This window comes from Myotis nattereri (genome assembly GCF_964212035.1).
Source record: "Myotis nattereri genome assembly, chromosome: 18".
NCBI classification, from domain to species: Eukaryota; Metazoa; Chordata; class Mammalia; order Chiroptera; family Vespertilionidae; genus Myotis; species Myotis nattereri.
Window position 1 is genome coordinate 7,968,841 of NC_138093.1, and position 285,178 is coordinate 8,254,018.

A 285,178-nucleotide genomic window follows, 5' to 3' on the forward strand; every position below is an offset into this window, starting at 1 on the left:
GGACGGTCTGTGGCTACAGACCCGGCGTCCTCCAAGCCCGACGTACGGGGTCAGCGGAGTGACCCTAAAATAAGCAAAGAATGAATGGGGGACGGAGGGGGCGGAGAAAGGCTGGGGCTCGCCGCCGCCGGGCCCCACGGCGGTGGCCCAGGCTCGGCGCCCGCTGGAGAGCCAGGTGCCCCGGCCCCGGGCCCGGAGGCAGCCGCCGGGGAGCTCGGGGCGTCCTCGCGGGCGGTGGTGACTCAGCGGCCGGAGCGGGGCGACAGCAGCTCCGCGGACCCCGTGCGGCCGGCGCGGCTTCCGCTTTCCGGGTTTCGCTGCGGAGGTGGCCCCGCCCCCGCCCGGGCGCCCCGCACGCCCTGCCGCTCCCCCCGCCTCCCCCGGCCGCCTCCCCAGCAGTGACTGTCCCGGGTTCGCTCCCGAGCAGATCGCTGTCGACAGTCGAATGGATCCCCGCTTGTTTCTCGGTGGTTCGTCCTTTATGGTCGGTCTTCCCCGTGGGCGGTGGCTGCACGCCCCGCACGGGCCTGGCGCACCTGTTCGCGATTTTGCTGATGAACCGCGTGGGTTTGCGCTGTGCTGGGCGCGGGGCTGGCAGGCTGCAGCTGTGACTCCCCGTGGGGTGCTCGGGAGTGAGGGGATGCGGAGGGCGAGGCTTGCGGAGGACCGGGCTCTTCCCCAAATTACGGCGGGGGGGCGGGGGCGGCCCGCAGGACCGTCTCCAGGGTAAGAATTCAAGGAGGCTGGCCGAGGCAGGACCCAAGCGCAGCTGCTGCTCCCTGACGTGAAGATTTAAGGATTAAGGCTTTCCGCCGCTCCCTCCTCCGTGGAGCTGTGGTTTGTTTTGTGCTTGGTTGTCATTAGGGAGACAGACCCCACCTCGGTGGCAGCGGTGTCCTGGCTTGCCCAGCCTGTGGCATCGGGCAGCTAACGCTCAGCACGTTGGTTAGACGAGCTGCCACTTCAGAAAGCCGAAGACGTGCCGTTCTGAATGCGTTACAGACATTTCCCATCACCCGTGGAAGGTGGAGCTATCCCCGTCTTATCCGTGAGGAACAGGGCGTGAGAGGGGAGCGGTGCCTCCGGAGAGAAGGGGAATGACTTCACCAGGCTTCTTTCTACATCGCCTGTTGGCGGGGTTTCCTTTCTGCTTCTGCTGCTTGGCAGCTTTTCCCTTCTAGGCTACAGTAAACATTACAATTCTGTTGGGTCTCAAAGACAAATGGCCAAGTTAAAAAAGAAACACTGGATAAGTGACAAATGAGAGTCATTTTTTGTGTGTATCTAAATATTTGAGACAAAAATTACGTTAGTAGCAAACATTTCTCCTTCATTGCTCAGCACTGGATAGAGGCTTTGGGGGAGTTTGTCGAAGAACTGAATCAGGCAGATCACATTGGGGAGGAGTCCCTGGCGGGTGGATCACATTGGGGAGGATCACATTGGAGGAGTCCCTGGCGGGTGGATCACATTGGGGAGGAGTCCCTGGTGGGTGGATCACATTGGAGGAGTCCCTGGCGGGTGGATCACATTGGGGAGGAGTCCCTGGTGGGTGGATCACATTGGGGCGGAGTCCCTGGCGGTGTATCACATGGGGAGGGTCAGTATGTAGCAGATCATCTTTCAGAAGTATCTACACTCCAGTTCTTCCTAAGGCTGCCACTGAGCCAACATGGCTTTGACCAGAACTGCCTTCAGAGCCCTGCTCCACCAATCAATCTTCCACAATTTGTCAACCTAGCAAGCCTGCTTCCTCACCTGTATTATGGAGATTGTTTTGTTACTTTCCTACGGAAAAGGCTGTGAGAATTAGAGTGAGATTCCCTCATATTGTCTGGCCCACCGCAGTTACTCAAAACACATGAGTTCCCTTTCTTTTCCTTTACTAATCAGAGCCAAAGTTTGTCAGTGCTTGGGCTGGGTCCAACTAAAAAGTTCACACAAATAAAAACAGAGGGAAAAAATCCACTGTGTTGTCACTTAATACATCAATGACATCTGTTTGCAAAACTCTACACCACCTTAACACTGCATGCATGCACTTTCAAAAATAATAGCAGCAGCATGAAGATTTAAGATTGTCCTCAAAAGTAGATATAAACTAGTTGAAGCAGCAGGAGACATAACTGTCTCAATGTCAAGCATGGTTTTTCTTCTTCCACAAAACTAGTTGTATCTCAATATGGATGGGCTTTTCCCCTGACACCTATGACCTTTCCTAAATTATTAGGAAGTGATAGAGGACATGGAAGAAGGGGATTAAATACTTTAAAAACAGGTTCCTGGTAGCTAAGAATTCACACATGCTATTCATTTCATCATGAAACATCAGTAAAGGACAAATCAGACTTTGTTTATTAAAAAAATACTTTACAGGAAAAAAAAACACCTCTATGCATTCCATTGTCCTATTTTACAAAGAAATAGCTTAACAAGTTAACACACTTAGACAGCTACAAAAAAGCACTGTGCTAAAAGATTATTCACACAAATTTAGGTTTAAGACTATTCATTAAAAACCTTTTTAAAACACTTGTTAATGTCAATAAACAAACTAAGGCCACACAACGCAAATAGTCCGCCAGGCAAATTATACATTTCATCTATATGCAAAGACCTTAGATAAATTAAAGCCACAGGAAAAAAAGTCTTAGCTGCCAATCAAAATGGAGTTTAGTCACAAAAAAACACCATTACATGAAAATTTACAACATGTGATAGAAGTAGTACATAAGTATTTCTTTAGCGAGAATTGAAAAGTGCTATATTAAGAGACAGTGGTCTCAACTACATGCACAAGTGGATCCTAAAAAATGTATGAAGAAAATGGAAGGCCATAATATTTATGGAGAGATACTTGCTTTTAAAGCAACAAACTTTAGCATGGGGATAGGTCCCTCCTATGCTAAAGCAAAACACCTCTTGTACATTTCCTCTACTTACTGCATGACCAATAAATACAGCTACAACCTGTTGTTTTAAATAAAACTTAGCAGAAATACTAGTGAAAGGTTCTTTTTTAAAAACCTGTAGCAATGACAAAACAGATTCATTAGAAAGACACCAAGTCAATTATCCTGAAGGCATAAACACCAATTTTTAATGGCAAATACAGATGAAAATATATTATGGGCTAATATTAATGATCAAGAATATATTCACTAAGGGTTTTCTTGAATTTTGGAGTCTTGTTCCTAAATTAGCTTTCATTCTAGACAATATTTATAGAGGGGAAGGCAATAAGCAAAAGTGTGAACTTTATGCCTCTTAAGACTGATGCAAGATGATGCAAGACATCTTTTCCTAACGTTTAAAGAATTTTATTAAATAAGCTCCTTTTTCCTACTACAAGAGCTTGTAATATTAATCATCTGATATTCCAACTGTCTCTAGGGGGAAGGGCACCTTTCAAAAGTCTTTAAAAATAATGAAGTACCAATGAAACAAATTGTTAAGTGCTGAATAAGCAAATTAATAAACGCACAAGTAAGCCTAGGAATTCCTTCTTAAAGAGTTAAAATTCTGAAGGGGGAAACTCATGTAGGTTTTATTGTTATTGCTTTATGAATTTGGAATACCTCTTTGAATCCTAACCCTACTCCTAGCATATCTTGGTGTAATTATAGAATGACTTCTGGGGCAGGGGGAAGACTTTTATCCTTATTCATGAATACCATAAAATCGTTCTAGTTACGACATTAGAAATACATATTGGGTCCTTTCCATAAGCACATTTAAAAATATGTGCTCCACAATAGCGGTCACCAACCGGTGGTCCGTGGACCACTGATGGTCTGTGAGGTCCGAAAGGTTGGCGACCGCTGCTCCTTAAAATACTAAAACTTATAGCCATATTCTGCAAGTCATCTCAAAGAGTTGGCACAACAGATAAGATACCAAAAAGGAAGATCAGCTTAAATTTCAGTTACAACTTCACTGCCATCAATACTTTACAAATCAGAAGACGCCAGTTTGCTCCATGCCTCACTCCACCAAACCAAATAATTTAATGAGTTAGAAAAGTTGCAATCATTTGTATCACTAAACTAGGATACAGCTTGGAAAGCAGTAAGAAACTCAAAACTTGGGCTTTTATATTGCTCAGTCTTTAAAGCATGCTATTAAAATCTAATACTCACTCACATAGGACATTCAGTTTCCAGATACATTACTAGCTAAATGTTTCTCTCTCCATCCTATTGCAATTCTAACATACAATGAATTTATTAGTACATGATTTTAAACATTTTTATACTCTTTTAATGTGTTAATATTGGAGGTGAGGGTAGAATGTGTCAAAGGAAAGTGGGGATTTGCTTTTGATTGTAGGTCTTTGCAGATCCGCTGGTTCCTGAGTGATTAAACACAGTGCTGGCTGTCTGGAGACAGACTCCTTGTGTATTAGCAATGACCAGCTCAGATGACAGGTGGCATCTGCTGGATGGCAAGTGGGAGATGGGGAAATCGGATCTTGGAAGACAAGGAAGGAAAATAAAAATGAAAGTTTTTGCTTTAGCAACCTTGTTCTTCATGATTATTTTAAAAAACAAATGTTGCCTGAGAAGAATTTTACTTTGCACAGCCTCATAAAGCTCTATGAAATTCTTCTGGACAGAAAAACAAAAACAAGAAAGAACCCAAACCCACATACTTTGTGATTAACCCCACCCCCCGATAACAAAAAACACCCTTAAAGGCAGGTCCCTTAAAAACTAGTCTTGATAAACTAGAATTTACCCTAGAATTTATACCCAAGATTTAAAAACACCCCTGCAATAATCACATTACTTTTCATACCATTCTAATTACCTTATTTACAGAGATAACGAAAACCAACATCACTTCCAATTCATAAATGGTTTACATTGAAATGTTTCTCTATTTGTCTTTATCCTTTTTAACAGAGAATACATACATATACATATATATAAGGAATAATACAGATTCTAACTAATCACTGCAGTATTTGCTGATGGTTACTTTTCTATCGGTTTACACAGTGACCTCTATACTTTGCTAATATGCATTTAACTACACAACAATATTGCACAAAGTAATATTTATATAAGATTTAACCTATTTCAGAATATTTTAGAGAAAATTCATATTTGATATTTCAAAAGATGCAGCTAAGTTTTCATGGTGACAGACATAAAGCAGCATCTTTTTTTGCCTATGTTAATGTAAATATTCCAAATCTCACCCTCCAGGAAAAAAAAATCTCCAAATTGCACTATAAACAGGTAGATATAAGAATCTGGTCTTAGGTGTGGGGAGTACTCTTCCTTTAATAAACAAAAGGCCTATAATATTATTAACTAAGAGAAAGTAAAATGTGTATCACACTAACGTTCTAAAATAATAGAAAGACTACACTAGCTATATGAACTGTGCCTGTGTAAAAAAAATTTAAATACTCAGGCACTAAGCACTGGACTAACTGAAACTCTAGGATGAAGTCGGTGCCATATTCTTTATTGGAAAGTGGCTACACAGAGTCATAGCAAATAAGCTCTGGTATTCACTGTTAAAACTGAATTGAAGGATCTCAACAGGTCTTTATCGTGAAGAGGTTGGTGCCAGGAGACAAAAAGATTTTCCTAAATGTCATGCACAGAATATGGCAGCCTCATCAGAAAGATTGCTATCATTCCCTCAGTTTGATACTCATGATCAGTTTAGGAAGCAAAAGTATCCACACAAAATGTGAGGATGCCAGGAAGCAGAACAGTAGAGTATCAAGTCAATGTTATCTCTTTTACCCAAAATATTTTCCATAGTTACCTTGTATATGAACCATGGATAATGAATGAGCAAGGACTATACATCTTTAGATATTTTTAATTGAAATATCCACTGGGCTTTAAATAACAGACACAAAGAAGACAGTTTGGATCAGAAAGTGCTGTGCTTTCTCTTCTGTTAAACCAGAGAGCCACTGAATTTTCCTTAGAACTACCTGTTCTTTACGGTTGGAACTAAATTACTTGCTTTTGAACAAGATACAAGGACTCTTTCCTGCAACCTATACCGTTTTACTGTAGAAATTGAATCTGTGCCATAAAGACAGAGCACTAAACCATAAGTCTGATCTTCTACCATAAAAACAGCAACTATGGCAAGAGACAAGACAAAATTAAGGGAAATGAATAATTTACCAAAAAAGAATGTTATTCCAGAGAGTTATTTTGCTTTGAAGAAGAGATTGAATTATTACCTCACACCTTGAAACGGAAAGTAGCAGCAGACCCACTATTACGTACTGTACTAACGGGATAAGATACAACTCTTAACTTTGCATAATCTGTGTAAAAAAGATATGCTTGACATTTGTGGAATGTCATTTCTCTTTTTATAGAATTATAGGCAAGATTTCTCCAATAAAACTTAACTTAAGCCAGTTATAAAACTATAACTTCACATCAAAATTTAAAAAAGTTAAAAAATGTGTTTGAATATGTACATATCACACAGGAGTGCTTGAATGTTCCTGTAGCTTGTGTTGCTGCTCGGAGTCCAGTCTACTTCCCACCTTTAAAACCGGGACAGGCTGTGCCATCTGGTCTTGCTGCAGATTCAGTTCTGAGGAAGGTGGGACGGAAGATGAAGCGGTTGTGAAAAGCTGCATCTCTGCGCATGTTTCTTCAGGTTCCGTTTTTATCCTCACACACTGGGAGTCAACTTCTAATTCTCGCTTTCCAGTTAAATCGCGGTCCATGTTAGAACTGCTTTCTGTGTTCTGAGTGGCTTCCACAACAGGGTGGTACTGTTTGAGCCTTATATGCCAGGCTAGGCTGCACACTGCGGACACCGTTTTGAACTGATGAATGACATTTCTGGGGATGAAGTAGATATCATTGTCGCACAGCTGAATTCTAGCATAACGAATGCCTTCCCGCCTCATTTGGTTTAGTTTGGCTTCATCCACCCACTGCACACACTAAAGAGAAGGGAATGCATAATTATTCAGTCAAATAAAATGCATAATTATTTAGTCAAATAAAATATTATTATTAGCACAGGAAAACAGAGGGGCCAAATGAAAGCTAAGCAATACTAAATGATAACAGCTTTTAATTTCCTGTAATGTCTGACAAACCTTCTTCCTCATGTCTTACTACCTCTCTAGCAACAAAGGACTGGCTAAAGTCAGCATGGGCCTAGGGAACCATTTAAATTAGTATTTCGAAGTGCAGTTAAAATCAATACTCTTTGCCACACAGGAGGGCAACATTTATCCGCTCCTTTAGTCTTTCCTCCTTTTGCAGGTGAGGCACCCAGTGCAATGGGGTTAGCAGCTGAGGCTGCAAAGGGCCAGAACTGGCACCTCAAGTTAAAGAGATTCTCAAACATTCTGTTTGGGAAGCCCTGTTTCAATGATTTTTGACACCCTCCACACACAGCCTTAAATAGTGATAAAATTCACTACCCCATGTATCTAACTGTAAGATAAAATGCTAAATAAAATGGGTAAAGATACTTCTCTCCAATTTCTCACTCAAAGGGTAATAAAAACGCAGGAGTTATTACCTGGGAAACTGGAGGTTCGTGAAGGTCTAACTGAAGTCTCTGTACAACATCAGTGAAATCCTCAGCATGAAAACAAATCACATCTTTGGTTATGCGAGGTTGGTCACTCCTAAGATGGACACAATGAAGTTTTAGGAAAATCATCTCATAATGGAAATAAGGACAAATTTCAGTGTTCCTGTTCCTGGAAATGCTGCTACTAGCACAGAAATAGGTATATAGCTTCCAAGGACAAAGTATACATTTGCTCCTTTAATCAACTTGAACAATAAACAAAACACTAAAAAAGCTGTTTAAAAATAAGAAAATTAGATTAGTTGTTATAAAACTAAAACAACAGTGACTAGAAGCAGAGTTTTAGTCTAACCTGGTTGCATTTGTAATCCTTTCACCACTTTACCCACCATCTCAATGCCACCCTGTGATATCATCATCAACCACACAAAGATCACACCTTCCAGTTTTCAAAGTATTTGAAAGGGGGGAAAAACTGAATAATCTTTCATTTGAAATACTCAGATCAAACTCTATAATAATATTGAAGGCCCTGACATAAATAGGAAAAACAAAGTAAAAAAAAGTTTTTAAATGAGCTGAATTCTATGTTCTGAGCTTTGTTAAAACTGTGCCCCCAAATAAATGCAAAAGGGTGCAACCATTATGAAACACAGGATGGTGGTTTCTACAAAAATTAAAAATAGAATTACCACATGATACAGCAATTCCACCTCTAGGTGTACACAAAAGACTGAAAGCGGAGACATAGGATATTTGTTCAGAGCAGCCAAACGGTGAAGCAACCCAAGTATATCCACTGATAGCTGAACGTCTGAACAAGCTGTGGCATATACATATAATGGAGTGTTATTCAGCCTTCAAAAGGAAGGAAATTGACTCCTGGTTCAATATGGATGACCCTGGAGGATATTATGCTAAATAAAAGAAACTCACAAAAGACAACTACTGTATGATCCCACTGATATGAGACATTTAAAGTAGTCAAATTCACAGAAACAGAAAGTCGAATGATGGTTAGCAGGAGCTTGAGGGTGAGGAGAAAAGGGAGCTATTGCTGGTGGGCATAGAGTTTCAGTTCTGCAAGGTGGAAAAGTTCTGGAGATCTCTTTCACAACAATGCCCATATCCCTAACACTACTGAACTGTACACTTAAAAATGGTTCAGATTTTACTTTTAATTTTGTTATGTGTGTTTTACAATTAAAAAAAGAAAAAAGGTCCCCAACCTTTTAAATTGAGTCTACATTTTCTTAGACAACATTAACCAACTTTGCAGTTGAGTTCCATTAACTTACCATTCACCAAACTGTACAGCTTTCAAAACCCCAACAGCAGCAGTACTCTGCCAGTCAAACCCCTGGCCCACATGATCAGCATGCGCTCTTGTCCTATCTTCAAAGAGGACTTCCCGGGGTTCACTGGTCCGAGGTAGGTACTGGAGATTTTTTATTTCATTCATTGATCTGGAGTTGATTTGGTTGTGAAGTAAAGGGAAGGACAAACGTATTAATAGTAATTAGGCAAAAAAGTTGACTAAGACACCAAATTTCAAATAAGAGGAGGGCTGAGAGGGTTCAATGACTTTTATCATTAGTATTTAACAAACACACTCTATTGCAATGTTTAATGTGATTACCTTTCCCTCTTGGTATGTCATGATAATATAGAAACTATGTCTTAGGCTCAAATGTAGTGTTTGAATATATAAAATTTAGTTGTCTAGTAACAGAAAATAAAATTCAAAGTTCAAGGCTACATGTGGCTTTACTCTGAGTCATTTTTGACTCTCAAAATACCTATAACTGTCACAACATTCTAGGTGAATATTTTATAACATTGAATGAGAGTAGGCCTTGAAAGCTTGCCACTATGAGAGAAACCCCAGAGGAAAAGATATAGACTTGACAATATATAAACAAAAATTTCCTAAGGGGGGACCTGGAACATAAAGAAATCTGAAACTAAAAGAAAAACAACATTAAAAAAAAGTTAATAGTCATAATGTATAGGGAAAATTTACAAGTGAATATACCCCAATAGAAATACGGGTAAAGGAAATTAAAAGGGAATCACAAAAGAAGTACAAACCACTCAAAGAAAAGCAAATTAAAATGACACATATCTATCCAATCAGATCAACAAAGTTAAGAATGATGGTAGAGGCTATGGGGAAAAATTTATATTCCCATCCATATAGTAAGGTGAGGATTCACGAAAGAAAAACAAACAAACAGAGGAGGCCTCGCTCTGATGACTGTGAGCTGAGTGGACCAGACGAAGGGACTGACCACTAGAGACTTACTTAAGATAGCTCTTCGAATCATCTAGACAAATGATGTTCAAACTGTGTTCAAGTCTCAATCATTTTTATAAGTTGTCAACTAAAACAAGTGCTTTTGCTTATTTGAGAAAAGTGATTGTTTACCGTCGTCTTTTGAAGGGTGACTTTGGCATATCTGCTGTAGGGATCATCTGCTCTCCTGGCCTTACCCACATGATGGGCCCATCATCACTCTGGGACCGACACTGGAGTCGGAGGCTGGAAAGTGTACCCCAGGGCAAAGTCATCTAGAAGTCAGATGAATTAGTCACATAAAAAAATTTTAGACTATTTACAAAATAGATAGTCTTTAGGTAGCCACCCCACCTAAAAGAAAACTCTGGGAAGCTTATTTTGTGTATGTATATGAAGAAATAAATGTATTAGATAGTAATATCTATAAACAAAAGAATACTGAAGTTAAATATTTTATAGCAACCGTTTTTTAAACATTTCTATTCAAAACATTGGGTAAAATTTCATTTTAACAGACAAGATGAGCTTAATACTTTTAAATGAAAAGTATCCACTTACGAATGATCCGAACTTTAATAATATGAATTAACACTCACTTTCAGAAATGGTGATTCTTCTAACATATCAAGGAACTCTGGGAAATAATCACCAACTTCTTCATCTACTGCTCCAACAAGACTTATCTGCCGCATAGGACCTGCTCGGTAGGTGCCACAGCAGTACGTCCTGTTGACCTGAGATAAAACCAAAGAGGGGAAGAAAGGCCTGAAGGTACTCTGTAATATATTTAAAGAATCAGAATAGGGCATTGTTTCCAATGTTGCTATTTCGTCTTCATACTAAGAACTCAAAGGTCAGTACCTTGGACAAAGCCAACCGTTTCAGAAAAGCACCCACACACACTGACAAATACATTGATATAAGTTCCACACCTGAAATTGCACGGTGCAAGTTAGTCTATGGTCCCAACATCTCAAGGAAATATTGAAGACATTACGATAGACTTAAACTTCTTTGAGAATAATAATTTTGCACTCTGTAAACACTTGAAAGTGATCTTATTTAGGAAAATTAGTAAAGAAACAATAAAATTGGCAGGGCAGACCATGGTCAGATTAATCCTCTGTATTCATTCTGTACTCTCTACCTTGAGAGCCTTCACATCAGGCCAAATAGCAGGCTGACTGTTAACCAACCCAATCTTCCATATAAGATCCTCCACCCTAGGCAGGCTCATCTTTTTCTCTATCAAACTTACGCCAATGATTTTTCTCTTGAATCTGTCCTACTTGGAATATCCTCTTTAAAGTCACCTGTTTTGCCTCAATAGAAAGCATAAATGACCATCTAGTATTTCTTATACAATTCTTTACTATTAGTTCTTTAGAAGCATTTTCAGAACCAACCATTTTTTTTATAGACAATTTAACATCACTGTCATACACACACACACACACACACACACACACACACACAGAAAAGAAGGTCTTAGATCTTGTTCTCAAACAGCAAACATTTATTTTTTAATTCCTTATAAATTTTCCCCCCAAGATCACCCTAGGACTAGGTGATCTTTAAGCAGCAACAGCCCAGCCCAGAATTACCTTGCGTATATTTGCACGAGTTACCTTCCATTCATTTGTATGATCATCATGCTATAAAAAGCCAGGGGAGGCAGACTGGGAAAGAGAATGGTCATGGGATGTAGGAATAAAGGGAGGAAGAGAAAGTAAAACAGCTTTTCTAAGCATTGGTCTAACCTTTCTCAGCCAAGCACCCCAAAATGATTAAAGCAGAGTTAATTTTCAACATCAGTTCTAGAAATATCAGTCTCTCCCATTCCCAATTACCAGACATTTCTCTACCTAAAAAGACTTTCAAACTATACATGATGGCATCTTATGAGAGAAAATTCTAAAGACTTATCACAATTTAAAGTTCATGTAACTCAATACCAATCCTGAAGTACACTGCCTATAGTAATTTTCAATTTACTTGGTCTGCTAGCTTTGAGATTATGCAACTCAACACATTTTTAATCTGAATTAATATTTTTAGATCATAGTACTCCAAGTTTTCCTAATTTAAATACCATTTAATTCAACAGCACTGAACTTGAAGACAACTTAAAATGCAAATACCTAAGATAATTAATAGGTGACATAAAAAATCCTTTCCTATTTAAAAAGAGAAAGTAAACCTGAAATGGGGGAATTGTTAAATTTATGTTTGCTGAGGCTAGAAATGAAGTAATCAGCTATTAAACTCTGGTTTAAAAAAAAAAGTAGTGGTAGTAGTAAAGCTGATTAGAGTGTCTATCACATGAGTAAAAATGTTTAAATGCTAATGTTTGTTCTGCATTTAAATAATTAACAGCAAAGCTTAGAAGATGGACGGCATTTATTACCAGAAAGTCAGCAGCTACCACCTATGTGGCACTGATGCCAAACAAGAATATTACGAATTATCCCCTAGTTAGTATCTGATCTACCGTTCTCACCTACCATTCTGGATTTTAGTAACAGAACTTCCCGGGCATACAGCTCAACTAGGCTCCTTGGCAGCTAAGCGTGGCCTGTGACGAGGTTCTGGCCAATGAAATGCTAGCATACGTTACATATGCAATATCCAGAACATGTCTTAATAAGTAAGCAGCCTGCTCTCCACTTCCTCTTTCTCTCTTTGGAGGGCCAGGTTCAATCATGCATATGACACCAAAGGGAATGGCAGAAGGAAAGCAGAATCCTGGATGACCTCATGGAACACCTTTGGACTTACTATTCAAGAAACTTTTATTTTGTTCTGGCCACTATCTGTGATTTATAGTGGTTTAGCCTGCAACTTGTATCTCGTATACTCTGTACTGAGGAAGGCAATAGTCTATTGCACAGATAACATCTGGATTATTATCTCCTGCTCTGGACTAAGAAAAAAAGTCTATAACTAGAGCACTCCCAAAACAGAACAATTAAGATAATCAGAATTTCCAAGACAAGAACCTGAGATTCTAATATGTATCTGAAATGAACAACCCCAGATTATTCTTAGGATCTGGCAAGTTTGAGAAGCTTTGGCCTGGAAATCGCACTCAAAAGCAAAGAACAAGTTGAGTTCTACCACCCAAGTGTGTATACTGCCGTGAAGGAAGAAACAAGCGTTAGGCTGATTGGAGGAAGGCAAGTAGAGACCAAAGAACAGAAAAACACTAGAGCTGCCATGGGAGCATGGAACATAATGCCAAGCAGGGAAAAGTTAGCCTTTAGTAAAATCTGAAGGCGAAGTGGGGAGGGGAAGATTGTGATATCAAGGAAGAAAATACCTCTAAGAAAATAGTAACTAGCTTTGCATGCATTCAAAAACTTTAATATAATAGCCATAAAATTTTAAACAAGTATGTGTGAATACTTGTTTATACATACTGCTGTCAATATATATGTAGTCCTTTAGATTAGACACTCAACTTTAAAAGTTATCCTGTACCAATTGCTGGGAGAGTTACACATGCTCAATGTGCTCTCAGTACATACATCCCTGTTTGCTTGCTTTTTAACCCTCACCTAAAGACATGTTTCTCTTTACTGATTTGAGAGAGAGAAAGAAAGAGAGAGAAACATCGATCAGTTGCCTCCTGCATGGTCCCTACTGGGGATGGAACCGCAACCCAGGTATCGAACCAGCGACCTCTCAGTGTGTGGGACGATGCTCAACCAACTGAGCCACACCAGCCAGGGCTGCATACACCTTTTAGTAAGTCATTTAAAAACTTAGAAGATATAAGCTTCATTCATAACTGCCAAAAACCTGGAAGCAACTAAGATGTCTTTAGTAAGTAAATGGATACACTGTGATACATCCATATATGGAATATGACTCAGTGCTAAAAAGCAATGAGCTATCACGCCATGGAAAGACATGGAGGAACCTTAAAATGCATTTATTAAGTGAAAGAAGCCAATTTGAAAAGGCTACATACATACTTCAGGGTGGAGCCAAAGTTTATAATTATTCATACGGAAAATAATATAATAACACAATAAACTCTGTTTCAAATACTCACAACTGTAAGCCTACTTTTGCCCCATCCTTATATGACATTCTGGAGAAGACAAAACTATGGCGGGAGTGAAAAGATCAGTGGTTGGCAGGGGTGGGGGTGGGCAGGGGTGGGGGTGGCGGTGAGGGAAAGGATGAATAGGCAGGGCACAGATGATTTTTAGGGCAGTGAGTCTACTCTGTATGTTACCTGATAGGTACATGTGAGTCAAAACCCATAGAATGTACACCAAGAGTGAATTCTAGTGTAAACTATGGACTTCAGGTGATTATGATGTGTCAGCACAGGCTTATCAATTGTAAGGAATGTACCACTCTGGTGGGGGGTGTAGATAATGGGGAGGCTATGCATAGGTGGGGGCTGCGAGTATTTGGGAAAGAGGTCTGTACCTTCCCCTCAGTTTTGCTATGAACCTAAAATTGCTCTAAAAAATAAATTATTAAAAACAAAACTTAACACTAACCTAGAAATACACTATGTTGAAAACCCTGTGTGTGGAGTTAGGGAGAATAATTATTCAACAGAACTCATGTTTCATGAAGAAACCTATTTAAGCCGATGGTTTAAAAAACAGAGAGGGAAAAACTAGCCAGCAATCTTCCTAACCTTGTGGCCTGTGAATAAAAAGGCATTCCCGGTTTAAAACGTATAGTAACACAGTAGTATGAGTCAGAAGAGTATAAGCTATACTTAGAATGACAGAAAAAAGAACCAAGCATACAATTTTTATGCTGTTTTATTTTATAAAACTTCTTAAAGTATGTTTTCCTTTTCTCTAACACAATGATGTGTAGCCCTTAAGAGTTTCTCCATTACCATCAAGCTCCAAAGCACTCTTCTATTCTTAATTAGTACCACCAATTCACCACAAAATGTTAACTATCCTAATCAATCATGGCCCCTATAAGACCATTGTGGGCCCTGCCACCACACACAATAAATGAAGAAATAACATTTGTTGATTTTCTCCGGAACAGTAAACATTACCACGTTATAGTAATAAAAGCAACATTTTATAAGAACTTCTAAATAAAGTTAAAGAGCTATGACCCTCAATAAAAGACTTCAATACTATATAAGTTTTGCAGAAATCTTTTTTTTTTAAAGCAGAATTTAAAATACACATTTGCCAGGTAAAGAGAAAAAAATCCCATTATGGTAGATACACTTTTTAAATTAATTCCCTCTCCCTCCAGCATATACATATACACACTTTCTTTGCCATACATATGCTTCAATTACTTAGTTGCTGTAAGGTGAAAATAGTCTCAGATGGTGATATTTCAAACAACTCCCCATTTAACTTCACTATATTTTTAGTGTTTTTGTTACTTGTTTGTAATTCATGTACAGAATTTAAGACCTACAGCCTTGTTGGTTTGTGGACCAGCAACATCAGCGTCATCTGGGAGTTTGTTAGAAATGCAGACTATAAAACAATTCCTCTTTGAAGAACTGCCACTCTTTACACTTGGAAAAGGTCACAAACCTTTTCATTGTGATCTTCCTCACCAATGAAACAAAGGCTAGGAAATGACCCCACCCATTCTGAAATCCTGTTAGTCCATAAGGTGACTAGAAGGATATCTGAACTGCTAATCAGTTTATCAGAGGCCACAGGGTTTTTATAAGGAGGGGAGCCAAGTATTGCATACTTATTGCAGAACACTTCAAGGTTTAAAACCATTAAAAATGTTTTTCTAGTGCTGATAGTTGCCCAATATAATTATCTAAGCCAGTGGTTCTCAACCTGTGGGTCGCAACCCTTTTGGGGGGGTCGAACGACCCTTTCACAGGGGTTGCCTAAGACCATCGGAAAACACATATATAATTACATATTGTTTTTGTGATTAATCACTATGCTTTAATTATGTTCAATTTGTAACAATGAAAATACATCCTGCACATCAGATATTTACATTACGATTTATAACAGTAGCAAGATTACAGTTATGAAGTAGCAACGAAAATAATTTTATGGTTGGGGGTCACCACAACATGAGGAACTGTGTTAAAGGGTCGCAGCATTAGGAAGGTTGAGAACCACTGATCTAAGCAAAAATAATAAATTATATTATTCCTGAAAATACATGTGCGTGCCTGCGTGTGTGGTGTGGTTGGTGTGTGTGTGTGTGTGTGTGTGTGTGTGTGTGTATTCTTTTGGGGGGGGGGGTGGTGAAATACATTTATAATTTTTCTCCATTAACTGACCAAAAGATTCCACAAACACTTGAATGCTTTGGTCAAAACAGTTATTTAGCTAATGACTATTTAAAACTAGACTTGAATAATTCTACAGAATTGTAGCCCTTTAAATCAAGAACTCAAACTTTACAAAGTTATCCTTGCATCAACTGCTGAGAGTTAAATAATCAAATTTGAGGATCAGCTTGGCGCTTTAATTGATATTTATCATGCACTTACCTCCTTTGGTGTTAGAATATTTAAGTTTTATAGAATATTCAAAGGGAAAAAAAAACCCCACCTATATGTGCATCCTAGCTTTACGACTATAATAGTTTAAAAATATAAAAATTGCCGAAACCGGTTTGGCTCAGTGGATAGAGCGTCGGCCTGCGGACTGAAGGGTCCCAGGTTCGATTCCGGTCAAGGGCATGTGCCTGGGTTGCGGGCATATCCCCAGTGGGAGATGTGCAGGAGGCAGCTGATCGATGTTTCTCTCTCATCGATGTTTCTAACTCTCTATCTCTCTCCCTTCCTCTCTGTAAAAAATCAATAAAATATATTAAAAAATAAATAAATGTATATAATATATATATATATATATATATATATATATATATATATATCAGAAGCTACAGGTTTTCTTGCCCCAAACAAATTATATTTTACTTCCTCTGGCTAATGGAGGTGAGTTCTACAGTAGTGCTTCTCAAACTAGTGTGCATGTGTACTACATGGGTATCTTGTTAAAATGTAGATTAAGATTCAGAAGACCTGGTTAGGGGTCTGAAAGTCTGCATTTCTTGCAAGCTCTCTGTTGATGCCAAATTCATATATTGAGCACACTTTCAATAGCAAGCTTATTTTAAAAAAGCGTAACTTACAATATTAAGATGGCTATGGTTTGCAAAGCACTGGTCTTGATAATTTTTCCAATTTAATTCCCAATTGAGCAACCTAACATTTTCCCCACCTTATCTTACTTCATTCCTCGTATGGATATGACACTTAATCACTCCAACATTCATAAAAGCTAGAAAATTTGTCATCTAACTTCCTTCTACCTCTTTGTCTTTATCTCTTCCCGTTCCACACGTGGGTGCAGCACAGGATTCCATTCTCCACTTTCTCTCTTCCATTCTAATGCTGTCCCTGATCACCTATAGGCTAATGGATTCAACTTCTGCATCTCCAGCCCAGACATGTCTCCCAATCATAGATCCATATACTTAACTACCTAGTAGACATGTCTAATCCTAGTCTTCACAGGTACCTCCAACACAAAACACCTCAAACAGAACTCATCAATACCTTCCACCCCCAAAACAGCTTTGTCAACCCTGTATTGACTTGACCAGCACCACCATCAGTCAGTCCATTGTCAAAATCACATCTTAAGACTCTACGTATACTTCTCCCTCACCAAGTGCAAATAATCCCATCTTCTAATTACTGCTCAAATTTCATTTCTTCCTCTCTGGCATCAATATCAGTTTGGACATGAATCATTTGTCTGGTTACCACAGTAACCTAACCAATCTTTTTGCTTCCAATCTCATTTTCCCACTACTGTGTAATCTTTGCAACCATAACTTAAAAGCACGCCCCTCTTAAAATTCACCAATGATCCCCCATTACCTCTAAGAAAAAAAACACTATTTTTTTAGCACATATAAAGCTCTTCACAATCTTGATTTCTGTCTATCTCTCTGGTCTCAACTCTCACCACCCCCTAAGTCAGCATGTATTCTTGCTATATTAAGCTATTCCCAGCTTCCTGAAAGTGCTGCATTCTTTAATATCTGTGTGTTTGCATAGGTAGTATTCTTTTAATGCCCTTCTTAAGCTAAGTACTAATCTTTCAAGACCCCACTCAAGCATTATTACGTGCTTTAAAATGTCTTTTCTAAGCCCTGACTGGTTTGGCTCAGTGGATAAAGCATCAGCCTGCGGACTGAAGGGTCCCAGGTTCGGTTCCAGTCAAGGGCATGTACCTTGGTTGCTGGCACACCCTATTGATGTTTCTCTCTCATCGATGCTTCTAACTCTCTATCCCTCTTCCTTCCTCTCTGTAAAAAAATAAAAATAAAAATAAAAAATGTCTTTTCTAATCACCTCGAGCCTGAGTTAGGTAACACCACAAACTGTGCTCCCTCTGTTATAACTGCTTTCCCTTTGCATACCTCTATGCTCTTGCTTGTCAAACTGCATTATAACCGCTGGTTTATTCATCTTCTCCACTAAACTGAGCTCATCAATTAGTCCTTTTAAGAACAGAACATGCAGTACATGATAGGTTCTCAATAAATATTTGCTGAGCAAAGTATCTTGAAATATACTCATGAATAATTATTATGGCTACATATTTAAATTATAACCTCTAATAATTGTGTCTTTAAGGTAATAAAAAATTTACTTCACTTATTTTTGGCTCAACAGAACTTGATAAGACTTCACAAAACACAGAAGTCCAAAACACTTAAGGTATTCACTTAATTCCCAACAATCTAAAGGTATTTGTTGAAAATATTAGAATAGCCTCTGAATATTGTGTTAAACTGAGATATTTTCATTTCACTGACTAGTGTGTTAGACAAATAAAAGCACTAGTCTCTCGTCCAATGGCTGAAGGAAGGAGTACGGTAAAATGATGCACATATTGTTCAAGTGGCCTAAGCTTGCAGTTTGCTCCCTGACTTATACTTACTGGCTACATAACCTTGGATAACAATAAACATCCCCAACCCTCAGTTTCTTTGGTGGAAAACAGAGAAAAAATTGTTTACCTACCACATGAGTTGTGTTTAAAATATTCAGATATGAATGTGAAAGCATTTCTATAAATCATGAAGTGCTAAATAAATCTGAACTACTGTGTTAGCTTCCATCCCAACATCTGCCAATGATTCCACCGCTGCAAATCTAAAGTTTCTTAGGCTATACCAACTTCCACACCCACCTCATCCTTCTCCTCAATGACTCAATATTCAGAAATAAAATGAAGTTCCCTCACCAAGGATCATCAGAGCTTGACAATTACTCAATAGTCCTCAATACTCTCATGTGGTTAAAGTATTTAATGACATCAAATTTTTAAATAATCTGATATGTTCTTAGAAAGTGGTTATTTTATAAATATGAAAGTAAATTTCAAGGTAAGTTGTTGGTACAGTCATTGAAATCTCAGCTCCATTGAAAAAAATCAATTGGAAGACAAAAATCAGCAGGGAATATTTAGAGATATCGGCTCTAAATACCTTGATCCACTAAAACTAACTAATATTAAAAAGTCATCATCTCAAAACCAAAACTCCCCACCGTCCCAAGTTTCCGGCTTACTTCTCAGATATGCTTGCTGGTCTATCAATCAGAAGAGAAAATGTGCTGCAGCTTCCTAAACTAAAAAAGTGAAAGAGCGTATTAATTCTGCTCTCAGCAAGATCTTTGTTAAATAAGGACTTATGGGGACTATGGACTACATTAGGAGAACTGTTTTCAGTCCCTTCTGCAATATTGATAAAAATAGGATTCCTTAAGTTTTAAGGGGCTATACTCGCTCCTTTGAAAAAAAAAAAAAGGGAAAAAGAAAAAACAAAATCTACTACAAAAGTCAGCACTTCGGTACCTGATTGTGGTAACAAGGCCAAAATCCAAGACGAAGCCCTTTATTGCACATCGTGTTCCAACATCTTGGGCAGCCCCATCTTGCGACCTCTCCAGATTGGCTGCTCCTGCTCTCTCTACTGCAGAGAGAACTTCAATTAGAGAAACTGTGAAGCTCATAAATCTAAACTGGATACTCCCCTCATTGGAGGCAAGGATGGTAAGAAGCACTAAAAAGATTCAAGTTAGAGGAGATTTCATATCTAAGTGGCTTGAAACCACTCTAATGCAGACAGCCGAGAGTCTTATGACACAAGAGTCTATCTACCTACCAAAAAAAAACACCTCTTAAGAATGGCAGCAAATTATCAGATAACCTGAAAAAAAACAGGTTATATCATTATAACTCTCTAAGAGTGTCACATTCTCCGTGAAACTTGTGTAGAATTTGTATCTACACCACAAACTTACAGCTGACCATACACGTTCCCAATCCTTATGAGAAAAGCAAGAAAAAAATCTAGAACATATTATCAACTGCAGTTTATGCCCTAAGATAACTTCAATGAAAAAAAAATGTTTCGTTTCAAACCACTGGATAGGAAAGAGAGTTTCCCTGCTGACTTAAGCCTGGCTGCCCAAGCAAGGCTCCAGAAGATGTCTTCACCCACAGCAGTGCGCAGGCAGAAGGAGCGGCAGCTATGGCGGTCTTCCCCGTGACACTTGCAAGCCACATGGAGAAGGGATGTTTCTGGGATAGACTGCCAACAAGTTACTGAAAGAAAAGCAAAAACCTGGCAAATAAATAGGTCAATGCCCTCGGATGTTTTATGATGACACAAAAGATGAAGTTTACTAGAGTTACCTTGAGGCTACCATTTCTAAATCACACCGCCCATGCTAACATTGCCTAATCTGCAAAAGAATGCATTAGTTTTCAAGCTGGTTTTCCATAAAGACGTGTAATCATGTGTAACAGTTTATGTATAAAGCATTTCTTAGACCAAGCAAGTCATATGCCACATCCCAAAGAACTTCAGCAATCAAGATTTTTCAATTAGAGAAATAAACAATTTGAACCACATTTACCACCAGGAGTTTTTATTGAAAGTGTGCTGGTATGTGCTGAGCAACAAAATGAGGATTAGCATGTACTGTAACTGTACTTACTAAATAATGTAACAATGAGTTCGCCTTACCTGAGTGTGGAAATTTGAAATGGTGGTTGTTTCGATATCTTTCTTGCCCAGAATTTCCATTTTCACTGGAGTGTTGGGGAAATTGAAAGCAAAATAGTCCAAGAAGTCCGGGAGATAAGCAGCCGCCCCGTGCACTATTGCTAAAGCATAGTAAGCGGCATTTTTCTCATTTTCACTGAATGTCAAAGCAAGAAACTCCTCAGAAAATCTCTCCATCTCCATTGGAGACAAAAATGAGAGTTCATCCATGTACGCATGAAGGATCAGAGCACCGCCATTGGACTGGTGTTCCTCATGGATAAAGTTGCTAAACTTAGTACCTGTTTTTAAGAAATTTCTACGAATAGAATGCTCCTGGTGGGTCATGAAAGGTGTTTGTACTCCCTGGGGCACCCGATATTCGTGCATGCCCAAGTTTAACCGGCACAGCTGTTCATCTCTCAGATACCTGCAGGACTCCTTGTTGACTCCCGACGTGCTATTTGCTTGTCCTTGGGTGAGGACTTCCTTACTGATGCGCGTCAGGCCAGCACAGACAGTTTGTACTTCCTTATTGTACATTTTAAGGCGTCTTCCTCGCATGTCTTCTCGGTGTTTCTTTTTCTTTTTCTTCTTTATTTTCTTCAAAACAAAATCATCAGCTCTCTGGGCTTTGCCATTTTCATCTGGTGTTTCTGGCCACAATAATTAAAAAGAAGTCAGTTGCTAGGTCTAGTGTCAACATACAAACTGCTTACGGTACTTTACATCAAATTAACTAACTATTCTTAGTTTCTATGAATTTGTCATTATTACAGCTTACATGTTTATAAAATGAGACAAAAATCTTAAAATACAATAATATTCTGGTTTGAGGATTATGCTAAAGAGTAGATAATGCAAAGGTCAGCATATAACTTAATATAACCTGCAATCAAAAAATAAAAGGAAATAGAGAAGTTATTGATTTCACATATGCTATGCAGTATGGTAACCACTGTAAAATCTACATTGGAGCTCGTCGTATTTTGCTATCAGTTACACATTACTATGATACATATAGGTGAATCAAACAAAGGCAAATTAAGCTGTAAGACACCATTTTGCCTACAAAATTGGCAAAAACTTTTTTTTTTTTTTTTTTGCATTCTCATGTACTGTTGCTGAAAGTATAAGCTAGTACAACTTTGATGAAGGGCAATTTGGTACTCTCCAAAATTAATATGTGCCAAAAGCCTTGAAAATATTTCTAATTTTCAGACCCAAAAATTCCACTCCCAAGTAAAAATTACCTAAGAAAATAACTGAAGACACATAAAGACATCTGTGAGCACACTAGAGGCCCGATGCACGGAATTCGTGCAAGAGTAGGCCTTCCTTCCCCCAGCGGCCAGCACAGGCTTCCCTCTGGCACCCGGGACCCGGGCTTCCCTTGCAGCCCCGGCTTCGTCCAGAAGGTCATCCGGAAGGATGTCCAGTCTAATTAGCATATTATGCTTTTATTATTATAGATTATTTAGGAAATCCCCCAATTGTCTATTAATAAGATACTGATTAAACTCTGGTACTTACATATGATAAAATACTACCCAGCCATTGTAAATTATATTACAGATGAAAAGAACTGACAAATTACAAGGTTACAAAATGCCTACATTGTCACTCTTCCAGAAAGCCTTCTCTTAGTAACTCCTACTGTATGTTTCCTATTACTGTACTTCTCATCACAGTACTTACCACATTCAGTGCTATTACTTATTTAATTTTCCACCTTTCCTCTAAATTATAAGCAATCTACTCTTTCCAGAGCAGCTAACATATGTATAAATCTTATCCCATTTTTATAATATTAAACATTCATCATTCAGGCATTTATTTACTTAGTACCTATTATGTACCGAGGACACTTCTGGGCACTAGGAATGTGGTATTAACTAAGAAACACATGATCCCTACTCTCTTGGATCATACAATCTAGTTGTACAAGAAAAAGGAAGTTATCAGTAGGTTACTCTAGATCAGTGATGGCGAACCTATGACACACGTGTCAGGTGACACGCGAACTCATTTTTTTGGTTGATTTTTCTTTGTTAAATGGCATTTAAATATATAAAATATCAAAAATATAAGTCTTTGTTTTACTATGATTGCAAATATCAAAAAATTTCTATATGTGACACGGCACCAGAGTTAAGTTAGGGTTTTTCAAAATGCTGACACGCCGAGCTCAAAAGGTTCACCATCACTGCTCTAGATGCTGGGGAAGCTCTCTTTGGGAGATGACATTTAGACTAAGTCCTAACGAGAAGAGAATACAAGCATGTTTTTGAGAGAAAAATATTCCAGGGAGAAGCGAAGTACCTAAAGAGAGGAAAAATTCTGACTTATCTATAGGTATTTTGTATATATACAACACAGAAAATATCTGGAGAAATATATACCAAAGTGTTAATGGTAGTTATCTAGGCTGGTAGGATCATAAATGTCTAGCTTTCTTCTTTTTTACTTACATGTATTTTCCAACTTTCTACAAAAACATATATTATTTTCATAATTAAAAAATGTATTTTTAATTTTAAGGGATCATCATGGATTGGCAAATCAAAAATAGAATGGCATCTTTTATTTACTAGTTGGAAAATATATCTAGCAAGAATTCTTTAGGATTAAATATCAGGTATTGTCCTGACCCACCTTCAAGCACGTTGTGGTATGTACTGTGTAGATTTTATCCAGCCAACTATAGTATTTCAGACACAATACAACTAATTCAGTGCTGAGATAGCTACGCCCACTAATCCTATCACTATACGTGGGAAGAACAGGCTCAATAAACTTTATAGTAAAAAATTTTCTTGGTATAAAATATGTAAATATATGATAGTTGCAGTAGTCTATACAAAATCATTCTAATAACCAGATACACAGGTTATAAAATCTTCTAAAAAATTTTTTTAAAGTGCAAATCAAAGACTTTAATGTGATACCAAATGATTTTCATTCTATTTAATACTTGCATTTAAGCAATGAAAAGAAAACCATCTGCAAACATCACTTGTAATTAAACTGAGATCATTTACCAAAATATACATGTATTACTTAAACTGGCAAGAGAAAAAGCACTCTTTTTTTGGAGGGGGTGGGGGATCATTTATCCTCACCTGAGGATATTTTTTCCACTGATTTTTTAAGAGAGAGTGGAAGAGAGGAAGGGAAGGAGGGAGGGAGAGAGAAGAGAAAAATATGTGAAAGAGGCACATTGATTGGTCGCCTTCCCGCATATGCCCTGTCTGGGGCCCCAGACTAGGGAATTGAACCTTCAGTACCCAGGCAGACACTCTAACCATTGAGTTACAATGTCCAGGGCAAAAAAGGTAATCTTTTAGCCCTGATCGGTTTGGCTCAGTGGATAGAGCGTCGGCCTGGGGACTGAAGGGTCCCGGGTTCCATTTCGGTCAAAGGCATGTCCCTTGGTTGCGGGCTCATCCCCAGTGGGGGGTGTGCAGGGGGCAGTTTCTCTCTCACCAATGTTTCTGACTCTCTGTCCCTCTCCCTCTCTGCAAAAAAATCAATAAAATATATATATTTTTTAAAAAGTAATCTTTTATTCTACATACAACTAAATATTTGAGTTAATTAAAACACCTAGTAACGGTCATTTATATTTCTTACCAAATAAATTAATCTAAATACTTTTCCTATATATCAAATCAGTAATTTAGGCAACTCTCCCAAGCAATTAAATGTTAATGCCATTAAATATAAAGGTTAAACCAATTTTTTAAAAATTATCTAATTACCCATTGCTAAATGTTTAGCAATTTCACAGAAAAAAAAAAAAAATCTCTGAATAGATCCTGTTATTTCAAGCTTCAGAGGATGTATTTGGTATGCAGAAGATGAATTGTGACCTAGATCCAACACTGAAATTAACACCAAAGAGTTGCCTTGATAGTAACACATTTTCTATATTACTATCAGATTACCAATGGTACTTCTAACATGGCCAAATCTCTGTGGGTTTTATTCCAAAACTCATTATACGAGAACCATTCAATTAATTCAGCATGGTCCATCTCAAAACAACCACCACATAAGGAAACGAAAAAGCCCTAAATTGGTTTTAATCTCATATTTCAACATGATAAAAGTTTAAAATGTGAAATTTTATTCACTAATCCTGTTTTTCAAATTTTGATTTTTATCTAAGGCTAAGGCTGAAATAGAGAAAGCTCACCTTTGATTATAGAGAAATCTGAGACAACTTGTCACACTAGCTGATGAATTTCCATGAGTAAACTAATATTAATTTTAAGTTATTATGGTGGTAACTAATTGAGAATGGCACACATATACAAAGTTGTTAAAGGTTATTATACTAAGTTAGCCATCGCTGCTTCATGAAAATGATATCAAGGTTGCCTTGCCTTGAATTAAAAACGTTATTTAAAAGTCAATGTCTCTGCAATATAAATTATATCAAATCAATATGTTGTACATCTTAAACTTACACAATGTTATATTGTCAATTATATCTGTTATTTAAAAAATCAATGTCTAAAGAATGAACAATCTTTTCTTTTTTGGTAGAGTGTGTTAGTGGTCCAACAGAGAATGTATTCAGGCCAACTATACTTAAATAAAGTAAAATAAAACAGCCTGAAACATTATATGTTATTTATATTAGGTTACAAAGTCAGTAGGTGACAACCAAGATTCAAACTCTTGCTTGTCTGACTCCAAAACTCCAACTCTTCCAATACACTCCGTTGTGTTCTCGTTCTGCTTCTCTCTCACCTCCTCTCTGCCACTCTCCCACCGGATGATCAACTACAATGACCTCATCACCATCAATGGACTTGAGGTGGCTTGGAGGAACCTCAGATAAAGGCACATTACTTCAACGAATATTTTACGGAGTGCCCGCTACATAATTCTGCATGATCATAATGATAGCCTTATGTTATACAAAAATACAAAAACTTTCATGGCCTTAAAGGCTTTTTTGCCTCTCTCTGAGTAAGGAAAAGTACAGTCCCTGAAGTGGTTGCTCTGATAAATGAGATTATCTGTTTACTTCAGTTCTCTGTATAATCCCGAAGTAATTCCTCACTCTTATCACCAAGACAATCAACTGTTTCTGGATTTAAAACTCCTGCCAGTAGCCATAACCAGTTTGGCTCAGTGGATAGAGCATCAGCCTGCGGACTCAAGGGTCCCGGGTTCGATTCTGGTCAAGGGCATGTACCTTGGTTGCAGGCACATCCCCAGTGGGGAGTGTGCAGGAGGCAGCTGATCGATGTTTCTCTCTCATCGATGTTTCTAACTCTCTGTCCCTCTCCCTTCCTCTCTCTGTAAAAAAAAAAAAAAAATCAATAAAACTCCTGCCAGTAGCTCTTTGACATCATAGAAACTTTCAATTAGGAGTTTGCCCTCGCGACACTCCCTGTGATAGCACAGCTGATCAAAGATGAAAAAAATGTGAGAAAGGAAGGCTGACTCACTGGAAATACATAAAAGCAACCCTGTCATTTAATGACATTGGAGAAGAGAGCTACAGGAATCAACTCACCCCTTTCCTTTTTTAAAAAATATTACTACAATAATAAATTTAACCAAGAATAATTAAAAAGAAGCATTCCTTCCTTTGATGGGTTTTGTGGAGGAAGTCTAAGTTTTGAATGCAGTTAAAATGGAGAGGAAAAAAATTAACATTTCAAAAGACTCAGCTAACTCAGTTTAAGACTCAAGCCTGTTCCTTATAAGAAATAAAAAAAAGATTTTATATCTCTTAACATTTAGTATCTTCTAGATTCAGTTCTACCACTTTCTAACTAGAAAATTTTAAGCATGTCACTTTACCTCTTCAAAAATCAATTTCTGTACCATTTTCTAGATAAAGCAAGTTTACCTTGGTATTTACAGATTAAACTTTCGTTTCAACTATTTATGAGCAACTCCACATGTCTAGCATCCGACACTTATGGGAAGCTACACGTGAGCTTGGACTGAGTACTGCTGGGCTGGTATGCAGGGGCTGGTGTGCAGGAACATGTCTCTCTGCTGAATGAGCTGCCTCAGGGTCCGCAAACTTTTTCTATAAAAAGCTTTGAGGCCATCTGATCTGTCTCCACAGCTCTCCTCTGCTGCGGTGGCGCAAAAACTGCCGCAGACCATGCATCTGAATGGGTGGAGCGGTGTTCCAATGAAACTCTATTTCTGGACACTGAATCTGAATTTCATTTGACTTTCACATGTCATGGGGTTTTTTTTGCCAAACATTTAAAATATAAAAAACATTTAAGAATATATTACCTGTAATATATAAAGAATTCTCAATTCAATTAGAAAACAATTCAATTAGAAAACGGGCAATAGACATTTTAATAATGAGGATATATGGACGGCAAACAATGACACACAAATGTTAAATATCACTAGCCATTGGGGAAATGCCATGATGAGGAATCTCTATATATCTATTAGAAGAGATAATATAAAAATACTAACAATACCAGATACTGGCAAGGATGTAGAGGAAGCACATCTCTCTTGAACTGCCAGTGGGACTGTAAAATGGAACAGTCTAGAAAATAGATTGGCAATGTCTTTAAAAAAAACAACTAAACACACACTTACCATATGACCTAGCAATTGCATTCCCAGAGAAATGAAAATTACATCCATACATAAATCTGAACATGAATGTTCATAGAAGTTCTACTCCTAATAGCTAAACTGAAAACCAAAATGTCTTTTAAGAAATAGTTAAACGGTGGTATATCCATACCGTAGAATACTACTCAGTAATGAAAAGGAGTGAGTTACTGATAAATGCAGTAACTTGAATGTATCTCAAAAACATCATGCTGAATGAAAAAAAACTCATAAAATGACATACTTTATTATTCCATTAGATAAGATTCTCAAAACCATGAAATCATAGCCCTAACTGGTTTGGCTCAGTGGATAGAGCATCACCCTGAAGACTGAAGGGGCTGGGTTCAATTCCAGTCAAGGGCACAGGCCTAGGTTGTGGGCTCAATCCCAGTGCGGGGTATGCAGGAGGCGGCCAATCAATGATTCTCGTCTTTGATGTTTCTATCTCTTCCTCTCCCTTCCTCTCTGAGATTAATAAAAATATATATATTTTTTTAAATCATGAAATTATAAAGTTAAATAAGTGGTTGCTGCAGAATAGATTAGTGGTTTCTAGGGTTTAGGGAAGGTGGGGGAGACATAGGAGGTTTCTAAGACTATACATGGGTAGCATTAGGGGGATGTTCATGGTGTTGGAATAGCTTGAATCTTGACTGCAGTGGTAGTTAAATTAATCTACAGGTGATAAAATGTCACAAAAGTACACACACCCCAATGTCAATTTCCTGGTGTTGATAGTATGCAATAGTTATGTAAGATGTAACCATTGAAGGAAAGAACAGGTCTGTACTATTTTTGCAATTTCCTGTAAATATTTAATTACCTCAAAATAAAAAATTAAAGTAGTACCTAAATATCTGAGGATAAGGGAAGTCATAGCTTTTTAAATAACAAGGGTCTAGCCACTCTCCTTATTAATCAAGGATGAAGCATGATAAAAAAACAAAGACAGTTTTAACAGTGCCTAATATCAGCCAGACACTGTTTTAAGTGCTTCCCACGTATTGCCCCATTTAAACCACGTAATAACCTTATAAAAGCAATACCACAGCCTTATTCTACCAACAGGAAAAGGGAAGCTGATGGAGGTTAAAGTAATCTGCCCATGGTCACACAGTAAGTGGTAGAGCCGAGATTTAAACTCGGATGGACTCAGAGGCATGCCTCCTGCGTGCCTCGGTAACAAGTATAAAGATGCTCAGCAAAAATATAAAAGGTATTCAAAGTGTGTGCAAAAGTCTGGATTATTTATTGATTTATTAGAGAGAGGAAGAGAGGGAGAAAAGAAGAGAGGGAGGGAGGAAGAGGGGGGAAAGAGAGAGGAGGGAGGGAGGGGAGAGAGAGAGACGATTTGTTGTCCCACTTATTTATGCATTCATTGGTTGCTCCTTGTATATGTCCTGACCAGGGACTGAACCTGCAACCTTAGCAAATCCAGAGGAAGCCCTAACCCACTGAGCTACCCAGCCAGGGCAGAACCTGGATTAAACAAGGTTAAACCAGATTATTTTATGTAGGGTTCTAAGAATGCCAATGTGTACCCTGGCCAGCGTAGCTCAGTTGATTGTCATCCTGTGCACCGAAAGGTTGCCAGTTCTATTCCTGGTCAGGGCACATGCCCAAGGTGTGGGTTCCATTCTAGGTCGGGCACATGTGGGAGGCAACCAATCAATGTCTCTCTCTCCCTTTCAAATCAATATGAAAATATACACATATAAAATGCCAGTGTATGTCATGTATCCAGAAAGTAATGGTATTTGGCCAGGAAGCTTTTTTCCCCCCATAACAACGTTCTCATTCAAACGTTAAAATATTTAAACTAGATGTATTCTGATCATTTCACAATACATACAAATATCAAATCCTTATGTTGTTCACCTGAAACTAATATAATGTTATATCTTTATTTTTTTAATCTTCACCCGAGGATTTTTTAAATTGATTTTAGAGAGGAAGGGAGGAGAGGAGTAGAGTGAGAGGGATAGGGGGTGAGGGGAAGAGAGAGAAGAGAGACAGACATCGATTTAAGAAACATCGATAGGTTGCCTCCCATACTCACTCCCAACTGCAACCTCCATATGTGCTCTGACAGGGAATGGAACCTGCAGCCTTTTTGTATACAGGATGGTACTCCAACCGAGCCATCCGATCAGGGCAATTATATCTCAATTTTTTAAAAATAGTTTAAATGACCTGATCTTAACCCACTTGTCTTCTTTACCTATTGGCAAACTACAACTGCTTCAAGCTACGCTGTCCGATGTGGTAGCCACTAGTCAAAAGGAACTATTTAACTATAAATTAATTAGAATTAAATAAAATTTAAATTCAGTTCCTCAGTCACACTAGCCACATGACAAGTCTTTTAGACTTCCTTCAGCCTGGCCAGTGTGGCTCAGTGGTTGAGCGTTGACCTATGAACCAGGAGGTCACGGTTCGATTCCCACAGGTGGGCTCCATCCCCAGTAGAAGGCAGCTGATCAATGACTCCCGTCATTGATGTTTTTCTTTCTCTCTCTCCCTTCCTCTCTGAAATCAATAAAAAGGTATTAAAAAAAAAGACTTGCTTCAAGGGCCCCATATGACTAATGGCTACCATATTAGACAGCACAGATACAGACTATTTCCGTCACTGGAGAAAGTTGGTTGGACAACACTGGGTTAAAGGTTTGCTTTTGTTTTTTAAAAAACATGAGGCCTGTACAATTTCCAGAAAAGCATGTTGTGAATTATTTACATGTAATTACCACTGTCCCCCATAAACGAGGTGCTGTCAGGAATGCTTGGTGGGACTGGCTACTGCCATCTCATACCCAAAGAAGTGGGAAAATGAATAGGAGAGAAAGCAACACTGCACAGCAGGGAGATGACGCTGATACTGGGATTCGGGAGGTCTGGGTTCTACCCCCTAGTAGGTCAATGATTTGTTTAAGAATTTTAAAATCTTTTACCTGGTACTACTTGGGGCCTTAGCTTTTTCCTCTTTTACTATATAAATTTGAATTGGGTGATCTCTAAAATTACCTCTAGCTCTGAATGGTTAAAACACACACACACACACTCACACACACACACACACACACACGAAATGAGGTGAGAAATAAAGGTAAAAATAAAAGAGAACAAGATCACTGCATATTGATGGTGGAACTGGCACAAGTTCTACTCCTGAGATTAAGATTTGGATACCACCACCGGAAGAAAGATTTACCTGGATTCAATAAATGCCACTGAGCAATTATTTACAATGAACTGTGCTATTTGGAAGTAGCACCCAAAATAAGTAATGATTGGTGGTAGTCTTAGTTTTAGCCTAAGACCAAGTTTGTGAAGGAATCCAAGACTCACAACACTTAAGATTGGAAGACGGGTTCATTAACATGTTAATAACCTAACTGGCCCAGTACTAAGAAACACAAAAGTATCTTAAAATCTTCTTGAGAAGATGCAACTCACAAATCACATAAAATCATATACAACGTACAAACTCGGGGCATAATCAAAATTCTACGAGAATATAAACAACAAATGCTACAGGTACTTGGAAATAGGAAGGCGCCAATTCTGCCCACCCTAATTGCTCTCTAGAATCTAGAACCCACACTTAACTAGGTAGCCCTACATTTTCTGTGTTAAAGATTCTTGACTTTAATCGGGGTTATTGGGATTAAGTAAATTATCCATTGGTTGTGCCAGACAAAATAAAATGCAACTGGAATTCTCGCCTCTGATACCTACTACTGCACACCCCACGTTTTAGGGGGCCCGGTGGGTTCTACTTCCTAGGATCGAAGGAGAGAGGAAACCTTCCCCATCCCTTTCCTGAGGATTAAGATCTAATATGAAAATTAAAAATGATTTTTTTTTACCTGCAGACTTAAAAAAAACACACACACACAAAAAAAAAACCACGAAGATAAACTGCGTTTGACATTTTACCTTGCAGAACCTCAGGCGATCAGTGCGAGTCGAGTGAACCTCCCTACGAATTCAAACTCGTTACAGCCCCAAAACATACCCGGCAAGATTTGGGAGCAGAGGAGCGCGAGCATGAAAGCCACCACCGAGGAAAACAGGAAGGAAAGGATTTTAGCGACAAGCCTTCCCTTTGGAAAGGCCGTTTTTCTGGATGCGCCACCTACAAATCCCACGCCGGGGACCGCATCGCGCGGAAACCCTGCCGAATTTGAAAACAAACGTCGGCCAAGGCTCCGGGAGGAGCGGGCGGGGGGGACGGGGCAGGGGGTTGGTGAGTAACTGACAGCTCGGCCTGGAAACCAAGAGCCTCAAGTAGGTCAGGCTGTGTCCACGGGGTGCGATCCAGGGGCCGCCCCGGGGGGCGCGGGGGCGCGGGGCAGCCAGAGGCGGGCAGGGGCTGGGCGTCTTTCCGAGCGAAAGGGGCGGGATATCTGCGCCGAGAGAGACCCAGAGCCCCAGCTCGCGGCCGCCCGCCGGCTCTCACCTCTCTTGGGGGCCTTGACCAGGGGCACCCCACCGGCCCTCTCGCCGTTTTCCTGCTTGTCCTTGTGTCGGAGATCGCCCGGGACGCAGGAGCTGGGGCCACCGTCCGAGCCGCGGTGATGGTGGTGCCGGTGCCGCTCCTTGTGGCCCTTATGCTGCTTGGGCCCGGCGGCCGCGCTCACCGTCAGGGGCGAGAAGGTGAAGAGGGCCGAGGTGCCTGGGGCTGGGAGCGGGGCGGCGACGGCGGGCCCGGCGGGGGCCAGCGAAGGCGGCGGCGGCGGCGGCAGGAGCAGAGGTTCCACCGGGCCCGGGAGGGTCGGGGCTGCATTCGTTGGCGGCAGCGGCCCGGGATGTTGGCGGCTGCGACGCCGCCGGTGAGAGGGAGCCAGAGGGGAGTCCTGGCTCGGCCGCCCCCGCTTCTCCTGAGACCCCCCACTGCTCGCTCGGCGCTGCCGCTTCACGCCCCGCGGCGAGACCCCAGCATGGGGCTTCTCCTTCCCCTCTTTGTCCGGCTCCTCCTGCGCCGCCACCGCCCGTACTACGCGCACCGCTCCGACCTGCGCAGCCATTTCACCCACAAACACACATTTAAATGGCCCGACCGCCCCCCCGTCCGCGTATCGCGCAAGCGCATCCCGCGCACGGCCCGCTGGGCATTGGAGTCCCTCCGCTGCCCTCCACTTGTCGGCGGAGCCCGGTCCGTAGCTGAACATGCCGGAAACGGCCCTTCCCCGCCGCTCTCCGCAGGCCTCTCCACCAGCGCTGGTCCAGCCCCCCGGGCCGCGCGGAGCCTCCTGGGAGCGGTAGTTCCCCCCGCCCCCCGCCTTCTGCCTGGCTGCGGGGGCGGAGGAGCGGAAAGAGAGCGTGCGCCGAGTCACGCTCCGGGCTGCGACGCAACCGCCGCTGGGCGGAGAGTTGCCGCCAACCGCCTTAACGGCCCAAACCGTGTTCGTGGCTCGCGGAGTCGGGCGGCGCGTTCCTATTATCTTCTTCTTCCCTCTTCCGTCATGGCACGCGGACTAGGTGGTCTCCATAGTTACTTTTAAATGGCATGTTCCTCTTTTGACCTTTGTGAGGTAAAGGAACCTCCGGCCTTTTCTCCTTGAACGAGCGATGAGATGAGGAGGGAAGGGGAACTTGGTGTATAACGCGAGGGCGGCTTTGCTTTTAGAGGCTAATGGCCCCGCCCGTGGGCATTGCCATGGTGACCGCTCCGGGCGTAGCGAGGCAGGTGCCCGCGCCTCCGGGGAGCCTGGGCGCGCCGCCCCGCCCCGCCGTCCGCCCCCCTCCCCCCAGCGCCTGGGAAGGCGGAGTCCATCGCTATTTTGAACACATTCCTACAGTTAGAGGGAAATTCTAGATGGAAAAGGGTTTTTAACGTTGAAGGTGTTTCACATCCTAAGTATCAGGTTGCATAAATCTGAGATGCGTGCCTATCGGAGAACACTCCCCAAGTCGCCTCTGTTCCCCAAGGCTTCCGCTCAGAAACTGATGGACAATTTCCTAGTCACTTGCGTTGTACCTAGGATTGGTTCTTTTAGCATATTTGGTCCTCGGTGAGGGTATTGGGGATAGTTGATTGCGATGAGGTACGCAGAGAAAAGCCAGTGGTTCGATGCCACACTCCATCGAGCTCACTGCAAAACAAGCTTGCTGAGCACCTGCTGTGTTCATTGCGCTGCAGCGACAGGTAACGTATCGCCTCACTGGGCTTCCCAGTGAAAATACTACGGATCCCATGCTTCTAGAAGCCACAGACTTTTAAAAAAATTAAAAGCAGTTAAATCATTTCGGGGAACTCTGGAGAATCCTTTGTAATAATTACTAACATTTGTTACATAAAATTAGATTGGAAAGATCAGATACCCTTAAAATATTTCAGATCCATACTCATTTAGAAAACAAAACAGCCGAAACCGGTTTGGCTCAGTGGATAGAGCGTCGGCCTGCGGACTGAGGGGTCCCAGGTTCGATTCCGGTCAAGGGCATGTACCTGGGTTGCGGGCACATCCCCAGTGGGGGGCGTGCAGGAGGCAGCTGATCGAGGTTTCTCTCTCATGGATGTTTCTAACTCTCTATCCCTCTCCCTTCCTCTCTATAAAAAATCAATAAAATATATTAAAAAAGAAAAGAAAACAAAACACTTTAAACTAGTAGTGCTTCTGATTGGCTGTAGGTTGCACATGTTTACACAGAACCTGTGAAATGAAGAAAATGCTACCAAAAGATAGCTATTTTGTTAATCATTCTAGATTTGGTAATTGAGTAACTTTGGTTAAAACTTATCAGGGATGTAACTGAACATCTGGTTAGTTGATATATGTAAATAAAAAGATTACAGTCATTTTTTACATATTTTATTTTCTTAAATATAACTTCTTTTCTTACTATTCTAGTTTCCCACAACATTGGGAAAGATGTTCAAGGTATACTCCATTTAGGCAAAAATAACTCCCAGGGGACAGTCTTTGTCATAAGCAGTAATTTTGTATTTCAACCACAAGATAAGATTTTTAAAAAAAAAATTTTAAAGTAAATTCTGGCAATGTAGACATTTAATTGAGATCCAATTCTTACCAGTCCTTCAAGTTTATATTTATGTGAAAAGTAAAGTCAAATATAAATAACTTCCAAAAATGAAAAAAATCCATTCCCAAACTCTTTCCCCTGTGGCTGAAGTGGCAAACTTTCTCTGCTGTTTCCAACCCAATGTAAATGAGATTCAGTGTAAAATTTTTGGCACTTAATTCTGCATTGCTTTTCTTAAGAGCTGTTACCACATTACCACATCTGCACTGTTGACATTACGAATCTAGAGCGCTTTACTGTAGCTAGCTGTATTCTGGTAATTTTTCTTTTCAGGTGCACTTGCAGCCTATAGTCCACAGTTCTGTTACATATTCCAATTTGATGGTGGGTTCCTTGGTCCTTTGGGTTTTGAAAAACGATTTGCAAAACCTGGGAACAAAAATAAAGCTGAGAGTGAAAAGGGGGAAAGGATTAATATGTACAAATTGCCAGTAAAAAACAGTCATGGGGATATAGAATATCGTCAATAATAATTTAATAACTATGTGTGGTGTCAGATGGGACTTACCCAGGTGATCATGTTCTAAGGATAAGGGAATAGTGTCAATAATAATTGAATTACTATGTATAGTGTCAGATGGGACTTACCCAGGTGATTACTTTTCTAATCACTATGTTGTACACCTGAAATTAATATAATATTGTATACCAACTATTATTGAAAAAGTACAAATTTTTAAAATAAAACTGAAAAAAGTTTTTTATATAAATATGAATACATGGATTTTAGAGTATGTTATGACATATTCAAACACATGGATTTTTTTTAAAGGTTAGGCAGCATCTTTGATCAATTTAGTAATAGATTGTAAAGGCATAGCAGTAATTAAGTTAATGCTGAAATGATAACAATAGAATGCTAATAACATTTTATATTTGTAGAACACTTACAAATTTAATAATGGTAATAATTAGATAAAGAAACCTGGTATAATGGTCTTTAGTAGTTCAGCATATTTTTTTTTCAGCTTTGTTGAGATATTATTGATATATAACATACAGGGTGGGCCAAAAGTAGGTTTACAGCTGTTTGGATGGAAAACAATACAATAATAAATAATAATACAAGAATAAGCTCTGTGTTTTGCTTACTCACAACTGTAAACCTACTTTTGCCCCGCTCTGTATCTAAGTTTAAAGTGTACAACATGGTGATTTGATACACATATAGTTAACTAACACCTCTATCCCCTCACATAATTACCATTTTTTGTGGTGATTAAGGTTTACACTCTTCAACTTTCAAGTGTATAATACAGAACTGTTAGTTATCATTACCATGCTGTTCATTAAGTCCCCAAAACTTACTCATCGTATACCTGGAAGTTTGTACCCTTTAACCAACACTTCCCCATTTTTCCCCATCCCCGCAGCCCAGGCGACCACCATTCTGCCCTGTATTTCTATGAATTCAGCCATTTTAGATTCCACTTATAAGAACACACAGTATGTATGACTTATTCACTTAGCATAATGCCCTCAAGGTCCATTCATATTGTTGCAAAAGGCAAGATTTCCTTCTTTTTTTATGGATAAATAATATTCACATCTATAACTTACCTTTATCCATTTTCTTTATCCATTCATCTGTCAATGGACACATGAGTTCTGTGTTTTGGCTACTGTAAATAATGCAGTGAACATGGGGTGCAGTATCTTTTAAGATAATGATTTCATTTCCTCTGGGTTTATATTTAAAAGTAGAATTTCTGGGTCACATGGTACTTATAGTTTTAATTTTTTGAGGAACTTTCATACTTTTTTCCATAGTGACTGGACTATTTACATTTCTATCCACAGCCTCACCCACACTTGTCTCTTGCCTTTGATAATGACCATTCTAACAGGTGTGAGGTGACATCTCATTGTGGTTTTGGTTTGCATTTCCCTGATGATTAATGATGTTGAGCATCTTTCCATGTACCTGTTGGCCATTTATCTGTGTTTCTTGGGGGGGAAAAAAGTCTACTCATGAACTTTGCCTATATTTTAATTTGACTTGCAAAATAAAATCCTTTATCTACATCTTTTCACCTACCACTAACTTATCAAAAAAATAACACTGGGGAATTTCAGAAAAATAAGCATTATCCTATATATTAAAACCCTAATATGCAAATTGGCTGAACCACAGAACAACTGGTCGCTATGATGCACACTAACCACTAGGGGTCAGACGCTCAACTCAGGAGTTGCCCCCTGGTGGTCAGTGCACTCCCACAGGGGGAGCACTGCTCAGCCAGAAGCTGGGCTCATGGCTGGCGAGCACAGTGGTGGTGGTGGTGGGAGCCTTTCCTGCCTCTGCAGCAGCGCTAAGGAGCAGCAGGCGGGCAGTAAGGAGCGAGGCGTCCCGGACTGCAAGAGCCTTGGACTGTGAGGGGGCGCAGGCTGGGCTGAGGGGCCCCTCCAGTGCATGAATTTTGTGTACCGGGCCTCTAGTTGAGGCCCGGTGCACAAATTTGTGAATGGCTGGGGTCCCTTGGCCTGGCCAGCAATCAGGGCCAATCGGGGCCACGGGAGGTAGGCCAGCCAACCTGATCAGGGCCATTGGGGCTGGCCGGGGCAATGGGCCGCGGGAGGTTGGCTATGGGAGTGCGCTGACCACCAGGAGGCAGCTCCTGCATTGAGTGTCTGCCCCCTGGTGGTCAGTGTATATCATAGCGACCAGTCGACCAGTCGTTTGGTTGTTCAGTCGCCCGGGCGTTCGGTCCTTCGGTGGCTTAGGCTTTTATACATATAGATTGTATTAAATTCACTTATACTTCTGCTTCAGTCCAGAAAGCCCTCCTTTTACTGAGAGCTTATGTTTGAAAAGCTTAGAAAAAATAAAGTAATAAACAATCCTGGAGAACTAAGTATGTAGCTAATCATTTATATCTCTCCCTCAAACACTCCCCCCTCACCTATCCCAAAGAAGGACAATGCAAAAATGTTGCCCAACCAATAATGGCTTTTTCTTCATCCTTTCAAAATATATGAAGAGTAATGACAGTTGGTTCTTTATCACTTCAGCAACACATGACTTCTCTTTTCTTTGATGGAGGATATTTTCAAGGTTCTCTTACACTTAGCCGCTTTAGGAGTGCAAAGTGAGCAATGAAAGATTTGAAATACAAAAGGAGAACAGAAAGTGGTAAGCTTGAAGATGTTCCTGAACCTTTCATTGCATCATCATCTTGCAAAATTGTGGGTAGGCCCTGCAGAACTGCTGAAAGCATCAGTGAGATATTTATTAAAGCATCCAGCACAATGCCTGACACATCCTAACCCATGTGTTGCTTACATCTGAACCATTTGGTTACCTAGCTTTATTTTCTGCATATGCTAGGCAAATCCATGTAATAGAATACATAGTGGTATGTAAGATGTTAAGCGGTAGCTGGGGTCAAAAATAAAAAGATAAATTGCATGAAAAAGAATATAAATATAAGGACCTATACATGCAACCTCAAATCCTATTTAAAGTTGTATCTCTTATACTATAAAAGAATAATTTAGGTACACATAAACTGTGCTGTAAAATAACACACATACCAAAATTTAGCAAGGAGCTGGAGTTACTTGACTGAACAGAGTCTGCAGGCTTGTTTGGTGAGGAAGAAGTACAGAGACCTAGAATGAAAAGAAAAAATGTGAGGGAAAGAATAAAGACAAACTGAGATAACTTTTTACCTTTTTATTGAATCTATTGCGATGACATTGGCTAATAAGGTTGTATAAGATTCAGGGGTAAATTCTATAATACATCATCTGTATATTCTATTGTGTGTTCACCACCCATCGCCATGCACACCCTTACTCAAATCATTTGTTCTCCACAGTAGATCATCCATGGCAAAGCCTGTGATTTTTCTTACACTGTCCTCTACTCCTGTAATATCTTTCTTCACTTTCCAGTCTGCCTTTTTCCCATTATAGATGATTCTAGTTAGGCCCAGAATCTCATCTCCCCAGAGCACTATGCTTCTTGGTTTTGCCATTTAGCTACTTCTTGGTAGGCTTAAAATATATAGTGTTTCTCTTCCCAGAACCTTAATATTGAGGTATCAGTTTCTGCCCAATTTTGAAAGCAATCCAGTGAAAACATGTCCCACATTTTGCGGGAGCACTGTCTAGCAGTGAAAAAAGATAATTTCAGGTTTGTATAAACTTTCTAAGAAGCAGCATATAACTGGGGAGAAATTATTAAATAGTCATTTTTTTGTTTTCAACATTTTCAGAATACAGTGTTAGGACTGTGCATGTTCATATACACATACCTAATACTAGGATTCTAGAAACATCTCCCCATTCATGGAAGTACTTGAGTATGAATCACTAAAGTACATACTGAATTTCAGTCAGATTCAATTAAAAATATATTTATTGAATACTTAACTATATGCCAAGCATTGGGCTAAGCACTGACGATGGAGACAGAAACATCAATGATGATAGAGAATCATCTATTAGCCACCTCCTGCAAGTCCCCCACTGGGATCAAGCCTGCAACCCAGGCATGTGCCTTGACTGGGAATTTGACCAAGACCTCCTGGTTCATAGGTTGATGCTCAACCACTGAGCCACACCGGCCGGGCTGATATGTTCTTTTAGAAAAAGAGACCTGTGTATTTCGTAAGCTAAATTGATCAAATCAATCTTTGGCTATTCAAGTCACTCATTGCTTTTTTTTTTTTTTAAGCTGTTTAATTCTCCTGTTTTATACTATAATTTCCTCCTCTTGAAATGCTTAAATTCTCTTTTGACTGGCTTTAGCCATCTTACTGTTCCATCATACTTAGTCATCATAGGTGAGAAATCAGTTCATTTCGGAGATCAAGTGTGGTGGCAATGAGAGCAGACTGGCACAAGTTTATGGAAAGATAGAGTGAAAACTCAGGAGAAAAGAGTAAGATTCAGCTATAAACCTTCTCACTTGGATAATACCTTACATCAAGTTTTCTCAGTATTTTGTCCCTCCCTAAAATACCAACCAGCTGTTTGGTCCTTGATGATTAACCAAATTGACCAAATTTGTAAAACTGTATCACCATCGCTCAGCCAGCGTTGCTCAGTGGTTGAGCATCGATTTATGAACCAGGAGGTCACAGTTCAATCGCCTGTGTTGCGGGCTTGATCCATAGTGTGAGGTGTGCAGGAGGCAGCCAATCAATGATTCTCTCTCATTATTGATGTTTCTATCTCTCTCTCCCTCTCCCTTCCTCTCTGAAATCAATAAATATATACACATATTTAAACAACCATGTTTTATATACTTTATAGTTATAAATAAGGATTTCTAAGATAATCAAATTCCCACCGTTTCAGGAGTCTTTGAGTTGGTTTTCATTACAATATAGCAAAAGTAGTAAGCAACAGACTATTGCTAATAATACTTGGTAAAAATAGAAATGACTCAGTACTTTGCTTACTTTATTAAATCAACACATTTGTTTCACAATATGCTTTGCTGTGACTGTTTTCAAAGAAAATACATCTGAGGTTAGACTGCTGGGAATTTTAACACACTTGGGTGCCAGCATCTTAGGATGAGTAGAAAGTGACAAACATCATTCTATTATTCCACACACCCCCGCCCAACCCTTCACTCGGTACTCAGTATTATATTATCACTGTGGAGCCCAGCACAGTGCAATGTTTGGGGGTGATCTGACCCATAGGACCCAAGCAAGCTTCTGTTTAGGAATAATATTAACTTTTCATAGAGTGGTTATATAAGGAAGAATTAAATAATCATGAAAGTAGTATACATATTCTAAAAAATAAGTATAAAGAAGCTTACTCTTTTTCATGTTCCGCAAAATTTTCAAACTCTGCAAAAAATGAAGAAGAGGAAAGTGTTGATTTTTGGTGTGAAATCCAAACTACTTTAATCAAGTAGAAATACAGATGTCAGTCAAAAGCATTAATTTCCTTTAATAAGAGCCATCAAAGTGCACAAAACCATTTTGCCATTTTAAACTCAGTGCGAAGTCTCCACTTGATTTTATTTCACTCTCCCCCCCCCCCCCCATATGAGAATGACACTATGTATTTATAAATAATGTATCAGAATATCAGGGGGGAAAAGTTTCTATGTTTCTTTTTTGGGACCATTCCAGAATCCGCGATGCCTTCTGAAGATAGCTGTGACACACAGCCACTCCCATTCTAGCCAGGAATGTTTATCAACCGTATTCTGTACTCCGTTTCCTAGGGTCCACTCCATACTGTTAGCCATGCCACTTCCTTCACCTTTCTTTCAGCAAACCCATGGACTCTGCCTCGTTCATAAAGAACCTACCCACATTTTTTCTTTTCTCCACATAAAATAACCTACCTACATGTTTTTCTCCACATATCCTTAGCACGTACATTTTTAATCTGTTCTGTAATATTCAATGCCTCTTGATAATTTTCAGATTGTTTCTTATGTAGGCATTCTGTTCAGTAGATTAACTGTCCTCTTCTCAAGGGCAGGTAGATGTCCTCTATGACATTTCTATTTTCCCAACACCTAACAGAAATGTATTCTTCTACATAATAGATATGTAATAAATTCTCTTTTTTTGAAAAATTTTATTTTGATTTTAAGAAATAAATCATTTATTTATTATTCAAGTTATCTTAGTAAAAATGCTACCATTCTTATTTTCCATCTACCCAGTTTCCTAACCCTCCCCCACATAAAGCCATCGTTATTAGCTTCTTATGTATCCTCCCAGTTACATATGAATACAGAATACAGATATAAATCATATTTTGTTCCTTTTAAGCAATAGTTAACGATTATAATAAATATAGTAAGAGAGTTCATTTTTTAACCTTCATAGTATTCCAATTTCTGCACATACCATGATTTATTTAATCAATTTCCTTAATGATTAATATTTATGTTGTTCCTAATCGCCTGCTCTTATAATTTTTCAGTAAATAACCTGGTATACCCTTCGTTTCATATATGTACACACATATTTGAAGGATAAATTCCTAGAAGTGGGTCAAAGAGTACATGCATTTGATATTGTTAGATTGTCCTCCATAGAAGTTACACCACTTGACTTTCCCACCAATGCAGGCATGTGCTTATTTTCACAGTCTCCCTAACAAAGAATGTAGTCAGACTTTGGAATTTGCCATTCTGATGAATGAAAAACAGCATGTCAGAGTGGTCTTAATTTGTATTTCTCTTATTATGAGTGAGGTTGAACATGTCAAATGTTTAAAGGGCAGACCGTGCATATTTATTTTGCTTAAACTATTGGATCATGGGGTTGTTGTTTTGTTTTTTGTTTTTTTGCCCACTTTTCTATTAAAGTTATCACCAATGAATTTCTAGGAGCCTTTATATATTAAAGAAAAGCCCTGGCTGGTTTTGCTCAATGGGTAGAGCATCAGCCTGTGGACTGAAGGGTCCCAGGTTCAATTCCAGTCAAGGGCACATGCCAGGGTTGCAGGCTCGATCCCCGGGGGGTGGGGGTGGGGGCGTGCAGGAGGTAGCCGATCAATGGTTCTCTTATCATTGATGTTTCCATCTCTCTCCTTCTCCCTTCCTCTCTGAAATCAATAAAAATATATTTTTTAAAAAAAGAAATAACTCCTTGGCTATGATGCCAGTTGCAGATATTTTTCTCCAATTTGTTCCTTGACTTTTGATTTTAAGTTTATTTTTATTTTTGCCATGCAGAAATTTTCTATTTTATTTAAGTGAATTTATAAATCTCTCTTCTTATGGCTCCTGGATTTTGAGTCTTTCCCACTCCCAGGTTGTAAAGTAAACTTTCCAAGTTTCTTTAGTACTTTTTTGGGGTTGGTTTTTGTTTCTCTCTCTTTTTTTTTTAACACTTAAATCTTTTATCCATCTAGAATATATCCTGGTATAGCTGTGAGATATGGATCCTATTTTTTTTCAGGTGCTTATCCAATTTATCCAACGACAATTAAAATATCCATCTTTAATCATATACTAAATTCCTATACTTATTTAAATCTATTTCTGGACTTCCCATCTGCTATGTTGGTATGTGTTTTTTCATACACCAATATCATACCATTTTAATAATTGAGGCTTTACAATGTTTTAATGTCTGGTAAGGCAACCAACCCTCCTTCCACTGCTGTGACTTCTATTTTTAATTTTTTGAGTTTACTGGCCATTAATTTTATTTTTTAAAAATATATTTTATTGATTTTTTACAGAGAGGAAGGGAGAGAGACAGTTAGAAACATTGATGAGAGAGAAACATCGATCAGCTGCCTCCTACACACCCTCTACTGGGGATGTGCCCACAACCAAGGTACATGCCCTTGACTGGAATCGAACCTGGGACCCTTCAGTCCGCAGGCTGACGTTCTATCCACTGAGCCAAACCAGTTAGGGCTCCTTCTATTAATTTAAATTGTCATGAGACCAACAATGTTAGTGACCATATTTAATCTAATTTTCCATCTTAATGCTGGCAGCTGGTGGGAGAGAAGGGAGTAGCGGGTTAGGTGACACTTCCAGTAATGAAAAGCTTCTGGTGTATTTCCATGAACTCCTATCTTTTTTACCTTACTCCTTGTGAAATATTTTCCAGGAGTCTTCAATGTTTGTTTTGAAGATGTTGAATTTTCCATGGTGTTAGGGCAGCTGGCAGAATAAGTCTCCATAGGTTGAGCCTGCATACCTGAAAAAAAAGTAATTTGTTGCATAGCTTCCTAAGCTTTCAGGTTTTATATAAGTATATATCTAGTAATTCTTGGCTTGGCTTTTTTAAGCACTACTTTTACAATACAGTATGGGCCTTTAAAATGTCTTATTTTTATCTTACTTAATCATTTCTTGTACCTTTTTCATTTAGGTCCCACTTTATTGCTAGCCTTTTAACAGTCTTATTTCTACAACTTTTTGGAGAGAAAGTGCTGCACTTACAGTCCTCGTCAGCGAGGAAGAAGGACTCTCGGGTCCTTTCTGGGAGTGGAGGGGGAGGAGAAGAGCGATCTTCATGCAGATCTGTGATGAGAACAGGGCACAATAAGCAAAAACATCCATCACTTAAAGTCTCCAGGCAAGACCCCTCTTTGATTTTGTATAACTTTTCCAACTTCTCAATATTAACCTACAGCAACCAAATAAAAAATTATCTGAACTGTGACTGGAGCCTCAGGAGCTTTGTCCTTCCAGCTCTTTAGCCAATGAGCCTCTCATTCATCACAAACTTGTAGCTCACTTACAACAGTGTTTTCCCAAAGAAACTGAACCTGAATTGAATTAAGTTTCTAGTTCTTACAGAGCATCCTGAAACAAAGCAAAACTCCTAGCCTGGGAAACCCAGAAATAGATCAATAAACAGTGGAAGCTATTATGGGAAGCATGCCATCTCCTGAGGTGAATTACTCTAAACTTAATGAGCCATTCTCAGTACAGATGCTTAGGGCTAACATCTCATCTAAAGCTATGAGAATTTATTTACCTGATATGGGATTCCGGAGTTTTACAATCTAAAAAAAAAGAGAGAGAGAGAGGAAAAGTGAAGGAAGAATATGTCCACAAATTTACAAACTCAAAGCAATGCATGGCATTTTTGAAGTTATATTGCATATACAGATAAAGATAGTTATGAAATGTTGACCCTATTTTTTTTAACGTGTAAGTGTGCTGAGTTATGAAAAGACATCAACTCTTAGTGATTTTTTTATGTCACGACAGTTGGTCCTAAATTTATTCTGTTTTGACCTATTTCCTTTCTACTCAGAACATTTCCTGAAAATTTAATTGAGGGTAAATTGTTGAAATGGAAATTACTTCATGACATTGGAAAAGGAGTGAATTTTCTTTTCTCTGGGAATTGTTAATTGAAACACCATTACTTGTAGAATATTATTAACAATAATAATAACAATTACTAGTAAATTAAAAGTATAATTAAAAAGGTACAGAGTATTTGCCTACTACATTGTGATTGTAGGCATGTTTAACTGTTTTAGTTAATTACTTCTATGATCTCTTAAATTGTAAGGGAGTTGGTTCATATAATATATACAAATGCATAACAGATTGTTGAAAGTGTAGAGTTTTCTTCTAGAGGCAGGGAACATTATTCCAAAAGGTTTAACTCAAATAATATGAACATGTGTCACTAAAAAATTTACTCTCTATAATACGTTATACAGCTAACACAATACAGTCAACCAAATGACTATTGCAAACAAGCTACCTACTTGTGAAACATTTACTTTTGCTTTAAGTATCCTTCAAGAATCAGCTCAAATGTTTCCACTTTCACTGTGTTTTCATTTACCACTTCCGACCTGAAGGGATCTCCCACACTTTCAAGTCTCTTCTCTTTCCCATGGCACTGGTCATATTTGCCTTGTTATAATAAACTAGAGGCCCAGTGCATGAAATTCATGCAAGGGGCTCAGCCCTCGCAGCCCTGGCTTCATCCGGAAGGTTGTCCGGAATGTCATTCAGCTATCTGGTCTAATTAGCATATTATGCTTTTATTATTATAAGTAGACAACAATACTTGTATATACACCCTATATCTCCACGGCTAGACTATGAGTTTCTTAAGGGCAATAATTGGATCTTATGCATCCTCTAGCACATTGTTTTATAAGTAGTATCTACTTAATATTTATTGGCTGATAGGTGTTAAAAATACAAGCAGTAGGACTATAGTCTGTCGAATCCAAATGAGTCAGAAAAAAAGAAGTTATGGACCTTGATTGGCCTAAGTCTCACCAAGTCATCAGGTTTGCTGGATTTAGGTGTTCCACTCCATTCTAGTGATGTTCCAATTTTTGTCATCCCAGCTGAAGGTAAAGATTGGGGAACATGCAGTGGGACTTCTCCTGGAAGGAAGTAAATATGGTCCAATTCTTAGGAGAGTTGTAATTCTTTTAGACAGCAAATGTTACTCAGCAATAGCACGTACAACATTGAAAGGACTTGAGAATACTAGTAACCTAGCTTTGTGTTACTTACTGAATGATACTCACCAGCTTCCTCTACCACAATGAAAGATTCAGGTGTCCGCTCAGGAAGTGGAGGGGGGGTTTCATCGTCTATTTTTGGAGAAGTTGCTATCCAAAATGTCAGAAGTAGAATTATAATTTTTAATTAGGAAAATACAAAGAAAATTCTTACATTTCAACTTGATGGAAATCCCATCAAGTGCCATTACAATGTTTAAGCTGGTATCTGTTCACTCAAGGAAAAAGCAAAATAAATTCTCTCATCTTAAGTTGCAAACCCAGGAGCTTTATGCTTCTTCAAAATGTATGATTTCTGTTAAAAGCCCAAAAGTATTTTGATTGAGTCACTGAGTATCAGTTAACATAACAAAATATTAAATTACATAACTCTTCCTTTTGTTTTACATAGAATATACAATACAGCATCATAAAAGCATTTTGACATGCCAGAGATTGTTACAGACTTGGTGAAATCATAAAGATTGTAGTATCTCTTATTCATTCTACAAGGATGAAGAATATGTATGTCTTTTGTCTTTTAAAAAACAATGTTGTATTCTATATTTCTGTAGAAATATTCAGAATTTTTATAGAAAAATGTAATGCTATTATAAGAAACTGCCACCAGATGGCACACATGTAAATGTTCTTACAACCCTTGAAGATAAGGATTTGTCTTTTAACATTGATGTTCAGAGAATTTAACGTATTATAGGTACCTAGAAAAGTAAAATTCCTTTAAATTATAAAACAAGATCAAAATATATAAAATAATCTACTCAAAGAAGGAACTAGATCCAGATAAAGTATTTTTTGTAACAAACCTATGTGTCGACACATTTATTAAGACACTACTATACAATAATGTTATAGAGTAAAAGCTCTTTCTACTTCCTATTCAGGTAAAACATTTTTAATAAATTTCTGATGATACACCTAAGAGAGTTAAATTTACTCTTTGCTTTTTTTCTCTCACAGCCAACTTATAATCATCTCTAACAGGATATTTAAATCTATTATCAAACCACCCAGTAAAACAATATGCATAATATGCAAAAATACTAGTATAGAATTATAAAATAAAGTATGAAAGTAAAGGTGTATTTATGATTAAAATCCCACCCAGAGCCCAGCTGGCGTGTCTCAGTGGTTCATCATCAACTTATGAATCAAAAGGTTCCTAGTCAGGGCACAGGCCTGGGTCCCTGGCTCGAGCCCCAGTGTGGGGCATGCAGGAAGCAACCAATCAATTATTCTCTCTCATCATTGATGTTTCTATCTCTCTCTCTCTCTCTCCCTTCCTCTCTGAAATCAATAAAAATATGTATTTTTTAAAAATCCTACACAGAATATGGAACACATATTCTCACCTACTAAGTTATTATAAGAGGGCAGGAGGAAATCAGGTTCTCTTTTTGCAACTGCCTCAGCAAGTATAGCCACATGGTTGGGCAGTAAAAACTCTGAGTGACCATGCAGTGCCCTAGATCATATCTTTTCTTAAACTCATTTGGTAGTTGCTTCTGTGTGTGAAGGGAAAATTGTGGACCTTTCATATACATTTCCAGGAATGAGAATTGCCTCCTTTAAAAGCACTCCTGTTGGCTTCATATCAGGGATGGGGAATGTCTGGCCCATATAAGGCTGGAGAAATAATTTGGTCTGGCCTTCCAAGGCACTAGGGGTGATTTAATTAAATGTTTCACCAAATATAGCAGGCTGATTTTTAAGTTGATGATTTTGTATGACCGGCAAATGATATTATAAATATCCAAATGGCCCTTGCAGAAAAAAGGTTCCCCACCCCTGGCATGGATGATGGATCATAGAGCATATGGATCATGGAATGTTACATGTTTGTTTTTGTTATTTTCAATTTATCACAGCATTAAAACCTCCTGGAATTTATTTCTTAGAAGGAGAAGGAAGCAGAGAAGGACAAGGGGGAGGATGAGAAGAAACCAAATCTTTTATAGAAACAAAGTGAAATCTAAAATGCCATATAAACAGACTGTGAATCTCAGAGGGAAGGTGAGGTTGGGTGGGTGGATGGGAAGAGATCAACCAAACAACTTGTACGCATATTTGTATAATCCATGGACCCAGACAGTTGAGTGGTGAAGGCCTAGGGCAGGGGCAGGGGCAGGGGTGGGCTTGAAGGGGTCCATGGGGAATAAAGGGGAACATATATAGTACTTCCAACAATAAAGATTTTTAAAAAAATAAAATGCCATGTAAGCTTTTAAAAATAACTTACCGACATCTGCTATCTCTTGGTTCAGTGTGGAGGGGAAATTGGTTGGAGGATTCAGTGCTAAAGAATCATCTGGATCATAATAAGAAAATAGGGTTGCAGAGGATGTTGGCAACGAAGAACAAGGTAACACAGTTCTAGCTTGTTCCTCGGGTAAATCAAGAGACATCTTAGAGCCAGCACTTCTTGGAGACGATGGAAAATAAGGACTATCCACTAAAGACATGTGAGAATGTGCATTAAAAGCCCTAGCGTCATGCTGCTTTGCACTGGAGGCATTGCACACTTGGTGCTTTGAGTCACGTGACAGCGAATAATTCAGTTCTGCTGAAGAAACATGCATCGCTTTTTGAGCCTGCTCAAAACAAGAACTATTCGGTTGAGATGCCAAACAAGAACACTTTTCCTTCATGCCCAGCTCATTGGTGTCTCTCTGTTGTATCAGTTCAAAGGGAGTTGACTTGGTCCGCGTTATTGGCCCCTTAGCGTTGAAATATCTTCCTGCTGCATTCACAGGTTTAGAATCAGGACCTGCTCCAAGCAGAACAGAGCTCAAGTCCAAACTTTGATATTTCTGAAGAGGCTCCCCAACTATTGGAAATGTCTTTGTCTCCCATTTCGTGGTTGTGCCAGCATTTTTGTTACAACCATAATTTAGTTCCAAAAACTCACAAGAACTATTCTGTTTAGCAGGGTGCAAAGCCAACCCTCCCTTTTCACTTATTTCTGAAGTCCTCAGCTCAGAGGAAGGAGCTTCTGCATTTTTCACCTGAATCCTTTGTTTGCTCTGTCGGTTCATCACTTTTGCTTCTTTCATGCTGCCAAAACCAAGAGGAAGTAATAATGATATCATAACCCCGGAAGGCTGCTTCCATAGCTTTTCCCAGCATCACAATGAGTGATAAGCATGAGATATGCCCCCGAGACACAATTAGACAGCATGTAGATGTGTAAAATTATACTCACCTTTTTGGTAAATCCGGAGAATAAGCGTTTGCTTCCAGACTGGGATATTGCTCAGGAACTGGATACTTTGCTTGAATCTTCAAGAAAAATAAGAGATTGCTTTTTAAGTGAAGCAATGAAAGTGTGATATTTTATACATAAGGCTGGAAAGTTATTTTTCAGAAAATATAAAGACAAAATAATTCATAAAAGAGTTAGATGAATTTCCAAAACATTGAACCCAACAAGAGCATGTTCACAAACTGAGACCAAAAGGATGAGAATAAAGGATTGACAGTGTTATAGAAATTAGAAAGGATTTACTTACAGTAATCACCTTTTAAAATGGGGGCGTCTTAAAATGTTTTTGGGAGTAGCTTTATTCCTAAGAACACTCTACCTTCAGAAGTCTCAGCATCTTAACTCTGAATGTTAGTAGGTGTTTATTAGGTCCCCATACCTACCTCATATTGTTCTACCTTTTCGTCCTTACAATGCTCCAGCTACAATTGGTTTTCGCCATGGCTTAAGCATAGTAAACGTGTTTCCAATTCAAGGCCTTTACACTTTCTGTTCCCTCTGGTTGAAATACACTTGCTCCAGATTTTGCATGGCTGGCTCTTTCTAAGTAATTATTTTCTACTTAAATGTCAGCTGCATAAGGAAACCTTCCCTGACCACGCAACCTACAATCACACTCCCACACACTTGCCCAGCCACTCTCAACCTATATTTTCTTCATAGCAATTATCATATTATGAATTTTGTTACTGAGGCTCATGGAACCCAAGGTACCATTGAGTGAAAACTGTATCTTGATTTCAGAGATGTTTAAATGTAAAAAAAAAAAAAAAAAAAAAAAAGTCATCAGCAATTGTAAGATTCCACCTGTTATGGGTTTGATTGTGACTTTCAAAAAGACATGTTAAAATTTAACATACCCCTGATATCATTAACTGACCTTATTTGGAAGTAGGGCCTTTGCAGATGTAATTAGTTAAGATGAGGTCATGCTGGGTTAGGGTGGGCCCTAACACCATGACTTGTGCCCTTATAAGAAGAGAAAACAGACTCTCAGAGACACTTGGGGAGAACGCCATGTAATGATGGAGACAGAAACTGGAGTAATGTATCTGCAAGCCAATGAACACCAAGAATTGCTGGCAAATGCCAGGAACTAGGAAGAGGCAAGGAAGATTTATTGCCCTAGAGCTCAGAGAGAGAGCGCACGGCTCTTGCTGACACCTTGATTTTGGACTTCCTGCCTCCAAAACTGAGAAAATAGACTTGTTGTTTGAGCCCTCCTCAGTCTGTGGTACATGTTACAGCAGGCCTAGTAAACTGAGTCAGAGACTTTACTACTCCACTTCCAATAATGGATAGAACAATGAAACAGAAGATCAATAAGGAAATGCAGGGCAGACATGAGCAACGCCATAAACCAATTAGGCCTAACAGACACACATACAATACTCCACCCAACAACATGCACATTCTTCTCAAACCTATATGGAACTTTCTCCAGGATAGACCATATGTTAGGCCACAAAACAAGTCTTACTAAATTTTAAAAGTATCTTTTTAAATCATAGTGAATTGAAGCTAGAAATCAACAATAGAAAAAAAACAAACATGTGCAAATATATTGTAAATTAAACACTCAACAATAATCACACAAAAAGATGCTTAACATCACTAATCATTAGGGAAATGCAAATCAAAACTATGAGATACCACTTCACACTTATTAGGATGGCTATTATCTAAAAAACAAAACAAAACAAAAAACCCAGAAAATACTAAGTATTGGCCAAATTGGAACCCTTGTGCATTTCTCATGGGGATGTAAAATTTTGCAGTCACAGTGAAAAACAATATGACAGGACCCTAAAAAATTAAACAAAATTACAATATAATCCAATAATTCCACTTAATGGTATACACCCAAAAAATTTAAAGTAGCGTCTTGAACACATATTTTTACATCAATTTTATAATAGCTAAAAGTTGGAGACAACCAAGTGCCCGTTGAAACAAAATCGGTATGCACACACAGTGGAATATTATACAGCCATAAAAAATAAACTTCTGATACATGTTGCAAAATGAATGAACCTTGAAAACATGCTGCATGAAATAAGCCAGATAAAAAAGAATAAGTATGTGACTCCACTTATACAATGTATCTAAAATAGGCAAATTCATAGAGACAAAAAGAAGTTACAAGGTATTGGGGCAGGGGGGTATTGATTTGGATGATGAACATTTTTTAGAAATAAACAGTGACTGTCATACACATTGTAGGAGTACTTAATGCCACTACATTATACACTTTAAAATGGTAAAATATGAATGAGGAAGTGTCTCCTTCTCTTCTGCTTTCTGGTACAGATTGTATAAAATTGGTGTTAATTATTCATCAAACATTTGGTAGAATTCTCAAGTGAAACTATGTGGACCAGAAGATTTCTTTTGGGGGAGTTTTCAAATGGTGAATTCAGCTTCCTTAGTCATTAGGGGGCTATTCAAATATCTATTTCATATTGAGTGAGTTGTGGTAGTCTGTGTTTTTCAAGGAAATAACCCATTTTGTCTAAGGGGTGAAATTAAATGTGTTGAGCTGCTTATACTACATTCCTTTACTAATTACCCTTCTGATATCTGCAGAGCCTGCAGCGATATCCCGTTTCATTCCTAATATTGGTAATTTTCATCTCTGCCCTTTTTTTCTTTCTCTTTTTTTAGGGGAGAGTGAGAACACAGTTCCCCACTACAACAAATTATGTTGTTGAGTTTCCCACATATGGGGAAATTGCAAGAGTCAGCACATCCGGAGTGCAATGGATAAGCCTCGCCCTGGGAAAACCACCTTGGTGATCATGGTATCTCCCCCACCACATGCGTATGCCCCTTTCCCCCCTTTATGAGTATTCCTCGAGGTTTGTAAACTTTATTGGTCTTTTCAAGGGACCAGCTCTTTGGTTCACTGATTTTTATCTATTGTCACTGATTTTTTTTTTTTTTTTTTGGCTCGTTTTGTTTTCTAGATCCTCAGAGTGGAAGCTCAGATTATTGATTTGAGACTTTTACTGTTTTCTAATGTATGCATTTGGAGTGCTATAAACTTCCCTGTCAGCACTGCTATAGCTCTGGCCCACAAATTTTGACGTGTATTTTCATTTTTATTCAGTTCAATTCATTTGAAAAAATGTTTCTTGATACTTCTTTGACTCAATGGATTATTGAGAAGAATGTGGCTAATTTCCAATTTTTTGGATCTTTTCCTGTTATCTTCCTGTTATTGGCTTCTAGTTTGATTTCATTGTGGTAAGAGAATACATTTTTTATAGTTTCAATTCTTTTAAATTTTTCAGATTGTTGAATGGCCCATGGTATGGTTCATCTTGCTATACGTTCCATCAGCACATGAAAAGAATGTGTATTCATATGTTACTGGGTGGAGTGTTCTAAAAATATCTATTTGATCTGGTTGGTTGATGGTATTGTTGAGTTCTTGCTGATTTTCTGTCAAGTTTTTCTATCAGTTGTTGAGAAAGGGATATTGGAGGTCTCCAACTATACCGGTGGATTTGTCTATTTCTCCTTTCACTTCTATCAGTTTTCGTTTCACATATTTTACATCTCTGTTTGGTCCATATGCACTTAGGATTGCTATGTCTTATTGATGAATTAACCCGTTTAGTGTTATAAAATGTCCCTCCCTATCTGTGATAATTTTCTTTGCTCTATTTTATCTGATATTAATACAGGGTGCGGCAAAAGTAGGTTTACAGCTGTGAGGATATGAAACACAGAGTTTATTCTCGTACCATTATTTATTAATTATTGTATTATTTTCCATGCAAACAACTGTAAACCTACTTTTGCCCACCCTCTAGAGCTATTCCTGCTTACCTTTTATTCGTGTTTACATGATATATCTTTTTTTCCAATCCTTTAAACCAACTTTATATTGGAAGTGTGTATCTTACAGACAGCAAATAGTTGAGTCATGTTTTCAATACACTTTGTCAGTCTATCTGTTAACTGGTGTATTTACACTACTTACATTTAGTGTAGTTATTACTTTTTTGTTTAAAATATTTTTATTGATTTCAGAGAGGAAGGGAGAGAGAGATAGAAATATCAATGATGAGAGAGAATCATTGATAAGCTGCCTCCTGCACACCCCACACTAGGATCGAGCACACAACCTGGGCATGTGCCCTGACCAGGAATCCAACTGTGACTTCCTGGTTCATAAATCGACATTCAACCACTGAGCAACATTCGCTGGGCTAAATTTAGTGTAATTTTGAACGTTCGGGCTTCAGTTTGCCATTTTATTTTATTTTTTCTGTTTGTTCTCTCCATTTCACATTTCTCTTTCCTGCCTTTTTCAGAATTTGATCTTATGTATAGTTTTTTAAAGAAATGTTTTGGTATAGCTTTTGTAGCTGTAGCTCTTGGTATTACATTACATAACTTATCACAGTCTACTTATCATTTTGCTAGTTAGTACAGAAACCTTACCTCCCTTGGCATTCTTTTTTTTCCCCCCCCCTTGGCATTCTTAACTCTTCCCTGCTTATAATGTTATTGTCTTACATATGTTCTCTGATACATTTAAAACCATATCAGATAGTGTTATAATTTTGCTTCAATCATCAAAAAATTTAGAAAACTTAAAAGAAGGAAAACCTATTTTGTTTACCCATGTTTTTGCTTACCATGTTCTTCCTTCTTTCATAATTTCCTTTCTGTTTAAGAAACTTCCTTTGCTATTTTTTTAGCTGAAGTCTACTGGTGACAAATTCTCTTAGTTTTTCTTCATCTGAGAATGTCTTGGTTACCCCTTCATTCCTGAAGGATATTTTCACTGGGTGTAGGATTCTGAGTTGAGAATTCTTTTCTTTCAGTACCTGAAAAATATTGTGCTACTTCCTTCTGGCCTCCATGGTTTCTGATGACAAATCCATTGTCATTCTAATTATTTTCCTCCTACAGTTAAGATCGTTTTTTTTCTCTGGCTACGTTCTATAATCTTTGTCTTTAGGTTCAGAGGTTTAATTATGATGAATCTTTCAGTACGTTTATAGCTTTGCCTTTTTTCTCTGCTTCTTAGATTTCAATGACACAAATGCTAAACTTTTTGTTATAGTTCCTTAGTTCCCTAAGGTTCTGTTTTTTGTTTGTTTTTTAGTCTATTTTATTTCTGTTGTCCAGGTTGGGCAATTTTTATTGTTCTATCTTCCAATTCACTAATTCTTTCTTCTATACCCTGCATTCTTTTATTGAGCCTATCTACTAAGCTATTTTGTTTCAGTTACTATATTTTTCAGTTCTAAAATTTCATTTCTTCTTTATATTTTCTGGTTGTTTTTTTTCTGAGTCTTTATATTTCTTTGCTAAGCCTTTCTATTTATTCATTTGCTTTTTTGTTTTTGTTTTTCGTCATTTGTTTTAAGCATGTTTGTAATTGCTCATTGAAGCATTTTTATCAAGGCTGCTTTAAAATCCTTGTCAAAATAAAATAATAAAGAGAATAAAAAGTAAAATCTTTGTCAGATAATTCTAACATCTCTGTCAGCTCAGTGTTGCCATCTATTGATCTTTATTCACTTGGTTTGAGATATGAGGCTCTGTATCTTAGTTTAACCTTCTCTTTTAGCTGTTCCTTTGTTTGTTTGTTTTTACTCCATTCTGACAGGAGAAGGGGGTACTGCTAACTTGTTACTACCAGGTAAAATCTACCTCCGCCAGTCTCCTCATTTAATCTGTGGATACTCAAGGGAAGACACCATGGGAGAGGCTCCCATCTCATCTCTGACATTGTGGTGGAACTGGCCTCATTATTGTTGGATGATGGTGACGGTCCTGACTGTCCATGAGGTCTCCTCTGACCTTACTTCAGTAGGGGGGCATGGCGGTGCCGCGTTTCTGCCAGGTGGAAGCTCAGGCTCCCCATGTGGTCGCCACTGGCACTGCAGGCAAAACACATTGCAAGCCACTGGGAATGAAAGTCCTAGCTCTCTACTTGACCTTTCTGATGCCACCCCAGAACTTTATTACAATCTAGGGGATGGGGTTCTAGGCGCTGCACTCAGCCTTTGCTGGCATGGATGGGGTTGGGGGCCATTTTTTAAATTTGGTGTTGACTAGAGTAGAGTGGTTATTATCTAAAAGTCTTACGCCTTGCCCTACCTAGCCAGTTTGGCTCACTGGATAGAGCGTCGGCCTGCGGACTGAAGGGTTGCAGGTTCGATTCTGGCCAAGGGCACATGCCTGAGTTGCGGGCTTGATCCCCAGTAGGGGGCATGCAGGAGGCAGCCTATCAGTGATTCTCTCTCATCATTGATGTCTCTATCCCTCTCCCTTCCTCTCTAAAATCAATAAAAATATATTTCAAAAAGATAAAAGTCTTATGCCTTGCTGGGCCACCCCTTTCCTGGTCCTTTGGCTAGAGAGAGTAGGCTCTTGTTAGTCTTCTTTTGTCTGTACTGTTGTCATTTCCAGGTTGTTGGCTTCTTCAATTCTAAGCGTGGAATATATGAGGCAAAGGAAAATCCAAGGAACTCCCCATCATGTCTTTTCTTGGGTCACAAGTCCCTAGCTGGTCTGCCTTCTTATATTTGTTTTAAATATAATGTCCAGGGTTTTTTGGTTGCACTTAGTGGGAGGAATAAGGAAAAGTTTATCTACTCACTCTTCCCAGAAACAGAAGTTCTCTTGGCGATCTTTAACCAGTTTCTTCAGTGGGAGCTTGAACCATGTACCCATGTTCCAATTTACTGACTAAAGACTCACTCCAAACAACCCAACTGACTGGAGTCACAGCATGGCCACTGGGCTAAATTTGAGTATTGACAATTCCTGAAACCTAAATAAACTATTAGCCCACATGCTCTAGCAACACATTATAAAATATTTTTTGTTCTGGAAGGGTTTTCCTAAGAGTAGAAGGATGGCTTGATTTTAATAGGTTAAAGGGGAAAATCATTGTGATCATTCCACAAATGCAAACATATGCAATTGACTGAATTTAACATTTTTTTCTGAAAAAGATTCTTAATAAAATAGAAATCAATGAATACTTTCTTTAAACAATTAAAATATAAATATCTCCAATCAAGTCAGCATCACACTTAGTAGATGCAGGTACGGAGGCAAAATAATAATAATAATAATTATTATTAACAATAATAATAATAATAATAATAATAATCCTGCCCATTAAATTCGGTCATCCATATCACTTCTATTATTTAACCTTGTTCGGGCAGTACTAGCCAATGATATAGTCACAAATAGGATATAAGTAACATTTTCTGGCAATTATACTTTTATTTCCATCATCTTCCACCATGTTGTGTTCCCTGGGAGTTAACATTAAGTATAGGATTGCTTAATTCATTCCCTATCCTCAACAGTTTTTTTGGCTATCTTTCCCTTTCCATGTTTCATAATGAACTGATAAAATTATGATCAGGGTCATCTCTTATATATTTTGTATTCTTAATACTGTGAAAACAGTAGGTCTTTGGTGAATATTTTCATGTTAACAATCCAAAATGTGATATAAAAATTAAATATATATATGATATACCCTGGGAAGGTAAGCCAGCAAGTTTGTCTTCTTAAGGTTTGTTCAGAACCTAATACTTTGTGATTACACAGTAAATATTTGACTTACCAACTTTTGAGATAAGATCAAAATAGGACATCCTAGAATACCCAATATTTTTGAATTGGAATTTGGTCAAATCATAATTGCTTTTATACCTAAGGCCTTCAGCTAAAAGTCCTTTGGATATCCTAAAACATTATCAAAACTTGATGAGACACACGCAATAAAAAGGAGGCTAGTGTAACCTGAAAAATTACATCAGTACTCAATTATGGTTTCGCTTTGTAGCTGTCACCCTCATTTCTAACTTACCACACAACTGTCTAAAACATGGGAACAGAATATATGCTTGCTCTTTCACACCTATTGTTTCTAAATTTAGCTAAAAGTTGTATGCAAGAGGTTAACCAAAGGACAAATTTTCTAAGTTAAAATACTTCTATTATTTGTGTTCTCCACAGGAGATTTGCAGTGCAGCCCATGCACATTGGATCGGACACTCCAATTTAGTTATGATGATAAGTAATAAGCTAAGTCCTGCAACTAACCTAAGAGCCTTCCACCAAATCTCATGTTTTTTTTAAAAAAAACTTACAAAACATCAAGTTTAAAGTTTACCTCTGTTCCAGAGTGTCTATCTCTGATGACATCCATATGCCTCTTAAATAGTTCTATGACGGCTTTGTAGACCAGTTCATACTGTTTCTGGGGAGCATCACAAACCGGAACAAAGGAAAACAAACAAAAAAACTTGGTAAACTACAGAACCTGATTTCATGAACACCAATCAAATCCTAGGCTAGCAAACCTGAAGAGACCATTCGCGTTAGTTCAACGGCAGTGCCTTGTGCTTGCATAGCCCGTTTCAGATTCAGAGCACGTTTAGGCGGCTAGGAACAGCTAAAGATTTGGTCTACCTCTAACTAATATACAAGGAAGGGACTTGCAGCATGTTTTCTATGTTCTTTTTTGTTTTGTTTTGTTTTTGTTTGTTTGTTTTTGTTTTCTATGTTCTATCCTCCTTTTCTTACTTACCTTTCCCTCCATCTTCATCCCTCTATTTCTGTTTTCCTTGCTCATGTGTTAAAATTTTTATTTAATATTGGATGCATTTTTGTGTGTGTGCAAGCCACCTTTACCTTTTCTGGAAAACGGTAGATAGATGGTTTTAATATGTATCATTTAACTTGACCCTTATAAGTAACCTATAAACAAGCTAGGCTGTCATTCCTGTTTATAGACTATTTGTCCAAGGTTATTCAGAAGTAATTTCCAGGACTTTGGTTAGAACCCGTATCTTCTGACTCAGTTTAGTGCACTGAGATCAAACTGCTGAAATTATGTCTTAGCAAAGACATCAAAGAAGACTGTTGAATAGAGTTTGAAAATGTATGGTTATAAAATTATTTCATTATAGAGAAATGAGTCCTCTACATTTACAATGTTTATGGGTTTTTACTACTCCATTTTTGCCTCCATACCTGCTCAAACACTTGATTTTGTATGTACCTTTCATCTGAATGGGCCTAGTCAGGGTTTTCCCCTGACTCTTTACATAATCTTATACAAATAAAGCACAACTTTTTCCAAAGATAATTTTAGCAGGAGAACAATGAACAGTCGATGTCAACCAACATGACCATTGGTACACCCTTTAAATTTCTTAATAGAGAAAAATCACACAGGAAACACTCGTTTGGTTACTGTGCTATTTCCTGGTTAGAGTAGTGTCAGAAAAAGCATGTACAATTGGTAAGATATTTGTTCCACTAGTCGTTGATAAAGCCAAAATATGAAGACTAACTTAAAATTATTTCAGCTGTCTTCCAACTCTTAAAAATAGGCTAGATTTGGACTTTTTCTGAGATGGGTATGGTTTTATTTATTGATTCAGTATTACAATTTAATATTATACAACTTGGTTGTATACATTGACATGGATCAGCTTTCTCTTAACTCTGACAGCCCTAAACTATGCTTTCATTTCATATAAACTTTCCCCCTCACAGATTGAATATAGAACACACCTACAGTCAACACATGAAAAAAAATTATTTTTTCCACTAGCTATTAGTGGAAAACCTGTGTGGGCCAAACAGAATGTTTATATTATAATAGCTCTTCATTTTTTCCCTTCAATTCACAGCTTCTAGATGAAAATATCTGAACTGCCACTGTCAATCATTTTACCTCTAAACCTATGTGTCAGTTAATTTGCCTTAAACACATTAGGGTTTTGCTATTTAAGCAGTAAAAAGTAGTTCTAACAAATTATGCAAGAGTGTCTGATCCCTAATATCAATAAATGTGTGATGAATGAATGAATGGGTGAATGATAAACTGTATCTTCAACATGGAGACCATTTAAATATGTGGGTAAAATTATTGGTGAGGAAATATAGGTGAAATTAAATATTGTAGAAAGTGAGAGATTCAGGCTGGTATTGTTTCACCTAGGAGGGAGAACTTGAACTTGGAAAGGAGGGGAGAAAAGGGAAAGAGCATTACTAATGGAGTGAATGAGTGTGAGAAATGTGGGCTGGGTTCAAATTTTGTGATACATATATAATCATATATATAGTGTGATTGTAATTATGTTTTTTTAAAAAGTATGCATAGAATAAGGACCAGGAGAGACTATAGAAAAATAGTACCAGTGGCTACGTAGGTGATAGGATAATGGTTGATTTTACCTTCATTTTTCATTATTTCCTAACATGAGCATAGACTGCATGCTATAGATTCTGTTACCACCTACTGAAATAGAAATATCTCTGATTTTCTATGGTTTCAGAAATAAATTACTACTACAAAGTTTCAAATTAATATGAACCAACTATTTCTTTCTAGGAAGTCAAAAACTTGTTGAGGTGGGTTTTTTTAAAACATATTTTGTAAGAAATATTATATTGGCTTCTCAATATTTTCTGGAAAGTAAAATATAAGGGATGAAAGGAATTTGACCCACGGCAAGGGTTACCAGAAAAAAATATTGGGATATTCAGAGTTAGAGAAAATGGGAACAGACTAATGTACTTAATAGTAAATTGGTGTTATGACTAAGGAATCAGCTGGTTTTGGATCCTTACTGATAAACAGAGAGGCGGAGCAAGACTCAGACACATGTCATGACCCAGTCACCACAGTCCGTACCTGAGTTTGAACTAATGAAGGCCTCTGCGTTCGCATTTCCCGGATCAAAGTGAAAACACTGAAGTTCTCGGGAATTATCTATCAAATAAAAGGAAAAAATATCTTACTCCTTTGTTAATAAATTATTGCCACTTTCTCATGTCTTGATACTTCCATGATATCTGCTCTTCAAACATGGGATAATATCAGAAAATAGAAGTATTTTTAAAACTAATGAAGATTCTCATCACTTGCATCACAATTTACAGCCTGCTGTTTGCCCGAGAAAAGACTGAAGAAGCCCAGTCAGATGTGGTTCAGCAGTTGAGCATTGATCCAGGAACCAAGAGGTCACTGGTTGATTCCCAGTCAGGTCATATGCCTGGGTTGTGGGCTCAATCCCCAGTAGGGGGCATGCAGGAGGCAGCCAATCAATGATTCCCTCTCATCATTGATGTTTCTAGCTCTCTCTCCCTTTCCCTTCCTCTCTGAAATCAAATATATATTATATGTATATTTGATCATTAGAGGCCCGATGCACGAAATTTGTGCAAGGGGCTTGGCCCCCGCTGCCCAGGCGGCCACCTCTTCTGCCTCGCCTCACAGCCCCGGCTTTGTTGGGAAAGTTGTCTAGAAGAACATCCAGTCTAATTAGCATATTATGCTTTTAATATATATATATATATATATATATATATATATATATATATATGACTGAAGAAAGTCTTCAAAATGATTTCACATGGGGTGATCAAATGTCTAAAGTTAGAGGTAAAATGAAGAAGGCTCAGTAGATGTGCATGTGCAAGTATGAGTTTTATGAAATAAAAGAAGTTGGCAGATAGTTCTAAGGCCCATATCTTAAATTTCCCATTTCTTATTAAACCTTTAAAAAACAATGTGTTGGAACACAGTTTGATTGTAAATTGAGTGCATCTACTAAAGCGATGTGCATACAGGAAGGGTGACTGTAACGCAGAGCAATGGTCCTCCAACTACACCATTGCATAGGAAGCACCTGGAGAGTCACTGGGCCCAACCCAGAGTTTTTGCTTCAATCCACCCCGGGTGGGGCCTAACATTTTGCATCCCTAACAAGTTCTCGGGTGATGCTGATATTAACGCTGCTCATCTGGGGACCACACTTTGAGAACCACCAACTTAGGGACTAGTTTAATCATCTGACAGAGCAGGTCTCCATGTCAACATTCTAGAGAAGATGAATTGTGGAGATAGGTGTTTTGAAGACCCAAACAATTCCTAAGTCTGAAAGTAGAAGGGTAAACCAATGGGAAGTGCCTGCTGAGAGAAACTCACCCCATCTTTTAGCAGCATCCACGTATAATCGATAGCACAGATAACACCAGTTCTTCCACAGCCGGCACTGAAATAAAAGATCACAGTCGTAGCATCTGTAATTGCAGACAGTGGGTCATTGACAGTAGCTGGACAATTTCCCCAGCAGATTTGAGGAAGTCGGAAACCTGGAGGCAATAAAACTTTCAAAACACTACCATTTCCCAAACCTGTTTGCAAATTGCCACATGTCACACTGAACTTCAGGACACATCCTGGGCAACTGCTCACAGCAAGAGTCTTTAGAGCTGTCCTGTTCACAAGCAACTTATCAGAAAACTATTCATTTAATTCCCATGTTGAATTTTTTATAGCTTGTTTCTGCTGTGACCTTTCTCTTTCTGCCACTCATTTCTTTTGCTTCATTCCTTTTCGATCAACTGGACAACATGAGGCGAGGATCAGGAGCCTACGTCCCGTGTGCTCATACCGCCTTCACTTCCAACAAAGTCAGTCTTCCTTCAGTTAAAGCAAGAGTCCTGGCCAGACTGGGACACATGGGTTGTTCTGGGGGGAAGGTTCACACAACAGCATCATACCTGCAGTGAATGCATATGGGAACCCTGTCATCCGCTTGGTAACAACGCACATCCCAGATGAGCTCAAGGATAGGGTCTATAGATGCAGGCACATCATGGTCAGGCCAGTTCTTGTAATGAAACTGGTAGATAGTTCGAGTTTCCTAAAAAAATAGCCAGAATAAAAGGAGAGTTCAAGGTTGGGGCTCTACCTCATTCCACCACAAGATTACTCTGAGTTACTAGGTAGCATCTCCTTTTTGCAGTTTATGCTGCTTTCTTCTCTATAGACCTCTGGTGACTATATACCTTTGAAGAACAATTAAGTGATTTCACGTCACTTACTATTGGCCTGTCCCTATCTGTCCCAATCAAAAGAAGAGATAATGCAACCAGAGCTTCCCAACTGGGAAAATTCAAATGAGTCACAGATATGCTGATAAATTAAATTCCCCTGTCTTAGCAAGACTGGGCAGCCTGAGTTCTCAAATTGGTTCGTAGTCCCTATTCACTGTACAGCCTCCACTCACCCTACAAAAACTATTTATATGTGGCCACGGTGTGGAATAGATTGGGGAGCCCAGATTACACCAAAGGTCTTTTTTTTTTAATATGAAGATTTTCCCCAAACATCAAAGGCTCCACCACTCCCCATTGTCTTATGCCCAGCCCAAGTCACATATATATTCACCTGCCTGATCTCTGTAGGCTTTTGAATTTCTATACTTACACTGTTGAATTTGACTTTTAGAGTCCTGATTGTGTAATCAGATTTTCTATTTTCAGCTTCCTAAAAAGTAAATTAAAATATTAGTGATTTCAAAGACTAAGATTCAAAAACTACCCTCTGTAAAGCAGAGCTTGGAGCACTGGCTCAGCCATATGGAAACAGGTGTCATACTTACACAGGAGATGGAGAAAGGGCCAAGTTGTAGCTGCATCTCTCCCGGCTCAGCCCAATAGCGCTCACACTTTTTCTGTAGCGCAAAGCAGAATATAGTGATTTTCCTCTGTGTATTCTAGTCTTTTCTGAGTAACAACACCCGCTCCCTCATTCAGAAGTAAATTCAGCTCTGTGTCTTTCACCTAAGGAACTTCTAATCCCCTTGGCCTTCAAACCCAACTATATGGTCTGGAATCTCCAAGGATGGGAAATCAAACATTAAAGGCTATATAAATTACAGACTTTCTAGAAGTCTGAAGAAGTAGAAATGGGAATCTGACATTTCCAGTATTTCAGAAAAGTTAACAAAAGTCATGTCTCCTAAGAGTTGCGCAAGCTAACGGAAACACCAAGTTCCCTTGGTTTTAGCTGGAATTGTATCAACTCAGAATGGCAACAATAGGTTAGAAGAATGCTGCTCAATAGAAATATAATGTGAGCTACATATGTAATTTTAAATTTTCTAAAATTTTGAATTGCCACATTCAAAAATGAAAAAAGTGAAATTAATTTTAATATCTTACTTAGCCAATATATCAAAAAAATTTTCAACATGGGATCAATATACAACAGTCATTAAATATTTGACATTTTAAACTGTCTTCAAAATCCAGTGCATTTTTAATATTCATAGCACATCTCAGTTAATATGCTAAATTGTCATTGGAAATATTTTATTCCCATTTAGATTTCAGAAAATTTATAGTTGAAAAAGATTCACATACCAAAGTTGTTTGAAACATACTTAAAATTTTCTAATCACTGAATTCAGTATCAGTTTTTAAAATGAAATTCATTAAAGTAAAAATAATTGCGTTCCTCGGTCACGCTAGCCATATTTCAAGAGCTCAGTAGCAATGTGTGGCCAGTGGATGCCATGTTGGACAGCATGGGGTTAGAAGCTCTGACTGGCAGTTAAAGATGTCTGATTAATAAAATAGGAAGATGAATGGTTACTTTAAAAAGCATACCTCAGTTTTATTAAAATACAGTCTACTGGGGAAATGGACAAAAGGAGTCCTTAGGAGTAAAAACAAAACAAAAACAAAAAAAAACAAAGCCTTGTGAGTCATTTCATTTGGCAGCTTAAGGAAAGTTTTGCTACCAATTCCCCCTTCTTTTTCTTCTTTCCTTTACCTTTAAGTATACTGAAAAGAACTCACCTTCCCCATTTCAAACTCCATGCATGCCATAACAATGATCTGGGGGGATGAAATAGATAGAAACTTAACTGTTGATATAGTTAGAAAGAGCAGTTAATACTTGGGTCCCAGGGCCAAGAAGTGTTAATTATTCTTTTCTGTTATTTTTTAAATGTTTTTATTGCTTTTTTAGAGAGAGAGGAGGGAGAAGGATTGAGAGGTAGGAACATTGATAAGAGAATCATCGAATCATCTATCGGCTGCCTTCTTCAAGCTCCCTACTGGGAATCAAGCCCGGAACCTGGGCATGTGCCCTGACCAGGAATCGAACTGGTGACCTCTTGGTTCATGGATTGGCACTCAACCACTGAGCAACACCAGCTGGGCTTCTGGGGGTTTTTTGTTTTGTTTTGTTTTGTTTTTTTAACCAAAAAAAAAAAAAAAATCTTGATCAATTACAAACTGTTGATCCTACCCATCCTTCTTTCTGTCCTCACTTCCCTTTTCTCTATTCAAATTAGTAAATTCTCATTAACAAATGAGCTGGTCAAGATGAGAACTTTCATTTCCTTGAAGAGTGACATTGTGATTTTGACTAAAAGGTACCGGGGAACACTGAAATTCTAGTGCCTGACCAAAAAAAGCACTATTTTAATACATAGGAAACCTCAATAACATATTCCAATGCCCTCACCCCCTCTGTCCCTAAAAATGAGAAAAGATAATAACAAAAATAACTCTGCTCTTACCAGGACACTGTATTCCCAAATCATCCTCCAGAAATCCAGGAGAGTTGTAGACAAAGGTCCCTGCGTAGCAATATAAGCCTGGGGTCCATAAACTCCCTAAAGGGGAACAGAAATTACATGCGGTGACTACAACTAGTAACCTTTCGCTCTTGTCTAGTGTATTTCCTACCCCCTCCCTTTTTTTAGGAACCTAGAGAATATGCAGTGTACCTTAATGAAATTGGCATTGATGTAACTGGAATCTTCATCAGAGGTTATTAAGGACAGCTCTACTCGGCTATGATCATCTATAATACAAAAGAAAACTATAGAATCATTAAGGGGACTTAATCAGAGGCCTTTGTGTAAGTCAGGGACTAACACTGTGAATGGTGGTCTGAAGAGTGAGTGAGTGAGTGAGTGAATGAATGCATATTCTTTTGTAGTCATAAATAGTACAAACTACATTAGCAAAGCCATGTTCCAGGACTAAGAACAGCAAGCAATGGGTCAAAAGAGATAGGGATCATTGAATTGGGGGGAAGGTACAAGTCCATAGGGAGAAATGAAACTTACAGGGCAAGATATCCTTATATCTGTTTTTCTTGATATTCTTGGGCCTCTCAGCCACAGTTGAGGGATAGGTTTTGTCTGCCTTATACTTGGTGGCGAGTCTTTTCAGCTTCTGTAATAAAATTCCAACAATGAAATCTTCCCAGAGAAAATAGGTGAGGAGCTGTCTCTAGAGAGCTTTTGAAGGAACCAAAGTTTCACCACCCTGATGCTGCCTTTTGGGATATTAATTTGAAGCTGTTTCTTAAGAAACAAGACTCAGAAAGAAACTTTGACCCTCCTCCCTTTCCCGCCCAAGAGATTCAGACAGAGAAACTTGCTTCAGGAAGGAAATCTTAGGATGTCCCCTTTAGCCCAATTTGAATTAAGTATGATATATAGAGGGCTTCAAGGGAGGTAGGTCTCGGTGTCCCGTGGTTTCTGAGTTGCCTAGTTCCTGCCGAATACCTGTAAATCGCCCATTCTCACTTCTGAAATCTAATACCCAGTTCCCCCTCCCACTTTCTCATTTGCCCAAAAATGCCTTATACCCAATGCTGCCTCACTGTTTTTGGAATTTTCCTGGAATTACCATGCCTGTGTGAATGCCTCATGCGCATGTATTAAACTTTGATTTTCTCCTGTTAGTCTGTCTTTGTTAATTTGGTTATTAGCCCAGCCTATAAGAACTTAGAAGGTGGAAGTATTAATATTTTTTCTAGTCCCCACACTTTCCTTCTCCACTACCCAAACATTCCATTTCGGCCCTTTTAGCATCCGCTAGGGCTGAATCCATTCGTGACAGAGCCCCAGGGCATACAGATGGAGAGTTCAGTAACATTTGGAGAAGTGAAATGATCACACTTACTTCAGTTGAGCCACAAATAGCTAAAACTTAGAGGTGAAACTGGTGAATATTTAACTAATGAACATCTTCTGAAAACAAACTTTGGGCACCCCCCAAAAGGTCAGTTGTTATAAATTTAATTTACTTTCTTTACAGCTACTACAGGGTTATTTTAAGTAGAAATGGAGCTTAAGCTGAATAAAATCTCTCTAGACCTAGCTAAATTTCAAAGATTCAATCCCAAAAGCAGTCTTTTTTTATATATAGGATCCAAACTTCAAGCCCACCCCATCAACCAAACGATGACCTTTAAATAGTACCATATTCTGTTAGTAGACTATGATCTGGGTCAGTCTGGGGTTAGCACGATATGATTGAACAACAGTCTGTAAGATAGTGAAGTAACTCCTTAAAATTATTCCCATTTGCCAATATTATACTATAGACCCAAATTTCAGGTCAGAGGAAATGATGGTTCTTCTTTAGAACCTTCTTATAAAACAACCTTGCACCAAATTTTGTTTAACACCCTGTCATTCAAAGAAGCAGGCAGGATAGAAAGAAGTTAGGGAAAACTCCAAACAAGTAGAATGAGGAAGTCCTCTCACCAGAGTCCACACCCCAACACATGATCAAAGGGAAATAGTTTATTGCAGGAAACTCCTGGCCGCAGAAGTCAAGAGCCACAAGGACTGGCTAAAACCTGATCAATCCAAGATGGAAGGAAAATAGACCAGAGAACAACCCAGAGGTCAGAGTACCATCTGATCATGAAAACGGACACAACTGAAAGGGGAGCTGAGGGGGACCAGTGTCATGACACTTCTGGAATGAACCATATTAGGAATAAGACACACACACACACACACACACACACACACACGCCCTCGCCCCCCCAATCAGAGACTGAGTCAGAGTTTGGCACCACAAAGTTTAGAAACAACCCACCCTTGGAAATACAGAAAATCCCAAGAACTGACTAATCCGGCACGCAACTTACGTAAGTCGCCCACGTCCACTTGGAAGTGTGCTTTAGCTGCCTTCACAGTGGCGTCCTGTGAGACTCGCAACCAGAAGGGCAGCAGGCAGCTCAACCTCTGATCCTGTCTCCAGGAGCCTAAGGCCTGGTCTCTTTTTCTTGCCCTGAATAAAACTTGCTTTTACTCTCGCGTGGACTCGTTCTGAATTATTTCCTATGTGAGTCAAGAGCCTGGAGGTCCCAGACTCTGCGGGGGCAGGGACAGCCTCCAACACAGAACTGGTCCAGTGACAAAACCGCCTTTAATCGGACTTTTGGGAACCCTTGCTCAACCTGAGAAAGATAAGGGGAAAACATCTGTGATAGCTAATAAATGTTGGTTGAATTACAGAAAATAGTTATTATTTGCCCACTAATAGTTGGTCACAGGAAGATCATGAATTGCTTCCTATGGTCAGATCCCTCAGGGTCTGCTCAGTTTTCATTCTCTTAACTTCCCTCTTGAAATTTCCTCCTCCTTCGGACCTTATTAGTCGACATTATTTTGGTTCTCCTCTTTCTTAAATGACTTCCCCTTCCCATTTCTCACTCTTACTGGCTCTCTGTCCATTTCCATCTTTTAATTGTGAACTATCCAAAATTCCCAAGGTAAGTCCTCCAGTTTCTGCTCTTCTCTCCACATATACATATACTCAGAAATATCATATACTCTTATAGAAGGCATACCAACGTTCTTAAAATTTGTATGTAACTGGTCAAAATTGAATTATACTCCCAAACCCCTATTGAATGTCTCAAATTTATATATTGAGATTAGATTGCTAAATTTCAATCCCACCCATGTCCTAGATAACTTGGGTAAGTTATCATTGTTGTTCCCACTGTTAATGCCAATGGCACTGCCTTTTTTTCTTTTTTAATTTTTTTACAGAGAGGAAGGGAGAGGGATAGAGAGCTAGAAACATCGACGAGAGAGAAACATCGATCAGTTGCCTCCTGCACACCTCCCACTGGGGATGTGCCCGCAACCAAGGTACATGCCCTTGATTGGAATCGAACCTGGGACCCTTCAGTCTGCAGGCCGACTCTCTATCCACTGAGCCAAACCGGTCAGGGTCAATGGCACTTTCTTTATCCCAAGTAGCCATACTCTAGAAGCTGAGAGTCACTTTGGTTCCCCCTTCCCAAAATTCTCACTTCTAATTCAGTCAGCAAGTTCAACTGATTCTTTCTATGCAATATATTGCATCAACCTTCCTTCCTATGCCCACTGTACATACCTAAATTCAGGCCCATTCCCTTCAAGGTTGAACTGTTAACAGTTGTTCCTTAACTCATCCTCCCACTTTTCTGTCTTTCCCCATGGAAATCCATTAGGCATGATGATGCCAAAATATTATTAGTAAAGCATCACTTTCTTTATCTCTCTCATGCTCAAAACAACTTCAGTAAATCTCCCTTGTTACTAGGGAAAAGCCTATACTCCTTAGCCAGGTACTTAAGATTCTCCCCACTTGGACCCTAAAGGGAGCCAAAGTTTTGTCACCCTGAAGCTGCCTTTTAGGGATAATGATTTTTTTAAAAACATATTTTATTGTTTTTTTACAGAGAGGAAGGGAGAGGGATAGAGAGTTAGAAACATCGATGAGAGAGAAACATCAATCAGCTGCCTCCTGCACACTCCCTACTGGGGATGTGCCCGCAACCAAGGTACATGCCCTTGACTGGAATCGAACCCAGGACCCTTCAGTCCGCAGGCCGACGCTCTATCCACTGAGCCAAACCGGTTAGGGCAGGGATAATGATTTTTAAGCTGTTTCTTAATAAACAAGACTCAGAAACAATCTTTGACCCTCTCCCCTCTCCTGCCCAAAAGGTTCAGAGCAACCTGCTTCAGGAAGGGCGATCTGAGGACGTCCCCCTTAGCTTAATTTGAATTGAGTCTGGTAGATGGAGGGCTTCAGACAGGGGCCTGTTGGCTAGATATGCTCTGTGTCCTATTGTTTCTAAGTTGCCTAGCAAGGATTTTCCTGCCATGTGTGTTATTCTCTGACTACCTGTAAATTGCACATTATCACTTCTGAAATCCAATACCTTGTCCCCCAACCTCTCCCTTTAACCTTTGTCCAAAAATGTCTTATATACCCAGTGTTGCCTCACTGTCTTTGGAATTTTCATGCCTATGTGAATTCCCCATGCACATGTATTGAACTGATTTTCTCCTGTTAATGTGTCTCTGTTAATTTAAAGGTTAGACCAGCCAGAAGAACTTAGAAGGTGGGAGGACAGTATTAATTTTTTTTCTTTAATGCTCTGATAGGGAATTGAGCTATGACCTTCTGGTTCATAGGTGGACGCTCAACCACTGAGCCATGCCAGCCCGGCCAAGTATTAATTTTTTTAGCCCTCACAGAATTCTTGTGGTTTTTCAGAATTGGATTAGGAGAAAAGATACTGAACTAATAACTACCCTGCATATTTTTACACCAAGATGCATGCAAGTTTAGGAATTTAACTAAGGACATGGCCACAGACACGAGTGACTCTAAAACATCTGCACTCGCGTTATACTCTCAGCTCTCTTTGCTCGAGTGCACCTTCAGAATGATCATTTTCAGGTTACCATTGCTTCCAGTGCTGCTGAAAAGATATCAAGTCTCAGAACTGTTCCTTCTAGAAACCTCCAGAACTGAGCCTAGTGCATCTCCTTGTTACATTGTCTTATCTGTTTGTTTTGCTTTGCTTGCGTGTGGAGTGCTTTCCAGGGAGAATGCCATAAGCAAAGCCCTTTTTAGAAGATATGCCTCAGTTAATTTGGTAAAACCTATAATAATAAAAGGGTAATATGCTAATAAGACCGGACGCCATTCCAGACGTCCTTCCTGATGAAGCCAGGGCCAGAGGGAGGACAGCCCTAGTCCCGGGTGCCTGTGGGTGGCCTGAGGGAAGCCATCCCGGGTCCCAGGTGCTGGAGGGAAGCCAGTGTCGGCAGCTGGGGGAAGGAAGGCCTACTCTTGCACGAATTTTCATGCATCGGGCCTCTAGCGTTACAGATAAAGGGTGTGTGTGTGTGTGCGTGTGTGTGACCAATGCTTGTTTCGCTGCCTTGACTGCCACCTTCAACAGTGGGACAGGATGGCTTTTTCTCTCTACTCCATTCATTCTCCTGGAGTCATCAGGCTGGATGACAAAGTGAGACACTCGGGGAACATCACAGAGGAAAGTCCTATAGAATTTGGAAAGTGGGAAAGGTTTTTACCCCTAGATATCTTACCTTGAGCTCAGTCCACTGTGAAATCCTCCTTTTTTTTTAAATTCTCTTTTTCTCCCCACCAGACCCCCAGGCTCTAACACCCCAAGAGTGAACACACCTGAGAAGAACTGGGACAGAAGAACTGATACACCTCACTAGAAAAGGAGAAACTCTGAGAGTGGGGAGCAAAAGGGTTTAAAAGAGAAAGCAGGGCCATGGAGGCAGGTTGGGTTCAGGGGAGAAGATAGGTCAGAGGTGGGAGGTAAATTTCTCTGCAAATGACAAAGTAGGGGATGTGAGCTTTCTAGAGGCAGCACCAATGAGCGAAATGAAGGGAAGAGATGCTGAGAGAATAAATAAAAGAGGCCCATACAGAATAGGGAATATAGTCAATAATACTGTAATAGTTTTGTATGGTGCCAGGCGGTACTAGTATTGGGGTGATCACTTCCTAAGTTATATAAATATCTAAGCACTACGCTGTATACCAGACACTAATATAATATTGAATGTTTACTGTAATTGAGGGAAAAAACCCAAACACTAAAATTGAAAAGAAAAAATAAAAGAGGCCAGCATCCCTCCTGGGCCTGATAAGCTAAGAGTACGCTCATTTGGTTTGTGGGCTCTACTCCCCCTTTTCCTTTCAAGACAGAAAAACAGAACTGAGGTCCTCGCTGTAAAATTCTAGAAATCAGGTCTGAATCCTTGGTGTGTTCTTCTCACTGATTAGTCAATTGATTGCTGATAAATGAATTAAGTTCACTCTCAAAAGAGAACAAGAAAGAAAAAAAGCACAAGGCCACAATCTCTTTGCTTCGAAGTCGGCACTGTTGTGCAGAAGCCATCACGTAAGCTGTATTTTGGAGTGGGCGAAATGAAACGCGGTCCTCCTGTGCTAGCTGGGAGAAGGGAACCAGAGCTGGGCTGTGTCCAGAGCTCCTCAAGGTAGGTCCTCCGTGCCTTTCAACTGCAGGCCAGCCTCATCTCTCCCTCGGCTCCCACAGGACTGAGAACGCGTGAGTGTGAGCCAAGGGAATTAGGAGCGTGGGCCTCTAACCCCAGCAAACAGGGCGGCTGCAGGAAAGGAGGGCGAGACTGGCCTGGCCCTGAGTGGCCCGGCTATATGCAAAGATGGATTTCATAAATATAATGTAGGAGAGAGAAGAAAGGCATAAAAAGAAACAACATGACTTCATTTACATAAAGTTCAAAACCCGGTAAGATGAATGTCTAATTGTTGCGTGATATAAAAATAGATCTTGAAGCCAAGCGACAACACAGAACAAAAACAATGTCGGCACAGTATTGACCTCCAGTCTGGTGGGAGTTGGGGGCAGTGAGGATCTGGAAAGACACCCCTGGGATTTCTGGGGTGTGGACAATATTCTACTTCTTGATCTTAGTGGCGTTTATGTGGGTGCCTGTTTTATTGCTAGCTGTTAAGTTGTGTATGTGTGTTTGAAGCACGTTTCTGTGTCTGTGTTAGATGCTGCAATGTTTAAGTTAAGACCAGTGGATAAACTTGAATCAATGGAGTGTGGATGAGGGTAGGGAGCTAAGACCACAGGCTCATACTTAGAAAACTTTCAAGTTTTAGACCAAGATTTCAAATCCTGGCTTTGCCGTTCTATGGGTAAAATGAAGCTGATATTTTCCTCTTGGACGGGTAGTGATTGAGATTATATATGGTAAACCACTTAGATTGCCTCATATATGGTAAGCAGTAAAAAATGTATATTATTTTTTATAGTTATTAAATTAAGACTAGCAAGGTGGTAGAGAAGATGATAAATTCAGATACTGCAAATTTAAAAATCTCGTTTGGAAATACATTTGGCAATACTTAACCAGTGAGATGCTAATATTCTTTGACCTAGTAACAACACTTCGGGGGCTCTCGCCTCAAATCCAAAAGAAAGGAAAACCCACATGGACAAACATAGCTACTGCAGTATTATCAATATGATATCATGAAAAATTAGAAACAGCCTAGATGTCTAACAGTAGAGGTGTAATTTACTTATTTGGGTGCCTGCTAGGTGTCAGGCATTTTGTATATTTATTCTAGTACCTTCTCAGCAGCTCTGCGAAGTGAATATTATTTATTCTCACTTTTTATTACTCTGTTCAAGGTCACACAGCTGACAACAGGCAGAACCTAAATTCAAACCAAATTTATCCGACTCCAAAGTTGTTACAAGTACAGATGGTAAAGCAAGACAACCTGAACTCAAAACTCACTTCAACCGCATGCTAGCTGCATGACCCTGAGTGAGTCAATTAACCTCGCTGTGTCTCCGTTTCCTCGTCTATAAAGTGGAAATAATAACAGTGCCTTCCTCAATGGATTAAATGAGTTGCTATGTAAGTACTTAGAAAGTTTCCATCACAGGTACAGAAGTATTAGCTATTATTAGGATTATTTTTTCATTATACCCTGCTGTGTGAGAGGTCACGAATGCAGATTTTAATCAACATGGTAATATTGGTGTAATGTTAAGCGAAAATAAGAATAATAAATTGCATTTATACTTATAATTACAATAATATAAAAGGATAAGAACTAGAATTTCTATGCAAACAAAAACCCCCAAACTGTATTTGTTGGGATGTTGATACTATGATGAATTTATTTTCTTTTAACTTACAATGATATTATAAGAATAGCGACAATGGGGCTTTATTTAAAAATAAATTTTCAATAGTGTGGCGGCACACTGAAGTTTCTGCTATATAGAAACTATGTTACACTGGTAGAGAAACTGTACTAACTGACCCTCAAGTCAGGTAGGCCCTTTGAGGGACTCAATGTTATCTATGGGTTGAAGCAAGATACTAATTTCACAGGCTCTGGAATGACAGCTCCAGGTTAAATTTCATGTCTACGGCTGAACGCTGAGTGAGCTTAGACCAATTACTTAACCTCTCCAGCCTCAGTCTCCATGCCTGTAACTCAGAGATTATAATCAAATCATAGGATTGTTGTTGTTTTTTTAATGTATAGCAAATAAGATAATGAATGTGATGCTTCCTTGACACCCCACCAGGACTAACAAATTATAATTAAGTATTTTATGGCGGAATCCGTTGTTTAACGTCTGCCTCGCTAAGACTTCCTCCAGTGTCTTAGGAAACATTGTCACCAAAGCAGGAGCACTGCATTGCCACGCCAGCTTCCAGCACGATGCTTTGCACACAGTGAGCACTCAGTCACTGTTTGAATGGCTGCCTGAGAACCTTACAAGGTGGTCAGTGGCAGTTTCAACTACAGAAAAGCTACTGGATTTAGTCTTGGCCCCAGACTGGGAACCAGACCTGAGCAGCATGGTATTGGCTTTTCCGGCCACAGCAGGGCTACGTGCTCTGCACAGAGAGAGCCAGCCAAGGGGTCGCGGGGACAAAGTCTAAGCCATGGACCCAGTGGGGTCTTATGTCACAGAATCAGTCCTTAACCTCAGAAACGCCAAAGCCTGGAAGAATACATTAAGAGATTAAGGTGGGATGTGGGACATGATCAGGTGGAATTCCCCCCCCCCCCCGCCCCAATTTAATGGCAGTATTTACCTTGTCCAAGCAAGCAATCTGGCCTCATCACCATTCCCTAACCCCCAAACCCTCAAAGCTCGTCTCTCTGGTATCTCAGCTGAACCTTTAGGTGGGGCTGAAAACAAGACTTTGTTTTTCCACTGGAGGACGTGAGTCAGTGAATAGTGAGGTTCCACTTAATCACCCAAAAACAAGGTCCTTAAATCAGGAGCTAGAAAAGCAAGGAAGTGATTAATGTAAAAGTCAGGGTAGTGGTTATTCCTAGGGCAGGGCAGGTCAGGGTGGGGGTGGGGGTGGGGGTGAGGAGGGATGAGGAACCCTATGGGGAAGGGATACATAGAAGTCTCCTGAGGCTGACAATGTTCTAGTCCTTGACCTGGGTGGTGGTTGCTTTATAATTATACTTACACACATTTTATGTACTTTTCTAAATGGGCATTATAGTTCACAGTTTTAAACAGCTGAAAAAAACACACACCCATCTATAAAAGGTTTCTAAGCAGGGAAAAAATGACCAGATTTATATTATTAAAAGATCATTTGGGTGTTGAATGAAAAATTGATTGAAGGTGGAGCAAGGCTGGAGGCAGAGAAAATAGGAGGTAAAGTGACTGCCTGATTTGGTGAGAGGTTACAATGACTGAGCTAAGAAAAGGTGAAATATTAGGGATATAGTCTATATTATTTTTTAAAAACACAACCAAAGTAAAACAGGCTAGCCCCCCTCGGCTCACTTTTTACCTCTGTGCATTGGGTGAATTAGGCTCAGGAATCACAGTCCAGGGCAGACACATAGGCCCCAACTCCCCCTAACCTCCCTCCCTACTCAGAGGGACTCAGACGGCCTGGCAGGTGGCAATTAGAGCACTTATTTCACGACAACGCAATATTATCCAAGTAGAGCTGACAGAGGGATTTCTATTATAATATGTTATAATTCAATCATAATATCTGATCACTAAAGACTTTACAGAGTACTTTTCCATCTACTATCTGGTACCAGAATGTTCGCTCCATGAGGTCAGAGATTTTTATTCTGTTCACTATTGTATCCTTAGTGCCTGGAACTGAACTTGGGACATACTAGGTGCTCAATAAATATTACTGAATGAATGGCCACATTTGATTATGATTGATATTTAATCATAACAACCCTGTGAGGATAGGTAGGACATGAATTCTTCTCCCCACTTGAGAAGTTGGAAAGCAGAGGCTTGAGGGAACATGTCAAATCATTGCTCATCTGGTTGGAGACAGAATTACAATTTCATTTCAGGTGTTGTACTTCAATTCCCTTGTTTTTCCCACTTCTCCACAGCCGAAGAGCTAAGGTTTGAAGTTGTGATAGCTCTGAAACACCAGCTGGGAGTACCCCAAAATGCATGCTGAGCACCATCAGACACCCCATGTCTCTGCTGCGCTGGGTTACGGATGAGTGAGGCCTGCCGGCTCCATGGCATCAATAACCACAGCTCCTCAGAGATGCGGGGCTCCTGGGGGAACGTAGTCCCGCTGGGCCTAGGCTACCTCAGGCTCATTCTTCTTCCACAGCCCTCACTTGTCTCTGCTCTCCATCCTGGCCATCCCACCCTCCGAGCAGAAGGTTAAGGAAACACTGTTATTGCAAACACACATGTTCTAATCTTTTTTTGTCTTAGAAGAAAAATTAGAAAACGTGGCAGCAGCAGTTTGGGTGGTCTAGAAGAGCCTGTCATCCAGGGAAATCCCACGGGGAGGCTAACAAAGTGTCCCATGAAAAGAGAGACCATGTTCATCTTGGTCTCTCGCCTCTTAATGAGAGTTCTCCACTAGAAACACACATTACAACAGGGACACCTGGGAATGCCAGATTGTCCATTAATATTAGTATTTATACACCTGGAATGATGTATGTCGGCTGTAGATTCCTAGTCAGACTCCAAGAACTAGCAAAGAAAATACTAAAAGCCGTATTTTGGAGGGAATAATTAAAATACACCCAAAACGCAGAGAAGTCAAACTCTTAGGTTAACTTCCTCTGCTCTCCTCCTGCGAGGTCCGATATTCACCTATCCCAAGAGCAAGTTGGTCTGGGAGAGTTGGACCACCCGAGTCAGTTATGTAGTCTATGTAACTCCCCTGAGGGTGTCACACGTCGGACTCACCAGAAATTCATTGGCAAACTCCTCGTTGTTAATTTTCTTGCTCTGGGCCTCATCCAGGAGCCTCTGCAGAATTTCCCTTTCGTCCATGCTGCAGGGCCAGAGAGATCATGTACAACTGGGTTAAGGGAGGGCATGTCCAACACGAGTCATGGCCGAGACACCGGCTGGAAGTCACTGGTACAGACCCAGCAGAGCATGCTGAAGGCTGTGGTTTACTGACTTCATCACAAGCCTGAAAGGAAATTAGTACGTAACCAGCCTCTGTGGTCACACAACAAAGCCATCACCTCACTCCAGGGCCCTAGCGCCTTCCTCCTCAAGGAAGGAACCTGGTTGCAACTCAAGTTTTTAACAAACAAGACACTAGGCGGAACCTAACGTGTGGTCTGCTCAGCCCAGCCCCGTGTTGCACCCCATCACCCTTAAGTGAAATTCACCTTCTTTTTGTTCCTACTGAAAAGGCAGAATTTACACTTTTCACCCAGAGATTTTGCCTCTCCCCTTCTCCCCAGTGAGCACAAAGGCCCTGTTGACACCTGTTTCTTCATGTCCTGAATGAACTCCGCAAAGTTCTGTTAGGCCCAGAAAGGGAGGCAGACACTGTTTGGAGTTGAGAAGTTTTTTTAAAAGTTTCCCATCAGTGTGGTCAATGGCAAACTCCTGTTTAACCGAGAAGGCATTTCCATTCAGAACTCTGAAGTCTGCCATACAGACCTCAACCTCTCACAAAGTCAGCTGCTTCTGACAAAGCCCGTGCCTCACCCAGGGCTGGGGAAGCTGGCCTCCGTTAAGGGAAGTGTTGTGGATTTCAGGACTTCCGTGAGCCTCCAGTACTTTTTGAGCCTCAGTTGAGCTCTGGATATAAAGACCAAGAGTCCTGGTCTATATAGGACCCAGGAGCACAGGAAGTTGGTCACAATATCCCCTGTATGTAATGAAGGGAACTTAGCTTGACTTCCAGGACAAAAAGCCTGAGAACTATTTCTAGTTAAAGACATTTATATTCTGGGGGGAAAAAAAGGTCATTGTTTTCGGAAGTCACACACTATGTGTGGCACTTGACCCCATCTGACAGGCAGGCTGCTCTAAGAGAAACTTCCCACATCTCAGATTGTGTCCTCAATGGGTACAGACCTACCCGAGAGCGTCTCACTGAGCGAGAGAACAACCCAAAAGCAGCATGTCATCTGTTTGAGGACAGAAGTTCCATAAATGTGGTAACAAAATTAGTCTGGCCTTAGCCGGTTTGGCTCAGTGGACAGAACGTCGGCCTGCAGACTGAAGGATCCTAGGTTCGATTCTGGTCAAGGGCATATGCCCAGGTTGCTGGCCTGATCCCCAGTAGGAGGTGTGGAGGCGGCAGTCGATCAATGATTCTCTCTCATCACTGATGTTTCTATCTCTCCCTCTCCCTTCCTCTCTGAAATCAATAAAATACATTTTTAAAAATTAGTCTGAAATAACCCTGAAGAAAATTCACAAATGTGCTGTCAGGACTTCCTCTAGTTATTAGCAATGCTTTCTGTTTTGCAGCATTATTCACAGTCTCCGTAGGAAATCATGATTCTGAACGCTATTAGGCTTGATCCACTTTGCTGAGCCTTGCAACAGGAAAGGAACAGTCGCTGAGGAATACTGCTTAGAGATCATGTGACGCCAATAAAAAATTTCAACCCCAATCCACACAATAAATTAAAATGAACCATAATTCTTCAACAGTATTTGTTGAGACTAGGATAGTATTTGTCAAATTATCCCCTTTAGCATTAAAAGAGAATTTCTTGCTGCTCTAAGTAATGCATTGTTTAATTTGGCTATTTTAAAACATATAAAATATGGGGCAATTTTCAATTATTATTATTTTTTTTTATTGATTTCAGAGAGGAAGGGAGAGGGAGAGACAGAAATATTGATGATGAGAGTGAATCATCAATCGGCTGCCTCTTGCACACCCCCTACTGAGAATTGAGCTCAAAATCTGGGCATGTGCCCTGACTGTGACCTCCTGGTTCATGGGTTGATGCTCAATCACTGAGACACACCAGTCTGGAAATAGGGGGCAATTTTTAAAAGGCCAAAATTTAAAGTTCACAATAACTGAAACTATGTAAAACTATGTACATGTTTAAATGAAGACTAAAAGATGTAAAAAAGAATCAATTGTGTAGGTGTCGGGATTAAAAATGCTTTTAGAAAGTCTTCTTAAATTACTACATAATTTTTTAAATTAGAAAAACACACACAAAAATCAATTAATTTGTTCAATAAGTTTATTGAGTACTACTAAATGCTGAGCACTACATGATGGGCTGGGTACACAAGAGTGAACAAGCCAGAATACAGTGAAAAAACATCCTTAGAGAGTTAAGAAAGCATCTCAGAAAGTAAAGATGTGAACTTACTGATAAAAATAAATACATTCCAAACTAACTTGCTTATTTGCAGAGCATCAAAGCATAATCCAAAAAGGAAAATGATTTTTCTGTATTTGGTCAAAAGGAGATACATACAGTTTCATAATCTGTCCACTAAGAATGCCTTCACTTCCATCAAAACCGGAACTTTGCTATTAATAAACAAGAAGATACCTAATAAAATGAAATTTAAACCTATTTTCCTCAAGTCCATATTTCAGAACAATCTCTAACTTTCTTCTCTTCTTAGGGAGGGATAAAATGGAGATAGGTATAAGCAAGAAAAACATGCTTAGATGCCCTCCATAGACTTTTACCCAAAATATAAGGATCTGAAAACAGTGTCTTAGCAGAACTGCAGATCTTTTTCAAGCAAGCAGCAATTCTTAGGAGTCCGTTCAACTCTAAAACCAAAAGGTATAGAAAATCGTGAAATAACCAAACCTCAAAAACCCACTTAGCTAAAAGGTCATTTCCTGAGCAGACCACTCAAGCAAGCAAACACCAAAGTGAAGGAGATAAGAAAGAAGATGTTTTATTTTGAACGAATCTAAGCTACTGCTTACTTTTTCACACCTCCTTTTGCAGGTACTGGAGGGCAACAGACACATAATGCTTTTGGATGATGAAGATTCTGATAACTCATTTGTATCTTGTGGGAAGATCAAGAACAGGGAGGGGAAACAATTCATGCAGCAAAGATTGGCAGGTACTTAAAATTTTTTTTCAGAATTTACAATGAAACATTTAAACCAGTGTGGCACAAGCCCTGAGTGAACACAACAATTCCATGCAGTAAAAGGCACATGAACACTTCATCAGAACCATCCAGGGTGAATGCCAGTGGAAAGTGAAGCCGTGAATGAGCAGCTGAAGGCTGAGAAAGGAACACGCGACTGCTCCCTCCTGTGGCTCTGAGGCTTGCTCAGCAGGAAGATGACAACAGAGAGGAGTGCCCATGACACTGCCACCTGTTCCCACAAGAGGAGAGTGTGCCGCTTGAAGGGGAAATAGCAGTGTCACCGAGGTCGGGAATTAGATGACAACAAAACTTTCACCAAAGAGAATGTCAGGGGAGATTACGAGCACAAGATACTAGTAAACTAGTCAATGGGTTTCTGAGAAACTCCTCCTCTCTCTATGAGGAGGCATGGTTTACCCGGGGAAGCCACTTCCCCTCCGTCCCAGGGTCATGGATTTGATATGGGCTGTGTGTATTCTCTGTGAAACACTCCGTCCTTTGCAAACATCCTCTTGGTCACTGGGGCCTAGGGGTCCTTTCTCCTCAATGTCTTTTAGATGCAAGCTGCCTCTTCCATTCCCAGGTTAACCACCACTCCCTTTTCACATCTGGACTCCCACAGCAATAAGCTCCCAGCTACCTCGGTGTCCTTACATTTCCCACTCTAGTATCTACTAGTAACCAAGGCTGGGTGAACGTTCTGAAAACTCCACTTTAAGGCTGAAGAACCAAAGTACTGACTGATAGTCTATGGGAATAAGTCCGGATTCCTCAGCTCGTCACAAGCCCCTCCCCATCAAGTGTCCCCACTCGCCTATCCAACCACATCACCCATAGACCTGGCTCTGCTGCTGCCTCTCACCTTTCCCCCTAATTTTCACCAAGATGAAAAAGAGAGCCATAAAACCTAGTTACTCTTAAAAAAGCCTGTCCCTAACTCCATCTCACTGTGACTTTCTCTTAGCCTGGATCCTTTTGGTATAAATCTTTATATTTATATTCAGAAATTTTCAGTTTCTTCACATGCTCTTTGTCTCCCACCAGTTTATTTAAGAGTTCATTCAAAAGAAAACACACAAAGCGTCCCCTGTAGCTTTGTTTATCAGAGGCAATGATAGTATCTTCTATGCATTTGCATAACCCATAGGGCTTAACGCGTGATCTTGAGCCTACCTAAAAGCAGTCTATTGGATGAAGTGTGCTGCATACAGGGATGTGCTTAGGCCTTGGTGAGAGGCCCCCGCTGACTTGGTCACTCGCTGCATCAGCTACTCCAAGCCTCTTGCCTGGCACAGTCTGTGCTGGTCCCTGGCTGGGCACTTTCGCTGTGCTGGGAGCAGAGGGAGGTCCAGGAACCTGGCAAAGAGGCCCTACCTGAATGTGGCTGCTCAGGCAGCAGGGCTATTATGACAAAAGGAATGGAGCTACTAATGAGACACACAGTCCACCTCCAAAGCGCTGCAATGGACGGAAAAAAAAAATTGACCTCCTTTATTTCCAGACTAGCCTTCCTTTCTTCTTTTGTAAAGAGAAACAGAAGAGGTTTCTAAAGCACCTCTGCTGAAGCCTTTTGCTCATGTTCTCACATCATCCACAGCAGGGAGGTGCCCTGCCCATCTTCCAACCTGCTTCTCATCACTACAGCATTCTGAGACTCTTCAAGCGTGTCAGTTCAGCTGCTGTCAACTTCATAGTTTCCCACACACACCACTCAGGGACTCATACTCTGCCTCTGGTTTCACAAATACAATCCTCAGGAGGCCAAGGTCAACCAGTAAGTTGCAACAGAAATAATTTACCTTTTTAAAAAAAAATAGAGGTTCGAGATACTTGGTGAGGCTTGGTTGGCATCTTATTAAAACTATAATCAAACTTGAAGTCTCATGTTTCGTTTGATGTTCATTCATTCATTGAGATCCACACACGTGCAAGAGAATGGGAAGAGGGGTGCTGCAGAAGTGTTCAACAAATTATTTTCATTCGAGGATCCTTTACTCTAGTAAGGAAGGTAAGTACACAAATAACTGTAATTTAAGAGCATTTGTGATAAGACCATAGACGTGGTACAAACAAAATTTTGAGAAGGCAAAGATCACTTCTTGTTCGGGTTATCTGGCTAACCTCACGGGGGAAGTGACCTTTGAGTTGGGTCTTCAAGTTGTCTACAGAGCCTGAGAGAAAGCAAGACAAAACACAGAGGACAGCGAGAGGCAGATAGCGTAGTGAGTGGCTGTTTCACTGGAGTATTGGTTATGTGCGGGAGTCTGGAGTGATAAGCCTAAAAGGGCAGCTGAGGCCAGACCCGAGAGGAAATTTGACCCAGGCTGAAAAGTTGTGATTTGAAGGGTAGTGGAAAACCGCTGGAGGATATTTCTTAACAACTTTAATGAGGTATTACTGACATACAATAACCCATACATTTCAAAGTATGCAATGTGGTAAGTGTTGGTGTGCGTATGCACCATGAAACCATCACCACAGTCAAGATAATGAACATATCTAATCTAATCAAAGTTCTGATGAAAGGTTTTAAGAGAATGGCAATCAAAGCAATGCTTTGGGGAAACATTTCTTGATTTTTGAAAAATCTTTATTGTTGAAAATATTACATATGTCCTGCTACCCCCTCTCCCCCCATTGACCCCATCTAGCCCGCCCCCGCCCCCCGCCTTCACCACACTATTGTCTGTGTCCAGGATTATGCACATATATGCATACAAGTTCTTTGGTTAATCTCTTTCCACCCACCCCGCCTTCCCTCTGAGATTCCTCAGTCTGTTCCATGTTTCTATGTCTCTGGATCTAATTTGTTCATCGGTTTCTACATATGAGTGAGATCATGTGATACTTGTCTTTCTTGGACTGGTTTATTTCGCTTAGCATAATATTCTCCAGGTCCCTCCAGGCTGTCTCAAAGGGTAAGAAATCCTTCTTTTTGATTGCTGCATAAAATTCCATGGTGTAGATGTACCACAGCTTTTTTATCCACTCGTCTACTGATGGGTACTTGGGCTGTTTCCAGATCTTAGCTATTGTAAATTGTGATACTATGAACACAGGTGTGCATATGTTCTTTCTGATTGGTGTTTCAGGCTTCTTAGGATATATTTCTAGAATTGGTATCACTGGGTCAAATGGCAGTTCCATTTTTAATTTCTTGAGGAGATTCCACACTGACTTCCATAGTATCAGGATGCATTCCCACCAGCAGTGTATTAGGGTTCCTTTTTCTCCACATCCTCACCAGCACTTGTTGTTTGTTAAAGTTTCTTGATTTTTTAAAAATAAATGCTCCCTTCTGGTAAAGTTTTATAAGTCTCATCTCCTTCAATGGTATATATAATTTCAAAATGAATTATAGCATATCTAAAATGGATAAAACCATGGACAAAGGGACCACAGCTTTGGTCGATCCAGTGGCAGGCTGTGTATAGGACAGACTGGAATGGGACAAGCCTGGGACAGGAGGATTGATGAAAGCTTAACTAGCAGGCTTTACCAATAGCCCAGGCGGGTGTTAATAAACTCATATAGGAAGAATCAGAACAAAATGGAAGGAATACATGAGAAAGGCCTGTTGGGTGAGTAGAGCTGGGGAGAGGGAGAAGGGAAAACTGACGGAAGTTTTGAGCCAGCTGGATGGCAATCAGGAAGAGTATGGGAATATGAAGGATGTACAGAAATAAAGAATGAGAGTTTGTGGATATGGATGTTGGAAAAATTGCAGTCAGACTTAAAAATCACCCACATCCAGGTGAAAGGTAAAACCATAGACTGTTGGCTTGCCTTTGTGAAAAACAGAGTTAATGAAGAGAAAAAAGTTGAGCTAGAACTTCAGGAACTTCAAGGCACAGGGGCTCCGGACTGTTTAGGCAGTGCTCTCAATAGCCCAGGCACTGGGTTAACCCCTTTACAGAGTGCCCTGCTTCATTTACCCCTCACAAGAATCCTATGAATCAGTTACCAAATCATCTCTATTTTAAATGTGGGAACTAAAGTACAAAGGGATTGGATTACTTACTTAATTTCACCATGATCAATCTATGGTGAAATTAAATTATGAAAATCAGACGACCTGAATGCATTCCTTTCTTTTCTTTTTTTAATATATTTTTATTGATTTCAGAGAGGCGGGGAGAGGGAGAGAGAGAGAGAAATATCATTGATGAAAGAGAATCATTGATCAGCTACCTCCTGCATGCTCTACACTATGGGGTTTGAGCTTGCAACCTGGCTATGTGCCCTGACCAGGAATCAAATCATGACCTCCTGGTTCATAGGTCAATGCTCAACCACTGAGTCATGCCAGCTGGGCTAATTTTTAAAAAACTATTTTTATTGATTCCAGAGAAAAGAAAATTGTGTAAATTTAAGGTATACAATGTAATGATTTGATATATTTGTATATATGGTGAAATGCTCACCACAATAAGGTTAGTTAACACATCCATCACCTCACATAGTTAAATTTTTTTGTTTGTTTGTAAGAACTTTAAAAATCTACTCTCTTAGCAACTTTCAAATATGTAATATAGTCACCATGCTGTCCATTAGATCCCTGGAACTATTTCATCTCATAACTGGAAGTTTGTACCTTTTGACCCCCTTCACCAATAGCTCCCAAACCCCCATCTGCTGCCCCTGGCAACCACCAATCTGTCCTGGTTCTATATCATTTAATTGAAGTTGCACTTGCTGAGAATTAGTTCAAATGCATAGACAGAAGAATCTTATTTCATGATCAGAAGAACATTAGTCTAAGTGAAAACAGTGACTTCGTTTAAGAGGTCAAAACCCACAAAACTTACCATGTTGAGTTTATAGTAATATAAGGGACAAAGGAATACATCAAGTATCTTCAATTGGAAGCAAAAAAAAGCGCTAATTTCTACTAAAGAGAAACATGAAATCTTATTTCTGGTTTACTAACCTATTGTGATTTATCTAAGAATAGAGGAAATAGCCTACTTTGAAAAAGTCAGGATATGTTTGTAGGGCTGTGTCTTTATTTCTATACAGATTGCTGGCTGGCTGAAGAGAGGGGATGTGGTTAGCTCTGTAAACTTTAGCCAAAGACATTAACACCTCTTCAAAAATAGATATAGCAATGTTTTCCTTCCTGACATGTAGGTAGCTAACCTGGTTTCACAGCTTTTGGATGAAGTCTATGTACTTGATGATTGCCTGCTAATCTATGAGATTATTAAGGACTATTCTGATATATAAAAACCATATGCTTTGCTTCCAATTACCTCCACTCTCTTGTGGTGGGTCATGGGAATGTATACCCTCTCTGGACAAGTCAGGAGTCACAAAATGCTCTAATTTGCAAAAAGTCCTGGAGAAAATGTAGACCATGTAAGAACTAACACACTCAAACTAAATTCTGGAAAAAGAGTTAGCCCACTTACACTTGTGTTTGCCAGGAATTATCCTGATGCAACAGGGTTTAAATTTCTCAATGATAAATGTTCATTTAGCTTTGTGGCAGGGGTCTGCAAACTTAAATGGCCAAGAGTATATATTTTAAGCTTTAAGGGGCGATAGGGTATCTGCCATAACTACTCAACTCTGCCATAGCCATGCTAAAACAGTCATAGATAGTATGTAAACGAGTGTAGCCGCATTCCTATAAAACTTTATTTACAAAAAAAAAGAAGAAGAAGAAGAAGAAGCAGGCTGGATGGGCCTGTGGGCTACAGTTTGCCAACCCTGGCTCTAAAGTGACAGTTCTTAAACTTGATCTGTACATCAAATCACCTGGAGAGCTGGTTAAAAGGTAGGAACGTAGGCTCCAACTGCTGCCCCGCCCCCCCGCCCCATGCCCCACCCCCGCCCTTTACAGGAGCAGAATCTCTAGGATGGGACCTGGGAATCAGCAATGTGTACGGTCCAAAAGCGGCACGTGCCTCACTTTGAAAGCCAATGTGGCACGCAGCTAGCTGCGTCTAAGGTGGATGGCCCTCCTGTCCTGGATGTGGGTCGGCACTTCCTGCATTCTGTGGCAGAAAAATTGCAGCAACTGTTTTATCTTTCTTTGGCCTTTGTAATAGAAGGGCAAACTTCTAGTTTCACTTCCAACCTTGAAAATGCATAAAATAACCCTGTTCAGATGAAATTAACATGAAACTGAGACTATGAATTTAAAAGAAAATCCTCAACTTAAACTAACAAGATTTCCCAACCAAAAGTCTCTCTTGGCTGCAAAATTAGGAGACAAGATTCTCACCAAAGATAGAGCTAAATCTGAAGGAATAGTGTGCTCCCTCCTCCTGCAATAACTCGAGCAAAAGCCTGTCCTGGAATTCCACTGCTAACAAGGCACCGCTTTGTGTCTAGAGGTCTTTGCTTTAACAGAACCTCATTAAAACTCACATCAAAACAGAAGTACAAAATCTCTGTGGACCTCTCGAAGCTCCTCCCAACTTTATTGATAGAAAATAAATTATCCAACTAAGTTCAGTTGTGTCCAAAAGAAAGTGATTTTTGATTTCGCTGTTTCTGTTGTAATTGCCAGAAATCAGTCACCTGATTAGTCAGAGAGGAAGCGATGTTCAGGCTGGGAAGGAGCTCTGCCTCTTCTTCAGCTCTCCAGATTTTCCTAGAAAGGACAAGGAACAGCCAACTGTCACAGGGATGCTCATCAGGGGCTTCCTGAGGAAAGCAGGAGTAATCTGAGGTTCCACCAGGGAATGCAGCTCTTGCTGGGACTTCTGCTGACCCTGGCCTTGAAGGGGGTGCTCTCTGAGAGCAGATGGTCTGATGATGACTAAGACTGGGCTGAGAACGCCTTGTATAGTTACCGGCCCAGCAGACACCCCTAATGTACCAGCTAACAGAGGGAAGCCAGGCCGAGACTAGAACTCAACCAATATACTTTACAGATGTGTAGGGAGTGGAGATCTGCATTCTATAGTTAGCAGTCAATGTTTTAGGCAGCGTGACTCTGGAGTCCAACATCCAGAGGCTGGGCTTCTGAATGCTCCCCTTTTCCATGGCAAAAGCAATCCTGGCATTTTCAGCAATGTAGGGAGCCATTTTCCTGCTTGGTTTCCAACTTACAGAAAGAATCATAAGTTGGAGTCCCAGGTATTAGGAGCAAATGGCTAGCTAAGCCAGGGGCCCCAACATACTTACCCAACCTCCCTGGCCCTGGATGAACTCCCGGATGGCGCCATTCCCATTGATCATATCTGTCATGGGGGTCGCCACCTGTCTTGCCATTTCTGGAGCTAGGCGGATCACACATTCAAGCAGTTTCACTGAAACTGCCAAAAAGGCTCTCTCATAAGCTAAGCTGGAATTCTGAGCACACCAGGCCTTGCTGAGAGATTTTACTGTGTTCTGAAGGACAGCTCCTACCTGGGGAGAAACATAGGATATATCAGTAGAGTTTCACTAAAAAGTGCAGGAGTCTGCAGGTACGGAATCTAGTAAAGCAAGTGTTCCCCAGACAGCAGCTAATGTCCACTGGTTGTATCTAAAGTAATGTTAGGGAGTAAAGGATAGTCTTTTCTCATTTTAATATTTTATTTATTGTAATGACTATTAGAAAAACCAGAAGTAGCTCATCAAACCCATGATTTCAGACATTATTGCATAGGATAAACCAAATAATTGAAAGAGAGACAAATGCTTTGAAAGAAAATTATTAAGTACATGATAGTACAGCTGGTCATATTGTTTGAACGACTGAAGTCTGGGAAGTTACAAAGTAAGAAAAAAAAAGAGTAGTCTTCCCCAAAAAATTTGGTCCAAAAGCCATTAGGTAGGCCTAGCTGGTTTGGCTCAGTGGATAGAGTGTCAGCCTGCGGACTGAAGGGGTCCCGGGTTTAATTCTGGTCAAGGGCACGTACCTTGGTTGCAGGTCCCCCGGCCCTAGTTGGGGTGCATGCAGGAGGCAACCAATCGATGTGTCTCTCTCACATCCATGTTTCTTCCTGTCTTTCCCTCTCCCTTCCACTCTCTAAAAATAAATGGAAAAATATTCTTGGGTGAGGATTAATAAAAAAACAAAACACAAAACCATTAGGTAGGGCCAAGCAAGATCTATTGCAATGTGGTGTAGAGGGAGGGGGCAAGGCCATCAGAGCAGGGTGTCAGAGCCCAAACAACCTGAGAAGGGCATCCACCTAAGGGTAGCTAGATCTTGATATCCAAATATTGTTTTCCATGAAAAGGAACCAGAGCTCCCTGGAGAGTGGCTGACTTCTGGATAAAGATGAGAAAATACAGATCTTCTGATAGAAATTAAGGAAGTACTCAGAAAATGACAAGGACATGCCAAAAAGAAATAGTCCAGATTGAAAGGACTCCCACTGGCCAGAGCTGGATAAGGTTAGCATTCAAATAAACAATGACAGTAACAGATTATAACCCACTGAATAAAGTAGGAATTCATAAATCTATGTTGATGTAAAAAATAAATTAATAGACTGAAATTTTGATGAGATATGGGATTTGTATATGGTTTCAAAGTTCTTCCCTATAAAGCAATTAATTACAAAGGTGAAAAGAGTAACTTTACAGTGGAGAAGCCTTGCAGACACCATTGGGAGTGATTCAATTTACCACCAGTAATGGGACCAACTGAAATCAGTGCCACTTAATAGAATGACAACAACACAGCAACACTTCTATGATTTTCCAAAGGTACATACCCTAAATCTATTCAAGAGAAAATGTCCACCACACCCAAGTTAAGGAACATTCTACAGAATAAATGAACCATAATCTTCAATGTCAAGGTCACAAAAATCAGTGAAAGACTAAGAAGCTATTACAGATTGAAGGAGACTAAAAGGTCATAACAACTTAAAGCAATATCTGTGAATCTGGCCTATGTCTTTCTGCTATTAATGACATCATTAGGACAACTGGCCAAATTTGAATGGAATCTTAGGACGAGATGAAAATGTATCCATGATAATTTCCTGGTGTTGATGGTTAGATTGTGATTATATAAGAGAATGACCTTGCTTCAAGGAAAATAAAAGGATTAGGGGGTGATGGAATATCATGTTGGCTATTTACTCTTAAATGATTTAAGAGGGAAATTCTTTGTATAATACAAACAACTTTTCTGTGAGTTTGAGGCTGTTTCAAAACAATCTTAAAATTAAAAAATTAAAAGTAGATTCAGCTCTCAGCTATCGAGGAAAGCATCAGTATGAGCAACTAAGAGTAATAAAGCTAGTCCTGCCTGAATGAATAGTAGGTATACTCCTCACACTATGTTCAGTAGGAAGAATATAGCATAATGGTGTTGGGATCTGTCTGGGTTCAAATCCTAACATCAATAATTATTGCTTAGGGATGTAAAGTACAGCATAGGGAATATAGTCAATAATATTGTAATAACTATCTATGATGCCAGGTGGGTGGTGGAAATACTGAGGGGAACATTTTGTAAAGTATATAATTGTCTAATCACCATGCTATACACCTGAATATATTACAAAATAATATTGAATGTAAACTGTAATGGAAAAATAAATTTTAAAAAAGAAAAGAAAAAAGAAGTTACTTACTGTGTAACCCAATTAATTTTTTCCCTAGTTCTCAGTTTCCTTTCTGCTTAAATGGGTATCAAGCCAGAAAATACTTTCTGAGGACGTATTATGTATCAGGCACTGTTCTAGATTGTGTAAATACTGCAGTGAACAAAATGGGTTAGGTGTTTGCTCTCATAGTGTTACATGCAGATGGGGAGAGGTTGTGCTTTGAACAACAGTTTCTATAATACCTCATAAAGTGGTGTAAGGCTTACATGCAATAATAAGTGTAAAGCATTTACAAAATCCCCTGACACATGGTAAGTGAAGAATTTATATTAACCATCACTACTGATGTCAATCAGCAACATTATAGAATATTGTCTATGGTCTATCTTTATATCCAATACAGAGCCCAAGTGCTTCTGTCAGTAATCAGTATTCTGTTGAAGAGCTAGATACACCCTAGTGGGCTCCTGTACCATTATCCTTCATTGCATCAAACTTGTCCACTGCCCATCCTTCCTAATGTAATGTCACTGCTGGGGAAAAAAAGGTGCCCACATCCAAAACAAGAAGCATTAAAGCAGGTGCATAAAAGAATAAAGTGCCTTATATATGCTCTATGCCACCAAGCACAGCTTTGACAAAAAAAAAACACACACACACACCAAAAAACAAAACAGTATTAACAATGTGAAGGCTGACCAGCCTATGCCCAAAGCTTTTCATCTCAATACCACTTAGCCTTTGCTTAACTCCTAAAGAATTGGCCATCGGAAATTCGTGTTGTATCCTCTTGGATAAATATAAGTTCCCAAATCTCTCACAGAACATTTCTGGTCACACTCCTGGAGCAGTAAGAAAAGGGTGTCTGAAATAGGGGAAAAAGCAGTAAATAGAAAGCAGTAGGAAGCTGACCTGTCCCCGAGCGGTTTCTGCAATGACACTTCTGGCAGAAGCTTCCAGTTCTCCGTTGAACTCGTCCCCCAACATCCGAAGGCGGCCAGCAATGATGGCCACGTCAAAAGAGCAAGCCTCTCCTAAAACAGAGCAGCACAGTCCACAATCACATTTGTCACAGTGTTTGAGGGGAGGGCAAGTCCTTGGAATCCGAGCATTGAAGAAAGTTCTCCAGAATTTTAAACAATTTGGGCATCATTTTCTCCCAAGAACATCTTCAATGTTCTGTCCACACCAATAGTCAGAAAGTCTCCCTTCACTGAGAATCCATTTCCCTTCCATGAAGATGCAGTTATTGCCCAGCAGGCTGGCTCAGTGGTTGAGCGGCAACCTATGAACCAGGAGGTCACGGTGCAATTCCCAGTCAGGGCACATGTCCAGTAGGGGGCGTGCAGGAGGCAGCTGGCCCATGATTCTCTCTCATCATTGATGTTTCGCTCTCTCTCCCTCTCCCTTCCTCTCTGAAATCAATAAAAATATATTAACAAAAATAAAGATGCAGGTATTGCTGAAAGCTTAGAGTTTGCCTATTGAAACTTAAATGGAAATAAGAAAACATACTTCCATTCTCCTATGGCCCTGCAATCACCACTGCAGGCCAGGAGCCTTACCTGAATCTGTTTCAAGTTCACCTTCACCACATAGGTCCCGGTTAGTCACCTTTGAAGGTACGCCTAATAAGTCTGTGAGTAGAAAGTCCATGATGCATTCTGTTTGCTCCTCAAAGGTTTTGGGGGTCTTCATTTTAGAGATTTGCTGCCAAGTTTTGTTTTTCCACCAAACAAGCAATTTTCAGTTCAGCGGGAAGTCAGAAACACTGGTAAATGAGCAGGTGTGTTTATCTCTTGTGAAGTTCCCTAATGGGACACAGAGTCCTTAGAGTCTTTCCCACCAACTTTCTTCAAAAACAGGTGCTCAGATATGTGGAACTGCTCTGAAGAGCTTACCATCCAGTACTGGGAGATCTGCTGAAGACTTTCAGTTCCTTTTCTCAGAACCACACCCTCAGCAGTATATCTAAAGTTAATGAATAACTGTATAGTTAGGTTGCCAATTTTGCACTGAGATGAGGAAGAGCCTCTTGTGTAATTTCATTAAGAAATACTTCCTTTGTGGTCCTTAAAGAAGAAAGGTTCTGAAGCTTAACAGACAGGCATTCAACTCCTAATGATTTGCCAAAATCACAGTGATTATTTACTGAGTAGCTATGTGTAAGGAACTATACTTGGCACTACAAATAACACAGAACAATGACAGAGACAAAGTACCCGTCCTCATTGAGCTAAAGTATACTTTAGCATGAGTCACAGATGTTAAATAAGTAACCACATAATTGCTGTGCTTATTGGGATACAGTGTGTTATCGTATATAATAAAAGGCTAATATGCAAATTGTCTCCTCCACCAGGAGTTCAACCAGGAGTTCAACCAGGGGCAGAGCTGGCTGGCCAACCGCCCTCGGCCCCTCCCCCCAGCCTGCCCAGCCCAATTGGCCCCGATCAGGCCAGGCTGGCCAGACCCCACCTGTGCACAAATTTGTGTAGTGGGCTTCCAGTTAGTGTATAAATGGTAAACAAACCTAAGGGATTAGGAAAGCTTCCTTGAAGTAGTAATATCTGAGATGAGCACTGAAGGACAAGTTGTATTCATTTTAAAAACACATACACATACACACACAACTTGGGCATTTGAGGCATTGTAAATGGAGATAATACAAAATATTTCACAGGGATTAAATAAGATAATGTTATGTGGAATGACCAGCAGTGTCTGACATGCAGTAAACATTAAATGTCTTCCTTTCAGCCCAAGGCCCAATGACCAGGATGAAAGGGATCTGGGATTTACTCTTTAACAGGATTAAGTAGGATTTTCCTAAAAGGGTTAGACTCCCCCACTGTTTTACAAGGTCTCAGGATTGGACATTTGCCCACAGTGGCTTCCTTCTTAATGCAGCTACACCTAGATATTGGGTTTGGGTCCCAGAAGCAGCACACAAACCTATCAGCTCTTCCGGGGTACTCTGACCTGGTGAACTAATAAGAGATTCAAGGATGAACAGTAAGGCTGTTGCTCAGAATGGAATTTCTGTCTTGCAAAATAATCAGAGCCAGTCTTCTGTTTTCTATTTCATTCTATAAAAACAAATGCTTCTATATTGCTTTGCACTAGGAACGGGAATTAGGTGGCTAAAGAGCCATTTTCATTTGTCATTATCTCTCCAGGGTTGAAATGTCAGTTACTATTAAGTAGGCTTCAGACCTCTAGGGTCAGAAGGTCCCTCACAGATAATTTGAGATCTTGCTCCCAGCATATGTCATCAGTTTGGCTCAAATAAACTCTTATTGGAAAAAAAAAAAAAGAAGAAAAATGTATCTCAGAGATAATTCTAGGCCAATCTTCTTTCATAAACAATCTAAGGATTCCAACACATACATTTACAACATACTTTTAAAACAATATACAAAACAAAAAATGTGTAAAATAGCTTGCCTAAGGTAAGTGGTAGAATAGAAACCAAGTCTCAAATAGTAAACCTTTTCCCACCTTCCTCATTTCACTACTGATATGCTTATGGGCAAATGCCATTTGTGGTCTCTAATCCTATATAATAAAAGGTTAATATGCAAATTGTCCCCTCGACCGGGAGTTCAACCAGGGGGTGGGGCTGGCCAGCCAACCTTTGGCCGGACCCCACCCATGCACGAATTTGTGTACTGGGCCTCTAGTCTTCTATAATGAATATTGTGAGGCTATAAAAGCAGAGTATACACTCTCCTGGGCAATGTGAAATCAACCTTCTTCTTTTTTTAATTTCTTTTTGGGCCTCTGAAATCATCCCCACACCCCACCCCCAGCCCACATACCTTTTACTCTTGCATTTCTAATACTGGACTCCCAATTAATACTGAAAAATGAAGCCAGGTTTTTTTCACTATCACTTGCTTTTTTTGCCACTCTGACCACAATTTACATTTTTCTCCCGAAAGCCTCTTCTCATTATATCATTTCATTGGCTCAAAGTCCAGGATCTTGTTATGTGCACATAACAGGTCCACGCGTAGATGAGAATCCTTGGATACAATTCCTCTCAAGGTGGAAACCTATAATGAAGAAAATAAGTTATTTGTCTTCCCCAAACACCCAATATATGAGCAAGGGATAGTGTAACAGAACTCCCATTCAAAAGGGAGGGTGGAGTGGAGGCATAACAATCACTGGTCCACAGCAATAAAATTATGGTCAGAAACTATGTAGATTGTCTCTGCCATGTTCCAAAGCAGCATTGTCATTACATGTGTTACATTCTATTTACCAACTAAGACAGACATTTGAAGACCATTTTTTCTAAAAAGTACAGCATCAACTACCCCCTCTAGTTTTTTAAAATAAACATCTAACATATCATCAAACCGTATGTCTGCAGAGACTTCTAGGGGGAAGAAATAGTAAATAACTACATGATATGCATGGTTTAGTGATTTTGCTTATAAATCAGTAAAACCAGGATACAGGTCAATCAGCTCTTCATTGAGATCACCTTAAAATTACACTTTTCAAAAGCAACAGTTTCATATTCTACTGTGCCCCTTACACGACAAAAAAGCAACCAATAGTTGGGAATCCTTCAGTAACATTTATTCAATTGCTGAGCCATACCTAATTTTCTTTTTAAAAAATCTTTATTGTTGAGAGTATTACAGATGTCCTTCCCACCCCCATAGCCCTCTCCACCCAGTTCCTGCCCCACCCCAGGGCTTCACCACCCTACTGTGTCCATAGATAAGATCTTTGGTAAATCTCTTCCCATCCTCTCCTCCCCACTTCCCTCTGAGATTCATCAGTCTGTTCCATGCTTCCATGCCTCTGATTGTTTTATTCACCAGTTTATTTGTTAATTAGATTTCTTGTTTGCTTATTTTGAATTTTAGATTCCTTTGTTGATAGATATGTATTTGTTGCCATTTTATTGTTCATATTTTTAATCTCTCCTCCTCCTCCTTCAATAATATCCTTCAACGTTTCATATAATACTAGTTTGGTGGTGATGAAGTCCTTTAACTTTTTCTTGTTTGTGAAGCTCTTTATCTGACCCTCCATTCTAAATTAGAGCTTGGCTGGATAGAGTAATTTTGGTTGAAGGTCCTTACTATTCATCACTTTGAATATTTCTTGCCACTCCCTTTTGGCCTGCGAAGTTTCTGTTGAAAAATCAGCTGATAGTTGTATGGGCACTCCCTTGTAGATAACTAACTGCTTTTTTCTTGCTGCTTTTAAGATTCTCACTTTGTAACCCTTGGCATTTTAATTATATGTCTTGGTGTGGGCCTCTTTGGGCCCCTTTTGTTTGGGACTCTTCTGTGCTTCCTGGACTTGTAAGTCTATTTCTTTCACCATGTAGGTAAAGTTTTCTGTCATTATTTCAAATAAGTTTTCAATATCTTGCTCTCTCTCTTCCGGTGACCCCATAATGCGAATGTTGGTAAGCCTGAAGTTGTCCCAGAGGCTCCTTACACCTTCTTCATATTTTTGGATTTTTTTTTGCTCTTCTGATTGGGTGTTTTTGCTTCCTCATATTAAAAAACATTGGTTTTTCAGAATCCTCTACTCTACTGCTGAATCCTTGTAAATTGCTATTTAAGTTGGTGTAAGCATAATTTCTGACTGAAACTTTTTTATGTCTTTGACATTCTCACTAAGATCCTTGAAAGTCTCATCAAGATCCTTGAGTAACCTTATAGCCATGGTTTTGAACTCTGTATCCAGTAGTTTGCTTGCCTCCTTTTCTTTCATTTGTGACATGTTTCTTTGTCTCTGCATTTTGGCTGCTTCCTTGTGTTAGTTTCTATGTACTATGTCTCCTGGAATTGGGAGAGTGGCCTTGTATAGTAGGTGTCCTGTAGGGCCCAGTGGCTCAGCCTCCCCAGTCACCTGAGCTGGGCAGTTTAGGCATGCCCCTGTGTGTACACAGTCTTATAGTTGAGCCTTGATTGCTGTTGGTGTCACTGGGAGGAATTGACCTCCAGGCCAATTGGCTGTGAGGACCAGCTGCAGCTACAGTGGGGGAATACTGCTGTGCAAGAGGCTGTGAAGCAAGGCAAACTGGTGTTAGAGCTGGGCCTTGGGCCTTTTATTGATGGGTTTGAAGCATGCTGTCACCAGCGGTAGTTTGTCTGAGAGATTTTAGCAAAGTCTGAGGCCTGAGCCAGAACAGGCCTTTCACATAGAAAAGCTGCTGCAAATGGCTTGGGTGGGGCTGTAGATTGGACAGGGTGGGGTCTCAGGGGATCCCCAGAGTGGAGCAAACAGTGTGGGCAGGCTGAGACTCAGCTATGGCTCCCAGTCAGCCCTGTGACAGGGGAGGTCCCAGCATTGGAACAATGACCCTTTCGAGCACCCGTCTGGTGGAAAGCCACTCCTGAGTTTCTGCCCCAATTCCAGACAGTCCAGTTCCTCCCCATATGTGTCTGGGTCCCCAAGAGCCACTCAAGTGCTGGAGCTCAGAGGCATCAAGTCCAAATACGTTTGTGCGCTGGCCCTTTAAAAGGAACAGCTGCATCTCCAGCAGCCTCTGTGTGTCTGTCACAATCCCTGCTGGTGTTTACAGCCTGTAGTTACGGTGACTTCTCTTTCTAGCTCTGGAACCCTGGGCTGGGGGTCCAGTGTGGGGCTGAGACCCCTTGTTCCTCAGGGGCAGCCTCTGCAGAGACAATCTTCCTCCCAATTAAAAAAGCAGCACACGCCCAGCTAGCATGGCTCAGTGGTTGAGCACTGACCTCTGAACTAGGAGGTCATAGTTCAATTCCCAGTCAGGGCACATGTCTGGGTTGTGGGCTTGATCCCCAATAGGGAGCGTGCAGGAGGCAGGCGATCAATGTTTCTCTCTCATCGTTGATATTTCGCTCTCTCTCCCCTCTCATTTCCTGAGATCAATAAAAATATATTTTTAAAAAATCAGTTTGTAACCTTTCCTCCCCAGTCGAGGGGAGTTGCTTCACTGGCCCAGGACAGTTCTAGAAGTTTGTACATGCTTTGAGCTCCTTGGCTGTGAGTTGAAGGGATGTGCTGAATCCCGGAGCCCGAAGGACACCACCATCCCCAAAAGCAGAGCACGGCCTCCAGCATCTACAGGACCTGGAGCCTGAGTTCCTTCAGCTGGTCTCCCTCTATGCGTGGCTGAGAAGGCAGGGCAAATTCAATGCCTGGACTGCTGAGAGGAACTCTGCCTTCGAGTGCGGGGCTCCTAGAAGGGAGTGACAGATATCATCATGCAGGGGGCCTGAAATGTTGGTCACATCCCGAGTGTGGCAGCCTACAAGGTGGCCCACAGTGATGGTGCGTGAACAGGACTGCGTACAGGAACCAGGGGCTGTAGACCGCAAGGTCTTCCCAGGTAACTAGGACAATAATTCCCACAAGAACATCTGAGATGACCTTCTTGGCTTGCTTTTTGTGCATCCTGCCCATAGCCTGGCACAACCGAATCACTCTGCATGTGGAGCTGCTGGGCTGTTAGTAGGCCCCGCTAGTGACCAGGGCAGCCATGGGACACCTGCCCCTTCCCTGGTCCTCCTGACCTTCTGCCTCCTCCACCAACCCCCTTCCTGATTACAGTGACAGGGGTGGGAGGGGCACGGGTTGGGTTCAGTTACCTCTACCTCTCTCCATCCTCCTCACACCTCACCTCCCACATGCCCATCTCCTACCTCTCCCTGGTGCCCAGCACTCATTCCATCCCATTTTCTTAGGTGTGTGGGAGTTGAATAGGTCTGGGATGGTCAGGGAAGAGTGAAGTCGGAGGTGTAGGTTACTGGCACTTTTCCAGATCCCCAATTCCAGCTTGTGTGTCCTCCAGAGGCCGCCCCCCACACCCCATGTTCCCAGGGCCCTGAGGCTCCAGGTTGGAGATAAGTCTCCTGACCCTCAGCCCTGAGGCATGATGCTGCCACTGCCGCCACCTAGACCTCTGAGACTCCCCCCTTATCTCCCTGGAGACCCCTCTTGGCACTTGTGAGACACCCTAGAAAGAGATAGAGGGAGTGGGATGGGTCTGTGGAGACTGGAGGATGTGGGTGGGCATGGGAAGCCCTGAGTGCTGGCTCTTCACTGGAGAATGCACAGGCAGCTTCCAAAATACATTTATAGCACTTAAAAAAAAAAAATAAGGCAGAATGACAAGACAGCAGTAACAATAGTACTGCAATAGCAATAATAATAACAAATGTACTCATTGCTTTGACAGTGTGAAGGAGACGCTTCCTGAAGGCAGTGAGGGTCATGGGGAAGTTTTCTGTGATGCTTACAAAACTTTCATCCAGTCTATCTTTCAGGGTCTGAACACTGATAGACTAGGTGTCACTTAAATAAAGATCTGAGGTGAGAAAGTGTTCTAGGCAAAAAATAAAAGCAGGTGTCAAAGCAGAGGTGAGAGAGCCTGGTGTGTTCAGGGAACTGCAAGTGGCTCGCGTTGCCAGCATACAGGGTGCTTGGGGAGTGGTGAGACATGACACAGAAGACTCTGAACTCTGGCCTAAGAAGCACGATTAGAAATATGAGAATAGTCGGAAATTTCCTGCAATAATCCAGAAGAGAAAATGATGCCCACCAATGATGACTCCAGTTTCCACACACATCAGGCCCCTTTAATTAGTAAAACACCCTTAAACTGGGTAGGAAAGAATCCACACCCTATCCTGACTCCCATTCCTATCCCCTCACCACCACTACCCTTTACAACAGCAACTGGAAAAATGGGGTCATTCAACAGCAAGTCTGAGAGGAATAATTTGATGGTCTTTGGACAAAAACATAAAAATCTTGATTCCTAGATTTCCCAATCCCCTTCGCATTTGATATCCTCTGGACTTACAAGCATCTGCAATAAGAAAAATCAAGGAACTCTGAGAGCTCTTCTTCTCACTCAGGACAGGTAGCAGAACTCTTACGGCTTTATGTCTCCAATTGTTCCAATCACAGTTTCTAACACAGAAATGAAACTGCTCAGTGTCTCCGTCCTCGCCTCACTCTGTTTCACGGAGATCTGCATCTCTAAGTTCTCAGGCTCCAACAGCAGCTCTGTTAAGAACAGACAACCGGTGTCGTCCTGAGCACTGAGGTAGGCTTTCCATGGCTGAGCCCCAGCCCTGCTCACTGCGATGGTCTGGATGTGCACCACTTGCAGGGCCATCTGGAGGGCGTCTGGGTGGACTGCTCCCTGCCAAGGGACCACCTGCTGATGAGCAACTTGGAGGCTAAGCCAAGTTTTCTCAAAATACTCAGCAGTAAGCTGGAGATTGGGGACTAGCATGAGGGCTCCAGAATCAGAGAGTTCTTGCACCCTCTCCTTGTCCTCTTCAGGAATCAGGGGTCCTAAAAGAATCATAGAACTTGTGTTAAGAGATGTTCTTAAATCTATAGAAACTACATTTTTTTTTTTACCCAGATTTCCAAAAGCATACAATGTGACTTTCATCTTTGGATAAATGCCTGACAGAGCCCATGATGAACTTCTTTCTTCCTCACAAGTTCAGGCAACAGTCTGAGATTTAGGGTATTCTACTAGTCATTGCTAAAGATAACAATGTTTTGTGACAAGATATAAAGCAAGGACTATTTTACCTGATGCGGCCAAGGATGCAGTGTTGGGAAGCTCTAGGCCATGACGCTCTGCCCCCTGGCATTTAGAGATGGTTGCCCAGCGGGCTTTGCCATATACTGGCACCAGCGTGTTGAAGTCCAAGGCCCAGCTATTCACAGGTCTTTCTGCCTGATCCTCCAAAAGTCCAAGAGAAGGGTCAGATTTAGGGCTACATAGGATCCGCTTAACTTCATCAATGCCAGCTAAGAGGAGGCGATAATAGAAGAGACCACGGTCCCGTACTGCCATATCCTTTTCTTCCTCTGAGGCAAAACAACAGATGAGTTCATTAAAAACAAAAACACTCTCATGCCATGTCCAGGTGAGGGTGGCCACTGAGTTTTTCAGGGCTGGTGTCACCTTGTCCATAGCCTCTGTCCACACTGCCTGGAATGGGTTGGTAGAGAGCTCCAGGTATGGGTCTCCCTCAGTTACCTTCTGCCCCTCTCTACCTCTTTCACTCTTGTGGGAACCTCTATTGCTTATGAAGATTAAGGGTATTATTTCTTAAGGAAGTAGAAAGTTTAATTAGAAATCCACAGCCTGGAAAGAAATGTTTCCTAGCAACATAAGCAAAACGCAGCACACGTTAAATTATTAAGTGGTTCCTTCTCTAGAGCTGCTTTCCCATGACTTTCCAAACATCAGGCTATTGAGGGGCTTCAGGTGTAACACTCTGGAAGTTGAGCAAAGCTTGGTGGACAGGAGGAGAGCCCAGGGAGTAGGAGCAGAAATGAATGGTCTGGTGCTTTAGATTTTCAGAGGAGGGCAGAGAACAGCTGGTCTCCAGGTCTGTGGTGGGTGCTGCCTGTGTGTGCATGTAGGTGAGAGTGTGTAGAAGATGGGTGAGTGCAGCGCACAGGAGCTCATGCAAGAGCAGATTTCAAAGTCTTGGCAAAGAAACAAGCTCACATTAGAGATCTATCTTTATACTTTTAAGAAAAGGGGTGTGGGGGACAGCTGAGGTCCATCACCTTTTTTTTTTCCCTCCTCCTCACTCCCATAGATTGTCAGCTGTAAGTGAAACTTTTAGTGGAAAAGAGGGGAGCCCTGGGCTAGGAGTCCCCATGAACATGTACTATAATTCTTTGTATATAGAAAAAAATTACTGTAAAGTTTAACTTTACTCTTAAAACAAAACAACACAAAAAACACACTCTCCTCTATCTCTGTGCCAACCAAAACAGGGGAAAAAATAAAGGACAGAAACTCTAGAAAACATTAACATTTTCTTCTTGGTCCCAGACATGATTCACAAACCAGGAAAGCTGTGGGAATTTACAATGGATCATGGCAAGTCCTCATTCCATCGGGAGAACCTACCTATGCAGTAATGCAGCAAGCGGCCCAGCGTGTCCTGGCACTCAGCGGGCCGTGAGAGGAAAAGGCGCAGCAGCGCCGTGAGGAGCTCCATCTTAACAGCTGGAAATGTCTCCGACTTCACGTTCTCTACGAAGTCTTCCAACACGTAAGGAGCATTGGGAATTCTTTCCCCATGGACACCGAGTAGCCAAATGAGCGCCTGCTTCCCCTGGGGAACGAAGGAGTAAGAACAGGTGCTCAACCTCTGGTTGTCTAAAACACTGCAGACAGCACACAGTTATAGGTTTTGTTTTCCCACTAGTGTCAGCAGAAAAGGTGCCATCTTTCATTTTTATTTATTTATTGGGTTTAGAGAGGAAGAGAGAGAGAAACACCAATTTATATATTCACTGGTTGCTTCTTGTATGAGCCCTGAATCACGATCAAACCCACACTCTTGGGGTATCAGGACAACAATCTAACCAACTGAGCTACTCAGCCTGGGTGGTGAAAAATCTTTTTTTTTCTTTTCTTTTCTTTTCTTTCCTTCCTCCCTCCCTCCATTCCTTTCTTTTTTTTTAAAATATGGAACGCTTCATGAATTTGCATGTCATCCTTGCGTAGGGGCTATGCTAATCTTCTCTATATCGTTCCAATTTTAGTGTATGTGCTGCCGAAGTGAGCACCTTTTATTTATTTCAACTTGCACTGTATCAATCCTCCTCCTACACTTTCTACAACTAATAGGAATTAAATTCTACTGCACAAAAGGAAACTCAAGACTCTTATGGCCGATAGTGATGAAGCAACAAGGCTTCCTCAGCTTTGGGGCCTCTGTCCCAATTAGGGGTTTAATGTTTCAGCGAAAGTTACTTAAAATTTTCTCTAAGTTACTTCGTGGTTCTAAGGTAATCATGTGGATTAACCTGTAGCACACATCAGAGTCATATGTGAGGCTTCTTAAAAAGATATGTGGCTGGGTCCTCACTCCTGGCACATTTAAGTCAGTAGAAGTGGGTGAAGCGCGAATATTTGTAAAAATTCCACAAATGATTCTGACATTCATTCCAGCTGAAAACTCCATGGTCTAAATTTGACTCAAAACTGTTCAAGAGAACAGTTATATAAAGTATCTGTAATAAAAACCATCTACACCTAAAAAAGAATCTGAGGTGGCCATCAATTCTAAGAATATCAGACACCGGGCAGAAGGAATAGATTCCATTTCAGAGGTCAGGGTCCCACCCATCACCCTCTGCTGAGAAGTAAAGGAGAATTACAGTCTACCTCGCTGTCCTGAATGTTCTCCTCACAGCCGGGTAGGGCCTGGCACACAGCTTCCGTACACTGAGGACACAGCCACACCAGGTCTCGGAAAGTCTGCACCACCACTACAACACAGCTCAGGGCACAAAAGCACAGGATTAGAGCCTCCATGCAGGAAGGGACCTTAAGAAAAGTCCTAGGTTCAGACTAGATTCTAAGTGAATTTCTTTAATGGATGTTGAAGGGTTGGTCAATGATTATCTGAGAGATGTCTGATGTGGGCAATAATTTTTTTAAATATTTTATTTATTTGAGAGAGAGGAAGGGTGAGGGAGAGACAGAAAGAAACATCTATGAGAGAGAACCATCAATTGCCTGCCTCCTACATGCTCCTCACTGGGGATCAAGTCCAAAACCCAGGTATGTGCCCTGACTGGAATCAACCAGCGACCTCTTGGTGCATGGAATGACGCTCAGCCAAACTGGGCGTGGGCAGTTCTTAAGTGAATGCTGCTCTTATGAGAGTGCTTTGGGGATAAATGAGCTAATGGATGTGAAAGCACTTGGTAAAACGCAAATGTGGGGCAGTGTTGTTGAGTGATACTCTGCAGACAGTATAAATGGAGCCCCCAGGGCTGGGACTATGGTGAGCCAAGCAAGGTGTATAATTTAGGAAGACAAGCAGGGTTAGCCCACGCATGAACCTAAGAATGAGTGACTCTTAAAATTTTTGCATCCTAGGCACTTTGCTTGCCTCAGCCGAGTTCCAGGCCTGGAAGCCACCGCTTACATTATGCTGCCATTGCAAAAAGAGAAATAAAGGTGGGGACTTAACAAGTGAGGTCCTCCTAAACACCCTTCATTGTCCACAGTACAGCTTGCAGACACATGGCCACCTGAAGACTACCGTGTTACATCCACAGGTACTACGTCTGTCTGATGGCAAAAGTGATGATGCAAAATAAAAGGTTAAACATCTGTCATTCAACAATATTTCTGGAGCAACTACTCTGAGCCAGGCAAGTGACAAAAAGTCCTAGAAAGGTAGCCATTACCCGTGGTAATGTGCTCTTGTCGAAGCTCCAGCAGCTCTGTTAGAATCTGCACACACTGATCTGTGTAGGTCCTCGCAATACCACCTGCAAAGGAGGGAAACGCAGAGGAAATTGTTAAGTCAAATACTAGCGTCTCGTTCTAACGTAATTTCCCACCAGCCAAAGACAACCAGAGATACCTAGAAACGATGAAATACAAATCTAAGTTTGTTGTAAAGGGAAAGTTGGTAAAAATGAATCCGTTGTTTGTTTGTTTTTCACAGACCAGTAGAAAACAAAGTTCACAGAAAAATACTTGTCCACTGACCAAGGTTGAAAACTTTGGAAACAAAGGTATTTATTTGGCAACCAGATAGGAGGCAGCAGCGCTTGCTGAAATATACGCGCACAGGAATGTTCCTGCTGGGAACACGTGGCAGCAGTGTCCTGACTGCAGGATTTCCACTCTCCTAGTTCCCTGTCTCTGCCCCTAAAAACAGCCACACTTCATTCTATGCAGGAAGGTTCCTTCCCCTCCTCCACTTGAAGCCCTCCAATACTTAGTTCCCCAATCGCTTCCATCTTGTGAGTTCCTTTTGGGAAGTTAACCTGTTGGTGCCCGAGTTTCTTCCGCTTTAAAATGAAGCTAATAACACTGCCTCACAAGACAGTGGTAAGATGAAGAACAGGAAAGCATTTTGGATAGCAGACAACAAAAAGCAACATCAATTTTAAGTATTATAGTTTGAGTTACCTGTATACTCTATCCTGGAAGATAGAGCCAATAAAACCCTTCCTCCCTCATTTGTCATCAATGACCCGATTCTCTGGTGCACGGTACTCTGCCTCTGAGGTAAGATTCCTTCCCTTTTGCTCTCCATGGTTCCACCACTTTCTAGCTGGGTAACGTAGGCAGACACCTACCTATGGCAAAGATGGCAGCCTGTGAGAAGTCAGCAGACACGTCGGTGCAGTACCCTCGCAGCTCCTCGAGCACCTGCTGCACGTTCTCGTCGTTCACCAGCTCACACAGCACCTCCACCTTCTGCAGCTTGATATAGTGGGGCTCCGAGTAGGAGCAAAAGAACTTTTTGTAGTGGCTGCTAAAGTGACCTGGCAAACTATGCAAGATCTGGCGCACGTGACACAGGGCGGCAAAACAGAGCTCGCGGCTCTCCGAAGAGCAGGCAGCCAGTAAAGGTCCCTTCACCTGCATGAGCACATCCGTTTGCACGTGGGGGAACTTTTTTGCTAAGATCAGAAAGAGTTTGGCGGCTCCCATCACCACGCTTGGGCTACTGCTCTTGAGAAAGCTGTCCAACAGATTGAGAATGTCAAACAGCTCCTCCTCACTGCGGGGCTGGTAGCGGAGCAGGAAGTTCAATACTTCAGCCTGGCCCCATTGGTCCAGTTTGGACATTCTATCCAAAAAAGAAAACAAAAGTGCTATTTTAGCAACACAATTAGGACTATTTGCATACTACTGCATGTCACCAGTCATCTGTTCATCATAACAAAGGGAGAATTCTTAAAAATAGGCTGTGCTGTGATCAAATTATTCTTTTTATGTACTACTTAAAGTTTACACAAAATAGTCTTTAAATTCTAATACGAGTTTACGGTACAAATGCACATTCATCTAAGGCCAAAGACATGATCATGATCACTTTACCCTCGATCCAGATCCTCTACCTTTTAAGACAGCATAAATGGCTTAGTCTGAGGGACATGACTAAAAGGAGGACAGAACCCACAGGCTGTTTCTGCCATCTCTCTATATCACTAAAAGGAACTAAGGCAAATGAAAGAAATCCTCTCAATGAAATATGGGGAAGTTAATAGCTATGATAAGCTTTCTTTTTTAAAAAATTAACTTTCTTTACTATTCCTTAACTCAACACATCGATAAGATCCCACTAGGAGCAGATCTCGTCATAATTAAAAGAGCACCCAGATGAGGCATCCACACCGATTTAAGAGATGGTGGGCGATGGGCTTATTGATGACAACACCTCCTTCCTGTTTCAGAATTTCCTCTAGAGCCCTCAAGCAGTTCACCACCACAATTGGATCCTGGTCACGCAGCAAACTGTATAATTCATTTACCAGGGCACCATCTAGAAAAGAGAACAGAGACCTCAGATAAAGAAGAAAAGCTTCAGAGTCACGGGGATAAGGGAATAGAGGCCGAGTAATAGCTGTAAACAAAGCTGAACTTCTCTGCTACAAAAATCACAAAGGCAATACCAAGTCAGGGCCCAAAACTGCCATCTGCTGCATACCTAAGACGAAGGATCGCACCTGAGCCTCAAAGAAAGGATTCCTCTAATCTCAGAAAATATCAAGCCCTGTATCCTGCTTAATGGGACATGCATAGAGTCAGGGCCACATTATTACTTCCTACAAAAGCTACATAATCTGCCGAAACCAGTTTGGCTCAGTGGATAGAGCGTCAGCCTGCGGACTGAGGGGGTCCCAGGTTCAATTCTGGTCAAGGGCATGTACCTGGGTTGTGGGCACATCCTCGGTGGGAGATGTGCAGGAGGCAGCTGATCGATGTTTCTCTCTCATCAATGTTTCTAACTCTCTCTCTCCCTTCCTCTCTGCAAAAAATCAATAAAATATATTTTTTTAAAAAAAGCTACATAATCTTTCCCAAAGTCACATATATAATGCAGGCACAAATAAATATTGATCAGGATGGATCACACTGAAACTTACCCACTTCAGAGTCTCCATGAAGATTATGCATCTTGGCACAGCCAAGGACTGCCACCCTCCTGACATATGAAGCCTTATCCCGCAGACCGTTGAGAATAGGCTGTTGGATATACTCCTGTACACCAGGCATCCTAAGCAACACATCCTGGAATCAGCCAGATCCTGAAATCCTAGTTTTGACACAATTCAGCCCCTAGCAACTTAACGGACAGTTTAGTGGGTGTTTGAATGTCCATCTATCAGATCATGAATTGGAGAAAACTGTTGTCAAACTAAAAAAAGCCTATTTGACTTTATATTTGGAATAATGCTACACACAATTCTTTAGAAACCTTTAATCCAACCCAAGAACTATTTTATCTAGAGTGAGAACGAAAAACTCGCTCTAATGAGCCAATCCTATCCTATGGCGGTGGCAGGAGCCTCTCTCACCTCTGCGGAAGTGCTAAGGATGTCCAACTGATGGCTTAGGCCCGCTTCCCAAGGGTGCAGGCTGGGCTGAGGGACACCTCCCACTCTCCCCCCCGCTCTAGTGCACAATTTTCATGTACCGGGCCTCTAGTGTGATATAGTTTTCCAAGCTAAAGTGATGGCTGAACACTGTGACAACAGTGTTCTCAGGATAAAAAAGCTCAAATAAATTGTCATCATTGAAAACCTACCCCTTGCCCTAGCTGGTCTGGCTCAGTGGATAGACTGTCAGCCTGCAGACTGAAGGATCCTGGGTTTGATTCCAGTCAAGGGCACATGCCCACATTGCAGGCTTGATCCCCAAAAGGGGGCATGTAGGAGGCAGCCAATCAATGGTTCTCTCATAATTGATGTTTCTATCTCTCTCTTCCTTCCCCTTCCTCTCTGAAATCAATAAAAAGAAAGAAACAAACAAAAAAGCCCTACCCCTTCATGGACATGAACAACAGCATGGTGATTGCAGGGGGCAGGGGAGCAGATAAGGGATATAGAAGAAGGCATAGCTAGAGGGGATAAATGGTGATGGAAAAGTTAAATTAAATTTAAAAATGAAATAAAAACCTACCGCTTGACCCCCTAAATTCATCAGCCACTGAGAAACGAGCAAGCAAAAGGGTGCTCACCTGAGGCTGCACATGCTCCGCAGTGCCAGCCCTCGCACCATCGGGTTGGGGTCCGAACAGTCTTTGCACAGTGTGTTGATGGCCAGGAGAGCCAGATCTGGCTTCAGGGGAGCGTATGTGCACATGTAGAGATAAACCAACTTCTTCTGAACAATATCTACGGTGGCACTGGCCTTCACCATTTCCATGAAAACACCAGACATGTCCACGCCCTGAGTCATGTGCCTGAAACCAACACACATAGTAGGAAGAAGCAAAAACACGTTAATTCCCAACCTATAATGAAGGGTTTTTTGGTTTTGGTTTTTTTCTTATACATGTCCTGGTTATCTAACTAGATTAGGATCTCTGCGAGGGAAGCAACCAGGTCCACCTTGTCTATTATGTCAACCAGGGGCCTGCAATAAACATTCTTCTATTTGTTCAACACTTACTGAATTCCGAAAACATTCCAGTGAAATTCAGCCTTTACATCCCAGGGATATGATCTGGGGAAATAATCTTGAAAAAGGAATGGTCTCAGATGTCTAGGAACTCAAAGTCTACTAAGGAACCAGACAAGAGCACCACTAATTACAGTACAACAGATAAGTACGATAACAGAAGACAAGGCACAGTGGGAATCCAGAGCTGAATGCGCAGGACTCACCAGGCAGGTGTGGTGGATAGGTAACGAGACGTGCCATGTGGCAGGTAGGCCTGAGCAACAATGGCACATTCTTTTGAGAGTCTGCAGGTAGTTGAGTTAGCCTGGCATTCCTTGGGTGCTATGATAAAACATTTGGACGTGCCCGGACCGGTTTGACTCAGTGGATAGAGCGTCAGCCTTCAGACTGAAGGGTCCCAGGTTCGATGCTGGTCAAGGGCACATGCCCAGGCTATGGGCTCGATCCCCAATAGGGGGCATGCAGGGGGCAGCCAATCAATGATTCTCATTATTGATGTTCCTGTTTCTCTCTCCCTCTCCCTTCCTTTCTGAAATCAATATATATATAATTTCAAGGTGATTCTGTAGATCGCCGTTTCTCAAACTATGGTCTCCTGCAGGAATCAGATGGGATGTTTGTTAAAAATGCAGATTTCTGGGTTCCATCCCATCCTAGAGATCAGAATGACTGGATTGGATGAAAATTTTATATTAAAATTTAAAAAGCACCCCAAGGGGCTTCTGCGTATACTAAAGTTTGTAAGCCACGGTTTAGGCAAGACTTTTACATGTTCAAATTCGTACGCTGGAAAGATCTCTCTGCCTGCAACGAGGGGGCAAGGTGACCGGCTGGTACCTAGGCTACTGCAATTGCTTTGGCAATGAAGCCGGGACTTTTTTCTTTTTTTAAAGGATGGATATTCAGAACTATGAACCCGTCCGGCTTGAGACGTGAAGTGTCATCAAGACTGATTCCCACGCTTGGCCGGCGGGGCAGCAATGTTCACCAGCAGGTTGGGGGCGGGGGAGGATGAGGAACTATTTTGCATGACTTTGAAGAAACATCCCGGCGGAAACGCCAAGCAAGCAGTTCGGCTCCGCGGGTCTGAAGATAAAAAGAGGTCCGAACTGGATGTGTGGCAGGTAGGGAGTCAGCAGTTAGAGAGGGCTGACACCGCCCAGCTGAGTAAACGAGGTCGAAACTGAGCCTCGCGGGGGAGACGCCACGGCCTTAGACTCCGGGGCGGCGGGGAGCCCCCGGCCCAGCCCAGCCCACGCGGGAAAGCGCCTTCGCTCTGGCGGAGGCGGCCGCCCCGACGGGCGGCGCGGGGGCGCGAGCCGGTACCTAATCACTCGCTGGATGACATTCCGGTAGCGCAGCCGGTCCGCCTGGACGTGAGGGTTACACAGAGCCTTCTTCAGCTCCTTCACCGCGTCCTCGGAGCCGAGGTACGGCATCTCCCCTTACACTCCCGGGCGGCGCCCACGGCCCGACGGGGAACCTGCGCAAAGGAAGTGCCAGTGAGGGGACCAGAGGCCGGACCCGCCGCAGCCAGGCCGCCGCCCCGCCGCCCCCGGCGAGCCGCCCACCCCCGCCGGCCCGGGGGTTCCTTCCCCCGCACTTTCCCGCCGGCTCGCACCGCTCGCAGCTCCAGCCCGGCAGGCCACAGGCCGCAGACCCAGCCTCTCAGGGCCAGCCTTTCTGGCGCCTCCTCGCGGCCGCCGTCGCCCAGAGGCCCTAGCTCACGCTCGGCGGAAGTCCCGCCTCCTCCTCCAGAGGCCACGCCCAGCAGCTGCCACTCACCCTCTCCCCGGGAGCGCCGAGCGCCGCCTGGACCAGACCTTAAAGCGCCCTTCCCCCAACCTCTCCCGGAGAGTGCGGCCGCGCTCGGTCCGGCCGGGCGGCGGCGGGCGCTCGGCAGTCGGCTACCTCGGCCTGTCCCGCCGGCAGCGCGCGCTTTGAGTGGGTTCCGCGCCGGCCGGGCCGGCTCCCGCGCGCGGGTGGGCATGGCGCTCCGCCGAGCGCGGTCGCTGCCTTCTCTTTCCTGCCCACTCCGGTGACTTGCTCCTCCCCGGGGCTGGCTTTTCCCTCGGGGTCCCCGGCCCCGCGCTCGCCCCGGCGGGGCTGTTCTCGGGGCGGCTGTCGGAGGCTCACGCCGCGGGGCTATTCCCATGCGGATCCCACGGCGACGGCCACGCCGCCACCATGAACGGGGTCCTGATCCCGCACACGCCCATCGCGGTGGACTTCTGGAGCCTGCGCCGGGCTGGCTCCGCGCGGCTCTTCTTCCTGTCGCACATGCACTCGGACCACACCGTGGGGCTGTCCAGCACGTGGGCGCGGCCCCTCTACTGCTCCCCAATCACGGCCTTCCTCCTGCACCGTCACCTACAGGTACGGCGAGCTGGAGTCGGCGTCCAGGACTCCCATCCAGCTCAGCCTTGGGGGCCTAAAGACTGGTTGTTACTAATGGGGAAGTTGTGCGAACCCAGCAATGCATCTTTAGCCGGAGCGAGAGTGTGGATGCCAACGGGCGGGCTTGGGATGTTTCAGCTATAAGTTGGGGAGATCTTTTAGCCCAACCAAGGAAACTCCTGCTCCTGCCTCGTCACATAAACTAGGCTTTCCCCAACTTGCCTCATCTAAAAACCCACCCAATGTGCTGGGTAGATAGATTTCCACCACCTCCCCTCCCCATCTGGTTCAGTAGATATAGCTGGCGCAGGTCCTCGATATTTGGTGGGAAATTTTTTTAAAAACAGGTGCCCCCAAGGGATTATTATGATCTGGAAAGTTTGAGCATCGCTGACTAGACTGTTTTCTGGAATCTTCATTGAAAATTGTACAGAGGGTGGGGTGGTGAGTGGGAGAAGGCAGGAATCTGCATCACAGCTTCTGCTCAGCATTTGGCCGGCTTTCCCGCAGTCGGGAAAGGAATAGCTCCTGCCCAGGGAGGTATCAGGGAGGGGAGGCTGGTTCACTGCCATGACCTACTGTTTCCTCAGGTGTCTAAGCGGTGGATCCGCGCCCTGGAGGTTGGGGAGAGCCATGTCCTGCCTCTAGATGAAATTGGGAGAGAGACCATGACTGTCACCCTGATGGACGCCAATCACTGCCCTGGCTCAGTCATGTTTCTCTTTGAAGGATACTTTGGAACCATCCTCTACACAGGTGGGCCTCCCAGGAACCCCTCCCACTTCCTCAGCCTCCACCCGACTTTCTGACCAGCCTTAACTCGTCATAGAATGCTCGTTTCAGCAGCACGTACGCTAAAATGGGGACAATACAAAGATCAGCGTGGCCCCTGCAGAAGGATAACACGCAAATTCCTGAAGTTCCATCTTTTTCTTGAAATCTATGGAATGCTTTATTAACCAGGGACACCCAATAAATTTGTTATAAAAAGAAGTCTGAAGGCCTCCTAGCTTAATCCCATAGGAGCACTGACCCTTTCTGGAGACTTCCCACTCCTTCAGGGCCCAAACCGTGAACAGGAACGGGATAGAAACATTTCCACAAGGAAGCTGTCCTAAGCGGAGTAGTTCCGTGCCGGACTCCAGGTTTCCCGAGAGCCAGAAAGCTAATGCCATTTGTTGTGGGAGGTGGGAGGCTTGTCTTCTATACTTTTGTCTCTGTCGCCGCCCCTAGGCGATTTTCGGTTTACCCCGGCCATGCTGAAGGAGCCAGCCCTGAGCGTGGGGAAGCAGATCCACACCTTGTACCTAGACAACACCAACTGCAACCCCGCGCTGGATCTCCCTTCCCAGCACGAAGCGGCCCAGCGGATTGTGGCGCTCATTCGAAAGCACCCACAGCACGATGTGAAGATCGGTGAGTGCTTTCCGTTCCTTTTCTCTCGCCCTGAGAATCATCGATTGGCTGCCGCCTGCATGTCCCCTAGTGGGGATTGAGCCCCCAACCCGGGCATGTGCCCTGACTGGGAATCGGACCGAACCGTGACCTCCTGGTTCATAGGTCGATGCTCAACCACTGAGCCACGCCAGGAGGGCTGTGCTGTCCATCTTAATTTAAAATGGCCATCTGCTCACCGGCCCTGCCTCCACATTCCCAACTCCTGATTGCATCTCAGTTATCTGCATCTATGAGTTTGTTGCTTTGTTTTATATCCCACATGAGTGAAATCATATGCTTCTTGTCCTTTAACATCAGACTAATTTCACTTAGCATATTACTCTCAAGATGATCCATCCACGTTGTCGCAAATGGTAGTATTTCCTATTATGGCTGAGTAGTATTCCGTTGTATGTATGTACCACATCTCTAATTACTCATTGAGGGTCTGATGTTACTGGTATTTCTTACCAGTTCCTTCTTTGTACTTTAGTAGCAGCAAACTGACCCCTCTTAACGCGTTCTGCCATTTCCTTCCCCTGCCAGCTTAACCTGGACCCATCCCTGAAGACAGCGCAGTTGTCGTTTTTCAGGAAACCTTCCCTAACTTCATCAACTGGAAGATACTTTTCTGTGCCCCAATATTACTGTGTGCGTGCCTCTAACAGGGCCTTAACCACATGGTTTCTGGGTTCCTGTGTAGATCACACAGCAAGAGGACTGAAGACCTTTTGTTCCCATAGTGCCTAACACTGGTAGATGCTTTTCTGTGTGGAACTGAATGAATGAGTGAATTCTGTGCTAACTTTTCTCTACCCTATTTTCCATATATCTCAGTTCAAATGCCATCCCATCCCTGATGCACTCCGATTGTCCCGTTATATTGTGTGTTTTTGTTGAACATTTGGTTGATTTATTAGGATTCCCCAATAGCTTCATTCTCTTTCTTCTCTTACTTTCCCCAATACTGTTACCGTTATTCAGGACTCTATAGCCTGGGGAAAGAGTCCCTGCTGGAGCAGCTGGCCCTGGAGTTTCAGACCTGGGTGGTGTTGAGTCCTCGGCGCCTGGAGTTGGTGCAGCTGTTGGGCCTGGCAGATGTGTTCACAGTGGAGGAGAAGGCTGGCCGCATCCACGCCGTGAACCACACGGAGATCTGCCATTCTGCCATGCTGCGCTGGAACCAGGCCCGCCCTACCATTGCTATCCTTCCCACAAGCCGGAAAATCCACAGCTCCCACCCCAATATCCACATCATCCCGTACTCCGACCACTCCTCCTACCCGGAGCTGCGTGCCTTTGTGGCAGCGCTGAAGCCTTGCCAGGTGCTGCCCATCGTCAGTCGCCAGCCCTGTAGGGACTACTTTCAGGACAGTCTGGGCCCCAGGCTCCCTGTGCCCTTGATTCCAGACTCTGTCCAGCAATACATGAGTGTCTCCTCCAGCAAACCAAGCGTCCTCTGCCTGTTAGAAAGGAAGCTCAGGAGGCCGAGGACCCAGGGTGTGGTGTTTGAATCTCCTGAGGAAAAGGCTGATCGATTTCAAGCTGACGGGGACTCCAAGAAAGCCAAGAACGAGGATCTTTCTGGGAACCTTGAGAAGCAGCCTTCCCGCCATCCTTTGCGGACCAAGAAGCAGTTGTTCCCAGACCGCTGCAGCAAGCAGGCAGTCCCTTTTTCCGAGTCCCAGAAGATGGTGACCGTGCTGACTGCCCCCTTGGGTCTTTCAGTTCATTTAAGGTCTCCAGAGGAGGAATTTCTCCCTCCGGAAACGGGGGAGGAAATTGGTGGAGGGCCTCACTTGGTCCCCAGGGGAGACAATGGTGGCACAGCAGTCTCCAGGAACTCGTGTGCGTGGGGAGGCCAGGATTCACCCCAGTCTCCCAGCAGCAAGGCTGTCCCGCTTCTGGCTCCTGAGTTCAGCGGCCTGGCCCTGAAATACCTCCTGACTCCACTGAACTTCTTCCAAGCAAGGTTCTCTTCCAGGGGCTTCGACCAGCAAATGGAAAAATACCATAAATCCTTGCTGAAGTGCAGACGGGAGCACAGCCTTGTTTGAGCCAGTGCCACAGTTTTAAAGACAACGGCTGATGGCTGGTGGGGAGTTTGTTTAGGGCCTTTTCTGTCTTCCCAGGATTCTTTTGGGCTCACCTTGGAGCAACACTCCTCAAAGTGTGATCATTGGAAGCCTAATGCTTATGGAATCCTCAGTATATAGTTGACTGTTTGAAAAATCATCTTCATTAAAACCCCTTTACATTGTGAGCCCCTGTAAGGTGGCCTGCAATAATAATCTGTTTACATTTTTTTATATATTTTTTATTGATTTCAGAGAGGAAGAGGGAGAGATAGAAACATCAATGATGAGAATCATTGATCAGCTGCCTCTTGCACGCCCCCTACTGGGGATTGAGCCCACACCTGGGCATTTGATGTTGACTGGAATTGAACCCAGGACCCTTTGGTCCACAGGCCGGCACGCTATCCACTGAGCCAAACCAGCTAGGGCCTGCTTAAATTTGTTAACACAGTGTTTCTGCAACATTTTTGAATGTGCAATCCTCTTAAGTGGCTGCAGAAATAGAGTCTGAAGCCAAAGGGCCCAGGGTATTCCCATTTTGTGTGTCATGTGCCATTCTCCATGTCCCCTCCTCCCTTTTCCTAGACAGAAGTCCCGAGGTGGTTCTGTTTTCTCACTTAGGAACTGGAGCGCTGGAGGATAAAGTGGGGATCCAGGCAGCACGTTCCAATCCTGGAGGTCACTGACTTGCCATGACCCCATTCCAGCTACTTCCTGTCTCTGTCTTGGGGAGGGAACAGGAAGTGAAGAGCCTTGGAACATGCAGAAAAATTCCATCTTTGCCTCCACGAGAGTTTGTAGTTGTCACTGGAGACCTACCTGGAATGGTGCCAGCTGGAGCATTGGGCACCCTCCCCAGGGTGGTACCTGGAACCAGGCTGAGGGTATGATGGGCCTCCCAGCTGCCTGGAGGCCCTGATTGTGACTGAAATAAAATTACAAAAGATCACATGTGCTGTCAGATATTCCTGATTGTTCACATAGCTGGGATGTTTACTGCCCTCCCCCCTTCAGGCCCCCACCCTTGGGTTGAGTAGGGAGCCAGAGCACACAGCCTGTTTGTTTTAGTATCCAGGGCAGAGACCAAGGAGCCAGCTGGTGGAAGGGGTGGGGGTGTGCAGTTCTGCCCTGTTCTGCTCACAGCCTGACGGATGCCAAGCCAATAAGCAGGACAGAGCCACAGGGCACCGGCATGCAGAGCCATTGCTTCAGAATGGACCCGCCAGCCCTCGCAGTAATGCAGCCTCTGTTTCTTGTCCAGGAAAAACAGTTTCATACTTTGCGAGGAAGATATGAAGAGTTTAGATATCAAAACAGGGCCTCGCTCTTGGGCAAGCTGTCCACAGCTGTGTTTTGTCAGTGGCCTCCACTCTGAGCCTCCCGAGGGCCCACGGGGAGCCGAAGCTGGGGAGCCTGTGGGGCAGCAGGAAGGGGGCATTGTCCTGGGCTTGAATCCGTGCTTGAACAGCAGAGCCTCTGTGAACCAGGGGCTGGGCTACCTGCCTCTCCTGGTTGTCGTGGAGGTTAGAGAATGGGAAATTCCTATCTCAGTGCCTACTACTAGTACCTGATGGGTATTTCAAATATTGGTTCTCTTAGCTCCTGGTTCTTTATGAAGTTTATAGCCCCAGCCAGTTTGGCTCAGTGCACAGAGCGACAGCCTGTGGACCGAAGGATCCTGGGTTTGGTTCAGATCAAGGGCACATACCTCGGTTGCAGGCTCCTCCCCGGCCTGAGCCCTGGTCAGGGCACATACAGGAGGCAACTAATCCATGTGTTTCTCTCACATTGATATTTCTCTCTGTCTTTCCCTCCCTCTCCCACTCTCTCTAAAAATCAATGGAAAAATATCCTCAGGTGAGGAGTAAAAAGGAAAAAAGTTTACATATAAAATAAGAAACCTTGGGAATCATATGGAAATATAAAGAAAAACTTTATAATTGCTCCATGTAGAGCAATTGTTTTAACTTTTTTCTGTGCACGTGAATGTATTAAATATATGATTTTTCAAAATTTGGGTGATGCTGCATATAGTTTCATATCCTGTGGGTTACTGAATAGCTTAAGCATTTTTTGTAGCATTAAATATTCAAAATGCCATTTTTAATAGCATATTATTTTAATCGTATAATGCTCTATCATATGGGTATATCTTAAGTCATTTCCATATTATTCATTTTGTGTGCCCTTTTTCACAATTATGCACATCACAGTGCGCATCCCTGTGCATATATCATGGTACTTTTGTTAGATTACTGGAAATGGGATGCAGTTTTAAGTTCTTAATGCAAATTGTGCCCAATTGCCCTCTAGAAAGATTTTCTTACCCTCCTTTTTGCAGAAGAGGATAGCATTAAAATGCCTGGAAGGCTTTTAAGTTCAATGATGTTACTAGAACAGTACATGTAAACACTTAGAGAGTCATCTCACGTGTTAAGATTCAGTAAGCTGTGTGGGCAAGGCTGAGCCTGGCTTCCTCCAGGAGCCTCAAGCTGGCTCACTTCTGTGCTGCCCACAGGTGTTTGGGAGAGATAAGGTACCCAAGCTGGCCTTATCTCCTCGTAACAGAAGGAACCTGTCCACTCTTGGCGGATGCTGTGTCACCCATATTCCTTGAAGAGGGATCTGTATGAATTCGAGTGGGGGAGTAGAAGCAAAGGGCTTGGAGTTTAGTTGTTGGTACAAGTTTGTGTTTTAGTAATGGGAAAATTCCTTACTATTCTAAAGTAAATTTGTCTGGTCTCTAGTAGAGATTGGCAACTGCCTTATTTGTTTTTATTTCTTTTTTTTTTTTAAATATATTTTATTGATTTTTTACAGAGAGGAAGGGAGAGAGATAGAGAGTTAGAAACATCGATGAGAAAGAAACATCGATCAGCTGCCTCCCGCACATCTCCTACTGGGGATGTGCCCACAACCCAGGTACATGCCCTTGACCAGAATCGAACCTGGGACCTTTCAGTCCGCAGGCCGACGCTCCATCCACTGAGCCAAACCGGTTTCGGCATGTTTTTATTTCTTAATACGCATATAAAAATGCTGCATGGCATAGATCTGAGTAGGCAATTATTTTTAGAATCTAATGTTGACCCCCACAGAGTTATGAAGATCTTCCATTAGGCTTGAAGGTACCGGGAGAAAGGAAGTTCCCTGGAGGTCAATTAGTTTTTTGTCTCAGGATCTGTGAGAAAACTTGTACTTTTCCACAAGGAGACCGGCAGTGACTTACATCCCTTTAGAGGAGAAAATCGGCCTCGCCGGCTTTTAAGGACCATCTCTCACTCCTGACTCAGACTCCCCTTTGTGGCAGGAAATAGGAGGTAAGTGGGTCTGCTTGTTCAAGAAAGGGGGTTTGGACCTGGGTTCTCTGTCTCAAGTCCACTCCCAGAAACAGAGGTCACCCTACATTCTCTAAGTGGTCCTTCAGCAGGAGAAATGCCGGGGGTGCATATTTTGATGCTACCGCTAGTGAGTAGCTGTCAGGCTGTCACCTGCCTCACACTCTTAACCCTCCTGAACCAGCACAAGCTATTTTGTCTTAGGTTCATGGCACTTCCCTGGGACATCCCACCGACACTGGTACAGAATGATTCTGCTTGCCCTTATAATCATAAAATAGCGAACGAGACAGAAACTGCCCTACCCACATGGAACTCACATTCTAAAGGAGAGAGACAGTAAGTAAATACCAGGTAGTGAACGTGCTAAGAAAAAAACAACTGGCTAACAGAGTTGGGGAGAAGTCAGATACAGGTCATGGAAGGTGTCTATGGGTTGACACACATAAGCTGAGACCTGAGTGATGGAAAGGAGCCAGTCAGATAAAGACCATGTGATGGGCGTTAACTTGGTACTCGTGGCACATCAAGGAGAGCATATGGCCAAAGGGAAGAAGAGGAGATGAGCTCAGGGAGGGAGGCAGACCTTGGATCAGAAGTGACTTAGAGGTTAAAGTAAGAAGTTTGGGTTTTTATCTCAGTGTAATTAATGGGAGGCTATTGGAGTGCTTCCCTGGAAGGGAGTGATACGATCTGATACAAACTTTTATTTTAATGTTTTTCTTATTGTTTAAAGTGTTACATATGCCCCCTGATGATACATACTTTTAAAAGCAACAGATGGAGCCCTTGGCGGTTTGGCTCAATGGGTAGAGCACCGGCCTGTGGACCAAAGGGTCCCGGGTTTGATTCCCGTCAAGGACACGTACCTTGGTTGTAGGCTCCTCCCTGGCCCTGACCCTGGTTAACAAAACAAACAAACAAATAAAATCAAAGATGGAGAAAGGGGCAGGGATGAAAGCAGGAATACCAGTTAGGAAGCTCTTGCCAGCAGTGAGAGGTATTGGTGAGCGGGACTGGGGTTTTCGGAAGATGGGCTTTGGATGGTGTTCAGATCTATTAGACTCCATTAGCATTACCTCTTTAGCACAAGCACGTATAGTAGGGACTAAGATAAACCTTTCTCCCACCAAAGCTTTCCCAAAGGAGAAATGTATATGTAACCATATATACACCCACAGATAGCATGTAGATGCACATATTTGGAGGGAAGGAAGAAAGGAAGAAAATAATGCGTACGTTTATTTACAACGTAAGTGAATATCTGGAATACTTTATGAATTAAGACTATTTCCTATAATAGACATGTTTTGTAACTGTGTACTTAGGAAAAAAGATATGGTTTACTTGCTTTGGAGTCAACACAAGCCTTGGGGTTAGAGGTTACATTTCCTGAGAGAATAAGAGTCTTCAGTAAAAAAACTGCACTCATCAGAGAATACTTGCCTTTTAAATTATTAAAATTATTATGATGTTTTAACCATATATGTTTATGAGAAAAACATTGGTCCTGATCTGTGAGTATCTGCGTCTGTGAGAAGAGATCTATGAGATGTAATGGAGAACGGGGCACAGTTGGAATCAGTGTGAATTGAGCCTTTTTAATTCACCAAGTTGTAATAGTCTGTCTCCTTACAGGGAGCACAGAACGAACAAGGTAATTTTTAGTTGATGAGAGTGCATCCTCCCGCTGCAAGGCTCCGAGTCAGTATAGACATAATTTACACCTGCCGCCCCTTTTAATCAAGGCAGGGGAAGTCCGTACCTGTTATTATTCCATCTTTCACTGCTCATAGACTTTCTGGTTTCACAGACAGGATCAGCAGATAGGAATAGCAATGGATTCAGAGTTATCTTGGAAGTAACATTAGGGAAATGCTCTGATGGATGGAATGAGGGAGGTAAGAAAAAGCATTATCACCTCCATTTCAGGGATGAGGAAATCGAGCAAGTCCACTCACACCCTAGTAACTAGAAGAGTCGGGCTTCCTACTGACAGGCACCGAAGCCCACGCTCTTCTGTACTGGACATCGGGGAGCACTGAGCTTGGTCAGGCAGAGCCTACTTCACACTAGAGAATTTTGCCTCTAGTTATTATATATGTGTGTGTGTGTGTGTGTGTGTGTGTGTGTGTGTGTGTGTGTGTGTGTATATATATATATATATATATATATAATTGATTTTTGAGAGGAAGGGAGAGAGAGAGAGACAAAAACATCCATGATGACAGAATCATTGATCAGCTGCCTCTCGCATGCCCCACACTGGGGATCAAGCCCGAAACCCAGGCATATGCCCTGACTGGGAATTGAACCTCAACCTCCTGATTCATAGGTCAATGCGTGACCACTGAGCCATGCTGGCCTGTCCGTCTCTAGTTTTGATAAGACACCTCCTACCCCACCTCGGTGGAAAGAACCACTTGCTAACCACTTGATGATAGCTTACCAATTTTATAAAAATGCTTCCAAAAGTAATAAAAAAAATAAGTTAAATTCACAGCCAAAGATGAAGATCGTTATTTTGAGATTTCTTAAACTCTATTCTATAGTTAACCAAATTTCGCTGCTTTGAACACTGTGAATAAACACTCAGTTATTGACTCAGTAAAATAGTTATTAGTGCCAACCACATACCAGGAATTTTGTTAGGCAAGGGATACTGCGTTGGGGCCTTTTTCATTTCTGAGTTTGTAGGAAGTGCAAAATGACCTAGCACAAGTAATACCTAATTATGAAATTTCGAGTTCCTGCCCTGATTCATTGCCCTTCCCAGAGCATTTATTTTGGCTTTGGCTTTGGCTTAGAATTAATGAGAGGGAAAGATATGGAATGCAGGTGCCAAAGGCTTAACAGTTGGTCAAAGATGGTCAAAGAAAAGGGAGAAGATACAGAATGGCAGAGGCATGATGAGAAAGGATGATGACCCAGGGAAAGGGAGAGAAAAGCACTATCCCTTAGTTTTGTTGAATAAAGAGTTGGTACATGAAGAGCGTGAGGGAGGGTTAGATGGTTATGTGTAGACGAGGGAGGAAATAGACATGATTGGGGGGGCGGGGAGGAATAAACATGGGTTGTATGAGTATTCAAGGTACTTGCTCTTTCCCCAGAATAGTCTCTGGGTTGACCCTTGAAAATTAGTTAAATTAGGGATAAAGTCTCTTGCCCGTTATCTCTAATTCCTATGAACCTCCCATGTTTGTTTTATTGGGGTGAAATTCACATAATACACAATTAACCATTTTTAAAGTGTACAATTCGGTGACATTGGGTGTCTTCACAATGTTGGCAACTACCACCTCTCCCTAGTTTCACCTTCCCTTTGTTTTAATTACGGTATTTGACTCTTATTCTTTCACCCAAACTCTAATTCCACCAAAGCCATCATTTCTGCTGGGAACCAGTCCCCAGAATGCCCTAGTCTGATGCAAAAAGCAGACAGACTAGCAAGGCTTAGACTTGAGAGCAGGCAGGTCACACTCCTTAGCCCAGCAACCAACCCCGCTTTAGGGAGTTGAAGCTGGAGGAAGCGTGGAGGTGGTGAGGAGACAAAACCTTCTCCCAACACGGGGGAGGGACCTTTTTGACAAAACCCACTCACTCACCTATTACTCTGGGCGGGTTCCTAATGCCCGTGCGTACTTCTCAGCTTTGTATGTACCATACTCTAGAGCAGCAGACCGATAACCCTTTCTTCCCAAGAGAGTACCTGTCTCACCTAAGACCTCATGGCCCCTGTACATGATGGTATAATGGCATATTTATTCTTCTGTTCACAAGCTGCTTTAAAATGTACTTAAGATAGTTACTAAAGCCCTAGCCGGTTTTTCTCAGTGGTTAGAGCATTGGTTAGAGAGTGGTTAGAGCGACAGCCTGTGGACCGAAGGATCCTGGGTTCGAATCAGGTCGAGGGCACATACCTCATATCTCGGTTGCTGGCTATTCCCCAGCCGAGGTTCTGGTCGGGACTCCTGCAGGAGGCAACCAATCAATGTGTTTCTCTCACATCCATGTTTCTCTCTGTCTTTCCCTCTCTCTTCCACACTCTCTAAAATTCAATGGAAAAATATCCTCAAGTGAGGATTAAAAAAAAAGTTACTAAAAGCAAATAACATCTCACTGATGGCCCAGCAGACGTAGTGCCATCTTCTTTAAGTCCCTGCTCAGTCAACAGCAATACTTCTAGAAGCTTCTACAGTGACCTCCAGACGCAGTTAACTCGTATATTCCTCAGTATTTTTAATACCACTTTGAAGACCAATATCATAGACTTGTGATAATTATTCCTAGTTGGCCACCTTGTGAGATCCTTGGGGGCAAGGAATATGCTTTACTCATCCTTTCATTGTAACTCAGGGCCTGGTACTTGTACAGACAATGAAATCCTAGGGGGAGCGAGAAGGTTCTCCTCTAACCTCCATCACACATGCTGGATTTGCCCTCCCTGGAACCAGTTAGGAGGCCAGAGCAACTTTGTTTTTTTGTCAATCCTCACCCGAGAATATTTTTCCATTGATTTTCAGAGAGTGGCAGGGAGGGGGAAAGACAGAGCCCAACGGAGGACTTGATGTTCTCTAAGTTTCTGTGAAAATAAGCAAACAGCCATCCTGTTTTGCTAACCCTGGTTCTCTAGGGAAATAACTTCCCTGTTCCCAATAAAACAGAACTGCTCCCAGTGGTGTTAAAACAGGGAGGGGGGGGGGAACCCACAAAAACTCGAAGGTAGTAGCATTAACCACTTTAGCACATCGTCACAAAAATGATCTTTTTTGGTGCGGGCAGATGGGGATCCCAGGAGGCCAGGGATGCATGAGTGAGACCGAGGAAGAGAGGCTGCCGGAAGAATCTCGTCTGGGCGACTCCTGCCCGCTTGTCGGGGAGTCTGCGCAGGTGCCCAGGGTGCTGGGCAGCCCCTTTCCAGGGCTCAGACCATGCAGCCTCCAGCACTGTGGGCTGGGAAAAAACAGAGCTCGATTATACCACTGTCTCCCTAAAAACGCCCCCACCCTAGAAACCAGAGCACTTTCCGCAGCGGGAGGTACAGGTGCGGCCAGTCCCGCGGAAGCTCAGGCCCCGGGAGATGGCGTCGGTCCTGGCACCGGGGCAGCCAGTTCTCACGCAGCCCGTTCCCTCCGCGCGGTGGGTGCCCCACGCCTTCGGTCTCCCCGATACCCAGCCTTGCGCTCTGGGTGGAGGCAAGAAAATGAGGGCACAGCTTCCGCTCGCCGCCGGTCTGCGGGGTTGGTCCGAGCACAGCTGTGCCTCCTCACCTCCCAGTGCACGCACAGGCCCCCGGTGGCCACGGGGAGCCCCCTGCGGGCGCTCAGTGCACCGAGCCCGGCGCCGATTGAACGCTCGTAGGCGGCCACGAAACCGGGAAGCCCCAACGGAGGGACCTCCTCCCCAGCAGGGGGGCTGCCCGGGGCGCCCCGCCTCCCCGCGCGCGGCCCACTCTCGGGGGGTGTCACACCAGCCCGCGGTGATGTCACACTTGCAGGGCTGAGGTTTTCCAGCCGGACCCCCTCCCGCCACCGGGCACCTTCAGATCCTCGCGGGGTCGGTGCGGAGCGGCGGGGAGCCCGGCCCCCGCCCGCGATCCACGCTGGCTCCCCACGGAGGCCCCCGCGGGGACCCACGGCGAGCCCCCGCGCCGGCGCCCTAAGGCGGTCCGGGTCCGCCGGCTCCCGGCACTTCCGCCTCCCGGCACTTCCGCCTCAGTAGGTGTCATGGCGCCGGCGGGTGCGGAGTTCCCGCGGGGCGGGGCCGGCCGGATGGGGCGGCCGCTCGGCGCTCGGCTCGTCGGGTCTGGCGACAGCAGCAGCGGCGGCGGCGGCGGCGGAGCGAGGGGCCCGGCGGCGGCCCCGGACGGCTGCGGGAGGCCGAGGCGGGATCGCGCGGGGCCGAGGCGGCAGCGACGGCGGCCAGGGCCCGGGCGGCGGGGCGAGCGGGGGGCTGTGGGGGCTCCCCCCGCGGGACGGGTGCGGGGACGGCTCCGGGGGGCGGGGGCCGGGGCCCGGGCTGGCGCGCGCGGGGGGTATGATGACCCGGCGGCGGGGCCCCGGATCCTGTCTCCTCCGCCGCCTCCTCACGGCAGCCCCAGCTCGCGGCTGAGAACCAGACACACCGGCGGTGAGTCGGCGCGGGCGGGCGGGCGGGCTCCTGGGCCGGGAGCGCCCTCGGATCGGCTCCCGGCGGGGCACTGGGCGGGCCGCGGGCTGTCCGGGGCGCCCGGCCTGCGGGGGACGCCTCTCTCGGGGAGGCCCCCCCCACCCCCCCGGGATCGGGGTTGGAGTCGGGGTCCTGCGGCCCGGCCGCTCTCGGCCGCGGGCGGGATCGCGCCCCCGGGAAAGCGGGGAGGCTGCGGGCTGGTTTTCGGGGCAACTCCCCCTGCGTCCTGCCACTTCTTCCTGGGCGTGTTGTCCTCGAATGACAGGGGCCGCCGGCGTCTCCCCGCCGGCTTCTCCGCGGCTGCCGTGGCGGGTGCCCGGCCGGGCGGCGGGTGCGTGTGTGCTTCCCGGCGGCGGCGGGTCGTGCGTGCCGTCTGGGGCCCGGCACCGGCGTCGGGAGGGATCGGTGGCGGCGGTGGGTGTGGGCGCTCCCCGCTCCCCGCTCCCCGCTCCCCCCCGCCGGTGCGGTTGAGCCCCGCTGGTGTGTAATCGTTCCGCTGGTCGTTTTGTAACGATGGGGAGGCGGCGGGAGACCAGCCCACCGAGTGGACGCATCTGTGTGTGCGGGGCCGAGCCCGAGGTCTGGCTCCGGGGGAAACTTTTGCTGTTTGCTGTCTGCTGTCACTTTCCCAAAGCTTTCGTTTAAGAAAAAAAAAAAATAATAATAAAAGGGTGAGGAAACAACCCAAACTCCACGCTCTTCGCCCGGCTCCGTGGGAAGGAGGAGGCCCTTTTTGTTGCTAGCAACCCGGACCGGGAGGTCGGTCGCCGGGAGCGCGGGTCCGCCCGCGGGTTTGCCGGGACCATCCCGAGCCCGGGCCTGCGTTTCTGCTGGGCGCGCTTTTCCTGTTTATGGGGGAGGGGAGGGGAGCGGGGGGCCGGGGAAGGGGAACCACCCCGGGCTCCGCTAGGTCTCCCCGGCTTACACCGCCGACTCCGTGGTAGGTGCACCCGTTCTGAGGCAGCCCCAGATGCTTGCTTTTGGGAATTTTCAGGAATTGCATCCAAATATGCATTTCCACTGGAGCCTGTTCTGCCCAGTATGTCCTTTATCTTGTTTGTTTCCTAGTAACTCTGATGAAAACAGCTGTGTGGCTTCCTGCCCCCGGTGAAGTGGGGTTAAATTAAGTGGCTGATGCCCTGAGCAAAACCTGCAATTTTGCTCTTGTTTGTGTAAAGCTATTTTTGATTCTTGGTCTGCAGTTTTGTGTGTGTGTGTGTGTGTGGTGGGTTTTTTTTTTTGGCTTTTTTTTTTTTTTGGCTTTTTTTAAAGATTACAGAGGGTGCAAATCATTACCAGTTTTTTTTTCCGCATCGAGGTCTAAAGCTTTCTGTAAAACGTTTTTAAAAATCTACTAGCAAGTCACTTTACCCAGCAGTTGTTATTCAGCAAGGGAGTTTGGATATTTACATGTAATGATCTCGGGGTTCTGTGCTGTAATACTGGTATGATGAAGGATATCATGGACTGAAAGATACTATTCCTGGTTGGAAGGAACAGAAAGGGCCACCCTTCAGCTTGTGGTTGGAACTGGAGGCAGCCAAGCCAGTAAAGCATCTGATGAGTAAAATGGTGAATAAGATCTTGTAAATATACTGGCTCTGATTGGTAAAAGGACTTTTGCTAGTGACATGTTCATGACTAGTTTATCCTCACTTTGGACATTGTTGTTTTATGGATTGCAGAGCAAGTCGATGGGTAACTTGAGATTCAAAACCAAACCAGAACTCCCTTCTAAAAGTAAAAAAGGATAGTCTCAAAATTCACGGTTCTCAGGAAAATGGAATTCTTTCCTCCTGTGGTTTTTGTTTTCATAAGCACAGCTCAGTGGTTGTGTTGGTAGAAACCAGCCAGCCAACCCTGCCTAGTAAACTTACAACGCTTGGAACTTGTGCAACTTGTTGTTAGTTATATATTGTAACCGGTCCTTTTGTAATTTGAAGTAAATTGTAGGCATGAACTTCCTGATCTGCCCTCTTATTTTCATTTTCACAACTGTATAAAGTATCCATTACCTTTTTTTTTTTTAGTTTTTAAAAAGTTAGTTATTAATTCCTTCCGAGTTTCTTTTTTTATTATTTTTATTGATTTCAGAGAGGAAGGGAGTGGGGGGAGAGAGATAGAAACATCAATGATGAGAGAAAATCATTGATTGGCTGCCTCTTGCATGCCCCATACTGGGGATTGAGCTGGCAACCCGGGCATCTGCCCTGACTGGGAATTGAACCATGACCTCCTGGTTCATATATAGGTCAACGCTCAACCAGTGAGCCACGCAGGCTGGGCCCTCCACAGTTTCTCCCCTTACATTTCATGTTATTCTGAACACAAGTCATCAAAATCATTTTCCTTCCAGTAGCACTTCAACAGTCACTGATTTGCTTTTGATTCCTTTTCTGTTCCGAATCTTGCAGCTCTCTAAATGCCTAACGTATTTTGGTAGAGCATAATTTGGCACTTACAGAAATTTACATCCTGTTTTTATATTTTTCTCTTTCTTTTTGGTGTGTCATATCACCAAAGCACATTTCTAAGCTCTTGGGAGGTGGGGAAAGTTATGTGTATTTCTTTTGGACTCTTTAAGGACACCTGGTACAGTGCTTTCCCAGAGAGCTTAAGGAAAAAGAACCAGAAGGCCTGAGTTCTTTGCCAGCCTCGCTACTCATTAACTCTGCGAAACTAGGGCTTTCTTGGGTCTCCTTTTTCTCGTCTTGGAATTAGGGAGTTTTAGAAAGCATATAAGGTCTGTTTTAGTTATAAGAATCCCTGTCTCCCCCCCCCCCACACTTTTTTTTTTTTTTGCCAGTGTCTTCTCCAATGCAATACGTTTTTTATTCAGATTTTCTCCTTAGTCTAAACAGTTCTTCATTTTTCCATGGCCCCTGGCACACTGGCAATAGTCATCTCATTCATCTGAAAGAGCGCTTTCCACCTTCCGCCTGCCAAACGGTTGTTACCTTGCCTGGGTCCTGTTTTCCTTAGGCCTTTGCCTGTTGATCTAAATGGGGTCCCCTTTTAGCGTCTGTTTCAGATTGAGCTATGCTTTAGTTTGACATTCTCCTTATACAGTTTTCTTTAAACTGTACAGGCCTGTAGACTGTCCTGTGCACGTACTGAGATAGCACCTTTTTACCAAACACAAAAGCACCTGCTTTCTTTTCTTTTCTTTTTTTCTGTTACTATAGATTCATCATTCCAAATCCTAAGAGAGCTACTGGAATTTAGGAAACAATATCCTACCTACAAGGAAAGCCCCCTCAGCCAGTTTACTGAAAAATTACAAAATTGGTTTAAATGGCTGGAAATTGTATAGACTTGGAGAGTTACTTTGTCAGCTCACAGCACCTATTTCACACCCTGTTTTTGTGTGCTAGTTGGGGAACTGGCTTGTTTCACATGGTTCCATATGAAGGAAGTGCTGCAGGAAAGGGGGTGGGGAGCTTTGATTCAAATGATGTCCTAAGGGTTTCAAGCTTATTTTTTCCTTCAGTATCATTATATTTAGAAAACTGATTACATTATATATATATTTTTTTTTCTTGTAGACGTGAGACTCTAGTTTCTATTTTTCATCATGTATTTCTCTAAAAAATGACTTCTGAACTCTTATGTTTATATATATATGAAGTAATGTGATCTCTCTATAGTCATTCATTCTAGCAAACATTTTACACATACAAGGTGCCAACCATTGTGGTAGATGCTGATGATTAAAAAAAGGGGGGCACTTACTCTTCTGTTGAGATTTGCCCATGACACCTGCAGTTTAGAAGTCAACTTTTAAATAAATAATTACAAATAGTCATATTTAGAATAAAATCCAGAGCGGCCCACAAGTCACTAGCCCTGTCTCCTCTTTGGGTCCTATTTCTACTGTTTTCTCTCTGTTCCTTTCCGTCGATACTGGTCTCTTCTTCAAGGAGGCCAAGAGTATGTCTTGGCACTAACTCTTCTTTTTCACTTTCAGTGGCACCTTCTTGTCTGTTCGGTCTCAGTGTAAGTGCCACCACCTTATAAGGGCTTCCTTGGCCACCAAACCCAGGGTATCTCTCCTTGCACCTTCACTATCATGTCATTGTGTTTTGTTTTCATAACATTTATCACTAGCTGCTATTTTGTGTGTGTCTGTGTGTGTGTGTGTATGTGTGTGTATGTATGTATGTGTTTGTCTCCTCAATAGGAAGTAGACTCCAGGAGATAAGGGATCTTATCCATCTGGAACACCTCATCTCCTGTGGCTAGACCAGTGCCAGGCAGATAGACATGTTTGTTAATAAATGAAATGAGTAATTACAAGTGAAGTATGTAGTAGTGAAGGATGCTATGGGAGCCTTTACCAGCAAACCTACCCTCTTATGAAGTGGTCTGGGGAAGGCTTTCCTGAGTATGTTTGTCAGCATAAGGTAGACTAAACATTCTAGCTGAAGGGAAATAGTTTTTCTCTCATGTAGCAGCCTGAATGTTCCAGGTTGCCGTGATCATTCCTGGTGGGGAGGTGGCTTCGCGCTCCATGGCCATTCGGGGACCCATGTTCTTTCCATCTCGTTGCTCTGCCATTCTTGGGTGTGGTTTCATGGTGGAAGCTGAGCCTCCATGAGTTCCTGCTGGTGGAGAGGGAAAGGAACACGAAAGCCTCCCCCCACACATCACTTCCTATTAGAGAGGGGGGCTGGGAACCATAGTCGAGCCTAGGATGAAGGAGAAAGGAAGTTTCGAGCCCAAGCAACACCCTGTACCACACTGAAAAAGGGAGCTGTGAGGGAAGATGAAAGGATAAGTAGAAGTCAGAAAAACGGAGGCTGAAGGGGAAATGAAGTCCAGAGAGGCGACATGATGTGTGAAGGAACTAGGGCAGGAGAAGGCAAGGCCTACTCTAGGAACACAGAAGCGTACTTCTGAAAGAGAGAACCTGGGATGGATAAAACGAGGCTACAGAACTAATCAGGGTCCAGATCTCACAAGGCCTGGCGATCCCAGCTGGAACCCTTTATTGGACGGTTTTAAGTGGGGCACTGATACGCGTTTTTGTAAGGTGAAGAGTGAATTGGGAGAAGGAGGCATAAAAAGGGGGCCTTCGGGGGAAAGGAGACATATGTAATACTCTTTGTAATACTTTAAGCAATAAAAAAGAGAAAGGAAAAAAAAGAAAATTCCAAAAAAATAAATAAATAAAAGTGGGCCTTGAGAGTTCGGATTGGGGGAGACAGGTTAGACTATTGAATTGTGCAGTAGGGGTAGAAAAAAAAGGGTGGAGTAGCGAGATGGTGTTCTGGTGAAAGAGTTTTCTTGCCAAACTTGTCTTGCTTTGTTTTTACAGAACATGTATTCTTGTTTACCTACTTTAATGATGTGAATGCTCTTTATATATCGTGTGCTGGAGAATATGTACATCTGTGTACATGTCAGCTGAGGACAAGTGCTAGAGGAAGAAACAATATACTGTTTTTGGTTATTTAGATCACCAAGTGTTAAATTATATCAAAGAGGCAAAGATGACACTAAGTGAAAACAGTAGGAATATGTAATTGGTATGTCAGGGAAAAGATGGGAGTTACTGAAAACTAAAGGCAAAGTAATTACCTTGGTTGTCATACTCAGTTGTTCTATTCCTACTTATAATATTTGAATTTTTTTTTTTTTTTTTACTATTTATTTATTTATATTGGTTTCAGAGAGGAAGGGAGGAGAGAGAGAAATATTAGTGATGAGAGAGAAGCATTGATCTGCTCCGCTGCCTCCTGCACACCTCCCACTGGGGATCCAGCCTGCAACCCAGGCATGTGCCCTTGACTGGAATTGAACCTGGGACCCTTCAGTCCGCAGGCCGACACTCTATCCGCTGAGCCAAACCGGCTAGGGCTAATATTTGAATTTTTAAAAAAATATATTTATATTGATTTCAGAGAAGAAGGGAAAGGGAGAGAGAGAGATAGAAACATCAATGATGAGAGAGAATAATAGATTGGCTGCCTCCTGCACACCCCCTACTGGGGACTGACCCTGCAACTCTGCATGTGCCCTTGACCAGAATCGAACCTGGGGCCCTTCAGTCTGCAGGCTGGTCTGTCCACTGAGCCAAACGGGCGAGGGCTTAATTCTTTATAGTAAGATTCTCCATATGAAGTGACTTAGTGTGAGGCACCCAACAAATGTTGAGTAGATGTGACCATGGCAGGGAGTGGGGTAACTTTCCTGGTTTTGAAAGCCTTGGATTCTAGCAAGACTCGTTTCTCGTTTCAGTAGCAAGTACAAGTACCAGTAGCTTTTGCCTTTTCGTTCTAGTTGGGGATTAACACAGTGGGCAAATTTGTCATCACGTTTAGATGGTTAAATCCTTGGAAAGTCAGGTTCGAAATGAAAAGGCTAGCTTATTGCTGGATCGAAGCGCCACATTTTCAGGAAGTCAGAGAAATAACGTCTAGTTTATTGGGAGCTGTTCTCCTGTGAATTGAAAATATTTGTGCTGTAGTTAAGTTTTGGAGGGTTTTCAACTGTGCAGGGGTCAGTGCCCTTAGCCCCCCCTGCATTGTTCAAGGGGCAGCTGTAATTTCCTTCAGAGAGTCGGCTGATACATGATAGGTTTCCCACAGTGTGAAGTCTGTTCCATGTTTTTGTTCGGGAGGCCTCAGCGTAGGTAGAACATTGCCTGCCCATGTGCAAAGGCAAATTTCGTGGAACATGGTACCTTTATCCCGTGCCTACAAATGGCGGTTTTCAGCTGAATTTCAGAGTGTTACATCCGTAAGGGTGTTGATTTTTGTAGGCATCTTTGGTTCTGTCTTTTCTTCTCTCCTTGTGCTCCTTGAGGTCAGCATGAGTCTCAGCCACCCTGTGAGTCCTGGTGCCACCATACTGACGTAAGCGTACCCTCCACCCTGGCTGTGGGGAAGGCCCGTGAAATTCTGGTGGTTCTTTTCCTGCGGGGGAACTTAAATTTGTCTCACTGAGTGAGAATTATATTCATTTATATACTTGAACCTTCTGAAACATTTTCTAGAACTGGTGCCTTTTGCAGTACTGAGTTTGCAGATTGAAGCCATCAGCATCTGCTATTTTGTTTATTGGGTGAAGAGTTGTCAGTAACATTACTCTGGTGAATGCAATATTTTTAAAAAGTGTCTAGTTATGAACATGCTTTTAAGAATTTGCTATTACATTTTATGAATTGTTTTCAGTATTATTTTAAGGCCTCCTGTTCCCAGACATAGCTACAAATTGCAGTTTGTGTATTCTAATTCTTTTACTAAATTCTTTTAGTAGCTCAACAGATATACAGTGAAAAGCAAATTTCGCAAATTTTCTCCATTTCTTGCTCAATTTTATGATGACAAATATTTTTGCATATATTTTAATAGGTACATTTTGTATAGGCCCTGGTACAGATTTTTCTGTTACTATAATTTGGTATTATGTCAGCGATATAGGTAGAACAAGTTGATTTGTAAATTTATAGCCTTGGAGTTAAATTGCACTGACTCTAGCCTTTAATTTACACTTTTTTCTCTTCAAGATTCATATAAATTATGGAAACTCTTGTTTGAAGTACATCCAGACCACATTTTTAGAAACTGAAGGCTGAGGTTTTGTTCGCTCCAGCTGTCTAGTCCAGTGCAGATGGTTTTCAGTTGCATTCAGGCACGAAGAAATGTACACACTGCTTTTTTATGTTCTGTAACATCCTTTGTCACGCTTCCTTCCTTTCTAGTTGTGTGTGTTTATTCTCTTATGACTAGTAAAATTATACTGTGTGTCCTGGAGTGGAGACTTCCCCCTTTTTTCTAGGACTACACAACTAAAATGGAGGGACATTAAAAAACGAAACCAGCGCCGACAATCCTGCAATTTAATATGAATGGTAGGGAGTAGCTATGCCTTCGGTAGGCAGGGGTTGCATCACCCAACAAATACTGAGTGTCTGTCAATTGCCAGAGTCCGTGGTAGGTTCTGGCAATATAAGCGAAGCACAAGACAGTCATGGTACCTGCCCTCATGGAACTGATCCTGTAGCTGGGAATGTAGTAAATAATTTCAAGTTGTAAGGGAGGAACAGGGTGCTATGGGAGTTTATGGAATGCGGCGGGGCAGTGGTGATGGTGATTGTCGCGGGTGTGTGTGTGTGTGTGTGTGTGTGTGTGTGTGTGAACAGTTTTCCCAGCAGAGAATCTATGTTGAATCAGAGAGCCTTCTGAAAACTGAAAGAAGGGTGGTATGGCTGGAGTGGAGGATTCAAGTGGGGAAGACTTTGGAAGTCACAGCACTGGAGTTTGGGAGCTTTAGGGCAGGTTGAGGATTTTGGACTTTATCCCCAAAGCAGGGGAAACCTGGGAGGCAGGAGGAGAGAGAGGACTTTGCATCATCATCCTGATGCCTTTCTTTCTCAAAAAAGAAAGAGCAGTCTTTCAATTTGCATAGGACTCCCTCCCAACCTCAAACCTCCCATTCAAGATTCAAGATTAGTTTGGAGGCTACTGGAAGTTCCAGTGAACTAGAATAGTTCCAATGGGTAGAGAAAAACGGCCGATTGGAGATACACTTGGGAGGCAGAATGGAAGATTTGGTTATAGATTAGATGTGGGGGGATAAGGGAGAGGAATGAGTCAGGGTAATAACAGTGAGTGAGTCCCAGGCACTATTACATGTATCAAATCTTTAGATTCTCACAGTAACCCCACCAGGTAGATATTACTGCCAGTGTTTTATAGATGAAGAAGCAGACTCATGGTCTCCCTGGTTTTTGCCCTGAGGTGCTGGGTGTATGGTGGTGTCTCATAACTGAGTTAGAAAACTGGGGTGGGATGGAGGCTCCTTAGTTTAATTTTGGACATGTTGAATTTGAGGTGTCTGTAAGTTAATCCAAGTTGCAGTGTAGAGTGGTTAGGTTATTTAGAAATAAGAATTTGGGGGCCTTGGATGGGTAGCTCAGTTGGTTTGTCCTTTTATAACAAAAAAGGTTTATCCTTCTATAACAGGGAACATATTTTGGAAAATGTAGCAAATCAAACCCAGCCAGATATGTTTCCTGGTGGCTTTTCTAAACGAGAAGTTGTGACCTGGGGGTCTGACTCTTCCTCTCTCCGTGCAGGTATGGCATCACAGCTGCAGTTTTCCCCCCCATCAGTGTCGTCGAGTGCCTTCTGCAGTGCGAAGAAACTGAAAATAGAGCCCTCCGGCTGGGATGTTTCTGGACAGAGCAACAACGACAAATACTATCCCCACAGCAAAACCCTCCCCGCCACACAAGGGCAAGCCAGCTCCTCTCACCAGGTAGCAAACTTCAACATCCCTGCCTATGACCAGGGCCTTCTCCTCCCAGCCCCTGCCGTGGAGCACATTGTTGTGACAGCGGCTGACAGCTCAGCCAGCGCTGCGACATCCACCTTCCAAAGCAGCCAGACCCTGACGCACAGGAGCAACGTTTCTTTGCTTGAGCCGTATCAAAAATGTGGACTGAAAAGAAAAAGTGAGGAGGTCGACAGCAACGGTAGCGTGCAGATCATAGAAGAACATCCCCCTCTCATGCTGCAAAACAGGACTGTGGTGGGTGCTGCTGCCACGACCACCACTGTGACCACAAAGAGTAGCAGTTCCAGCGGAGAAGGGGATTACCAGCTGGTCCAGCATGAGATCCTTTGCTCGATGACCAACAGCTACGAAGTCCTGGAGTTCCTCGGCCGGGGAACGTTTGGACAGGTGGCGAAGTGCTGGAAGCGGAGCACCAAGGAAATTGTGGCTATTAAGATCTTGAAGAACCACCCCTCCTATGCCAGACAAGGACAGATCGAAGTGAGCATCCTTTCCCGCCTCAGCAGTGAAAATGCTGATGAGTATAATTTTGTCCGTTCTTACGAGTGCTTTCAGCATAAGAATCACACCTGCCTTGTGTTTGAGATGCTGGAGCAGAACTTATATGATTTCCTAAAGCAGAACAAGTTCAGTCCACTGCCACTCAAGTACATCAGGCCCATCCTGCAGCAGGTGGCCACCGCCCTGATGAAGCTCAAGAGCCTGGGTCTCATTCACGCCGACCTGAAGCCAGAAAACATAATGCTGGTCGATCCAGTGCGCCAGCCCTACCGAGTGAAGGTCATTGACTTTGGTTCTGCTAGTCACGTGTCCAAGGCCGTGTGCTCAACCTACTTACAGTCACGCTACTACAGGCAAGTGGCCAACGCTAAAAAGCTTGTGTCAGACTCGAGATCTGTCTTTATAGTTAATATATAGTACATAAGGCTGCATAGAACAAGGAATGTATTTACAGATTCCAAGGTAGAAACAGGACCATGTTTTAGTTTGTGTGGTATTCCTATAAGCAACATTATTTTATATCTGAAATCTTTTTTAACACTAGAAAAATTAATTGTCTGATTCCGAAGCTTGTTCCTAGTTGAATTATGTAGTTGGCCCTTGAACAACATGGCGGTTCGGGGGAACCTGCATATACCTTTTGACTCCCCCAAAACTTAAGTTGTTCTCCAGTATCTGTAGGGGATTACTTCTGGGACCTTGCAGATATCAAAATTCACAGATGCCCCAGAATAATATCCCACTGTATGTACCTACCATATTTTGTTTATCCACTCATTTGGTGGTGGACACTTGTTTATTTTTACATTTTTGGCTATTATGAATAATGCTGTGATGAACATTGGTATTCAGTTGCTTAAGTGTCTGTTTTCAGTTCTTTTGGGTATAGAGCTAGAAGTAGAATGCCTGGGTCATATGGTAGTTCTAGGTTGAACTCTTTGAGAAGCCACCAAACTGTGTTCCACAGCTGCTGCACTATTTTGCATTCCCACCAGAAGTGCATGAAGATTCTAATTTCTCCACACCCTCACCAACAGTTGTTATTTTCTGTGGTTTTTGTTTGTTTGTTTTTGATAACAGTCATCCTTGTATGCATGAAATGATACCTCATTGTGGTTTTGATTTGCATTTCCCAAATGATTAGTGATGTTGAACATCTTTTCATGTACTTGTTGGCCATCTGTATGTCTTCTTTGGAGAAATGTCTGTTCAAGTCCTTTGTTCATTTTTTAATTTGGGTTGCTTTTTGTTGAGTTGTAAGAGTTCTTTAGATATTCTGGGTATTAATCCCTTATCAGATAATATGATTTGCAGGGTTTTTTTATTTTATCTCCCATCCAGGGGGTTGATTTTTCACTTTTTTTTTTGCACAAAATTTTAAAACTGTGATGAAGTCCAATTTATCTGTTTTTTCTTTTGTTGCTTGTACTTTTGGTATCACATCCAAGAAATCATTGCCAAACCAATGTTGTGAAGCGTCTCTCCTGTGTTTTATTATAAGAGTTTTATAGTTGTAGCTCTTATATTTAGATCTTTGATCCACTTTGAGTTAATTTTTGTATGTGGTGTAAAGTAAGGGTCTGGTTTCATTCTTTTGCATGTGGATATTCAATTTTCCCAGCACCATTTACCGAAGAAACTATCCTTTCTCCATTGAATGGTCTTGACACTCTTGTCAGAATCCTTCAACTGTATATATGAGGGTTTATTTCTGGGCTCTCTGTTCTTTTCCATTGGCCTATATGTCTGTCTTTATGCCAGTACCACACTGTTTTGATTACTTGTAGCTTTGTAATAGGTTTTGAAATCAGAAAGTAGGAGACCTCCAGCTTTATTCTCTTTCAAGATTGTTCAGTTATCTCAAGGAATCTCTCAAGATCTTTATGAATTTTAGGATGCTTTTTCTCTTTCTGCAAAAATACCTCATTGACTTTTGATAGGTATTGCACTGAATCTGTAAGTCACTTTGGTTAGTATTGACACTTTAACAATATTGTCTTCCAGTCACTCTCATCTATTTTTTTTTTATAGTTCTATAAAACTATGGTATTTCTTACTTGAGTGAGATAAAGAAATTCCTAGAGTCTTTGATTTCTATTTTCATGTTGTCTAGGCAACTTGACTAATTTTGAGACTCTCACCTCCATTTATTTATTCATGACTTGGGAGAGTTAGGTTCCAATTATTTTTGCTTCTGATATTCTCCTTTGAGCAATCCTACGACCACCCACACGTACACATGTGTACAGCACATTCACAGGTGCACTGAAGAGTTCAGTTCTGTGTCTTATTTTGAGCACTGGGGAAGTAAGAAGGAGAGCACAGCTGAGGGGTGAGGGCTTTCTTGATCTTTCATCTTGGCAGTGCCTGCAGGTGTTTAACTGTTTATCTGCCCTGTCAAAGACAAGGACGAGGTCTGAAGCCCTTTTAAGATTGAAAAAGAGCAGTTGAGATAAAAATTATTCATGAAATAATTGTGTGGTTTTCTTTTTTGCTTTTAAATATATTATTATTGATTTCAGAAAGGAAGGGAGAAGGAGAGAGAGATAGAAACATCAATGATGAGAGTCATTGATCGGCTGCCTCCTGCACACCCCCAACTGGGGATCGAGCCTAACCTGGGCATGTGCCCTTGACCAGAATTGAACTCGGGACTCTTCAGTCCGCACGCCGATGCTGTATCCACTGAGCCAAACCAGCTAGGCCAGTGATGGCGAACCTATGACACGCATGTCAGAGGTGACACGCGAACTCATTTTTTTGGTTGATTTTTCTTTGTTAAATGGCATTTAAATATATAAAATAAATATCAAAAATATACATCTTTGTTTTACTATGGTTGCAGATATCAAAAAATTTCTATATGTGACGTGGCACCAGAGTTAAGTTAGGGTTTTTCAAAATGCTGGCACGCCGAGCTCAAAAGGTTTCCCATCACTGAGCCAGGGCAATGAAATAATTTTTTATGGAATTTTCTCATAAAAGGTAAAGGAGATGTGAGGGATTAAACATTTCTGGCTACTTAGCTTTCTCTAGTATGACATTTAAATAATTTTTAGTATTATGTTGCTGGTCTTTGCCCCTTTTCTCCTTTTAATTTAAGCTGTCATTTGAGTAATTTGGTGGTTTTGTTTTTATAGAAACTATGATTTGCAGAATTTTAAATCCACTGGTAATTACTCTTCAACAAAGTCCTGTAAATCCGTGGCATTTAGTTATTGACAATATGAGTAATTTTAAATGGAGCTAAGTTTATCTCTTAAAAACAGGAGTTCACTCTGTATATGACTGAGTAATGCTTGTGCATTCTGAGGTTCAATATCCAGGTCTCGACTGTGTTTAGGATTTAACGTGAACGTTCTGTTGTGTCACAGAAATACTTGATACTGAGCCTGAGCACAGGGAATAGCCACTCAGGCATTCCTTCGCCGTCATGTGTTTTACCCACAGTGACTTCATGTTGCTTTGTTGCCTTATTAGAGTCCATTAGGTCCTCACCCTCTTTTCAGAAAACCTCCGTGAACTTTGGCCAGTGAAGCATTCTGCCTCCCAGGCTGCCTTCCTCAAGCCTTCCTTTTTAGTTCACATTGCTTCATCTTGCTGATAGCATGCCGAACTATTATCAGTTGACATACATTTTTGCCACCATGTTGTCTGTTGGCCATGGGATGGCTAAATAACTCCGGCAGAGGAAATAATATACCTTATTTCCTGCCCACTGTGAATGTAGGCTAATCGCAAGAACAATTGGTGTCTTTGGCGGTTGAGTTTTATGCACAAAGGTTTCCATGCTTATAAGCTCAATGCTTTCACATTCTGAACCAACCAGCCAGCCTTCATTGAAAACCGAGATCACTTTATTTGTTCTGTATGGAAGGACAGGTCTACAGAAAGAAAGCGTATTTTCACTTTGTCCTAGCCCAGGGCTGGGCACACTTTCTGACTCGAGGGCCACAATGGGTTCTTAAACTGGACCGGAGGGCCGGCACAAAAGCATGGATGGAGTGTTTGTATGAACTAATATAAATTCAAAGTAAACATCATTACATAAAAGGGTACGGTCTTTTTTTTTTTTTTTTTAGTTTTATTCATTTCAAACGGGCCCACGGCTGTCCTAGACAAACAATCTGGTTTTATCTGACAGTGAAATTGCAGCTTAATCTAAGCCACAGATGCAGGAAGTTTGCCTTTATGTAACATCTCTGATCTAGGAAGGTTGATGCCTCTGCAATGGACAGGAAGAAACAAGTGTGTTCATGAAAATGAGCAGAGAATGATTGCTGTTGATTCTCACCTCAGCTTGCTCTCAGTTCAGGTGAAATAAAGCTTTACGACCTTAGAGGATTCTTCAGTTTAAAGAAGTTTGAAATTGGGAAATCAAAAGGCAGGCATTGCTATTTCTGCCACCTGGTTTTAGTCACTAGCGCCCACTTAGTATTTGTTCTTTAAGGATGGGATGGATCTTCAAAGAGGAGACCACCATGTCCCAAGTGCAATTAGCGCCATTTTTGTACTAAAGTGAACACTGCCGTTTTGTTTTTCCCCCTCTTGCCTGTGCTTTAATAGGTAATCTTTTTTACTGTCCAGCTGTTAGAACATCAGAGCTGGAAAGCGATCTAGGAGAGTAATTATCTAACTCAGCCTCCTTATTTCACAGATGAAGTAGAACCGGAATTTCAGAGTCTAGATAAACGTTTATATTAAGGGATTGAGAAATACTGGAGGCCAAGGGGCAAGATGATACAGTAATGAAAATATTAGCAAGAATTATCATCGGAATTCAGAGTTGAAAACATTCAGTCTTTAGAGAGGAACATGCTCTAAATGATTTCCTTTCTGTTCATTGTCTAGGTAAGTCTAACATTTCGAGGAGTAATGGTAGTGAAAAGTGCTTCAGTAGACTGAACAGCCTTCTTTTTATTTTATTTTGACTGCTTTCATTTTTTTTCTTTTGATACCTTTTTGTATGGTAGTTGGTAGAGCTTACTGTTTTGAGTGAGCTTGAAATCCTTAGCTGCTTTTATTACTCTAGAGGCAGGGTGAGTCCAAATGAAAAACTGATTCCAGCCAATTCCAAAGGTTTTGAGTTTTTGTTGTTGTTTGTTTAATAGGGTTTAAGGGCTGGAATTAGTGTTTCTCTGAAAGCTAAAGTTTTATCACATATTACTGCTCCCTTTTTAAAGAAGTTAGTTATTGGGTGCTGGCCTCTCCCTGTGACCTACCCTTTGGGGTTTAAAATGTCCTCCTGGTATAGTGGGAATGGCAGAATCAATCCGCGCTCTCCAGCTGATGCTTAGGAATGCTCTAAGCCCAGTTTTTACTTGGGCACAAAGCCATTTGCATGCTCCCTGCCAGCTATTTTTGGCACTGTCACGAACTTGGAAATTAATGATTCTACTCACTGAAAGTAAAATTTTGTTCCTTTTCAATTTTAGAAAAGCTTTTATGTTTCTGGGTCCTTATACCCTCAAACTTGTGCTGCCTTAAAACATGCCATAGTGGTTGGGATTTAATTGCACTCACTCTGAAATTCCATCAGTCATGTGGCTCTAGCCACCTGCAACAGGAATGGCACTTCAGATGGTTGTTTCTTTGGCTAACAAAACCACAGTTCATTCACATAAAATAGCACAGAAACGGTCTATTAATGGTTCCACCCATAGCTGTCACATAGTGTAAGTCTTGACAGGCCTGGGTCTTTCGCTCTTTCTCTGCAAGATCAGGGAAGCTTCTAGAGCAGGGGTGGGCAAACGTTTTGACTCGAGGGCCACAATGGGTTCTTAAACTGGACCGGAGGGCCGGAACAAAAGCATGGATGGAGTGTTTGTGTGAACTAATATAAATTCAAAGTAAACATCATTACATAAAAGGGTACGGTCTTTTTTTTTTTTTTTTAGTTTTATTCATTTCAAACGGGCTGGCGGGCCGTAGTTTGCCCACGGCTGTTCTAGACTCTATAGAGCCCTCTAATTTACCCTGTTTTCTCAGGAAATAACTTGGGGAGGATATTCTTATTTAGGGAAATACCTTGATACCCTCTCCTACTCAACCTCCTCCCTTTGCTCCCTCCACACACACCGAGGAAGCTCACATGACCTGAAAGTACAGCTGGGGAAATGTGGGCGCTCCACAAGAAGACACGGTCTGTTCGATGCTTCCCAATGGAAAGATCTGCTTTTCCATTTTTCTCCTCTAAAAGGAGGGGTCTGGATCTGGGGTCCTTACAGATTCAAATGCCATCACTTGTAAGAAGGAAAGGGAGTTGTTTGGAGAAGGTGCTAAAGTGTTTAAGAGCTCAGACCTTGGCTCAAGCCTGCCATCACCCTGTCCCTGTGTGGTCTTGGGCACCTACCCTCTCAGTGCCCAGTTCCTCCCATCTGTAAAGTGCAAATGATACTTTATTACATAGGAGCCAAGATACCTTGGTTATAAGGTGAAACATTATTTAGGTGCCAACGAGGAAGTAAAAGCACTGCCATTAAACTAAAATACACCATGGTTTGCAAGAATTTTCTTAGTTTCAGAGATGTTAAAATGTAAAAGAAATTGCATCTTAGAATCGATGGCTTAAAAGTAGTAATACGTTCATAGGATTGTTGTAAGGATTATAATGACCACATTTATAAAGAACTTGGAATAGTGCATGGCACATAGTAAGCACTATGTAAGTGTCACCTATTAGTATTATTGATAATAGTGTTACCTATTATTATCATTCCTGTTCTGAACCCATTTATTGATCTCTTAAGTTTCGACACACTTTGCAAAATGCCATGGTATACCACCATGCCAAAAAGATTTTTATAGATAGGTATGTACTTAACTTTTACTTAGTTAGACACAGTATAATATACTCAACTCCATAGCTAGACTGTCAGAATTCAAATTCTAGCTCTGTCACTCATGTGATTTTGGGCAAATCACTTAATAATTTGCCTCGGTTTCCTCCTCTATAGTTGAGGATACACAATTTTCCTTGGATGTGTTCATATATACAAGCTCTAGGTATATGGGATTGCCTTAGTCTTCTCTTTAAGGCTCCTCATTTCTCACTTGGAGCATTAGTGGAAATGAAAAGAATTCAAAGTTTAAAAATAATGATCATATATATTAATAGTTATTATATCTAACACTTATACAGTACTTTATATGTGCTGAGTACAAGAGCTTACTGTCCAAGACCTTTGATACTTACTATTATTAATTGCTTATTTAAACCTTATAACACCCTATGCAGTGGGTACCTCTTCTTTTCATTTTGTGAATGAAGAACCTGAGGCACAGAGAGATTAAGTAATTGTCTGCAGCTATAAAATAAAGGAATGGAGGCTCTGAACCCGGGTAGGCTGGCTCTAGTCTGTGCTGTCAGCCATTGTATCTCTATAGGACGCGTTTCTGTCCCACAGAGGGATTTATTGACCAAGCCATTTAATTGGTTTTTCCATAATTAAAAAGGTACTAAGTAAAAAGAATAATTCCCCGATTCCTTATTTACGATTTCAAAATTCAGAAAGCTCTAAAAACTAAAAATCTTTTCCTGAGTTTGGTATAAACTCATTGATTGGAAAGATCTGACTTGAACCAGTGTAAGGCAGTTGGAAGTCTTTGTTTAGCTGACTTAGTATGACTGCTCATATGTTTTGTTGCAGAAACATTAATGTTTGATTCTGAGCACTTTCCTAAACTCCTTTGGGATTATTATGCAATATATAGTATAGTCATCGTAGTACCTTTCTGAAATTAAAGAAATTCTGAATTCCAAAACACATGTGGCCTCAAGAATTTCAAATGACGGATTTTATACCAAAGATCGTTTTCAGTTTCATTAAATCAATGTATCTTTAGTTGATACTAAAACAGAGCTTAGTCAACACCGTTCATTTTCCCAAATAACGTGTATCTTTTTATCAACTATTTTTGTTTTTGCTAGAGCCCCTGAAATTATTCTTGGATTGCCATTTTGTGAAGCTATTGATATGTGGTCCTTGGGCTGCGTGATAGCTGAGCTGTTCCTGGGATGGCCTCTTTATCCTGGTGCTTCGGAATACGATCAGGTAAGAGTGTGCATTACATTTTTTAACGAATAGAATTTTCTCCACCTGCTTCTTAGTCTGAAGTTATGTTTGCAATTCTTCAATGAAAAGGGAATTTTATTTTATGTTATGTTAGACTGGTACTTTCCCAGATCTGTAATGATTTATTGGAGTATTCACTTTGGTTAACAAAGGCATCTTGTGAAATAAGACATGAAAGCAAAGTAAGGATGAGGAATTGAGATTTTAAGAATGAATTTTGGCTCATTCACACCTGTTACTTCCTCTCATACATGACACACACTGAAATGCGTGCTCTCGGCATGCTGAAACACTTGGGGCCCCAGAGGCTGGGATGTAGAGGGGCTCTCGGTAAGATTGGCTTTAGGAGGGCAATCAGAGGACTTGAAAAGTGTAATAAATGACCTGTCTCAAACAGACAAGCTTTAGAAGATATGCTACATTTCCTAAAGAGCTGGTGCTGAGGGCAACAGTTTTGCCATGGAAATAAATTGCAAATTCTAATTTTTTGTTCTTTAAAAAAAGTGGTCTAACCATTTATGCTTTAATTTCCTTAAGGGCATTGACTGTTTCATTCCACCAGTGTATCATCAGCTGCTACATGTGTCTTAAGCATAGTAGGTACACAAGGTATAGAAAAGGGGGGTTGTTTTTGTTTTAGTTTTCTATTTTATTTTATTTTTTGAGAAATAAATGGTTATCTGGAATTGAAAGGCAGAAAGAGCAAAACAGTCCTTTTCCTATTCAGCCTAGAATTTTGACTCCTTGATATATTGAGTATATGTAACATTTACCAACTTCCAAAAGTTTGATTTTTTGGACATGCCTTTGAGTGAAACAGAACAAATGAGTTACTCATGTCATAAATAACCCGTTACATTGTGCTTTGGAATTTTTTTTTTTATCTTCTACCTTGAGAGGAGCAAGTCAGCGTCCTTATTTTTTTTAAATTAATTTAAATCCTTTACTGTTAAAAGCAGCTTCCTTATTTTACAACAACAAAGAAGTGTTTGGGAGATTAAATGATACAAAACCATAGCTGGTTTAACTAAGCTTTTGATTCTCCTTTTTGGGTTTTAGACCTTTTTGAGACTCTGATGAAGCTATGGATCTTCTCAGAAAAGTATGCTCACCATGTCTTGTGTACAAATTTAGCAGACTCATGGACCTCTGCTTCAGAAACTTTGCTCTGAGCAATTACAGCCGCCAAAGTGCCATTCCTAGCCCAACTGTTTACTGGCATCCCTTCAGCCTTAGTAAACAGATTGCCATTGTGAAATTTCCTAGGAAGTGGAACCAAATACAATTAAATTTAGAAGCTAAGGTACAGCTGGGGCTTTCCTTGAAAAAAAAAAATGATCTGGTAGTTTGGAGAATTTTTGTTGGGTGCATAAATGTGAAACTGTGGGTGGAGGGAGGAAAACCACAGTTGGTTGAACCAAGCTGAATAAGTAGGATGCTGCTGTTATAGAGCAGGAAAGGCGGGGGGGGGGGGGGGTGAGGAACAGTTTATCTTGCATCTCTGGTTGTACGAAAGATTCCTCTGACAACATCCTTATTCTTATAGCTGACTTTTTAAAAAAAATAAGTTTATTGAGATATAACCCACATATCACATAATTCAGCCATTTAAAGGGCACAGTTCAATGGTTTCATTATGTTCACAGGGTTGTGAACCATCACAACAGTTTTAGAACATTTTAATCACTATCAGCAGCCAATCCTCATTCTCCCCCAATCCCTGCCCTAGGCCCTTGTTGGTGAAGAACTCCAAAAACTTAGGCTCATCCGTTTTAGATTTGGCAGTTGATCTGAAGAAATGACATGTAGCCTTGTCCAGATTCCTAAAACTGTATTAGCAGGAAAAACTTACGGACACAGGCAAAGCAGCTGCTCCCAGTGGTGACGGGCCAGGAAGAAACCATACCACCTCCAGGACAGGGCCCTTTTCAAAGGAGGTTAACTAATAACAAAACAATATGGTGGGTAGTCACATAGACCACCGAGAGAACAATACATCCCTAAGTTAAAAGATCACATCAGGCAGTTATTACACTCTATACATTCGTTAACCTCTCTCCTGGGCCTGGCATTTACCTCGGGGTGGCATTCTGGCTTTCTGGATAGTCAGCCAAGCCTGAGGTTGTAGAGAGTTCAACATTTCCCAGATGCCTTTGCTGTGAGAGCCATATTACATCTCTGAAGTGAGTTCCCCTGTATTAACCACTAATCTACTTCTGTCTCTAGTTATGCTTATTCTAGTGTATCATATTCATCACAAAATATGGTGTTTTGTGACAGGCTTCTTTTGCTTAGCATAATGATTTTTATCCATGCTGTAGCATATATCCGAACTTCATTTCTTTTTATGGCTGAATAATATTCCATTCTGTGTGTGTGTGTGTGTGTGTGTGTGTGTGTGTGTGTATTTTGGCCTTTGTGAATAATGGTGCTGTGAGCATTGGTGTACAAGTGTTTTAGTCAAATGTGTAGTCTCTAGATATTAGTGGCTTTGAATTTGTTGGAAACATTAGAATTGTTTAAAATGACAAATACTTTCTGTTTACATAGATATGGAGCTTTTGTTGTTGCTTTATCTTAAGCTATGTGAAAAGTAGTATCTAAATAATATTAAAATTTTTAAATGTTTTAATTCCATAAGTGCATCACTGTAGAAAAATATAAATGATACAGTAAGCCAAGAGACAAAAATTTGAACCTCCAATAGTTCTACCCCTCAGAGGTAACCTTTTTAAGTTTTGGTTATATTTTGCCTTTTTTAAAATATATGTATAAAATTTGTTAATCTTCATCATGTGTTTATTGAGTACCAACTTTGTGTCAGGTCCTCCGAGCACTGGGGATGCCATGCTGAATAAAACATAGTCCTTGCCTGGAGGCTATAGTTTGGTATGGGAAACAGACATGAAGTAAATAAGCATACCAATAATTTTATATTACAATTAAGATAAATTCTGTAAAGAGAAAAAATGTAGTTTGCTATGTGTGTGTGCACGCACGAGTGTATCTTCTGACCATTTATGCCCTCATGCCTCTTGAATATCCTTCTTTTTCTCCACTGCTACTCTCTAGTCCAGGCTGTCTTACTCATGTGCCTGGGCTACCAGGCCATCTCCTGTTATTTATTCCGGCCTCCCTTCAGTTTACTTTCCAGAGAGATTTCTTTCAAAACAGAAATTTGTTCATTCCACTCCCCGCCTCTTCAGTGGCCTCCCATCACTTTTAGAATAGAGGGCTAAGTCCTTAATATGACCTCTGAGCCCCTGCCTGGGTTGTCCTGGCCCTTCCGGTCTTTCTCTCTCAATTGATCTTATGCTGTTTCTTCTTGATTTTCATACTTTAGTCCTCTTGGCATCATTTCAGCACTGCTTCCTTCCACACAGGCCCTTGCACACACTGTTCTCAGTCTGGAGCTTCCCCACCAGCCATCCATTTCATCCGGTCAAAGTCTAGTCATTTATCAGCTCAAGTGTCACTTCCTCAGGGAGCTTTCCTCAGCAGTCCCCAGTCTAGATCAGGTTCCTTTTTTAAGTATTTTTATGGAAGCCTACTTATTCTGATTTGAATTATGCATTCACCGTCTGTCTTCCTCACTAGACTGCAAGGTCTATGAGAGCAGGAACCATATCTATTTTTAAAATCACCACTGCCAGGCGCAATAAATACTTATTGAAAGTATGAATGAATATATGCTATATATAGTTATGTTCCAAGTAAAAATTTATGGACATAGAGGAAGATATATATAGTATTTCATCAAATCTACAACGCCACTGATTAAAAGATGCACCATTTTTCTGTACCTCTGAGAAAAAATGCTGCCAATTAAACCATGACAGTATCAGCGCTAAGACATATCCTGATTTCAAAGATGTGCATGTGAAAAAATATGTCTCTTAGAACCAGTGAAATGTAGTAATTTAAAAGAAAAAGATTATATTTAATTTGTAATCTGCTTTTTCTATTTAGTATATTGCAAACTATACATGTTAACAAATATAGGTCTACCCTATCATTTTAAATGTCTGCATAGTATTTCATTGTACAGATTTTACTCTGTTTTTAAAAAATTACTTTATCTCTTACATGCAAAAGAAGTTTCTACTTAAACTTTTTTATTCACATTTAAAAAGTTTTCTATTTTGCTAATGCTGTGTTTTGGTTTTCACAGTTTGGGGTAATTTCCTGCTAAGATTGTCTCAGGATAGATAAGCATACCAGATTTTGCCTGTAGGTCATAGTTGGCTTACCTGTGCTTTATACGCTTAAAAATTGGTGAGGACCCTAAAGAGCTCTATTTATATAACGCATACTGAATTCGTATTTAAAACTGAAGATGGGGGGGCGGGGGAGGAGGGATAGATAGGAAGTAAGATTTATTTCCTTGCTTACAAGTTTTTCTCTAATTTTATCTTAAGTATAGCCATTCATATATGAAGATGGGGTGGTGAAAAGAATTGCCTCTCGCCCTAGCCAGTTTGGCTCAGTGGATAGAGCGTCAGCCTGCAGACTGAGGGGTCCCAGGCTCGATTCTGGCCAAGGGCACATGCCCTGGTTGCGGGCTCGATCCCCAGTAGGGGGCATGCAGGAGGCAGCCGATCAATGATTCTCTCTCATCATTAATGTTTCTATTTCTCTCTCCCTCTCCCTTCCTTTCTGAAATCAATAAAGAAATATATTTTTACACATTTGTAATACCGTAACTAATAATAATAATAAAAAAAGAAAAAAAGAAATATATTTTTTAAAAAAGAGTTCCTGAATACAAAATTTCTAAAAAAAAGAAAAAAAAAGAATTGCCTCTTGTATTGCTCTTAGTAGTAGGGAGAGAAGCAAATTGCCTCTTCTATCGCTTTCCTGGATTGGGAGAAACAACCAGAAGTGTGAACAGTTAAGTTGGGAAATTCATAAAACAAACATATACAAGTACACATTTCATTAGCCATCAGAGCAATGACATCATTACCCATTGCCTCTGGAAATTTCTACTGTACACCCATGAGAAGAGAATGAAAAGGCAAATAACTTCTTAGTATTATTATGAAAATAATTTTTTACTTCACACCTCCCCTCCCCCAAAAGGGTCTTGGGGTCAGACCCTATGGGAGTCCCCAGATCACATTTGAGAATTGCTGGTCTAGTCCGCAGTAGGTGTTCAAAAATGTTGAATGTATGAACACAGTACTTACAGAGAAGCTAAATTAAGTGCTTGAGTTTATGGTACAAGAAATAAGCTCTGTGACAATTTAGAGTCGGGGGCAGTTGACCAGGAGCTAGAGTAGCCAAGGAAGAAAGAGGTTTATAGAAATTTTTCCTAATCATTTTAATTTGATAGTGTATCAAAAAACAAAAAATCCTTGGTAATCCATGCAGTATAATTTCTTGAAAACCATTCTGTTCTGTCCTAAAAAATATTTCCTAAAGTTTTCTGAACTTTGTATCAGAACTTTATAAAAAAGCAAGAGATTACACACAAAATTTTTGAAACAGGTTTCCTTGTAAATCACAGATATAGTAACAAGGAAGTTTCTGAATACATGTTTGGGAATTACTTCTGAGTGTGTTAGCTTATATATTTGTCTTTATAAATAGATTTCATTTTTCTTTATCAACGAGTTAATTTCTTTGTGATAGCTTTCTTTTTTGCCTAGGGCTAATAATGTTTTAGTGTAAAAGTTCTTTAAAATCTTCCTTTTCATCCCAAATCAATGTTTCAATGGTTTTGATGTTTCAGATTCGTTACATTTCACAAACACAAGGTCTGCCAGCTGAATATCTTCTCAGTGCCGGGACCAAAACGACCAGGTTTTTCAACAGAGATCCTAATTTGGGGTACCCACTGTGGAGGCTTAAGGTCAGTCTCCCTGGCTATACTACCCATACCTGTACTTCTCACTCTTAACTTCAGATTCAAAGTTTATTTTTACTTTAATTTTTAAGTTTACATCACTTTTTCTGGTTGGTCATCAAAGTTTATTCTTGAGGTGGAGGAGGAAAAAGGGGTGAATATACGTTGCAGGCGGGAATACTTTGAAAAATTATTTTATTGTCCCCTTCCCTTAATTAAAAAACAAAACTTTAAATGCGGGTTCAGTTGGCGAGGTTATTTTGACTATTTGAACCTGCAGCTGAGAAAGGGAGAGTATGTACTCACCATTAAGTCTTATAAAACTAGAGTAATTAGTAATGACTTTTTTTAGAGGATTCTCAATAAATATGTCAAAACAACATAATTTCCGAACTGCCCGCAGTAAGTCCTTCTATGTTTTCTTTAAACAAATACCTGCTTTTTACATCAGAGCCTGTTCCTTTAACTTGAGAGATTCCTGAATAATTTGATTAACCCTGTGACTCTCTGCCTGGGTCTTTGAATAGTTAGCATTTGAAATACCATCTCATGTGAAGGCAGCTGTAAGAGAAAAGTGGTAATGCCCCATCTTGTCTGACATTCTTCAGGAACTGGGCTACATCGTTGCTTGCACATTTACTCTGTGGAAAAGGTGGCTTCATATCAAGGCCACATCTCTGCACTGGGAGATTTTCTAGTTGCAGATTACTTTCATGGTTGTCATCTCTGGTTGGCAAGGTGACGACACTTGTTTCTTTGTATTCTGGCTTTTAATAGAATAAAATGTGGAAATAATATAAGGATGGAATTTTTAAAAAAATCTATATTTTATAGACACCTGAAGAACATGAACTGGAAACTGGAATCAAATCAAAAGAAGCTCGAAAGTACATTTTTAATTGTTTGGATGACATGGCTCAGGTGAGTATAGTATCTTTCAGAAAGCCAGACATTTATGTATCTGTTTAGAGATATACTTCTGTTGGTTATATTAAAGGCTGAATCAATCTGTTATCTTCCAGTATATGTCTTTATTTTTCGCAGAAAAATAATGCATTGATATTTTGCCATGTAATAAAATAACATTTGAATCCTAACAAAGGATACTTTTATATATTTCTTCCTTGGTTTTGTTAAACTGGTTTTACTACATGTCAGCATTTTTTAAAAGATTCTTTAATTGATTTTGAGAGAGAGAGGAAGAGAAACATCGATGTGAGAGCGAAACATCGATCAGCTGCCTCCTGCACACCCCTCTCGCCCCCCTACCAGGGATCGAGCCCAAAACCCAGGCATGCGCCCTGACTGGGAATCAAACCGGCAACCTTTCGGTGAATGGACAATGCCCAAACGACTGAGTGACACCAGCCAGGGCATTGTCAGTATTTTGATATATTGTTTGTGAAAGTTTTTTTCTTGTCCATATTCTCTACTAAATAAATAAAGGATGTCCCCAAGAAATGTATACACACTTTGAATAATTAATAATTCCAATGGGTTAAATCTGAAAAGAAAAAAACATCAACTGAGCTATCAGCTGTTAAAGTCTGTATACATTTTTGGGGGGACACCCTATACTTATTAAGAGCTAACATTTATTGAGTACTTATTATGTCCCAAACTCTAGTTAAACATTTTATACTTATGTCATTTAATCTTTTTAACAATAGAAACTTATATTTAAGTAATACTAGTCATTTTTGCTTAACTTGTTTGATTCAGATTTTGAATGAACAGAAAATTAGTTAGCTTTATTCTACCAACATACTCTACCAAATTGAAGATTTTATGTAGAATAAGAAGAGCTTCCACCTGTGAAAGTGATTAGTCTAATAAAAATAATTTCCTCAAATTTTTTTGAGTACTGTATATAGTTTGGAAGAAAGCAGATAATTGGTGGCAGCATTAGAGATTAAGTAACGAAGCATAACATTTCTTAATTTTCCTGGGAAGGTGAACATGTCCACAGACTTAGAAGGAACAGACATGTTGGCAGAGAAGGCGGATCGCAGAGAATACATTGATCTGTTAAAAAAAATGCTAACAATCGATGCAGATAAGAGAATTACTCCTCTGAAAACTCTTAACCATCAATTTGTAACAATGACTCACCTTCTGGATTTTCCACATAGCAACCAGTGAGTATGGTATGGTTTGGGTCATTTTACCATGATGTGCTCATCTGTTGTGTTACCATTTAATAGGTAAATGGAAATATCACGTGAGCAGCAGCTTTAGAGCTTATGTATTTGGCTCACTGAAACTTTTCTTTCTCATTGAAAAGTTATGCAATTAAAAATCAGATATGTATGTTTCCCTATGGTTATAAAAGCTCTTATTCATTTGATCTGAAAATACTTGGAGGGAGCGGGGACGTTGATCCATATTCATCTTGAGTTATTTTCATCTGTTTAAATCTCAGCATTCATTTCAGTGAACCTTTCATCTCTTTTTTTAGTGTTAAGTCTTGTTTTCAGAACATGGAGATCTGCAAGCGGAGGGTTCACATGTATGATACAGTGAGTCAGATCAAGAGTCCCTTCACGACGCACGTTGCCCCAAATACAAGCACAAACCTAACCATGAGCTTCAGCAACCAGCTTAATACAGTGCACAATCAGGTAAATGATTTTGGAAACTCAAACTTAAGTGGGATAGAAACTGGTAAGAATACAGGTCGAAGTAAAGAAATCAGTCTTGGCTTTGGTGGTCTTATTGCTTCTTAAGAATTTTCTATTTGACAAAAGTGATGCTAGACAGAGTAGACTGATAATACCTACCAGTCATGTGCTGACAGAAGTTAAATATAAAGACCTTACCTGTGCCCTCAGACTTAGCATCGTCAAATAAATGCAGCCTGGCTATTGTACTCCTTACTGCTGTTAGTTGTACTGACTTCAGCCAAATGACTCTGTTAGAAGGATTTTCTATGTCTCGTTACATGTAGTGAAGGGCTTTTCCAATAATTTTTTATATGCTGAACTGGAGTCCCAGAACTTACTCATCTATTCAGTGGAAGATTGTACCCTTTGACCATCTTTACCCACTCTCCCCTTCCTGTCCCTGTTCTACCCTAGCAACCACCAATCTACTGTCTGCTTCTATGAGTTCAGTTGGGTCCCTCCAATAATTAACTTTAAGAGTGGTTTTGCATGTAAGCTTCCTGCTTTCTTAGCTAGGTCTATTTTTAAATGAGATTTGGTGGAATCCAGCAACATTTTGCATAGAAAGAAGAGAGAGGGGTTTATATAACCTCAACCAGTACAAGACCATTTTTTATGCTTTTTTTTTTTTTTTTTTTAATCATCACGGGAGTATATGTTTATTGATTTTCGAGAGAGAAGAAGGGGGAGGGAGAGAAAGAGAGAGAGAAAGAGACATTGATCAGTTGCCTCCTATACACACCCCTACCAGGGATCAAACCCAGAACCTAGGTATGTGCCCTGACGGCGAGTCAACCCGAAACCTTTTGGTGCATAGGATGGTGCTCCAGTCAACTGAACCACCAGGCCAGAGCCCATTTTTTATTCTTTGTGTTCTTATTCAGCCTTATAACATGTCTGAAATATAGAGACTGGGAATATTTCTTAAGCAGAGATTTCTTTCGAAGACAGTATTGCATTTTAATACTTGAAGTTTTTCTGGATCGATTCCCTGGGTATAAAAATATTGTTCTCTCTGTACCAATGTGCAACTCTAATCCTTTTGTTTCTAGGCCAGTGTTTTAGCTTCCAGCTCGACCGCAGCAGCTGCTACTCTGTCTCTGGCTAACTCGGATGTCTCACTGCTGAACTACCAGTCGGCTCTGTACCCCTCGTCTGCAGCACCAGTGCCGGGAGTGGCCCAGCAGGGCGTTTCCTTGCAGCCTGGAACCACCCAGATTTGCACGCAGACAGATCCATTCCAACAAACCTTTATAGTATGTCCACCTGCTTTTCAAAGTAAGTGGGGAACGCCTGTTCATACGGTCTTATGTCCGACTTACCTGCTTGGGCAGATCCCTTTTAGTTTTGGTCTTTGACAAGTTTTAACTATCTCCGGTTATGAAGATAACGGAAGTTAACAAAGTGGATTTACCCTTTTTCATTTTTATCTAATTGGGTACTATCTGGCACATGACAGGAGTCCACTTAATGTTTCCTTATTTGAATTGCCTGATTTCAGTTTTCTTGCCCATTGAGGCCTAATATCTATGTCATATATCTTGTTACAAGCCTGTATCAAGATCATATATGCAGAATATATAATCTTGAAAAAATTTGTTGTAAACACAGTTGCTATATATTGAATCTTATTTCCTCTATCATTCCATAAAAAATAGGAGGTAATTTCATTATAAAGTGTAAAAATCATGTTTAAGAATATGGAAACCTCTTAAGTTACATTTAGAAATGAAGATGTTTATTTATTGCATTGGAAAATTCTCCAAGCTGAGGTGCTTGTATGGGGAAGGCATTAAGATTATCTGCTTCAGCTCATGAATCCTATTGTTCCTACAAACTCCTTCAACAGAGGAACAGAATAGCTGAAGATGGTGCTCTAATCTCCCACGTGTTGCAATAAGATTGTAATTTTCACATTCCCATCCTTTGTCATTTTCTCCTTGTTGTTCAGTCTGTTCAGTTTCTTTTTTCTGAAATATGGGAAATGTGTGCTTATTTGATCTAGCGAGCTATTTAAAAGGTAAAATTAAAAAAATATATTTTTTAGCCTCATCTGAGGATATTTTTTCCATTGATTTTTTTTTTTTTTTTTTTAGAGAGAGTGGAGGGGAGGGAGGAGGGGGAGAGAGAGAGAAACATCAATGTGAGAGAGACACATAGATTGGTTGCCTCCCACACCTGCCCTGACTGGGGCTGGGGATGAGCCTGCAACTGAGGCACGTGCCCTTGACCAGAAATCAAACCTAGGACCCTTCATTCCACAGGCTGACACTCTAACCACTTAGCCAAACCGGCCAGGGCCAAAAGGTTAGGGTTTTTTAAGGATGTTTCCTGACGACACACAGTGACTTTCCCATTAGAAAGTCAGTGTCAGTACCTGTGGGAATAAGCCAGGACTCAGGCTTCTCATAGCACTTTCCATAGGAGCAGGTAGCACTTTTATCTTTTTACTTCACTTACTGACCGTGACTTTTTTGTTTGTTTGGTTTCTGACAGAGTCGGAGCAAGCAGAAGGAAAAGAGGGGCTAGGGGAGACTGAGAGATTCCCGGGAGGAGAGGAGAGCGATAGTGATGTAAACTGGGGAGAAACCCCAGGGAAAGCGGAGGAGCAGATTCAAAACCCGTAAATGCAAATTTAGCCTCACTTACCCAATTGTTCCCTGCGCGTGCTTCGCAATAGTACATTCTGTCCTTTGGGTTGTTATATGCTGAGTGGTTCCGCTACTGAATTTAGCAAATAGCCACTCCCCGCCCCCTCACCTTTTCCAGGTTGAGTTTCATTGGAACAACTTTCCAGTGTGGGACTCCCAGCTTTTTTGCTTCTTCTCAGATAATAGTTAAGAGTTGAGGTACGCGACCTTTTTAGTTCCTTTAACAAAACAAAATGTCAACTGAAGAGGTACAGGGCTAAAGCAGTATCACCACTCTTGATATAATTAAGAAAGTATAAACTCTGGAGAAATTTTCCCCATCTGGGAAGTCTAAATCACCCGAGGAGTAGGTAGAGCACATTTTAAAATTTCCAAATGAAAGGGAGTTTTTAAATTAAGGTAATGGTGGTGATGAAAGCTGAAATGTGTTACCACATGCCAGTTAGTATTCTGAGTGCTTTTTCATGTGCTAATTCATTCTCACCAACAACCCTAGGAGGTGGGTAACACGCCCAATTTATAGATAAGAAAGTTGATCACGATTCCCTCAGCTGCCCAATTTTTTCTAACTAGTCAGTGGTAGAACCACAGTTTGAACCCAGGCGGAGGGTTCATAGCTTATGAGTTTTGCGGTATCACTCTATACAACCTCTCGGTATTTAAACTCAAATAGCGGTAGAGAGACGTCCGTTGATTTGCCAGCCACAGCCATGTGCTGGTTTCTGCCGGGCAGTTCTGTTTATTCCAGGCTGTCTACTTTTCCTTCACCATCTGCTCTTTTGCAAGATGCCTATACTCAGAGGAGAAATGGACCCTCAGGATTAGATAGTTCTACTCTTCTTTCCAGACTTCCGTGGTTTTTTATTTAAAGGGCTGTGCTCCACAAAAATAAAACACAAAATAAAGTTTCAATCCTTCTTAGTTCAGGGAAGAACCTTCCAAAAGTATTGCCTTTTATTAACTTCTTTGTTTCCACTTGGGTTTCCTGAAACTAGCTTGACTTCTGTGGCTTAGCCTAAGTTACTATTGCAATACCTAGAGTCACAGTTGTAGGTCAGTACTATAAATACTACTTTCTGTACTCCTCTGGTGGACCAAAATAGATGCACATTTTGCTCAGTGGAAACTTTTATTCTGCAGTTTTTGTCCCCTTTTACTTCGTCATCCTGGGACACATAGATGTCTTCTGTAGTGACCATTTCTTCCTGAGTTTTGCCTCCTTACTGTCTACTAATTTGTAGGAGGCTATTACACAATAACATTGTTTTGTCATTAGGCGTGTGTCCTTTTAAAAAAGTTATTAGAGTGTTTTAATTACGATTTTTGCTAGTCCCTCTTACGTTGCATGTTGTGTTTATGTTTCTCTCTATGACAGTTTGTTACTAAATTAGTTGGAAATTACTGAAATGAAATCCAACGACAACTTGCTGTAAGCAGCAGTATTAGAGTTATGTTCATTGGCTACCTCCATAGTAATATTGAGAAAAATTAATTGGTGATAGCTTAAAAAATACCACTGACGGAGGATCTAATTAAAGTGTTTGCATTCTTACTTAACAAATCTGAAGGCATGAATGAGCTAGAGGCCTGACAGAAACGTAAGTTCCCTCCACTGATGGTTTTGAGAGGGTAGGTTTAAAAGAAAGCTGTGACCGCTCTCTCTCAACTCGGCAAAGGGAGACCGCCTTGAGCCCCTCTTTCCCCCAGAATGAGATACTCCTGTTCGTACGAAACATTTATTCAGCATTTGTGCCAGAGCATAATGAATAGCAAGATAAGTGAGACATGGGTTTAAAGGCAGCTCAAAGTTCTTGATTTTCCTAGCTGTCCAAGCTACAAAAGGGCCTTGTTAGAAATCTGTCAGATTTCTAAAAGAGTAGAAAAAAGGGTTTCTGTAAACCCACAGGTCTACCTTTGAAGTATTTTTATTTTGGGCATAATTTAATTCACACATTGGTTAAAGAGAAAATAGTGGACTAATTTGTGAAGTAGGTGGTTGTTTTGAGGAGTGGGGTAAAATGTCCCCCTAAAATACCCTGAACAAAAGGTTAATTTACTTGATAAATTATTGAGCTTTTCATAATATTTTTCTTATCTAATTTAACCTAAAGTTATCATTATATTTTATTTAAGTCCATGCTTTTTAATTGATTACATTTTAAGAACATGTTTTTTATCCCCCCTAGTGGATGTGATTTACTAAGTGAAAGGTTTTTTGTTTCTACCTATACTGTTTGTTAATGAGAATGGGATGGGTGTTGTGCTTTAAGTTTTGTAGGATAAAAGATATTTCAGAATTCCCTTAAATCAGCCTTCTGTGTATCAGACATCTTTTCATTAATCCCACCTGAAGGGACCATATCTCCCTTTCCTTAACACCCCAGACTTCCCTGAATCTACTTTGTCTTAAGTGTCCAGATTTAGAACTAAAACTTAAGTGGCAGATTATTCGAACAGAAAAGCTGAAAACAAACACCCTACACCCCCAGTAAGTAAACAGTAGCCCCAGACCTAGCAAAGCAGTTGAACTGTGATGCTGTTTTCCGCAGCTGGACTACAGGCCACGACAAAGCATTCTGGGTTCCCTGTGAGGATGGATAACGCGGTGCCGATTGTCCCCCAGGCGCCAGCAGCTCAGCCACTGCAGATCCCGTCGGGAGTGCTCACGCAGGTAAGAGCCAGAGCCGCGTGCATCTGTGTCCTGAAGCACTGTTGAGAATCAGGAATTTTGTCCTACAAAATGGTGTTTGCTTTGAGTGTAAGATCTTTCTTGGCCATGATTCAGTGGACTTGAAGCGAAACATCTACAATGGAACAGTGTACTCCTCCCACCTCTGCCAACATCTGCCTTAGACTTGCAGGGACAGATGGCCAGACTTGGAGAAATTGTCTTTTGAGTAAATATACCCTCATTCTGTGAGATGAAGTTAATTTTTTACGTGGGCGCTTTTAGAGGGCAGTACACGTGTAACAACATTGTGATTCTAAAAATGAAAGGCTCCCCTTTTGCTCCCTGGCCTCCCCTTTGGTCTCTCTTGCAGGATTTCACCACAGTTGAGAGGCTGGGTATATGAGACGCTTCTTCAAGCATCACATGCCTTTATTCCCTGTCCCTTGCTGGCCTGTAGAGAGCTTTGAGTCTTTATACCTGCCCGGAACTCACAACTAAGAGGTCAAGAAAACCATAGAGTATTTGTACAAGCGACAATAGTATATATACTTTCCATTCTGTGTGTAAATGTTTATGGCCCACGACACATGGGCAATTCTGAAATCCCAGCCCCCTAATTTGTGACCAGGACTTGAACTGAGTTTGGTAGAACTGACCCTCTGAATCTGGCCCAAGAAGGGTGCCTATACTTTTTTGCTTTAGGCCATTGACCTTTGACCCAGTGGGCCCCTGCTGAGCAGAGTTGAAGGGGAAAGTTGTGTTTGGTATGTGCGTTCCAGGTGATAGGAAATGAATTATTACTTATTGTTGGTAATAACTTGGGGGGAATGAGAGCCCTGCTGAATCCAGATAACCTGCCTCCGTGTTTGTTTCACTCACCTGCCTAATCTACGTTTCAGGGAAGCTGTACACCACTAATGGTAGCAACTCTCCACCCTCAAGTAGCCACCATCACACCGCAGTATGCGGTGCCCTTTACTCTGAGCTGCGCAGCCGGCCGGCCGGCGCTGGTTGAACAGACCGCTGCTGTACTGGTAATTCCCTCACTTGATTGTTACTAACGGAGTTTTTGTTTTCTTTGGTTTCTTTCTTTTTTATTTTTTTCGTTTTGGTTCTGTTTTCTCATTTTTTCAAAAACATTTTCAACTTGGTCTTTGCAGAGGGGGCATGGAAGCATGTGCCATCTTGTGGCTGTGTTCTCGCTGCGTCTTTAATGTCTCATTGTTTTCCTCCCCATTTGCTGAGGTGCCGTTTGACTTTGGGGTGCCGTGTGGCTCTGTCAGGAGCCAGGCCCTGACTCTTTGCCAGCCTAGTGTGGGAAAGGCTCTTGGTGTAGCTCAGAAGAGCCCAGCACCCTCTGTCTTCTGCCCAATCTCTTACCTCTGCTCCTTGAGAGGAAAGAAATGGCTGTTAGTGTGGCTCTGCTGCAGGCACCCAGGTGGCCAAAATCTGAACGGCTTGCAAGTTAGCATCCTTCTTTATTTGCTGTTTTAAGCTTCTAAAACTTTTGTGCTGTAGACATGTTTAAGATGCTCTCAATTTATTGCTTCATCCGTTGCTATTAACTTTCCTCTTTTTGCCACTCACGATCAGTGGCAGTTTATATCTTCCATTGAAAGATATTGCCTTAGAATCACTGTAGATCGTATTTGTTGATTGAAATAAAGGTGAACTCATTTTTAGGGGTTTATGGATAAATTCTTTTACAAAGAAGTCTTTATACAAAGGTGAAAATATGGATCAAAAATTTTATGCAGATACAAGATTTGTTACTAAGAATTCTGAGGAAAACTTATTAAATACAGCTGTGAATGTAGTAGTAGGGGGCTTAGAGAGAGGAAGAACATACAAATAGCACTTTGAGGAGTATTTCAGGATTTGTAACTTTAAGAGTGTTTATGTGTTGTTTGGGAGAGTTAGAATTATTTATTGGACGTCCATCATTTCATTACTTTGACATTTAAAAGCAGGCAAGCACTTAAAACTTAACTGATACCAGGAGTCCCGATACTTCTGCAGCCCTTCAGAGAGGCTTCAAGTTCTCTTGTTTCTCAAGGGCTCGTCTGAGTGAAAGCACTTCCAAAAACATACTTTGGTTGTTGGAATGTGTTTGGTTTTCAGTTTAAAAAGCCCTTTATCGCCTCCAGATTAATTATATCATAAGCATAACACCTAAGTGCAAGGAAGTCAGATAGATTTCCAACTGGACTGATCCAAGCCACCGGTCTGGATTGCTCACCTGTAGGGTCTGCGTTGGGAAGGTAGTTGACATTTCTCCTCTCCGCTTTTCTTAAGTTTGCACTGGCCGTTTGCTAAGCTTCGCTTATTTTTGTTCTTCTTCTGTCAAAACAGTTTCGTCGCTTGGAACGCCAGATTTCTGCCTCGCGTTGGAATGTTATTTCTTGCTCTGTATTAAACTACATGCTTTGTCTCGTGCAGGTGTTGGCTTATGGAAAGACGCATGGTGTGACTTAACATACTTTCTTATTTTTTTGTTTTGTTTTAAATTCTGCTTATGGTAGCAGACATGTTTGCAGTTTCTCTGCTTTGAAGGCTTCTTGTTTGGAACCAGTATTTGTAACAAGTGGATCTGTTACTTGCAGAAGTATTTTTCAAACAGTGTCTGATGGCCTTGCAGTTTGAAATGCAAGAAATAGAACCATATGTACCTAAGCACTGTAGGTGATTGTAGTACTGTAGACTTCAGGTTTTAAAAAGAAACTTTCAAATCTGTTGGTATTTTTTTAGAAAATGCCAGAATTTCTGTAAGAAATACAGACAACATATCTGTTGCTGTCTATTTCAAGTGACATGGCTTGTGAAAAACTAGAAATGATATATTTTCTTGTAGTGATTAGTTTTATGTTGAAATATGTTTCCACAAATGATACATAAAACAATATGTTTTAGGTAACTATAAAACAAAATATGGTGCTCTCTGCATCTGTTTCATAAATATTTTACTTACTGCCTTATTTTAAAATTCTACTAAATAGCTATAAATGATGGAGCCAGCTTTCTCTTGCTGGCACCAGCTCGATTGCCAAAGGATTTTGGCCTTCAGTCATCCACATCTGGCTCCATTCTCCAAGTACTACCTTTTCAAAAAAGGAACAATTCTCCCCTTTGTTTTATGGGTTTGAAGGATCTGAAGTCTTATCTGATTGGTGCTAAAAATTTGCATTCCTATTTTGAATCTCAAGGGAGCCATCTTAACACTTTCTGGGATGTTCTTTAAATCTCTGCACAAACAGTACTCCAGCACTGAACCAGAGTTGACCTCTGAACTTCCAGACCCCTTTGCTCTAGAGCAGTGGTTATCAACCTGTGGGTCGTGACCCCTGAAAATACATTCTGCATGTCAGATATTTACATGACGATTCATAACAGTAGCAAAATTACAGTTATGAAGTAGCAACGAAAATAATTTTATGGTTGGGGGTCACCACAACATGAGGAACCGTATTAAAGGGTCGCGGCACTCGGAAGGTTGAGAACCACTGCTCTAGAGTACATACAATAGAGTCTCTAACCAGGGTCAGGTTGTGGAGGTGGCCGAGAGAAAGCAGCATGTTCTCTTTCCTAAACGTAAGACATATAACCTTGAGCCCCTCTGATCTTTCTTTTTTAATCTCTGCAAGTTAATAATCTACAAGTGACTTCTTTTAAGATGTGAATTTTTCTTTCATCTAAAAAAACACAAAGAGAAAGCCGAGAATGAGTCCAGTCTGGATCTTTCTGTGTGTTTCCTTGCAGCAGGCTTGGCCCGGAGGAACCCAACAGATCCTGCTGCCTTCAACTTGGCAACAGTTGCCTGGGGTAGCTCTGCACAACTCCGTCCAGCCCACGGCAGTGATCCCAGAGGCCATGGGCGGAGGCCAGCAGCTCGCAGACTGGAGGCAAGTGCCCTGCGTTCCTCTCTGGGAGATGTGCAAGGGCAGGTCCCCCAGGGCAGGGGCACCTGGTGATTTGTGGCGACTGGGGAGAAAATGAAGGAACGGAGAGATTTATCTCTGTTTGAAATCCTTCAAGAGGAGAACCCATATTAGACTAGGAGATGGAGTTTAAGCAGACTTTGAATACAGGAAAATAATGGGTGCTAAGTCAGGAATCGTGGACTTCAGATTTAAAGGAAGTCTGATGCAATTAGGAACCCTCCAGGGAAAGCCTACAGCCTTGTGGTCCACGTGTCACATGACCAATCCGATGCAGCTCCTTTGGGCTCTTTGGCCCTGGTCTGCAGTGTTTGGGGGCATTCACTCTTCTCCATCTCTTCCTGTGGATGCAGGAGTGCCCACTCTCATGGCAGCCAGTACAGCACCGTCATGCAGCCGCCGTCCTTGCTCACCAGCCACGTGACACTGGCCACTGCGCAGCCCCTGAATGTTGGGGTTGCCCACGTCGTCAGACAACAACAATCCAGTTCCCTGCCTTCAAAGAAGAACAAGCAGTCGGCTCCGGGCTCCTCTAAGTAAGTCTCGCTGGAGCTGGGAGTTCAGCGGGGCCAGTTTGGGAGCGATGTGCCCCGCACGTAGCATGTTGTGTGTGGACACTTTGGAACGAGGCAGCGAGTGCTGCCAGGCCGAGGAGGAGCTACCCTCTCCTCTGGGCGTGCGCACCAGGTGGTCCTGGCTGTGCTGATCCCTTCTCTCTGCTGCCACCTGGGACCCTGGCCTTGAGGCTGCAGTCTGGTTTTCTTCTGCCCACTTTACAGAGGGAAAGTTAACCTGGGGTAAAGCGCATGTAAAAATAAGATTTATGTTGTATTTTGGTGTGCTTGTGCCTGGAAACCCTGGCTAGAGTGGCCAGTTTATTTTTTATTGGCACTTTTATAGTTAAGTGTATTGGCTTAATGATTAGGTACAAAGGAACCAAAGAGCAAATTGGAGAGTTTTGGAAAAAAGATTGTACACAGTTTTGGGGGCCAAGAACTGAATGGTCTTTCTTCCGATCTTTTCCTACAGGTCTTCTCTGGATGTTCTGCCTTCTCAAGTCTATTCCCTGGTTGGGAGCAGTCCCCTCCGTACCACATCTTCCTATAATTCCCTAGTCCCTGTCCAAGATCAGCATCAGCCAATCATCATTCCAGATACTCCCAGCCCTCCTGTGAGTGTCATCACTATCCGCAGTGACACCGACGAGGAAGAGGACAACAAATACAAGCCCAATAGGTAAGAGGGGTGAACGGTTCACTGTCTTGGTGGCTGCTACCCTTGGCCGTAAACTGTTGGCTTCAGGCAAGTGGGGATGGGAATGGCTGAGGCAACATGAATCGTTGTTAAAGGCGTGTACTCTGGAGTCATTCTGTCCTGGTCTGAATCCTGTCTGATCACTGTGTGCCCTTGGTCAAGTTTCTTCTTTTTCCTATGCCTCAGTTTCCTCATCTTCAAAATAAGGATAATAGTAGCTACTTCATAGAAGTGTTCCGAGTATTCAGTGGGATGTATGTAGAGGGTAAGAACAGTCCTTCAGAAGTTTGCTGCTGCTATTATTATTACCATCGTCACTGTCATTGTCGTCGTCATCGTCGTCATCGTTACCATGGGAGGACCAGAGACCATCAAAGAAACATGGCTAGAAGGAGGCTGAATGTTCGTGTATTTTCTCCTCCTCAGCTCTGGCCTGAAGGCAAGGTCCAATGTCATCAGCTACGTCACTGTCAATGACTCTCCCGACTCGGACTCTTCCCTGAGCAGCCCGTACTCCACCGAGAACTTGAGCGCTCTCCGGGGCAATAGCGGGCCCCTTGTGGAGGGGCCGGGCAGAGGCGTGGGCGAGGGCGCTGGCACCCGCACCATCATTGTGCCTCCGCTGAAGACGCAGCTTGGTGACTGCACTGTAGCAACCCAGGCCTCGGGTGAGTGTCTCCAGCTGGAGTTGAGTTCTCCTTTGATGCGTGTATCCTTCACATTTTGCTATCGTTTACTTGTGCCAATGGTGGAGACCGTGCATAGATTTCCTTACAGATTACTTCATTCAGAAACTAGTTCCTTGTGTGGTGAAATTAATTTTGGCCGTCAGTTTCTCTTCCTGTGTTTATTTTGCTTGGATTAAGATAAAAACGAATGTGTAGTCTCACAAATACACTCACTGTTGATGGGAGAAAGTTGACAAGACATATGTTACGTGGCAGGGAGAATTAGCAATGTTTTGTTGTTGTTTTGCCATAGGTGATTTGATTTTGACAAACTAGAAGTGGACAGGAACTGATAATATTAAAAATGACTGCAAAAGTGTTTTTGGAAAACAACATGAACTTTAGTCCTTTTCTCTGCCAATGTCATAGCAGCAGTCCTTTGTGGGCTTTATTATCAGCCTGATCCCTCCGTCTTTTTTGCTGTCAGATGCTGGGCGTAGGCTTGGTTCAGATTTGGGTACTGCTCACTGCAGTACCAAGCCCCAGGGTTCCCCTGCTCAACACACTGAGGCTTCCTTCTCACATGACTTCCCAGACAAGTGTTTCTGGTTGGCAGGCCTGCGGTGAGTTAAGGACCAGAGCTTGGCCTCCTCAGCATCCAGTCAGAAAGAGGGAGAGACACACACATTTGTTAACCTCTTTAGCCCTAGAAATAGTGAAAACTACTCAGGCCACCCAGAGCAAGGGGGCCCGGGATACGTAGTCCTTGACTAGGCAGCTGTTTTCCAGCGGAAACTTACACCTGAAGAAGGGGAGCGTGCATTTCTGGTGTCAGCATAGCTCTGTGCCGTCCTGTGTGCATTCGTGTACTGCCTCTAATCTGAGGGTATCGCGTTAGGTGTAGACCACTGTTCATTGTCGACAAGGCAGACCTTCCCGACGCCAGGCCCCAAGCAAGAAGATGAGGAGCTCTGGTCACGGTTGGGTCCCAAGCATGCAGGCTGCTCCGCAGTCACTGAATCACTGCTCCAGCCTCCCAGTGGGGGGGTGGGGGGGTGGGACAGGAGGACGCAGAGTGCTGGAAGGTGAACTTGCTTACTCAGCTGCCCTGCAGTTTCTTAGAACTTGAAGACAGTGAGTGCCCACAGATATAACGTTGCCTTCCTTTCAACCCTGTGAATATTCAGCTGTCCTGCTATCACCAGCATTGTCTCAGCTTCACGTCCTTTCTACACTTGTTTACTCCCTTCCTACATAAAGCCAGGTTCCTCGGGATAGGGACTGGGCTTTGCTTGTATTTCAGTTCCTACTTGGCACCTGCAGAAGGTCAGAGAGTATCTGCTGCAGTGAGCGTGGTGAGGACCCTTTCTGAGCTTTGGAGCAGGCAGGAGGGAAAGGGAATAGAGTGTGTGTGCCGGTGTCCATGGAACCAGGAAATAAGATACACCTGACACCTTCACTCCCGCAAGCCTCAGGCAGACGTGGACTGATGACGCTGTGCGATGCCCTCTGAGGCTCAGCCCATGTCTGAGCCATGCCTCTTCGTACCTAACGCAGGCCTGCCCTCTCTCAGGTCTCCTGAGCACTAAGACGAAGCCCGTGGCCTCGGTGAGTGGGCAGTCCTCGGGATGCTGTATCACCCCCACCGGGTACCGAGCGCAGCGCGGGGGGACCAGCGCAGCACAGCCACTCAACCTCAGCCAGGTAAGCGCCAGGGGCTGCTGGCTTCTGTTTGGGGCCCCCCCTGTTGTTACTCTCTGGAGAACCCCACTTCTGGCTGGACTGCTGAATAAAGCCCAATGAAGCTCCTTTTGTGTCAAACGGTGTGGTGTTCTGTGGCCCGTGTCAGATCCGCACATGCTGTCTCTTCATCCGTGTGTAAGTGTGTGCAGGATGCACATCCCAGGGTTCCCATCAGACTGTCCTGTCTGTCCTGGGACATGAGAGAAATGTCTGGAATGCAGAAGGAGCCTAAGGCGCTTTAGTCCGTGTCTGGTTCTGCACCACCACACGCTTTGAGACCAGATTCTCCGGCTTCATCTCCCAGATCATAAATAACATGAGCCTCACACTGCTTGAAGCAAGAGACAGGGAAAAGCTTTCTGGCCACCTTATCACCAGTTCTACTCCTACATGTTGTGTGAGTGCAGGGTTTGGGGCCTTTTCCTCCCATCCGAGCCTCTGATAGGGTACAGGGAGGGGTCACTATTCTATCTGCATTCACGCTTCCTCAGCTCAAATTCTGGTGCCTGTGTGATGTCCCCTAGTAGTGAGAAAGTGTACATATGAGGATGTAACTGCATGTGTGTGTGTGTATGTGTGCACGCATGTGTGAGAGAGAGCACACACATGTAAGTGCAAATGTAAATTCGAGTTAGTGCATGTGTTTTAGGCTCCACAATTCACGAGGGAGATGAAGAACTTAGAGGAGAACAAAAGAAAACATTGCCAAGAAAGAAAGGTTAGGAAAAATGCAGACTCACTGACGCCAGACTAGGGTGAGTTGAGCCACCAGTTACTAACTTGCAGGAGTGGGTAGCCCTCCTGACTCCTGATCCGCCTTCCTGTCATGCTTAAGAGCAAGGCGCTGCCATCTGGGCTGGGCTAAGATGTGCTGCCAGGAGGCAGAGGGCTGGACGGCTGCCTCCTGACAGCACGGCCCTCTGGGAGGTCAGCGCTCTGGCAGCCCAGCGGCAGCGGAAGTTAACACCTCAACTCTCAGCTTGGCCTTCGGTGCCCTGAACCAGTGACTGAGATGCCTGACTCCCTTCTTCCTCCTTCCAGAATCAGCAGTCATCGTCAGCTCCAACCTCGCAGGAGAGAAGCAGCAACCCTGCCCCCCGCAGACAGCAGGCGTTCGTGGCCCCGCTCTCCCAAGCCCCCTACGCCTTCCAGCATGGCAGCCCGATACACTCGACGGGGCACCCACACCTGGCCCCAGCCCCTGCTCACTTGCCAAGTCAGCCTCACCTGTATACGTACGCTGCCCCCACCTCTGCTGCTGCACTGGGCTCCACCAGCTCCATTGCTCATCTCTTCTCCCCCCAGGGCTCCTCAAGGCACGCTGCAGCCTATACCACCCACCCCAGCACTCTGGTGCACCAGGTCCCTGTCAGTGTGGGGCCCAGCCTCCTCACCTCTGCCAGTGTGGCCCCTGCTCAGTACCAACACCAGTTTGCCACCCAGTCCTACATTGGCTCGTCCCGAGGCTCAACAATTTACACTGGATACCCACTGAGCCCTACCAAGATCAGCCAGTATTCCTACTTGTAGTTGGTGAGCATGAGGGAGGAGGGGCCGTGGCTTCCCTCTCTGGCCCTGAGTTCTGCAGAATGGGCTGTGCTCAGCTCCTCCCCTACTCTCTCCTGAAACTCCTTAGCCAGCCCCTCGCTCTGCAGGGCCCACTGACAGAAGGTTTTTCTCTGGGGACCCTGTCTCAGTGTTGACTGCATTGTTGTAGTCTCCCAACTCCGCCTGTTTTTAATTCCTTATTTTTGCGACAGCATTCTGGTATTTGGAAGAGTTCAGATGCCCATCTTCTGCAGTGACCACGGGAGAGAGGTCATTCTGAAGTCACCCTTCGAAAAATATTTTCTCTCTGACTTTGTTTCTATAAATGCTTTTAAAAACAAGTGAAGCCCCTCTTTATTTAACTTTTGTTTTATTGTAGTTACTGGTCAGAGGAAAAATGCTGATAGAAGGACTTGGAGTCTGTTAGTGAGAAAAAAAAATCATTGCTTTTTGCTTGTTTAAAAACCAAGACTTAATTGCCTATTTTAAGAGTAGCTTTCACAAGTCCTTATTTTCCTATCAGGCACTTCTCCTCAGAATTTTACTTTTGTCTGTGAGATATTTAAATTTACAGTGTTTTAGTTTTGTTTTCATGTCATATGCTTAACGGGCAATTGTTATTTCTGCATAACTGGTTGTGTTCTGCTCTGAGTTACTATTGGGATTCCCTCATTGCTCTGTGTTCATTACAAAGTAGCGTTAAAAAGGCAGCTCGCCGTTGGCTGGTAACTCAGCGCGAGCATCCATGCCTGCCATGAAAACACAACGCACCAGGTGTTGTTCTTAAACGAAGCACCGTGCATTATTTTGAAATTATTTTTTAAAATGTTCTCTGATTCAGCTCAAATTTTATTATGGAAAAGCCATTGAGGTGGTTGCTATTGTATGGTGGTGGTGGTTTTATTATATGCAAAATCTCTTTGTATTATGCGCTACTGGCATCGAGGAGCTTCGCCTAAAGATTAGTAAGTATTTTCAATAATCCACCTCTCTCTCTCCTCGCCTCACCTCTCCCTTCTGTTCTCTGTGATTGATTTGGGGAGAAGGCGAAAGAATCTGAGACCAGATGAAAACATTGTGTATAGCTTTTATACTTTAGACTAGCTTCCTTTGTATGCCAGCAGCAGACTGAATGCCCTCTTATTAAGACTTATACAATAAGTGCATGTAGGAATTGCAAAAAATATTTTAAAAATTTATTACTGAATTTAAAAATATTTTAGAAGTTTTGTAATGGTGGTGTTTTAATATTTTGCATAATTAAATATGTACATATTGATTAGAAAAATATAATAAGCAATTTTTCCTGCTCTCCCAAGATGTTATTTGTAATCAAATGTGTAGTGATTACACTTGAATTGTGTATTTCGTGTGTACCTGATCCTCCAGTGTTACCCGGGAGATGGAATTGGTGTCTCCATTGTATTTAAACCAAAATGAACTGATACTTGTTGGAATGTATGTGAACTAATTGCGATTCTTTAGAGCGTATTACTGTAGTGCTGAAAGCGCAGGGCGAAGCCTGCCAGGAGGGGAGACCGTTGGAATTGTTTTTGCACAGGTGTGTCTGGTGAGGAGCTGGTCAGTGTGTGTCCCTCCCTCCCCTCTCTCCTCCTCCCCCATTGTAGTGCCTTATATGATAATGTAGTGGTTCTAGAGTTTACAGTGAGCTTGCCTTAGCATGGACCAGCAAGCCCCCGGGAGCCCAAAGCTGGTCACTGGGTTGATAGAAGAGGATTAGTAGCTGTGCTGTGTAAATGCATTGTTCTCCGTTTCCCTGCCGACCCGGAAACATTCAAATAGCAGCTGTCCTCCTCTCCCGCCGCCTCTGCCCCCTCTCCATTCCGGCGGCTCAGCCTCGCTCTCACAGAAGCATTTCCCCACGTGGCTCTCTCACTGCGTGGCTACCTGCTCCTGTGAGCGTTCAGGAAGCAGGTGAGAGGAGTCAAGCCAGTATTCCATATGCATTGTTTCTTCTTTCCAAAAAGGATGTGCAATCACTTTGAGAATGAGATTCCGCCCCCCTTTTCCCGTGTGGTAGTCCTTCCTGCAGATAGCTGACATTCCTAGTAAAATATTTGCTTGTTGAAAAAATATATGACAGATGTGTTTATACCAAAGAGCCTGTTGTATTGCTCACCGTGTCCCCATACTACGAACAGTCTTGTGATGCCCCTGGTGGCAGCGAAGAATATTAAGAAAGTGCCAAAGCCACTGGGCTTTGAGGTTCCTTTTTACCAACTCGTATATTCTCAGGGCCCTTCCGACTGTGAAACTGCCCTTGTCCTCTCAGCTCCTGCCTGGATCTGGGTCAAGTAGAGGGGACTGCGGACGGGATGTTCCTGCCCATGAAGATTTTGGGGAAGAGAGTTAACCCTAAGGCACAGAAGTGTTCCATCTGAATAGAAAATGCCGGTTGAGGGATACGTCTGGGACGGGTTCTTTGTGGAGATGGTGTAGGGAGGTGCAGGATGGAGATGGGGGATTTCATGGAGCCCGGGCAGCCAGCCCTGCTCGGGGTCAAACACCGAGGAGCTGTCAAGGTATTTGGAGTTTCTTTGTGAGGAGTCTGGGCTTCCGGGAGGGGCAGTCAGCACAGCCTGCCGGGAAGGTGTCGGTCGGCGCTTTCTGTGTATTTTAAATTATATTGCGTCGTGTTTTCAGCACTCTACTGGCCAAGATACCCAAGCAGTTAGTATCGTTTCTGTCACAGTGCGTTCGTGTTCTGGTCGGCGTGTGTGGTCTCCGTGTCTCCTTTGTGCCAAGTCCATTCAGAGTTTCTTGCTTCAAAGGCAGAGCTAGTTTGTCGTGGAAACTTTTTTGTGTTCCTTTTCTTTACAAGAGGTAGGAATTGTTTTTGTAAGAAACAAGATGCAGGAAAACAACCACAAAACACTCCACTCCTGCCCCCAGTCCAGTAGGTAGATACCGTTTAAAGATGCGGGAAAAGACGATGCCAAGATTTGTATTGTTACCTTAATCACCTAACTAGCATTGTGTGGCTTTAGGGATTTTAGAGCTTTTCAGTCAGTCTGTCAGTTGGCATTTCAGATCCACCCAGGTAAAAACCCACCTGTGTCTGCTGAATGTCTGTGTGCTCCGTGGGGCTTTCGATCCTGTCCCTGGGGTTTGAGCAGCTGGCCTGCGTCGAGGTGGCCTGGCCTCCGACCACGTTAAGGCTGTAGGCCCTCTCAGGAGTGCACTTCCTGTTTCTCCCCTTCCGGGTGAGAGAGAAGGTGGGGAAGGGTTAGTTAAATGCAGCCTGATCACTCCAGAGTTCTTAATAGCTCCCAGGAGGTGATCCTGCAGTCAGTGCTCAGCTCCCAGCTCCAGGAGTAAGTACTCCATGCCAGGCGGTCTGCCACCCACCATCCTCCAGGAGAGGGGGGAAGCCTGAGGGCCCTCAGCCAGGCAAGTCCAGTCACGGGCGTTTTTTTCAGCAGCATTATGCAAAAACCCACTGGTTAGGGTGGTCTGTTTTAAGTTAGGAAATGAAGTTGCCTCCCAGTGACAGGAATGGCCCAAGCCTGCTTCCTATTTTGATTGTGTTTTTAACTGATGGATGGTGCAGCATGTCTTCATGGTTGTTTGTGGCTAAACTTTATATAATGTGTGGTTTTGATTCAGCTTGAAAAATAATCTCACTACATGTAGCAGTACATCTATGTACATTCTATGTAATGTTAGTATCTCTGCTTTGAACCCTTGGTATTGCAATGGAATTCCAACTTTATTCAGTGTATTTGATATGCTAGTTATTGTGTGCGACTTAAACTTTCGTTGCTTCCTCCCTTTTCTGGTCGCGCTCTTCCTTTGACAATGAGCCTCTAGAAGCAGTTTCTGAGAATTACTGAGCTATGTTTGTAATGCAGATGTACTTAGGGAGTATGTAAAATAATCATTTTAACAAAATAAATAGATATTTAAAATTTAATACTAACTACGGGGAAAAGGGTCCATTGTGTAAAACATAGTTTATCTTTGGATTCAATGTTTGTCTTTGGTTTTACAAAGTAGCTTGTATTTTCAGTATTTTCTACATAATATGGTAAAATGTAGAGCAATTGCCATGCATCAATAAAATGGGTAAATTTTCTGATTCATGTGGCTTTTTTACTTTTGTTATATTGAGTTGTGTTTTCAGCACTCTACTGGTCAAGATCCCCAAAGGGAGTCACCAAATGGCATCTTTGGATACCTGAATACACCTGAAAATCAGTAGACACATTATGTATTAGAGACCAATTCATCTTTCATACAGACCTCCAGAGTGGAAATGAGTGGGCATGGGAGGGGACATTTCCCAAGAATGGAGTTGCATGGCCCTCACTGGAGATCTGGCCCTTTCAGAGGCAGAAACCTCTGACACCGGCTAATTAAATAAATGTCATTTCCTAGCGAGTTCCACCTGACACTTCACATAGCAGAGTGAACATCAGAGTCACAACCAGACTGCTCCTCTCCCCTCCGCGCCAGCTGGTTGGAAGCTAGGTCCTTGTAGAGGAGGAGCACTTGTCATCAGAGCTCTCTTCATCCCAAAGGGAGGAAAATTCCTCCGGATCAAGAATTAGAGGTTTGTCTGGGTTAATCACTGCAGGTCTCTGAGTAAATGCTACATTCACTTGACTCCTTTGGACACGGGTTTCAGGGCCAGTTAACCCTCCAGGGGCCATTCACTCATCTGGGGCTCCTGAAGTCATAGGGGGGATCTAGAAATGAGACGCATTCAGAAACACCCTTGTGGACCGTCACCAAGAGCAATGATCAGTAGTCCTCTCCCATAAGTAGGGAAGTCATAATACATTTATACTGATTGACACTGCACATACATATTTTTCAGATTTTCCCCTGAATAAAATGAATGTAAAGTTAGTGTGAACTTGCTGAACACTCCCCAGTTAAGAGAATGTACCTCAAAGCATTCAGGCCAAGGAAAGCCGTCTACAAAGGCTCTGCTGTCAACCATGCTTCCAGTTAATCAAGAATTTACCGACTTCTCAATGACCTGTTGTGTTTTCAATTTGTTTTTTATCTGTTATATTCTTGTCTTTAGGCTAAATAGGAGAGAGGCTGGCATAGCCCCATAAGTATTTGGGTAGTTTGTAGGGAAATCTGCAATTTAATGATGAAAACACCTATAAATTCAGTCTGCTTGGCTTGCTGTGTGGAAAATTCCACAAGAAGTTGCAGTGGAAGCCTTGGTTCCCCTGTTAATCCTGAGATGACACCTGGTGTTCAGCACTAGGTGGCGCCAACGAGCTACGGAAGACCATGGTACAGAAGACCCACTGTAGCCCTTTTCCCCACCTCTTCCCCGCAAACCTCCTCTCCGGCTTCCAGCTTCCACTGACCAAGGCAGAAAACAGCCATGCCGTTCTTGCTGGGAAAGATTAATGAAGGCTATTTCTTATGTCAGCGCTGGAGGCCTTCTGAAACATGGGAACAGAGTTTGCTGGGTTTTCTCTGGGGCCTCCCCAGCGCCCCCTTCTCCTGGGTGACTGCCCAAAGGCTGTGCCCTGGGTTTCCATCGCCGCCTCTCCTGGGGAGCCTACAGCCTAGGCAGGAGGTGGTTAAGGCTTCTGGCTGCTCTGCAGTGGGGCCATCTGTGTTTGATCAGTCCTGGCAGAAAGGAGGGGGCGGGGGCCGTGAAGGCCTGAAAGCATTCCAGAGGAGTGAGAGAGACCCAGAGATCCAGAAGGAGAAGGCCCGCCCCCACCCCGCCTCCCAGGCTCACCCACGGGCTCCAGGGGCAGAGGCGCCTGCACACGGCTGCCCGTGCACTCCTGCCCTGGCCCCACTCTCCCGCTGCCATGGGACCCTGCGCTCCTCTCCTCCTCCTGCTCCTTCTGTCGTGGTCCGGACCCCTTGGAGGACAGCAGCAGCACCTGGTGGAGTACATGGAACGCCGGCTTGTCGCCCTAGAGGTGAGTGACCCCTCTCCTAGCCCAGCCTGGCAGGGCGGCACATTTTTTTGTTGGTGCACTCGGTGTCTCAGGCATCGAGGGATGACAAGACAGGGCTCTGTCAGAACCTACAGAAAACTCCATCTTTTAATAAGATTCTCAAAACTTAAGCCCTCTTCCCCACATACACAGAGCAATTCAGACCTTTGCGTCTTACCCCTGGGATTCGATAGAGTGGAGGGAAGAGTGCAAACTGGAGCTGGCACTGTGAGGACGCAGCTCAGGACGAGCTGGTGCTTCTGCTCAAGTTGGAAGCTCCCAGAGAACTAACTCTCCGCCTGTTTCCCACGTTGAAGTCTGGAGCATCTTAATCCCAGGAGAACTGTGCCGTGGAGCAGAGAGCCCTCCCCACCATGCACTTAGACGGCCTAGAGCAGCCGTGGGCAAACTACGGCCCGCGGGCCCGATCCGGCCCGTTTGAAATGAATAAAACTAGAAAAAAAAGACCGTACCCTTTTATGTAATGATGTTTACTTTGAATTTATATTAGTTCACACAAACACTCCATCCATGCTTTTGTTCCGGCCCTCCGGTCCAGTTTAAGAACCCATTGTGGCCCTCGAGTCAAAAAGTTTGCCCACCCCTGGCCTAGAGGCTGGTGGCTCAGGGGCCCTGCTGGCAGAGAAGGCAGGCCGGAGGACGTGCTGCGGTGGCAGGGGCCTAGGTGAGCCCGAGCCAGGCTTTCTGCACATTTAGCGTCTCTGAACATCTGGTTTCCTTTCTGTGGAGGCTGCAGGGGATGTTGCTGCCCGGCTGGGTGTGTGCTCTTACCCATTCCCGACTCCCTGGTTGGGCCTCTCCCTGCCTGGGAGTCGTAACCCTGCATCCTTTCCTCCTTCCCCCATTCCCTCCTCCCCTACTCCCCCCATCCCTTCAGGAACGGCTGGCCCAGTGCCAGGACCAGAGCAGCCGGCATGCTGCTGAGCTGCGGGACTTCAAGAACAAGATGCTGCCGCTGCTGGAGGTGGCGGAGAAGGAGCGGGAGGCCCTCCGGACGGAGGCGGACACCATCGCGGGGCGAGTGGACCGTCTGGAGCGGGAGGTGGACTATCTGGAGACCCAGAACCCAGCTCTGCCCTGTGAAGATGTGAACGAGAAGGTGCCCGGAGGCTCTGGGACCAAAGGCAAGGGCAGGAGAAATGAGAAGTACGACATGGTGACAGGTGAGCGATCTGGAGGCAGACGCCTGGCTCCGAGAACCTGTGTCCTGGTCCTCGGCCCGTCCGGAGGAATCCAAGCCTGCACGGGGAATCCTGAGCTGTCCGCCTCGGTCCCCTCTTCCCTCCTTGCCCCCATCCGCTTTGGCTGAATACAGTGGGGCCTTGACTTACGAGTTTAATTTGTTCCATGACGGAGCTCGTAACTCAAATTACTCGTATGTCAAATCAAAAGTGAATGAGTGAGACACATGATGCTGGGCTGATGTTGTGACATTCACTGTGACGTTCGCTGTGCCAACCAGCGGTGGGGTATCTGAAGCTGGCTCATAACCCGAATTTTAGCTCGCAACTCAAAGCAAAAAATCGGCCGAGAGACGGCTCGTATCTCGAAAAACTCGTTAGTTTTGACTCGTAAGTCAAGGCCCCACTATATTCTGGAATCTGTTTTAGGGCAACTCGGTAATGACGGGCCCATCAAGGAGGGTTTCTGGGGGCCCTTTTCCCCATTGCAGTGGAGGCATCCACTAGGCAATTGCCCACTGTTCTCCAGTGGCCCACCCTGGGAGCAGGCGCTTCCTGCGTTGGGCATCTAACTCTTGCCTGTATTTCCTGTGCTTTCCTCCTTCCCCACAGACTGCGGCTACACCATCTCGCAGGTGAGATCCATGAAGATCCTGAAGCGTTTCGGGGGCTCAGCTGGGCTCTGGACCAAGGACCCGCTGGGACCCACAGAGAAGATCTATGTGTTGGACGGGACACAGAACGACACAGCCTTTGTCTTCCCGAGGCTGCGTGACTTCACCCTGGCCATGGCTGCCCGGAAAGCTTCACGCGTCCGCGTCCCCTTCCCCTGGGTGGGCACGGGCCAGCTGGTATACGGTGGCTTTCTTTATTATGCCCGGAGGCCTCCTGGAGGACCTGGAGGGGGTGGGGAGTTGGAGGACACTTTGCAGCTCATCAAATTCCACCTGGCAAACCGCACGGTGGTGGACAGTTCAGTGTTCCCAGCGGAGGGTCTGATCCCCCCCTACGGGCTGACGTCAGACACGTACATCGACCTAGCGGCCGACGAGGAGGGCCTGTGGGCTGTCTATGCCACCCGCGAGGACGACAGGCACTTGTGTTTGGCCAAGTTAGACCCACAGACACTGGACACGGAGCAGCAGTGGGACACACCGTGTCCCAGAGAGAACGCCGAGGCTGCCTTTGTCATCTGTGGGACCCTGTACGTCGTCTATAACACCCGCCCTGCCAGTCGGGCCCGCATCCAGTGCTCCTTCGATGCCAGCGGCACCCTGACCCCTGATAGGGCAGCGCTCCCTTACTTCCCCCGCCGATACGGTGCCCACGCCAGCCTCCGCTATAATCCCCGCGAGCGTCAGCTCTATGCCTGGGATGATGGCTACCAGCTGGTCTATAAGCTGGAGATGAGGAAGAAGGAGGAGGAAGTTTGAGGAGCTGGCCTCGTGTGAGGAATCGCTCCCATCTCCATACATTTATAGCCCCACTACGTTTCCTGCTCATGCTCTGAACGTGGGCAAGTTAGAGTTCAAGTCTCATCTTTCAGCCCATGGAAGCCATGTTCCGATGGCCCCTTCATTTCCTAGGGGACTCTGGATCTTGTGTACCCCTTTTAGAGCTGAAAGAGAGAAAACCCGAAGGGTTCACTCCTTTCTCCTGGCCCATGTCCACAAATTTCAGGCCTAAGATGACCCAGAGCTCTGGCCCTCGGATGGGGGCCACCCCAATGAGAGGCAACAGAGTATTTGTTGCCTCCGTGTGAGTTGGAGGAGAGAGGACTTTCAACGCTGCCCTCTCCTATCAATGCCCTCAAGAACGGGACTCTCTCCACCTCATTTTGTATTGACGCGTTTTGCATTAAAGGGAAAATCCACGGCTCCTCGCGTGTGTCTGTCTGGGGCAGCCCTCAGATCATATTTCACCCCATGACCCTCTCTTTTCCCCTCCACCCCATCCCGGCTCCGTAAGCCACACTGGGGACTTGGCTGGGTTCCCTGGCTGAGGGAGAGGCACTTCTCTGGTTACAGATTTCACTGTGAGGCGCCGGGGAGCAGCAGAGCCCGCCACTTCAGGAGGCTGGCAAAAGCCCTCCACACCCACCTCGTCCTCCTCAGCCCTCCCAGATCCACCAGTGGCTCCCGCCTCTGGCCGGAGACTGCCCAGGGGCCGAGCTTCCGATTCCAGCTCTCAGAGGTGTTGAACCAGAAAGTGGATTGATTGTAGCTGCATGGCAGGCTTGTGTGTGTGGAAGCCAGCGCCCTGAACGCATGTGTTTTCAGTAAGAACTTGAAGTCCTACCTCCGGAGTGGACTCGGCCGCACTCCCGGCTCCAGCGGCGGGCTGGCCCCCAGGGTTGCACAATCGGACTTGGTCTGAGCCTCCCTGATTTTCCTGCTGCCACAGCGTCTGCGGTTTGGGTGGAGGGGCAGTGACCATGTCTCAGATGTGAGGCCTCCAGTTTCCCAACACACTCCCTCTCTCCACCCTCATCCCCCCACCTACCCACCCTGGGCCGGGACCCTGGCAGAAGTCTGCCCAGGAGTCCTGGAAACTTAACCCCTTCTGGATGGCCCCCTGGCCTCTGGTTTGCAATGGCCGGAGACCATCTGGGAGGAGGAAAACCCCGGGTTTGGGACCCCAGTCCCTGGGAATCTGCTGAGCTCTGGACCAGGCCCGCCCCAGCTTCCTCCCGGTGCCCTGGACAGCACTGAGCAAGGCTGTTGGACGGCCGACCCCCTGCTGTTATGGGGGCGTGGGAGTCCTCGTGGTGACTTACCCCAAAGGGAGAGGGAAAAGGAAGATGGTCTCCCCACAGTGACCAGTCCCCCCCCCACCCCCCACGGTGGGTCAGCCAGGGCCCCACCAGCCTCCTTTGCCTTCTCCCCGCAGGCTGAGCCTCCCCCCACGTGGGTGGATGAGGAAGGGGGAAGAAAGGCAGCAGGGGCCGGAGGCGGTGGGGGCGCACCGTCCACTTCTCTCCTAATGGGGGGCTGGCAATGGCCGTCACCCCTATCAGCCCTCGGAGGGGTCTGCCCGCAGAGCGTCGGGCCCCAGCGCAGGTGCAGGCGCAGGCGGGAGGGGAGGGAGGCAGGAGAGGGAGGGAGGGTTCTCGGAGCAGCCTGGGGGGGGGGGGTCCGGGTCCGGCCATAGGTGTGTGTGTGGCCACGCCCACTGCAGCTGAGTGCGTGCGTGCGTGCGTGCGTGCACGTGTGCGCATGCGTGTGCGCACCTGGCGGGAGTCGCCTCCCGCCTCCCGCCTGCTGTGCGGGGCTGGAAGCTGCTAGAAGGTGGGTTGTCCTCATGCAGCACCGAACATCGGGAATGGCTTTTCGGTGACGGGACCGAGGAGAGGACGGTCCGACTCGGCGCCCGTGACGCCATGTGAGTATAAAACCGGGCTGTCCTCCCCCGCCCCCTTCATGGCGTCGTTCTTTGCCTGATTCCTCCAGGACAAGAGTTGTTGTTATTTTCTGGCCTTAACATTTCTTCGGGGAAGTTCCCTCCGACTTTTCTGAAAGGGCAGGCATCTCTGGGGCCTTGTCATTTACTTCTTTCCGCCTCCCCCCCATTCCCCGCCCCCTCCTTTTTGGCTCCCGTACAAAAGCTGGTGCTGTGCGGGGCTTTGGGGAGGCGGGTGGGGCGGTGCGGGCGGATCCGGGACTGTCCAGGTCCGTTCAATTAGACCGCCCGCCGCTCGGATCGGGGGCGGGGGGGGGGGGGGCTGTCCGGGTCCATTCAATCAGACGGCCCGCCGCTCGGGTCCGGGGGACTGTCCGGGTCCATTCAATTAGACCGCCCGCCGCTCGGGGCGGCCTGGGTGCTGCATCCGTCACCCGCCTCCTCGGACCCTGTACCGCCCGGCTGGGCAGAAGCGAGTCCTGCACCAGGTGGAGGAGTGAGGTTGCAGGAGGCCTGGCCTCTGGTTTGGGTTGAACAAAAGGCAGCGCGACCCTGATGGGGAGGGGAGCAGGGCCAAAGCCCAAAGAGAAGGCGGCCCCACACCGGCCCCCGAGGCCTGGGCCCAGGACGGTCAGGGCAGGGAGGGCTGTGTGAGCGGAGGCAGGAGGGACAGCCTCCCCGGATCCGGTCCAGATGCTGCCTCTCCGTCACCAGGCAGGGCTCAGGGGGCTCCCTACCCCGACTCTGGCCCCACAGTGTCCTGTCCCCACGTCCCTGCTCGCCTCATTCTTCTCAGGGTCCCTTCCCCTGGTGCAGGCCTTGGTGTCTCCCTGCCAGAGCAGCCACAGTGCCCATCTTGTTGTCATCACGGACCCCAAGCCAGTGTGTGTGACCCCTGCATGGTGGGGAGGGAGGGGCAGAGATGCAGGGGATGGAGTGTTGACTCAGCTGTCAGGGCTTCCTCTGGGACGGGGGCTGAGCCAAATGGAGCCCGAGCCCTTTCCCTCTCCCTCTCTCCTCCTCCTCCTCCTCCTCCTCCTCCTCCTCTTCCTCCTCCTGCCCTCCGAGTTTCTGGATGCTTTCTCAATCCCTCTCCTTACACAGCTGCGCCTTCCCGGGGCTCCTGGGAGCACCCCTCCTCGGCTGCCCTTTTCTCCACCCGATGCAGGTCAGAGCACGCTCAGTGTGAGAGCTGGTAGACCCTCCTGGTGTCTCCCAGCCTTCAGGACGGTTCCCTGTAAAAAAATTATTTTTATTGATTTTAGTGAGAGGAAGGGAGAGGGATGGAGAGATAGAAACATCTATGAGAAACATCGATTGGCTGCCTCCTGCACGTGTCACACTGGGGATTGAGCCCACAATTGAGGCCTGTGCCCTAACCAGGAATCAAACCGTGACCTCCTGGTTCACTGGGCAGTGGTCAACCACTGAGCCACACTGGCCGGGCAGGATCGTTCTCTTTAGGGCCTGTGCGCAGGCTCTCCGTGGCTGTGTCTGGCCCCTCTGCCCTCAGCCCCCAGCAGCAGCCGCAGCCTCTCCTGCCCCTCTGCCACCCGGCACCAGGGCTGAAGCTCGGCTCTGCCTGCTCCTTTTCAACTCCCGCTCTCACCACGCGGAGCTTAAAAGATTAAATCTTTATTTATGGATTTAATAACTCCGCAGAAGGATTAGACATGTGAAAGCCAGTGTATGAAAGGGCAGAGTGAGAGAGTAGAAACGACGCCCTCTCAGCCCGGCCGCTCCAGAGCCCGGGCTCTGACAGCCCTCGCTGGCCCTGCGATCCTGGGCAGATCAATTCCCTGAGCTTCGGAGAGCATTACCTTCCCCAGAGACCTGTGAGTGGACGAGCCAGTGTTTATAAACTAACTGGAGCTCTAGACATGCCCATCCCCAGGCCATGGCTCTCAACGCCTTCCATCGGACACTCTGCCGGTGGCCATGTCTGGTGTTAGAGACCCTCTGCCCGGATCCAGTGGCTCTTCGGCCACCTTTTCTCTCCATTTGCACATTGTCCGTGGGAAAACACGGCGCCTGTTCCCCACGTAGGTCTCTCCATTAGCAGTGACAGCCATCAGATGTGGACGCATCTGCCCCTTCTTAGTGCCTGAACCAACTCCACCAGCAGAGAGAGAAAGAGAGAGAGAGAGAGCGAGAGCGAGAGCTGGGGTTTTGGCTTTTTTTCTTTTTTAACATAGTGCTCCCAAGCTGCCTTTTTCCTCAAGCATATTTCCTCTGAAGATATTTTAGTTGTTCAGCCTGTACCCTTGTAGCCCTCACTGTTGACTTTTTGGACTTATTCGCTGTTGATTCTGACAGATCCTTCAAGGCCGTTTTGGTTGCATTTGGTCTTAGAGATATTTATTACCGTCCGATTGCACAAGGTTTTCGTTCTGTGGCTGGTTGACGTCGTGTTCCAGACCCGTAAATCCGCCCAGTTGTCAAGCGCCTTAGCTGTTCTCCATCCATTCTGATTGCCCGTTGGAGGGAGGAAGACAGTGCGGAAAGGGCCCAGGGGTGGAAGTAAGAGGACCTCTCTGTTTTGGTTGAGAGTCCTGGCCCTGCTTCCCATGAGCTGTGTGACCTTGAGCCAGATGCCAACCCCTCTGAGCCTCAGTTGGCTCCTTTGCAAAACAGAGTTATGTTACCTGGGTTACCACTCACAGGACGGTCGAGGTTCAAGCCCTAATGCCTAAAGCTCTTGGTGTCCTCCGGCAAGGAATCTCGGGAGTCATTTCTTTCACTGAAGAAACAGAAGTCCAGAGAGCCTTTGAGGGAAGGACCGTGCCTTCTGTCTTCCCATCCCCAGACCCAGACAGGGTCTCGAGCACACTGGGTGTCCGATAGATACCTTGCCAATGAGTCGAGTGACCAGCTCATAGTGACACACCTATGACTTAACCTCTCTTGATGCCTGAGAATTATCCACATCAATTATGACGCTTGCTGCTCTGCGACGACGCCTGCAGGGCCCGCGATACTGTGTGGAGTGTGGCCATTATGCTTGTCTACTCACTGTTCCTTCTCTCTCCTCTCTCACTGTCCCCTGTCCGTTCTCCCTGGAGCCAGGGACTCCACTCCGAGACACCTTCCTCGCTGTTTCTAATCAACTGTCCACTTTGGGCTGGGACAGCACAAGAGTGACAGGGCTTGGAAAGATTTCGAGTTGACACACATGCCCGGTGCCTTTATTGAGTGTGGCAGAGTATTCCACAGGCCAGAGACATGGCCTGTTCTAAGCAGGGAGAGGCCTTAACATCATCTGGCCTGGCCCCTCACATCATGCAGGCGGTTTCTATCTCACGGTGCCCTGTCCAGCCACTTGTGAAGCAGGTGTTTTTGATGCTGGTAGTCACCGAGGACACCATCGTTCCTACCCCCTGGACTCTCTCTACCCATGACCTGGATTCTTTAGCATTTCCTCTCCCAGCCCAGGGGACGTCAACACAGATAGATGTGATTTTCTCCTCTCATTCCTGATAGTGACCTAGCAAAGTCCCTCCTCTTCCTCTCTCAGCCCTTTCCAGTCCTCCTTCGTCCTGATGGAGGTGAAATACAGGGTGGGGCCAACATAGGTTTACAGTTGTAATACAAATAAATGATACAATAATTAATAAGCAATAATACAAGAATAAACTCTATGTTTCGTGTACTCACAGCAGTAAACCTACGTTGGCTCCACCCTGTAAGAGTGTTGAGCTGCCTCACTGGCCCACAGAACATAAATCACAATTTATGGCTGGTCATTTGTCTGCAACGTATAGGCTTTCAAATGAATGCTGAAGTTTGGTTTAAATGAGATTACTCCTATCTCAATTTAAAATCCAGAGATGCAACTAGCATTTCCCTTGTCTCCCCTTACCTACTTAATTAGTGAGCTAGTGCTTCTAGTTACAGCTTTAAAGCTTCCCTGCGCTACTTACACAATATATGACAGTCAAAATACGGAGGTGGGCAAAAGTAGGCCTGCATTTGTTCATATGGAAAGTAATACAATAATTAATAAATAAGAATACAGGAATAAACTCTGTTTTGCATACTCACCACTGTAGGCCTACTTTTGCCCACCCCTGTAAAAAGCCAAAAAGCAGTGTTGGGCTGCAAAGTCACAACACCATGACAGTTAGAGCCAGGCCCACTGCCTTCCTAGTTCATGGGGCAGGAAGAAAATGAGGGAGTGAGCCAGGGGTCTGAGCCAGGGAAGGCCACTGAAAGACAGCAAAGTCTGAATGAAGCCCATGGGAGAGGCAGCGTCTGTGGGAACACTTTAATGCCCAAGCCAACTGGGACAGGCCAGTTAATTAATTAAAAATCTATTGCATATTGATGCAATATTGACTATGGCTGTTCAGCTACGGCTGAGAGTGGGGAAGCTCACTTTGGGGGCAGGGATGGAGTTTGGGACAAACACCGTGCAGTGTCACGTGGCCGTACATGTTTTCTTCAAAGTGAAAATCCAGCAGGAGATGAGAGGGGTGTTGGGCCGAGGGTAGAACTGGGCCCCTGCCCTACCCCGCTCCTGCCCTGGCCTGAGAGGGTGTCTCCTGCAGACATTTAGAGGAGGGAGTTGAGTGTGGGTTTCTCCCTAAGAAGCTCTGCCTCCATTTCTCACAAGCTCGGGCTCAGGCAGGTGTCTGGCTGTGGCTTGACTCTGGTTTGTTTGCATTTCTGTGGCAGGCAGCTGCTGTGACTGGTTGCAGAGGAAGAGATTTGCACATAATTTAATCCCACGGTTAGTTAATGAGTTTGCTTCCCCTCTGTCAAGGGGAGCAACAGGCTCCCTCAGCCTCGCCTTCGCTTGGTCATTAGCAGCGATGTTGCTCTGCGTGCCTTGTTAGATCCACGTGATCACAACTCTGGTATATTACTGCGGCTCCTCATATTAAAAACGTCCGAGTGAGACATGTGGAATGAATAACGCTCTGTGGTGAATTTGTTAGTGAATTTCCTCTCTGCCCCCCAAAAGATGTGACTGGCAAAAAAAAAGGGGGGGGGATCTTGGACCAGAGAAAGACCATGGTACTCCATAAGTCAGAGTTCTTGATGATTCTGGAGAGAAAAATAATCAGAAATTGCTTTAAAAATAACTCATGTTCTGTTCCCCGTAGGACTGTCATTAATTTCAGGGTAGAAGATGGCTTGGCATTTTTCTGATATGCTGAAAATAGAATAAGTAAGCATTCATCTTTTTTTTTTTTTTTTTAAGTAAAAGGAGGTGATGACCCAGGTTTAAATAATCTTGGCTGGCTTCTGATTTGCATATATATGATAAAGGATGCTGCTGCTCCAGAGGGTGACTGCTGGGAAGCTGGATTCGCAAAGAATGAGAATTTGTTTAGCAACAGGTGAGGAGGCAGTGGGCCCTCCCCTCAACTCCCCTGGGTGTGGTGCCGATCTGCAAACCACCTGGTAGGCCAGCGTCCTGCTCCAGGCCAGTGACCAGGACACCTTCCTGGGCATTCCCTCGGGGGCCCCACACTGAGAAGGCCCTACACCTGGTTTAATGCTCTGTTCTTGTTGTCTTAATTCTTAATTTTTGCAAACGCCCCTCCCCCTGTTTTTATTTGGTTCTAGGTCCTGCCGATTATGTAGCCTGCCTGCCAATGGCTCTTTCGTTGGCCAGTGAACTGTGTTCATTTGCCCCTTATAACTCTGGCTTTTCTCAGGGGGCAAAGTGTAAGAAGTTTGCTCTACGAGTATGTGTATTGGGTAGAATGATGTGTCTGTCTTTTAGAAAGATGGACCACGTATTGCTTTGTATGCCCTGTTTAAAAAGTAATACATGTTAACTGTGGAAAATTTGAAAAGTACAAAGAAGAAGAAAATCATCCATATACTCACCACACAGCAACCTATCTTTCCAGTCCTTTTTTGCGTGCATATTTTGTTTTGCTGTCTTTACATCATTGGAAATATGCTGAAATCATGTTTTGAAAAATGCTTTTTAAAATTCCCAATACAGCATGAGGTTTTTCCCCGCATGTTTTTTTCAAGAGTTTACACTATTCCACTGGACAAGAATACCGTCATTTACTCAATCTCTTGTTGCTGGGTCATTTATGTTTATTACAAATAACACTCCAAAGAGAACACTTACAGATATAAAACAAAACAAACATTACCTTCTGGGGTTAGCTTTCTGAAAGTCAGACACGGTAAGACCTTTGCATACATCGCCACCTCACTCTCAGAAAACTGGCCCAGTTTACAGCGGGAAGGGAGGAAGGAGGCGGTTGAAGGAGGTAGAAGAAAGTGACAGGAGAGGGGGGAGCCCTGCCTGGGTCCTTGGCCTCTGTGGGTCCTCAGGGGATTGTTTTTTAAGTTCCGATTGAGGCGCAGTGATTTAGAGCCTTTCCTGGGGGTGGCTGGTCCCGGGTTTCTGCCTCCACCGGCGCTGTCACAGGTGATCTGAGAGCTGGGGAAGGGGCTCCCCGAGGAGCTGTTTCACCCCCAGTTACGGTAGGTCAAGGGCACCTTATGTCCCTGCAAAGTTGCCACTGGGGCCATTTTAGGGTGCTAGGCTTGGCTTAATGCCTGGACTCTTTTCAGGGTCTGGGGAGGGGCGGAGGGGGCAGAAAAAGAACCTGCCAGGCTTGGTGGTCTCTAGTAAGGGTCTCTAGTGAGAAAACAGCTTCAGAGAGGCAGCTGCCCTGGGCAGATTCATTCCCATGTCGGTGATGTTGGCATCACAGAATGAGTTTGCCAGCTGCTGTCGGGATCACTTAGACTCACATTTAGGTTTCTGGGAGGGAGAATGGTGAGTGGCTGGTTTGTTTACTACTGAGGCCGCAGGATGTGGGAGGAGCTGCCTGTACTGATGGGGAGGGAGCCTTGGAGATCTCTTTGAAATGCAAGTTGGGAAATCTAGAGGGTTCCCCTCTGGGTCGCCCCAGAAACAGGCTAATGCAAGGGGGGAGGTGGGAGGGGGAGGAGTGTGTTCTGGACATTGTGGGGTTGAGAAGTGGCATTTAGGGACCAGCTTTGCAGCAGACCCCAAAGGCCCCTCACTCAGCCCCTGCAGGGTCTGGGGCCTGGAAGCAGGGGGAACAGGGAAGGAAGGAGAGAGGGAAGGAGTGGGGGAGGAAAGGAGGGAGAGCCAGGGAAGGAAGGGGACTGGGGGCCCTCTTACTTTAGTTGTTGAGGTTCTGCTCCGCTTGCCTTGGCGATTTTCCCAGCTGCTGGAGACACAAAATTCCTCACTTTGTTTTCTCTGTACTCCCTTCTGCCCCTGCCCACAGTCCCTCTCCCCTCTGTCCCTGTCCAGGGCTCTGGTGGGAGGTTGCTCACACCCACAGGCTGGACCGGCTCCAGGCTAGCGTGGCCAGGGACACGCTGGTCTCCTGGCTTCTCCTCCCTAATCCCACCCCCATGGGAAGAACAAAAGGCCCGTCTCTGCAGACCACCAGGAAGAACGTCCCCTGGAAGGAAACCTCGCCGCCAGCCAAGGCCGTGGCCTCCCGCCTTCCTCTGCCTTTGTTTCTGCCCAGAGCCAACTGAGTAAACAGAGGTCCCCAGATGGGGGTCTGTGGACACAGCCTCTGCAGGTTCTCCAAGAATTGCTTGAATTTTGACTTTTCTATTTGATGAGAAGCTTTACAAAAGTGTTCGCACCATTTACAAAGCAAAACGCCATTCAAGTCCGTATCTTTGCATGTGTGTCCTCGGCGATCCTCTGAACATTTTTCTCTTTTCAAAGGGTCGGACGGAACTTTGCAGAGAAATTCTCTGCAGTGCCTCTAATGATAACAGCCCCCCTCCCCCCCCTTCCACCCCCCCCACCCCTGCCCATTGAGCCCTTCATCAGTGGCAAATCCTGCCCATAGCCCATTCAACTCCTTCCATAGGGCTAGGAAATAGGCATCACCATTGCCACCCCCATTTTTCAGAAAGAGAGAGAGAGAGAGAGAAGCTTAAAGGTAAATGGCTGGCCAAGGCCACACAGGTCAGGAAGTCGAGATGAAACTGCCAGTCCCATCCCAAAGCCAATCCTCTTAATTTTCCTAGACTCTCCCTGCGAGAGGCTCCGGGTGGAGTGGGGATGAGGGTGGAGGGTGGTTATCAAAATTCATTCCGCGATTCCTGGCCAGTGAGTTTATAACCAGGAAGCAATATAACCCATGTCCACACATAGCCAATAAAGGAGGCACTGTGATAACTGCTAAAAATCAATCGCAAGGCAGAGGTTAAGAGTGGAGGGAAGGTTAATTCTAGCTTAATGGGCTGGGTTCAAAGAGGGTAGGAAAGCGGGGAGGTGGGTAGAGGTGGAAGAGGGTATAAGAGGGATAAGTGGTGATGAAAAAAATTGTTTTTAAAGAAACAAACAAACAAACAAAAAGAATGGGAGTGTTGCATCCTAGAAAGCTGATGGCAGCATTGCCAGGTGGGGCAGGCAGGGTGCAGACTGGAGTCCGGGAGGCCGGACGGGAGGCGATAGCAGTCATGCGGGCCACTGAGGCTTCCCCCATGCACTCAGTGTAAAACCATTACAACAACCTGCCAGGCCCCCCAGGCTGATCAGTTGTCTAACTTCCTCTCCCACCCGTGTTCCCTGGCACAGCCACATGGACCTGCTAGCCGATCCTGGAACATGTGTGTCATACTGACCTCAGGACCTTTGCAGTTTCTCTTTCCTCTGAATGGTCTTCCTTCAGCTGTTTGCACAGTTCACTCCCTCATCTCCCCCAAGCCTTTGCTTAATGTCTCCTTTTCAAGGAAGGCTTCTTCCTCATTTTAATTAAAATAGTTTCCCCTCACCCCTGACTTGGTCCCACTTCCATGTTTTTTTCTTTCCCATCCCCATAGTACATCTTTTACTTACCCATTTTCTGTCTTCTTCCAGTGGAATGGAAGTTCCTTGAGGGCAAGGCTATGTCTGTGTTGCTCACTGCTGTGTTTGTAGTATCTACCTCAGTGCCAGGCACACAGTAGGTATCAATACATATTGGCTAAATGAGTGAATTATTGGATGAAAGAAAAAAAAATTCATGAAGTCAAGGGTAGTAGCAGTGAGGTTGAGAGGAGGAGAGAGATGGGAGAAATTTAGGAGGGACTGCTGGCGGGACCTGAGATTGCTGGATGTGGTGGTGTAAGGGAGGGAGAGGGATCAAGAATATCTCTCAGGGTCTGGCTCCTATACCAGGTTAGTGGAGGCTGGGATAGTGGTTTAAACCATGCCTGGAGGACCCCTGCTGGAGGACCCCTGGGCGTGGACCCCTGGGGTTTCCTGGAGCCACTGCAGAGGTCATCAGAGGGAGGTAGGGGACGCTGAGAGACCACGCCATAGCCAGAGAAAAATCTGCATTTCTCTATTTTGTTTTTGGTTTCCTTGTGTTTTACTTTCATCCGTGAATTCAATAATTCACCCATTTAGTCAATATTTATTGACACCTACTATGTTTGGTTTAATTTATAAATCACTGAGACCAGAAATTATGCTAAATTACAGTTGATTAAGTTCCTACTGTGTTCAGGATATTAGACTAAGTAAGCATGCTAGCTCAGGATGGGGAGGAAGGGGCAGGAGGGCAGGCCCGCCTGGTTTCCACCCACCCGTCCACCCATCAGGAGTGGGAGGCGGAGTCAGGCCAGCTCCTCTGCTGGGGTAGGTCTCTCCCCAGGAAAGGAACTCGCAGCATTGGGAAGAATAGCTGTCCACCCAAGGAGAGTTTGCATGAGGATGTGCTCCGTGTGAGAGAGTGGAGAGTTACCTAAAGTAGCGAGCAATGGCCTGAAACCAGAAAAAGCCAACTGCTGGGAGAGACGCATGACCTGTTTTTGAAGATGTAAAACAGAGGACATCAACTGGGGTCAAGAAGGCAAAACCATCAAAAAAGATTGTCTGGTGGGGACTGTGGGCAGCCCATGTCCCCTCTGAAGGGCAGTTGCTGGCCCCATCTGGCCAATTCTTGCTACCAGGGAATGTGCGCGTGAAGTTGCCTCAATTTCCTTTTTTTCTTTTTCTTTTTTAAAGCTAGAAATCGATATTTTTGTGTAAAATCCTTTGACTTTTAAATGTTGCCAAAACACTGTGTGGTCCAAACCAATAAGCTCAGAGGTCACATCTGGCCCGCGGCCCTGCCTCGTGTTCTCTGACAAGGAGTCTTCACCTCTTTGGGTCTTGAGAACACGATGAAAAGCATGGACTTTTCCTCAGGGAAAGAAAATGCTTGAACAAATACAAAAATTGTGGGTATCTTTTGTGGGCCTCTCTGTACCCCTGCGATCATTCTGTTTGTAGGGACATGTGACAAGGGCTTCTTGTGAACAGGCCTGAGGTCTGGGAAGGGACAGCTGACCTGTTGGTACCTGGGTGGGGCGTGTGCTGTATCTGAAAGGGATGGTCACGTTTGTTGGGGTCAATCCGTCCACTTTTTTGCACCCTGCTAACCACACTGTGCACCCACCCTTCCTCCTCAGTCATGGTCAGTTCCCTGTGGATCGGGAAGGTTGGCCAGGGGAGCAGGGCAGGGTCTGGGAGGCCTGGACACTGGACTGGAGGAGGTGGAAAAGCAGGTGTGGAGGAGAGAGGGAGGCTTGATGGACAGGAAGCTTTTGAGCTGAACTCTGAGGGTCCATAGAACTTGAAAAGAGGGAATGAATTATTTTTCTGCTCCTGGGCGAGGAGGAGGAGTGTGGATTTAAAGTGGGAGTGTCGTAAATGCCAAGGCCGCCTGCATCTAGGGCAGGTATTACACACAGCAGGCTCTCCTTCCCGCCAAGCATGTGTCCTGGCGAGGCCTCAGAACTTTTCAGGTGACAGCCCATCCTGAGCTCAGCCTAATAAAGAATGTGGATCTGCCCTTAATTGGTAGCAGGGAGGAGCTGAACTCCATGTACTTGTCAGGAAGCATGACTTGAGCGCCTACATCTCATCATTTACCAAATGCTCAGTTGCAAAAGAAAATAGCATTAATGGAGGCAAAAGACAAACATTCCCGCCATTCCTCTAGAATAGATTGCCTAAGTCTCATCCATAGATAAGTCAGACCTTCGGCAATCTTCAGAGAAGATCTCCTGAAGACAGGACTGTGGCCTCTGGTTGGCTAGCGTTACTGAACAGGGCTTTCCTGCTACCCGCTGGCCTGACGATGTACCTGTAAGAATGGTAAGGATGAGGGTCACATTATGAGGCAAGTTTCTTTTTTTTGGATATTTGTATGGCAGCCTCCAAGATGGCCTCACAGATCCTTGTCTCCTGGTAACTCGTCCTTGCGTAGTCACCTTCCACACTGTACAGGGCTGACCTGAGTGACCAATTGGATATACCAGAAAGGATGGAGTGTGATTGCCCACTCTGGGGAAAGTCGGTCGCCATGTTGTGAGCACACTCAAGCAGCTACCTTGATTTCCTACAAGAAACCTGGAACATCATCCCTGACCATCTCTCACTCCTTCTGTAGCCCACCAATCAATACTTACAACTGATATTTGTGATTATTTGAAGCACACTGCTTATAAGGTATCTACCTTTTTGAATAACACACCTTCAACACATGTTGTTACCACTATCCTCTTTTTAGAGATGAGAGCATTGAGGCTCAGAGAGGGTAAATAACCTTCCCAAGACCACACAGCAAACAAGTAGCACAGTTGGAAATCAGACCCAGATCTTCTGATCACAGGTGCTGTGCCTTACCCACTACACCTGATCAAGGACAGAAGTCCAGTTTTTCTCTAGAATTTCAGGTTGGTGCCCGGGACTCTGCATGAAGGTGATCCTATAAAAGGAAATTGCTCAGGTCTGTCCAATGAGTCTCCTAACTGGAGCAACAGTGTCATCCATCATTTAGCAACTGTGCCCAGAGCCCCTGCTGGGTGTGCAGCCAGCTCTGTGTAAGTGAGAAACTTGCAGGCCTCCTGTCCTCAGGGTGACATAACCATCTCCCTGTGAGTCACACATGACTAATTAAATGCATGCTCTCCTGGGCTCCCTGGTTCATTCTTCCCCAACCAGGCATGGATGCGGTTGAGAGTGGAGTTGTTGAAGGATGGAAAGAAAGCAGGAAAAGCAAAAGAGGGATTTAAGGAATGGAAGGGGAGAAAGGGAGGGAGGGAGGGAAGGAAGGAAAGCTTATCTATTTTTTTCCTCAAGGAAAACTAGTAAACTTTCTAAGTCTCCAGCAAATTTACATTTGCTAGCATTTTCCAAAGTGCTCTCAGATGTCCTCATCAATACTTTGTGTTTTAAGTAAAATATCATTATCCAACTTTACAAATGAGGAAGCTGAGATTCTTGAAGATTAGGGATCATTTAACCTTGGAGACAGAAGAACTGGAAAGACCTTGAGTTTTGATGTCCTGAGACCTGGATTCAAATCAGACCACCTCCGAACTAGCAACGTGGTCTTTGTCAACTTCCTCAGCATCTCTGAACTTTGGTTGCCTCTTCAGGAGAACTGAGGATGACAACAGCACCAATCCTGTAGGGTTATTCTGAGGATTAAAGATAATATTGCTTGGCCCAGAGAAAGATCTCAGTAGGTGCTGGCTTTCTTGTTTCTGTATTATGGTCATTACTATCACTGCTATTACTAAAGTATCAGGCAGTACCATTACTTATAATCCTATATAATAAAAGGCCAAGGACCATAACATAAGCATAACGACTGGAACAACCACTCCACCAGTCGCCATGAGGTGCATTGACCACCTCTCGGTCCCTCCCCTCCACCCCACGAGCGGCAGCAGGCAGGGTGGCGGTGGGGTGGCGATCCAGGAGCAGTGGCAAGCGGCGGCGAGCTACTCGTGCACGATTTCGTGAACTGGGCCTCTAGTAGTATACACTCAGCCCTGGCCTGTGTGGCTCAGTTGGTTGAGTGTTGTCCTGTGTACTGGCACCAGTTTGATTGCCAGTCAGGGCTCATGGCATGTTGCGTGTTCAGTCCCTGGTTGGGGTGCATACAGGAGGCAACCAAGCAATGTTTCTCTCTCTCCCCCCCCCCTCTCTTCTTCCCTCTCTAAAAATCAATTACAAAGTATTAAAAAATTATAGTATACATCCAGCAAGTGTTAGTTTCCCCTCCTTGACCCCATATTCCCACTTCACTCAGGTATCATAACTAGTAATTGTTGGAGGCAAGTTGGCCATGGCTTGCTTTTTTAAATCCTTACCCGAGGATATTTTTCCATTGATTTTTAGAGAGAGTGGAAGAGAGAAGGAAAGATAGAGAGAAATATCGATGTAAGAGAAACACATTGATTGGTTGCCTCCTGCTCGTGCCCCGACCAGGGGCCCAGGCCGGGGAGAACCCTGCAACGGAGTCATATGCCCTTGACCAGAATTGAACCCGGGACCCTTCAGTCCACAGGCCAACACTCTATTCATTGAGCCAAACCGGTTAGGGCTTGGCTGTGGCTTTTGACGTTAGTACCAGTGCTCATCCATAGTACCTTGCTGCCCACCTCTCTAGTACCTTAAAAATGCAACTAGACCATACAATCCACCTCCACAACCCTAATATTCTTTCCATTTCACAAAGGATATCCAGATACCTTAAGATCAATTCTTCAGAACATCCAATTATCCTCTGCTGTTTGTCGAAGGACCCGCATGCCATCTGTATGCAGCCCAGTATCCCAGGATGTGGTGTTTCCTGTAATTATCTTTAAGTTTGAGAAGACGATGCATTCTGTACAAGCAATAAACTAAGAAGCTGAAAATAATGGGCAGAGTTTAATGCTGAAATTAATCTTAAAGCAAAGTTAATCAACACAATCATCTTTGTGCTACATGGTGATTAGGTATAAATGAAAGCGATTTGTGTAAATGAGAATTGTCAGTAATATTTTGTGCAATCAAACCAAGCACTCACAGGGGCAGCAAAGGGAGAGCAGCAGTCCTGGGTGTAGGTGGGTAATACAGTTACAGCTCCCAGTGTCTCTAACTTGCTCAAGGAGAGGACCGGCCACGGAGTCCCTGAGACGCTTACCACAATGCGTGGCAGTCCTAAGAGTTCAATATACCCGCTCCTCCTCTTCCCTGTCTATTTCTTCTTCGTTATCGTCCCTCTTCGTCATCTGACTGTTGTTATTATTTCTTAGCCTTAATTAAAATGGTCTCAGGTCCACTCCCTTAGTTCCCAGTGTTTGGGGGTGAATCATTATGAGCTAAGGGTTTGGAGACTCCTATTAAGACATTCAGAAAGAAGTTAAAAAAAACCCACAAAACTACTCCAGGAAAAATAATTCTAGGAGTTTTAATAACAAATGATACTTTCTCAGAGAAGAAAAGCAATAAATAAAGAGCCAGATGACAGTCATTGTTTAACACTCTACAACTGCTGGAGTTAAGGGAACAGAACAGCAATTGTGGCAGGTGAAAGAGTGGCTGGTTCCCTGTCCGTGAGGGTAATGGTGCGGTAGAGGCATCTCAGGGATAGCTGTGCAGCCCTCAGTTACTCTGTGAGAACCCTCCCTGCCTCGTGCTGTTCAGGCATTGGGATGGTCCCAATATGTTAGTAAGTGTTCACTTGGCTGGGATAGGAATGAATCAGTCCTGGGAACCTGGAACCCGTTACTCAGGGCCAGTGAGGTCCTGTGTATGGCTTGAACTGAGGGTTCAATGAAGGTTGCTGGGTAGGGGGGCGGGGGGGGGGGAGGCGGGGGGAGATAGAAGTACAGAGAGAAGCAGAGATGAGAGTCCATGTGATCCTGTGGGTTTTCCAGCTCCTGGTCTAGGCCTGTCCTGAGCCCCATATCCTCTCCCAGCTCGTGGGTTCTATGAGATACTCTTACGTCCGTGGAATCCACTCTCCTATTGTGTGTAAGCTAGCTCAGGTGGGGTTTTGTTATTTGCAGCCGTGACAGCCTTAACCCAAACACGTTGCTTAGTCAGGTGGCTTTCCCACCACCTTTTACCAAAGGAAGAGGAATGTGGATCGTTCTGTTGAGAGATGATGTTGCTCAGAATAGACACTGATGCTTCCTTCTTGGGGGCTAATGCGAAGCGTCAATCTCTTTAAGTCACTTTCCTCCTCTCAGGTAAATGTGGGGACAGTGGGCAGGGACAGGACACACACAGCTGTGCCGGAGACTCCGCGTCTTTGTCTCTCATAAAGAACTTGATTGTATGTGGTTGGCATTTACCAGAAAGAGGGTTGAGATGATCTGTTTATACTTAGAATCATGGGATTTCTAGAGTTCGAGGTGATAACTTACTCCAACTCCTTCCTTGTGTGATTGGGAACACCACAGCCCAGAAAATGTGCTGTGATTCGGCAGAGGGCACACATTTGGACAGCAGCCAAGCCAAGCCCAGGAAGCTCGTCTTCTCACTTCTTAGGTAATGTTTCCCCCACTCGGTGTATTTCGCCCTGCAGTGCCCTGCCTCGCCTGTACCGTCCCGCAGAAACTGCAACGAGGACTTTTGTCCACATTCCCCCCCCCCTCTCTCTCCTGACTGACCCTGCTGCTTCCCCATGTGGCCCCCATGCTGTGCTCCCTCCTCTTGGGAACTGTGAGTGACAAACTGTCTTTTCAATGGCAATCATCTCCTGATCTGTTGGCCTCACCATACCTGAAAAATAATAAAACCTACACTTACAAAAGTGTAATATCCTCACATGAGGAGTCCAGAACCATGAATGGGCTGGGGAAGGAACACCTTCCTTGAGCACAAGGGAGGAGAAAATCAGAACTAAATCTGAGTTCTGATGACAAAGGTCATGAAGGGACCTTGGCTGTTGGGTAGGTAATCTACCTTGTTGGTCACAAGCCCTGAGAGAATACAAGAAAGAGGCAGGGTTAAAGTTGGGTTGATCAAATTAAGGAAGGCCTTCTGGAGTGCATGAGCATCCCTGAGATCTAGAGTCCTAGCTGGACTGGATGTGTGTGGTACGTGGGGGTGAGAAGGCAGCTGAGGCAAAGGAAGACAGAAAACAGACGAGTTGTGCTTTGCTGAGAATGGGGACGGTTGATGTGGGGAGAGGTGGCCTTGGGCAGGGACGTGTGTTTGAAGATCCTGGTCCTTCTTGACTTGAAGTCTCTTATCTTTGGAATGGAAGAGGATAGACATCTCACCAAACTGACCAACCTGGCTACAAGGAGCACCCGAATTCCTCCCCACTCAGGAGTCCTGGTGAAAGCTGCTACAAGACGTCTGTGACAAGGAACAGGGTCATAGATCTATTTCTGCCTCCTGCCTATGACTCATGGGATGACTCAAGGTGACTCTACCCATCTCCGAGTCCCCAGCCCACATCCTTGAAGAGCAGAAGCCACTTGGATGCTTCCCTCCCGGCAAGGTTGGCTGTCCCAGCAAGGGCCCAGCAAAGACTCCCTGACTGCCCTCTCCGCCGCCCACTGTCTCTTCAGCCGTTCCAGCTCTTTCTGCCCCTCCCTCTTCCCCACTTTCCTTTCCTTTTTCTCATTTTCCTAATAGCACGGCCCCAAAGCAACCCAGGCACACATCCTGGTGATGGCTCTGCGGGCTGCCCGGAACTGTGGGAGCAGGCCCGAGATTGCTTCCTATTAGCCACTCCATTTGCAGGATAAATAACATGAGCCTGCGTGCTGCCTCTTGTGGGCTGGGGCAGATCTCCGTTTGCAGCGGGGGCAGCTTCCATCCCTCTCGGGGCGTGTTGAATGTTAACAGACATTTCTCCCCAGGTGCCCTTCTCCGTTCTTTACAGAGCACCAGTCCTGTGGGACCTTCCACTGGAAGCCTACAGAGACACTATTACTCTTCTCGTTGTTTTCCTTACAAATTAGTTTCTGGATGTAATGGCTCTGGTTGCCGAGCAGACATAAAATTGGGGTGAAGAGGGGAGTGAAGCGGAGTACCCATTATGGGCCCTTGTTTATCAGGGGCCTCTGGGAGCGTGGGGCTTGGGATTTAGGTGGAATTAACTCTCATTGGTTTCTTGGAGACTTGGGGGGTAGGGGTGAGCCTTCTCTTCCCCTGGAAGGAGTCATGTTTGTTGCTATTGCATGTTTAGGAAGAGCCTAGAGATTGTAGCACTGGGCTACAGTAGAGAATGAGGCCCTCCACGGGGTGTGGGGGAGTATTGCTCAGCTGTGGGAAGATTTGGAGTCAGAGTCAGAACTGGGGCCGGAGCAATACTTTACCACTGGCTTGCTCCTGCCACAGAGCATGAGCGGAAAAAGCCCAGCGATGCCCCGGTGCTAGGAGTGTGGGTACAAGAGCACACTGGGTGGGTGGACAGGGACCGTGTTGAGAACCACAGTCCAAGGAGGACAGGGATGGGATGCGGTGGGCGAGGAGGTCACGGGGTCTGGGAGGAAATTGGCTGGAGCTGGTAACCCTAGTGACTCATCCTTGTGTGTAGGATATGTTAGTCATCTCTGCAGTGCGCTGGGACCAAGAGGTGCCCTTCAGGCTAGAAACCATGGCTGAGTGGGAGTCCCCACAGGGGCTGGAGCTTCGAAATGGGAAGAGGGAAGTGGGCAGAAGGATAAGCAGCAAGAAAAACAACTATTTTATTAAAAGAAATGTGGGGATCAGAGAAATGATACCGAATGGTGCCATTAAGTCTTCTGATTCAGGCGGAAGGAAGCCTTCTCAGTTAACGGGAGATGCTTTGTAATAAAAACCAGGTCAGGAAATGGGCGAATGGGCCTGGAGCATAATAAGGCCGGGATAATTACTTCACAAAGAGCAGGGTCAAAGCTGTGTTAATGGAAAGAATACGTGCTCCTTACATATCCTCGACTGCGGTCTTAGGAAGAAAATGAATTGTTGCCGTAGCAAGGGGTGCTCGCTTGTAGGTCGTTCAGGGAGACACAGACTCGTGCATTTGCTGGTGGAGAGACGTTGAAATGGAATCGAGACACCCATTATCTGCTCATCGTCCCATCCCCATTCATCTGGGCTGAGCCTGTCTTCACCCTGTTGGTGGGGAAGACTATCCCAACAGAGGGACAGCTTAAAGGGAGAACAGTGTGGGGAAGACATGGGACAAGGAAGGAAGGGAGAGAATGAGGAGACTTCCACAGGGCCCTGCCTCGCCTCATGTGCAAATAATAGTAGCTGTCATTTACTTAGGACCTGGTCTGTGCTAAGCTCTCTTACATCCATGGTCTTGTCTCACTTACCCCTCACAGCAATCCTAAGAGAAGGCACTGTTCTTAACTAGCTCTGTGGTATAGATGAGAAATCAAAGGATTAGAAAGCTTGAGTGACCTGCCCCAGGTCTTTCCTAGAATGGTGGAACCAGGATCCATCTTGGACAGCACGAGTCTAGAACTCAGCTCTGAAACCCTGCACTGTACTGGTAAAAGGAGACGGGAGCAAAATGGCCACAATCCCAGGGTCTGGGGTCTTTCCAGCTTCGGATGCATTTGGTAAAGAACTGCTTCAGCTGCCATCAGAGAGGTGCTGTAGGGTCGGACATAGAGCATCCAGGCTGTGCTAGGAAAGGGGGAGTCCACACTCTGTGATCACCTGACTCTCCAGTCGACAGCTTTGGTCACCCAGGCAGAGAGGATGACCAGGTGGCAGGTGGTTCCCGTGGCACTTGGAGACTTGTAGGGACCTGTCACATGAATTGAGTTGGCAGTGGCGGTGCCAGTGCACCACATCACAAGGCAACTAAGGAGACTCAGCTCCGATAGTGACTCAGGTCAGCAATGTCACAGAAGAGCTGGCCCCACCTTAGCACTCATCTGTCCACGAAGTCAGCACTCTTTGCAGCTGCATGTGACTGAGGCCAAGGCCAAGGCCAAGGCGGGTCTTCCAGAGAACAGAGCCACAGACACCTGGCGGAGGGCAGTGAAGGGCCTCTATTCATTCCTTCATTCAATCAGCAAGTGCTCATTGGAGTAAGTACGGCGAGGTGAGCCAGGTCCTGTGTTGGGTGGTAAAGGTACAAACCTGGCTGATGCCTCCCGTCTTCCAGGTGGATGGTTCTGGAAGGGACTCGGTGTGCATCGCAGGTTCTTTGCAGAACGGAGCCCTGTTGCCTGTTGTACCCACACTTGGCTTGTTCTCCTTGTATTTCTCTTCCTGCTTCCTCATGCCTGCTTTCTGGATAACTTCATGATCCATCTGTACCCAAGGCTTAATTATAGGTCCTGTTCTCAGGGAACCCAACCCAGATTTATTCTGAAGGCAAAAGGGAGCCCTTGAAGCATTGTTTCCTTTCTGATAATAACCCTGTAATGAACTCGAGGTGTTCTGCTAGGCAGAGAGGATACAAGTGTAATACAGTGCAGTCCTTGAATTTAAGGAGCGTGTAACTCCTCCTCCTCCTGTAAACTTTTCAGTGTTTCTACTTTTATGATCTCATTTGACCCTCAGTAACCTTTCCAGGACAGTGGGAACATGACTATTTGTAATTTATAGGAAAATCGGAAGGAGACGTAGAAAGGGCAGAGCCGTTTACAAGGTCACATAGCTAGCGAGTGGCCTTTTAAGCAATTAAAATCTTGGGCTGGGTATATAAATTATCGTTTCTCCGAGAAAAGCAACACATTTACTATAATTTAATTATTCACTTGCCTTCATTATATTTTCTTTGCACTCTCTGCTTTTCAACTTTTCAAATATTGTACTGGCTTTTAATCAGCTGCTATGTAATTTATTCTGTGAAACTAGGTCAATGTACAACGTGTTAACATAACTTGCCTTTTACAGTTTAAACAACATTTTAGTAAAATTGAAACTTAAAAGAAGAAAGAAAACCCATTGATTGCCACTGCATAATTTCAAGCTAAATGACAAGATTGGATTTGCATTTTTGAATGTTAAGTCCAAATCCAAGGGCAGCTCAGAGGAGAGACGCTGGAAGGGCAAGGTTCTGCCTCCCTCCCTAGGTGCTTTTATCTCATCCCATGGCTTTAAATAACACCTGTATGCCGATGATTCACACATTTCTATCTCCAGCCCGACTTCTCTTAGCTCCAGATCAGCACATCCAGTCCCCAACTGACATCTCTCCGTGGATGTCTCACAGGAACTCAAGCTTAACTTGTCCAGAATAAACACCGAATTCCACTCTTCCCTCAAACTACCCCTCTGCCAATGCTTCCCATCTTGGTTAGCGGCATCACTCTCCGTTGTTCAACCCAGAAAACCTGGAAGTCATTCCAGATCCCTTCTCTCTCACCCTCTGTATCCAGTCAGTTAGCAACTCTGGCAACTTACATATTTTCCAAATAGGTCTCACATTCGTTTACTTCTCCCCAACCTGGCCACCATCATCTCTTGCCTGGACTATGGTCTTGGTCTCCTACCAGTTCTCTCTCCTTTCACGTTTCTTCCTAATGATACAGAGGTGGGCTCATTGGATTCATGTTTCCATGTGGAGGCACCTGCATTAGATGAACAGTCCTGGCCTCGCAAATGCTCTGAGTGGCGAGCTCAGCAGCATGCAAGGCTTAGCTTTCTTTCACAATGATCTGCCAGCCTCGGAGAAGCTGTATTCATTTTCTAATACTGTGTAACAAGTTACCCCAAACTTAGCACCTAAAATGACATACATGTATGATCTCAGAGTTTCTGTGGGTTAAGATTCGGGGCATGGTTTAGCTGGGTCCTCTGTGTAGGTTCTCGCAAAGCTGCAACCAAGGTGTCAGCCAGGGCATTTTCGTCTGGAGGTTTAATTAGGGAAGAATGTGCTTCCTAGTTCATTTGGGTGGTTGGCAGAATTCATTTCCTTGACGTTGTATGACTGAGAGCCTGGCTTTTTGCTGCTATCAGCTGGAGGCCACCCTCTGATCATAGAGGCTACCTGTAGTTTCTTGCTATGTGGGCCTCCTCAGCATGGCTGCTCACCTCATCACACCAACAGCAAGACTGTCTTCATCCAGCTGCTATGATAGAGTCTTATATAAGGTAATGGAACCATGGAGTGGCATGCTGTCACCTTTGCCATGTAATCTAACCCAATCAAAAGTGATACCCATCACCTTTGCCATAAGGTTAGAAGCAAGCCACAGGTTCCACCTGCTCTCAAAGGGAAAGAATTACATAAAAGCAGGGACACCAGAAGGCAGGAAATCCCTGGGGTTACCTTACGGTTTGACTGTTAGAGAGGCAGATGCTTTGCTCTGCTTCTCCACCCAGAGGTTTATGGGAATGGCCCTCCAAAGGGGACTCACTGTCATAGACAGAGCTGCCTGTTCCTGGGGAGTAAAGGGTTGGAAACGGAATAATTCTGGAAAAAAGTGTTAGAAAGCTCATGTTGTCACACCCGAGCCACATTCTCCAATCCAGCTTTTGTCAGTAACACAGATGCTGTGTTGATTTCCTGCTGTATGGTTGACTCCAGAATCTCTCATGTATTCAGAACCCATTTGGAAAATAGATGAATGTTATGTTTCTACCTCCTCATACCCCAACATCCCCCACCATTCTGTTATCCACAGAGAAGACAACAATCTCTTAAAAACATACATTAGCAATATTAGGAAGGCAAGGGAATATTATGAACAACATTATGTCAATAAATCCAACAACTTAGATGAAATGAAAAATTCCTTGGCAGACACAAACTATTAAAGCTCCTTCAGGGTGAAACAGATAGTCTTAAATCTGTTAAAGAAATTGAATTTGTAGTTAAAAACCTTTTTACAAAGAACTCGAGGCCCAAACATCTAAGAAAGAAATAATCCCAATTTTAAACAAGTTCTTCCATAAAATTGAAGAGGAGGGAATACTTCCCAATTCATTCTTTGAAACCATTATTATCCTTGTACCAAAACCAGACAAAGACATTATAAGAAAAAAAACAACTACAGACCAATATTCCTCATGAACATATACGCAGAATTTCTTAAAATTTTGGCAATTCAAATCCAATGATATATAAAATGATAGTAAATTATGACCAAATGTATTTTAGCCTAGGAATGAGGGTTGTTTTACCATTTAAAAAAAAATCAGTCAATGTAATTCACTGTATTAACAAATTGAAAAGATGCAGGAAAACTATTAAAAGCCAGGAATAGAGTAAAAGTTTCTCAACTTAATAATTGGCATCTATGAAAAACCTGGAACTAACATCATATCTAATAATAAAAGCTAAATGCTTGCTCATCAAGATCAGGATCTAGTAGACTAAACAACACTACTAACTGATCTAATTACATTTATAGAATACTAGAGGCCCGATGCACAAAAGTCATGCAAGGGGCTCAGCCACCTTGGCTGCCTTGGCCCTTGCAGCCCCGGCTTCGTTAGGAAGGATGTCCGGTCTAATTAGCATATTATACTTTTATTATATAGGATTATACCCCCATCCTCTCTCACCACTTCTCTTCAACATTGTACTAGAAGTTCTGGCCTGTGTAATCTGATAAGAAAAGAAATTAAAGGTGTAAAGATGGGAAAGGAAGAAGTACGAATGTCTTCATTTTCAGATGACACAATTGCCTATGTGGAAAATCTGGTGGAGTTACTAGAAGAACTACTAGAATTAGTAAGTGAGTTTAGCAAAGTTGTAGGATGCAGATATACAAAAATCAATTGTAGTATTTATATATACCAGCGATGAGCAATTGGAAAATGAAATTCGTAAAAACAGCACCATTCACAATAGCATCACTGGTCACAGTGATGGACTCAGAGTTGGGCATGTGACCTTAGTTTGACAAAACAATGAATTTCATGATTTCTGAATGGAATACAAGGACAAAGACGCTCTCATTCTCTGCTGTGTCTGATGGATCTGGTGGTAGCACGACTGACACCCCTCTTGTGATGAGGGTACATCCAACACACAGAGAAGAAGGAGGGAGAGACAACTGACTCCTAGTAAGATCATTGGAGCTCATGGATCAAGTTGTGCGTGAACCTAAAACTACCTATGGCTGTTCCAACTAATTTTCTTTGCATTAAAACATTTTGGATTTTTTTTCACTTGTAACTAAGAGGTCTCACCGATGTCAAGATGTTTGGGAACCATCTTGGTGGAAATGTTAGGTGGCAAGTTTATATGGTTCAGAAACTCAGACAGTCTGAGCTGGAGACAAACAGTGTGTGGGTAGGAGCTGAAGCCAGTGAAGTGGCTGTACACCAAGGAAGAAATACAGACTAACAGGGACAAAAAGTGACAGAGTGAGTCTGAGGAGCACCAGCATTTTTGAGCTGAGTGAGTAAGAAGAAACCAGAGGAGAAGAGGAAGGGCCAATCATATCAGGTAGGAGGCAAACCGGGGGTGGGAGGATTAGGAAACTCAAGTGAGGAGAAAGTGTCAGGAAGGAGGACATGAGCAACAGTCTCAGATGCTGTAGGAATTTCCCGGGGGAATGAACATGTAAGTGTTCATATACCTTAGCACCTAGGAGGTTGCAAGTGACTTTGGCAAAGACAGCTTCAGTGGAATGTGGGGGCGGAGAGTGACGGGAAGGAAGGCAGCAGAGGCAGTAAGTGTGGACTTATTTGGCAGAACATTTGGTGGCGAAGGGAAAGAGAGGGCTAGTCAGAGCGAGGTAGGGCTGTTTCTAGCCACACACCTTTGAGTCTGTCCTTCTGCTACTCCTAGAGATACTGTGAGTTACCTAATTACACCCAATAGTACCTTTTTTCGAATTAATTACTAGAGTGAGTTCTGTTGCCTAAGATGGAGAATTCCCTGATAAAATGGCGAGCTTGAGGAAAGTGATGGTCTGAAGTAGTAATTGTGGAGCAAGGGAGAGGGCTTTGAAAAAATATTTAAACAATGGAACATACGTGAATATGGCTTGTCATCGAAAGGAAAGAGCCAACAGAGAAGGCAGAAGATAAAGGGTTGAGAAGGACTGATTGATGGATGGATGTCCTTGAGGAGAAGAGGCAGGAGAAGTGGACGTGGCCTGGCTGGCCATGGACAGGTGGAGGGATGACACTTTTATTGACATAGGACAGAGTACAGATGGAAGAGAGGGACGTACCTGCATGAGTGTTGTGCAGGAGATGGAGGAAGGCCATCCTGATGGCCTCTATCATTCTCTGTTGAGGATGAGATAAGGTTGCTTTGCTGAGTCTGAGAGAAAAAGTGATGACAATCAAAGGTGGAACACACACCCATGATGTTATGGTTTCCCAGTTCCTTTTTTAAAAAATTTATTTTTTATTTTGAAACAATCTCACACTTATAGGAAAGTTGCAAGTACAGTTCAAAGACCCTTTTTTCTGAATCATCAGAGTAAGTTGCCAACATGGTGCCCCATCACCCTCAAGTACTTGATTGTGTATTTTCTACGAAAAAGAATATTCTCCCACATAAACACAGCAGAACTACCAAAATAGAGAAACTCGGGTAGATACTGGACTCGATTTGAGTCCCACTGCTTGTTCCAATAGTGTTCCTGGCAATTGTTGTCAGTTTGGCTCAAACTCTTAAAAATTCTCTACAGTATTGGATGTTTTTCACATTGATACACCCATTTTAAGAAAACTCTATGTACACTAATGAAGCTTGGTCAGGTTCAAGCCTGAGTACCACTGGTCACTTTTGTGTGGTCTTTGCACACAGTAAAACTTCCAGAAAATCCTCATAACCCATATTTCTCACCTCTCGTTATGGCCATTGTTCTTCACAAAGCTGTCCTCACTCTCCTTCCAGAATCTTCCAACCCATCTGGCTTCTTCACTCCTCTCTATTCCATCCCCTTCCTCTAGCCTTCTGAGAAGGCAAAGGGAGAAAGATTGTGCATAGTAGTACAATAATATTTTTGCCCCAAACCAAAGCATTGTGACAATATTAGTTCAGGTTATTTTGATACAAGTAACCGAAACCAACTCAAGCTATTTAAGTCAAAATGAGCATTAGTCATGTACACCCATGGAATGAAAAAAGAAATTGATGGATGGGGTACCTGAACAGTGAGAATAAGGGCAGCTCTGTGGACTTAAAATCAGATATTTGTGAATCCTTCCTCCAGAGTAGTGGTCTCTGATTTTTCACTGTGATTCACTAAAGAGGAGCAAAAACTCTGAAACCTTTCAACTAATCCTAATTTCCATGGGATAAAAGCCAGAAGTACATGAATTATCACTGTACTAATGAAATTACAACAGGGGCATGATGATGCTCAATGAATTATAATGCATAGTTTTAAAGCCTCATTATTGAAAAAGGATTCGTCCAAAAGATCACTACACACAACAACCACAATAAACTAAACCTGATAATTATAAAGCTAAATCATCCAAAAGCCAAATTTACAGTAATTTACAATGAATGCAATTTATAATTAGTGATCAGTGGAATTAAGCTATCCAAAACCCACAGTCAATTCAAAACAACACCGATGAAGCACTGACAATAAAGTGTCATTATCCCAAATTGCAGGGATTCCAGCTCTGTGTGCGCCTGCACCGTGAAGCGTCATGTCACGTCATTGCCAGCTTGGCCCTGCAGACAGCTCCCCAGCAGAACGTGGGGTGAAAGTGCTCAGAACACGGGGACAATCACTTTAGTTTGTGAATCCTAAATTTTAGTAACTCAAAATAACCCATTCAGTAGATTACTCAAAAAACAGTTCCTCACTGTGTATAAAAATTTATGGACTTATATAGAACGGAAGCACAGACTTGTGTTTTGGGTCCGTTTGAGGCTCACCAGGGAGCCCCTGTAGTACTTGGAGTCACGCTCTGGAAATTGGCCATGACTTCCAGCAACTAACAGCTCATCTTCCCCAGATCCAAATCTCAAATCCCAAGGCAGACATTTTAATTGGCCCAGCTTGAGTCACGTGTCCACCCTGGACCAATCATCCCTGGGATTGGAGTTGGAGGAGGAGCAGGGGCAGGACCTATTCATGGGGAGATGTTTTGTTTGTTGGGCCTGCCTTGTGGGTGTGGAGGGCAACTCCCCAAAAAGATGGGCTCCACAGTTGAGAACATCCACTAAAATAAATACTGAATCAAGGTCATAAGACTTATACCATATCTTGGATGTCCAGAAATAATTGGAATCTTTGTTTTGTCTCTAGCCTCTAAGTGGCTGGAAGAAAAAAATCTAGGTTCAGTTCAATCCAGGGCAACAATGTAAACAATACCTTTAGGAAATATTCAGTCTCTCCCCACAATCCCTCAGGACTCAAAGGAGAAGCTGTCATCATTTTATGTCATGGCTTCTTTGGCTCTCTAAGAGCTGGTTCTTAATACACTAAAGAGGAAGGTAAAGGAATTTTGAAAATGACAGCTTACGTTTATTGCTCACTTTATTATGTTCCAGACGCTCTCTAACTACTTCTAAGAGTTACAGCGCTTGGGATCTAGAAGGAATCCAATTTGTTCAAGGCAAGCTTTATGGCTACCAGCTTGTTGAATTCTCGTAACCGTTCTCTGAGGCAGGTACTAGTATTACTCCCATGTTACAGATAAGGACACGAAGTCACAGAGAAATCCAGTAACTTCCTCAAGGTCACACAGCGGGTAATGACATAACCTGTATGTGAGCCCAGGTATTGTGCCTCAGAGCCTGTCATTGTCGCTAACTGGCAATCCTGACTCTCTCAAGACAACAGCCTGGATCTAAAGATTAGTGTCTTGCTGAGAAATCTCATTTTGAGTGTCAATAGAAGAATATTCACTCTTTATTTCTTTTGCATTCTTCTCTAACAATTTAATCTCTCCCTAGGCAAAGGGAGGCCTGGGGCTAACCAAGGGGAAGGTCATACCCCCTGAAAAGCAAAAGAGAAAAGCACATGAGTAATTGTTCAAAACATCGCCTTCTTTATAATAATGATGATGTAGAAGCATAAAAATAGGGATTGTAACAGGGGCATTTGTGGATGGTGCCCATCTAGGCACTGCTTTGGGAAAGGAGTTCTTGGCTAAGCTACTTGGTCAAGGCTAAGTAGCTTGGGAAAGGCTACTTGTCAAGAAGATGCCTCGAGAGACCCTCAAGCGCTCAGCTGAGAGCTATAGTCCAAGAGGATGAGACCCAGAACTGCTGGGGGATTTACTGTTACTTGTTCGTGTGGCCTCTCAAGTTTCTCACTCACAAGGAGGAGATCCACTGGTGCGCTCAAGTCTCTGGTTGGTCAGTTATATCTTGGATGGTAGCTACCTAAATAGTGGGGTATCTTATCCCGAGGCGCGTGGGCAACATAAGCTGCCCCTGGGAGAGATCCTCTCTATTTGATTCTGAAAGATGAAAATTCCTGAACCAACAAGGCTGAGGGTCAGACATGGAGAACAAAGAATTAACCAAAACCAATGCCCTCTCACAGGACCCACCAGGGCAGCCAGGTGGTGTTCTGAGGGGTCAACTTCTCCGTTTCTGTCTGAATCTGGAAGCGGCCAATACGAAGAACCTGAGACAAACGCTTAAATGTGAGGTTTTATCGGAGAGGGGGAACCAGAAGGCATGTGTAAGAGTCAGAGGGAGTGAGCCAGGGAAGAAGAGAGCAGACTCCAAGATGCATTGTCAATTGGGATTCTTCCCGGTTTCCCGATTGCGTGGACTGTCTGAGAAGCCATTTGACCGACATCTCAGAACCACCTACCTGAAGGAAAGAAAGAGAAAGCATGTATCCATCACTTCCCATCCCTCTCTGGTCAGAGATTTGTCCCTCCACCCACTGGCCAAAGGTTACCTCCTCAGCACTTCTAGGTTTCCCTGCATATGGCACAGAAGTCCTGGCTCACAGTGGTCCATGGGAATACTCAAGCTCTCTCATCCCAACGGGCCCTGAAGTTCAGGCTGAATCCGGTCCTGCAACCTCTGTCCTGTTTCCTAGGTGAGAGTCAGGCACAAGTTCAATATCCACCCCACCCTTCTTCCCCTCTAGGCAACCTGTGAGAACACAGTAAGCTCTCTAAGCGGTCCTCTAAACCCTCTCTCTCCCCATCTTATCCCTTCCTCTCCTGTGGACGCAGTTGGCTTTCTCCGGACAGCAACAGCACCTTCCAGAGAAATCCTCTATAAATCCTTCCTCCTTTGGCTTCTTATCTTGTTTATATACTGGATCTGGCTGAGGGGCTCAACAATCGTGGAAAGGTTGTTGACCATTTCCTTTGTGGGTTTCATAGAGGGATAACTAGCTTTGAAATTTCACATCCATTGTATCTTGGTGTTTGGGTGGAAACTTCTATTTAACGTTCTGTCGTTCTGTCGCACTAAAGAAACCAATGAAGGCGAAGGTGCTTTCAGATAGTAATAAGCTGCATGAAGGCATGGAAATGGGGTGATGTGATAAAGAGTGGCCTGGGGGAAGAAGGGCTCATTTAGAACGTCTGATCCAGTAAGGCATCTCTCTCTGAGGAGGTGGCATTTTGAGCTACGACCTGAAGGTCAGGAGCCAGTTTTGCCGAGATCTGGGTGTGTGTGTGTGTGGTGAGGGAGGATGGCGCATTTCAGGCAGTGGGAACAGCAAGTGCAGAATCCCAGGTGGGAGCAAGTTTGGTGGGTTGAGTTGAGTAGGTGATGAGAGATCAATGGAGAGGGGGTAGGGCCTGCATCACACAGGGCCTTGGGCGTGGTACAGGTTTAGCATTTTATTCTAACTGCATGGGGAAGCCATTGGAGGGTTTTGGGCAGGAAATGACCTGATCTGATTTATATTAAGAGCTTGGAAGGACATAACAAAACACAACGTCTAGAACTAGTGTGGATCCTTATTCCAACAAACTGAAAAGAGATATTTGAGGCAACCTAGGAAATTTAAATGCAGACTAGGTATCAGGAGATATTAAATAACAATTGTGTGATAATAGCATGATTCTTAGGTTAAAAGTCTGTATTAGTTTGAGATGCATAATGCACAGGTGTTTGTGGATAATACGCCATAATATCTAAGGTTTTCGTTGACATATACAGACACACACACACACACACACACACACACACACACACATGCACCAGGGCTGCTTTATACTGTGCTCTCTACTGAGATATGTTTTAAAAATGCATATTAAAAGTTACAAAGAAAAGAATTTGGCAGTTGTGTGGAGAATGGATTGCTGGGGGTAAGGATGGATGGAGTAGGAGCCGGTTAGGAGGCTTTGCTGAAATCCAAAGAGATGAGAAGGTGGCTTAGCATTGAGTGGCAGGGGCAGGGTGGAGCTGGAAATAAAGATAGATTTCAGAGACAGAGCTTGCAGATCAGATGAGAGGGTATGGTAGTCGCCTGGGCCAGAGTAATATTAAAGTGACTCTGAGAACACAAGAGTTTCCATTCTCAAATTAATCCCCACTAGACTGGGAATGGGAAATGGGAAAGCAAGGCTCTTCAAATTATTTATGTCTCAGGTCAAATTCATGTTATTGGACTTGGGGCTGAGTCCAAGTTAGCAACGCAGCTGTGGGGAGCTAGCAAAGAGGCAGGGAGGTGGGGGCAGTGGCTGGAGGACTGGTGAAATGTTTGACTAGCTGGAAATTCTGTAATTCTACAAAATTCCACAAGGTGGGCAAGAAGAGATCTCTTCCCATTGGGAGTTGTAGCTCTCCACCTTCAGGTGAAACCCTTGGTGTATGCACTCCTGGAATACATTGCTTCTTCCACACGAGGCCATGCTGTATAGTGCATTTCATCAGCGGGGCCCAGGAATACAGACCGCAGATTTGCTCTTGGTTAGATCAATTATGCAAATACCCATTGAACTGCCGGAACCTTTACTTCACATCTAGGGAGCTTTAACTCAGCCACAAGTACCCATCCCAGCGGGGGACTCCTGGAGGCAAAGCTGTTTGTGGGTAGCTATTTGTTTTTGGTGTCGCTCTTTTCTTTTGCTGCCTGTACATCTGGTAAGACAAATGGACATGTGCACCTGTCATTGCGGATCTATCGATGGCTTGGGTTTTCCGGACATAATCTTATTTAATAGAGCCAGGCCTTTTTTCTTTTTCTGCCTGAGTTTTTTCCCTATGAGTAAAGCATTGTTTTTGTTGTTGCTAAAGTGCTCTGATGTCCTGTAGCTAAAAAAAGGGGGGGGGCTCTTTTTGAGACTTAAGAGTGGAGGCTCTGAGGCTCTGAATGATGCTTGAAACACAATTGGGGACAGAGATGGGCGGGCCTCTCCCTCACAGGCAGCAGCTGTTTGTTTTTCTGCTGTCCGCCCTGATCCTTGGTCTGCTTCCTTGGCTTGGCCCACCTTGTCATGTTGTTCCCTAGAAAATCAGGTCACCCTGTACCTCCGGTTTCCCTGGCCAATGGTTTTTAGCTGCTTTTTGAGCTGGCTGTGTTGTGTCTAATCCTTGCTCAGCCCTGCCATGAGCGCTGACATTAGAGAACACCATTCATCATCATTTACGGACCATAATATGTAATTCTAATGGTGAGGACACAGAGCTGCCCTCCTCCTTGCGTCCAAGTGGCAGTTGCAAACTGCTGGAATGGCTCTCCTGTTGTCTTCTTAACAACCTAGCGTCTCCTGAGTTAGGGCCTCAAATCTCACAACTCATAGTATGTTTGTGTCTTTAGAACACGCTCATTCATGTGCTTTCTCTGCTGCCAGAGATTGGCACCTGCTCCCTACGTGTCTGGTGGGTTTCTCCAGTAGGAACCAACCCTGGCCACTTGCCGTCAGGCAAGTCACTGAATATATTTGAATCCTGTTTCCTTCTTAGGGAAGTAGCATTTCTTCCTTGTTCCTTGTCACGGGGCCAGGGCGGGAGGGTTTGCTGGGATGAGCCCATGTGACACGACTTATAACTATCCTTCACAAAATATAAGATCCTGCACAGAAGCAAGCAATCATGATAGGAAAACAGAACTGAATATAGGAGGTGGGTGGTATATACAGAGCAACAGGTAAGCGTGTCTGTTTGAGTCAACAAACCTTATCAGGTACGTGCCCAGCACAATGATCAGTAAGCCACGGCCCCTGCCGTTAAAGAACTTAGAGTCTTGTGGTGTACACTGATTAAAAAAACATGTGCTTACAATAGAGAGTTATAAGAACTATGCAATGCTAAGTGCCTTATGAGAGTGCACAGAAAACACATCTAATGTAGGTTGAGAGGCCAGGAAGACCGCCGGGGAGAGGTGGGCATGTGCAAAGCTGAGCCCGAAGAGAGTCGGAAATAGTGGCCTCTGGGACCGTGGGTGGTTCAGTGTGGCTCTGAGAGTGAAGCCAGGCGGTAAGACGGAGGGTTTGGAACACTGGGCACTATTGAAGAGTGGCAGGGTCCAATTTATCTGAAAGCCAATGGGGACTATTTTGGAAGGAGGAGAGGCTGAATGAGGAAGGCCAGTTAAAAGGCTCCTGGGATAAGCTAGTTAAGAGATTATAATAGCATGGTCTAAGAGTCAATGCTGGAGAGTTGAAGAGAAGTGGCTAGATTAAAGAGATATTTGAGAGGTAAAAAAATCAATAAAATTTGATGTTTGATTAGATATGGGGATTGAGATAGAAGAGACAGGGAGGGTAACCCCCTCATTTCTAGCTTGGAGAACTGTATGCATGGTGGTGATATTCATTCAGTTCAGGGTTACAGAAGGAGGAGAAAGACTGACGTCTATAGAAATGATCATTTCAGTTTGGGCTGTAACTCGTTCTCAGAGCCTAGAGAGTCCACGTGGAGACATACAGATGTTTGTTTCACGATGCTGGGCTGCTCATAACGCCAGGAAAGGACAGAATTACAGACTTCTGGTTCTCCCAGGACTGTGACGCTGACTAGACAAGGAATAGACGCCAGGCGCCAAGGCAGCATCCACACGGCTGACAGGTAGCTTTGCCCATGTGCTCGGGGTCAAGCCATTGAGCTATACCCATCGGATGTTATCTCGCCAGAGTTCCAGCCACACCACTGAGTGCTGCCAGTCATTCATGGCCATCAGGGTCTTGCGAGAGTTCCAACCACACCACTGAGTATGCCAGTCATTCATGGACATCTGGGCTAGAAGGTTGTATAGTGACAGGGGATGTGACAGCAGCCCTTGGGCCAGATGTAAGCTGCTAAGAGGGCAGCAAATTGATCCCCCATTGTCTTCCTGAAAGGCCTGAAAAGCGAGGAGGCTGGAGCACACACAGATTGATGGAGAACTGGGTGACCACCCCTGAGAGAGGAAGAAAGAGAAGATGCCTGTTTTGTTTGTTTTTTTCCAATATTCATCCCAGTTTCCCTGAGCCTGGCTGCCTTGTTCCTTCTCTTTCACTAGATATAGACAGACAGACAGACAGATAGGTATTTAAATATTAAACTTACATTTAAATATTTTTTACTTTAGTTGTTTTAAGTGTGAAACCAGAAAAGTTGCCATTAGAACAACTTTGGTACCAGGAGTGAGGTTTTAAGCGATAGAGCCTTCAAACCTGAGACTAGCTGTGGTATCACTGAGATGAGATAGAATTTAAAAATTTTCGTTACAGGATAGGAAGTTTTCAGCCTGTGATTTTTGGTTAAAAAACAAACAAGTAATTAAGTTGTCACCTGCTCTCCCTTGAGACCCAGACCATATGCCCACTGAAGGTGGAGCTTTGGGAGGCCTGCTGCCTGAATGGATAATGAAGCAGATTGTGTGTTGCTTATAACCTTAGATAAAGGCCAGTAGCAGACACAGGTTTCTGTCCAGAATGCCTAAGAGCAAACAAGCCGAGCAGGGCGGTCATGTGACTCGGGTGCAGGCAGCCCACGCGGCCTGTAGCGGGAGCTCTCTGATGACTTAGAGCCACGTCCAGGAACCAGTGGGCTTTGCCAAACTGTGGTCTGGTCCTAATTTTCTGTCTCATTAAGTGGCTAGTGACCAAGTTAAAGCCCTGATTGACAGATGTGCAGGCCGTTGGAAAAGAAGTATTTGGGAAGAAAAGGAGCTGCTGGGGAACAGGTATCTCTCACTCTGCCTTCCCCACCGAATAAGAACCTCCCCACCGAGAGGCCGGTCTTCAGGGATGCGGTGGGAACGTGGATGAGGACAGGCAGCCCCAGGGCTTTTCAGCCCCATCTCCTCTGGACCAGGCATCAGCCAGTAGGCGGACAGGCAGGCTGTGGGCCTGGTCTTCACAATTCATTTGGGCTGTTGCGGTCGGCAGCCTTCCAAGGACCTTGGCCTTCTGTGCCAGCCAGGGGCCCCCTCCTGCTTTGGGATTTTTTTGAGATGTGCTTGGACCAGGAGTCAACACGGTTCTGCCGCCCTAGAGATCAAGTTCTTCCCTCTCGTTTTCTCTTTCTTTCCTCTATTTTTTATGTAAATGTCCCCCCCCTCCTGGTTTTGCTGCATTATTCGATATTGGGGATTGGCAGAGATTAAACGTATCATCTAGTTCATAGGTGGTAAGAAAGTGAGCAGTCACATTTGGACAGGATCTCACAGACAGACTGGAGAAGGCTGTGTCTGTGCCCCAAGTTTACTCGTTGGGCTGGGTAGTGGGGACAGATGGTAAATGGTATTGTGTAAAAACAGGGCGGCATTGCCAGATTTGGGAAATGCTGAGTTAAATAAACACAAAGAGATTTCTTCCCGCAGTTCTCAGCCTGTTCAGTGTGCTCATGTGCATCTTCCCGAGGGGCCTGTTATGGGAAGAATTTCCCAAACTTACTTGACACAGAACGACTTCTGAATACGGTTGGGTTTAAAGCAGAAATGGGGAAGGGGAGAAAGATATTACGGAGGGGAAGCCAGGGGCTTACAACACATCTTATGATGCATCTCAGGGGTTCGCAGCCACCTCCTCTATATCGGAGCAACTGGCCTTGGCTTGAAATCTTGGGCGTGCGTGTGTGTGTGCGTGTGTGTGTGCGTGTGTGTGTGTGTGTGTGTGCGTGCACCCTCTCACGTAGGCACAATTCCTGGCTGTGGGCTCAAAGGCAGAAACCAGGTTGATTCTTAGCCCTTAGCCCGGAGGCCTCTCATCCCCTGACATTGGCCTGGGTCTCAGTGGGGCTCCCTGTTAAATAAGGCATAGCCTGCCTCCCAGGCTCTGCTGGGCTGGGGCTGCCTGGAGCGGGGTAGGGGGGGCTCATGATCATTCTGGAAAGTGTAGGAAGGAGACAAGGCAAGTTAGGACGCTTGTGCGCCTCCTACAGGCCGTGACCCCTGGGGGCACTCTCTCTCTGGCCGGCCCAGCTCCTGAGAGCATGTTGGAGGAGCCTTTCCAGGGACTTTCTCTCCAGCTGACACCCTCTGTTTATTTTTGCAGCCCTAATTACCCTTTCAACTTGCCTGGTTTATTTTTAGAGGTTTCCCATCCACCTCATTAACATCTCGTAAGAGCTCCTGTCTCATATTTTTACCATTTATACCCTTAATTAAACACGGTGGCCTTTGTTATCTCCAAGTACAGGGCCTTGTTAGAATTTACACGGGGTGACAGCGCAGCTATCGCCTAACTGATTTTTCAGTATTCCTTCCCCTTCCTCCAGCCCTTCTGGGCCACAGGCTGCCTCTCTCCCCAGGACTCTGTTCCCCTTTGGCTATTCTTTCCATAATCAAGGGCTGAGGGTGCAGAAGGAGAAGGCTTGGGCTGCTGGCTGCTCTGATGTGTTGATTTTTTTTTCTTTGGCTCCCCTTGGCTTCCTTGCTCTACCCCCACCCGGAGTCCTGAGGGGAGATGGTGGGGATTGCGTCAAGCTTTGCCATCCGATGTGTGAACAGAACAGCGATACTTAATTAAATGCACCCCGGGACTCAGCTCCCTGATCCTGCACCCGCTGACCTGCCCATCCCATCAGGAGAGCTCGGCCTAATTACCCTGTCCTGCTGGCCCAGTTTATTTTCAAACCTTCTTAGTGGGACTGGCCACTATATTGAGAGCATCCGTCATCACAGGCACCGATCCTAGGTACCACCTTGCAGAGGGAGGGAAGCTGGCATGGGCCAGAAGCAGCACTTTCAGTCTGGAAACAGTGGCATGGGCTCAGGGTTTTAGGGCACAAAGGAAGGTGTTTTCTGGGCGGTGTTTGGGGGCCTGGGGAGGAACCTGAGCTTTGGGCAGGAGAGAGCAGTGGTCTGTCTTCCGTGGGCTGAGTCGAATCTGCTGTGTGGAGCTCACAGTGTCCCTGTAAGAGATAAACCTACTGTCTGATGGGTCACGAAGAGCCAGTGGGGTGCAGGCTGAGGTGCACCGAGCCCTCCAGAGGCCGGATGGAGCAGTGAGGGTCAGACTCACCCACGTTTGAATCTCGGTTCATCCCCTTGGCGTTGGGCAAGTGACTTTTACTTCTCTTATTTCCTCATCTATATCATGAGGCAATACTAAAGAATGGTGCCTGCCTCATAGCTTGATGTCAGAACGAATCAGGTAACACATGTAACGAAGCTGCCATGGTGACTGGCACATTATAATCGTTTAACAGGTGGGAGCTGCTATTGTCAATATCAGCATTATTGGAAGATAGTGGCCAGTGTGGTCATAAGTGGCCACTCTAGACCATAGCAGCAGTGGGAGCCCATAGAAAACCTCTGAAATATGTATTCCCTTCAGCCTGTCTCTCCCAGAAATGACCCTGTGGTCTGTGGCTGGTGTAGGATAATTCTGGGTCATTGTGATGATGTGGATGTTGGCCTGTAGGAGAAGTCGTCTACTCATTCATTCACATCCTGATGTATCCAACACACATTTATGAAGCACCTACTATGTGCCAGGCGCTGTGTAAAGTGTAGTGGAAATATCAGCTCTTAAGTACCCTCAGTTCTGATGAGGAAGATCCTAACTGTAATGTACATCAGAATCAAATGGGTTCTAGAAAGAGATACAAGCATTGAGTTGGAGAGCGGTAGGCGGAGGGGCTCCGGGAGAGGTGCCCAGGTCCGGGCAGCACTTTGCGCTGCCTCCTGCCCCTGCTGGTGCCCAGACTGTGGTCAGTCTGGTTAGAGCAGGTGCTCTCAGTTGTGGGGGAAGAAGAATTTTTCCTCTAGCCTTCTAGGTTATTCCAGTTGGTTTAATAATTAAATCAACACGAGGCGGATTAGCAAGAGAAAATAGCCAAATAATTACATACATACGTATGGAACCCCACATATGTGAGATGGTCAGAGACCCCACATACATGAAAGGTTCTGAAACAGAAAGTGAAAATGAAGTATATATGACATTCTGAGCCAAGGAGTGAGGGAAGGCACCCTGGGGCTTCAAAGCAGATGTTCAGTAATTAGTTGTTGCCTGGCCACGTGGCTCAGTGGTTGAGTGTTGGCCTATGAACCATGAGGTCATGGTTTGATTCCCCATCAGGGCACATGCCTGGGTTGTGGGCTCAATCCCCAGTGTGGGGTGTGCAGGAGGCAGCTAATGAATGATATTCTCATTATAGATGTTTCTGTCTCTTTCTCCCTCTCCATTGCTCCCTGAAATCAATAAAAATATATTTTTTAAAATGTTTTTAAAAATAATTAGATGTTTGCCCTGCTCCATAGATAGGCCATAAAAGATTATCTGGTAATAACTCTTGTTGTGGGCAAAGCTCCCCAATTTAGATTCTTTTAGGGAGAGGTCAAATTTCTTACGAGCCTGCAGGGTCTCCATTGCCTTCAGCTTGAAATAATCCATATGCCAATGTGGCATATCTGGGGGAGCCTGTTCTGAACCCCTGCGCAGCCATGATCAACCTCCTGTCTCTGCTTTAGCTCTGTGGTTACAGAAGAAAGGATGCAGGGATGGGAAGCAGATGGCGCGTCCTGCTCCAGTAGGGACTGAACTGCAGTGTCATTGGCTGGGTGACCTTCAGGGCCCTGGGCAGGGCTTCTGGAGCAGGCGCCTTACACCCCATTTGCTGCTTATAACCCCTTCCTGTTCAGGTCCACAGTGTGCTGCCCCTGGGGCTGTCAAACAGCAATGCCCAGGGGGCAGTAATCCCACCCAAGACTGTCCATGAGCACAGCCCTCTGCGACCGCCTGCCTGTGGAGCTCAGAACACAGTCACCCTGGGAGCTGGCTCTGGGTCAGGGTCTTCTTGATGAGAAACAACTGTCTCACTCCAGGTGAAGCCAAATCTCTGATTCAGGGACCAGATGTTCCTCGGTGCGTGGGCCTGAACTTGACTGGCATCACAGTCCTCTGCCAGCTTGGCGCAACACAGGCTCCACGGCTCCACTAGTGGGTCGGAATCTCCGTGGCAGCAATTTACCTTTTTAACCAGCTTTCCGGGTGGCTCGGAGGCACAGGAGCGTCTGAGAGCCGTGGCTGGAGGCCGTCCTCAGTTCCCATTATGCCGGGTTTTCTAGACGCTGTTTCCTGAGCCAGAGGCTTGGTAATCTGAATCTGGGTACTTGACTGGTTGTGGCTCATGTGCCCTCCCCCTTCTGGCAGTCTCTGCTTCTCTCTGGCAGGCTCACCAGGATGGGCACCTGGATAAGCAGGACAGTGGGAGGGAGCCAGACAAGGAAAAGGCTCCGATGCTAGTTGCTGGTGGAGGACAGGAGTGTGTGCATGGAAAAGAGTAATAAGACAGGAAACACACACTGACATCCAACAAGGGCGTGTGGGCCAGCAACTGCTTTGGGAGGATGGGAAGGAGTCACTCTCCCTGCAGGGCTCTGGGAGGGCTTTTCCAGGAGAGGCTTGGGTTAGGCCTTAAAGAATGGATGGGCGCCGGTCGGTGTGGATCACTTGGTTGGAGAGTCATCCCGTGCAGTGAAGGTCGCAGATTCCATTCCCGTCAGGGCACATACCTAAATTGTGGGTTTGATCCCCGGTCGGGATGTGTGCAGGAGGCATTGATGCTTCTCTCTCTCTCAAATCAATTTTTTTAAAAAGGAGAGAACAGATGGGTTTCCCAGGGGAGGGTGGGCATAAATGCAGCATGGTGAGAGGAGGGGTTGCATTTGCCTGTGGAAAAGGTGGAGACCCATGAAGTGTCCCGACTTTTAATCCATTGCCAGCTTCCTATAGGATAAAATTCTTGGTGATTTTTAAACTTTATGCAGACGTTAATCATTCCTTTTCCCCTGTGGGCAAAAGGGGAGTCAGGAAAGGTTTTGTGTACTGTAATATGGAAGGCATACTAACCATATTAGAGTGGTCAGACTACCAGGGAAGTGGAGGTGCAAAGTCCCTGTCCAGGGAACAACTCTGATTAGTTTGCCTAGAGGGTTTTAAATTTTTAAAACTTTGAATGTCTTTAGATAGAGCTTACACTGTCTGGTGCCCACAACCTGCCACTCATCCTTTGTCTTACAGCCTCACACATTCATGCCACCCTTTTAGCCCAGAGGTCTCCGAGTTTTCAGTCCCTGGAGGGTAATCTGGGAGGGAAATAATAAGTGTCTAGAGAAAGAGTGGGCAGTGAGACTGCACAGAAGAAGAAATAAATATGACTTAAGGGCTGATGGAGGGAGAGAAGGGAGTCAAAGATTAAACCAACGCGACAGTGCTTCTGAGGTTCAAGGACAGCTGAAGGAGCAGCTCTGGGAGACACTCGCCGTGGGAAAGGTGGGCTTTAGGCTGCCTCAGGACTTCCGAGGGCTGGTCTGTGGCAGGTGGCCGTCTGGGCCGGGCGCTCCGAGAGTCGTGGCAGCTGGGTGTGGATCAGCTTCAGCACAGAGGCAGTCGCTGATGTGGAGGCAATGGTGGGTGAAACTGTCCAGGAAGAATGAGAGTTGGGGAGAGGCCAGGGCCTGGGTCTGTGGGCCTTCTCATTTCTAGGGATGCGTGTGTAAGAGTTGGGGTGGATCCTATGGAGGAGACCAGAGTCGGGCAGGGAGAGAACCTCAAGGAAGGACGCTGATCATGCGGGAGGCACTGTGGGAGTCACGAAGAGATGGCCTGGGAATGAGTAATAAGCCACTGGCTCTGTGTATGAGCGAGAAGGCAGCGGGGTGAGTGTTCACGTGGTTGGCTCTCCTCTAGATGACGGTACACTTAGGTGGGGGAGCCCCTGTGTATTTGGCTTTGCCTGAGGGGCTGGCATGGATTCCTGGCTAAGAGCTGGACCATCGAGGGTGGCCTGTCCTCTGACATGTCACTGTGTACTCCCTGCGCACCTGGGCTTGGCCAAGGCCGAGCTGTTACCATTTGTCCCGAGCTGGCTCGCCCTGCCCTGCTCCCGGCAGCCTGGAACACCGTGGCCCTCCTCGGCTCCTCCTGGCAGCGCTGCACTTGCTCAGTGAGCCGCACTGGCCGGAGCTCTGTCGTCAGCCTCGGCCACGTCCGCTTCCAGGCTGCTTGCTCACCAGCCAGTTTTCCACTCGGGTCTTAGTTGCTCCTCCTTTTCCCACTCGGTGCCTGGGAAGGTCACAGAATGGCCGCTCAGCTGTGGCTGACGGGGGGGGGGGGGAGCTCACTTTGGGGGCAGGGATGGAGTTTGGGACAAAAACCATGCAGCGTCGTGTGGCTGCACATTTTTATCCAGAGTGAAAATCCAGCTGGTCACTCCCCCGTCTGTCTCCGAAGCGTTATCTGGTATTTATAGGGGACGGAACCAACGGCCAGTGGCTCAGAATGGAAATTTCTGAGCCTGGAACAACTGGCTCTTGGCTTTCTCTCTCCCTGGAGTTCAGCTAAGGTTTTTCTCCTGAGAACTTTCAAGCGCTGAGAAGTTTGAAGAGGCACCTTGGGGGGGAACGGGGGGGGGCACCTTCCTCTCAGTGGACACCTCGTGTGTTCTCCAGAGTTGATGGCATGAAGGAGGGTGAAGGGCAAGGAGAATGGACCAGTGGGGGGACCCGAGGAGCAGCTGCCGTGCCCGGCTCTCTAGGGTGACGGTCATTGTCTCAGCCTCTAGGACTTCCTGCTTCTGAAACCACGTGCCCATGCTAACCTAGGGGGCAGAAACCAGAGTCGGTGCTTGTCATTGGCACAAACCTTCCAGCTGCAAGGAAAAGGAGCTGTGAGATATTTGACATTTAAAAAGACAGCTGGAATGAGCGAGATATCGACTGACACATTCATTAAATGTCACCACTTTTGTTTCTCTTCAACGGCTCAGTGCTTACATTATTCCAAATTAATTACACAGCCACTCGATTTCTTCCCTACACCCCCGCCCTGCTCCTTCCCACCCTCGCCAGGTTAAGAGCAGCACACTGGCCGGTCCCCTTTGTTGTCGGTTACCGGTTATGCACGGTGACAGGGCCTGCAAGGGAAGAGGATGGTGTGCAGGCAGATACGCTGTGACATGCTCTCAGGGTGCAGATCGGAAGCCGAGCCTCAGAGGGGTTATCTCATCTGCCCAGGGTAGACTGGGGACGTGGGGAACCAGGGCTGAACCCCGGTCTCTGGCTCTAGGCTCTCGAGTTTTCCAGGTGTATTGATGTCGAAGCGATGACTCCATCCTCGTGGCCAGCCTGGCAGGAGATAGCGCGCCCTGTCAGGTGGCCCCTGGGACTAAAACACGGGAGAATGCGGTTCAACCCCCAGCGTCAGGGCCAGGGAGAGAGCGAGCTGGGGCACGGAGAATGGGGCAGCTGCAGGTTCCGAACCAGGAGGCAGAGGAAGAACCCATGCATGGCAGTCGCGCATGTTCGAACCATTTGAGAAAGAAAGCTGCTGGTCATTTAAGGAAGGCGGTGTCTGAAGTTCGTCTGGGTCTTTGATTTCACAAGCCACAGGGTGTCGTTGCCAGTCATTTCTCCGGGGAGATGAAAGGCCATGGTTCAGAGGGCCACAGCCCTTTCAACCACAATGAGCTAGTCTGCGTCTCAGGGACTCGCATTCCCCCAAACACTTGGGATTTCTAGCCACGGGGGTTCATTCCTGACTGCCCAGCCCCAAGGGTTCCGCAGGCCTGGCTCCGGCACAGGCTGCAGGTGAAGCTGCAGAGAAGACAAGAAATGCTCCCCGACTCAGGAAGCCGGAGGCACCTGCCACGTGGGCGCTCCAGGTCCCTCTGGATAATCCCTGATGTCTCAACAAACTCCCCCAATCTGTGTGGGAAAAAGAATCACCTCAGGGAAAGGAGTCACATGGCTGCCCACTCCAGCCCCAGGCTAAGTCCCTGCCAGTCAGTCGTCCCTGCTGAGACCTCCTTGGGAGGGGAGACGCCAGGAGGCAGGAGCGCTGAGCCAGCCTGGGTGAGTCTGGTTTGCAGACACTGAAGTCTTCTGCCTGCCCTCTCCCATGGCAGCTCATCCATGGGTTTCCCTGTTCAAGCCGAACGGCACGGGCTTTGTTGGGAGCTGAGTATTGGAGAATAATGAGCCCTCCTGCCCCGACTGAGCTCAGCACCGCTCTCCAGTTAAAGCCAGCCTTCACTCTTCCTTGCGTTTTCTTTTAAAAAATATATTTTTATTGATTTCAGAGAGGAAGGGAGAGGGGGAGAGAGGGAGAAAGAACCATTGATTGGCTGCCTCCTGCACGACCCCTACTGGGGATCGAGCCCGAAACCCAGGCATGTGCCCTGACCAAGAGTGGAACCTCCTGGCTCAACCACTGAGCCACACGGGCCAGGGTGCATTTTCCTACATACAGCACGTTTATGGGTGACTGGCCAGGGTTGGTGTGATGGGCGGACTCCACACTCGTTAGCTGTTCCTGGAGGAATACCTGGTGGAGGGGATCGAATTAGTACGCGTGACCGATGGCTCACAAAGAGGTCGTTGCAGGTCCCTGACCTCTAAATGTTGATGGTGCCCAAAGAATCTCTCTTGGTCAACTTGTGCCCTCGTGGCAGAGTGCCCCTCCTGGCTTCACACCTCGTTTTGGTGCGCAGGCTTCCTGTGAATTCACGTCTCACGCTGACCTCTCTGCCGAGCTGCACCTTGAGCTGCAGCTGTCGGCTGGACATCCCTCCAGCATCTCAAACTTGGTTTGGCCCAAACTGGGCTCATCCCCCCCCCCCCCCCCCCCCCGGTGTTCTGCTGAGTTTCTGGTTTCTGGAAGGCACTGTCGTTTTTCTCCTGCCTCGGATGTAAAAACAGAATGCTTTTGCATCCCCCTCCCCTCTCCTGTCTTCCAGATCTGCTCAGCTGCCCGCCCGTCTGTGATCCTAAACAGGCGCCCTTGTTTCCCGGGGCCCTGCCCATCCTCGCTCAGCCCTTTGGGAGCAGAAGCCAAGCCAGCGCGGGAGGGGGAGGGGCAGCAGGTCCATGCCCAGTGGAGGCAGGGGCCGTGTCTATGGCCTGGCAGGAGGGGTGAGGGCAGGGAAAGGAGGGCTCTGGGGCAGAGGTCCAGCGTCTGCCTGGGCTGAGCAGGGCAAGCCAGGTGGCAGTTGTGCTCATTGTCCCCCCGGGCCCAGGGTGCTGGGCAGCCCTGGGAATTCCTCAGCTCTGGGCCGGCACCTGGCGGGCCCTCTGGAAGGTGCGCCCTCCTCACCAAGGTCTCCATCAGAAGCCCCTTCTCTCTCAAAGATGTCGCTCACCTGCCCGTGGAGTGCCCCCCCCCCCTCCCGGGACTTCTGGAGCCTTTGTTTCACTGCCCTCCCTGCACTTACCACTTCCTACCTTGGGCTGCGTTACTTGTGTTGGCAACTTACTAGACTAAAAGCTTTTTTGTGGGCAAGATTCAAGCCTGAGGCTGGCACAGTGGTGTGGCCCAGTGGGCAGTCCTTCATCTCATCACCATAAATAAGCTAGTTTCCCTTGACTAGTTTCTCTGAACCAGCCCTCCCAGGAGTCGAAGTTCACTGTGGTCCTCCCAGTGCCCAGAACCGAACAGTTCCAGTTCTTCTCCCCTGGCGCTTGGGTCCCTCACATTTTGAGAGGTCACATGAGTAGTTCCGGGCGATAAACTGTCAAAGGAAGGTGACGTGTTCCTTTCGGGCCAGAGCATGGAGGCCACTATGAGACCCGTCTGAGCTCTTTTCTGGCAGCAACTAGCAGCGTTTGAGATGTTGGCTGCTGTGCCATTCTGAGTCCCTCTGAATAAATCCGTGAGCAGATACTCCCGCCCACCCCCAACCCCTTGCTGACCTTCAATAGACACCTGACATGAATAAATAAGCCGTTGTTGTTTTCAGTCACTGAAATCCGAAGGCTGGCATTGCTGCATGACCTAGGCCACCAGCCGGGCACATTCACCCCGGGGTGGATCAGCTCTCGATACCGCTAGCACATCACCGCATGGGAGCGTGCTGCCTCGTGGGTGACCTGATGAGGAGGCGGAAGCGGAGGGAGCAGCAGAGTGCTTCTGTCAGCAGCTTAGCTCCCTGGGTGGCATCTCACTTAGACGCAGAGATGCACAAACGGGTGGAGCCTTCCCTCTCCTCTCTATGGGCTGCCTTCTAAATTAGGAGCTGTGGTGAGCAGAGATGATATTCTATGAAGTTAGAATGCTCTTTTTTAATGTATGATTTTGATTTTAGAGAGAGGAAGGGAGAGGGAGAGAGAGACAGAAACATGAATGATGAGGATCATTGATCAGCTGTCTGCTGCACACCCCCCACTGGGGATTGAGCCCGCAACCCAGGCATGCGCCCTAACTGGGAATCGAACCTTGATGCTCAACTGTTGAGCCACACCAGCCGGGCAGAATGCTCTTTTTAAATCTTCCAGTCTGCTATTGGATCTTATCACTCAGCCACGGTGTGTTTTATGAGAATTAGCAGGATCCCTCCCCTGGTGGGTGGAGCACCATGCTTTCCAGATTGAGGGTGTGACCCACTTCCCTAGAGAAGTTTCGGCATCTGGAGGGGCCACGGATGGCACCGAACAGCTGAGGAAACAGCCCCGCCCATGCCCCAGGTGCTCTGAGAGCCCCCAGCCTGGCAAACACAGGTGGCTCCAGCTGTCTGGGCTGTGCAGGTGTCCTTGGGCAGAATCAAAGCCACCAGCCCTCTTGCTGTACCCTGGAGGGACGTGGTCACCTATGTGGAACGCAGATGAAAAATAAAAGCTTTGCAGCGTCCTGTGTGCGCGCTGACTGACAGACCCCAGGAACGCACAGTGACGAGAGAAATGGGCAAGAGACAGAGATTTAATTGAATAAAGACTCCAGGCTGTGACAGGGGTAGGGAGATGCGAGGCAGTAATTAACAACATAATTTTTTAAATGACGATGCAATTAATTAACATCCCGAGTATGGGGGGGGGGGGGAGGGGAGGAGGCATGTTTCAGTCCAGGAACACTGCTGCGTCAAGGAGCAGGGAGCTGTGCAGTTTTAAAGAAAACATCTTTGTGCCGAGGCCGCGATTATCCCAATGTCAGCAAAGCTCACAAGAGCAGCCCAAGAGGTTTCTCATGGCGGAGGAAACTAACAAACGAATCAGCCCTGTGTTTTATTTTATTCAGAAACTTGTAATTCATTTTATTCTCGTCTGTGGGAGAGAGATATTGGGCCAGATAATGAAGTTGGCAGACATTCAGGTTTCATTCAGGCTTCCGGTCAGAAACAGTTTCCCCTGAGGACCTGGGGGAGGAGGGGCGGAGAGTTGGAGGGGGCCTCCCAGCCTGTGGAAATCTACCAACTCACCAAGACTGCAGTTGGTTAGGCTGTGTGGGGGCTGACCATAGTCTGCTCAGGAAAGGATTTTCCAAAACCATGTGTGAGAGCTGCTTGGACAGAAGAGGGATGGCTGAGAGCAGGAATTAGTCCAAGTTTCACACCGATCACACTCCCTTCTCCAAAAGGTTAGAGTGGTTATCTGCAAGTGCCTGCAGGTTTTAATTGTTTTCGTTTTTATTGATTTCAGAGAGTAAGGGAGAGAGAAAGAGAAACATCAATGATGAGAGAATCATTGATCGGCTGCCTCCTGCATGCCCCCTACTGGAGATCGAGCCCACAACCCAGGCTTGTGCCCTGACTGGGAATTGAACTGTGACCTCCTGGTTCTTGGGTCGACAGTCAACCACTGAGCCACACAGCAGGCATGCCTACGGGTTGTGGATGACAGCTGGATGTGCATGTGCTTGAGCTCACTTCTGGGCTCCTTTTGGCCCAGGAAACTCAAGTGTCCCCTTATGGTTGCAGGACCCACAGCGTCTGCTCAGTGACTGACATAGCCCTCTTGATGGGGTCAGTCAAGAAAAATGAAGTTTATGGCTGGATGTGAATCTTGCCATGACCTTGGGTTTTTTCTCGTGCTCTCGAGAACATCCACTGCAGGACTGCCTGACTAGGAAGGCCTGTCTATCCATCACAAGACATTTGGGAAGAAAATGTATCTTTATACCAATGACTCAGTTTCCCCTAAATTGAAGGCTCAGTACAGTGGGGAGTTGGGGTTTATCTACAGTTACTTTTCTAAGCTTAAAATGTCTTCTGCCACCATATCCTGTTACCTCATGCCCAATCTGGTCATTTTTAGGACTAGAACACACTACCCAAAGGTATTATCAGCAGAGAAACCTGGTACCTTGGCTTAAAATGAGGGTGACTTTATTGAGTTGCAGCTCCTAAAGTACGTGACATATAAAGAATAAGACACGGTGTGTGAGGAGCTTGTATATTCTTGACCTCCCGTGGTTGAAAGGAGGGGTCTTTCAGCAGACCTGCCTTTGGGACGTCACACAGGGCTCTTGAGCACAAGTTCAAGGGGAAACTCCCCTCCACCACTGACTGAGCTGAGCACATCAACCTAGTTACAGGGGTGGGTGGGGAGGCCAACTCAACAGAAATGTGCTCTGACAATACAGAATAGTTCAAATATATTTTTCCTAAACTGAATTTGGCCTAAGCTAGATATCTAAAGAAAAACAAAACCCTTCATCACCACTGAAACAACAAACACGGAAGGAAGTACTCAGTAGTTTATAGAACTAAAGTTCGAGATGAAGGTTGCCCCAGAGTCAAAGGGGCTGAACTAGGTCTAAGCTGCCTTGATCTCAATCAAGAAGAGACTCTTCCTAGAAAGATGGGCTCCCACTATTCCATGAATTTCACGCCTCCCCATTCAGAAAAGGCATTTTACCTAGGGTTTTCTCTGGCCTGTGTAGGCATTTGAAACAGCCGCTTGGTGCCTCGTGGAATTATAAAGCCACGTATAATACAGAAATCATTCCAGGACACGTGCCTCCTTGACAAGGCAGATTATTTTCGAAACCAAAGATCCCGTTTCCAAACAAAGATGGTCATTAACGGTGGGGCGCGCGAAAACACGGGGCACGTTGAGTTTCAGCAGAATCATTCCTCAAGAAAGTGACTAAGTTCCCAGGAGGGGTCAAGACCTTTTCAAATCACGAATGAAGTCCATGGGGAAGGGGGCGAGGAGCCCTGTCCAACCCCCTGAAGGTTCGCAGACACCGCAGGGCGCTCGTGGTTTCCACAGGGGACCGGGAGTCCGCCTCTCGGCTTGTGTCACAGAGCGAAGAGCTTCCAAGAGTCTCATAAAGGCTCTTGCGTGGATTGGCACCTGCAGGCCACCGAGAAAGAGGCCACAGCCCCACCCCACGTCCTCCTTCTCCAGGGTAGTGGCCCTTGACGGGGACACACATTGCAGAAACTCACATCACCTTTCCCCCAGAGACGACTATTTTACACTGACTTTTACTGACCCGACTTCCGGGCTCTCCACTCTGTTTTTGCCCACTTTCTTTTTTCTTCCTTTCTTGACAGCAGATCCAGAAAATGTGAAAACCACACGCACACAAAAAAACATCACCTTGGGAGACAGAAAAGACTAAGACAGATCTGAGCGCAGGACAAGTGTCTCGGCCTTGACCTACACAGGAGCAGGTAGGACCCCGCGCGCCGCGCTGCCCCTGGTGCGCCGACGGCACGGCACTGTGTTTAGACGGTTGAACAGGTGCAGAAAGAACGGTGCTGGGTCCCGTTGGTGTGGCTCGGCCGTGCGGCTCATGGGGTCGGAGGTGGCTTCGGAGAGGGGCACGAGCTCTCGCTGTCGAAGCTGGCGGCGCGGCCCTGCCACTGCTGGGAGGAGAGAAGCCGGTTATTGATTGCGGAGGAAACTGACAGCTCAGTTTCCAGAACTGGTCTGGCTCATGCACTGAATTCACTCTTGGAAGCTTTCTTGGGTGTTGCTGTCAGCCATGCACAAAACGTAAGGGAACAGCTCTAGGGCTACTGGCTGGGAATACCTGATTTTAGAAATAGACCTACTGCAGAGATCGTGAAGGTGTGCTTGTGTGTGTGTGTGTGTGTGTGTGTGTGTGTGTTGAGGAGGTGCGGTGACTGGGCCGTTTCTGAGCTTCTGCCATTTCTCACACGGAAAATCGGATTATGTTAGCGAGAGAGGCAGGCTGCAGAGTATGCCCTCCCTGTCAAGAGCCCGATCATGAATTATTAGCGATTTGTCTGCGAGCTGTTAGGACAGTTAAAAGCCCGATGTTGCTCTAGCTCTGGGCGTTCTTCAGTCTTAATGCTTCCTCAGGGCATCCACGCTGACTGGTGAAGAGGTAGGAGGTGGAGGGCCGGCAGCCCCTCCCCCTCCTGGGCGCCTGCCTTTGCTCCCCTTGGCTCTCTCGTCTCGGGGTTGCCTCCTCTCAGCCCAGCCCTAGCCCCTCTGTGAAAGCGGGTGATGTCATGAGGCATGATGGGGTGAAGGAGAGGGTAAGGCTGATGGACCCGCACTTGAGCATCTAGCCCAGTGATGGCGAACCTATGACACGCGTGTCAGAGGTGACACGCGAACTCATTTTTTGGTTGATTTTTCTTTGTTAAATGGCATTTAAATATATAAAAGAAATATCAAAAATATAAGTCTTTGTTTTACTATAGTTGCAAATATCAAAAAATTTCTATATGTGACACGGCACCAGAGTTAAGTTAGGGTTTTTCAAAATGCTGGCACGCCGAGCTCAGAGGGTTCACCATCACTGCCCTAGGCCCTGCTTACATGGAAAGGCCAGCCAGTCACAGCTACAGCAGTGTTTGCTGGACCAGGAGCTGGTCCTGCGGATGGATGTTCCTAGCCTGCCTGGGGGCTGTGAACTTCAGAGGGAGACAGTCCAGCTTTTCCGTGAGCGAAGGAGACCCAACACTCTCCTAGGTGCCACAGGACAAGGTCAGGGAGAGACGGGGAGGGCAGGATGGCCTTTCTGGAACTGAAGTGCAGCCTGTGCTGCTGTGAGCCTCAGGGTCTCCCCGGGGAGTCACGGGGCTGAGTGGGGACTGGATATGCATTTGTGCATGTGTGTGTGTTGGGGGGGGGAAGGACACCGTTCCCCCCTCAACACGGCCATTTCCAGACAAAGCCGGGCCCCCTAGGGAATAGGCCATTTGCCATCAGCATCTCCTCTGGAGAAAGGCGGAGGCCCCGGTGCTGAGGAGACCCAAGCCTTCCGACCGCCTTCATGCTCCCCGTTCTCAGGAAAGCCAGCTCTGCCGTCCTCCCCCCGCTCAGCGCCTCGTGGCCCCTTCGCGCTTCCCGTCTAGGCCAAGCGGCAGCGTTACAGCCAACCACAGCTGGACAAGCAGCACTGACCACTGCGTGACCCAGCACACCAGGCCCGAGGCAGGCCTGGGAGATCAGCCCATCTAACTCTCTCCTCTTGAAGATAAGAAAACAGACACAGAGACGTGAGGACACAGCTGGCTCGGGGCAGAGCCAGGATCCAAAACCGGGTCTCCTAACTCCCAACTCGGCGCTCCTTCCACGCCACCTGGCTGCCGTCCTGGCACCTGGCCGCGCCAGGGGAAGGAGACAGGGAATGCAGTGAGACGCCTAACCTCTTTGGTACTTACTCCTAACTCCAGGCGGCAGTCTCTGCTCGCAGCATCCACGTGAATGCACTCACAACCGAGGGTTTCCCTGGTGAAATATTTTAGATCAATAAATGCCTGCTGGTCGAGCCCACCGTGACTTCTGACTCAAGTCTTTCTTAACCAAAAGGGGACATGACATGAGACGGTGACTAAGGCTTTCATTGAACAGACCTTCATTTTATTAGTAGAAGTTCTCCTTTATCTGTGATGACCATTAATGTTGGTACAAGGTCCCTTGTAATTATTAGCTTCTCCCCAGGGTTCCCACGCTACCTAAACCACCTGACTGGTGGGCCAGATCAGAGGAAAAAATGAAATCTCTACACAGAGCGCCTGTTTTTCCTTCTGTAACAGCCCAAAGAGAAGGCACACGGAGCACACTTGTTTATCCAGGGCAAAGGAAGCAGGCACACGGGCTCCCCACCAACCCCTGATTTTCCCATGACGATAAACACAGAGGAGACGGGTTCATGGGTTCATGGACAGTGGGCAGGCGAATGAATGACCCGGAGGCTTGTCCGGGGGTTTGTGAACTAGTGGAGACCTGGTCCCCACAGGCGGGAAGATGGTCATTCCTGGGGGCGGGGCAGGGGGGGCTGCACTCCAGGAAGACCTTGTACTGTCCTGAAAGGGATCACATTCCAACAGAAACCTCAACTCTCTGGCAGGTGGTCTGAACTTGGCCCTTCAAAATAGAACGCCTTGGAGAAGGTTGCTGGCCATCCCGGGTGCGGTAGGTGGTGACAGCGATGACAGGCAGAGACGGAAGGATGCTGGCTGTGGCTTAATCACTTAGCACTCATGGGGGGGGGGAAATCCCAGCAGGGAAAAAATACCATTCAGTTCATTTGCTCCCCTCGGCCTTATGTGAAAACCCCAAACAAGCGAGCAAGTTTGGAGCCCTCTGTTCTCGTTAATAAAAAGAGAAATGATCACAGCACTCGAAACTCCTCTGAGAAAAGTGCAGTATAAAGACAGATGCTTCCCAGGTGCGATGCCATCTATCCTCCCGGGAGCTGGAGAGTGAGCTTTCTTCGCGGATTATACAACCCAGAGAGAGCGGTCCTGGGCAAGACTCTCCCTCAGTGTCCAGAACAGGACGGAAGAGAAGGCGGGATGAGAGCTACAAGGACGACTGACATAAGCGTTCAAGTGCAACGTGTCACATGAACCCAAGAACACGGACTTCATGTTAGCCCGGTGGGCTTTGGATGCATGTTTATAAAGATCCTTAAGCTGTGGGTGCTCAAGGTGTAGATAGAATTCTTATACACGTTTGTACCGATGGAATCCTAGGTTGCCAAGCCGAATGTCATTGTCAGCTCCTTCGTTCAGAGAACCCATCAGCTGAGCAGAAGAAGGCAGGACAGCGAGTGGGGAGGGGCGGTCTGGGGAGCTCCGTTGGCGAGGTCAAGAAAAAAGTAGAACCCAAAGGATATAAATCAATTTATTCTCTTTTCGTTTCCCATATACTGTTACTTTCCCTTTACTGTCTCATCAAATATTCATTTTCAAGGGCTTGATTCTACTTTATCTTTCTTTCTTTTGTAGTCTGAACGAGTGAGTTGGACTCACAAAAGGCAGGATTTGGAATCAATTATTTGGCTTAATTAGGTTGCATTCATCTCAAAGAAGAGTGATTCTGGGTCGTACCACCTCTGTGCTGCCCTGCCTCCATCCGAACCCCCGCCTGGCTGGTTACATCCAGTTTATGTGGGCAGCCCTGTTGGGTAACAGTGATGGGTTATTGCAGACCGCAGGTTAGAAAGGGGGTGCAAGATTCTGGCTCCCCTGCCCAGTCATCATGGAGGGTCAGAGTTGCCTGGGAGGAGCCTAGCCCTCGTTCATCAACCAGGAAACTGAAGACCAGGTGGGGACCGTGAGCTGCCTGAGCCCATCAGAGCCTCTTAGCTCCCATCCTATGCCCCACCCCTAAACCAGTAAGTAGCTGCCTTCTGTGTAGGTGGAGGCTGGTTGTGGAACCCTACCTCCCCTCTCCAGAGAGAATCTTCTGGAAAAGAGGAGGCAGAGGCTTCCCTGAGGGCTGGGAGCTGCATAGCTGGGGAACCAGCCTCGCTCACTCAAGCTCCACAGCTGTGGTCAAAGCAAGGCCACCACAGACGGAAGGGCGAGGCTGGGGGTGGACAGGAACTTTGCGTCCATGTCTTATCCCTCTTGGGGGCCCCAGAGGCTGCAGGGCGGGAGCTTCAAAGGCCCTCACCTACCTGGGAGGTAGATCAAGAGCCTGGCTCCCCGAGGCCTCGCTCCCCCAGGACTGATTCCACTCCTCCAACCCTCAGCTCCCCGCCTCTCTGGAGACACCTCCCTGCTGGAAGCAGCTGGAAAGGGGCTTGTCCACTGAGAAGGAGGGGGGCAGGCAGGTCCTCTGGCTCGGCTGCCGCACCTTCTCTGTGTCCCAGAGTGTGGGACGGGATTCCTCTGTTTTTAGGTGACTCTGCTTTTAAGTGAGGGCTCATGTGGTGAGAGGGATGATGCTTTATTTTTTTATTATCGGATTTTCCAATTGTACGCAGCTCCCTAGACTTGTATGGCATGGAGTCCGTTAAGATGAGTGAATGATCACTGGGCTTTCCAGGATATGGAAGGGGGGGTCATTCGGAATGAGACGCAAAGCCTGCCTGGCCACCCCCACGTCCCAGCCCGCGTGAGAAAAGCAGGCTGGGGCCACCAAGGAGATACATCACAGGGCCTTACTCTGGTGGAGGCCCGTGGAGGTGGGGCGGAGGAACGGTCACTAGAGGGGACGTTCTCCTTGCAGTTGAGAGAGAAAGGACTGGCTCAGGGTTACACAGCAAGGCAGGAGGGGCCGAGTTCGAAGCCCGAATCCTGGGAGCCCCTGTTAGACCCGCCAGAAAGTGAGGCCCTACAGCCGCGCTTGCGAGCACCAACGTAGATTAGAGCAGCGCCGATCTCTGGCGTCTCCCTCTGAGTGAAAACTGCCCTGCCTGCCAGGCTGCAGCCTCGGGAACTTGCTGCTCCCAACAGAGGTCAAATTTCTTGCCAAGTTCTGATCTCACCCCCATGGGGTTCGCTCCTCAAGGGCTGTCTTGGCCCAGGGCCTTGGTGAAAGCATTCGGGGCTTCTGGGAAGGCTCCCTCTGAGTTTTTATTTTCCAACTAAAACTCAGGGTTGCTTTCTGTCTGCCCCACATCAGAAGCTCTTTGCCAGGCAGCTGCCCACGGTCATCCTCCCTGCCCGTCACCCTGGGGGAGAAGCGCATGGCCCCACACCCCCTCCCCCCAAGAACCAGAAAGGCGAGGCCTCGCAGCAGCCCACGGCCATTCTCCAGCGCGCGCTGCCATGCAGCAAGCATGCCAAGGGCCGAGGGCGACCTCACCCACCTCTTTGAAGGATTTCTTTACCTCCACCAAGGAGTGCCAGTGCGCGATGGGCTTCCGCGGGTACGCCAGCATCTCGTTCCAGTGGTCCCTGCCCAGGCCTTCCGCGTTGATCCCCACGCGGCAGACTCCTATGATCTCATTGTGGCCCACTCTGCGGGAGAGACAAAAGACCCACCATGGGGGGCCAGGCGCGCACTCAGAGAGGGTGGGCTGGGGCTGGGACTCTGTTGGCAGGTCTAACTCAGGGCACTGAGCTCTGAAAACAGGTGCTCGGCAGGGCCGCAGGGTGCCAGCAACAGCGATGCTTTGCCCCGCCTCCTTGGGTGGACACTGGACACAGAAGAGCAAAAGGTGATACACTCGTTTGGAGTCTCAGGAAACGACGGGCAGATGGCCTGACTCTGGGGAGTTGGAGGGCCCAGGTCTCTTCCCTTACTGGACTCGGCTTGCACATCACACCCAGGCTTGACATGCTATCAGCATGTGGAAATAAATCAACCTGCTCTGAGCACCATTGCTCCATACCCCCAGCAGCTGGGGGGTGAGTTACTCACTCAGCAAGAATATCAATCATCGCTCAACTACGCTCACCGAGCACCTACTAAGCCCGAGGTCTTGTACTAAAAATCCTGGAGGGAGGCTTTGCAGCGTGGTTTCCTTCTCCCTCGGCAGAAGTGACAAGTAGAGAGAGGAGTGCTGGCAGCTAGAGTAGTCGGAAAATACTTTGAGCCAGTCTGGATGGAGGAGTGGGATTTGGATAAGTGAAAGAGAAGAAATATCTCCAATAAAGGAGAAATCAAGGATAGACGTGCTGGGTCCAGATTATGGAAATCCTTGAGAGTTCAGGGGAAGAGCCCGGGCACCAGGAGCCAAGGATGGTTCTTGAGAAGGGCGGGCCCAGAAAGAAAGCGGTCTTTTATGAAGAGGGCATGCCCTTCGTATGTTGCTGGGCGGAGGCAGGGAGTGATGGAGGCTGCACAGCCATCCCAAGCGGGAGTGGTAGCGGCAGCGGAAATGAAGAGGATAGAGAGGCCTTTTCAAGAACAGGTGACAGGACTTGGTGCCGGAGGGAGGGACGGGAATAGTCAGGACTGAATGCAGGGGAACTGGTGGGGGAGCTGCCCTGATGGAAATGGAGCAGCTGGGAAGTGAAGCTTGAGCTTCTGCTTAGGGGAACCCAGGCTCTTGCTCAAGTTCCTGTACTCTCCGTGACTATAGCTAGGCCTGAGGCCGGTGGACACCGGGCTGTGAACCACAAGGTCCAAGGTCAAGAAGCCCTGTGCTGCCAGGAGACGGAGGGAGTCGTGTCCCGCTGGGGCCCGTACCTACCGGTCATAGTCCATAACTGAGATGAGCAGGCTGACTTGGTCCATGTTCTCTGGCGGGATGTCAAAGATGATGGCCTCGTTGTAGACAGGATTGAGCGTGTTCTTCTTTATGGTGGTTTTCTTCTTCTTCAGCCTCCGCCCGTCACAAAGCAGGGACACTTTGACGTAAGGATCTGTGCCGACGGGGGCAGCGGGAAGGAAGGGAAGGCAGCGTGTTAAACAGATGTCCTCTAACACCATTTGCACCACAGGGACAGAAGCCCGATTACATCTACTGTTGGTCAGCAGATGCCCCCAGTGGGTTGTTAAAACAAAGCACACCTGTCTCTGAGGACACGCCATGCTTCAGAGACCTCAGGATTCTGGGAGAGTGCTTAACAGACCTGCACTAATGGGAAGGCTGGCCCCAAGTCAGACAGGACCCCTGCCCGTGGGTATGCAATCAATGTCCTAAATCTTAGCTCCGTGCTGGCTGGCTGGCTCCCAAGGGTGGTGAAGCTGAACAAAGGCACTCAATTCCTTTCACCTCGTTGGAGTCCTTTTCTCTGGGGGGCTTGTCAGCGTTATTAACCAAAGAGTAAGGGCGTAAAAATAGAACTCGATGGCACCCAAAGAGAAGCAACGCTGTCCGGGTCACTGAACAGCGACAGTCACAATGCTGTCCGTGTGCTCCACCCCTGGCAGAAGGATTAGGGGTCCCATTGTCTCGAGAAGCCCATTTCCAGCATCCAGGAGGGGAGTGGTAGCCCCTCACTGCTTCCTCTGAGGCCGGTTCCTGCCCACCTCTGGGCAGTGGTGAGGAGGGAGCTGTGGCCGGGGCAGTGAGGGCAGCCGGCTGGCATTTCATTTCTCAGTGGGATCTTGGATTCTCGCCATCCCGCGAGACGACGTCCTTTTACTGGGCATCCACGGGCCTCCCATCTTTGTCTCTTTAGTTTTCTGAATGGGTGTTTCATGGTCATCTTTCTACCCTGGAATTTTCTACTCATTCCAGTGAAGTGACGCCTATTGTATCCCGTAGCACAGGTGTCCCCGGCGGCATCATAACTGTGATTTATGGGGCACAGCTCGAGAAGCGGGAGGGCAGCTCGCGGGTAATAGCAGCTTGGGAGACACTGATGTGCGGAGACACCCTCCTGCCCAGGTGCCAGGGCTCATGCGAATCTGTCAGGAGGGGGGGGCCGAGCAGCCGCCCCCCGGCTCCTGGATTCACAGGTGTATTTCATCTCCCAGGCACCCCGGCGCCCAGCAGGCCTCATGCTTCCTGGGCATTGCTCGGTGGCAGTTGAGGCACCCAGCTACAGGGGAGCTAGAGGGAGCCGTGACCCTGATCAGAAACCCAAGCCTTGAAGGCATTTCCGTAGACAGATGAGCCACTGACTAGCCATTGTGCAGTGGCAGCTGTGCCTTAACCACAGGGACATGGAGACCTGGGTTTACGGAGGAACTGGGAGACTATGAGGTGTTTAATCACCCTGTGTCCCCCGTGGCCCATTTGAAAGGGCCCCTCTCAGGAGGATTTTCAGCAAAAAAGAAAGAGGCGGCCTGAGCACCGCTGCAGGCGTTTTTGGTTTTGCCGGCTCCCTCCCTGTGGATATGCCCGGGACAGAGTTCAGGTCCAAGCAGAGAAGAGGGAAAGCTAGCGCCCAGACCTGTCGTTACCATGGCAACCCTGAAGCTCCTGAAGGGTGCACACCGCTTTGGAAAGTGTCTTCAGGCAGAGGCTGCCACACCACCTGCCATGCCTGTGTCCATACCTTCCCATGGCAGGGCACACGTCCATGTCTCCAGGCTGGGAAGGAGCCACCTGTCCGTGGGCTATGCACAGAGCAAATGCCTTATGCCTGACCCTCAGCTTCTGCTTCCCTCTGTCCACCCCTACGAGGCAAATCCAAAAACCCAGTGGTGCACGTCCCTTGCAGGAACCAACCATCTCACCAGCACCCGAGACACTGAGCAGAGAGGTGACTGTTCCCCAGGGTGCTGAGGCCTAACTTTACGGCTTCCGGTGGGACGCTGGCTCCGCAGGACTTCTGAGGTCCTCTCCTCTCCAATAGCCTGTGCTGTTGAAGCAGCGAGGGCGGGGCACAAAGGCCAGCAGGGTATTCAGCCTCGTTGTCACGAGAGCCATCATGACTCAGCATTTAGTATGTGCCAGGCACTGAGCTAAGAGATTTATATGCATCATGTCATTTACATGTCACCTCAACCTTATAAAATATTCGTCATCATTATCATCCCCATTTTACAGGTAGGGAAATTGAGGTTTAAAGAGATGAAGAAACTTGCCTAAGATTTGCACCCTAGCTTGTCTGACTCCAAAGCTCACTTTTTAACCATTGGATCCAAAGTAGTACAGACCAGATGTGGCAGAGATGAGGGAGTTCACTGACTCACCACCCCTTCCTGGCAAACCATCCTTACTATTTTGAGTTATGTTCACTGTCATGGTTCCAGTAGATAGGCTTAGAGGATTGATTCACGACCAGTTTAGATCAAGGAGACTAGGAAGATCCTTGGTTTTAGATGTCAACGCCATATAAATCAAGAACAGACCACAAATAAGCTTCTTCCTCGTTTAGTCCAACATCAAAGCAGTCTGGGCTGAAGGTAACCTCAAAGTCATCCTCAAAAACAGGGGGTCTAGTTTGAGAGGCCCTTGGCATGTATGCCCCCCGCTGCATCACCCGGATAAGGCCGCTCAAGCTATAAATCCATTCACTCATTCATTCATTCACTCATTCAATACATATTTATTCAATGCTTACTGTGTTCTCTGCACTGTTCCAGACACTTGATTCTATCAGTGAACAAAACAGGCAGAAATCCCTGACAAGAAGACGACCCCTGCGTTTTCAGAATCAAGCTGAGACAACAGCAGATTCTAAGCCCAGGTGGGAAAGAGGGGCAACTGTGAGAGAGAGGTTAGACTCAGCCCGTGGCCTCTGCCCCCAACCCTCTGATGGGAGCAGCCTCGGCAGTGACCTCAGTGGCTCCGCCACCAGCTCTCTCCCTAGCACATCAATTTAATTACACCCGAGATGATAGTGTGGGGACTTGGGAAGCAAAATCCCATTTGCCTCAGCAGCCTTGAGAGTCCTCTGTGAATTTCTGTCCCTGGCATGCACTTATTTTGATATTAAAATGAAATCTACGATGGCTATATTTTTGGAGAAAGCTGACTATGTCTGAAAAGGTTCTTTAAGCTCTTGCCCACCTCCTGATGAGTGGTGGTAGCTTCGGTGGAAGGAGAGGCATTGGGGCGGGGGGTGGGGGCGCTAACTGGGGGAGTCTTTGGCCTGGAGGCCAGAGCGCTGCAGGGAGCGGGGTGGGGGCGGCTAGAAGCAGAAGCTCCTAGCGATTCAAAGCTGCAACCAAGACACAGTAAGTGTGTGGGCGTTTCCCTGAAACCTCATTTTTCAAGACTTCTACCGCCTCTTCTTCAAAGGGCATCACCAGGTAGCACCTGGGCCAGATGTTTTCAGCTGGACCAGCCCCTCTTCATGGCAACTGTGATTAGACGAAGGAGATTAGACTAAGGGATAAAAGGGAAAACCTTCCCTACACTCCCACCCAAGTTCGGAGCACCGTGGGAGAGGCTTGACGCTGTAATCCGAGTCATCAGAGCCTCTGAGGTGGGCTCCCGGGAAGCCAGCCAGGCCTCTTCCTGCACGTGCCCTCCGTGTGCGGCCCAGCCTGCTCCATGCGCCGGCTCTTAGGGATGCTTTGCCCCATTTCACTCCTAGGGTTAACTTGTGCCCTAGTGGATGGGTGGATGGAGGCTCCTGGGACCCAAGCTACTCCTCGGGGATATCAAAACTCAAACACCTTCTCCTCTGACAGCTTTGCAGAATCGTGGCAAAGAGGCAAACCTCCGACCCCACGTCCAGCTGCATCGCTACAGCTGCCCCCAAGCAGGCATTTCCTCGGTGGCTAGACGAGGACTAATTTTTTCCTGCGGTTCCCAGCAGCTTCCCCGCTGCTGAGGCTGAGGCCGGGAGCCCTGCAGGGAAAACTCAAACACAGATGCACTCTGCTTTTCGGTGGCATTGCTCCTGTGACTGGGACTGCAGAGCGGCTGCAGGCGGCGTGGACCTCAAACATGTACTCACTCCTAGGTGTCCGCTTCCTATTCTCGCCCTCCTCTGGAGAAAGAACGGTGGTAATAGCTAGTATCTGCTGAGTGCTCGTTATGTGCCTGGCACAGCTCTAAGCATTTATGTGAATTAACTCGTTTATCCTGAAAGCAACCTGGGAAGTTGTTTTTTCAGATTGGGAAACCAAAACATGGCAGTGCAGGGAAGTGGCAGAACGGGGATGCGAGCCCACGGCGTGTCCCTCCAGAGCGGCTGCTTTCCTGTGAAAACTGACAGTTCTTTCCCTTCTCTCTCCAAATCCTAACGCTCGGGCTGCCGGGTGGCCGTGGCAGGCCCCTTGGGCGGGAGCGGTACCTGAGTAGCCGGTGATGTCCATGGCCTTGAGGTTCCGACACTTGATCACTGTGAGGGTGAGCCTGCCTGCTGTGGGCAGGTAGCAGAGGGAGAACATGATCTCCCCCAAATCCACGCTTTCCTGCAAAGAAGCAGAGAGGTTAGACGTAGGGCTGTTTGTCACGGCCTCACCCGGCCTGGTGGGGAGTTGGCTGCTCTTGGCTCAGTGGATCAAGGGGATGTTGCCCCCCGCACACGCAGGAGGCAGAGGACTGGGTTATTGATAAGGAAAATAACAGGTAGATTTTGAGTGAATAGAGAGATGGGGAATAAGGAAACAGAGCCGGCATCTCGGAAAGCCTGGTCCCACCGGTGGCCTTGCCAGGCCCTCTCCCCGCCCTGTGCTCTTTCCCAGGAGGTTCCAGCCCCAGGTCTGTGTGCCTTCCTCGCCTTGATCCGCATTAGGGATGCTTGCCACTTTGGCTTTAATAAAACCAGGAGCGACCAGGGGCTGCAGAAGAGCTAGCAAGTTACTGCTTTCATTTCTACCCACTGTCAGGGGAGCCACCTTAGGGCCCCGGCCTGGTCATGAGCTCCCCGCTGCCGGAGAGGTCACTGCTGTCCAGAAACTCACTTGGCCCTCCCGACTCCTAATCTAGGAGTGACAGGGCAGATCTGAGCCCAGCAACGGCTGGCTAAACGTCTTGGCTAGAGCTTGGAGGGGGCGGGCCTGCTGCCAGGGAGGAAGAGCCGGGATGTTGGCTCCAAGAGAGTCCGTGCTTAAAGTGCAACCTGTCCCCCTGATGTCGCTGCCCACAGTCGCAGCGCTTTCCCTGGCTGCAGTGCCCAGGCATCTGGGCAGTCCGATTCTTAAAGGCGCAGCATCGCTCCCGCTGGCTCCCCAGCAGCCCCTCTGCAAGTGCTCACGAAAGTGTTTCTCTCTCTTGATGCACTCACATGGCCCCACACAGAGAACAAATCCCTGCGATGGCTGCCCGGGAAAGAGCCGTGACCCACAGGGGCTTTCGTCCCTCGGCTGCTAGCGAGCTTCGAGACCCGGGCACATCATTTCCCAGCTCCGGCCTCCCGTCTGTGATATGAGGGACTTGTACTCGATGTTCTATCCTTAAGGTCCCCGTCATTAAACCAAAGAATCAAAGTGGAAAGCCTGTCACCACTGAGATGGCCAAGGACGCCTGGCTGGTGCCTGTGGCCCACCTCCAAGAATCAAGCAACTTGGTTTTGAAATCCAGAGGCTCTCCTTCCTCCGGGCCCCACCGCCTCCATGAGTTTGATCCTCCCCAGGACCAGCTTCCTTTCTCCTAAATAGGCAGTGAGTGGCCGCGGTGCCTCCCAGTCCGTCTTGGGAATCGAGGCTGAGCGGAGCCAGCAGGATGCTTCCCCATCTCAGAGAACACTTCCAGTCTCTTAATCATTCAGTGGCTTGTCTGAACCTCTCATCATCAGCGAGAAGCATCCGCTGCACTTTCAGGAAAGCCACAGGAGACGGGAGCTCTGCGGCCCTGGGCAGGGCGCGCCCAGTCACCCGGGGCAGGGCCTGGAAGAGAGACGGTGGAAGCCAATTTGGCTCCATTGAGTAAAGCAACCTCCACTGGCAATGCTCCGTGTCGGCCTGGGGCTTGGAGTTGGGGCGGAGATGGGTCAGATGTGGAGGTGGGACACGGGCGGGACCGCCCTGCCCTGGTCTCTGCCGCACCGCACCGTGACCCCCCCTTCACAGCCTGAGCCACGACCACAGCTTCTCAGTTGATTGTGGGGATTACATGTGAACACTGTGTTCTCACCAGATAGTGGGCTCTTAGCACAGGGCTGGGGGCTGGGTTGACCCCTAGCGTTCATGTCTAGCCCACTGCCTGCTGCATAGTAAGTGCTCAGTAAACACTGGTGACGAAGGAGTGGTTGTGAATGGGGGTGGGGGTCAGGCAGCTCCGGGGCAAGCTCCACCTCTGACATTTATGAGTAGCACGACGTATTTAACAGAATAGAGTGGCATGCCGGTTTCTTTGGGCCCTTGCCTTTGCTGCTGGCCCTTCTGTTTCAGGTGCCCTACACACCAGCTGTGATACCCACTAACACTTACTGAGTGTTTACTATGTGCCATTCAGTCCTAAGTGCTTATACATATGAAGCCACACAATCTTCACAGGAGCCTAATGAGATGGATACTATCATTACCCCCCACTTTCCACATGGGGACACTGAAGTACAGGCAGGTTAGGCAACTGGCCCGAGAACACACAGCTGCAACATGGCAGAGCTGGGATGTGAGGCCCTGCAGCCAGAGGTGTGGCCGGAGAGCCCACAGTTTGGGTCACACCCTCCTGCCTCTCTGAGGCTCTGCTCCCCCAACTCTCCAGGTTACTTTGCACGGCCATGCCTCAGCCCTGTTCTCTCCACCCTGAAATAGCCACTCCCTGCCTCTCCCTGTCCTGGTCAACACTTGCCTCTCCAGGCCACCTGTCCTGTCCCCTCCTCCTGGGTCACCTCCCCTCACTCCCCTGGTCTGACTTGAGGTGTGTGCCCATTGTCCCTGGGTCCAAACGCCTAGGGACAGATGTTACAAGTGCCCTGGAGCAAGGCCAAGGTCCATCGGGGACCACATCTGTAGGATGGGGAGACCCACTGATTTGGGGGCTGCAGTGGAGGAGAGAGAGACTCACTCCACCTGCCCCAGCCCCCAAGCTGGTTCAGGGCTCTGCTGGGAGGGGGCCCGGGGTGGGCGTTCCTTCCAGTGCTGAGAGGGCTCCTGCTGTGAGCGCTGGTCTGATGACGTGGGTGGGTGGGTGGGTTCCTCCCTGGATGGGTGGCTGGAAGGGCGGGAAGTGTGCCAAGATGCTCGGGCTCCCTGCTGGGTTCTGTTTGTTCTGAGTTCCATGCCTGCTTTCTCTCTCAAGTGCTTTCCGCCCCAAGGGCTTTGCAGCATTATGAATAAATAATGGGGCAGAATTGAGGCGCCTCAAACGAACTCCATATACTCCAGCTGCAGCCTGTGGTGTGGACACCGGGAGAAGAGGGGACCCTCCCGCTCACGTGGAGCCCAGGGGTGCGGGAGGAAGTGGGGGAGATCTGGAGACTGGGTCTGGTCCCCAGGGACCCGGAGAAGCCACAGCACAGCAGGAGGCCAATGTTACTGTATCTGAGCATCTTCAGGGAAACAGACGGTTTTATTTAGGAAACTTTTTCTCCCATTCGTGAAGTTGCCCTTGAAAAGCGGTTCAGTGTTTCGCACGCACCATTACTTTTGGAAAGATATCCATGACTCAGAATCGCATGGGGAGGTGCAGCTCTCTTCCTAAGGACATTTGGAAAGGTGGGTGCAGAGGAGGGGGCTGTGCAGGGATGGAAGGAGCCAGAGGGGAGCGGAGTTAGGAAAGTTCCAGAAGAGATGGAGGCAATGCCTGGGCAAGCTGGGGAGTCTGCAACCGGGGCTCTTGGCCACGAGAGGCCGGAGCCCAGGACCTCCCCTCCACCCTGGTCCACCCACTGGCATCTTCATTAATGACGGAGTAGCAAGAGGTACATTAGCAAAGTTGGCAATGGCAATCTGTCTTCATTTCCCGACTCGGGCTGTTCGTCTGCCTGTGGCTGTCAAATAGCCATCAGCTTCCCCAGGAAGAGGGTGGGCATCTTGGGGTGGTGAGCACCCCCTCTCTGTGCCGGCAGGGCTGTGGCAGGAGGGAATAGTCCTGGTCCCAGTGGGTGGTCTCCTGGGGCAGCTGAATGGTTCTGCCAACAGGTGCCTGGGGACACCAAACAGGCAGGGCTTTGGGCTCAGCCGAGGGCACACACTTGGACTGCCGGTGACGGCGGCTTGGGCTTCCTTCTCTTTGCTGACCCGAAGCTTTGGGCTTCCCCCGCCCCCTGCCCCTGCATCTCAGTCCTGCTGTGTGAGACCGCTCTGTGAAGCCTTTCACGGAGGTGACCGTCTGCTCTGGAAGCATCCCCTTCCACGCTCTCCCCCCTCTGGCTGTCCCTTCCCAGTCTCTGCTGGGTCCTCCTCCCATCCCTGCCTCTAAAGAGCACAGTTCATCAGAACTCAGGTCTGGGCCTCTCCCTCCTTCTCATCCACGTCAATGCCCATCTCCATGGTCACGACTCCGAACCTAGGGCCCCATCAGAGGCCTGTCTTCTCCAGACTCATGGAGCAACACTCCTCATTGTGGACATCTTAGACATCGAGCACGTCTCAGACACTCAGAGGTGAACTCTCATGTTCCATTTACATTCTCCTCTTTTCCTCAACTCAGGGCGTGGCCCCTCCACCCACCTCGTTGCTCAAGTCAGAAACGAGACATCACTGCCGACTCCTGCCTTCCTCTCCCCTTTGCATTTAGTTCCTCACCTGGGTCAGTTCTCTCTCCAAATTCCATCTCCAGTCTACCCACTTCTCTCCATCTTCAATGCCACCCAGAGGGCCAAGCCACCTCTCAGCTGGCCACAGGTAACTCCCTGGTTCCTTTGGCTCTGCCTCACTTCCCCCCCAGCAGCCAGAGTGCTCTTTCAGATTGTAAGATGGACCGCACCGCTCCTCTGTTTCAAACCCTCCACTGGCTTCCCCTGGCGCTAGGCATGAGAACCCAAACCCTTACCATGACCTGCCAGGCCCACACCACAGGCCCGACTCGTGGCCCTCGCCCCTGCCCTGGCCCTCCTTCCCGCCGCCAGCTCTCAGGCTCGCTTTCAGCTCCACAGCGTCCAGGTTCTTCCCGCCCCAGGACTTTGCACATCTCGCTCCCTCTGATCACTTTCCCGAGCTCTTCACAAGGCAGGTGCCCGCTCATCCCCGGCACCACTTCCTCCAAAGCCACAGTCCCTGCTCTAGACTGAGCTCCCGAAGGACAGGGCGGGTCTGTTTTCCCAGGACTAGTGTGAAGGGGGCCCGCCCTGGGGCTCAGGCCTGTCCCCAAGAGTGGGTGTCTCCTCCATGGCGCCCCCTGGCCTTGCTTTCCTACCCTAGTTCCTCCATTCTCCTCAGCACCGTCTTTCTGGGCTTGAGCACAGTACCTGGTATGCAACACGTGCTCAATAAATACTTGCTGACTTAATGAGCAACTCAGCCTTGTGGGGTTTAACTGATTGAGAAGGTGGCATAAAGGATGGGTGACAAGAGTGTCCCTGTAGGTAACAGGATGGCTTCAGGGTAGAGCCTGGTCAGGTGTGTTCCTCGGGGTGTGGTTTGGGAGGCAGGGGTGTGATTCTTGAGCTGCACCCAAGATCTGCTGAGTCAGAGGCTCTAGATGGGGCCTGGATGTGGATGATTGACAAGCTTCCCGGGAGATTCTGACGTGTCCTCAGTTTGCAACTTAAGGCAAATGAGGAGACTGCAGGCTGCCCTGGATCAGACCCTACTAGCCTCTCTGTGACATGGAGCATTTCCCCAGGGAGCATGGCCAAAGCCATTCCGTCCCGTGCTGCTGAGCAAAAGTTATGATTCTAAAAGGGCCTCTTCTCCTTCGTTAGGTGACAGGATCCCGATGGAATCCTCATGGGGGCCGGTCGCTATTGCCCTTCACCTTCTCCCTACATACCAGCGGTACCCTGGATAGCTAAACTGTAGCCAGAAGCCATCTCAGCCCCAGGCAGAGGGTTTAAGAAGACTGGGTAGTGTTTTGAAAGACGTCTGGCCCCATTCTGTAAATATTCCTTAAGGCATTGCTCAAAGCGTGATGCCCAGACCTACAGCACCAGCATTACAGGGAACTTGCCAGAAATGCACATTATTGGGCCCACCTTCACCAGGGGTGGAGTCCAACAAGCCCTCTCGGGAAGTCTTAGCAAGTGAGAATGTTGCCTTATCGACTTAAAGGACCGATTCAGCATGTGCACCTGCCGGGATTTAGAAGTTCCTTCCAGTCCGTTTAGCCTACTTATTCTGGTGATCAAAGCCAAAGTCAACAGAGAAGGGAACTATCAGATAAAGAGTGTCTGCTGGTTCCTGGAGGCCCTGCTGGGCGCTTCACTTGTATTTAATTCATTTCATTTGTGCTCGGAGGAGGTCAGAGTGACAGCCACATTGAGGTTCGCAGGGGCTAAACCTTGCCTACGTTCTCAGAGCGATCAACCAAGTGTGGATGTGGACTCTGTGCTGACTCTGAAGGCTTTGCTCTCCCCCATCCCTCTCTCCGCCTGCTGCGGCCTGCTTCCTCTGGAAGGCAGACACAGGGGCGGCTTTACAGCCTGCACTACAGATTTCGGGGGAGCCATCTCCTGCTAACTTACCGCAGCCAGTGTGTGTCCTGGCCGCAGCCTGTTTGTCTCGAAAAACGCCTGTATGTATGGCATCACCTCGTGAGGTGCTAAGTTGCTGTGGACACTGCTTTGCGGGAGAGGTTGGGAGAGGAGGAAGCCGGGCAGCGGTGGGCAGGACCCCTGGGCAGAAGCTCTTGTCCCCGTGCAGAAGCTCAGTGGAAGGACCCTGGGCTCTCTGCCCGGACCTTCCCACCTGAGCTCCCCCAGGTGCAGCCACCGGCACTGGGAGGAGGAAGCAGGGGCGGGGGTGGGGGGGGGGAGGAAGCAGTGGCCTGGGGGGGAGGGGATATTGGGAGTGTCTCCCTCTGTCTCCTGCAGAGTTGGAGTTATTTTCTCGCTTCCTGAAGTCCTGAGATGGGGTGAGGGGATGGCTTGCAGCCCCTGTGGAGAGCTGAAGGTGTCATATCTCAGGATTCATTCCTTGGGTGGGATCTTTGTGGATTAGAGCAAGGAAACTCCCATCTCACATCACTAGGCATCAAGAGACCGAGTGACTGTTCTACTCACCCAGTCCCAGCTTCCAAGCAGGGCCACCCTACACCCAACACCGGGGCCCCTTTTTAAAACACGTCACTCACACGTTTCCATGTTCCATCACCTGGACCTCAGGAAACTCTCCTTCATGTCTAGCCCCGTGCCTCCCTCCTCCTCCGCTCCTTCCCATCTGCCACCTCATCATACAACGCAGACACTGCGCCTTCACACTGGGAGGTCGTGTCAGATTTTACTCCTTCGTCCCTTGGCCAAAGCCAAGAGACTCTGTTTCCTTGGCTGTCTAATGTTTCAAAGCATTTTGGCCTCAACTAGACCCACGTTAGTCATCAGCGAGGAACTTTCTGTGGGGCTCTGGTGGGACGCTGGGGTTTTGTTCTTCATCCACCCAGAGGGATCCCAAGTCTGAGAATCAGTACAAACAGCCCATCAGCTGCCCTCGAGGTAGTCCCTCACCGGTAGCTCCTCCCAAGCCCTGGATTGGCAGGCATGAGAAGAAGCCACTAGGAAGACTTGACCGGCTGTTAGGAGAAAAATCAAGATGGGCACGCAGCAAGCATATGACCTGTTGGGAAACCTCCCATTGTCCTGCACCAAGGGCTGTGCTATCCAAAGCCCACCTGGTGGGCTGAGGGGCCAGCGAGAGGAGAAGGAGGGCAGCTGCATTGGTTATGTCGCTGGGTGGAGGATGAGAGTGAGGATATCTTCCAGCCTGGGTTTCAGAGGTCACAGCTCCTGGCTTTAGGGCCGCCTCTTTCTTCCTTCTCAGCCCTGGGCTTCCCCACCCATCAGCACCTTCAGCAAGTGGACTTGAGGAAGGCATCTTGTGGGTCTTCTGAGGCTCCAGCAACAGGATAAACTTAGGACTAACATTGACTTTGCTAACAAGCGGAATGATCAGGGCAGTGATGGTGAACCCCTTGAGCTCGGCGTGTCAGCATTTTGAAAAACCCTAACTTAACTCTGGTGCCGTGTCACATATAGAAATTTTTTGATATTTGCAACCATAGGAAAACAAAGACTTATATTTTTGATATTTATTTTATATACTTAAATGCCATTTAACAAAGAAAAATCAACGAAAAACATGAGTTCGCGTGTCACCTCTGACACACGTGTCATAGGTTCGCCATCACTGCTCTAGGGCAAGTCATCATGCCTCCCCGAGCTGTAGCTTCCTCAGCTGTAAAGTGAAAGCATTGCACGGGGTGACCCTCCCTTCTCTGCAGTAAAACGGGTTGGCCGGGAGAATGCATGAATGTGTGTGCTCACCGGCCCCCGCCAGGTGCGGGTGCACAGCAGACTCTTAGACACTCCCTGCCCTGTCCTGTGGAGCTACGTCTGGGGCCCCAGGAATTGGCTTCAGCCATCACCACGCTGCTGTGTTGTGACAGTGCACCACTGGAGGGGGGGAGGTTAGGGGGCGAGGGGGCGGGGGGCAGCCTCCACCACCCCTGGGAGAGCCGGGCAAGTACAGAGCTCTGTGCCGGGGGTGGTTCTGAGCCAGGTCCGAGCCTCTCTTCCCCCTTCGCTCACCCAGGAGCGCGGTGATAAGGCACCAGATTAGCTCCATTATTGTAGCCAGTCCAAAATTATAGGGCGCATGTTCCGCCAGCGTCAGTAACGCCTCCCATGGGCGAGCAGGTGACACTCATGGCTACTTCCTCTCTTCCAGGCACCAAGTGCAGGGGGCAGACAGGGAGATGGGGCTCGGGCTGGGGCAGCCTTGGGAGGGTAGGGGGGTGGGGAGAGGAAACATGGAGCCCAGGCCCTGGCCTGTCCCGGTGCCAGAGCCACGGCCAGCGGCTGTCTGAGCTCCACAGAAATTCTTGTTGAATTAATGAGCAGCTCTTTTGGAGGGGCTGCCTTCGGGCACTGAATGAGCCTGGAAGAGCCCCCCAGAAGGGCCCAAGCTGGCATCAAGGCCAGGCCATGCCTGGCAGCCCCTCCTACGCCTCACATCCCAGGGAACTCAGGGGCCCCCTGATAACAGAGCCGCAGTGGTCTGGTCTACCGTGGGAAGGCAGGCCGGGGTGCACCAGGTGCGCACGCCCCGCCCGTCTTCACTACCCCACCTCTGAGCCTTGGCCCTGCGCGCCTGACACTCTCCCTCTTCCTGTTCTCCACAAGCATCCCTCCTTTCTTCCCAGCATTCGTCCAGAATGGGAAAGCTTAGTCCTGGAAATTTCCAGGCCTGACCTAGCCGGTGCATCAGCTCTTTCTGTCTCCAGTGCATTCCCACACTCATACGGTTTTTCTAAGCAATGGGAGGACTCTGGATTTCATAAAAACGTTAGCGGTGGTTACCTCAGGATAATTAGCTTACAGTGAGCAGTGTTTCATTTCTGTGTGGCTTTCTGTTTTTTCCAAACGACCTAAAACTGGAATGTAATACTTGCCTTGGGGCAAGGAAGGGTAAAATATATTACAGTCGTGTAGCTTTTAAAGAAAATGATCGCGGTGTTGCTTTTCTGTTCCATCATTTTAAAAGTGTGTGACTCTGGGGAATTGCCTCAGTTTGCCGCATCTATAAAATAAAAGTTCCGATTTCTTACGGTGTGGAGAGGGTTACATGGGATAATGTATTTGGAATGTGCTTTAGAAACATACTATGTATTATTGTTCTTAGAATCAGGATCGATAAACTGTGGCAAGAGCCTCAGAAGGCCCTTTCTCATTGATATTTTATTATATCCTCACCGCAACCTTGTGCAATACAGGGTATTTCCCACATTTTACTAACGGCTCCCTTATGCCAACTGAGGAACCAGAGAGGTGATGTGATTTGTCTGAGGCCACACAGCAGAGGCAGGATTCTAGCCTTGGCTTCCGGACTCCAACTCCTGCTCACCTGCAGGTTTTGGGAGTTGGTGCCCTGTCTACCAAACACATTTCAGAGGCCTCCTGACGGGCAGACCAGAGCTGACCGTGGCCTGGAACACTCTACTCCCTCATCAGTGCCTCAGCTTCCCCATGAGGGACACGAGATATCTTTCTCCTCCTTTCTCAGCGCTTGGGAGACACACCGAGTGGGAGCAGTTGCGGGCTTATCCTAACCACTCACGTGGCTATCAGATAAGTTGCATAATCTTCAGGACGCATGGTCCGGGCCTCTCTTCCCCCTGCAATTCTCCTTTTCCCAATGCGGTTTCTTAGGGAAACGAAAAAGTGTCCCACACTGGGGGCTGGAGTCCTCGGCAGGGAGGGGAAGTGACAGAGCTGGACAAGCTTGTGTCCGGGACCCCGTGCGTATGGGTGCGTGAGCGTGCACAGGGCTGCCTGCGTCTGGCCCGGGGGGCCCAGGCTGATGCCAGCTGGCCACCCCCGCAGGCAGGGGCCCTGCTGAGGTTCCCCCCTGCTGTCTCCTGGAAGAGGCAGCCATCGCTCAGCCAGAGCTGCTCCAGCAGAAACCATCGCCCAAATAGAGATGGGAAATAATTTTCCCTGAAGAGAGCTGGGTGCCTGCCCAGTCTCGGGTAGGATTTACTAATACCCAAAAGTCAACAAAAAGGAGCGCTGTCAGCAAGAATCGGAAGTGGAGTTACAGAGACACTCGCTGCCTGCCTCTCCCTGGCCTCTTCTCACTGCCCCCTCCCCCCACACACACACACCTGCCAGAAGGGCCTGAAGCAAGAAGAGAGTTGGGCCCCATGTTCCTCCCATCCCCTTAAAAGCCACCTGAGAGCCTTCAAAATGCCCACCCAGCCAGGGTCTGCCTTCCCAGGACCGCCCGCCAGCTCCAGGGTCTCCCCAGTGGCGGGTCCCTCTCCCCTCAGGCCTCCAGGCTCTCAAAACGGACCTGCTCTCGGCCCCTCCCTCGTGCTTTCCCGCTTCCCGCTAACTCTCAGTTAATGCCATGTACTCATCTGGGGGGGATGGCCCCTCTGAGTGTCACCGCGGCAGGGCCCTGGGGAGGGACTCTGCTGGAGATGGTTTCTGACAACGTGGGAGGCCTTTTCGAGTCACAAAGCCAGCCTGTCCCCGACCCCCGAGAAGGGAGATGCTGCTGGCGGCTGCTACATGACACACCAGCGCTGTTCTCTCCCTGGAGCTGGGCGGCTCCTAGCACAGGGCCCAGGGTGTCACTCCAGGGATGTGAGTCAGCCCCCCGGGGAAGGAGCCCGGTGACAGCCTGCTCTGGGACGGGGACGCCTCCCCCATCGCTCCCCATGGGGACAGGGCTCCCTCCTGCAAGTGGCCGCCTCCCTGGGGGCAGCAGGGAAGGGCCTAGAGAGGGCCTGCTGGGGGGGTGGGGGGGCTGGGCAGTGGCTCCCTTCTCTCCCAGCTGAGTTCCCCGTTTTTCTTTGGGGTTTTCTCTTTGGGCCCAGCTGCCCCATCACCTCTGCCCCCCACACTCTCTCAGCTCTGACCACCTGTAGACCAAATCTGGTCCCTTGGGGTTCCCACGGCTTCCCAGAAGCAGCCTGGCGAGGGAAAGGACTTCTCTGAACACTAAAGTGACAGAGGAACAAGCAGAGACCAGGCAAGTGACACACAGGCAGCGGGCCTTGGGCATCTCAATCACTGCCCCCCCCCCCCAAGGGGCTGGGACAACCCACAGCCCCTCCCTGGCGCTTTCCCAGGCAGCTCCCTGCTCCTTTCTGGGGCATGGCATCCTCTCTCTTCTCCACGTCCACCTGTGGTGTCCTAACAGCCTGTGTCCTTCCTTCCTGAGACCCCACCCAGTCCTCCCACGGGCCTGGGAGCTCCCTCTGAGGGCTTTTCCTCCTCAGCCCACTGGCAGGACCGGAGGTGGAGACAGAACCTCCCTTCCTATCTCAGGTGGCAACTCCACCTGCCCCCAAAGGCTGGGCTTCCTCAGGATGCACGCGATGGCCCCACAGGCCCCTTCATGGCTCACAGAATGTGAAGAGACAAAACAAGCCCCAGGTAAAGCCACAGTGGCCCTCCCTGGAGGGCAGAGCCCGCCACCTGCTATGCGACAGCCTCAGGGTCTGAGGCTCCTGGAGAAGCCGCTCGTAGGGTTCTGACTGTTCAGAGATGGGCTGGAACTGAGCCGGGCACAGGGGCCAGAGAGTAAAGCGCCCTGGGCGGTTTAAAGAGCAGTCTTGCTAGTTGGCTGTGACTGAGCTTGGAACCTGGGGGACCGTGGAGAGGAGCCAGTAGGAGAGGGGACCCGGCATTCTGCAGGGAGCATGGGGGAAGGACCCCTTGGGCAGGTGCCCACCAGCAGTCCTGGGCCAGGTGGGGCTGTTCACTGGGCAGTGGGAAGGTCAATGCCCAGTTCCCATGGCAACCAACCTCCCGCAGGAGCATGCGACTCACTTCGAGTTGCTTGGGGTGCGGAGGGCTGGGCTCATGTCCCATGACTGGGGCAACGGAGGAACAGCCACCGGAGGCTCAAGGAGAACATCAGCAGGGTGGAGCTCTAACATGGCTGTCTTCTGACACAATTATTGGTATTTCTCAGGCCACCGAGGCTGAGGGCTATTGCCAGAGAGATGGGCATATGCAAACATCTCGCCTCAGCCCCCACCCAGCCCACGATCTATCTCTCAACTCTGATCCCCTCACACCGTGGCCAAGTGGAAATGGTCTCCATGGAGAACCCTCCGTCCCAAGTTTGGCTGCAGCCCTGGGGAGACCCTCAAGGTCATTCTTTGTCCAGAAGGGAAGGCATTGCATATTCATGGAGCATGAGTAGGTGTCAGTTCAGACACAGGAGGGAAATGTGGCTACAGGGGCCGAGTGATGAGGATGGATGAGGGCCAGATGGGCGCAGGGCTGGCAGGGGAGTGGTGCGGAGGAGGCTCCCTGCTGGAGCGGCTGCAGCTTTCTACATTGTTGTTGACATCAAAACCCCATAGAAACATGCCAGCAACTGGACACGGGCGACCTCGACTCTAAGGCCAGCCTGGTCTCCTCCTCCGAGGTATAAATATTTATGTGTCATGGGAGGGGTTGGCTGGCTTAGGGTCGGGCACTTTGACCAAGCCTCTCTTTCCTCCTCGGTTTTCGGGCTGATGCTTCCTGTCAGTTTGCCTGTTTGCAGTCTCAGTAGAGACAGGAAGTCCCTTTCATGGAAGAGACCAACTGTTGGCTGAGAAAATGCCATCTCTGCTCTGTGCCTTTTAGGATACTTCATGCCTTAGACCCCACGTCTTCCCTTGGCCTCTTCCCTATAAGACAGAGAGGCTCCCAGGCCCAGAAGGAAGACAGCGAGTGGGCAGTGAGCTTGGAGTGGAAGTGGGGAGGAGTGAGTTTAAAAAAAAACCAGGGCAAGAGAATTGCCTATAAACACCTAGAGACAAGAAAGGCAACGGGCAGAGCCTAGGCCTGGGTCTCAGGAGACCTGGGCTCAGGTCCAGATCTGCATGGACTCACTGAGCCACCCCAGACAGGTGTGACTTCTCTGGTCTTAACTTGCTCATCTGAGGCAAGAGGACATTGGGCCAAATCATCCCTAAGGTCATTTCTAGCTCTGACCTTCCCCAAGTCCAGGAGAACATGGACACAAAACACTGTGGTCCACTGGAAATCAGAAACCCCCCGGGGACTGTCCCAGTTCTCCCAAGGCCGTTGGTACTCTGGTCATAGTTACACCCCCTGAGCCCAGTCTCCCCAAAACTGCTGCTGATCCAGGGGACACAATGCACCCCTTCCCCTTCCTCCAGAGTGAACCCTGGGGTTTGAACATCCTTGAGGGGATGTTGGGTGGTTGCTTCCCTGGGGACCAAATCCTCTCCCTCCAGGAGCAATGTCACTGTGGGTGATCAGGTGACAGAAGCAACAAGGCGGGGAAGCACGGAGTGCCCAGGCTTGGAGGACACATTTCTGTTGGTGCATGAGCCTGTCCGTAGTGATTTCCCATTCATTCTAATGTAGGGGAAGATGAGGGATGTACACCATTGAGGAGCACCGCACCCTAGCGATGGACACGTGGGCAGGATGGGCTGGTCCCAGCCCTGAGCTGTAGCACGCCGCAGAGCTGGGTTCTGCAGAGGCCAGTGGAGTGGGCAGTCGGGCTGTCTGGATGCCGGGGATTGAGTAACAGAGAGAAGGGAACCGTCTCCACTGCTCTGAGCCTCTGGCAGCCTCTGAAGGCCATGTCCTCTGAAGCCGCAGGGAAGGACCCGTTGTGTTTAGAAACGACTTCAAAGAGAACACCCCAGGCCAGCTGGGAGGTTACTGAGCAACTCAGCTTACAGCCAGGCCAGGGCCCTGTCTGGACCAATTAGCTTTGTTTTCCGGCCTCACCCAGGAAACCTTTACCCCATGTACCCAACCACAGCCACTGGCCCCAGCCGGCCCAAGAGGAAAGGTAGGAAGGGTCAGCGCCCATCCATCACCTCTGCTAAGGGATGCAGGCTTGGTGCGCCCACCTTTGCTGCAGCCACTCTGGGGGTGGCTGCCCATCTCCTGAACCAGTGTGCTGCCTGCACCCCCCACCCCTCTGGGTTCTTGCTGGATTTCCAGCTATTGCTTTCTAGAGAAGCCTTGGCTCTCTGGGGAGTCCTAGGAAGGTCAAGGTCCCCTTGGCCTTAGAACATGGCACCTGGCAGGCTGAGCTACACTCCCAGGATCTGAGATCTGAGCATGGGGGACCCCTCAGTGCACCCCGAGCTCTGAGGGTATGGCTGCAGTTCTTCTTTGGAAGCTGAAAACTTCCAAAGTTGCTCCCAGCTTCGATGTTTCCATCTCTTCCGGGAGGAGAGGAAAGGAAAGATCCCACGCAGCTGCCCTCCGCACGGCCAAGGGCCGGAGGGATAAACAGCGGGGGCCTGATGGACATTCCCACCCACTGGAACGGAAGTGGAGGAGGAAAGCTGGATATTCCAGAGAATGAGGCGAGCAGGCTGGCCTGAGGGAGTGCGGTGGTAAAGGAATATTAGCCGAGACAAGCAGGCCAGAGGCAGCTTCTGCTGGGCAGCCCCAGGCGGCTTCTGATCGGGCGGCGGGCCAGGCAGCCAGGAGGGCACAGCCAGGGCTCACTGGGGCCAGGCCGCTGACGGCAGGGCTGGCCAGCTTCATACATTATTCAGAGCAGCTCTGGCTGACCAGCTTGGGGAGCAGTATTCATGGGTCCGGGCGGGCAGCCCAGGCCCAGCCTTGCTCCCTTCACACCTCCCGGGGCTTCTGTGTGACCCTGACCCGCACAGCAGGCCCCTTCTGGAAAGCTCTCCCTGTCTGCTTCCATCCCCGCTTGGTGCTGCCTGCAAGAGTCCAAACGCTCAGGAATTTAAGGCGGGTTTCCAGGGATACTGAGGCTGGATGGAACGTCAGCTACAGTGAACCTTTTAAACTTATGATTGTGGCGTCCCATGAACCTCTCCTGCCCCTTTACCTCCCATTTCATCTTTACTCTCTCCCCAGGAGGGCAGAGCTGCTTCCCTGCCTGCCCCCTTTCCCCCGCCCCCCAACTAGACTGGGAGGCCTGGGGGGCAGGACTGGGGTTGAAGTCCTTGTATTCCTGGTACGTAGCAATTACACCACAAATAGCTGCTGCGTGCAGAAAAGAAAGCCTGTCTTACGCACGAGAGTTCTTTCTAGACCCTTCCCCCACCCCAAGGAACACACTCTCCCCTCGGAGCCTCTTTTATACTCTCCACTTCCCCTGCCGCCAAAGGCAGGCCTGGAACTTTCTTCTTTTAGAAACTGTTTTAGACAAATCGCATCCGACCCTGCTTTCTTTTCTCCGTCTCTCCACTTCTGCACGTGGCTTGTGGCGCAGCAGCTGGTGACTTTGTAGTAAGCTTCCTGAACTGGTCTGTCCCCAACTGTGTGTGAGGGCCTCGGGGGCTTGGGGGCCACTGGGCATGCTCTGCGGTCCCCGTCGGCCTGGGCACTCTGTGGAGGGCTCACTCTTGGCCACTGTTTCCACAGCCCAGCTCTACAGGTGCCCAGCGAAGCCCCTGAGCACAGAGCCCACACTCGGGGCGTGTTTGTTGAATGAAAGAATGTCAAGGTCAGTGCCCACAGGAAGAATACTGGGAAGTGGCAGAGGAGTCCAGTGTCAGCACCAGAGCTGCCCAGAGAGGAATGAGAGAGCTTAACAGTCCCTGGACGGATCCCTGGACGGGCTGCCCCATTTCAGGAGCAGAGTCACCACGCCCCTCGGGCCGTGCGAGGGCTGTGCTCTGCGGAGGAACTGGGTCAGATCTTGGCTCCTGCCGCTCTCTCTGGGTGACTGGGGGAACCCTGTCCCCTACAGCCTTCGTCTCTCTATTTCTATGCAGGAGATGATAATAAGGATTGTGTGAGGATGAGATGTAATAAAGCTGGTTGTGCTCTTGGCTCCTGTTAGGCCAGTGGTTCTCAACCTTCCTAATGCCGCGACCCTTTAATACAGTTCCTCATGTTGTGGTGACCCCCAACCATACAATTATTTTCATTGCTACTTCATAACTGTAATTTGGCTACTGTTATGAATCGTCATGTAAATATCTGATATGCAGGATGTATTCTCATTGTTACAAATTGAACATAATCAAAGCATAGTGATTAATCACAAAAACAATATGTAATTATATATGTGTTTTCTGATGGTCTTAGGTGACCCCTGTGAAAGGGTCGTTCAACTCCCAAAGGGGTCGCGACCCACAGGTTGAGAACCGCTGTACTAGGTGCTCAAATACTAACTGGCATATCCCCAGCAAAGGCAACAGGTGGGGAGCGAACTCAGCCCAGGCATAGGCTGTGCCACGTGGGAAGGAGGGAGACAGCTTGTTGGGGCAGCCGTCCCTGGGGCAGGAGAACCTCCTAGAGGACATTTCCCAGGAGCTGAAGGAGAGGCCTGATTCCTCCTGACATTCAAGGGAGGTGGTAGGTCTGAAATTCTGCTCAGTGGCCTGTTATCTTGGGGGTTAAGTTTCTCCCGTGGAGACAGCACTCCAGGGACGGGGCACCTCCGCTCTGTGACGATGAGGGAGCCGAGCACTTCTCTGTGGGAGAAATCCACAAACTCAGCCCATCCCAGCACATCGCAGCTGGTTTCCCACTGAGAAACCACAGCCCAGAGAGGGCAAGTCACTTTCCCAAGGTCACACAGGAGCACGTGGTATAGCTAGGACATAAAATAAAATAGGAGTAATAATAGCCAATGATCAGTCAGAACAGGTGGTCTGGACCAAAGTGGGGGGTCTGGCGTGGGAGTGGTCAGTGCCCCACAGGCCAATCTAGAAGGAAAGGCACAGTGAGAAGGGCTCAGGAGGCTGCTCCGGGACAACGTTCTCCTAGGCATCTTGCTTGTGAGTTTTATTTAATTTCCTGCTTATAATACCGCTATGAGCTCCACACCATTATAATCATCCCCATTTTGTGGATGTGGAAACCGAGGCACAGTTTAGATAATGTCCCCAAGGTCTGCAGGCTAAAAAGGGCAGAAGCTGGAATGCAACACGAGTTTGTTTGGCACCAAACCTGAGCTCTTTGCACACACATGCACACACATGTTGTGTGTAGACACACACACGTGTATACACAAACACACATGCTACCTCTGACCTGGCGGGGACCTGGTAAGGCAGGAAGATGGCCGAGCCCATTAGCACCAAGCACAACACATATTTATGGCCCCAATTATAGCCTTCACCCTCCCTCCCCTCCCCGCCACCTGGAATAGCGACAGGAATAGTGTACGCACTGAGGTCTGAGGCCTCGGTAGCAATAAGTACAAGATTACAGAGATGTTAGCAAACCCGGTGACGGTCGCTCTATTATAATGATAAATCTACAGCTTTATGTAGAAATAATGAGACTGGGAGCAGAAGGGAGGGGGAGGGAAGAGCAGGGTGACTTCAGCCAATCAAAGTTCTGGGTGGGGAGAAGCATGGCAAGGCGCTGGGAAAGCCCAGGAGACCATCCGGGACCTTAGCCAAGCCAGACAGAACGGGGGCATCGAGGCAGCCCTGCTGGGGATGGGGTGGATTTAATGAACTCCCTCAATTCCTTCCCGCGTGTGGACTTCTTGATGGGATGGGGCAGTAGAGGCCTCCCACTGCCCTGGCGTGATTGGTTCCCTTACTTCTTGCCCTGCAGCCTGGAGGGGGATAGTAGCTAGGCTTCTATTGATGCCTAGGCTTCCCTCCAGAACAACCTGGGGGTGGTGAGGCAATTGGCTTAAGGTTTGCAATTAACAGAGCTGGACTCCTCTGACGCACACTCCCTTCACTAGCCTTGAAGCTCCACGCTCAGTGGTTGTGGGAAACACCACCAATGCTCCAGGCTTGGCTACTGCAAACCACCTGAGTGCTGGGGTGGGGCCCAAACAGGGGCCCACATGGGCCCGCTGGCCAGGGCTGGAGCTGATTCTCTGATACAGCAGGGGGAGCAATAAGGGGACGGCATTCATGGATCCGTGTGACCTCAGATCCCCCTCTCCTTCCATCCAGCCTGTGGGTCACTGACCCCCCACTTCAGTGCAGGCAACCTGATCCCACTGGTTCATCTCTTTGCTGCTTTGGACACAAACCATCTGCCTGAACCATACTTGGAGGAACACAGGCTGGGTCTCTCCCCACCAACCCCAGCTCCACCCATTTTCCAAATGGCTGCCTTCTCCAGGAAGCCCTCCCAGGTTGCCCAAACCCAACGCCACTGCCTCTTTAATAATCCTCCCCTTTGCACCAATACAGATGGTCCCCAACGTTCAACAGTCTGACTTTATGATGGTGTCAAAGCTGCATATTCAGTAGAAACCGAACTTCGAATGTCAAATTTTGGTCTTCCCCTGGGCTGGCAATCTGTGGTCTGATGTTCTCATGATGCTGGCAAGCGGCAGGGAGCCTCAGCTCCTAGCCAGCCACGCGATCACGAGGGAAACCCACCGGCACAGTACAGTGTATTAACTGTGTCGGATGATCTGTGCCCAACTGTAGGCTCATGAGCTCTGAGCATGTGTCAGGTGGGCTTGGCTAGGATGCGGTGTTTGGTGGGTGAGGTGTATTACATGCATGTTGAGTCACTATATTTTCAACTTACAATGGGTTTCTTGAGACATAATCCCATGGACAGTCAAGGCGCATCTGTCCATAGTTGTGATTGAGGTAACTAAGCCATTGGTCATTCAACAAGAATGTGCTGAGTTCCTGATGACATGCTGAGCCCCGAGGGACACTCCAAGAGAAGGCCAAAAGTGGGACACAGCCATCCCGAGCTGTGCCACTGGGAGCACTTGGCAAGACAGAATACGATTCAGGGTGTAACTGAGGGATACGGACAGAGTAAAAAACCCAGAGGAGTGACAGCGGACTCCAGGGATGCTGTAAAGGCGGTTGCTTCGGGCCAGGTAGAGAGGTGGGGGAAGGGCCTGCCCCAGGCCAGGCGGGGGAAGGACCTTGTGAGTGAAGGCTAGAGGCAGGAATGTCTGCGTGTTCAGGGACCAGCATGCGGGCACAGGAGCTGCGGGAGTTCTGAGCTCAGGGCCAAAATGCAGCTCTAGGAAGAGAACTGGCGGGCGGGAGCTGGCTGCGCTCCTCTGTTCCACCCCCACTGCGCGGGCCGCAGGACTTGACAGGCACCGAGTGCTCCATCATTCCTGGGAACTGTGACCTGGGCTTCTCTGGCCTCAAAATAATTACAACTTAGAGTCAGCACCAAAAATCAAACAAAACAAAAAGTCCCCCCAGAGACGGATAAAAGCACCAGCCTTCTTTATTTCCCTTCCCTCTCCTTTGCCTGGTGCTTTGCCTGCAGGAGCTCCCCAAGGGCCTCACCTAGGCAGGGCATTCAGCTCAGGTAGAAGGATGTGTGAGCCTGGCCACTGGCTCCTCAGCATCGGAAACTCCCGGGCCTGGGCCCCCTCTGTTCCTGGCCCATCTGCTCTCGGCCCCCCTGCTCCTGGGCCCCCTCTGCTCCCGGCCCCCCTGCTCCCGGCCCCTCTGCTCCTGGGCCCCCTCTGCTCCTGGCTAGAATGCTTCCCCTTCCTCTTTGCCTATGAAGTCCCTCCCCACCTAGCTAATCCCCATCATCTGGGAAAACTTTCCTGCTGTGCAGATTCTCAGATCCAACCTCGCACAGTGTATAGTATTTGCTACTGCACATCACTAGCTGCCGCATGGACAGTTCCTGTCTCTGTATTTGGATTCTGCATTTCTGTGGGGTGCAGAGGCCGTCGTCTGTCCCAGCCCCCAGCCCCCAGGGCCTGGCACAGTGTTCTGCCGGAAGAGGTGGAGGGGCACTGTCATGGTTCTGATGGGCGTGATAGGGATGCCGCTGATTTGTCCAGCACCTTTTGGACGCTCTGCCTTTTTCTGCAGCCGGGCTGCGGAAGGGAATGGGATGAGAGCAGGGACAGCCACCAGTTCTAGGGTGTCTTATCCAGGTGCGGGTGTGCTGGGGCGGACTGCCTCCTCCAGGACTGGGGCCTGCACTCAGGCCCGGAGCTGAAGTCCCAGGAGAGGGAGCATTCTGGTTAGAAGGGGGTTCCTTGGAGGGCTGGCCCTCGCGTCTCCCTCTCTGAGCCCCTGGGTCTCAGCTGCAGTGTGGAGAGGATGAGCTGCCTGTCTCTACCTGCGCAGTCACCATAATGAAGCCGCCACCTTAGGAGACCACCAGGGAAGAGACGCACCCCATGTGAACTTCCGAGTGATTGAGGGGGCAGAGCGGCTGTGGCGCCCGCCCTGTCTGCCCGCCTGCTCTGGGTGCTGTTCTTGGGGGTGACATTTCAGGAAAGTAAGGGAGGGGAGGTCAGAGTCAGCACCAGCTATGAGAATGGGGTGTCCCAGAGACAATGCCCCGGCACAGAAATGGGGCCCAGCAAGCTTTCTCTAGCTCTTAGAACACACCCAGGTGCTTGCCCTTTCTCACCAGAGCAGGGCTGGCTTCCCCAGCCCCTCCCCTTACAAGTTCAACACAGATGTCGGGTATTGATGTCCAAAGAGAGGGCCCGCAGACTGAGTGGGGTCCCGCCTGCCCCAGAGAAACAGTCTCTGCCCCAGAGGAAGATCTGGGAGACAGTCAAGCAGTTAGCACTCAAGACACCAGATGAGGTGCCATCGCTGCCATGTGGGAACACCCTGCTGGGCTCTCGGCGGCCTGGGCAGGCTTCTGTAGACACACCACCGACCCGCAGGAGCGATCACACCGCTTCCTCAGCACCCACCAGAGCCTGCAGCATTCCGTCTACACCAGACCGAAGAGCCCGGGGCATGGCCTCTCCAGTTCTGTGCCGGAGCTGCCCTCCCTCCTCTTAAAAGCGAACTGAGCCTCAGCTCCTGGAATCCTCTGGGTTAATTCCAGTTGAGTGTGAACAGCCCAGCCACTCTCTCCCATGTGGGGCTTAGCCAGGTGCGCTTTGAGGCCACCTCCCGACACACACACCCCCTCCCAGCCTGGCGTGGCAGGCAGTGCCTACAAGAAGCGGCTCTGCTGTGTGGTCACTGAGTACACCCGGTTGCCCTGGGCACATGGTAGGATGGCTGTGCCCAGCCCCCTTGACATTAGGAGCCGCCTGTGTCTTGCTTTGGCTGAGGAAATGTGAGTGGAAGTGACATGTGTCACTTCTGCGTGGAAGCTTTGAGAGACGGTCACAGTTTGGCACCTCCCCCTCCTTCTGACATGGTCACGGGAGCACGTGTGGAGAGGGAGCTGTGGGCTTGGATCCCTGGGTAACAAGGTAGAGCACAGCCCGGGCCAGCCTGCAGAACACGGGTACCATGCATGCAACCTAATGCTTTAAGCCAGTGATTTTCAATCTCTTTCATCTCATCACACATACACTAGTGACTAAAATTCTGTGGCACACCCAACAAATATGTTTTTGCCCATCTGACCAAAAAAAAAAAAAAAAATAGGATAATTTCCATTCATTTATACCAGATGGCTATTGTGTTGGCTGTTGTCATTTTTTTATGACAGCTAAGGGAAAAGAGGTCAGTGCCCCTGACTAAATGGACAGGTATTGCATGTTTTAAAAATTCTCGTGGCACAGCGGTTGAAAATTGCTGCTTTAATTCACCAGATCCTAAGATTGTTTGTTTCTGGGGCATAACCTGGCTCATCCTAACTAATGTAGCCTGTTCTTGATTGCCTTTGATTCAGTCTGTGGGCCTGGCCCATTCCTTACCCAGGGTCAGAGAGACATATGCCATTATCCCACAGGTGGGAAACCTGAGGCCCAGCAGGTAGAGAGAATGACCTAGAACTTGTGATCAGAAGCAATAGATAAACCTTCCCTTCCCTTCTCACCAACACGGGGCGAGTGCAAGGACTCCCTGTGGGTAGGCGGGGCCACTGGTCCATTTCCAAGTCCCTCTTCACATCCTGAAGTTCAAGGCCCACCTGTCCCCAGGGCGAGGGGGCTGGGACACGTCCCACTCCACCTAGAACCGGGGGTCCTCGAGAAGCCGGGGGCGGGGCTGTACTCACGCTCGTGGCGTACTGGATGTCCTTCCAGATGGAGGTTTCCCGGGACAGGTCGGAGGCCTCAAAGAGGTTGTCCAGGATCACCTCCCCGATCATGTCGTGGCGGGAGAAGCGGTCGAAGTCGAAGACACTGAGGTGCAGCTTGCGGTCGGCCAGCTCCTCGTAGGGCACGGGGAAGTGGAAGTGCTCGTCAAAGGTGGGGTTCAGGGTCTTGCGGTGCACCCGCGTCTGCTGCTTGCACTTGCGGTCGGGCAGGAGGTAGATCTTGACGTAAGGGTCCGAGCTGCCGCAGAAGTCCTTGGCAGGGAGGTCGAAGGCCTTCAGGATGCGCACGATCAGGGTCTCCGTCTCGTAGTCGTAGCGCAGGCTGAAGTTGATCTTCCCGCAGCTCTTGGCGGCCTCGGACTTGGCGTCGTCCCCATCCACCGACTTCTGCTTGTACAGCTCGGGCTTGATGCGGCCGATGCTGGTGGGCTGCTCTGCGGCCGGCGGCAGCTCGTGGCCATAGTCCACGCTGGAGACGTGCATCTGCCGGGGCAGGTGGCGCTTGAAGGACGTGTGCCTGGCGGAGGGCGGGAGGGGGCAGAGGGCATGGTCAGAGCTCACAGGGAGGGGATGTAGGCAGGCACCCCCCCTCCCCCCGCTCCCAGTGGCCCTGGCTCATCCTTCCCTCGGTGGGGGCCCCCTTTCCCTCTGCACACACTTTGTGTGCGGTACATGTTAATATATGCGAAGTAGTTGCAGTGGGGCTGGTATGTAGTGAGCCCAGTAAATATGAGCCACTGCGTGCATTCTCATTCTCCCTGCTTTTCTGCCACCGTCCTGCTTTCTAGGTTTCTTTCCTAGTAGATGTGCCTCCCACATTAAACCATGAGATCCCTGACGAGGAGGGCCAGCCTTTCCTGTCCTGGAGGTGGCTGGTGGCTGTCCCTCTACCACGACCCCATCACTATAGTTAACATTCCTAGGCTTTACAGCCCAGCTGTACAAGTTCATCTTGGCTCTGCCACGGTCTTGCTATGCGACCTTGGGCCAGTTATTTAACTTCTCTTTGCGATAAAATGAGGGTGATAAGAGGAGCAATTGCATAGGGTTGCTGTGAGGATGAGATGAATTCATACATATAGAGTACTTGTTAGAACAGGGCCAGTGAATGCTAAGGGACATGTCACACTATCAAAGGGATTCTTTCTTTTTTTTTTTTTTTTTTATGTATTCTATTTTGGAGAAAGTGGGGTTTCCTTTTTTTTTTTTTCCACATTTTTTTTTTTTATTGCTTAAAGTATTACAAAGGGTATTACATATGTGTCCATTTTATCCCCCCGCCCTAGACAGTCCCCCAGCCTCCCTCAAAGGGATTCTTTCATGGGCTCCGCACAGCCACCCCAGAGTCATTAGCTCTGTTTTACAGTGGGGAATAGTGAGGCTTGCTCTAGGCCATACGATGAACTCAGTCAACATGACCCCAGCCCTTTCATTCCAGCCCTCCAGCCTGGAGACCAGGCCTCCTTCCTTCCGGCTGTCCCCTGGGAGCTGGGGGAGACACTGCAGGGACCAGGAACCCACAGAGCCCTGCGTTGTGAAGAAACACAATGTCTCATGCCTGCACGCATCACTTCTGTTAAAAGTGTTTCTGGATTTAGAGCAGATTTTTGTGATTATGTGGCGGTTGTTGGTTTTGGTTTTTCCGTTAAAGAATGCCATGAATATAAACGCTGTCGTGTGGGGAACTCTGCCAGGGGCTACCAAGAAATTCCCGGGCACTGCAGACTCCAGCTCCAAGGCCCTGTTGACATATCCCTAGACGCCCATGTACGTTCATGCCTCTTGGCCTTGGCATATTCTCTTCCCTCTGTCTGATGTCTTTCCTTCCCTCCAAACACCCAATACCTCCCACCCGCACATAACCCCATGCACACCACATGCACAGCACCCACCCGGGGGTTCCCCTTTCCTGAGGGCTTTGGGGGTGCCACCTCCTAGCTGATCACCCACCATGGAGCACATCCTCTGAAATGTTCTCCAATCATAGTTCACTTGTTATTATCTCTGGCCTCTGCCCCTCTCAGAGTCTCTTTATTGAATATGAGAATGTGAGGGTGTGGGGTGAGGGCAGGGAGGGCACCCCTCACCTGGTGGATGACGTTGGCTCTGTGGTCTGTCGCTGCAGCCGCGTGTGACGCACGATGTGCTCTCTGACGGACATCTGCACCTCGGCCGGGATGTCTGGGGACGTGTGGCTGATCTTCACGGCCGCCTCCAGGAAGCCCAGGGTGCTGGGGTCCTTCAGCTTGTCCGCCATGGCGCCTCTGGAGCCGGGGACCTTAGCACAAGAGGGACTGGAGGTCTCCTTGTTCCTCCGGGGCGTCCAGCACAGCTTCCAAAAGAGAAAGAGAAAAACTGCCACCAGGGCCACGCCACACACGACAACTACGGCTGCGACGAGGCCGACAGAGGTGCCTGCCCTCGGCATGCGCCAGGCAGGGAGGGACGGGCGGACGGAGGCGGGAGAACGGGCAGGGCGATGGGAGAGGGAGCACACACAAGGGACAAAGACGGAAGAAGAGAAAAGAACGGTCGTGAGAAAGCTGCCCAGGCGGAGGGGACATGGCTTCAGGGCTGATGCTCCGCAGCCCACTGGCCTTCACCCGCGGCTGAGGTTACAGCGCCCCTCCCCCCACGGCCAGCTTGGGGAGCACCTGATGCTTGTTGGCTTGTGCACGGGGAAGGGAGAGTAATTTCAGTAACAGCCTAAGCAAATGTGCAGAGTCGTGAAGCATTCACATTCGGATGCCGTTTGAATTTCTATTAGAGCTGTTACGATGGCCTGGCTGGCGTATGGCAGGGTCATTTTCGGGCACAGCTCTCTTCCTCAACAGGCTGAGCCGCCTTGGAGATGGGAAGCTTCAGGACCTCCCCCTCCGCCCTCCCCCTCCCCCCACGGAGCCCAGAGCAGGAGCTCAGTAAGTAGTTATTGATTTGACTTGCAATGAATGAAATCCTGCACCATCGCTTTGAGGGCCGAGATTAGGTCTAATACTTCTTCTATACTCAGAACTCTGTGCGTAGTAGGCTCCATAAAGACTTGTGTTAAGTTGGAATCCGAGGCACACAGTTTATTTCAAAGCTACTAGTAAACACAAACGATCCCTAGAGCTGTCTCTTCTTTTTGCCCCATTCCTGTGGCTATTTGAGAGCTCTGCTGTGAAACTGGTATTTCTGAATGTTGTACTTGGTTCAGGGGTGGGCGCTCGCTGCCCCACCCCCAGCCCACCCCTGCCCCCAGTAGGATGGCCCTTATCCCCAGGGAGCTGTGCGGATGCCTCCCTCTGGGAGAAATGATTGAGCAGACCTCTCGTCCCACCTGTAGGAAAGGCCTCTTGAGCCCAAGGCCTCTTCTGACTCTGAGAAGAAAGGTCAGAGGCTCTGAAGCAATGGTACCCTGGCAAGTGTGCACAAAGGTCACCTGTGGACAGGCCAGCAGGGAAGTCTTGTATGCTGACATGATGATTGGAAGATTGAGATTCCACCGCCATCACCACCAGACTTTTTGCTACTCTGGCAAAGGACAGATGACTTGGTACCTACCCTTGCACTCATGCCCGATGGGAACATTTGGAGGGGTGTGTTCCCACCAGTTCTACTCCCTGTTCCCTGCTTGGCCCCTGCAGCAGGCCTGTGAGTTTGCAGCCCCGGGATGATCTTGTTCCGATGCCTTAAGAATCTTATGAAGGAGAGAAACAATCCTACAAGTATCGAGGCCAGGCTGTGCTGCTGCAGGTGGGAGGAGTGGTCTAGAGAAGGGACTAGCCTGGGTCACAGGTCAGACACAGAGCCTGGACCAGGGTTCAGATGTCCACCGCCCAGCCCGGGGCTCTTTCCACCGTCCCAGCCTGTTTGTCTCTGATTAAGCTGTCGGCTACTGGAACCCTGTGTTTTTTTATATTCGTCTGACTCAGGGCCTCGCACAGAAACTGGCCCATGAGAATAAATGAGTGAATGAATGAATGGCACATAAAGGAGCTGTAATTATCTCTTCAACCAACTTTGCTGAGCATCTGCCTTGGGCCAAGTGCTAAGCTCTGCTTGGAGTACAGAGATGCTAGGTCCCTCCTGGGGGGACCCAGAGTACTCTCACAGCATGCAGGCCCCAGGGAGAGCGGTCCCCCATCCAGAGGGGCCTGACAAGGAGGCGAGGACACCAGCCACCCTCTCTGGGGAGCCAGCACTGCCTTCCGACTCCCTGGCTTAGGCTACTGGCCTTGACCAGCTACCACGTTATGAATAGGGAGTAACAGCAGAGAACCCTCAAGTCCTCGGCCACCTGCACCAACCCCCAGGCCCCTGCACAGAGACAATGGAGCCATTCTGGGCCAGAGGAGCCAGGTCAGTCCTTCCCCAGAGACTGAGGTCTCTAATGGGGTGTTGCATGCATCCAGGTGGCACAAGAGAAGAAGTATCAGCTTGTTCTAATATGTATTTACTATCTTAATAATAAGACATCAAGCTCTGGCCAGCGTGGATCAGTTGGTTGAGCGTGGTCCCGTGCACTGAAAGATTGCCGGTTCAATTCTCAGCCAGGGCATGTGCCCAGGTGGTGGGCTCAATCCCCAGTGCGATCCCTGGTTGGGGTGTGTATGGGAGGCAGCCGATCGGTGATCCTCTCTCACATCAATGTTTCCCTCTCTCTTCCTCTCCCTTCTTCTCTCTCTAAAATCAATCAAGAAAAGAAAACATAAAAACCTTAACATACATACAAGTTGGTAGTAATAGAAATGATGGCATTTTATTATTGTATTTAGGTCATTGAACATTGCCATGTCCAAAGTACAAAGCACTTTTTATGTGTATTACTCATACTCTCCAGGGAAATGGGCCTGGCTATCATCCACATTTTGCAGATGAGGAAACCGAGGCACAGAGGACTGAACTGACTGCCCAGAGCCACACAGCTCGAGTGGTGGCGCTGAGATACGACCCAGGCTCTCCGGCCCTGCATTTCTCTCTGTTGATGTGTGGCATATATCATGGGGACAGATAAGCACACTGTTTCCTTAGGCCCTCAGCCCCTGGGGTGCTCGAGAGCAACCCCAGACAGATGCATCCTCCTCCTAAGTATCTGCCAGCTCCGGACCCTTGACCTCTGCTCTCCGTTACAGCTGTGCTGGCTGCCTCTCTGCAGTGAGTCATCTTAAAACAAAAGGTATTTCTAGGACTTGGCTTTCTTTTGATCATACATCTGACTTGCTCTGGTAGTAATTCGAATTTTAATGAGGAAGGGGGAGAGGTGGAGGGGTCCAGAGAGCATAGCGTGCATTTAAATGCTCAGCCTGACAAAATACTGAATTCCTAAATGAAGAGAGAGGTGGGGCAGGAGGCGGGCCGAGGGAATCAATTCTTCCTCCGTGAGGTTGCTATTTTGAACGCTTCTCCGTGTGGCCCCCTGCTGCTGTTCCCTCGAAGCTGTGATTAAGGGAGGCTGGGGTATGGATTCCTGGGAATCAGCACCCAGCGCTGAGTGCTGGTTATGTAAGACCAGGAGGCCTTCCTCTGCCCACCGGATCTTCTCCCTGCACGCCCCCCAGGCAGGCACTGTGCGGAGAACCGGGTCCCGGGTCCTGGGTTCACCCTCACAGGGGATGCAAGGAGGTGAGCAAGGCCGGGAAGAGCAGAATTAGGCCAGGGCAGGGGGTAATTGTACAGGACTTAGCCCCCTTCAAATCACTGCATGTGGCCTTGAACTCAGCCAGCCCACTTAGCCTGGTTAAAGGCGCATCGAGGCTGGGAAGGGTAGGCTCTCCGAGGCCTGAGGGCCGTGCAGAAGCCCAGCTCACCTAAGCCAGTGGTCGCCAACCTTTCGTACCTCACAGATCACCTGTTGGCGACCGCTGGCCTAAGCTGTGTGCCTTCCTACCCTGCCTGCTGGGGCCAATGGGCCAGGACGTGTTGCCCTCACAGGTGCACAGGTCGCCTTCAGAGCCTTTTCCCCACCCGTGTCTTGTTGGAACCACAGCCCCGGGAGGCAGGTAAGATTTGATGGGCAGCTCAGCCACCATCTGAGTCCTGACCCAGTGCACTTCATATGGACACCAGGCACAGCTTCATGACAAGGCAGAGGCAGCCCTCTCATTAGGGCAAAAGCCCTTGTCACAGCACTGGAAAGAGAAAATACTTCCCAAATATTGGTATTCTTCCCCATCTTCCTTCTTTATTTCCCCTTCAGCCTGGAGAGAAGGGAGCTCAGATTGGGCTCATTCAATGTCCATCTCCACTGGCTTTACACTGTGTGACTTTCACGAGCTACTTAAGCTCTCTCAGCCTCGGTTTCCTCATCTGTACAATGGGTATAATGATAGTATCTACCTCATAGGGGCATTGTGAGGTTTCAGTGAGATCAAAAGTATATCAGAAATGCTGAGGACAGTGCCTGGAAGGTAGTAAGCAACATAATAAATATTAGCTATTTTAAAAAATATATATTTTTATTGATTTCTGAGAAGAAGGGAGGGGGGAGAGAGAGATAGAAACATCAGTGATGAGAGAGAATCACTGATTGGCTGCCTCCTGCAGGCCCCACACTGGGGAGCAAGCCCTCAACCCCAAGCATGTGCCCTGACGGGGAATCAAACTGTGGCCTCCTGGTTCATAGGTCAACGCTCAACCACTAAGCCATACTGGTCGGGTAGCAATTTTTATTAGAAGTACCTGCTTCCACCCAGTCAGGCTTTAAATATCCCCTCGTTGTGAAATTTATTTTGTTGGCAGAACACTTGCAAGCCATGAACTCTAATAAGCAGAGATAGCTTTAACTTTATCATAATCAACCAGGAACAAACTTACTAGCAGAAATACTGTATTTCATACATAGCCAGGTCTCTCTCTGGCTCAAGACATAGGGGCACCACAGGAAAGCTCTCACATCTGCAAGTCTCTCAGTCACTACTCATGTGCTTGCTCCTGGTCCCGTTGTTTTGTTGTTGCCCTCACCAGCCAGCTGGTGGGCAGCGTGAGCTCCAAAAGAAAATCATAAAGAAAAGTCAACAACTGAGATTGTGTGACGCTTTCGCAACGCTTTCCTTGGAAACTGGAGGAAAGCAGTCCTTTGCTCAATATTAGGCATGAAACGTCTTCATTGGGCATCAGAGGAGCCGGATTCCACAGGCACCTGCTCTGGGAAACCATTCTGGCCAATTATCCAGCAGCAAAGAGCTCTGGAACGAGGCATGGGGAACACACCAGGGACCTGGCACGGTGCGAGGGCGCCTGGCTTCTAGGCCCGGCTGGGGAAGTGGGTCTCACTGGGGCGCAGACACGGCAGGACATCTCGGGGAGCACCAGCGCCAGAATGACCAGAGCATGTCCGCCCACATGTCCGATGGTGTGACCTTGAACAAGTTACTTAACTTCACCAAACCTTGGTCTCTTAGTTAATGGGGATTCTAATTATCCCTACTTCACAGACTCACTGTGAATATTAGAGAAACGAAGACTTTCAGCAAAGCGGCCCAAACGTACACTGTTATTGTTCTTCATGCTTTGCTTTTTTTTGTTGGAGGATAATCATTTACTGCGTACAGAATGGACCCACAGCTGGGCCCTCTGAGGCAGAGGAGGGGGACACCAGCCCAGAGGCGGAGTGTCTGAGAGACCCTCAGGCCCCTCCTCTGTCCCGGGAAGTTGAGATCTTCCTGAAGGACCTGCCTGTCACCTTAAGTGAGGCTGTCTGGCACGGGTGATGGCTCATGGCCTCCCTCTCTCGCCAGGAAATGCTGGGTTATTAATTAGCAACCAGGGCTTTCTTATCTCCACAACTGACACTTCTTTCTCCAAAGACAGAGCCCCAGTGCCCCCGCCCTCTCTCCACCCATAGTGTTAGGATTCATCTGTGGCTCTTATCGCTTGCTTTTGTCCCCATTTTTCCAATGGGTTCCCATGTCAGGAAAATCCATTTTGCAACAGTAACAGGCATTTTCGTTAACAGATTGTAATTGAAAAGATAAACTGGGGAGAGGAAGTGAAAAGAAAGGACCATTTTCCCTGCTCCCCTCAAATCTGGAGAAGGCTGCAGGGCGAGGGGCTGTCATTCAGACACAGACGACAGAGACAGACAATGCGACCCAGAGACCCAGAGCCATAAAGCAAAAACCACAGAGGCTCAAGCCTGGGAGGAACAGGGCCTGGTCTGGGACTGGAAACGCCTCTGGGCATTATTATTCCAATATTAATACCAGCCATGTTATTTGTTACTTACTTCTATGGGGTGAGCACTGTACCCCCTTACATGATCTCACTTCATCTTTAAAGCCTCCCTAAGAAATTAGTATTCACCTCTTAAGTAACTTGTGCGAAAGAACATCGCATTAAGTGGAAAAACTGGGAATTGAACCTGGGACTTTCTGATGCCCGAGTCCAGGCTCCTGAGCCAGGCCTCCGAGGGAGCTGGAGGCTGAGCTGAAGAGCTGTCCAGCTGAGGGCTGGGCAGAGTAACTGGGGCAGCATCTCTTTGTTATAATCAGGAGAGGGTGGGGGCCATCCTCTACTCTATGACCGGACCCTGCAAACCTGGGCAGAACCTGGAGACCAGGCTTATGGCCAACCTCCTCATCCCCCACCCTTTCTTCCCTGGGAAGTGCAGACACGGCGGGTTACCCACCAGCCACCAGGCAAATAACCTACGGCCCCTGCCGAGATGTACCTGAGAAATACCTGTGTGTGTGTGAGTGTGTGTGTGTGTGTGTGTGTGTGTTGGGGGGGTGGGCAGGGGTTCTTCTGTTCCAAGGCGCACGGATGCGATCCATTCATAATGAGCTTTGCCGAGGCTTGTAAATTTATTAGGAGAACCTGGTGTAATTAAAATTCCGGGTTAGCAGGAGGGGGAGCGGAGAGACTTTGCTTTCTCTCCTGCTTTCAGAGATCCAGGCCAAAGTACCGATGGGGATAATTAGCGGAGTCCAAACAGAAAAGGAATTAATGCTCCCGAAAAGGCCGTGATGGGGAGAGACAGTGCTGGGCTAATTACGGCCGCACCAAGCTTTCTGACTGGCCGCCGCGTCCACCTTCATTAAGGGCTTCAGCGGTAAGACGGGGCTGATGAGTGCTACAGCCCGCAGAGTATTGGCATTCATTTAGCAGTTCTTAGTGTTATTTTGGCAGATGGTGACTGACCTTTCTGCCTGGTTGGTCAGGGCATGTGGTCCCTCTGAATGTGGAGATCGAGGCTGGGGTGATAGGGGGGTAGGGGGCAGACAGAGAGCCAGAAGATTCTTTACCCTCCACCCCGCTCTTCCTGTTTATACCTGCAACTCGTCAGGGGAAAGGTCTGCCTGGGCTCATGTAGAGCAAGAAAAACAGATCTACAATAGAGAGAGGGGAGGGATGAGGGGTGCCATGTCCCTGAAGCATCCCAAGCTGGAGGCCCCCCTGACTTCAGCTCCTACGTGTGGCCCAGGCGTTCAGTCCTGAGAGTCCGCTTTTCTAAGCAGGACCAGCAGGGGTGCCACCAAGCGCGGGGGGCCTTTCCTTCCCCCTTTCATCCTCCACTCCAGACAGCCCCACAGACCCTCCAGAAGCCGGGCCTGATCCCACGCCTCCATCTTCGTCCTCATTATCTGCAGCCACATGTTATCCGCGGCCCAACTCTGTGGGCAGGAAGCACAGAGTGACACGACACCAGTTAGAAGAGACACGTCTTTTGTACAGAGCTCAGAGGGACAGAGCATTCTGGATCCACCTCCCCCACTCTTGATGCCCCCAGTCAGGAGAAGAGAACTTCTAGAACTGTGAGTCCAAGGCTCTACCACTCCAGCATGCTGGAGCCTGGTTCTAGAATCCTGAGGCTCAAGGCACACCAGAGGATGAGAAGACCACCAGGCCAGGTGCGAATGCCAGGATTCTCAAAGGAAGGCAAAGCCTGCAGAAGGCCTTCCTCCCAGCAAGGAGGGAGAGAGGGGCTGATCAGAACAGAAACAAGACTTCTGTGTGTGGATGACACGCTGTGCATTTAATGTGCCATCACAAGCAGGGACAATATTATCTGTGCTGCAAACAGCCAACTTCAAAGCCGGTGGCTGAATCAAAGTACATCTCCAGAGTCATTAGAGAAGTGAACAAACATCACATACGTCTCATGGCCATAGGTGAGCAAGGGAATAACCCATTCCTGGCTGCCAGCCGAGACGGGGCAGGCAGCTCGGGGTCTCCCCCACAGGCTCCTGCATTTTCTGGAACACCTCCAAACCTCTGCTTGCTATCTCCAGTCCAGAGCCCGTGCCACCCACACCCATCACTTTAAAACTTGGCCTACGGAAAAAGTTGAAAGATGGAGATTGCCTGCCATGTCCCCTGGTGGCAGGGGGCAGAGGGTAGGAGGCGTATATCAAGGAGGAAGCAGACCCTTTGCCTTTAGAGCTTTTAAAGAAAAAGGGAACTTGCTTTTAGCTGGGACATTTTGTGTCGAGGCGTTTCCAAGTCGGGGTCTGGTTGAGATTTCCTGTGCAATTCCTAGCACAGACGCTGGCTTAGAATAGGTCGTGGTAAATGATAGTAGAGTCTGAATTGCAATTGTTGCATCTCAGGGTGTTACTAGAAACCCCACGAGGTAGGGACTTAGAGCAGGAGGAAAGCAGGAGAAACATACAGTGATAAAGTGGACTGGGCATGCGCTAGCCACTTGCATTTTTCATGTAACTGCAGATGGAGAAAACAAAACACAGCCTTCTCTGATGGAGAATCTGGACCCAGGCAGTGGCTCTGGGATGCAGGGAGCAGGCTGGGAGGGGGGCTCCCCAGAGGTCTGGTCCTGAATGCTACAGCATCTTCCCAGACCCTGTGCTCACCTAAAGGGCACGATCCCAAAGCAGCTCTCAACCTCTTTCTTTTGCTGTGATCCAGGACCCCCTGTTGCCTCCCCCATCCCTTTCAGCCCCCCAGCTTGGTCCCCAGGGTTCCTGAGGCTTGTGACTCAGCAGGGAAAGTTAAAGTTCCCGAGGGCTGCAACTCAAACTCGCTTTCTGGAGCCGCCTGCGAGGAAGACATACTGGTTCATCTGGGCCCACTGGCTCGAGCTGTTCTGCCTTCCCTCACCCTCAGCCTGGTGGTCAGGTACCTGTCATTCCAGACAACAGGGTGTCCCTCTAGTCAGAACACCAGTGCCTCCCCGTATCAGGATGTACCACACACACACACACACACACACACACACACAACTACCCCCGCCCCAGCATCTCTGCCCTGGACAGACAGGTGGGGTCGCCTCCATTCCAGATGGAACCCGACAGGTGTGCCCCCACCTTGTATTATCCCCTTTAGGGTTTGAGGCTCAGGACTCGCATTGAGGGCCCCACGGGGGTGCATCATTGGAGGGAGGATGGAAGCGAGCCCGAGGCAGGCAGGAAGAGCCTCCCTGACTGGGGGAAATTGTGCGTCCGGTGGGTATGGATGGGGAGTTGGGTGGTGTAGGAGGTGATGGCACCGGAGAACCGAAGTCTAATAGCACTGGCCGGGTCTAACCTAGTCTGAGATTCTCCAAGAAGGAGAATCGAGCCTCCCACCTCCATCACCCGCCACCCCCTAAAGTTCCTCATGTCTAACCCGAGTCCCTCCTGTCGCAGAGAACCCCTCGATTAGACATCGCCAAGGCCAGAGAGAGAGCAGCGCCTCCTACAACCGCACGCAGCGCGGACCGGGCCCCCTGCGGGCTGGACACACACCCTCACACATAGGATCCCCGAGGCCCCTACTCCACCCTCTCCCCGACCCCAGGGCCGTTCCTAACCCAGGACCTACCGATGGGCCTGACCTTTAACCTCAAGTGAAGACAGGACCCTGGGCCTCCCGGGAGAAGTGCGAGGAGACGAAATTCCCGCCTCTCGCGGCCCCTTCCTCCTTTTCCCGCGCCGCTGGCACCGAGACCCCGGCCCCGCGCCACGGGGGTCAGGGTGGGGGACAGGGAGGGCTGGAGTCTGCGGGGCGAAGGGGGCCGGGGCGCCCGGGTCCCCGCCGGACCTCCCCACCCCCACCCCGCATTCTCCGAGGCCTCGCGCGCCCAGCTCCTCCCCGCCGGGGGCGCCGCGACCCCTGCCTCCCTCCCGACGTCGGTGTCGGGACAAAGAGGCTCGGCTGCGGCGGGCGGCGTGGCCGCGCGGCTCTGGGGCCCGCCGGCCACCACCTGCCCACCTCCCGCGCTCCCGCCGCCAGGGCGCGACTCCGGGGAGACGCTGCCGCCCCGGCCCTGACCCCGCGGGGCCGAGCGCGGACTCACCGGCTCGGGCGGGCTCGCCTCGGCGTGGGCTCCGGCCGGGCTCGGCGGCCACCGGGCTGCGCCGGGCGCAGGGTCCGCGCCGCTCGGGCGGGAGGCGCCCGCTTGGCAAAGTCGGCGGGAGGCACCGGCTCCGTCGCGCCCCGGCCCCGAGTCCGAGTGAGTCAGGGAGGCCGCGGGAGCGAGTTATAGGCGGCGGGGGAGGACGCTGCGACACCTCCCACCCCGCCCCCCAGCGGAGGCGCGGGGAGCCGCTCGCCGCCGAGACGCCGGGGCACAAAGACCGCGTGCCGGCCTCAGACCCAAGTTTCTCCCCGGGAGGCCCAGGGGGCTCGGGCCGCGCTCCCCCCGGGAGCAGACAAACGGACGGACAGACCGACAGGCGGGCCCTGGGACCGCGACCTCCCGAGGAGACGAGTTAGGTCCTCAGCCGGGATGTCCGTGGTCTGCTCCCCGCACAGACCCCTCCCCGGGCAGATCGCCCCCAGGGCGAGCGCAGGGACGGAAGGGAAACTGAGGCCCCAAGGGGCGCCGCATCGCGGGGGCCCAGCTTTCCGCGGGGTCACACGGGAGCGGGGAGGGGGTCCTCTCCTCCCGGGGCCCCTTGGCGCCGCGCCGCCTGCCCTGCGGGCCACGGGCCAGGGCACTGGCGGAGAATGGTTGCGAATCCAGGATCTGGAGCCTGAGTTCGCTCTCGGTCCCGTGCTCCCGGGGCCAGAGGGTTGGGGACTGAGAGTGTGGACAGTTGGGGTGACGATCCAGGGAAGGAGGGGCCTCGGGTTTCGCGTTACCTGCGTCGGCCGGGCTCGGACTCCGCTCTGGGGTCTGTAGCTCGAAGCTCCGACAAGTCTGCACGTCCAGCCCGACAGGGGGCGGCCGGGCCCGGCACAGCGAGGCCAGGACCGCGAGCGCCGCCTGGCACCGAGCCCGCTCGACCCCCCACGCCCCGCTCATGCCCGGGACACCCAGGCCCTCGGTGCAGCCGCGGGATCGCGCGCCCGGCCGGACTGGGGCGGGACAGGCGGCCCCAAGAAGACCCTCCCGGCACCGCGGGCCCTGCGGCTCCCTTGGGCTTTTAATCACTTCCCGCAGGGTCTCCGCCCCTCACGTGGCATCCCGCGCCCATCCCGCGGCAGCTGGCACGTCTGGCGCCTCTCGGCCGCCCCCTCTACACTTGGGGACCCGCCTGAGTCCCGGCGGGCTCCAGGAGATGGCACCCGGTTGTCCTGCACCCTGGAGGATGCAAGGCCCCGGAGAGGGCCGGGGATCTGGCTCCGCATTCACTGCCTGGGGTGACCTTGGGCCTCTCTGGGCCTCAGTTTCCCTCTCTGTACGGGAGTATAACGATGAGCAGTGTTTCACGAGCACCTGGGGATATAAAGACAGTGTTTGTGAAACTGGTGAACTGCCCCATGCCATACCAGTGGTGACGAAATAGAAAAACCTGTAACAGAGGATGCCCACCGGCGGGTCTGGGGGGCCGTGGCCAAGGTTCCTGACGGGAAAAGTTAGACTTGCCCCAAGCCCCAGCTTCGGAGGCAGAAAACCCTCAGACTGCGGGGCAATGCAAACTGCAAAAAGTCTTCTCAAGCCCCGCAATCCTGCGGTCCCCGGTACCGCATGTTGCTATGGCGACGGGAGGCAGCGGCCGTCTCTCTCCATGGCAACGGGAGGGGAAAGTTTCTGGAGAATAGGGATGGTGGGGGCCTTTCAAGAGGGCGCTGGGTTCCCACTAGACCCACCTCCCTGCATCCCTACACCACCACGGAGATCATGTGTGTTGCAATTAAGCATCGTGGGGGCCAGAAAGACCAAAATTAAATGGGAGGATGGAGGCTAGACTTTAGGCAGAACTCCACTAGGGGAACTGTGGCGTGAGGTCCAGGAGCAGGTTGGCGGAGGGGCTCCGAGGAGCTTCTCTCAGCCCTGCAGATGTCTGAGCCCCCCGGGGCGCGCCCGCGGATTTGGGGGGGTAAGGGGGGGCCTGCCACAGAAGTCTAGCGTCCTCGCCTCGTTGGCGGGTGGGCTCCTTCCTATGTGGAGCCCACCCGGAGCTCCAGGCTCGGGTCCCTTTGCCTTCCTAGAGCTGGGAGGAAACTTTAGCTGGAGCCTCAGGAAGCTGCGGGGCTGGTGTGTACCCGGGTGGCGGGTGGGGGAGGAAGGTCTTTCCTCCTCATTAACACGCTAATGGGAAGTGGCTCTGGTGGTGACTCACGTTTGGGCGGGAGGAGATTCTCGGAGCCCAGTGCCCGCAGGTCTGCACCATCTGCGGCAGCCGCGTGTGGACTGAGGACTGCAGGCAGCTAGTGCCCCGGGACACAGGGCCTGCGAGGAGGACCCGGCCTAACCCAACGGGCTTTCCGACTATACCCCCCCCGGCTCTGTCCACGGTGCTGAAGGACCAGTGGGTGAGGGAACTGGGTTAGGGAAGGGGTACGGTGGGCAATGGCCGCGGGTTCACAGCTTCCGCCCTGACCTCTGCAGTAGGAGAGGGCTGGAACCCCTCTGCAGGTAGGAGGAACTCAGCGGGTGTGCCACACTAGGCAATCCAGGCCGCCTTCCTGCGGGAGGTGTTGAGTTACTGTTCCAAGAAGAGTGGAGGCTGTGGAGTCCCCATTCGCCTCCCAGTGCTCCAGAACCCACCTGAGGAGCCCAGGGGTTCCACCACCTCCCTTCCACCACCGACTGCAAAGCTCAGCACCTGGGGGAGACGGAGCTGTTACCGGCTCATTAGCAGGTCCCCAGGTGGCAGGTTTGTGTTTATGTAAAATACAAATGGGAAGAACCGCTCTCTGCTGGTGTTTATGGCAACTCTGTCACTCCGCGTGATCTCTCCCTCCCCATCCGAGTTCCCGGGGAAATTCGCAGAACAAAGCGCCTTGTTTTGCCTTTGCAGAGAAAAGAAAAACCCACACAGGAGTCCAAGGGCCCAGACCTGTGATGCAGAGAAATCAATATTTTACTTAACAATGGCGGGGGGGGGGGCGTATTTACATCTAAATGACAGGTAAAGGAGCCTGTTAGGAGTAGAGCAGGTGGCAGGAGCCGAGAATTAACAGATAATTTCTCATTGTTCCCGGATTCAGCCTCCACACTCGGCAGGCAGCTCTGCAGCATCTCTGGCGCCGGCAGCAGCTTTGGACCTGGCACTTCTCAACCGAACAGAGAGAAGGTCCTGCTCAGACAGGGCTGTGGGGAGGGCCGGGGCTCTCGGTCAGGCAATAACCACTGAATTTGGAGTGTGTGTGTGTGTGTGTGTGTGTGTGTGAGAGAGAGAGAGAGAGAGAGAGAGAGGCACTAGGGAAAGAGACAGAGAGGCCGAGGATGAGACAGAACAGAGAGAGACAGAGGGAGTGACACACATGGAGGATGAGAGAGAAAAGAGAAGCATGTTTTGTTTTGTTTCTAGTTGTACATTAAGAAAAAGAGTCACCCAAGCTGTCCTCATGCCCTCTCCCCCAGGTCAGCTCCTGTCTCTAGCGTCGAACACAAATCCTCGTGTACAGACGGGGGCTTTTCCTCTCTAGACCCTCTTCCTCCCACAAGCCTGCTCAGAACACAGCTATGCTTCTTCGTGTATGAAGAAACCAAATGGCCGAGACCGGTTTGGCTCAGTGGATAGAGCATCGGCCTGCGGACTGAAAGGTCCCAGGTTCGATTCCGGTCAGGGGCATGTACCTGGGTTGCGGGCATATCCCCAGTAGGAGATGTGCAGGAGGCAACTGATTGATGTTTCTCTCTCATCGATGTTTCTAACTCTCTATCTCTCTCCCTTCCTCTCTGTAAAGAATCAATAAAATATATTTAAAAAAAAAAAAAAGAAACCAAATGCACATTCGCTGGGTCCTCCCCAGACCTGGGTGGGAGAGGACAGAAGTGGAACGTTGCTCCTCAGCGCTGTGTCTCAGAGGAAAACCATGCCTGGCTTAGGGTGGAAGAGAGGGAGGAGCCGAGACGGTCAGCATGGCATAGGGCAAACAAGGGCGCTGGGCAGGGCACCAGCAGGCTGGGTTCCAGGGCTGGTGCACCAAACCAGCCATGGGGCGGTCACATCCCGTGCAGGGCATCCGTTTCCTCATGTACAAGACGACGAGCTTGAATGAGGAGCTCTTTGGGGCCCCTTCCAGCAGCAGCATTCTAGAATTTTCCATGAAGGGGAGGAAGGAGACTGAGGGGGGCAAGGAAGGAGCTGGACCACTGAAGGGCAGCTTTTCCTGGCTCTGAGGAAGAGGGTGGTGGTACAGATGTCCCGGCTCACTTTGGGCTTCCCCTCCCCCATTGCTCTTGCTCTTACCTCTTCTGCAGCCAAGACTGGAGCATCCTGAGGCTGGGACCTCCCTCCCACCACTGGCCAGACTGCTCAGAAGCAGAGAGGGGACTTGGAGGTGGGGGGCAAGGCCGAATGAGAGGAGGTTTGGAGCAGAAACCAGCAGCCTCCCACTCCTTTGCTCTCCTCTCCTTAGAAATAGCCAAAAGGCACACCCTCTGCCCCCGCCCAAGTCTCTTAGGCCGTGGCCTGGATGCCCTTGGACAGGTTCCCACCCTGCTCTGAGTGGCAGTGCCCTGGTGAGTTATGCTACAAATAAAAGAAATGAAAACAAAATAATAATTTCTTTTAAAAACCTCAGCCTCGGTAGGAAATTGGTAATGCTGTAGGCGGGAAGAATGAGCTCCTTTGACATGAACTGATGTGTCATATTGTCTTTCCATCTCAACGCAATTTCTAAATAAGGAGCCCTCTCCCCGCTCCCTCCTCCTCCGGAGCCCCCAGCGGAGATGTGAAGGGAGCAGCCTGACATTCGTTTGTTCTTCGCAGCTGGGTTGTCTGACGTGCAGGGGTGGGCAAAGAGAGGGACACAGCGGACCCTTGCTTTGTCTCATAAGAGGGCTCTAACCCAACCTTGAGGGCCTCTGACCTTGCCCCATCTCCTGCTTACTGAGGCACTTTCTGCAAAGGATTTAAATTTACTCTAAGAAAACAGACATCCGTTGAACCCATTGTACTGCTGGTGGAGAATTAAGTTGATGTCGTGCATTGGGCAGTGGGAATACTAGTCACTGTGCACCACTGTTTGGAACAAACTCTGCTGTGGCATCTCTACGGGGTTTGGGCCAGAACAGCTTTATCAATATTTCCAGTAGATGTCACTCTCTGCTCCCCCATCCCCCACACCAACATAGCCACTCTAGCCCACGCTGGGTGACTGAAGGCAAACTGTGCCCTTCCACGCCATCCTCAGAGTTTCCAGGCATTCCTCCTCGCCTGGAAAGATGCAGAAGGCGTTGCAGAGGCCTGAGTCAGCGGCCAGCCTTGCTTTTATTCTAGGAAAGATGCTGGGCAGTTCACACCTGCCGAGCCAGGGCTAGATGTACCGCTTTCTCATTCTTTCCCCAGTTCAGAGGTTTCATCTCTATTCTGAGCTCTCTGCTCAAGCAGACAGTATTCCAGATCAGACTTGAGAAGACTGGACAGGGTTCAAGGTCAGAAGGCAGCATCATCCCTGAATCAGTTTTAGAGCTGGACCTGACCACGATGGGTCCAAGGATCTAGTACTGAAGAAGTAAGGATGATCTTGGAGGGGAAGGGCGAGGAAGGAAGCCAAGCTCACTCCTCTTCACACTGACCCTGTGCAGAAGAAAGAGCGCAGGTTAGGGCATCAGAGAGACCTGTGTTCAAATCCTGGCTCTATCTCTTACGAACTGTTTCCTTTAAGCACCGTAACTTTAGTTTTCTGAACCTCAACTTCCTCATCTGTAAAATGGGACCTGTGAGGCCTGGTTTATAGTCTACAAGGATTCTGTGAGTTAGGTTGACTACCTAATATACTGTGACTGATCGATGGCAGGTGTTAAATGACAGTTCCTATCCTCTTCCATCTCTCAGACCATAGAGGGGCATCCAGAGGGTTAACCCTTACTCTTCCACCGGGCAAGTCCCTGAAGATTGCCAAAAGGGAATTGATCTCATTTAATCCTATAACTAACCCAAGGGGCAGAATGGGTGGCTGCTAAGGTCCATTTGGCAAAAGAGGAAATTAAGTGAGGAGGTGACAGAGAATTGGAATCTAGGACTTCTGAACCCTGGTGAGTGCCATTTCCATATACTAGAACTGGGGAGGATGGTGAGGGTCTGAAGAATTGTACTTCTTTTACCAAAAAGGTTATAATATTTTTAAATGGACTTTTTAATTAAAAATATTTGGAAATAAATGACAAAGCAGTGAAAGATTTACTCCTGGGTCCCTCCGCAAAGCCTTTGGCCCTCTGACCCAAACTGCCCCAACGCCTCTTGAACCCAGTTGCTGGTCTAGAGAAAAGGTAGTGTCACTGATGAAACACAGGACTGGAGCAGACAGCTTCATGGCTCAGGATGCGTGTGGCTGCTTCACTCGCAACAGAGATAGGACTCCTCAGAGGCCAGCCTGGGCGTCTCTGGGTTGCGTGCCCTGAGGTCAGAGCCCAGCTTCCAGGAAAGGGCCACGGCCAAGCTTCTTGTAAGGCCAGCACCCCAAAGACTGGAACGCTCCCAAGGAGCCCAGGGAGAGTGTGCAATCTCAGGACTCTGGCTGCTCCCCTAATGAAAAGAAACCAGATAAAATGCCAAAACTGATTAAAGTGACAAGTCTGAAAAGGCCTTGTCAAAACTAGGAAGTCTTACTGCTTGATTTCAGCAGAACCCAAGCAGGAAGAATCAACAGAGCCTGTTTGGGGTCAGGGGCCTGCAGCCCCTGTGGAACTGAGGGGTCGAACCTCCTGAAGACAGTAAATCTGTTCCCCAAACTTTGGCCTCCATCCATTTGGCGGAATAAAAATCCTTTTCTGCCCCAGCCACAACCTCAGCTCCATTCCTGCTGTGTGTACAGTAGTGGTTTTAATGAGTCAGTCCCCTGTACATTTGTAAAGCGTGGTACAGTTTACACAACAGTCTCCCATATGTTATCTCATTTCATACTCACACAGCCCTGAGAAGTGGGTATTGTTTTCTTCATGTCACTGGCGAGGTCTGAGGGAGGCTAAACATAACTGACTTGGGATGGCAGCTGGCGGGTGGCAGAGCTAGAACTTGAGCTTGTCTTTCGCTCATTCATTCATTCATTCATTCAGCACTGACTGAGGTGCTATGAAGGCCCAGTTCTGCACCGGCAGGGGAGGCACGGTCCCTGTTGTTTCCCATACACGCGGCCGTCAGGCACATCCATGTCAGAACCCTCAGCAGCACAGCCTTGTCCGGGGGGAATGCACATAATCGGCTGTGGAGAGAGGCCCCGTGTGAAATTGGTTTAAAATGAGTTCTTTAACCTCTTTGCGGCAGCATTGCCCGCGCCCACATCAACTGTGAAATTCTCTTCCGTGACATGGTTCTCTCTGGATTTCCCTCCCTTCCCGATTCTCTCCCTCTCTCCTTTGGCTCCTCGCAAACCTCTTTTTTTTTTTCTCCAGGATTCGGCGCTCATCCCTTCTCTCTTCTGTCTCTCTGAGTGATCGCCACTCCTCGGCTTCATGTGAAGGGGGAGTGAGCAGAGTTTCGTGGCTGGAGCCCAGATGCGGGCAGACAGGGTGAGAGAGCGGGCTGGCAGACCCCAAGTACCCCCACATTCACCGCCCCACTCAGTCCCACCCCGCTGACTTTCATGGAGAGCCCAGGTCATTCCTGTCAGAAGGCAAGTGGGGGAGACCCAGTCCCTGTCCCCCAGGAGACTGGGCTGAAGCCATAGGATTCGGGGAGGAACCACCGAGTCTGGGTCCTGAAAAGTTTCCTTAGGACAGCGGTTCTCAACCTGTGGGTCGCGACCCCTTTGGCGGTCGAACGACCCTTTCACAGGGGTCGCCTAAGACCATCCTGCATATCAGATATTTACATGACGGTTCATAACAGGAGTAACATTACAGTTATGAAGTAGCAACGAAAATAATTTTATGGTTGGGTCACAACATGAGGAACTGTATTTAAAGGGCCAGAAGGTTGAGAACCACTGCCTTAGGGGAAGAAATTGCTCATTTTTCTCAAGTGCCAAGCCAGCGCTGTGAAGAGTGTGTGTCTGCTGGGACAGCTGACTGTTTTCCAGGATAAATTTCTGGTAATAACACAGAGTCATTACTGTGCAATTAGCGCTACTAATGGGGAATGTTCCGTTCCCTTCCCATCACCTCCCCCCCTCTTTACCTCTCTCTGCTCTTTCTCACGCCTGCCCGCATCCTCGCTGCCCTCTCCCTCCCAGGGCAGAGCTGCTGGGGGAGAAGGGAGGCCCCAGACTGGGTGCCGGAGTTTGGATTTTGACTCTCAGGCTTCGCTCATCAACCAAATGCCTGTGGAGCTGGGAGGGGGCAGGGAGCACAGGGAGAGGCTGAGATCTGCCAACTGGAAAGGGAGGCGCCCAGGGGCCTATGAGAGCAACTTGCCCTTCAGGATGCGGAGTGGTGGTCTGCCATGCCAGGGACCCCGTCTAATGCCCTGGAGATGGGGGTTGGCCCCAGCCGTGGGGAGACAACCCCATGCCGGGGCCAGGTACCGGGCTGTGCGAGGGCGGCACTGTGCTTGTTGAGGCTGCTGGGAGGAACAGCAGCTGAGCTTGGTGGGAATGTATTCTGCTTCGTTCTGGGTAATTATTACCCTTGCACACACACAGGCACACGCACACACTCAGCCACACCGACGTACATTCAGAGGCCACATTCCGACCTGCGGCCCCAGGGGGACTGTCGGCCACGCTCCTGAAGGCACCTGACAGCGCTTCTGACATGCTTTCCCGCTGGGAGGCTGTTGTGTTTTCAGAAAACCGCAGCAATCTTTGTAGGTTGGAGACGGGCAAGTTTTGAAACTGCCTAGAAAATCGTGGAGGGGAGGCCCGGGGCCCACGGAGGCCTCTGTTCTGCAGGGGCTTCCCCCCGCCCCCCGGTGGGCTGGAGAGACACCCACTGACTTGGCCAGCAGAAATCCACTGTGGCTGATGGAGCCAACCCCACCACCCAGAGGCTGAGGGTGGGCAGAAGGGGAAGGAGAAAAGGGAGGAAGGGAGAGGGAAGTGGTTAAGCCTGTTCCTTAAAGAGGAGGAATGGGGCAGGAGGTTGCTGAAGTGAGGCCTGGATGCAGTGGAAACTTCCAGATAGAGCAGGCGTGGGGGTGGCAGCCTGGGCACAGCTCCGCAGCTCTGGGAAACCACAGAGAGCCGGCAGGAGGCTGGCTGGATGGCCTGGCCTGTCTCGTATCCAAGTCTTTATGATTCTTGTGCGTGAAAGTTGCCCAAAACCTCACAGCTCTGCTCACCTGGGGTAGGGGTGGGTGGGGAGGGTGGCAGGGCTCTTCATTGCTCATTGGATCCAATTGTTAGAGCCAAACAGCCCAACGCAGGGAGGTCGTTGCTTTCTCTGAAAGTGTCCTGGCAGCTGAGCTGTGAGTGAGGTGTCCTGGAGGCTCCCGGGACTCGGGTTTGTGAGCAGAACTTGGGCAATGGTTGTCTCATCCCTCTGGCTACCCTCGAACCCTGCTCAGACAGTTCCTTGCCCCCCACAACCCTGACTGCCCTCTCACTGCCCCTGCAAAGGCCCAGAGACACGACATCGAGCCTTTCCTTGTTTTGAGCATCTTCTTTGAGAGGAGAGTCCTGTCTTGCTCATCAGGTAGGACCTCTAGAGTTCCCCAGGTCTCCTGTCTTAACTGCCCCCAGACTTTCCGGTAATTACTTATCCAATGATCTGTCTCCTCGGCCGGGCAGGGACTAGACCAGCCTTGGGCAAACTACGGCCCGTTTGAAATGAATAAAACTTAAAAAAAAAAGACCGTACCCTTTTATGTAATGATGTTTACTTTGAATTTATATTAGTTCACACAAACACTCCATCCATGCTTTTGTTCCGGCCCTCCGGTCCAGTTTAAGAACCCATTGTGGCCCTCGAGTCAAAAAGTTTGCCCACCCCTGGACTAGACGGTGGGGCAGCAAAGGAGCAAGTCGTGTATCTGTTTTGCTCACTCCGGCATTCCCAGCCCTGGTTCGCCGTCTGTTACCTAGCAGGTGCTCAATCAGTTCTAATGGAATGAATTAACTGAGGCGTTTCAAATCGGTGATGGCGGGGAGTTGTTTATAATTTGATCGATTCCTCCTGGCCAGGCAGGGAAGGCATCATCAGAAAGTCTAAGGGCACAGGGAGGTTTGCAGACCATAGGACGGGAGAGGGCTTTGCAGACCATGGGACAGGAGAGGGCATGTCCTCCATCTGAAATTCCTAAAGCCGCCCGCCTGGGCAGCCCAGCTGCTTTTTTATTGTTGTTGTTAATCCTTATCCGAAGGATATTTTTCCACTGATTTTTAGGGAGAGTAGAAGAGAGAAGGAAAGACAGAGAAACATTGACATGAGAGAAACACATCGATTGGTTACCTCCTATAGGAGCCCTGACCAGGGCCAGGGCTGGGGAGGAGCCTGCAACCAAGGTACATGTCCTTGACCGGAATCGGACCTGGAACCCTTTGGTCCGCAGGCCGACTCTCTATCCACTAAACCACACTAGCTAGGGTAGAGCCCAGCTGCTTTGAAGACCTACCAGGTAAAGCTCTGAAGTCTTCCCAGAGGCTCATTGCCTAGACCAGAACTAGAGGGTGATCTTCCAGGGAGGCCTCAGTTCCCCTTCTCTGCTCTCCCTGCCTGCTGGGCGCCACACCCTGGAAATCGTCTTCCTTGAACAGGACCTCATGTCTGCCCCTCAGTTTCACCCGAAGCTGTTGCTGATTCCAGCCGCCACCTCTGCATGCTCCCAGGGAAGACTCGGTCCCCTGCTGCCGTGTGCGGTGACAGGCTGTTCATTTGAAGAGGCACCTCCAGGACCGCGAAGGAAGGAACCACAGATCCTCAGAAGTGATTTTGGACAGTTAGATTCCCAAAGCACAGCCTCTGACCCGAGAGTCACCACACTCCAGCCTGAAAGAGCAGGCGCCTGTCATAGGCGCCTCCCTGAGGTCCGGACCTAGACCATGAGGGGCTGGAGCTGGGCTCTCAGGGCTCGCCAATTAAGTGGCAGGAACGAGGGGCCCTGGCATTCACCATACGCTCTGCAGCAGCAGCCGAGTGGTCGCCTGTGCAAGACCGGAGGGACCAAAGCGAAAAGCCACCAGGACTGGAAGTGGGTGCCGACGTCCCAGCTGCAGACCCGGGATGCCAGAGGCCAGCAGGGATGGGGTCCCAGAGCAAGTGCCGTGGATACTTATGAATACGCACAACTTGCCTTGTGAGGCGTCGTGAGCAAGGTTAAATAATTTGGGGCAGAGCAGTAAGCCGCCTTCCCTCCCAGCCACTGCCAGTCTTCAGATGAGCTGGAGAGGTCAGGCCACGCCCACTTCTCTGGTAAAAACCTGAAATAAGGCCCCAGTGAACTGCCACCCAGAGCGATGGATGCCCCTCATTTTCAGCCCCAGACAGTCGTCCGGGGGCAAGACCCAATGGAAGTGAAGAGCATGGGCCTTGGGGCTAGTCAGTGATGGACATGAATCCTGGGATCTGATGAATTCAATGCATATACCACCCCCCACTCTCCATTTCTTTATCTATAGGAGGTGGATCATAGCACCACTTGTTAGAGGTATCAGGAGGATGAAATAGGGTCATGCCTGAAAAAAAAATTAAAACCTAGCATACAGTAAGTGTTTAATAAACGGTAGCTCTGGGGTTATTACATGGACTTGGTAACTGAGCACTGAGTGACCTCAAAGACAAGGTTAAGGCCCCCAATGGAGCACCTTAACCACAAGAGAACAGCCACTCCCCCACAACAGGTTGTCCTCAGCTCCAGCAGGAGTGGTCTGCCCCCAGGTGAGGTAGGCAGGTGTCTTTGCTGGCCTGGAAGTGTCCAGAAGGCCCTTTTCCCTCCGTGCCGAGGTGGGCTCCAGTGGAGGAGGGGGCTGCTGGTCAGATGGAACCATCTAGACATGCATTATGAATCAGTGACCTTTTCCAGCTTAATTACTCCCACTGCTGGGTGGTCTGGGCTCTGGCAAGAGGCCCCAGGGGGGCAAATTCTGCTCACAGCCAGCAGAGCCCAGGGCCTGGAGTGTCTGCTTTCATCCGTCCTGGTTAGTGTGGCTATTTCTGGGGCAGGAAGGTTCCCTCACTGTGATGAAGGGCACGCCCTACACCAGGCCTGGCCCCCTTGGAGTTCTCCTAATCCCTGTGACCTTTGCAGAATCACCTTATCCTTCTTTTGAGCTTGATATCATTGCCAGCTCATTTCTGTAAAAAAAATTTGAACCTGAGGGTCATTACTAAAGCTGTTAGACCAATAGATCTGTGGGTTCTTGGACTGGTTCATAGAAATAAACACATTCAGACAAAACGTCCCAGGGCCCTCCATGCAGGGGACCACCCTCGGGGGTCTGAGGGGGAGTCTTAGGTTTGCAGCCCTCAGAGGGGAGAATCCAAGAGGTTGACTTTTTATGAATAAAAATTTTCAAATGTATATAAAAGCAGAGAGAGGACAATGAAACCCCATGTACCTATCACCTCGCTTCAGAAATCATCAGCATCCTCCTGGTCCGATTTCCACTTTTCCCCCATCTCTTTGTTTTCCTAAAGTCGTTGAAGCAGATCTCAGCTATGATATCAACATTTCACCTGCCAAGTCTTCTGCATGCACTTCTAACTGGTAAAAACTTTCCAGATGCATGCGATCTTCCATACGTATTTATCACCCCCTCCTCCCCCAGTAAAAGTAACAAAATGGTACCTCTCTAGTATTACCCAGTTCATAGTCACATCAACCCAGTTGTCCAGAAAATGTCTTCTTAAAATTAGCCGATTTCAATTAGGATCCAAATTGGTTGGTTTTGACTAGTAGCTTCTGGCTCTCCATCCAGAGTTGGGGACTCAATGGAATGACCTACAGAGCAGCCAGACTTGGGTGGTCATTAGTGCAGGGTACATGGGGGGAAAAGCATTTTTCAAAGATAAGGCTTGAGCCCCAGAAAGTCACCTGAAGCTTGGGCTTTGGGGGGGGGGGATGTGTCTTGGAGCCTTGGGAACAGAGAGACCCCTTCGCGTAGTCTAATGGCCACTGTGGGATGGTCCCGCACAGTCACTGCAAAGCTGGGCTCGGGGCTTTGCCAGGGCCGGCGTGCTGCCCTGTCTCAGACGCTGTGGCCATCTCTTTCATTCATGGATCTCAGGATGGTTCCTGGGCATCTGTGCTGAGCTGAGAGCTGGGAAACAGAGAAGGCGCAGACCCAGGAATCTAAACTGAGTAAGGAGGGAGGGAGGGCATGAGAGGGGAGTGGATTGGAGAGTGAGGGGTGAGGGGTCAATGATGTGGAGGTCCTGATGTGTGCAGAATGGTGTCACAGGGAGAGGCCAGTGATGGGAGCAGGTGGCTGAGGAGGAGGAGGAGGTGGGCAGGATTGGGGCCGGGAGCAAGTCAAGGAACTGAAAAGCCAGGGACGTCTGTATGGCTGCGGAAGGCACCCGAGGATGACAGGTGGGGAAACAGTAAACCAGGTGATGAGCGAGTCAGTGAGTGGGCGTCTTTAGGGAGCAAGGAGACAACTGCAAAAACAATCCTGGGTGGTATTGTCTGTCAGCCGGTGCTTCAGAGCAGCCGAGGAATTCTAGGCGGGAAGAGCAGGAAATCGTCTGAAGGTGACAGGAGTGAGGACCCGACCCTGGTCCCGGCCCAGGCCCAGGACGGGACGTGGTGTGGGGCTCCTGGTGCCGAGATGAGCCAGACAGACAAGGACTCTGAGTTTGTGGAGATGGTATTTCATGTGAGGATGGCAAGTAATATACAGGCAAATAAAGACATATGCAAGGTAACATCAGATCATGAGGCGTGTTATGAGGAACATGAAAGGGTGATGTTATTGACAGCGTCTGGCCATGAGGGTGAGGGTGGGGGTGCAGCTGTTGTTAGTGCAGGCGGTCTCGAGGAGTTAGATGGGAATCAGACATCCCAGGCAGAGCAGAAAGCAAGTGCAAAGACAAGTTCAAGTGCATGGTGTGCTTGAAGCAAGATCAGGAAAGATCAGGATTCCTCCAGACTTAGGGGCATGGCCTCCAAGCCTGTGAGAGGCTGAACAAAGCCCCCAAGAAACAAGGACCTGAGCTGAAATGGTTTGTCCACAGCGCCTCGGGCTATATGAGAACTGAAAACAGCATTCTAGATGAACCTGTTTGTGGCTCAGGAAAGTTTTTATGAAGTTCCACAGGTTTTTGGTTTTTTTTGCCCTTGGCCAAATTCCTCCCGTTTGTCTAAAATCGAAGAACATTTTTTATTCTGTTTGCATTGTTGGCTGAACACTGCGTGGTTGGTTTTCCCTCTCACTTGTCCTCATTTTTTATTTTATTGTTATTCAGTGCAAAACAAAAAGCAGTGCTCAGAAAAAGATACTCGGCGAGGGCTGGAGGCGGTTGGTGGGAATAACCTCCTGGTTAGTAGTTTTGCTTCTGCTCATCCCTGAGACTTTCACACGCATTAAAAAGTCCATAAATGTGTCACACGTGTCAGAAAATGGCATTCCATTCATTTCAGAGCCTTTGGCACCGACAGCTCCATCTTCAAGGGCAGTTGCACCTAAGACGTTCAGGAAAACAGAACACATCGGAATAAAAGCTATTTTGCTTATCGGTTTCCTACTTTAGAAGAATATATTTCAGTACATTATCCAGAGCAGTTTTGCTCAGAATCTCAATGGTTTATTTAGAGCCGTTTCGCCTGCACCAGCCCTTGACTTCAACTTGAAGGCAAAGCTTAGAAACTGGACGAGGCTGGTGAAAGAGAAGCTCTTACAAAAACCAAATGAAGAAAAGTGAAATCCCTTTCCAAAGGAATGAACTTACTTCATAAGCAGATGAAAAGAAAACTCAAAACCTTAGAATTATCACCCGCTGTATCCCTGATATTTGTTTATTCGGCCTTTGCTTGAATTTCTCCAGGGACCAGGAACTCACCACCTCTGAAGACTGTTCCTTTCTAAGCAGTTTTAACTGGGAAAAAGTCGCCCGGCCAGTGTGGTTCAGTGGTTGAACGCTGACCTATAAACTAGGAGGTCATGGTTCTATTTCCGGTCAGGGCACAGGCCTGGGTCGGGGGCTCAATCCTCAGTGTGGGGTGTACAGGAGGCAGCCAATCAATGATTCTCATCATTGATGTTTCTATCTCTCTCTCTCCCTCTCCCTTCTTCTCTCTGAAATCAATAAAAACATATTTAAAAGGAAAAAAAGAGCAGAAGTTGACTCTCTGAACCATTCACCTATTGATCCCAGAAGCTCCTGCACACAGTGGGTCTTCACGTGTCACCAGGCAACCTTCCCGTCTCCTTGGAATCCACACCCATCTCTGATTCCTTCACTTTGGGGTCACCACTTTCCAGCATCTCTTCTGCTGCCCTTGGCCTTCTAAAGTCTACAGCAGTAGAACTCCCAGACTGCAACTCAAGTTCAGACGTGTGTTTATCTTGTCGTCTGAGAAATTTTGGTCAGAGTGACACACCACGGGCAGATAAGGGCCGGGAAGTGACTGCCCACCCCTCAGTATCTCAGCAGAGGGCTGGTGCCGCCCTGTGAAACCAGAACTTTCTTCCATCCCTTCTCTCCTGTGAGGGCGAAGGCCAAACATTACCCAAGCACATGGGTTTCTCATACTTTTGGGGAGTCGTGAATCACTTTGGAAAGCTGATAAAGAGCTCTGGTCACCCTCTCCAGGAAAACGAACATGCACATGAAATATTGCATTCAATTTCATCAGACTCACCCCCTCCCGCCCCCCCGAATCCCACGCATGAGCTGTGCTCCTCCCACGGGGTGCATAGACTCGAAGCTAAATGCATGGACTCAGCTACGAAGCCTGCGCAGCCCAGCGCTGGGTCCTCCACGGATTTCAAAAGGGTTTTCAATGGAGGGCTGGGAATGAATCACCCCATCCACCCATCCTCCCAATCAAATATAGCAAATGTGTGCTATGTGTCACATCCCGGGGATGGCACTGCGCGAGACGCAGGCCCCGTTCGCAGGAAGCTCGCCTCCAGTGGGCAGAGAGCAAGGAAGTAATTGCACTGACACAATCACGCCGCTGTAATGACAGCCTATATTAGGGACAAGGACATGGCATGCACAGAAGGAGAGTCACCTAACCCAGGGGTTTTCCAGGAAGGCTTATCAGAAGAGATGGCTGAGTCCTGAAGAAGTTTGATATTTAGATAAGATTTTTAAACATCTCAGCTTTGGCCTGGCCAGCGTGGCTCAATGGTTGAGCATCAACCTATGAACCAGGAGGTCACGGTTTGATTCCCAGTCAGGGCACATGCCTGGGTTCCTGGCTCAATCCCCAGTGGGGGTCGTGCAGGAAGCAGCTGATCACTGATTCTCCCATCACTGATGTTTCTCTCTCTCTCTCTCCCTCTCTCTTCTTCCTGGAACCAATAAAAATATATTTTAAAAAATTTCAGCTTGGCTACGAACTCAAATAGGCCAAACTGTCCCCACTGGGCACAGCAAAATCTCCCTTGTTTGTCTGCTCCCAGGCTGCCACCCCCTCACCTCACAGTCAATACTCCCAGAGCCACTTCTCCTTGCCTGCCGGGGACACATGGCGGTGACTTCCCACAGCTGCCCTTCCTCCCCCACGTCGCTGGCCCCGGGGCAGGGCCAGTTGGGGCCGACTCCAGCCGCCAGTGCAGAGGAGACGTTCCTCGGATGGAAGCAGGGCCTGGTGTGGGGAGCTCCTAATTAAGCACCGCCGTTGGTTGCCCACGCGTTTGTTCAGCGTGAAATGTGAATGGAGCTGCCTTCATGCACGACTCCGCTCTGACACATTCCTATGGAGCCACCAGAAGTGATTTCTCCCCTGGTGCTTATGACACTGCCGGCGCTCTCTTTAAAAATCATGACGCATATAGAACCTTTGCGGGTGGAAAATTTGCCCGTAACTCAGACAGCTGAGGTGCCCTGGGATTTTTTCCCCCCAATGAGCCTTGCTCCCAGGTTCTCCTCCGCATGCCCCTCCATTGACTCAATCCAGCCTTCCGCGTGGTGATGGCCAGCGGTGTTTACTCTCTGCGGGAGGGAAGGTGAGGAAAAACCTCCTTAGCGCAGACCTTGGGAAAGAGCCCAGATGAGGGCTGACTTGGGAGAGTTAAGCACATTTTCAAGGCCTGGTAGCTTCTTTCTTCATGGTTTAACTTTATCATCTGTTCAGAAGCTTCGCAATTGCTCCGAATATCAGATATCTTCATCTTCAAATGCATTTCAAAGCGCAGACAGGATTTTTTCTGCGCTAAACAGGCTTATCTGGGCAGCTTCCCCTGGCACAGAACATCAGAGCATCCTTGTTTTGCAAGGATTGTGACCCCAGATGGGCAGGAGACAGCGCGGCTGGTGAAGAGAAAGGCATTCAGACTCGTGCAGTCGTTAGTTCTGCTTGTCAGCTGCCACTTCCTGGTCTCCTTGGGCTTGGGCCCACATGATTGTTTTGGGGACCGAGGCGGGGGGGGGCAGCAGGGAGGGGCCAGCACTGCTGGGTACCCCGGCTGATCTCGGGGCTGCTGCCCTCTGCTCCTGGTTTAAGCACCTGTATCAGTTTCCCAGGGCTCCATAACAAAGTCCACAGGCTGGGCGGCTCACACAGCAGAAGTTCATTGTGATCTGGGAGGCTGGAGCCCAGAATCAAGGTCAGTGTGGGCCGTGAAGGAAGGACCCAGTCCAGCCTCCCCCCTTGGCTTGTAGACGGCTGGCTTCTCCCCGTGTCTCTCTTCACTGTCCTCCCTTTATGAGCATCTTTGTGTCCAAATTTCCCCTCTTTATGGGGACATCAGTCATCTTGGATTAGGGCCCACCCTGATGTCCTCATTTTAACTTAATTGCCTCCATAAAGACCCTATTTTCAAATAAGGTCATATCCTGAGGATCTCCATATATGAGTCTGGGGAGGACACAGTTCAAACCATCCCAGCCCTTTTCTTGGCTCCAGACGAAAATGACGAGCTGGCGCCTGATCTTCCTTGACTTGGGCCCAGACTGCTCCCGGGGCATGTGATTCCCAGGAGCCCTGGAACATCGGCTGTGTGCCTGGCAGTGAATCCCAGCCCTCGCAGAACTCGCTGGCTGGGGACAAGGACTTGTAAATGGGCTATTTGTTCTACAAGGCACTGGGTGGCTTGGGAGGTGCGATTTAAGAGTGATGAAGAGCCCAGAATCTGCGACCAGACTGCCTACGAATTCTGGCCCCCCCACTTACAAGCTGTGTGATCTTGAGCAAGCCCAGTCTTTTTGTGCGTTTGTTTTCTCATCTATAAAATAGGCATGTTAGTCACTACCTTACTGGTTGTTTTGAGGATTCCATACGTAAATACTCCGAAAAGTGCTGGCAAGCACTATGTAAGTGTTTGTTAAATAAAACCATTAAGAGTGAACTCAGGGTGCTAAGGAGACATGGAGGAGAGACCCCTAACTGGGATTTAGAAGCTTAAGGGACAGCCAGGGATGCTTCCTGGAGTCTGTGCTTATGACATGATGGACGCTGTTAACGGGCTGGGGTGGCTCAGCTGGCTGGGCGTCGTCCTGTGCACTGAGAGGTTGCTGGTTCGATTCCCGGTCCAGACACATGCCCAGGTTTCAGGCACCATCCCCGGTGGGGGGCATAAAAGCAGCTGATTGATGCTTCCCTTTCATGGCAGTGTTTCTCTCTCTTCCTCTCCCTCTAAAAATCAATAAAAATGTCTTTGTGTTTTTTAAATGGCGCATGCCCTGTGGGCCGCACCCCCGAGGTCATGGATTATTAAAGGCAGCCTGCTTCCTACAAATTGCAACCAGAGCCTCCTGTGATGTGAGCCTCGCAAGCTTTAATGAGCTCCTTGCTGGCAGGTGGAGAGAGGGCCACAGGCACAGGCGTCGCAGGCACTGTTTGCAAAATGGGGGTGGCGGTGGGGGCAGGCGTCCTGTAAAAGGCTTCTCTCCGGAGTCTGCCATCAGAAACCCAAGCCAGGGGCTCACAAGCGCCCAAGCCCGTCCCAGATCTCAGGGACCATGCAGAGCCATTGCTGCCTCGCTCCCCACGTGCCCTGAGGAGTATCGATCTGTTTCTGAGATCCCTCATCATTTCCATTTCTCAGCTTGTTTATAATTTGTTGCTTGGTTGCCTGGCCAGGGAAATCGGGAAGTCGGTTAGGAGGGAGAACTACCCTTACTGGGCATCCACCCATTATTCACCAGGAGGTGACATGTGGACAAAGGTCTCCCAGCCGGGAGGTGGGCTCCGCCTGAGATGCCACGCGTGTTACAGGCCTTAATGAGGCCCATGTGCAGTGATTAAGAAAATGAGTTTCTTGCCACGTGTCATTATTGGCAAACGCTTGCCTGTTGATACCTTGAAACTGCAACAGTGCAGCCCATTACGTGGCTTCGATCAGGAGGTACCCACACTCGGAATGGGGACACGGGGGAGGGGGGGCAGTCGCCAGCCCACTGGACTCCCCAAACGTGTGGCTCCTCGAAATCGCCTTGCCATCTGCCCCGGGGAGGAGTGGCAGCGCTCCAGTGGGGTGGCCTTGCGTTAAAGCGACGATGCAGACACGCCTGGGCTTGGCCTCTCTCTCTCCTTGCGCGGGCTTCTTGGGCGCCGTGTGTGTGTTGATCCTCAAGCCGGTCTCCCCTGGTGGCCTGTCCACCTCCATTCTCACTGAAGTGGATCCAGGGCTGGGACAGACACTCCCGCGATGGAGAAGGGAGAGAGGGGAGAGGATCCCGGCTTCAGCCAAGGTCCCCGAGGCCGAGGAGGGAAGCAGAGGTGGCACAGGTGGCAGTGATGGGGATGACACCGTCACTTCTGCTTATGGAGCCTGATGGGGTGGGGGTGGGGGTGGGAACACTATGTTAAGAAAAGGCCCCTGGGGAAGGCAATTCTTCGAGAACCCCGGGCCCGGCTGGTGTGGCTCAGTGGTTTGGTGTTGACCAGGAGGTCACGGTTGGATTCCTGGTCAGGGCACAGGCCTTGGTTTCTGGCTCAATCCCCAGTAGGGAGTGTGCAGGAGGCAGTCGATCAATGATTCTCTCATTGTTGATGTTTCTATCTCTCTCTCCTTCCCTCTCTAAAATCAATAATTTTTTCAAAAAGGACAGAAAAAAAAAGAATCCTGGCCATGAGGGTCTTTCCTCATCAGAGAGGGGAAGGGAACAAGCCACACAGAGATGCTCGGGGTCCTGCTCAGGGAGCCACGGGCCCTCCCTCCCGTTCATTTTGTTTTGATATGCGTACACGGCCGTTTTCATTTCATCTCCACAGCAACCCTGAGGGCCAGGAACTCTTATTCCCAACGTACACAGGAGGAAACGGAAACTGCCAGAAGCTGGGGACATAATGACTAGCCCTTACAGGGTGGAGGTCGGCCTGTCCCCAGAGCTGGTGCCCTCTAGTCTCCTCCCTACTCCCCCCACCCCATCCATTGAGGAGAGGCCCCAGTACAATAAAGGGGCTGGCCCAGGGGGTGCATGGGTGGGGGGGACACAGACTCTTGGGCCTGGGCCCTCCTGAGGTCAGCCGGGGGTCCAGGACTCCCCCCGCTGGTCAGGAAGCGAATCATCATGCAAGGGGGAGAGCCCTCCATTCCAGCGTGTCTGTTCCACTCAAGTACGCAGTTCCCCGCATCGGGCGCTTTGAGCATTATTAGCAACAGATGATGGACAGCACCCTGCGCAGCTGATCCTAACCCACGCCTCCGTGGCTCTCAGAGCGAGCGGAGCCTCAGAGCAGACCCCGGGCCCCACCCCTCGGATTCTGACCTAGTCCATGGGGTGGGCCTCAGGCACCTGCATGGTACACACATTTCCCAGGCGATTCCATACACGCCACTCGGAGGAACCCCACCTAGAACATGCTGGTCCAGACACTGGGTTCTGACAGCTGCTCCCCAGCTGTGTGGCCTTCGGTTGGTCTCTCTGGCCTCAGTTTCCCCCCAGGCACTGGACAGGGTGTTCCCTGAGGCTCGAAGGGTGGAGGCCTCTGAGGCAGGACCGCAGCCCAGCCCATCAGG

At 46.6% G+C, this 285,178-nt stretch overlaps 8 protein-coding genes across 13 annotated transcripts; 3 read left to right on the forward strand and 5 right to left on the reverse strand.

Moving 5' to 3' along the window:
- Positions 1-4,261: 4,261 nt before the first annotated feature.
- RSBN1 (round spermatid basic protein 1) lies at positions 4,262-33,250 on the reverse strand. Of its 2 annotated transcripts, XM_081112544.1 has the most exons (8): positions 31,986-33,250; positions 20,885-21,558; positions 10,441-10,578; positions 9,974-10,116; positions 8,844-9,011; positions 7,531-7,639; positions 6,533-6,940; positions 4,262-4,470 (listed from the first exon to the last, which is right to left on the reverse strand). In XM_081112544.1, exons 1-8 carry the CDS (start codon positions 32,695-32,697, stop codon positions 4,417-4,419), a joined length of 2,406 nt encoding a protein of 801 aa, XP_080968670.1. In that variant the 5' UTR covers positions 32,698-33,250; the 3' UTR covers positions 4,262-4,416. The 2 variants fall into 2 exon arrangements, with proteins under 2 accessions (XP_080968670.1, XP_080968669.1); XM_081112543.1 differs by lacking the exon at positions 4,262-4,470 and having other exon boundaries at positions 5,377-6,940.
- Positions 33,251-34,334: 1,084 nt separating this feature from the next.
- PTPN22 (protein tyrosine phosphatase non-receptor type 22) lies at positions 34,335-75,570 on the reverse strand (the record flags this gene model as incomplete). The annotated part of the gene is made up of 21 exons (XM_081113253.1): positions 34,335-34,942; positions 38,108-38,185; positions 40,356-40,386; positions 43,106-43,221; positions 43,467-43,547; positions 44,008-44,035; positions 45,282-45,391; positions 45,539-45,622; positions 47,772-48,586; positions 48,735-48,811; positions 56,959-57,045; positions 59,494-59,571; positions 60,790-60,856; positions 61,368-61,510; positions 62,077-62,136; positions 62,252-62,323; positions 63,453-63,491; positions 64,181-64,276; positions 64,391-64,467; positions 64,736-64,844; positions 75,484-75,570. 21 exons carry the CDS (start codon positions 75,568-75,570, stop codon positions 34,878-34,880), a joined length of 2,400 nt encoding a protein of 799 aa, XP_080969379.1. The 3' UTR covers positions 34,335-34,877.
- Positions 75,571-84,256: 8,686 nt separating this feature from the next.
- BCL2L15 (BCL2 like 15) lies at positions 84,257-90,481 on the reverse strand. Its single transcript, XM_081112539.1, has 4 exons — positions 89,708-90,481; positions 89,055-89,176; positions 85,777-86,001; positions 84,257-85,240 (listed from the first exon to the last, which is right to left on the reverse strand). The coding sequence occupies exons 1-4, from the start codon at positions 89,838-89,840 to the stop codon at positions 85,223-85,225; spliced, it is 498 nt and encodes a 165-aa protein (XP_080968665.1). The 5' UTR covers positions 89,841-90,481; the 3' UTR covers positions 84,257-85,222.
- A 5,738-nt stretch (positions 90,482-96,219) lies between these two features.
- On the reverse strand, positions 96,220-120,529 carry AP4B1 (adaptor related protein complex 4 subunit beta 1). Of its 3 annotated transcripts, none has more exons than XM_081112535.1 (11): positions 120,387-120,529; positions 106,924-107,080; positions 105,152-105,376; positions 104,058-104,188; positions 103,306-103,453; positions 102,261-102,757; positions 101,358-101,441; positions 100,324-100,427; positions 99,058-99,265; positions 97,716-97,997; positions 96,220-97,466 (listed from the first exon to the last, which is right to left on the reverse strand). In XM_081112535.1, the coding sequence occupies exons 2-11, from the start codon at positions 107,034-107,036 to the stop codon at positions 97,039-97,041; spliced, it is 2,220 nt and encodes a 739-aa protein (XP_080968661.1). In that variant the 5' UTR covers positions 107,037-107,080; positions 120,387-120,529; the 3' UTR covers positions 96,220-97,038. The 3 variants fall into 3 exon arrangements, with proteins under 3 accessions (XP_080968661.1, XP_080968662.1, XP_080968660.1); XM_081112536.1 differs by lacking the exon at positions 120,387-120,529 and adding an exon at positions 107,383-107,879; XM_081112534.1 differs by lacking the exon at positions 120,387-120,529 and adding an exon at positions 107,219-107,353.
- Positions 106,680-112,459, forward strand: DCLRE1B (DNA cross-link repair 1B). Of its 2 annotated transcripts, XM_081112538.1 has the most exons (5): positions 106,680-107,973; positions 108,585-108,750; positions 109,228-109,410; positions 110,416-111,526; positions 112,131-112,437. In XM_081112538.1, exons 1-4 carry the CDS (start codon positions 107,785-107,787, stop codon positions 111,486-111,488), a joined length of 1,611 nt encoding a protein of 536 aa, XP_080968664.1. In that variant the 5' UTR covers positions 106,680-107,784; the 3' UTR covers positions 111,489-111,526; positions 112,131-112,437. The 2 variants fall into 2 exon arrangements, with proteins under 2 accessions (XP_080968664.1, XP_080968663.1); XM_081112537.1 differs by having other exon boundaries at positions 110,416-112,459.
- A 347-nt stretch (positions 120,530-120,876) lies between the features above and the next one.
- Positions 120,877-163,332, forward strand: HIPK1 (homeodomain interacting protein kinase 1). The gene is made up of 16 exons (XM_081112533.1): positions 120,877-120,976; positions 130,098-131,172; positions 138,750-138,873; positions 144,629-144,748; positions 145,577-145,663; positions 146,696-146,880; positions 147,201-147,363; positions 148,458-148,683; positions 152,606-152,727; positions 153,627-153,761; positions 156,484-156,626; positions 157,016-157,198; positions 157,692-157,898; positions 158,343-158,584; positions 160,158-160,288; positions 161,369-163,332. Exons 2-16 carry the CDS (start codon positions 130,100-130,102, stop codon positions 161,855-161,857), a joined length of 3,630 nt encoding a protein of 1,209 aa, XP_080968659.1. The 5' UTR covers positions 120,877-120,976; positions 130,098-130,099; the 3' UTR covers positions 161,858-163,332.
- A 3,428-nt stretch (positions 163,333-166,760) lies between these two features.
- On the forward strand, positions 166,761-170,897 carry OLFML3 (olfactomedin like 3). Of its 2 annotated transcripts, XM_081111889.1 has the most exons (3): positions 166,761-167,799; positions 168,716-169,001; positions 169,632-170,897. In XM_081111889.1, exons 1-3 carry the CDS (start codon positions 167,686-167,688, stop codon positions 170,450-170,452), a joined length of 1,221 nt encoding a protein of 406 aa, XP_080968015.1. In that variant the 5' UTR covers positions 166,761-167,685; the 3' UTR covers positions 170,453-170,897. The 2 variants fall into 2 exon arrangements, with proteins under 2 accessions (XP_080968015.1, XP_080968016.1); XM_081111890.1 differs by lacking the exon at positions 166,761-167,799 and having other exon boundaries at positions 168,431-169,001.
- A 45,844-nt stretch (positions 170,898-216,741) lies between these two features.
- SYT6 (synaptotagmin 6) lies at positions 216,742-265,136 on the reverse strand (the record flags this gene model as incomplete). Its single annotated transcript, XM_081112858.1, has 7 exons — positions 216,742-218,923; positions 224,083-224,233; positions 225,412-225,583; positions 229,862-229,982; positions 251,930-252,488; positions 254,059-254,386; positions 264,974-265,136. The coding sequence occupies 7 exons, from the start codon at positions 265,134-265,136 to the stop codon at positions 218,852-218,854; spliced, it is 1,566 nt and encodes a 521-aa protein (XP_080968984.1). The 3' UTR covers positions 216,742-218,851.
- Positions 265,137-285,178: the final 20,042 nt, after the last annotated feature.

What these genes read in the sequence shown, in the direction of transcription:
- RSBN1 (XM_081112543.1), bottom strand. Translation starts at nt 32,697, where the DNA reads ATGTTCAGCTACGGACCGGGCTCCGCCGACAAGTGGAGGGCAGCGGAG. An exon ending in TTTCAAATTTCCACACTCAG is followed by an intron (nt 10,579 to 20,884) that starts GTAAGGCGAACT and finishes GTTTTATCTCAG; the next exon opens with GTCAACAGGACGTACTGCTG. An exon ending in AAGAATCACCATTTCTGAAA is followed by an intron (nt 10,117 to 10,440) that starts GTGAGTGTTAAT and finishes TCTGACTTCTAG; the next exon opens with ATGACTTTGCCCTGGGGTAC.
- BCL2L15 (XM_081112539.1), bottom strand. Translation starts at nt 89,840, where the DNA reads ATGAAGACCCCCAAAACCTTTGAGGAGCAAACAGAATGCATCATGGAC. An exon ending in TGAACTTGAAACAGATTCAG is followed by an intron (nt 89,177 to 89,707) that starts GTAAGGCTCCTG and finishes GCTCTGTTTTAG; the next exon opens with GAGAGGCTTGCTCTTTTGAC. An exon ending in CAGAAACCGCTCGGGGACAG is followed by an intron (nt 86,002 to 89,054) that starts GTCAGCTTCCTA and finishes GTTTCTCCCCAG; the next exon opens with GTAGGAGCTGTCCTTCAGAA.
- AP4B1 (XM_081112535.1), bottom strand. Translation starts at nt 107,036, where the DNA reads ATGCCGTACCTCGGCTCCGAGGACGCGGTGAAGGAGCTGAAGAAGGCT. An exon ending in CGGAGCATGTGCAGCCTCAG is followed by an intron (nt 104,189 to 105,151) that starts GTGAGCACCCTT and finishes TGTGTTGCTTAG; the next exon opens with GATGCCTGGTGTACAGGAGT. An exon ending in TGCATCCTTGGCCGCATCAG is followed by an intron (nt 97,467 to 97,715) that starts GTAAAATAGTCC and finishes TGATTCTTTTAG; the next exon opens with GACCCCTGATTCCTGAAGAG.
- DCLRE1B (XM_081112537.1), top strand. Translation starts at nt 107,785, where the DNA reads ATGAACGGGGTCCTGATCCCGCACACGCCCATCGCGGTGGACTTCTGG. An exon ending in TGGAACCATCCTCTACACAG is followed by an intron (nt 108,751 to 109,227) that starts GTGGGCCTCCCA and finishes CGCCGCCCCTAG; the next exon opens with GCGATTTTCGGTTTACCCCG. An exon ending in ACAGCACGATGTGAAGATCG is followed by an intron (nt 109,411 to 110,415) that starts GTGAGTGCTTTC and finishes ACCGTTATTCAG; the next exon opens with GACTCTATAGCCTGGGGAAA.
- HIPK1 (XM_081112533.1), top strand. Translation starts at nt 130,100, where the DNA reads ATGGCATCACAGCTGCAGTTTTCCCCCCCATCAGTGTCGTCGAGTGCC. An exon ending in GTGCTTCGGAATACGATCAG is followed by an intron (nt 138,874 to 144,628) that starts GTAAGAGTGTGC and finishes TTGATGTTTCAG; the next exon opens with ATTCGTTACATTTCACAAAC. An exon ending in GATTTTCCACATAGCAACCA is followed by an intron (nt 146,881 to 147,200) that starts GTGAGTATGGTA and finishes CTCTTTTTTTAG; the next exon opens with TGTTAAGTCTTGTTTTCAGA.
- OLFML3 (XM_081111890.1), top strand. Translation starts at nt 168,578, where the DNA reads ATGTTGCTGCCCGGCTGGGTGTGTGCTCTTACCCATTCCCGACTCCCT. An exon ending in GAAGTACGACATGGTGACAG is followed by an intron (nt 169,002 to 169,631) that starts GTGAGCGATCTG and finishes CCTTCCCCACAG; the next exon opens with ACTGCGGCTACACCATCTCG.